The sequence below is a fragment of the Trichomycterus rosablanca genome, chromosome 1, assembly GCF_030014385.1.
Source record: "Trichomycterus rosablanca isolate fTriRos1 chromosome 1, fTriRos1.hap1, whole genome shotgun sequence".
NCBI classification, from domain to species: domain Eukaryota; kingdom Metazoa; phylum Chordata; class Actinopteri; order Siluriformes; family Trichomycteridae; genus Trichomycterus; species Trichomycterus rosablanca.
Window position 1 is genome coordinate 79297219 of NC_085988.1, and position 260110 is coordinate 79557328.

General features: G+C 40.6%; 2 protein-coding genes and 1 long non-coding RNA gene across 6 annotated transcripts in view; 1 reads left to right on the top strand and 2 right to left on the bottom strand.

The window, feature by feature from the left end:
* Nucleotides 1-8376: 8376 nt before the first annotated feature.
* On the top strand, nt 8377-25087 carry LOC134324956 (uncharacterized). Of its 2 annotated transcripts, XR_010014243.1 has the most exons (4): nt 8377-8909; nt 14738-14855; nt 15673-15733; nt 23464-25087. It is a non-coding gene; the product is annotated as an uncharacterized LOC134324956 (long non-coding RNA). The 2 variants fall into 2 exon arrangements; XR_010014244.1 differs by lacking the exon at nt 15673-15733.
* A 4473-nt stretch (nt 25088-29560) lies between these two features.
* On the bottom strand, nt 29561-230138 carry LOC134315983 (copine-8). The gene is made up of 20 exons (XM_062996469.1): nt 229979-230138; nt 162307-162347; nt 153987-154033; nt 147108-147211; nt 133608-133647; nt 121435-121511; nt 94485-94548; nt 91396-91499; nt 87940-88044; nt 83626-83667; nt 82185-82260; nt 76018-76071; nt 75230-75291; nt 52644-52690; nt 51024-51205; nt 41892-42019; nt 37468-37570; nt 34874-34931; nt 34235-34308; nt 29561-30517 (listed from the first exon to the last, which is right to left on the bottom strand). Exons 1-20 carry the CDS (start codon nt 230068-230070, stop codon nt 30329-30331), a joined length of 1689 nt encoding a protein of 562 aa, XP_062852539.1. The 5' UTR covers nt 230071-230138; the 3' UTR covers nt 29561-30328.
* A 13122-nt stretch (nt 230139-243260) lies between these two features.
* Nucleotides 243261-260110, bottom strand: part of LOC134315999 (kinesin-like protein KIF21A) — a 99457-nt gene continuing 82607 nt past the window's right edge. For all 3 annotated transcript variants that reach the window (XM_062996471.1, XM_062996470.1, XM_062996472.1), the window contains 12 exons: nt 259607-259664; nt 259272-259326; nt 255633-255817; nt 255278-255403; nt 254557-254589; nt 254166-254302; nt 253081-253255; nt 251827-251991; nt 250133-250250; nt 249717-249887; nt 247675-247874; nt 243261-245722 (listed from right to left, as the gene is read on the bottom strand). In XM_062996471.1, the coding sequence (XP_062852541.1) occupies nt 245665-245722; nt 247675-247874; nt 249717-249887; nt 250133-250250; nt 251827-251991; nt 253081-253255; nt 254166-254302; nt 254557-254589; nt 255278-255403; nt 255633-255817; nt 259272-259326; nt 259607-259664 (1481 nt within the window). In that variant the 3' untranslated portion in view covers nt 243261-245664. The remainder of the gene's footprint in view (nt 245723-247674; nt 247875-249716; nt 249888-250132; nt 250251-251826; nt 251992-253080; nt 253256-254165; nt 254303-254556; nt 254590-255277; nt 255404-255632; nt 255818-259271; nt 259327-259606; nt 259665-260110) is intronic.

Here is a 260110-nt window from a genome sequence, read left to right on the forward strand (position 1 = left end):
CAGTTATAATCATCAACATTAAAAGAAATAAACATTTGAAATATATCAGTCTGTGTGTAATGAATGAATATAATATACAAGTTTCACTTTTTGAATGGAATTACTGAAATAAATCAACTTTTTCATGATATTCTAATTTTATGACCAGCACCAGTAGGTATGACAGTGGCACAGATTTCACATTATTTTGAAATGTCCTGCAAAGAATTCACAGCTATCTATCTACCAAACAAAACTATAGGCTTAATAGGAACAATTCTTCATCTAAATAGTGGTTTTACCAGCAGACCTTTAACCTCCATAGACAAACACTGGAAAAAGAATTAATAATACTGAAGAGCTTAGTGACTTTTAAGCTGGCACTGTTTAAGGATGCTAGTCAATTTAGCAAATTTCTGCCCTGCTTTAGGTGCCCCGGTAAACACTTAGGACTGTTAACGGGACGTTAAAGAGTCCCGGATCAAAATAATTTCAGCTGCAAAGAATTATTCCACTCAAGCTCACAGAATAGGACCAAGAGGTGTTATGGCAGGGTGTATATGGCATGTACATATGGTAGGGTGATCAAACGCCCTCTTTTTCCCAGACATGTCCATTTTTTTGGACCCAATAAGTGTATAGTGTCTCTGTATAGTGTCTCTGTATAGTGCCCCTGTAAAGTATCCCTGTGTCTTTGTATAGTGTCTCTGTATAATGTCTCTGAATAGTGTCTCTGTATAGTGTCCCTGTAGAGTGTCCTTGTAGAGTGTTTCTGTATAGTGTCCCCGTATAGTGTCTCTGTAGAGTGCCCCTGTGTCTTTGTATAGTGTCTCTGTATAATGTCTCTGAATAGTGTCTCTGTATAGTGTCCCTGTATAGTGTCCCTGTAGAATGTTTCTGTATAGTGTCCCTGTATAGTGTCTCTGTAGAGTGCCCCTGTGTCTTTGTATAGTGTCTCTGTATAATGTCTCTGAATAGTGTCCCTGTATAGTGTCCCTGTAGTGTCCTTGTAGTGTTTCTGTAGTGTCCCTGTAGAGTGTTTCTGTATAGTGTCCCTGTATAGTGTCTCTGTAGAGTGCCCCTGTGTCTTTGTATAGTGTCTCTGTATAATGTCTCTGAATAGTGTCTCTGTATAGTGTCCCTGTAGAGTGTCCTTGTAGAGTGTTTCTGTATAGTGTCCTTGTGTAGTGTCTCTGTAGAGTGCCCCTGTGTCTTTGTATAGTGTCTCTGTATAATGTCTCTGAATAGTGTCTCTGTATAGTGTCCCTGTATAGTGTCCCTGTATAGTGTCCCTGTAGAGTGTTTCTGTATAGTGTCCTTGTGTAGTGTCTCTGTAGAGTGCCCCTGTGTCTTTGTATAGTGTCTCTGTATAATGTCTCTGAATAGTGTCTCTGTATAGTGTCCCTGTATAGTGTCCCTGTAGAGTGTTTCTGTATAGTGTCCTTGTGTAGTGTCTCTGTAGAGTGTCCCTGTGTCTTTGTGTAGTGTCTCTGTGTAATGTCTCTGTATAGTGTAAACCCTTAGGACTGTCAATGGGACGTAAAAGAGTCTCGGATCAAAATCATTTCAGCTGCAAAGAATTATTCCACAAAAGCTCACAGAATAGGACCAAGAGGTGTTATGGCATGTAGCATGTACATATGATGGGGTGACCATATGTCCTCTTTTGATGCATTTGTTGAATATTTAACCCCTACTTTATACACATTGCCATGGTTTGTTATGCCCAATTTATTTACATAAATTACTTTGCCAATCCTGTAATTGCTAGCTGTAAGCCAAGTCCTTATCAACCACCATTAGTCCTCAGACCAGCTTCTGCACATATAAATGTAGTTCAAGAGTGCAGCACAACATTATGGGTCCTGGCAGCTTGAGATCTATCCTTGCAGCTGGTCTCTGTCAGCTGTAGCCTAGTGATTAAGGTACTGGTCCAGTAATCAGAAGGTTGCCGGTTCAAGTCTCACCACTGCCAGGTTGGCACTGTCGGCCCCTAGAGCAAGGCCTTGAACACTCAGTTGCTTAGATTGTATACTATCACAACTGGAAGTAACTTTGGATATAAGCATCTGCTAAATGCTTAAAATGTAAATGTTAGGAGTTTGTTATAGAGGCTTTTGGACCCAAAGATGCAGAGATAAAATTATTTTTATTAACAATAAATAATAATTTCACAACGAAGGATAATCAAACAAACAAAACAAGCAAACGTAAAACAATTCGGTGAATCCCGAATGAGGCCGCTGACTGCAGGCAACTGAAAAAGAATAAAACAGAACACAAGAGAAACAATAACTGCGAGACGCGAACCCTGATCGCTCACTCGGCGAATGCCTTAGGTGCTACGCTATGGCGCAGCTAAGACAGTATTCGCCTAAAGCTCGTAAGATGAGCCAGTGAAAACCACGGATACTATCCGGGAAAATGCGGGGAATACTCTAAATATCTTTTTAGCGTAACTAATCGACTGTGTCACCAATCACCTGCTGGGAAGGAGTCGATCCTTAAGAAAGAGAGAAAGAGTGGCAAGGCGTGGATTTGAACCAGGGTTGTGCCGTTGCTAAAGCGGTGTTCCTAACCACTGAGCCAAATGGGCATAAGCGAACCCAGACACCGGTATACGCCCTGAGGAGCTGCGGAAACCTAGTGAGGGCGCCTTTAGCAATAGCCCGATGCTAACCGCATTAGCTGGTGCTTAGCAACCCTGAAAACAAACGCAGCACGAGGGCTGCACAAATCGCACCATCTATCCCTATCAAAGAGAAATAAAACCCTATTTACCTCGGCCTTGCGACCTACACACCCTTACGCTCTAATAGCGTCTGGGGTAACCTGTCTGGCCCTAAAAAAGGTACGGGCTGGTGCGGTGCAGCTAAGCCCACAAAACAAAGACAAAGGTGAAATAAAATAAAAAGGTGAAATAAAATAAAATAGGGAGCTTGCAGCTGCAGGTCGTTCGCCTTAATCAGCTGGCCTCCTATTTGAGGCCACGCTGTTCTTTGTTCTGTAACGCCTGCAACGCTGGGAACTGGTGTTACGTTCACCAGACGTCGCAGGCACCCTAACAGAGTTTGGCATGTTTTTCCCTATGACAATGTACGACATGTTAGGATGGAGAGTGTGTGTGTGTGTGTGTGTGTAAGAGAGAGAGAGAGCTAGAGAGAGAGAGACCTCACTATGGTTCTGTCTTATAGTCTCACCATATGTTCCGCCCGGCAGCAATGCCTCGCAACAAAGCAACTGGCTGCCATTCATTATTAATTAAAGCTGGCAATTTCTGACTACAGGAGACAGTGTGAAGATTAGCAGCTTGAAGTGGGCTGAGTCGGCAAGGCGAAAAAGTTGAGCAAAACATAACTCTATGCAAATTAGAAGCGAATTGATGTGGCGATTACCAAACGGAATTGAGCTTTGAGCAGAGCAGTACGCACCTCATCTCTGACACCATGATAGAACACTCCATTTTCTGTTCTTGGATAATTACTCCTACTAGAGATGGAAGAGAAACTCATTTTTGTGGTGTCAAACGTGTGCAAATACACGTAGCAGAGTTCGCAAAGAACGAACGCAGTTTTCTTGTCATGTTGGCTGCATAGACAGTGATGAACTACACAGATATGAAAAATATAGACAAGCAATTTCACTCCAGGATTTTTATTTTTAGCATGAACACGTCTGATTTGTGGTAAAAACTGTGGGAAGGAATCTGATTTGTGATAAAATTATTTTTCTATACAATCTGTAGATACAAGCCAGTAAAGTACGCTAGTACAGCCATTGTGTTTTTTTTTTTCTCCATGGCAACCAAACGCCCACAGGCGATGATGACGCTGCCGGTAGGAACATGGGGCAATGAGAGATCACTGATTTGGGAGACAAAAGGTGAAAAGTCGCTGACAGGCTGAATGAAGGGTTAGACATAGCTTCGTGGCTTTACAGACTGACATATTTTAAATATTGTTTTCTTATCTTTTCTGGAATGCCTTTAGAGTGTAGCATAATGTATAGTGTCCCTGTATAGTGTCTCTGTATAGTGTCCCCATATAGTGTTCCTGTATTGTCCCTGTATAGTGTCACATTCGAGTGTCTCTGTATAGTGTCTTTGTATAGAGTCTCTGTATAGTGTCCCTGTATAGTGTCTCTTTATAGTGTCCCTGTAAAGTGTCTCTGTATAGTGTCCCTGTATAGTGTCTCTGTATAGTGTCCCTGTATAGAGACTCTGTATAGAGTCCCTGTATAGTGTCTCTGTATAGAATTTGCATTTTCAGCATTTGGCAGACGCATTTATCCAAAGTGTGACAGTATATTCTCTAAGCAATTGAGGGTTAAGGGCCTTGCTCAAGGACCCAACAGTAGAAACCTGGCAGTGGTGTGGCTTGAACCAGTGACCTTTTAATTACTAGTCCAGTGCCTTAGTGTCTCTGTATAGTGTCCCTGTATAGTGTCCCTGTGTCCCTGTATAGTGTCCCTGTGTCCCTGTATAGTGTCCCTGTATAGTGTCCCTGTGTCCCTGTAGTGTCCCTGTATAGTGTCCCTGTGTCCTTGTATAGTGTCTCTGTATAATGTCCCTGTGTCCTTGTATAGTGTCTCTGTATAGTGTCCCTGTATAGTGTCTCTGTATAGTGTCCCTATATAGTGTCCTGTATAGTGTCCCTGTATAGTGTCACTGTAGTGTCTCTGTATGGTGTCCTTGTAGAGTGTCTCTATATAGTCTCTGTATAGTGTCCCTATATAGTGTCCCTGTATAGTGTCTATGTATAGTGTCCCTGTATAGTGTCACTGTAGTGTCTCTATAGTGTCCTTGTAGAGTGTCTCTATATAGTCTCTGTAAAGTGTCCCGATATAGTGTCCCGGTATAGTGTCCCTGTATAGTGTCCCTGTAGTGTCTCTGTAGAGTGTCTCTATATAGTCTCTGTATAGTGTCCCTGTAGTGTCCCTATATAGTGTCCCTGTATAGTGTCACTGTAGTGTCTCTGTATAGTGTCCCTGTAGTGTGTCCCTGTATAGTGACCCTGTATATTGTCCTTGTATAGTGTCTCTGTATAGTGTCCCTGTGTAGTGTCTCTGTATAGCATTTGCATTTTCAGCATTTGGCAGACGCTTTTATCCAAAGCAAGTAATGTGACAGTATATTCTCTAAGCAATTGAGAGTTAAGGGCCTTGCTTAAGGACCCAACAGTGGAAACCTGGCAGTGGTGTGGCTTGAACCAGCGACGTTTTAATTACTTAAAACACTTTAATTAGTGTCTCTGTATAGTGTCTCTGTATAGTGTCTCTGTATAGTGTCCCTGTATAGTGTCTCTGTATAGTGTCCCTGTATAGTGTCTCTGTATAGTGTGTCTGTATGGTGTCCCTGTATAGTGTCGCTGTATACTGTCACTGTATAGTGTCCCTGTGGACACTATATGGTGACTAGTTGACTGTGATAGTAGGCTTGGTAAGATGAAAGGCTGAAATTGAGCCTGGCTGTGTTCAGTTAGCTTAAACTTATTACTGGAAGAAGAGCACTTATAATGAAGGTATGTTTTAAAACAGGGGTGGCACGGTGGCTAGCACTGTCACCTCACAGCAAGAAGGTCCTGGGTTCGATCTCCAGGTCCTTTCTGTGTGGAGTTTGCATGTTCTCCCTGTTGTTGCTCCGGTTTCCTCCCACAGTCCAAAAACATGCAGTCAGGTTAATGAATTGTCCTATAGGTGAAAGAGTGTGTGTATGTGTGTGTGTTTGAATGTGTCCCTGCCCTGCGATGGACTGGCACCCCGTCCAGGATGTTGCTGTGTGCCTCACGCCCATTGAAGGGCTGGGATAGGCTCCAGCACCCACCACGACCCTAACTGGATAAGCAGTTAAGAGAGAGAGTGTTTTAAAACAGTGTTTGGTTTTACTTATGTTCCTTTTGTGTATTAACATATTTTAGTTTGAAATCATTTATTGTTACCAATATGCAATAATAAAAGACAGAATAGGAACAATTACTTACTTAAATGTAATATAATTTAAAATACTTTGCAGCTGAAGTGCTAAACTGCTTGCAGTTTAATAATTTAGCTACAATAACATTAATATTCGGGGGTGAAAGACATGACCCACTCACATTCCATATTTCTGCCCTGTAGCATAAGTGAATCTGATTGAGGCAGTGAATTATAAACAACTCAACATGAATTATTCACTACCGAGGGGCAGAGGAGACTTTCTCTAAGAGCCGTGTTCTGTCGTGTTCACCCAGAATAACGTATTTAACATCATTTAGCGCGATCTAAAATGCTTTTGCATGAGCAATCACTAAAAAAATTCATCTATATAAATGATGCTGGGGTTCGAGAAGCCTCTGGTTACAGAAACACATTTACACAAACGCTTGACCTCTTTTGGCGTGCATTAAATTTTCAGCGGCTGTGTGGGACGATTTAGAATGACGAACTCATTTGTAAACAAAATACACTTGAGTTGTTTTAGACACGCTCACCCACTCAGAAGACTTTCTGTTTCATTAAGCTGTTTAATGATGAAGATAGGCAGGATTACAGTAGACCCTTGAGTTACAGTTTACCATACGAACATTTCGGGTTACGAACGATCTTTTTCAACTTAACGTACGAACAGATTTCGGATTACGAACTGAAATTCGAGAAACATATGACGTCAGAAACAATTTGAAGATAGGCAGGATTACAGTAGGCCCTTGAGTTACGAACAGTTTACCATACGAACATTTCGGGTTATGAACGATCTTTTTCAACTTAACATACAAATAGATTTCGGATTACGAACCGAAATTCAAGAAACACATGACGTCACAAACAAGTTGAAGATAGGCAGGATAACAGTAGGCCCTTGAGTTACGAACAGTTTACCATACGAACATTTCAGCTTACAAACAATCTTTTTCAACTTAACTCAACTTAACCGTCTCTCTATACAGTCATGTGAAAAAGTTAGGACACCCCATGAAATCCTTTGTCTTTTTGAACATATTTAAACATATGAACATTTGAGCTTCATTTGAACAGTACTGAGAGATGGAGCTTATATGACTTAAATTACTTTTAAACGCAAGCTGTAAAATGTAATGAACAAAAATGGAAATTTATTGTGAGGAAAAAGTTAGGACACCCCCACATTTATTACTACTTAAAATGTCTAAAATTAGAATCCGGTGCACCACATTAGCTGCAATGATTAGACCATCGTTAGAGGACAGTGGAGTTTTATTTAAACCTCAGACATTAGTTTGGTTTGCTCTTGATTGTTGAAGTAAGTGATATCACCATGGTGAGATCTAAAGAGCTTTCTGAGGCCTTCAGAAAGAAGGTTGTAAATGCATATGAGTCTGGGAAGGGATTTAAAAAGATCTTAAAACAATTAGAAATCAGCCATTCCACTGTCCGGAAAATCATTTACATGTGGTGAACATTTAAAACAACTGCCAACATGGCCAGGTCAGGCTGTCCTAGCAAGTTCAGCCCAAGAGCAGACTGCAAGATGCGTCAAGAAGTCTCCAATAATCCTACAATGTCATCACGGGACCTACAGCTAGCTCTTGCCACAGTTGATGTCAAGGTACATGCATCTACAATCAGAAAGAGACTGCACAAGTTTGATTTTCATGGGAGGTGTGCAAGGAAGAAACCCTTGCTGTGAAAAAAACATCAGGGCAAGACTAAAGTTTACAAGAGAACACCTAGACAAAGACCAGGACTTCTGGAACAATGTGCTTTGGACAGATGAATCCAAAGCTGAATTATTTGGGCACAGTAACAGAAGACATGTTTGGCGCAAACCAAACACAGCATTTGGGAACAAGAACCTCATACCAACTGTGAAGCATGGAGGTGGAAATGTCATGGTTTGGGGCTGTTTTGTAGCAGTACGGCCTGGCCAGCTCTCCATTATAGAATCCACAATGAATGCTTCACTGTATCAGAGGGTGCTTGAGAAAAATGTAAGACCATCTGTCCAAAAACTGAAGCGGAGGTGGACCATGCAACATGCCAACAACCCAAAACATCCAAGTAAATCCACCAAGGAATGGCTCAAAAGAAAGAAATGGAGAATTCTGGAATGGCCAAGTCAAAGCCCAGATCTTAATCCTATTGAGATGCTGTGGGCTGATTTGAAACTGGCTGTGCTTGCAGAAACCCATCAAACCTCACACAGCTGAAGAAATTCTGCATTTAGGAGTGGGGAAAACTTTCTTCCAGTTGATGTCAGAGACGTTAGATGGTTATAGGAAACGTCTAATTGAGGTTATTTCTGTTATGAGGAATGCAGACGGACCCAAGGATGCAGAGTAAAAAACAGGATTTTATTAAATGACAAATAAATAAGAACAAAGAGAAATAACGAAAACAAAAAACAACTCAGGCAAAGTGCCGAGTGACGCCGCTGGACCGCTGGCAAACTGAATGAGAGGGGAGAACACAAAAATAACAAAACACAGGAGGCGAGGCGCGAACCCGGATCGCCTAGTCACGAGGCGTTCGCGCTGCTCGCTGCGCTATTAGAGCGCGGTTTACGGAAATAACGCTTGCGCTTTAGAGGAGGCGTAGCCGACGCAAGCGCTCGGGAAAAACAGTGAGATCGCTAAGGGAAAATAAAACACAAAAAGCAGGCAATAACAATCGGCCGGCGTGTCACCAGCGGTGGTAAGTCCGCTGGGAAGAGCCGGTGTGAGAGTTAAAGAAAAAAGGATTCTGCTGAGGTGCGGATTCGAACCGGGAATACGGCGGGAGGCAGCAGAAGCCCAACCCACACAACCAAACCGGATCTGGGGAATCCGCTAGGCAGAACGGCCAAAGAGGAAGAGCTGAGGATGCGGTTGAGGCTAATGATAGCCAAATGCTAACCGCAATTCCCAGCAAGGAACGCTGCGCTGCAAAACAAAGACAGCGCGAGGGCTGTACGAAGTCGCACCACCTTTCCCTACCAGGTAACCAAAATCCTATAATACCTCCGCCTTTCGACGTACACACCCGCCGCTCTACAAAGCGCCCGGGGCTACCCAAAACTGTCCCTGAAAAACGAAGCGACTTGAGCAGTACTGTACCGAAATGAAGAGAAAGGTGCGACGCCGGCAACCAGATGACACCCCCTTAAATAGGGGAATCACAGGTGCCGCGCGTTAGCACCTAATGAGCTGGCCTAGTATTTAAGGCCGAGCTCTTTGTTGTTCTGTAACGCCTGCGACGCTGTGACCTGATGGTACTATCACCAAACGTCGCAGGCACCCTAACAATTTCAGCCAAAGGGGGAAACACCAGCTATTAGGACATAGGGTGTCCTTACTTTTTCCTCACAATAAATTTTCTTTTTTGTTTATTACATTTTACAACTTGTGTTTAAAAGTAATTTTTTCAGTTTCATTTGTTTAGTTATATAAGCTCCATCTCTCAATACTGTTCAAATGAAGCACAAATTTTCATTTGTTTAAATATGTTCAAAAAGACAAAGGTTCTCATGGGGTGTTCTAACTTTTTCACATGACTGTAAATATATACAGTGAGCGAACATTCGGACAGCAGATGGTGTTTTTTCGGTGTTTTCTTTATATATATTTTTTTTATTCAATATTAAAATGGCCAAATAAGGTGCAGTGGTGAGAAAAATCACTATTTGTTGTGTTGTATAATTACTCCTGCCAGTAGCTGTCACTGTGTATCAGACAGAGGGGACAGTGAGAGAGAGAGAAGAGAGTAAAATATTCTTTCTTTCGTGCAATTACACCTACAAAATACAACACTATTGAAATAAAGAAGGAAATAATAGAGAAATATTAGAGTTACTGTTGTTTCTGGTAGATAGATTTTATATAAAAAGAAGGAAATGTATTATGGTGTATGATACAGCACATGTACTGTACTGAAATGTGATGTGTGTTTTATGTACAGTACTACTGTGTAGTTGTTTATTATTGTTTATTACAGTAATGTCTATTCTATAATTTAAGATTAAGGAAAAATATACTTGTATTTATAACAATAAAGAGCATTTAAGACATTAGAGAGGTTAGGTAAGGGGGGGTTTGGGAGGTCTGGCACGGATTAATTTTATTTACATTATTTCTTATGGGAAAAATAGGTTTAACTAACGAACATTTTGACTTAAGAACAGCCCTTCGGAACCAACTAAATTCATAAGTCAAGGGTCCACTGTATAAAGCTACAGGGCTGTTCACTTTTATATATTATTATTAAAGAGTAATAAACACATACTGATAAGTTTATTATTATATTACCACAGCTAACAATGCCTGCGTGACTTTACTGCATCTGAATTGGGACTCATTAGGCAAGCAGAGCAAACTAAAACCTAATATAATGAACACCGCACATCAACCAGGATACTTATTAAAGACAATTAAAACTATAAATCATCGATTTGGAATTAGATTAGACATTTATTTCTGCTACTAACTGGTAATAAGGGCAGCATAGTGGTCGGTTGGTGAGTAGATGCCATGCATCATCAGGGTCCTTGGGTCCTGGGTTTAAACCTCTAATCCAATGACATAATGAGAATCTTATGAGCACAAGTGCATTAAGTGCATTAAACAAAGACCATGAGAAGATATTAACTCACGCTGGCCGAGGAGGGGCGGCACGGGGGAGCGGTGGGTAATGCCGTCACCTCACAGCAAGAAGCCGGGTGGCCAGGGTCCTTACTGTGTGGAGTTCGCAAGTTCTCCTTGTGTCTGTGTGGGCTTAAAAACATGCAGTCAGAAATTGCAGTGTGTGTGTATGTGTGTGTCCTGTAATGGACGGGTCATCTGTTCTGTGTGTTTTCTACTTTTTGCCTAATGAATCAGACCGACGGCATCTATGACCAGAACAAACCAGTGGCAAAACAGATAATCAATGAATGGAGAAGAACATTGTATCTCCAGTTCACCTCATTGAATGTCTTTGGACTGTGGGAGGAAAAAGGAGCTCCCAGAGGAAAGCCAGCCAGACACAGGGAGAACATGCAAACTCCACACAGAAAGGTCCCGGACCTCCTTTTTGGGGATCGAACCCAGGACCTTCTTGCTGTGAGGCGACAGTGCTACCCACTGAGCCACGTGCCACCAGAATAAGTAAATGAATGAATGACCAAGAAAAGTCACAGTTTAGGACAGGGGTGTCAAACTCATTTTCACCGAGGGCCACATCTGCATTATGGTGGCCCTCAAAGGGCCGATTGTAACGTATCCTGCTGTGATTGCAGTCGCCTTTTAAGTCTTGGACAATTTGTTATTTTTCTTGGAGGCTAAATTCTGTGTTTGGTGTCAAAATACCAAATTTATACTGAATGTTTATAATGTACACTGATCAGCCATAACATTAAAACAACCTCCTTGTTTCTACACTCACTGTCCATTTTATCAGCTCCACTTACCATATAGGAGCACTTTGTAGTGCTACAATTACTGACTGTAGTCCATCTGTTACTCTGCATGCTTTGTTAGCCCCCTTTCATGCTGTTCTTCAATGTGCAGGACCCCCACAGAGTAGGTATTATTTGGGTGGTGGATCATGCTCAGCCCTGCAGTGACAATGACATGGTGGTGGTGGTGGTGTGTTAGTGTGTGTTGTGCTGTATATTTTGGTCCACCAACCAAAAATATCCAGCCAACAGCGCCCCATGGGCAGCGTCCTGTGACCACTGATGAAGGTCTTGAAGATGACCAACTCAAACAGCAGCAATAGATGAGCGATCGTCTCTGACTTTACATCTACAAGGTGGACCAACCAGGTAGGAGTGTCTAATAGAGTGGACAGTGAGTGGACACGGTATTTAAAAACTCCAGCAGCATTGCTGTGTCTGATCCACTCATACCAGCACAACACACACTAACATACCACCACCATGTCAGTGTCACTGCAGTGCTGAGAATGATCCACCACCTAAATAATACCTACTCTGTGGTGGTCCTGACCATTGAAGAACTGGGTGAAAGCAGGCTAAAAAGGTATGTAGAGACATACGTAGATGGACTACAGTCAGTAATTGTAGGACTACAAAGTGCTTCTATATGGTAAGTGGAGCTCAGTGGCGATTTCTCTAAGACTGCAAGGGAATCTCAGCTTCCCCTAAAATGTCAAAAATTAAATGGTCAAATATGTACAGATGTGTTAACATTTCATTGACTACAAATGCGTTAGAACACGTTCATCTCGAAGACGAGTTTGTTCAGAATCAGCTACTTATCACAAATCAACTGACTCGAACTTCTCATACATTCCCGTAGCGTCAATGCATTTGCCCATAGAAGCTGAGCGTCTATTCACTTCAGTGGGGCTGCATGGAAGGGTTTTTTTCATTGCTTCGAAACTCGCCGGTCATTGGATAAATGCCACGATTTTGTCCCGCCCCCGGACGCTGAGCGTCTCTGGGGGTGAATGGAGCTGTGGGCGGGTCTGGACGCTGAGCTTCTGCAAGATGATTGGAGGATCAGTCGAAAGGCTGAATCCCGTTTTGATTGACAGCTATTTTGAGATCTACACGTCACTTAATCACTGGGAGCTTCAGTCCCATCGCGGATTTTGCGAGTGAAGTCGAAAGACAAACTGCAACCCATTTCAGGCCATTTTCTTGAAAAGGAACGGAGGGCAGAACTTACAGTGTATCACAAAAGTGAGTACACCCCTCACATTTCTGCAAATATTTCATTATATCTTTTTATGGGACAACACTATAGACATGAAACTTGGATATAACTTAGAGTAGTCAGTGTACAACTTGTATAGCAGTGTAGATTTACTGTCTTCTGAAAATAACTCAACACACAGCCATTAATGTCTAAATAGCTGGCAACATAAGTGAGTACACCCCACAGTGAACATGTCCAAATTGTGCCCAAATGTGTCGTTGTCCCTCCCTGGTGTCATGTGTCAAGGTCCCAGGTGTAAATGGGGAGCAGGGCTGTTAAATTTGGTGTTTTGGGTACAATTCTCTCATACTGGCCACTGGATATTCAACATGGCACCTCATGGCAAAGAACTCTCTGAGGATGTGAGAAATAGAATTGTTGCTCTTCACAAAGATGGCCTGGGCTATAAGAAGATTGCTAACACCCTGAAACTGAGCTACAGCATGGTGGCCAAGGTCATACAGCGGTTTTTCAGGACAGGTTCCACTCGGGACAGGCTTCGCCAGGGTCGACCAAAGAAGTTGAGTCCACGTGTTCGGCGTCATATCCAGAGGTTGGCTTTAAAAAATAGACACATGAGTGCTGCCAGCATTGCTGCAGAGGTTGAAGACGTGGGAGGTCAGCCTGTCAGTGCTCAGACCATACGCCGCACACTGCATCAACTCGGTCTGCATGGTCGTCATCCCAGAAGGAAGCTGACGCACAAGAAAGCCCGCAAACAGTTTGCTGAAAACAAACAGTCCAAGAACATGGATTACTGGAATGCCCTGTGGTCTGACGAGACCAAGATAAACTTGTTTGGCTCAGATGGTGTCCAGCATGTGTGGCGGCGCCCTGGTGAGAAGTACCAAGACAACTGTATCTTGCCTACAGTCAAGCACGGTGGTGGTAGCATCATGGTCTTGGGCTGCATGAGTGTTGCTGGCACTGGGGAGCTGCAGTTCATTGAGGGAAACATGAATTCCAACATGTACTGTGACATTCTGAAACAGAGCATGATCCCCTCCCTTCGAAAACAGTTTTCCAACAGGATAACGACCCCAAACACAACCTCCAAGATGACAACTGCCTTGCTGAGGAAGCTGAAGGTAAAGGTGATGGACTAAACCCAATTGAGCACCTGTGGCGCATCCTCAAGTGGAAGGTGGAGGAGTTCAAGGTGTCTAACATCCACCAGCTCCGTGATGTCATCATGGAGGAGTGGAAGAGGATTCCAGTAGCAGCCTGTGCAGCTCTGGTGAATTCCATGCCCAGGAGGGTTAAGGCAGTGCTGGATAATAATGGTGGTCACACAAAATATTGACACTTTGGGCACAATTTGGACATGTTCACTGTGGGGTGTACTCACTTATGTTGCCAGCCGTTTAGACATTAATGGCTGTGTGTTGAGTTATTTTCAGAAGACAGTAAATCTACACTGCTATACAAGTTGTACACTGACTACTCTAAGTTATATCCAAGTTTCATGTCTATAGTGTTGTCCCATGAAAAGATATATTGAAATATTTGCAGAAATGTGAGGGGTGTACTCACTTTTGTGATACACTGTATGTATAAATAAATCGACAAATTTTATGATGTAAGCCGACAATGAGCTTCCCCTCTTTGAAAGACCAGCAGCCGCCACTGGTGGAGCTGATAAAATGGACAGTGAGTGTAGAAACAAGGAGGTGGTTTTAATGTGATTGGCTGATCAGTGTATATCTACATTTCTATTGTACTCCTTTTCTACAGACACAAACACAAGAGACGTACCGGTTTTTCTTCTTAAAGCACAAACTTGTTTTCACTTTCCCATCTTTCATAAAATTTCCTCCTTCTGCATTAATTTTCTCTTCTTGTACACTTTGGGATTATTTGTAAATATTTCTCAACATCACTTGTTGGAAAACCGCCTCAGTTAAACACTGATGTGGAAACACTGCCATCTAGTGGCGGGATGCAGTCACTTTGCGGGTCACAAAATTGGTATGCATTGTGGGAGATGCAGTTTATGTACGATTTTACAGTGTATTTTAAGACAATCATTTGTCTTTTAAGCCGGATTTGACCCGCTGGCATGTAGTCTAGGAGATGCCTTCTTTAATGACAAAGGAGATGATTTCCCATCTAACCCACCTCCTTTCCAGACATGGCTGATTGTGACTCTAGAGTGCCTCAACAAGCTGGCCAGATACTCTCTGGGACTCTCAGTGAGGTGGCATAGCGCATTAGACTGCAATCTGAGAACCCTGTTGGGGATGTCTGGTAAGTCACTTTGAATAAAAACATCTGCTAAATGCCATAAATGTAAATGTAATTAGGATGACCAAGGTGTTAGTCGCATATTCACCATGGGCCCATTTCTGCCATTGGATAGGACTTCAGTAAGATTAGTCATCTGTCCAGTACCAAAAAGTGGCTTCTTCAGATGATAGCAATTATAAAAGAAATAAAACAAAACTCCTTCATACATCTGTGGTAATCATATGTTGCATTTGAGTCATGGCAGGTAGATAATGTCAGGGCTTGTTATGCACCACGTAGAGTGCACGGGGGGAGCGCAGCCTAACAAAGATCTCTCCGTGCTCATGCATCTGAGGGATGAGAGAAGGCATTTCAGTAATCAGCAGGCTTGTTTATGTTCATCGAACGGATATGATTAGATCTCAAGACGGCTGCTTTGTGCTCTGATTGGTTTTCTTTTACAACAACCTTCCACTGTTTCTGTGTTCAGAGCGAAAAGTGGGCAGAAGGTGGCAACAAGAGGTTTGAGAGGTAGATAAAAATGTACTCAAGCCAAAATTATTTGTTGAAAAAGAAGCAAAGTTACACAATGTATTACTTCAAGTTCAAGAGTTTTATTGTCATGTGCACAGAAGAACTAGCAGTTACACTGTACAATGAAATTCTTACTTTGTTCGTCCTCCAAACATCAATAAGTATTAAACATAAAAACAAAATTAAACTAACAGAATATTACTAGAAAAAAACTTTTTAAAAAAATATATAATTTAAACTATAAAAAAACGTTTTACTTTATAATAATTATATTACATTTAAACTTTGGACTTTATTATTATAGATGGCAAGATGGCTCAGTAGGTAGCACTGTCATCCAGAGATGGGGACTCGAGTCGCACTACGTAAGTTGCACACAAAGCGACTTCAGACTCGACTCAGACTCTTTTCAAATGACCCGGACTCGACTCATGACTCGCAAAAAAAAGACTTATGGCCGCTCAGGTGGCTCAGCGGTAAAAACACACGCTGGAACCAGAGCTGGGATCTCGAATACATCGTATCGAATCTCAGCTCTGCCTACCGGCTAAGGCTTAGCGGCCACATGAACAACGATTGGCCTGTTCAGATATGGGCGGGACTAAGCCGGATGGGGTCTCTCTCCCATGACTGGTTTTGCTGACTGATGGCGCCTGCACAGAGATGAGAAAAGAGTGCTCTCAGGGTGTGTCTCTCAGTACACAGTGCTGAGCTGCACTGCACTCGTCAAAGTGCAGGTGATAAAATGCATACGGCTGCTGCCCACGTGTCGGAGGGGGCGTGGGTTAGCTTCGTTCTCCCCAATCAGAGCAGGGATCGGCAATGGTGGAGTGGAAGCATGATGCAATCGGGTAATTGGACGCCCTAAAAAGGGAGAAAAAGGGGAGAAAATGCATAAAGAACATATATTTTAAAAAAAGACTTGTAAACAACAAGAGTCCCTTTTATTAAAGATGGATGAAACGTCGATCCGACATCATTCTGATCGTGTCATTTTATGCTCTCTAATAACGCTCCGGCCGTCTTAACCCGCAACGCACGCAATGGGTAAATGTTCCAGCCAGCTTCTGGTGTAGTGATGAAGCATTGCTCCCTACTCCCTACACAGTTTAAAGTTCACTTCATTTTAACAATTTCATTACCTTTGGATTGGAATCTAATTTAAAATGGTGGAATATCCTACATAGTGCACTTCACAGGAACAACTGGGGTGAATGGAACGCTCCTACAGAATTGGCTTTAATGGTTGAAAGACCGCCTTCTGAACCAGTCAGACCTTCAGTAAGAAATGCTGTTATTTGCATTTATTCAGTTTGCGTCACACAGATGATTGTCAATGAAACGCTTGATTGGCTTTCTAACAAGTTAGTGTTTTACTTCACAACCAGGAAAAGTTTGGAGGTTTTTAATTATAAGCACATTTACAAAATAACGGATTATATTCCTAATAGGACACACAGTTTCTGGAAGAACATAAGCTAAGGTAAGCAGCGGTTATGATTTTTTTTTTGCTGTGTTTTGGATTTTGGCCGCTGTGCCGTGATTTATCGTGTACTTTTGTTTTGCAATGAAAACAAAACGTATCAGTGTAAGCTTTTAACTGGTACTTTCTTGTTACGGAAATTACATTCATTTGCACAATGACTAGGAAAGTAAAGGCACAAAGTAAAACGGCAAAATACAGCTGCTAATCTGTTGTGTTTTATCTAAACTTACATATTATTTGTTTATTTCTACGCTAAATTTCCAATATATGTTTTGTGTAGATTATATTGACTCAAGACTTGACTCGGACTCTAGCCTAAAGACTTGTGACTTGACTTGGACTCTAGCCTAAAGACTCGTGACTTGACTTGAACTTGTATTTTGTGACTTGTGAACATCTCTGCTGTCACATTACAACAGGAAGGTCCTTACATGTACACTTTTGGCATTTAGCAGACACCTTTATCCAAAGCGACTTACAGAACAGGGACAGTATACAGTCTAAGCAACTGAGGGTTAAGGGCCTTGCTCAAAGCTCAACCTAGCAGTGGTGGGGCTGGAACCAGCCATCTTCTGATTACTAGTCCAGTACGTTAACCGCTGGGCTACAACTGCCTGGGTTTGATTCTCTGGTGGAGCGGCCCAGGTTCTTTCTTTGTGGGGTTTGCATGTTCTCCCGGTGTCTGTGTGGGTTTCCTCTGGGTGCCCCGGTTTCCTCACACATGTTAATTGGAGATACAAAATTGCCCTGTGTATGAATGTGTTTGCCCTGTGATGTTTCCCCTGTCCAGGGTGTTTCCTACCTTTTGCCCAGTGAACTGGGCAGTGGTAAAACAGACAATGACATTTTCATCTTTTCATGAACATCTTATTTCTATGACAACCAGAGGATGCAAAGTAGGTGCAAAAGAATTACACTGAACGCTGCAACTGCATGCTCCTCAGTGCACATAACAATGAACCTGTTTATATTTTTAGAATTACTAACCAACCCCAGTTCAGATGTTGATTAAATTTGGCAATGGCCTTTAACTCCAAGCCCTTTACCAAGCACTTTTGCAACAAACCTAATGAACTTGCTCATTAAAAGCAGGATGTGAACTGGAATTATAGTATTCGTGTGTATTGGGATTTAGACAGCAGCTCCAACCAGATGTGTTTTTCGGAGTTAATAACGTTGCACCAGCCAAATGTTTGCATCCAGAGTTTAATCTAATATCCACAGTTGAAGTTAAAGACACATTTCTGCTATTTCTGGATAGTTAATCATATTCTGATCTCATGTTGAGAGGAAATTTGTCCAGATCAATTATTAAATGTCACAAAATTAAAAGTGACACTTTATTGCTGATTTTTGTCCATATGATCAGCACCAAACACTTTTTTCTATTTTATTTATGCATTTTCTCCCATTTTGTCCCAATTTAGTGAAGTCAATCCCCGATTGCATTCGAGGTGGGTATATTGCAGTGGCGATTTCTCTAAGACTGCAAGGGAAGCTCAGCTTCCCCTAAAATGTCAAAAATTAAATGGTCAAATATGTACAGTTGTGTTAACATTTCATTGACAAATGTGTTAGAACACGTTCATCTCGAAGACGAGTTTGTTCAGAATCAGTCGACTGACTGCACTTCTCATACATTCCCAGAGCGTCAATGCATTTGCCCATAGAAGCTGAGCGTCTATTCACTTCAGTGGGGCTGCATGGAACTTTTTTTTTCATTGCTTCGAAACTCGCCGGTCATTGGATAAATGCCACGATTTTGTCCTGTTCCCGGACGCTGTGCGTCTCTGGGGCAGAATGGAGCTGTGGGCGGGTCTGGACGCTGAGCTTCTGCAAGATGATTGGATGATCAGTCAAAAGGCTGAATCCCATTTTGATTGACAGCTATTTTGATCTCTACACCGTTACTTAATCACTGGGAGCTTCAGTCCCATCGCGGATTTTGCGAGTGAAGTCGAAAGACAAACTGCTGCAACCCATTTCAGGCCATTTTCTTGAAAAGGAACGGAGGGCAGAACTTATGTATAAATAAATCGACAAATTTTATGATGTAAGTCGACAATGAGCTTCCCCTCTTTGAAAGACCAGCAGCCGCCACTGATATATTGCTGCTCACGCCTCCTCCGACCTGCGTGCAGCCCTTAGTGGAACCCTTTTTTACCCATGCACTCTGCACGGGCTCCTCTCTATCTGCTGATCAGGGTCTTTACACAGCGTTTGGGGCAGCATCCTGTGACCACTGATGAAGGTCTAGAAGATGACCAACTCAAACAGCAGCAATAGATGAGCGATCGTCTCTGACTTTAAATCTACAAGGTGGACCAACTAGGTAGGAGTGTCTAATAGAGTGGACAGTGAGTGGACATGGTATTTAAAAACTCCAGCAGGGCTGCTGTGTCTGATCCACTTATACCAGCACAACACACACTAACACACCACCACCATGTCAGTGTTACTGCAGTGCTGAGAATAATCCACCACCTAAATAATACCTGCTCTGTGGTGGTCCTGTGGGGGTCCTGACCATTGAAGAACTGGGTGAAAGCAGGTTAAAAAAGTATGTAGAGAAACAGATGGACTACAGTCAGTAATTGTAGAACTACAAAGTGCTTCTATATGGTAAGTGGAGCTGATAAAATGGACAGTGAGTATTAAAACAGGGAGGTGGATTTAATGTTAAGGCTGATCAGTGTATGATTACAATATACAGCACTGGTATAAAACAGAATAACAGCAGTAATGTTGTTAATATAACATTTCTGAGTTTACTTTGATCTGTTGAATTAAATGATGCTTCTGCCACAGAAGTCTGCGCTATAATGAATGCAAGCCTTATTCACACAATCTGGTCGAACTAACTGACAAACTGCACATCCAATCAATCAAAAAGTCAGAACAAGAGGTCACAGGATACCACAAAACCACAAAAAAGTCCACACCGCCGTTCACATGATCAGTGCTCTGCACTACATACAAAACAATAAGTGTGACTGTGTGGGAAGGTATGAAATTACAGGCTGTTATTTATAGCCTCAGAAGGTATTTATTAAACCGAAATTTACTTTACAGGCCCACGCCTCAATATGAGGGTCCCAGTGACCCTTTGATTCCTGACTGCAGGATGGGTCAATCTCTGTAGACGTAATTGGAGTGTGGCACAGAGTCAGTGTTCTCTTCTGCAATTAGGGTGTCACACTACCACACAAAAACAATAATTATTTCCTGTGGCTTCCAGTACAGGCCAGTAGGGAGAGGGAAGAAGACTCATACTGAGACACAGCTACGTCATTTTATAAATATATAGACAGAAAACAGTGGCGATTTCTCTAAGACTGCAAGGGAATCTCAGCTTCCCCTAAAATGTCAAAAATTAAATGGTCAAATATGTGCAGTTGTGTTAACATTTCATTGACTACAAATGCGTTAGAACACGTTCATCTCGAAGACGAGTTCGTTCAGAATCAGCTACTTATCACAAATCGACTGACTCGATTTTGTTAACTTCTCATACATTCCCGTCACGTCAATGCATTTGCCCGTAGAAGCTGAGCGTCTATTCACTTCAATGGGACTGCATGGAACTTTTTTTTTCATTGCTTCGAAACTCGCCGGTCATTGGATAAATGCCACGATTTTGTCCCACCCCGGACGCTGAGCGTCTCTGGGAGTGAATGGAGCTGTGGGCGGGTCTGGACGCGGAGCTTCTGCAAGATGATTGGAGGATCAGTCGAAAGGCTGAATCCCGTTTTGATTGACAGCTATTTTGATCTTTACACCATCACTTAATCACTGGGAGCTTCAGTCCCATCACGGATTTTGCGAGTGAAGTCGAAAGACAGGTATTTGCTTGGTGAAATTACTTGACCATTTCCATTGTTCATTGTGTAAATAAAACACACTCATAGTATTTGTTTCAGTTTAACATAATTTCAACATTTACTTGTTCGAGTTTAATATCGTTTCGTTAGTTCATTCAATCAATCATTCATACTGTTGGCTAGGTCGGAGTGAACTAGCCAGCTAGCAAGGTGCACACGATGGCAGACAATGCTAATATTGTCGACCTGATTTTGGCAAAGCCATTTGATAGTCTTCCTTACGAGGAGAAAGTTAGAATTAAACAGCAGGGCAGATCAACACCTAAGATTGATTTGGTGCAAAAAGTAGGGAAAGGTAACAGGTCTTTTCAGCTCTCCTGGTATGACAAAGTTAGCTGGCTGACTGGAAGTGCTGTGACCAAGAAAATGTACTGTTGGCCATGCCTCTTGATGAAATCATCTCAGGGATCATGTCTTGTCTGGTCAAAATTGGGTTTTGGGGATCTGTCTAACTTTGACCAGGCATATAAAAGGCATGAAAAGAGCAATGAACATGTGAGTGTATGTGCAAGGTTAAGTTGCCTGGGCAGGGTCAGGGTTGAACATGCAATTAATGAAGGTGCTCGCATTCAAGTGGCAAAACATAATGAAACAGTCAAACAAAACAGGGCCTTCCTAAACCACCTTATTGATGTGACTTCCTTCCTAAATGCTTGTCTGAGTGCAGAATATTTTTTGCATCACTCTCTGGGTTTGCCACATTTTTCTTCAAATCCACAAAGAGGACATCTTTTCTTGAGTCTGCAGGCTGTTCAAGGTTGCCCAGAAACGCTCCTACTCGATGGAATTTCACATCACGGATAGTGAGCACTGTGGCAAACAACTATGATGGCCTTCTGCAGACTTTTTATAACATCATTGCAGATAAGACACTGGATGATGACACATTGGATTGTGCCAAGGGTTTTGTAATGAAACTAGAGGATTTTGAATTTGTTTTCATGTTGTACACATACGAACAAATCTTCTCAGAGACTGATGTGGTCGTTGATATCGTCAAGCAGAGGGCCATGGATGTTCTCTACTGCAAGAAAAGAATTGAGTCTCTTCTTGCTTTTGTCAAAGAGAAGAGTTCAGAGGGAGCTTTCCAAGCTGTTTATGCCAAAGCAGCAGGTCTCCCATCAGACCCACGAGATGAGCCCATGAGAAAGCGCCGTCTCTCCCAATTCCAGGATCCCCAGGAGCGCTACAGAAATCTGTACATGGCCATCCTTGATAATCTCATGGACCAGATTCCTCTGCGTTTTTCAAATTTGGAAAGTTTGCGCTTCTTAGAATTAGTAAATTCAGGGAAGTTTGATGACATGAGAGAAGTGTTTCCAGAGGAGGCATTCCAGAGTGTCCTGAAAAGTTATGGCCAATACTTTGATTCAGGGAGACTGAGGTCTGAACTTCAAGTCCTGTATTCAAATCAGGACTTACAGGGTAACAGGGGAAAGCTGTGTGATTTCTTGGTTTTTCTAAAAGACATGGAGTTGGACAGTGCAATGCCTCAGCTGTACAAGCTGTTATCGTTAGTGGCAACAATTGGAGCTACATCTGCAGGTGTAGAAAGGAGCTTCTCCTGTTTAAAAAGGCTTAAGTCTTACACCCGCAACACAATGGGCAAAGGCCGTCTAAGCAGCCTAGCTCTGCTGGCCATTGAGAGGACACTGGTCAAGTCCCTGGAAAAGACGCCTACTTGGTACGATAGAATCACAGGCCATTTCCTTGAAAAGGAATGGAGGGCAGAATTTATGTATAAATAAATTGACAAATTTTATGATGTAAGCCGACAATGAGCTTCCCCTCTTTGAAAGACCAGCAGCCGCCACTGACAGAAAAACAAAACAAAACAAAGAGGAAGCAGGATGTTAAAAGTGACGGGGCTATTTGTAAATGTAAATCAGTTCACAGGAGCACAAACTGCACTTCCATTGTGCCTCACGTTAAAAATAAATTTACTTAAACTATAGCTCATGACTCAAATTGCTTCTGGTAGCTATTTAATTGGAAAATCGGGGACATAAATGCATGATGGCTGTTTACACCTGGTTTTGGGAGGCTTTAAAAATAAGGTGCAAAACCACCTCTCACCTCCCGAACCTTAGTAAACCGAGCAGAATTTAGAATACACCTATTAGCCATAACATTAAAACCACCTCCTGGTTTCTACACACACTGTCCATTTAATCAGCTCCACTTACCATATGGAAGCACTTTGTAGTTCTACAATTACTGACTGTAGTCCATCTGTTTCTCCACATACTTTTTTAACCGCGGATTATTCTCAGCACTGCAGTGACACTGACATGGTGGAGGTGTGTTAGTGTGTGTTGTGCTGGTCTGAGTGGTTAAAACACAGCAATGCCAATGGAGTTGACCCTGATTGGATAAGCAGTTAAGAAAGTGAGTGAATGAGTGAGTATGTTTGGCACATTTGTAATTTTACAATTTTACAATGCTGTAGCCTAGTGGTTAGGGTACTGGGCTAGTAATCAAAAGGTCGCTGGTTTAAGCCCCACCACTGCCATGTTGCAGCTGTTGGGCCCTTGAGTAAGGCCCTTAACCCTCAGTTGCTCAGACTGTATACTGTAACTGTAATGTAAGTGGCTTTGGATAAAGGCATCTGCTAAATGCCAAAAATGTAAATGTAAATTAATTATAAAAGGGATTGTAATTAAAGTCTTTCTGATGGCCTGTTATTGTATGTCGGTCACACTAAATGATTTTATTTTTATTAAACTAGGAGAAACTCCACACAGAAAGGACCCAGACTATTCCACCTGGGACCGAACCCGGGACCTTCTTGCTGTGAGGCGACAGTCCTACCCACCAAACCATGTGCCGCCCTACTATGGGTAAAACAAGAGAAGCCAGACAAGTAAATCCAACATTTTGCCTGTTTTTCAGCCAGACTAAGAAAGGACTAACAAACAATTCTAAATGGCCTTGCCCCTTCCTACCTTAGGGAATGTATTCAACCATATGTTCCCTCTCGCACCCTGCCAGATCTTCTGGCACTGGACTTCTGTCAGTCCCGCGATTTAAACTAAAATCGGTGGGTTGCAGATCGTTCAGTGCTGCTGCTCCGGATCTTTGGAATTCTTGACCTCAGTCTCTTTGCGGATGTTCTACTCACTCCTCTTTCAAAACTCAATTAAAAACCTTTCTGTTTTCTTTACACTTACTCATAGGGTTTTGTGTACATATTGTAAAGCGTCCTTGGGTTTGTGAAAGGCGCTATATAAATTGAACTTATTATTATTATTATTATTATTAACAAACAAACAGACAGTCAGGGAGTGAGAAAACTCTGGCCAAATCAGAGCACCAAGTACTCTTATAATGAGCTGGACCTGTGTGCAGTGAGTAATGTTAGACTAGATGCTGAGAATAATTTTAAGTGCAGGTTAATAAGAGCCAAACTTTACATCAATCTGCGCTGCCATCTCCCCCGCCGGCCTGCATGGACACATCATAGTTGAAGCGTGCTCTTTTTGCTAGTTCAATAAAATGCGGTGTCACTCATCAGTGAAAAGTAAATTATTTGTGAATAAAGTAAACACAAGACAAATGTATAAAAATTGCATGAAATTTGCATCTTTAACAAGTGGGATGCAGGATAAACAACCCTGATAAACAACTGTTTGTATCTAACGTTCTTTAGGATACAGAGCAAAGTGCTATGACGTGTGTTGAGGATTCTTCACAACAATAAGTGGAGACCTGGATTGTTGTGTTTAGTAAGAATGTTTATTCCAAAATTGATACTTTTGATACAGAAATAGTCAATTAGTCATATGGATACCAGACAATCAGTACTACAATCATGCTTTCTCTGATTATTCACCGATTTTTCAAAAAGTACAATATGATTCATTTTTCATACATCATTTTGTGCAAAGAGAATATACACTAGAAAGCATTTATACACCAACACAAAATATAGAACGATTTATATCTCAAGGCATTGCACAATTTCAGGAATTGAGTGAGAGATTAAGGCCATTTTGTACAGATATTTTTTTAAACATTTTTTCCCCGAAAACACTCTATCAATAACAAAAGAACTAGTGCATCTCCTGTAAAACTGTACATGCAAACATAGTGCACGTTATAATAAAGATATGACGAGCATACAATATAGTATTTGGATATTTTTAGTAAACAAGTTCATGTGAATGCAATCACACATTTAACCCTCTGATTAAACCTTTCAGATTCACCCATTAGCACCCACCCACACACACACACACACACAGAGAAACCTTTATATGTATCTTGTTGCATACTGTGTGTGGTTGAGCTTGGCAAACTGTGACGTTGTAATTGTGGAGCACAGAAAAATAAAATGAGCTCTTGAGTATGTATATTATATACTATATCATTTATAATGGGAAACTTTATATTCCCAGTTCCCAGTGTGCTGTTTGATGTGATGTTTTGTTACCAGTGTTGAGAATCCTCTTTAAATCAGACTAGAGACTATAGTTTAGGTGCCTAAGTGGCGCCATATTCATTCTATGGAGTAAATACACTGATCAGCCATAACATTAAAACCACCTCCTTGTTTCCACACTCATTGTCCATTTTTTCAGCTCCACTTTGTAGTTCTACAATTACTGACTGTAGTCCATCTGTTTCTCTACATACTTTTTTAGCCCCCTTTCACCCTGTTCTTCAATTGTCAGGACCCCCACAGGACCACTACAGAGCAGGTATTATTTAGGTGGTGGATCATTCTCAGCTCTGCAGTGACACTGACATGGTGGTGGTGTGTTAGTGTGTGTTGTGCTGGTATGAGTGGATCAGACACAGCAGCGCTGCTGTTTATAAATACCGTGTTCACTCACTGTCCACTCTATTAGACACTCCTACCTAGTTGATCCACCTTGTAGATGTAAAGTCAGAGACGATCGCTCATCTATTGCTGCTGTTTGAGTTAGTCATCTTCTAGACCTTCATCAGTGGTCACAGGACGCTGCCCACGGGACACTGTTGGCTGGATGTTTTTGGTTGGTGGACTATTTTTAGTCCAGCAGTGACAGTGAGGTTTTTAAAAAATCCACTCATACCAGCACAACACACACTAACACACCACCACCATGTCAGTGTCACTGCAGTGCTGAGAATGATCCACCACCCAAATAATACCTGCTCTGTGGTGGTCCTGGGAGAGTCCTGACCATTGAAGAACAGCATGAAAGGGGGATAACAAAGCATGTAGAGAAACAGATGGACTACAGTCAGTAATTGTAGAACTACAAAGTACTTCTATATGGTAAGTGGAGCTGATAAAATGGACAGTGAGTGTAGAAACAAGGAGGTGGTTTTAATGTTATGGATGATCGGTGTATGCCATAATTACTTGGAATGATGTTTGTTTAAAAGAAATAATAGTAATCATTAACATTTAACAGGAATCAGTTATTATATCTCATTATATGTTTACCTGAAATGACACTGTATAAACTGAAAGGTAAGTATTCAGCCCACACACAGCATTCATATGAACGTCTAGCACCCAGTAACCCATCACATAAAGGACTGGATAGTTCTATAGTATGAATTATTATAAAATTTTGTATAGAATTTGTATTTATGAAGCCTTGTTAAAAACACAGAGAGTCAGTTTTTACTGTAGAAATCTCCTGATTGTGTTAAAGGCATACCTGGAACTAAATTCATATTAAAATTTAAGTGAGGAAAAAAACTGGATCCACACTCGAACGCCACACTCATAGCAGCAGCGAGCCTCAACACTGTCGTTCAAACCTCTTTACTACACTACAGTCTGTGATTCAACTCCAGAAACAATACAACTGAACTCTGAGGGTTTCTGTTAGGTGTAAAATACCATTTGCTACATATTGTGCTGTTCACATTACATACTGAGTGAAAGAGGGTCTTGAACCTGTCTGGCTTTCTTTACTTTTTTGTAGAGCATGGATCTGTGGCACGACTTTAATAACACTTTAAGAAACAGAAGACAAATAATGATCTTTAATAAGCATTTAGAGTTTAAAGGCAACTCATTATACACGACTCTGTTAAAGCTATTAGAAGAAAAAGTCTACTACTGACTGACTTTTATAAACGGACAAATTTCAGACTTGTGTAAAATTAGATGGTGAATAAATATGACAAAGTATTATTTATGGTTAATATAGTGTATAAACACTGAGTTTCCAGTTAAGGTATTTTTAGGTATACTGTTACTGACTGTAGCCCGTCTGTTCCTATATGTAATATGTTTTCTTCCCCATCTATCAGTTGAAACATTTAGGGACTGAAATACATTCACATGTAATCACGGTGGCTAAGTGGGTAGCACTGTTGCCTCACAGCAAGAAGGTCCTGGGTTTGATCCCCAGGTGTGGCGGACCGGGTCCTTTCTGAGTGGAGTTTGAATGTTCTCCCCGTGGCCACGTGGGTTTCCTCCGGGTGCTCCGGTTTCCTCCCACAGTCCAAAGAAGTGCAAGTGAGGTGAATTGGAGATACAAAATTGTCCATGACTGTGTTTGATATAACCTTGTGAACTGATGAACCTTGTGTAATGAGTAACTACCGTTCCTGTCATGAATGTAACCAAAGTGTAAAACATGATGTTAAAATCCTATTAAACAAACAAACAAGTGTTTTGGGATTTTAATGATTTATGAACATTATAAATTAAGGGATTTTTTTTTTACAGCCAAATCACTTAGTCCTAAGCAGGCTGCAGCCCTAAACCATCAATACTGAATTCTGTGTATCAGACACAGTACCACTGCTTAATACACCTCAGTACAATTGCTGGATTTAACATATTCCACCAATAGGAAGGGTAGATTCAACTCTGCAGAAAAGAGCTGGTGAGTTTTGGGGACCAAGTTTACCATTCACATAATGTGAATAAAATAATAACGTGAATAAACATGAGATTAAATGTAGCACCTTGGGAGCAATCTTGCAGCACTCTTTTTTAAAATAAAAAAAAAATAAAAATGACAGCATTTTACTTTAGCCTTTCCAAACTTAATAGTGTGCCAATGAACAGGCATCATTATGCACATACAAAAATTGAATATTAAAACATAAATAATTTCTAATTTCTGGTCAGTGGTGGTGCTGTGGTGGTGACTTCATTGTTGGACGGGAGCTAATATACCAGGCAGTTCAACAGACAGGCTACAGACAGTAATTGTGAATCAATGTGGTAATGCATAAAGGCCAGTGAGCATATTATTAGAGATAATAATAATAAATAATAATCTATTAAATACGTTTAAGATTTAGGTCTTCATAATTTAGATCTTTTTAAGACTCTAAATAATTTAAGTAAGGAAGGAATCTACCGAATCCACAGTCATCTAAAGGAAACTGCATAAACAGAAATAGTAGTTGCCCAATTTCTGATATTCTGATCGCCTCTGTTATTGGAAATTTGTCACACTAAATGATTTCAGATCATTAAAAAAACCATTATATTACACAAAAAACACTATCCAACATGCATATAACTCTTGATTAATCGATCAATTTACCATGTTTAACTGGAAAGCCTAAGTTTAGCTAATTACACACATTCCGCCATGCAGAATATAAATCTCGCGTATCCTGAAGTTACATGTTTACAAGGACACTAACTCACAATATGAATATAATATTAAAAATCTAGAGCGCCCAGGTGGCACAGTGGGATATTCCACTAGCACACCATTACTGAGATTCTGAACTTCCCGGTTTGAAACTCTGCATCGCCACCGGTCGGCTGGGCGCTATCTAGCGGGCATAATTGGCAGTCCCTGCAGCAGACACGGTTCTGCTAGGGTGGGATGACCGGATTATGTGGGTGGGACCTTTATGTAGGGACCCTGATTGGCAGATAAAGAGGCACCTGTGCAAAGTGCATGGATGAAAAAGGGGGTCGGAGGAGGCGTGAGCAGCAATATACCCATCTCGACTGCAATCAGGGATCCCCAGCAGTGGAAGACAAATTGACTACGCGAAAATGGGAGAAAATGCATAAATAAAATGGAAAAAAAAATCAATATTAAAATATATATATATATATATATCAGTTTGCTAACATTAGGAGGTTTCACTGCATCAAAACCTGGACAATTTAATCCTCCATTCTCACCACAAACTTCATAATAGAGAGTGGAATTTAATGTTCCTGTAATAATGTAATCTGTCCAAAAGCTAAGATGAAGCATAATTGGGTTATGAGGCTGGACAATGAACCACATGGCTGAAATTGAACAAAATTAAGTTTTGAGTCACCTAGTAGAAGTCCGGACTTCAATTCAATAAAGATGCTGTTGAAAGACCTGAGGCTTAAATTCTCTAACAAAGGCATGTGAAGGACTAATATCACAATAACACAAAGAATGATGTAACCAGTCAAATTAAAAATTATTTCCTTAAATGAATAAAACTGAGTTAGATTTTCTTTTTTCAATTTAGTAGGTTTTGATTTTTTTTTTAAATCATTCCATGTGACAAATAATGCAATAATAGAGGCAATCAAAAAGAACAATGACTTCTTCTACAACATTATGTTAATCCAGTTAATCTGCAGCACTACTGTAAAATAAATTTAAATAAAGAGGTATGACCAGATAAAATTGGCTTCATGTATGTTTGGGCATGTCTGATGTAAAAAATGTAAACAGAATAACTTTATACCTGACTGATTCACAACGTCTACACTTCACAAACCAATAACACACCTATAATAAAGAGGAAGAAGAAATGGAAGAAAAATAAGAGCATCTTTGTTTTTGACCTCTGGGCTCATAGTCTCAAATTCTATTTGAGAGCAGCTGCTAAAATCTGAACACTACAACACACCTAAACACCCCCCCCCCCATACACACACACACACACACATATAATCACACATTTACCCCAACTGTGCCAAGCTGATGTAAAAAAGAAACAGATAAAGAAAAGAAGAATTAAAACAAAGAAAATTAAACATGCATCACGAATCAGAGCTGGCTAATAGTCAATGGCATGTCACGGCATGCAATGCGCTTAGTGTGACGGTAAACGTCTCGGCAACCTGACATGCGTGGCAACGACGGCGCACAGAGAAGTCATAATATAAAGTGTATATAAGTTAACGCTTATAAAAGTATCCAACGGTAAGAAAATCATCAACATGTAAACACTGAGCGAGCTTAAAGAGAGCTCGAGAGAGAGAGAGAGCTTGAGAGAGAGAAAGCTTGAGAGAGAGAAATATACATACATGGAAATTAAAATTTCCATCCAGTTATTTACAACAGTCGTGATCTGCTCTACCTCGGCAGCTGTTCTTCTCAAATGCATCTCCGAAAGGTTACACACATCTGGTTCCTCATTCGAGAACAAACGCCTAGCTCTGTTCATTTCATTGAGGCTACAAGTTAAGCCAGAGAGAAAGAGAGAGAGAGAGATAAAGAAAGAAACCCTGACAGATAAAACGCTCGTATTGGAAGTAAATCGGGCCTCGCTGGCCCCGTCTGACTACGTGTCTTCATTGCCCATAGTGCAACGTGAGAGAGAGAGACAAAATAAAAGCCTCTTCACATCACTGGAGATTTAAAGAGAGAGAGAGAGAGAGAGAGATACAGCTGAGAGTATCAGATCTGCGTTTGAATCGGCTGTCCGGGGGGTGTATATGGAGGTGGTGCAGGTGAAGGTTTGATCCCTCTGGTCCTCATGTAAGACAGGAACTGGTCTGGGATCTCAGCCAGCACATCCTTGGCCAACCGCGCCATGCTGAGTATGTGGTTCCCAGTCCGGTCGATGTAATCTCGAAATGGGACAAACTGGGAGAGAAATAAACACACAGAAATGAATATGAGAGGGGATCAGACTTAAAATGTTTTATTAGGGAGATGTTACCAGGAGTAGAGACTGGTCATGGGGGAACCTGCAGTGTTTGCACCAAAAATGTCCAGAACTCACTACAGACTTATCACAGACTGGACTGAATAATGAAGAGCCCCAATTGCTTGTTTATTCTTTTAGTTTAAATTAATTTTGTGTATGTATGATTTGTTTTAATCTAGTTCATTTAAATTATTCTCCAGACCACCCAATGAAGATGGGGGTTCCTGCTGAGTCTGGTTCCCCTCAAGGTTTCTTCCTGTAATTTTAAGGGAGTTTTTCCTCGCCACTGTCGCCCTCGGCTTGCTCAACAGGAGTTTTTGGTCTGTCGGTACTGGATTCTGTAAAGTTGCTTTGAGACAATGTTTATTATAATAAATGCTATACAAATAAAATTGACTTGAATTTTTTTTTTTTTTTTTTTTTTTTTTTACCCCCCCCCCCCCCCCCCCCAATTTTCTCCCCTAATCTAGTCATATCCAATTACCCTGGTTGCGTTACGCTTCACCTCTACCGATACAACCCTGCTGACTGAGGAGCTTTGCAACTGACACATGCCCCCTCCGACACGTGTGCAGTACCGACTGCATCTTTTCACCTGCACAAGGTGAGCTCATATGTGGACCAGCTCTGTGCACGTAGAGCCACTCCCTCATCAGCATTATTCCCCAACTCTGCACAGGCGCCATCAATCAGCCAGCAGAGGTCGTAATTGCACCAGTTATGCGGAACCCTGGTCCAGCTTATCCCACCCTGAACAACAGCCAATCGTTGTTGCTGAGATTCGATACGATGTATTCTAAATCCAAGCTCTGGTGTGCTAGCGTGTTTTACCGCTGCACCGCCTGAGCGGCTGACTTGAATCATGTCACTGATTTAAATAAATGGTGAAAGGGTTTTTGTTTGTATTGTTTAAGGACAGTGTCACCAATCACTTCATAACTAGGGGAGTTGTAGCTTAGTGGTTAAGGTACTGGACTAGTAAGCAGAAGGTCACTGGTTCAAACCCCACCACTGCCAGACTGCCACTGCTGGGCCCTTGAGCAAGGCCCTTAACCCTTAATTGCTTAGACTGTAAGTTGCTTTGGATAAAGGCGTCTGCTAATAGCAGAAAACGTAAATGTGTCAATTGTAAATACTCCCAGTGTTTCCCAATGGTGCCGAACCCCCTATGATTAGTAATGAACTAATCTTATGTAGATAAATAAATACTGTATATATATATATAAATACACAAACACATTATTTTAAGCAAAACTGTTTTTGGGTCTTTATGCAAAGTAGTGATATTCAGGTAGGCCTTCGCACTCACTGACAGACTCAGATCTTTATCACAAATCTGGTCCCATCACCTCAGTTTTTATTACAACGGTAGCCTGTTAAACATTGCACTGTCTACAAACGTCTGCTAATGCCCTTACTGAGCTCTTCAAACTGTATAGCCCATCCCGATCACCTTGTTTGACCAATGACAGCCTTCTGTTAATCATGTTATATTTTATATTTGAAACACACCTGAATTAGAGCACAAATCTATCACAGGGCAGCACACACACACCTTTATTTACATGTTTTGGATGTTCTTCCAGTGTCTACCTGGGTTTCCTTCAGTTACTCTGGTTTGCTTGTACCTTTTAAAAACATGCAGTGTTTGAACGTTCACATTTCAAATGTTGGTGCACTGAAAGTACATTTTTAAAGGTGTCCCTTTTTCTAGTGTAAGAATAAAATCCTGTAAATGTGGATTCCTGTTTTGACTTCCCTAATCTCCTCTCAGAAGCTCATGCAAACCACTAGAGTAGCAATAACAACCAACAACAACGTGATGAGATGAATTTTCCCCCAATTTTTTCCCCTAATCTAGTCGTATCCAATTACCCTGATTGCGTTACATTTCACCTCTACCGACACAACCCTTCACTGCTGACTGAAAAACCTTACAACTGATGCACGCCCCCTCCGAGACGTACTCAGTTCCGACTGCCTCTTTTTACCTGCACAAGTCTGATCAGCATTATTCCCCAAATCTGCGCAGGCGCCATCAATCAAGATATGAGAAACCCTGGTCCGGCTTACCCACCCTGTGAACAACAGCCAGTTGTTGTTCATGTAGCCGCCCAGCCAGATGGCAGAGCTGAGATTCAATACAATGTACTCAAAATCCCAGATTTGGTGTGCTAGCGTGTTTTACCACTGTGCCACCTGAGCGGCTGGTACACCACAATTTAACAGCATTAGTACTTTGTTGCGAAGCTGCTGTTGGCAGTTATGTTTAGCTTTTTGCAGCTAACTGTTTAATTTTAGCACATCCCTTCTGGTAATTTCCAAAATTTAGCAGTCATGTATTTTGGCTCCATGTTCATGGTTGTTTTGTTGTTGAAATGGCCAGAGCAAATTCTGCTTTGATTTATCCAGCTACATCACTTCATTTATGTTTCCTTTAATGACATTTAACGTTCCAGTGCTGGTTCTGAAAAAGCAAATCATTTCATTGTTACGTGACTGCTGTTTTTATCTCTTACCGTCCTCACACTAGCATGTTTTAAAATGTCACATCGTTCATAACAAAAGCAATCTCAATAACAACACGCTATTTAATTTACCTGATTTATTTGTAAGTAATCTTTACATAGAGAACTATTTATTTTAGTCCCTTTTTCTCTTGCTTATAAAAAAACACTTTTGTTACTATTACTCAGCATAAAATGTGTAATATCAATGTATTTTTGGGTCCAGAAAATCATTTTAGCCTGTCTCATTCACTAGCAAAACAGATAGCCAGCATGGCGCTAACTAGCTAAGATGAAACTTTTAGGCACAAGCTGTGATCACATGATTACAGAAACAATTCCTATTGGTTGGTTTATAGCTTTGGGACTGTATTGTGGTTAGTGTGATATTTAAAATCTGACTAACTTGTGTTTTTTAAGTGTTATACTATATTTAGGAATAATGTAGCTTACTGTGAATCAGTCCTATCAAGTCTAAACCTGTTAAACAAATGAAACAATGTCTGAAGCAAATATTTAAAACATTTGCTTCACAATTCCTTAAATCCACATGTAATTCTATTTTTTTAATTTAAATTATTATCTTTACTATTATTTTACTACTCTATTTATTTTAGAACTAAATGTACTGTAGATATGTGTGTATGTGTGAATGTGCATGTGTGTGCATGTTTGTGTTCATGTGTGTGGATGTGTTTATGTATGTGCTCATGTGTATGTGTGTGTATGTACAGTATGTGTTCATGTGTATGGATTCATGTGTGTGCATGTACGTATGTGTTCATGTCTGTTTATGTATGCGTTTTTGTGGATGTGTTCATGTGTATGTGTGTACATGTGCATGTGTATGTGTGTACATGTGCATGTGTGTGCATGTATGTGTTTGTGTGGATGTGTGTGTTCATGTGTTTTTATGTGTATGTTTATGTGTGTGTGTGGATGTTTTCATGTATGTGTTCATGTATGTGTGTCTGTGTGTTTATTTATGTGTTCACGTGTGTTCATTTATGCGTTTCTGTGTATGTGTGTGTTAATGTCTGAGTGTGTATGTATGTGTGTTTTGATGTGTTCATGTGTGTGCATGTGTTCATGTGTGTGTATGTGTGTGTGTTTGGATGTACAGATTGAGAGTACAACGCTCTATACCTGGACAATGTCTCTCTCTGCATAAATGCCTCTGGATGAGATCCTCACTTCATCTCCATCTAACTCGACCATTGCTGCAAAAAGCAAATCAGATTCATGAACACACAGTTGGGGCACTTGGGTGGCACAGCGGTCTATTAAACAAGCCCACAGACACTGAGATTTGGGTTTGAATCTCAGTGGTGCTCATGAAGAAATGAAAACACAAGCAAAAAAAAAATGAAAGAGATCAGGGAATAAACATATAAATGTATCAGCTATATAAATGCTGAACGTTAGTAAGCTTGTAAGTGTTTAAATTTCTCTTCCCGCACCATCTCCATCACTGCCAGTGTGTGAATTGTCAGATTTCATGGACTTTTCCTCCCCAGTGTACAGATACTTTAAAGAAAGATTACACAGAGGCTTCACACTGAGGGCTACAATGAAGCTGGACGCTGTCTGCAAATTACATTCAGTCACACACCAGGACGCCACAACCAGAGACGGCAGTGAAGCAAGAAGAGTCAGAAAAGGATGGGTGATAATGAACAGAAAATAAGCCTGAAGCTCTTAACCAAACGTGATGTACCACAAAAACACCAGACAAACCAAGCAAACCCAAAACATATATAAAAGAGGAATGAAGACACATCTTACCATCAAACTCCGCTGGTCCAACGCCAACAATAATAATTGACATAGGAAGACATGAAGCCTGGAAACAACAAAACAATACATTTTTTAGCAGGCCAAAACCTAGAAAATGTAACACTAATAACAAAAAACAACTACTACAATAATAATAATTATACAGTACAACCGAATACTAAATTTTTTTTATAAAAATCTAAACATTAAAATAATAAGTTAAAGAAGGATCTAGCAAAGGCTCAGTCTTGGCAAGAAAAGATGGGATGTGGCTCACCAGTTTGTGCCAAACTTATGATTCAGTTCAAAATGCAAGATTGCTAACAATTTAGGTCCTTCGCCATCTATGGTACATAATATTAAGAAAAGATTCAAGGAATCTGAAGCAATCTCAGACCATGTAGAGCAAGGCCACAACAGCAGTTGAATGAGTGTGACTTGCAAGCCTTTTAGATGCCATTGTATGTGAAATTGTCATCCTACTGTGATATATAGCCACATGGGATCAGAAGTACTTTGGAAAACTGCTGTCACTTACAGGCATCTACACAGACATGATAGGCTTTGTCCTGGTGTAGGGGGAGCAAAGCCCTGTAATGGATTGGCACTGTATCCAGGGAACCCATTGTTTCTAGCTGGAACTGGGCCGACCAAAACCCTGACCAGAATAAAGTGATTAATGAAAATAAAATGAAACGAACAATGCCATTCCACACAAACCAGAAACAGCATTGGCAGCATGGTGGAGGGATCTGACTGAGCTGTATCAAGCTGGCAGGACTGAGACAGGGCATTCATATGGATGAGAGCTGGCAGAGCTGACTGTCTGCAGTCCTCTGTGAAACTGGCATGAAAAAGTAATACAGTCCTTAAAGAGCCATTTCACTGACATTTTTCAAATGACAGGCTGAGGTAGAGAGGAGAGAAAGAGCGAGAATGATGGTGAGTGTGAAGACAGAAAAGTGTTTTTGTGTGTAGGTATGCCGGGGTGGCCGTGTGTGTGTAAGTGTGTTTGCGTGTGTGTGTCCATTAACCCATCAATCATAGGAGTTATTTTTCAGACAGAAAAACTCTAAACTATTTTTATAAAGCTACATATAGGATCTGTTTACCACACTACATCTCAGTTATTAAAACTTAGTAAATAATATGCGTTCTTACTCTTACCCCACAGAGCACAACTTATTTAGTGCTCTTTATATTCAATGTGACATGAAAGTTGTGAAACTATTAACATCTAAATCTGAAAAATCTGAAAAATAAGCTTACTTAGGTGACAATGGGTATTGCAGAGCATCATCGGTTACAGAAGACTTGGGTTCATAAGGTAAACTGGCACCTCTGGCTGTGAATGACTGATATCATGAGCTGTGTATGTGTTGCATTGTGATGGACTGGCAGCCTGTTGGGGGTGTGTTTCTACCTCACTTCAGGGTTTCAGGTGGCGCCAGACTCACCATTGATGGACAGAACAAAACAAAAGAAACAAATCATGCCACAGATGGGCAGACGTCAGTATGGTTTGCATTACGAGGGGATTGGGTCTGACCTTCCTAATTAGTACCAAAAGAGGTAAAATCAACAGTTTCAGATGGAGGGGGGTCATTAATTAGGCAAACTGTAACTGTGTTTAGGCAAACATTTAATTTGTATAAAGGTGCACAAGTGTCTTTTATTTACAAATTCGGGCTCGTCAGTGACAGTTTAACCATTTTCGATACATAGAGGGAGATGTTAGCTGGCATGCTAGTGGGTTGTGCTGCCTCAGCTTATTGGTTTGAATGGCCTGAGGCTAACTGTGTTAGCTTAGTAAGCTAAAACTGCAGTTGCTGTAATCGCTGTCTAAGTAGTGCATCTAAATAATCTGCCTTATGAGTCAATGTCTTATTAGAATCCTTTCAAATAAGGCAGCTGTCTAGATAGGCAATAGGCAACAAGGCAGCTCACTAGGTTTTCAGACAGACCCCTAAAAACTAAATGTATAACCCCCCCTAACCCTAACCCCCCCGTCACTGTATAATTCACACTCTGGAGGTTATTAATTGTATACAACATTAATCATGTTTATATAGCAGATGTATTTGATAAAATAGCCAATATTATATTTATGAGTACAAGGTGGACAATTTTGTGTCTCCAATTCATCTCACTTTCACGTCTTTGGACTGTGGAAGGAAACCGGAGCACCCGGAGTAAACTAACGCAGACACGGGGACAACATGCAAACTCCACACAGAAAGGACCCGGACCGCCCCACTTGGGGATCGAATCCAGGACCTTCTTGCTGTGAGGCAACAGTGCTACCCACTTAGCCACCGTGCCACCCCCAAACTAAATGTGGGGCAGTTGTAGCTTAGTGGTTAAGGTACTGGACCAGTAATCGGAAGGTGGCCAGTTCAAGCCCCACCACTGCCAGGTTGCCACTGTTGGGCCCTTGAGCAAGGCCCTTAACCCTCAATTGCTTAGATTGTATACTGTCACAACTGTAAGTCGCTTTGGATAAAAGCATCTGCTAAATGCTGAAAATGTAAATGTAAATGTACTATGTTAAATAAAGGTAAGTGAAGTAAGTAAGTTGTGTAAATGTGTAAGATGAGGCTCACATTGACGATGGACTCTTTGGTCTGGGCCATGTCGGAGATCACTCCATCTGTGATGATGAGGAGGACGAAGTACTGTGAGCCGTCCTTTACAGAGGCAGCATACCTGCAGGACAGCGATATAAATAAAAACACACTGTGTAAATTAACAGGCTATAACTCTTTTTGTTTAGAATCCCATTTCAGTCATGCTTCAGTGGTGAAAATGACATGTGGACAGGATAGTGGTCAAGGAATGCCTAAAACTCTATAACACAATGAGAAAGCTGTACATCAATTCTAGGCAGAAATGCCACCAAGTTCTTCAGGCCTAAGCTCATTTCACATGGTCCAAAAGACAGTAGATATGTGCTATGGTCAGATGAGTCCAAAAAATGGCATTATGTCAAAGATGAAGAAGGACCACCAGACTGTTTTTAACGTAAGGTGCAAGAGGCAACATATGTCATGATATGGGGGTGCATCAGTGCCCACGGGATGGGCGACTTAGACACCGAGTGCATGTGGACAGGATAGTGATGCAGCTAATAAGGGGGCATGAGAACCTGGAGAACCTTTTCCTCAGTCAAAGTTTTTCTATTGTTTGTTCCCTTAAATAGAGGTCACCACAACGGATCTGGTCAGCATATCAAACTTGGAACAGTTTTTTCGCCGGACGCCCTTCCTAACACAACCCTTCTATTTCAATCCAGACTTCAGACCAGCTCTGACAGAACACAAGTGCACCTCACAATGGATAGGCTGTTTCGGCCATCCACCCCTCAGACATTAGCAAATCACATCCATGAGACACCTGACGCTCTGATAGCACCGCTGAGATTCAAACCCTTTATGTCTAGATCTAAGCAGTAGTGCTTTAATTTCCTTTGGGATCAGTAAAGTCTATCCATCCATCCATCCATCCATCCATCTATATATCTATCTAGTGAGCTATCTTACTGCTGCTCGGGCGAGCACCCTTACAGTCACAGAGATTAAAATGTTTATTCATCCCATAGTAGTGTAACATCCTTCTGATTTCCAATCCAACTGAAAAATAAACTCTAAGTAGCCCTTAAGTGTCAGTAAGTGAATAAGTAAATGGGTAAGTGTGGGGTGCCCTGCAAAGGTTCATCACCCCGACCATTATGCTGTATATTTACAACAGCTCCATCTGCAGATCCAAAACGATTATTATTTTTTAGATAGCAGTACATCTGGGGATTCATTTTATCTCAAATGGAAATCTCTACATTTCACAAGAAGTCTAGCAGCTATATTGCATTGTTTTTTTTGTTTTTTTTGCTGTAATGCTTGTATAACCTTTTCATGGCCTCTGCCCCTAAAGACTCAATGACATTTAAGGACCAAACAGAAGGCTTCCTATCTTTTAAGGCTAATCTCTCTTTATATCTTGTTTTTTTTTACTGTGCTATAGGTGCTATAAGTGAACACTGTATAGTTTGTAAGCGTTATTAAGACAAAGCAGTGCATTATTAAACTGTGTAGGCGTGATGCCACAAGCGGCAAGATAAAATGTACCGAGAGATAACAGCAGCTCTGCCTTCATCACTGATGGGTGTGTGTGTGTGTGTGTGGTAGAGGTATAATTGAAAATAAATTAAGACTAGTCCACATGGACCTCACATGAATAATTATGAAAACCTTCTGCCATGTTTTTGCTGTTTTGGCCACATCAGCGTTCTCAGATTGTTTCCTTCCAAAAGTTACAGTCCAAACGGGCAAATCTGTAATTCAGAGACTGCAGCCACTGTTGGGCCCTTGAGCAAGGCCCTTAACCCTCCTTGCTCCAGGGGTGCTGTAAAGTGCCGTAAAGTGACCCCAGCTTCCAAAGAAGACAGGATATGTCTACACTCACTGTCCATTTTATCAGCTATCAGCTCCACTTACCATTTATAAGCACTTTGAAGTTCTACAATTACTGACTGTAGTCCATCTGTTTCTCTGCATGCTTTGTTAGCCCCCTTTCATGCTGTTCTTCAATGGTCAGGACCCCCACAGGACCACCACAGAGCAGGTATTATTTGTGGTGGATCATTCTCAGCACTGCAGTGACAATGACATGGTGGTGGTGTGTTAATGTGTGTTGTGCTGGTATGAGTGGATCAGACACAGCAGTGCTGCTGGAGTTTTTAAACACCTCACTGTCACTGTATTCAGCCAACAGTGCCCGGTGGGCAGCGTCCTGTGACCACTGATGAAGGTCTAGAAGATGACCAACTCAAACAGCAGCAATAGATGAGCGATCGTCTCTGACTTTACATCTACAAGGTGGACCAACTAGATAAGAGTGTCTAATAGAGTGGACGGTGAGTGGACACAGTATTTAAAAACTCCACCAGCGCTGCTGTGTCTGATCCACTCATACCAGCACAACACACACTAACACACCACCACCATGTCAGTGTCACTGCAGTGCTGAGAATGATCCACCACCCAAATAATACCTGCTCTGTGGGGGTCCTGACCATTAAAGAAGAGCATGAAAAGGGGCTAACAAACCATGTAGAGAAACAGATGGACTACAGTCAGTAATTGTAGAACTACAAAGTGCTTCTATATGATAAGTGGAGCTGACAAAATGGACAGTGAGTGTAGAAACAAGGAGGTGGTTTTAATGTTATGGCTGATCAGTGTGTGTGTATGTAATAATATAATATGTATTTGATTATACATTAACATAGTATAATAATATAGTATGTAATATAATAATACAATTATTAAGTGTTATTAATAATAATAATAATATTAATAATAATACGATTAATGATTAATATTAATTTTTATGTTCCATGCACAAACAGTTCTCCCTCTTTATTCCAACACGCTGACGTGACCTAGTGTGACACACTTTCATTCCTGATAACAGACTTGTTTTTTCCTCCGGCGCAGTGCCGTTAGCATCACTCCTTACTGTTTACTTCATAAATCACCTGAACTCTCACTCATTCACACATATATTATTAACTCCCACTCCGCTCCAGCCACCGTCTCCAGAGCCGAGGGGACCAGATCGATCACAGCGTAAACTAATTACGACATGCACAAAGGCCGAGCACAGCACACAGCTGGTGGCTCGTATTGATCTCAGCGGAGATGATTTGATATTAGGACCCATACGGGGAGTGCAGAGTGCAGCGTTCACTAACATCCCAGCTGTTATTTATTACTAATGATGAAAAAGTGTGAACCTTACATTACGCTGTTATCTAAACGTTTAATTATACTTATTATTCACTGTTTAGTTAAATCAGGCTGAAAATAGCTTACATTACCAGGAGCTGCTTTTAATTAATCAATATTTTGGTCTCTCTATAACATGGTGGAAAGCATAAACAATATTTTATGTAGATCATACAAACATTTGTTTTTGTTTTTAATAAAGTTAAACTGTTTAACATGAGGCGGTACAATGGCTCAGTGTGTAGCACTGTCGCCTTACAGCAAGAAGGTCCTGGGTTCGATCCCCAGGCGGCGTGGTCCGGGTCCTTTCTGTGCGGAGTTTGCATTTTCTCCCCGTGTTTGCGTGGGTTTTCTCCGGGAGCTCCGGTTTCCTCCCACAATCCAAAAACATGCAGTCAAGTTAATTGGAGACACTGAATTGCCCTATAGGTGAATGTGTGTGTGTGTGTGTGTGTGTGTCTGCCCTGCAAAGGACTGGCACCCCGTCCAGGGTGTTACTGTATGCCCTGCGCCCATTGAGTGGTGCAGCGGTAAAATACACTAGCCACTGAGATCTGTGGTTCAAATTTGAGCAGTGCTATCAGTCAGTCAGGTGTCTACACAGACATGATTTGCTGTCGCCTCACAGCAAAAGAATAGAAAAGAATAGAACGCCTCTACTGTCATATACACATATACAGACATACAGTACAACCAAATCCTTTCTTCACATATACCAGCTTGTTTGGTCAGCCATAGTATGGTGCCCCTGCAGCAGAGAGGGTTAAGGGCCTTGCTCAAGGGCCCAACAGTGGTAGCAAGGCAGAGCCAGGATTCAAACTCGATTGATAGTGTAAAGCTCTATCCACTAGGCTACCACTGTCAAAAGGACCAGGGTTTGCATGTACTCAGGCCAAGTGGCGCTACTAAAAACTACCCTAGGTATGAGTGTATGTGTGAATGTGTGTGTCTGCCCTGTGATGGACTGGAGACCTGACCGGGTGTTTCCTGCCTTTCGGCCAATGAATCAGACCCACAACGACCCTGAGTAGGATAAAGCGGTGGTAAAACAGACGATGAAAGAATGAATTATCCAAACAGGCTGCTCCACAAAACCAAGCTACCAGGCTACATAACTATACGTTGCAGGTCCTCATATTTCTACAGACTTATCTTACCTTCTGTCATTATTTTTCTCTCTTTCTTTAACCGTCTACACTCTATGGTGACTCAGTTCTTATTTATGTGAATGTGTGCACACATACCTGGCTACGTGGTTGATGACAGGGGAGAAGTTGGTGGGACCATACAGCTGTACAGATTTAAGACTCTGGTAGTACGCCTCCATCACACCATCTATTCCGTTACAGTAGGGGTTCTGCGGGTTACCGTTCTGCACAGACACAATGAGAGATAAGAACATCATGTAGAAACAATTCCACCAGCCAGTGGTTCTGTACATCAGATGAACTGATTAGGGCATGAAAATGTGCAGGTGCATTTGAGTTTGATAGTTTGACTGTGACACTGAGCGAGGTCACATGTTTAGCTGTTGTATCATCTATCTAGCACAAAATTGAATTTTGCCTGGGGTGGCAAAAAGAAAAAGGTTAGCCTTGGTCACCTTTGTTTGTTTAATATGGATTAAATAAATGCCAACTCCAGGAATGCTTTTCACCTTACACATATTTCATTATTAGTTTTTTTATTTATTAATTAAATAAAATGTTCATAGCACCCAAACAATACAAATTTCACTTTCATCTCAGCAATTAGACAACTGCAAGTAACTGGACTAGTAATTGAAAGGTCACTGGTTCAAGCCTCACCACTGCCAGGTTGCCACTGTTGGGCCTTTGAGCAAGGCCCTTAACCCTCAATTGCTTAGACAATATACTGTCACAGTACTGTAAGTTGCTTAAGTTCCAATCATTTCCATGGCCACAGGTGTATAAAACCAAGCACCTAGGCATGCAGACTGCTTCTACAAACATTAGTGAAAGAATGGGTCGCTCTCAGGAGCTCAGTGAATTCCAGCGTGGTACAGTGATAGGATGCCACCTGTGCAACAAGTCCAGTAGTGAAATTTTCTCGCTACTAAATATTCCACCGTCGACTGTCAGTGGTATTATAACAAAGTGGAAGTGATTGGGAACAACAGCAACTCAGCCACAAAGTGGTAGGCCACGTAAAATGACAGAGCGAGGTCAGCGGATGCTGAGGCGCATAGTGCACAGAGGTCGCCAACTTTCTGCAGAGTCAATTGCTACAGACCTCCAAACTTCATGTGGCCTTCAGATTAGCTCAAGAACAGTGTGTAAAGAGCTTCATGGAATGGGTTTCCATGGCCGAGCAGCTGCATCCAAGCCCTACATCACCAAGCGCAATGCAAAGCGTCTGATGCAATGGTATAACGCACGCCGCCACTGGACTCTAGAGCAGTGGAGACGTGTTCTCTGGAGTGACGAATCACGCTTCTCCGTCTGGCAATCCGATGGACGAGTCTGGGTTTGGCGGTTGCCAGGAGAACGGTACTTGTCTGACTGCATTGTGCCAAGTGTAAAGTTTGGTGGAGGGGGGATTATGGTGTGAGGTTGTTTTTCAGGAGTTGGGCTCGGCCCCTTAGTTCCAGTGAAAGGAACTCTTAATGCTTCAGCATACCAAGAGATTTTGGACAATTTCATGCTCCCAACTTTGTGGGAACAGTTTGGGGATGGTCCCTTCCTGTTCCAACATGACTGCGCACCAGTGCACAAAGCAAGGTCCATAAAGACATGGATGAGCGAGTTTGGTGTGGAAGAACTTGACTGGCCTGCACAGAGTCCTGAGCTCAACCTGAGAGAACACCTTTGGGATTAATTAGAGCGGAGACTGTGAGCCAGGCCTTCTCGTCCAACATCAGTGTCTGACCTCACAAATGCGCTTCTGGAAGAATGGGTAAAAAATTCCCATGAACACACTCCTAAACCTTGTGGAAAGCCTTTCCAGAAGAGTTGAAGCTGTTATAGCTGCAAAGGGTGGGCCGACATCATATTAAACCCTATGGATTAAGAATGGGAGTCACTCAAGTTCATATGCGTGTGAAGGCAGATGAGCGAATACTTCTGGCAATGTAGTGTATTAATATTAAGATACCAGGTGCTCCGGTTTCCTCCCACAAGTCCAAAGACATGTAAGTAAGGTGAACTGGAGCTTTTAAAAACTACCCTAAGTGTATGGCTGACAGTGTGTGTGTGAGAGTTTGTGTGTTTGCCCTGTGATAAACTGGCAACCTGTCCAGAGTGTTCCCTGCATTTTGCCCAATGAATCAGACCCACTGTGAACCTAACCAGTATTTTACATTTTACTGTTCACATTAGCCGAGATTATTTTGGTCCATAGCTAATTTTAGATGTATAATAGCTAAAATGTCAGATTGGCTGCATAACTAAAGATTTCCTCTGGTTTGTTCTTGATTCTGTATGAAACGCGTGGACAAGCTCTGCAGTCCAGATGGTGAAGCATCTGTCCTTCATTAACTACACAGCAGGCTGTTCAGTGGCCATACTGCGACTGCAGCATGTTCAGTAAGCGTGTAAGCACATGAACCCACTCTAACCTCAACCTGTTGATACAGGTTTCCGCCAAAAAAATACTGCAGGTAAAAACAGCACTTCAAAATACAACCGCAAATCAGGAAAAGTTGGGACAGTATAGGAAATGCAAATAAATAAAAAACACAGAGTTTCTTACATAAACTTAATGAACCCAAGATATTTCATGTTTTGTCTGGTCAACTTCATTTCATTTGTTAATATACCTCCATGTTAATATACCTCCATTGTTAATATACCTCCATACAGCTATTATACATTATACAATGTAAATGTAAAATGTATTTCAGGCCTGCAACACATTCCAAAAATATTGGAATAAGAGAACTTTAGGGCTAGTAATGAAGTAAAAAAACCTAAATAATGATGTCCACAAAGTTGAATCAGTTCATCTGGACACAAGTTTGTTGTAGAGATACGTTTCGTCACTCAATCCAAATGACTTCTTCAGTGTGAGCTGGTGGTGAATACCCCAACCTTATATGCAGCCGTATATATATGCATAACGACCGATCACCGCCCATTGCATAACAATGGAACCGGTGATCAGGTCCATATGCAAATCACAATGACCTTTAATTACAATGGTCATGTGTGTCTTCCACATATGATTGGGGTATAGCTCCTATTACGGCATTGTAAGATGGTGAAAGATGTACTCTCAGGCCCCCTCCACGGTTCAGGGATGGTCGTTCCCTCTTCACATAGATGGCCTCTTTGACTCCCCGTTCAAACTCCTTGTCAAGGATCTGCAAATCTTCATCATTAAATGAGTGGCCGCTGGCTTGCAGTTATTTACATTTACATTTTCAGCATTTAGCAGACGCTTTTATCCAAAGCGACTTACAGTTATGCAATGGGCGGTGATCGGTCGTTATGCAAATCAGCTGCATATAAGGTTGGGGTATTCACCACCAGCTCAGACTGAAGAAGTCATTCGGATTGAGTGACGAAACGTTTCTCTACAACAAACTTGTGTCCAGATGAACTGATTCAACTTTGTGGATTTGTGTTCCTGGATTGTTGAGCATGCATCAACAGATAAATAATGATGTGATTTCAAACAGGTAATCATGATATGGAACAAAGTAGCATCCACGAAAGGCTTTAAGAATCCACTCTACAGTTTGTCAACAAAGGTGTGAGAAAATTATCAATGAAATGAAATGAAAATGAAATAAATGGTGAAATGAAGTGCATAATATGAGTAAATGATTCAGGGAATCTGGAGAAATGTCAGTAGATAAAAGGCAAGAGCACAAACCTAAGCTGAACACCCATGATCTTACATGCAGAAATGCCGCTTAAAACTTTACTCTGAAAAAAAGAAGCTTTATGTTAACCATGTCCAGAAGCAGCAACATTACAAAGTGGAAAATGCTTTATCATCCCAACTTTTTTTGGAATGTGTTGCAAGCCTGAAATGCAGGAATGGATTTATATTAACAAATGAAAATGAAGAGGTATCCAGAAAAAAAATTATTTATCCCGAATTCATCCTGCCTTCACTGAAATGTAAGAAACATTGCAAGACTTTTTTATTTATTTGCATTTCCCATACTGTCCCGACTTTTTCAGATCTCATATTATAGATAGATAGATATACAGATAGATAGACAGACATTTGTGATTCAAGACATTTTTTAAGACTTTTAAGAGTCTGAATAGCCAAAAAGACAAATAAATGGATCCTCGACCAAACCCCACCTCTTACTCAAAGCCCAGATAACCAAACTGAAGCTCTTTTACTTTGGACACATTATAAGAAAAAACAGTTCATTTGGGAAACACAATTATGCTTGGAAAGTAAAAAAAGGAAGAGGAGATCCAGCAACAAGATGGAAGGATACAATTAGAGGAACAATGAATGAGTTACAGTGGGGCCAAAAAGTATTTAGTCACTGATTGTGCAGGTTCTCCTACTTAGAAAGATGAGAGAGGTCTGTAATTTTCATCATAGGTACACTTCAACTATGAGAGACAAAATGAGAAAAAAAAATCCAGGAAATCACATTGTAGGATTTTTAAAGAATTTGTTTGTAAATTATGGTGGAAAATAAGTATTTGGTCAATAACAAACAAGCAAGATTTCTGGCTCTCACAGACCTGTAACTTCTTCTTTAAGAAGCTCTTCTGTCCTCCACTCGTTACCTGTATTAATGGCACCTGTTTGACCTCGTTATCTGTATAAAAGACACCTGTCCACAGCCTCAAACAGTCAGACTCCAAACTCAACCATGGCCAAGACCAAAGAGCTGTCGAAGGACACCAGGAAGAAAATTGTAGACCTGCACCAGGCTGGGAAGAGTAAATCTACAATAGGCAAGCAGGTTGGTGTGAATAAATCAACTGTGGGAGCAATTGTAAGAAAATGGAAGACATACAAGACCATTGATAATCTCCCTTGGGGTCAAGATCTCATCCCGTGGGGTCAAAATGATCATTAGAACGGTGAGCAAAAATCCCAGAACTACACGGAGGGACCTGATGAATGACCTGCAGAGAGCTGGGACCAAAGTAAAAAGGCTACCATCAGTAACACACTACGCCGAGAGGGACTCAAATCCTGCAGTGCCAGGCGTGTCCCCCTGCTTAAGCCAGTACATGTCCAGGCCCGTCTGATGTTTGCCAGAGAGCATATGGATGATCCAGAAGAGGATTGGGAGAATATCATGTGGTCAGATGAAACCAAAATGGAACTTTTTGGTAAAAACTCAACTCGTCGTGTTTGGAGGAAGAAGAATGCTTAGTTGAACACCATACCTACTGTGAAGCATGGGGGTGGAAACATCATGCTTTGGGGCTGTTTTTCTGCAAAGGGGACAGGACGACTGATCCGTGTTAAGGGAAGAATGAACGGGGCCATGTATCGTGAGATTTTAAGCCAAAACCTCCTTCTATCAGTGAGAGCATTGAAGATGGAACGTGGCTGGGTCTTCCAGCATGACAATGATCCCAAACACACCGCTCGGGCAACGAAGGAGTGGCTCCGTAAAAAGCATTTTAAGGTCCTGGAGTGGCCTAGCCAGTCTCCAGACCTCAACCCCATAGAAAATTTGTGGAGTCCGTGTTGCCCAGCGACAGCCCCAAAACATCACTGCTCTAAAGGAGATCTGCATGGAGGAATGGGCCAAAATACCAGCTACAGTGTGTGCAAACCTGTTGAAGACTTACAGGAAACGTTTGACCTCTGTCATTGCCAACAAAGGTTATGTTACAAAGTATTGAGTTGAACTTTTGTTATTGACCAAATACTTATTTTTCACCATAATTTACAAATAAATTCTTTAAAAATCCTACAATGTGATTTCCTGGATTTTTTTTTCTCATTTTGTCTCTCATAGTTGAAGTGTACCTATGATGAAAATTACAGACCTCTCTCATCTTTCTAAGTAGGAGAACCTGCACAATCAGTGGCTGACTAAATACTTTTTGACCCCACTGTACTAAAAACTCAAACAGAAGACAAGACGCTCTATAGAGACACTGTCCATGTGATGATCAGGAGTCTGAATCAACCTCCCAGCACTTAATAACAATAATAATGTTAAGTATATCAGAATCTCTGATCTTAAAATAGAAAACTCAAAATTATGAGTGATGTGACAAGATGTGACAAGAAAGTGAATGTAAATAATATTAAGTTGTCATAGCAAGTAAAAAAAATCAAAGAAAAGAAAAAAACATACGTATAAGCCCCATTAAACCGCACATAAGTGTATACTATATGAATAAAAATATGCTTTAAGGTACTTAAGGTATTGGATTAGTAATCCAACGGTTGCTGGTTCAAGCCCCACCACTACCACATTGACCTGAACAAGGCCCTTAACACTCCATAGCTTGAAACTGGTCATAAAAATCGCTTTGGATAAAAGCATCTACTAAATGCTATAAATTTAATGGGTAAAAAAAAAAAATTATATAAAATAAATGATATGCTTTCAACTTTGTGACAGCAGTTTAAAAAATAGCCAAAAAAAGACATCGTTTGATAAATGTGACCACGTTGTGTCTAGACACTGAGCTTTTTATTTAAGATCACATCTAGTGTCCTTGATCACATGACTGTGTGCTAAAGCTACAGAGCACAAGAGGGTGTGTGCCATGGAAGATAACATCATAACTATGATTCGGTTGTAAAGTTCAGATCAGGGTGGCAATGGGTTCAGTACCACTTAGAAACACTGATCCTAAAGCAGGGATACACAAACCTGCACAGTATTACACACTCACGCATTTCAACCTTCACATGTGGGTGCAGTTTAAAGCAGCCAATTCACCTGTAACCACTGGAGAGGTTTGAACAATCAACAGAAACCTAATGCTGTGCAGCACCCACACATCCTGTCACCACAGTCTATTTTTTAATTATGGAAATTAATAAAGTTATTTTTAGACAAAGCTGAAGTAGGTGGCTGTATCATTAACTTATAATTCACAGCGTCTAGCATCAGTAAGAAAAGTGTCACTTTTGATCATTTTTCTGTCTCTGTGTGGGCTGCATGCTGTGACAGCATATTCACTAGCACTTAATGAACTAAATCATTAGTGGAGAAGCTGTAATGTGCATTTTTAATTATAACAACATTATCTACAACTCAGAGATATGAAGTCCATTAGTTATTCAGATACTGACTGGAGGCATTCAGTGACAGTTATTTTTTTAGAGGGTGATATAGATGTTACACAACCTTTATTCAATTAATGAAACTTTTATTTATATAAGTATATATTTTTGAAGATATTTTTGACATTTTTGAAGACTTTTGGGAGACCCTAAGTGGCAAAAAAGACAAATAAATGGATCCTTTACCAAACACAACCTCTTACTCAAAGCCCAGATAATCAGATAACCAGCTCTTTTATTCTGTACACATTATAAGAAGAACCATTTTATTGGGAAACACGGTTATGCTTGGAAGGTAAAAGAGAAAGATGATGGCCAGCAACAAGATGAAAGGATACAATTAGAAGAACAATTGTAACATTTTTCGTTTCAAAATTTAGGGGACAGGTCAGGACTGCAGGCAGGCCAGTCCAGTACCCGTACCCTCTTCTTCCGCAGCCATGCCTTTGTAATGTGTGCAGCATGTAGTTTTGCATTGTCTTGTTGAAAAATGCATAAACGTCCCTGGAAAAGACGACGTCTTGAAGGCAGCATATGTTGCTCTAAGATCTCAGTGTACTTTTCTGCATTAATGCTGCCATAACAGTGTGTAAATTACCTTTGCCAAGGGCACTGACACAGCCCCATACCATGACAGACCCTGGCTTTTGGACTTGTTGCTGATAACAGTCTGGATCCTTTTCGTCTTTGGTCCTAAGCACACGACGTCCATTTTTTCCAAAAAAAGACCTGGAATGCTGATTCATCTGACCACAATACACGTTTCCACTGTGTGATGGTCCATCCTAGATGCCTCAGAGCTTAGAGAAGTCGACGCTGCTTCTGGACATGGTTAACATAAGGCTTCTATTTTGCACAGTAAAGTGGCATTTGTATATGTAACTCTGTATTGTAGAGCTTGATAAAGGTTTGCCAAACTAATCCCTCACCCATGTGGTTATATCAGCTATTGTTGAGTGGCGGTTCTTGATGCGGTGCCGTCTGAGGGATCAAAAATCACAGGCGTTCAGCTTAAGCTTGCACCCTTGGGCTTTACGCACTAAAATGATATTATGCACTGTAGAGGGAGAAATATGCAAATTCCTTCCAATCTTTCTTTGAGGTTCATTGTTTTTAAACATTTTAATCATTTTCTCACACATTTGTTGACAAACTGGAGATCCTCTGATCATCTTTGCTCATCAAAGACTCAGCCTTTCCTGGATGCTGCTTTTGTATCAAACCATGATTACAATCACCTGTTGACATCATTTGTTTGGAATCACGTCATTATTTAGTTTTTTCACCTCATTACTAGCCCTAAACTGCCCCCGTCCCAACTTTGTGTTGCAGGCCTGAAATGCAGGAATAGATGTTTATTAATAAATGAAATGAAGTTGAGCAGATAAAACATGAAATATCTCAGGTTCATCCTGTCTGCAATCAAATAAAAGTCAAAGTAAATGTAAGGAACACTGTTTTTATTTAATTTGCATTTTCCATACTGTCCCAACTTTTTTCTGATTTGGGGTTGTATCACTAAAGATGTAAAAAGTATTTATTAAAATGTAACTGTATATTGAATGCTTTTATCTTCATCTTTTGCTTCATCCTGTTCAAGAATATGGTAAAGTATTTGCACTACTGTTAATAATAAATATTAAAAATTATTTTTTCCTTCATTTTAGTGCTTTATTCTGGTCAGAATCACAGCCAGAATAAACACTGAAATAGGCGCCACCCAGTCACAGAGAATCACACAAAATTCACTAATTTTCAGCATTTATCAGACGCTTTTATCTAAAGCGACTTACAGTACTGTGACAGTATACTGTCTAAGCAATTAAGGGTTAAGGGCCTTGCTCAAGGGCCCAACAGTGTCAACCTGACAGTGGTGGGGCTTGAACCAGTGATCTTTTTACTACTAGTCCAGTACCTTAACTGCTAGGCTACAACTGTGCTCACTCAATATGAAGGGAAATGTGAAGCAACTAACTCATCCTTTGCAAGCATCAAACTTCTCACTGACAGTGACTGGAGGCAAAGTTCTCAGAACCCATGCTGCTTTGTGGCACCCACACTACCAGCTACACAGCAATGTTGCCTCCTGCTTATAAATATTTAACCACAAGTCATTTTCAGCTTGATGAACAGAACTGTTAAGAACAGAAATTCAAGCACTGTGGAACACTCACCAGGGCAAATTCATGGGACACGCGGCCATCGGGGGGCAGCTTGGCACCGAAGCCCAGTGCCGGGAACATCTTGTCACTGTCGTAGTCCTGAATGATCTCACCCACAGCTTTGAGGGCCATGCCGTAGGTGTTCAGCTGGTATGGACTCATGTAGTGCAGAGACGTGGGTTGGGCTGGGTTACCTATCAACCAGAGAAATTATAAAAGGGTTCAATTTAAGATTACAGACAATACAAGCCAGCAGAGGAACACTTTCAAGCTAAGGCTTTATTTAATTTTTTAATGCATTTTCCCCATTTCTTCCGATCATTAGCATGTCCAATTTTTACCCAATTGCGTTATGCTTCCTCTCTACTCGTGCTGACCCCTGCCCCGATTGAGGAGAGCGAACTGACACACTGCCCATATGACTTGTGTGCAGTAGCCGACTGCATCTTTTCACCCGGATGAGGCGAGTTCATATCCGGATTAGCTTTGTGCACGGAGAGCCACACCCTGATCAACGCATTATTCCTCAACTCTGTGTAGATACCATCAATTATTGCATCAGTTATGAGGTTCCTATCTGGCTCCCTAACCCTGTATGAACAACAGCCAATCGTTGTTCATATAGCCGCCCAGCCCAGCCGAACGGCAGAGCTGAGTTTCAAACTGACGAGTTTGAAATGTCAGCTCTGGTGTGCTAGCGTGTTTTACCACTGCACCACCTGAGCAGCTTTTTTTATTTTAATCTACCCTTTATCTTGAGGGTTCCGGCAAGTCTGGTTTTACAGGAAACGCTGAGAGCAAGCCAGGAAGACCCTGGATAGGACACCAGTCGATTGCAGGTCTTCAGCCACCTTCTCTCAGACGTAGCCAATCATGTGTAGACACCCTGTCGGCCTGAGGCGCCTGTACAGGAAGTGGAGAAGCGCGGAGATCAGCATGCACGAATACTGGCCTCTTGCGTGAATTCACAGAACGTGTGAGAGATTAAGAAGCGGTCAGTGTACTGCGCATGTGTCAGAGGGAGGGTGAGGCAGGCGGATATACCCTCCTCGAACACGACCAAAGTCTTCAGCAGCAGAAGACGAACTGACTACGCTAAATTGGAAGAAAAATGGTAAAATGCATAAACAAAAAAGCAAAAAAACCCCAAAAAACATTGTGTTAAATTAAAGGAAAAATATCCCCCTCCAAATTCATTAGCATTCATTAGCTTACTGTATAAGGTGTACCAATCTTACATAATTCCAAACCAATCAGCTCAAAACTTGTGACACGCAATGTAAAAACGCCCCCAACCTGTGATGTTCGAACCTCTCTTTTAAATAAGTTGCACATCTACACCATTACATTCCCCCTGCCGCCATTAAGCAGTTTGAATCCCCAGACAGGCGCACAGTACACCATCATTTCTCTGAAGTGGCTATAATGGAAGTGGCCCTTTAATTTGGGAGGCTTTGACCTTATTGATGTTTGATGTGCCTCTCTGAATGAATCTAAATGGCAGGTTCTTCCTCCTAATCACGCTGATCATAGCTTTTTAATACAGGAGGACTGTTAACCGCTGCTTTTTCAGCCTCATTTGCATGCATTTTAGAAATTTCCCAGCAGCTAACTGGTGAATGGTGCACTCACCGTTTGAGGCGGTGAAATCAATCGCCACGGTGAAATTAATCTGAGTCCTGTGGAATAAAAGCAGAGAGAGAAAAGAGAGCATTACATTACATTCATCTGCCATACATGATATGGGCAAAGGCACTGAATCAAATTGAATTTTCAATTTTCAATTCATGTATTTGTCACAATTAATTATATGAAGGAAATAATATGCTTCAAACTTTGCAGCAACAGTTTAGGGAAGGTACTTTCCTGTTCCAGCATGACAGGGCCCCTGTGCACAAAGCAAGCTCCATAAATAAAGAAACTCCTGTGGCTTGAACCATATCCCTGACCTCAGCTTCATTGGAACATTAATTGAGGCTTTCTTGACCAACATCAGTGCTCAGCCATACAAACGCACTTTTGACTGAATGGGCACAAATTCCCATGGCCATACTTAACTATACTTTTAAGTTTTATAAGAAGCCTTTAAAAGAGTGACTGCTGTTAAGAAGAAAAAAGCATTTATTTGTCATATATATGTACAGTGTATCACAAAAGTGAGTACACCCCTCACATTTCTGCAGATATTTAAGTATATCTTTTCATGGGACAACACTGACAAAATGACACTTTGACACAATGAAAAGTAGTCTGTGTGCAGCTTATATAACAGTGTAAATTTATTCTTCCCTCAAAATAACTCAATATACAGCCATTAATGTCTAAACCACCGGCAACAAAAGTGAGTACACCCCTTAGTGAAAGTTCCTGAAGTGTCAATATTTTGTGTGGCCACCATTATTTCCCAGAACTACCTTAACTCTCCTGGGCATGGAGTTTACCAGAGCTTCACAGGTTGCCACTGGAATGCTTTTCCACTCCTCCATGATGACATCACGGAGCTGGCGGATATTCGAGACTTTGCGCTCCTCCACCTTCCGCTTGAGGATGCCCCAAAGATGTTCTATTGGGTTTAGGTCTGGAGACATGCTTGGCCAGTCCATCACCTTTACCCTCAGCCTCTTCAATAAAGCAGTGGTCGTCTTAGAGGTGTGTTTGGGGTCATTATCATGCTGGAACACTGCCCTGCGATCCAGTTTCCGGAGGTAGGGGATCATGCTCTGCTTCAGTATTTCACAGTACATATTGGAGTTCATGTGTCCCTCAATGAAATGTAACTCCCCAACACCTGCTGCACTCATGCAGCCCCAGACCATGGCATTCCCACCACCATGCTTGACTGTAGGCATGACACACTTATCTTTGTACTCCTCACCTGATTGCCGCCACACATGTTTGAGACCATCTGAACCAAACAAATTAATCTTGGTCTCATCAGACCATAGGACATGGTTCCAGTAATCCATGTCCTTTGTTGACATGTCTTCAGCAAACTGTTTGCGGGCTTTCTTGTGTAGAGACTTCAGAAGAGGCTTCCTTCTGGGGTGACAGCCATGCAGACCAATTTGATGTAGTGTGCGGCGTATGGTCTGAGCACTGACAGGCTGACCCCCCACCTTTTCAATCTCTGCAGCAATGCTGACAGCACTCCTGCGCCTATCTTTCAAAGACAGCAGTTGGATGTGACGCTGAGCACGTGCACTCAGCTTCTTTGGACGACCAACGCGAGGTCTGTTCTGAGTGGACCCTGCTCTTTTAAAACGCTGGATGATCTTGGCCACTGTGCTGCAGCTCAGTTTCAGAGTGTTGGCAATCTTCTTGTAGCCTTGGCCATCTTCATGTAGCGCAACAATTCATCTTTTAAGATCCTCAGAGAGTTCTTTGCCATGAGGTGCCATGTTGGAACTTTCAGTGACCAGTATGAGAGAGTGTGAGAGCTGTACTACTAAATTGAACACACCTGCTCCCTATGCACACCTGAGACCTAGTAACACTAACAAATCACATGACATTTTGGAGGGAAAATGACAAGCAGTGCTCAATTTGGACATTTAGGGGTGTAGTCTCTTAGGGGTGTACTCACTTTTGTTGCCGGTGGTTTAGACATTAATGGCTGTATATTGAGTTATTTTGAGGGAAGAATAAATTTACACTGTTATATAAGCTGCACACAGACTACTTTTCATTGTGTCAAAGTGTCATTTTGTCAGTGTTGTCCCATGAAAAGATATACTTAAATATCTGCAGAAATGTGAGGGGTGTACTCACTTTTGTGATACACTGTATATACATATACAGTACAGTACTTGTTTTGGAAGCTGGGGTCAGAGCGCAGGGTCAGCCATTGTATGACGCCTATGGAGCAAACAGGACTATGGGCCTTGTTTAAGGGCCCAAGAGTGGCTGCATAGCAGAGCCTGGAGTCGAACCGACAATCTTCCGACTGATAGCCCAAAACTCTACCCACTACGGCACCACTGAAAAGATCACATAGAGGCCATTCTAATTAAAACCAGCTGTTTTTTAAATGGGATGTCCAGCAAGCTCATGGTCAAGTGTCCAACTTCTTTGGACATATAGGGTCTGTCTATATGTCTTCTTTCTACATAGATGCATTTTACGTCATCCTACGCTCCCGAGAAGGAGGCTGTTCGAAATTCTTAGATACCTTAAAATACTGCCTAGTAGGGTACCTTAAATTTGACCCGTATTTTGACTGAATAATGAGTGAGCATCCAATGCATTCTTAGTGGTGAAGGCAATCCCAGCATTCAGTGCAGCACAACTTTTCTCACAGAAAAATACAAATATGCAGAGAAATGTGAAGAGTTCTTTCCAAATGGAAATAAATTCTCATTGATTTTTAGTTTGTATAAAGGTGCACAAGTGTCATTTATTTGCAAGTTCGGGCTCATCAGTGACAATTTAAACGTTTTCGGTACACTAGGGAGATGTTTGTTGACATGCTAGCGCGTTGTGCTACCTCATCCCATTGGTTTGAATGGCATGAGGCTAACTGTGTCGCTGTCTAAGTAGCGCATGCGAATAACCTGACTTATAAGTCGATGTCTTATTAGAATCCTCTCTACTTAGGCAGCTGACTATGTAGGCAGTAAGACAGCAAGGCAGCTTGCTAAGTTTTCAAACACACCCATTGAAGCCCGAAGGTTCAGCAAAACTGATATGAGAATTTAAAATGCAAAAGCCAGAGCAACAAAATGTAGCAACAGCAACTCTGAAGTGACTAAATGATGATTACAAACATGCAGTGGTGATTTACGAGGGTTCTTCAAAAAACTCTATTTTATTAAGAATTTCAAAACTAAATGACATCGCTTTTCTACATAATCACCTTCCTTAAAGCTTCTTTGAGTGTCCAAAAAGATGGAAATCAGACGGAACTAAATCCAGACCATAAGCGTCTCTGAGTCTCTCAGACACGACCAATTACTACTCCTCCCACCCTCACTGTATCCAACCAGAATATAAAAGTGCGGAAACTTTCTGAAGATTCCTTGTAAATTAGCTTTTTTGTTAAATAATTAGATATACAAAAATGTCTAAGTAAAATAGCAACTTGGTGCCACACTCAAAATCTAGTGGTGTTACACAAACAGCTTACTGACAGGCTCAGACAATACTTTACATCATAGCTGCCACACGCCTCAAAAATGCCACAGAATAAAATGAGCACCCTTGTGACCCAATCTTGAGAAAAATTGCATGTAGTGAGCTTCACAAAGCTGAAATTCATAGCTGAGCTACCATTCAAACACCTTCCGTATTTAAGAGCGAATTACCAAGACACATACACAAGCCTGACTCCTAAGCAACTAAGAAAAAAATACTATAGTCTGATGTGTCAAGTCTCCAACACGTTCCCTGGACAGATTTCTGAGCGAAGTTTCTGACCTACAAAGTCAGCTGTCAGTTCAGAGCTGTAGAGGATTCATAATAGTGTAGGCAGACAATGATTGCTGTGCATGGCACACAACAGCTAAATAGTATGAGACATGTTTACAGGACCAGGTGGGCACTAGTGCTCGCACTGTTTCCTAATGATTGGGAATAATATGCTTCAATACAAACTGCTACAATTATTTAACAGTGGTTCACTAAACACCAGTCAAGCTTAGTCTAGCAAACATCAGTAAATTTTACCTTGTGGGGCAGATTGGGAAGTATACAGAGGGGTACAAAAATGTATACACATTTTAAGATCCCCACATTCTCCTGATTTAACACCCCTGGACTTCTACCTATGGGGGACCCTAAAGGTTGTGGTGTATCGCAGAAGACCAGGTGCACTGGCAATGCTTTGGGAAGAAACTGACTTCATCCCGACAGGGTTTTTTCTTTTGTTTAGGTATGTATACATTTTGCCTCCCTTTTTATTCCCACCTTATTCATCACTCAAAAAGACTAAAGGATTTTCTTCATGAGGAATGCTCCAACTGGTGGTCCTATATATATATATATAAAAGACCTTTTTTATTGTATTGTTCATCTATTGCATTTAAAACGAGTTGTTTAATACCAATTCATAGTCAAATTTTTTCCCCTTTTCTCCCGAATTGTAGCGTGTCCAATTTTTACCCAATTGCATTACGCTTCCTCTCTACTGATGCTGATCTCCACCCCGATTGAGGAGAGGGAGACTGTCACATGCCCCCTATGACATGTGAGCAGTAGCCGAGGCACAAGGCGAGTTCATATGTAGATCAGCTTTGTGCACGGAGAGCCACACCCTGATCAGCATTATTCCTCGACTCTATGCAGACACCATCAACCAGCCAGCAGAGGTCGTAATTTGCTCAGTTATGAGGAGTCCTTATCCAGCTTTATCCTACTCTATGAACAACAGCCGATCGTTGTTCATGCAGCTGCCCAGCCCAGCCGGATGGCGAAACTAAACACTTTTAACAATTTGCTGTTAGATTTTAACTTGTCTTTGCAGAACTATTTAAAATCACACAAAGCAAGGCTATCGGTCATAAACTGCTATTATTTTCTCTATTTTACTTATGCCTTTTTTTCCCTTTCTTCCCTAATTATGGTGGCACAGTGGCTAAGTGGGTAGCACTGTCGCCTCACAGCAAGAAGGGCCTAAGTACGATTCACAGGCGGAGTGGTCTTGGTTTATTCTGTGTGGAGTTTGCATGTTCTCCCCGTGTCTGTGTGGGTTTCCTCCAGGAGCTCCGGTTTCCTCCCACAATCCAAAGATGTGCAAGTGAGATAAATTGGAGATACTAAATTGTCCATGACTGACGTTAAACTTGGCGCAGCCAGTGAGTCTTCCGCTGCTGGCAACCCTGATCGTATCTGAGGAAGATATATTTTCCTCCCTCTAACACGTGTGCAGTCCACCGACCCCTTCTTATTTGCCCCTATTTAGATGGATTCTGCGTTCCATCACTTCTGTGTGGGCACCTCGGCTACTAAACAGGATCTTTACACGCCGTTGAAAACCCCATCTCGTAGTCCAGTCTTTGCCTACTTTGCAGACTTAGTGGCCAATTTAGCCTGGTGCATACACTGCCAATTGTGCCTGTTGGGGGTGCCCAGCTGACCGGTAGCAGAGCTGAGATTCAAAAAACAAATGCACCTTGAGGCAAAGAGTCGTGTCTGACACACCCTACAAAGTTTGTTTAAATGAAGGCAGCTATTATGCACTAAATAACCGTAAAACATGTCTAAGTACCTGTAGTGTAAACTGCTTTACGTCTCTTAAGTTTTCCTTGAAAGTTGAGGCGGTGCTGATAACAAATATAAAACCTGCACCACCCAGACTACATTTACCCATCAACCATTAGTGTTAACAGCCATTTAGTTTTACCTGTGAGGTTCAGAGGCAAAGATAAAAAGAAAGGACTGTGTGGGTGTGTGTGTGTGTTTGTGTGTGTGTGTGTATTATTTGTAGTCAGGTTCTACTGGGACAGTGAACAGGCCACACAGATGCCTTAAGTACAAAGCTGTCGCTTCTCGTTATACCATCCTCATTACTGAGACTACTGCTACACACACTCACACACACACACACACACACAGAGTTGCACGGTGTACTCATCCTGTTGTCAAGTGTGTGCAGCCTCAATTATCTCACAGCACACCAGAAACACAGAGAAAAACCAAAGTATTTGTTTTAGAGAACTTTCACAGGACGATTCATCCGGATAGCAGCTATAAACGATTCTCTAGGGAAGCAGATTCATTAAGGAACACAGATTAAGAACTAAACACAATGCACAACAAACATTGACTCCTCGAAGCTCAAAGCTGTTATTGCATGTGATTATTAACCTCCTATTCAATCTCGAGCCTGAAAGCTCATTACAAGAGGAATTTGCAGCTAGAAGCTGGATAATGAGAAGAGGCAGCCACTGAACAAATAAACCAAGTGGTAGATAAAAAAGAGGGGAAAGGGGGAAAAGGGGAAAGAAAAGCTAAAAAAAATTTAACTGAACAAAAACAGCAGGATGGCTGGGTTGGATTAACGAGGATGGACCAGTTAACAGACACAATAGTTTATATATGATGTCAGACTACAGCCGCAAAAATCCTCTTTGAAGGCGATCCAGTCAAATGTTTTTGATAGATAGATAGATAGATAGATAGATAGATAGATAGATAGATAGATAGATAGATAGATAGATAGATAGATAGATAGATAGATAGATAGATAGAAGGACAGACGGACGGACGGACGGATGATGGATGGATAGATAGATAGATACAGTAGATAGATAGATAGATAGATAGACAGACAGATAGATAGATAGACGGACGATAGATAGATAGATAGATAGATAGATAGATAGATAGATAGATAGATAGACGGACGGACGGACGGATGATGGATGGATAGATAGATAGATTGATAGATACAGTAGATAGATAGATAGATAGATAGATAGATAGATAGATAGATAGATAGATAGATAGATAGATAGATAGATAGATAGATAGATAGACGGATGGACGTACGGACAGACGTACGGATGGAGTAGATAGATAGATAGATAGATAGATAGATAGATAGATAGATAGATAGATAGATAGATAGATAGATAGATAGATAGATAGATAGATAGATAGACGGACGATGGATGGTTAAAGTAGATAGATAGATAGATAGATAGATAGATAGATAGATAGATAGATAGATAGATAGATAGATAGATAGATAGATGATAGATAGATAGATAGATAGATAGATAGATAGATAGATAGATAGATAGATAGACGGATGGACGTACGGACAGACGGACGGATGGAATAGATAGATAGATAGATAGATAGATAGATAGATAGATAGATAGATAGATAGATAGATAGATAGATAGATAGATGGATGGATGGATGGATGGATGGACGGACGGACGATGGATGGATAGAGTAGATAGATAGATAGATAGATAGATAGATAGATAGATAGATAGATAGATAGATAGATAGATAGATAGATAGATAGATAGATAGATAGATAGATAAACGGACGGATGGACGGTCGGACGGACGATGGATGGAGTAGATAGATAAATAGATAGATAGATGGATGGATGGATGGATGGACGGACGGAGGGATGATGGATGGATAGAGTAGATAGATAGAAAAATAGATAGATAGATAGATAGATAGATAGATAGATAGATAGATAGATAGATAGATAGATAGATAGATAGATAGATAGATAGATAGACGGATGGACGTACGGATGGAGTAGATAGTTAGCTGGATGGATGGAGTAATTAGTGTAGATAGATAGATAGATGTAGATAGATAGACAGATAGATAGATAGATAGATAGACAGACAGACAGACAGATAGACAGACAGACAGATAGATAGCAGTGAATGCAATATAGATAGAAAACTTTTTTTTACGAATGGAAAAATATGTCATTACATAGAATTATTAGAATCCTCTCTACTAAAGCAGCTGCCCAGGTAGGCAGTAAGCAATAAGGCAGCTTACAGATAGATTTTCCATGTAATATACTGTATAATGGCATATGTACAACTATATATATATATATAACTATAAATAACAAAAACTAAGAGTTTGAAAGATAAAGTGACATCATGTATATGAAATAGACTCAGTAAAATCAGTGCTCAGTCAGTGAACAGGTTATTTTATTAAACTTATTGAAACTCCCTCCAGCAGTTCTGACTCTATTAACAGGTGCTTGGCCTTGTAAGCTCAGTGACAAAGAAAGATAAAAAGAGGCAGCGGCGTAGGTCTGACTGAACATGCCCTGATGTGTCAGTGATGCCCTGTTCACCCTCCAGCCATCTGCTCTTGAGCTGCAGGGTTTAATAGAGCGACGGTTCATTCCACTCCATACAGTCGTCCTTCAGCCTGAACTCACCACGCATCTGACACTGAATCATTAACACGTCCACAGCTTTCCTGACAGCTAGAAACCGATCTGCGGATAACATCTGTAACAAGCATCTGCTACTGTAAGTACACAAAATGCTTAAAAAGCGCCTAATGCATATGTTCAGTAATTAAATCACATGATGAGTACACTGTCGAAATTGGGAGAAATTTGTTCTTTTGAGAGATATTTATGTCTGGTACCTTACCACACATAACTGACTATACTCTTAATTGTGGAAGAGACTGAAGTGAGATAAAACTGCTACTGTGGTGATTTATATGTACATTCATATTTACTGGCCGCTTCATCCTAATTAGGTTCAACGTCCCAACCTGGAAACATCTGATCTAATAAACATCTCATTACACAGCTACACACATTCACCTGCTCACAACTAAAATCAATTTGAAGTAGACAATCATCTTTATGTATGATTTTGGTGCATTCAGTAAGGCAAACAAAAACAACACAGACGTGGTATAAACACGAAACACTCCTCACATACAGTGACCATTCTGCATTTTTTGGGAAATGGAAGAAGAGCAAGAGCTTAAAAGATGTATGATTGTCTTAAAATACACTGTAAAATCATACATAAACTGCATCTCCCACATCTCCGAATGCCAATTTTATGATGCGCAAAGTGACCGCATCCCACCACTAGAAGGCAGTGTTTCCACATCAGCGATTAACTGAGGCGGTTTTCCAACAAGTGATGTTGAGAAATATTTACAAATAATCAAAATGTACAAGAGGAGAAAATGTAAGCAGAAGGAGGAAATTTAATGAAAGGTGGGAAAGTGAAAACAAGTTTGTGCAGAAGAAAACCGGTACGTCTCGTGTTATGAGGCCGTGTCTGTGGTAAAAGATACAATATAAATTTAGACATACATTATAAATATACAGTATAAATTTGGCATTTTGACACCAAACACAGAATTTAGCCTCCAAGAAAAACAACAAATTGTCCAAGACTTAAAAGGCGACTGCAATCACAGCAGGATACGTTACAATCGGCCCTTTGAGGGCCACCATAATGCTGATGTGGCCCTCAGTGAAAATGAGTTTGACACCCCTGCTATAGAGCCAAAAGTACACAGACACCTGAACACAAGCTTTTTAGAGATCCTGTTCCAAAAGATTGAAACAGGATGAACATGTGACACCAGAGGTGAGAATTGGTGTGGCACCAACTGCATAACCATGCTGCCATAAAATAGCATATTTTTTATTTAGTTAGATAATGTCAATTAACATAAATAGCATGGTCGGTCACATGATATATGTGACTTGGGTAATTGACCTAAATTTATTTGTCTAGGAAGTGTCCAAAATCATAAACTTGATCAATTAACTTAGAATTTCAAAAACAAATGGCATCACTTTTCTACATCGTCACATTCCAATGCATTTATCCAACTCCGTACCAACTTTTTAATGCCATCAGCAAAAAATGTTTTTGGTTGCGCGTGTAGCCACTGATGCAGCGCTGCTTTCACATCATCATCACATGAAAATCTTCTTCCCCTTAAAGCTTCTTTGGGCGTCCGAAAAGTTGGGAATCAGATGGCGTATCTCAGTCACGACCAATTACTACTCCTCCCACCCTCACCGTTTATAACCAAAATATAAAAGTGTGGAAACTTTTTGAAGATCCCTCGTATAATGAAGGAATACTTCAGAAAACCAATTTTCAGTAAACACAATATATTTCTGTATCTGCTAATGTTATACCACCACTTTATTCTCACCAGAGTATCGGTGGGTCCAGTTTCCCCAGAATCACTGGGCACAATGCATCAACACACCCATCTCAGCCAACCCCTCCCCCCATCATAGCCAATTATGTCTGTATGTAGACGCCCGACCAGCCAATAGGACCACTGGGGATTCGAACCCTGGATCCCAGCTAAAATGAGCTGTCTATTTTAATCATTTTTGTACTGGTTAAAAAAAATCACAGTTTTCTAAACAGACCAACGAGCAAACATGTCAGCATCAGTGTGTTACAATCTCTGTGACGAAAATCATGAAGTGCTAAAATCTAAAAGGCTCCAAACAGAACCTGTAAAATACCCAGAGTAAAACAGGTCAAGCTGATCCGTCCCCGTGTGCTGCTGTCCCCAAGCAGATCCACACTAGATGTGGATGTGAAAAGTAAAGTTTGTGTTGCGCTGGCTATCTGTCATGTACCTGACAAAACCACTGAGAGTCAGCAGCGGCCAGAGAGAGAGAGAGACGGAGAGACAGACGGGGGGAGAAAGGACGAGCGTGCTGTGATGTTACGTAACACACTTTGCTGGGAGAGTTCGGTCCTGTCGGTCCACACATCTGACACACACTAATAGTTTTCTCAAAGTTTAAACACATGGGTATCTCACACACACACATACCCCTTTTCCACCATCGCGGATCTGGCTCCGTTCCGGTTCGTGAACTTGATTTTGAACCGGTTCCGCGTGTTTCCACCGAAAAAAAGAGGTTCCAGACAGCAAACTAGCATTCTAATCTGGCACCACAGAATACTTGGTTTTTCAGCATGAACCGTGACGTCATCTGAGGGTGTGTCAAAGTGTAGAGGTTTGGGTGCTTTCATTTAAGAAGCTGCTAAACAGCTTTGGTGCTAAACTATCATTTTTTAAAGTTCACCTGATTAAATTTTGATCCAGTTTGCCGCTGATATTTGCACTGATATTTTCAAAGAGATGAACTGTGTGATATGATGTGGTAAAAGCGACCCACACAGAACGAAAAACGATTAATGAAAAATAAAGCTTAAAGTGGCTTGTTGTACTAAAACAATGACAGATTAATTTGGGCAGCACAGAGCGCTTATAACCAGTAATAACGGAGATAACTTTTGTTTCTGTGTTGTACTTTTAGTACATTTAGCCACGTTACACTCTTTTTTACGTAAACCTTCTTTCGACTCTCCTGAGAAGCGGATTCAGAACCCCGAGCTCCAGAACCACCACACGTGGAGTTAATATGGCTGAACACAGATACATGTGGAGCTTTTAGACTGGATTTAATGGTTATTCCGCACAAATGGATGTTCGTGTCGTGGAACTTTAATGATGTTTTATCACTCAAGCCAAGCGCTGAGCAAAACGGCTATTTGCGCCGAGGGTTGCCGTGAAAGTGAAGAGCAAAACGCTTCTCACGTCAGTGAACTAAAGAAAACAACAACTGCGACAAACACGTCTAACATCTTCTTATCACCTATAGATGAGCGATGCTTTATGCATAAAAACTGTAACAACAGCACAAATGCTCGCAGGTGATCTACACACTCCACCATTACGTCACTACTCTTTACTTTCGTTGTGTAATGCCCACTGTTGATGACGCAGGGTTGGTCCCAAAAACTGGTGAAAACCCTGCTCGGATCTCCACCAAGGTTTGAAGAAACATGAACAGAACCGGTTTAAGAACCAGGGTTCTTTTGGTGGAAAAGCTCTAACAGAGGTACACTCAATTATCCAGCCCAACCTGACAGCATGGTTCGTATATTTGGTGAACAAGTGTAAACATTTGGTATGATCGCACACTGCTGGAATGTAAAGATGGACAGAAATGGATACTTATTTTGACATACAGAAAACTGCTACTGTGGTGACTTATTTGTACAATTAGATTCACTTACCGCTTTATCCTGATTTGCTTCACAGTCCCAACCTGGAAACACTTTTCATCTAATAAACATCTCATTGCACCTGCAAGTAACACACATTCACCTGCTCACACCTAAAATCACTTTTAAGTAGCCAATCATCTTTCTGTATGATTTAGGTGCATTCGGGAAGGAAAAAACAACACAGACATGGTAAAAACACGAAACACTCCTCACAGACAGTGACTATTCTGCATTTTTTAGGAGAAAACTGGACAACCCAGAAAAAAAGCACAACACACCTTTTCCAGAAGCTGGAGCTGAACCCAGTATCCTAGGACACAAGTTGAAGTGCTGCACCTACACCATCCAATCAGCCCGACCAGCTTGATAACAAATTATATTCATTACCCAAAACACTAATAGTTCTTTTAAAGTTAAAACACCTGGGTATCACACACACACAGAGGAACACTCAATTATCCAGCTCAACCTGACAGCATGGTTCGTATATTTGGTGAACAAGTATAAACATTTGGTATGATCGCACACTGCAGGAATGTGAAGATGGACAGAAATGGATATTTATTTTGACTTACAGAAAACTAGCAGGCAGACAAGCAGAAATAAGATACAACAACAAGGTGCCACCCAGAAAACAATGCAACCTGCAGTCTATATCAGTATGTAACACATGCACATATATTGTTATTCAGCTCTGAGCCTTAGGGGAGTTTCATACTTGGACTAACAGCTTGATTCTGCAGCCAGAGTCGATTCTGAGCTCAATTAGGGTTGGACATCATTGACATATTTCTTTAAACCAAGCTTATATTAGCTAATTAAGACAAATGCTAAAACATGAAGAAACATAATCGCCATTGTTATACAAACCCCACATTTTGTAAAAGGCAAAAAACAAGGACTTGAACCCTTTTAATTTTTTTCTATTTTATTTATGCATTTTTTCCCATTTGTTTTTCCAATTTAGATGCAGTCAAGGTGGGTATATTGCTGCTCACGCCTCCTCCGACCCACGTGCAGCCCTTAGCAAAATCTTTTTTTTACCCATGCATTTTGCACAGGCGCCTCTCTATCTGCTAATCAGAGTCCTTACACAGCATTTGAAGACCCCACCCACATAGTCCGGTCATCCCGCCCTAGCAGAAACGCTAGATGGCGCCCAGTTGACTGGTGGCATTGCCGAGTTTCAAACCGAGGTGTTCAGAATCTCAGCACTGGTGTGCTAGTGGAATATTTTGCTTTAAAAAAATGAATTTATGTAATAAGTATATTTAAGAAAAAAATGTTTGCTATAAAATTTTGTTCTAAACCTTTTATTTTAGGTTTATAAAAGTTGTTTCTGAACCAAACTTGGGTTCAAAAACAGCTCCTCACAGCTTTTACAGGTAAGAACAAGCTTTCAATCAGATGTGATAACGTGTGAAAATGCCCTCTGGTGTCTTCAACCGTCAACAACCAATATAACCAGTCTGCTCTCAGCAATGAGACTGAAAGCAATACTGCTCCATGTGACCTATAGACCTACAGATTGCTAAACTGAAACCTCACAGGAAAACACATTCATCCCCAGGAGCAGAAAGGAAAACAGAGGGTTCCTGCGCTCCTGATAATGCCACATCAATGGTATTCAATGGAGGATAACAGCTCCATAAATAGAGGCTTAGCAGCAGCAGATGCCTGCTACAGTCCAGCAATCTGAGAGTAAGCTGAGAGTAAAATCCAGGCAGATAGACACGAATCTGTGTGCTCAGGTAATGAGACAGAGATGGAGACGGTTACCACAGCTGAGACTCGACTACAGGCACTAGTCTCATACCTGTCTGAAAAGACTGATGGGTTACTGATGTATGAGCAGTAATTGCTCAGATTAGTCACATTAAACATTTTCTTACCAAGACCACACTGCATATATTTGTAAAGCAGTAGACGTACAGTGCTGTGAAAAAGTATTTGCCCCCACCTGATTTCTTCTATTTTTGCTAATTTGACAATTTTAAATGTTTCAGATCTTCATACAAATGTTAAGATAAATGCACATAAGTAAACAAAAACAGTTTTTAAATCATCATTCTATTTATTGAACATAAAGATTTATCTTACCTATATCACCCATGTGGAAAAAGTAATTGCACCTAATAACTGATTGTGCCACAACTGCAATCAAACGTGAGTAATAACTTGCGATGAGTCTTTTACATGAGCCTTCCTTTGCCAAATTGTTTTAATTCAGCGACATCACAGGGTTTTCAAGCCTGAACTGCCTGTTTAAACTCTCGCCTCATCATCTTAATAGGATTCAAATCAGGACTTTGAAGTCGGATAGTCCAAAACCTTTATTTTGTTTCTTTTGAGCCATCCAACTGTGGACTTGCTTGTTTGCTTCGGATCATTATGCTTATGCTTTAGGTCATAAGCTGACTGACAGACATTCTTCTTCAATGTAGTGTTAGCTTTATGCCAGATGTAACGGGACCCACATCTTCCAAAGAGTTCCACATTTGACTCATCAGTCTATAGAATATAGACAATCAAGTGTTATAAAAAAATGAGATATTATTTTTGATATCACCTGAATATTAGTATTTTGCTGCTTGTGCATTAAATATTTATAGTTGTTAAATCCTTATGTGGCTGCGTAAGATGTGGCTGGGAGTCTAAAGGACAGAGATAAATAACATGTCTTATTTTTCCACGACACAAGATTAGAATTTTTCTTTTTGGTCAGCACTGATTTGCATTTTGCTGCTCTCCCATGAATCTCATGAAAAAGTCTTTCTTATAATGGAATCATTTACATTGACTCTAACAGAAGCAAGTGAGACAGTTCTTTAGATGTTTAGCTGATGAGCCGCTGATGCATCCTTGATTTTGTTAGGCCGGTCACTCCTGGGAAGGTTCATGATTGTTCCAAGATTCCTCCATTTGTGGATAATGGATAATTCCACCATTTCCTGACTGGGACTGGTAGATTTCAATAAATGATTTCAAAAATGTATATTACATGCGTATACAGAGCTTTTTAGAATATGGCTTCACCTTCTAACCTGCATCAGATTGCCAGACAGGTTTTATTTAGGTGATATTTTAATGGAACAGGTCTGGCAGTAATTATGCCTGGGTGTGTCTTAAATTAAACCCAGTTGTCAACTAAATTTGATTAACAGGTTGATTTTAGTAGCTAAGGGCTATTACATTTCACATAGGGCCAATTAGGGATGAACAGCTAATTTTCTTAAATTAAATCATCATTTTAAAAAGAATGTGTTTAGATGAACTATCTTTATCTAACAATAAAAGTAGTTTGATGATCTAAAAGATTTAAGTCTGACAAATATGCAAAACTAGAAGAAACTGGGAAGAGCCAAATACTTCACAGCACTGTACCAACGTCTGAAATGACACTTTTTATGTGAGTGCCAAGTTAATGGGTCCAAAGTGTTTTGACAGCTTATGGGTGTGATTATATTAGCAAGTACTGGGCTAATCCTGGCACAAAAAGGGTGAAAAAGAGCAACATTGCAACTCATTTATTATCTTTATATTTTTTATGCATTTTCTCCCCTTTTTCTCCCGACTTTTAGTGCGTCCAATTGCCCGATTGCGTCATGCTTCCTCTCCACTAATGCCAGCCCCGGCTCTAATTTGAGGAGAATGAAGTTAACCCATGCCCCCTCCAACACGTGGGCAGCAACCGTATGCATCTTTTCACCTACACTAGACGAGATCAGCTGCGGATCAGCTCTGTGTACGAAGAGACACACCCTGATCCGCACTCTTTTCCCCACTTCTGTAGAACTGCACAAAACTTAACACAAAACTTTTTCGCTTCTCATGTGACTGCGCCTACTGAACAAAATATGGCATTCCAAGATCAAGCATCAACCATGATTAAGAAGCATAAGAAAACAATAAAGAGTGTTTTTTATACTTTTTACTGTGTTTTTATACTTGTGTTATTTTCAGTGAATAAGTGTCAAAAACATTCTCATTATTTTACATTAGCCTAAAATATATGCAGTTCCACAAGACCATGGAACGCATTAACAGGTTTCATAAACATTCTTATGGAAAAAAATAACTTAAAACTCAACACCAGTCCCAGAACCAACTGACGTCGTGTTTCGAGGTACCACTGTAATTGAATTGAAGTAAGTTTTGGACAAAAATGATGTCTCTTACTAGTGTATGTAAAACTGCTGTGGTTGTGTTATGACTGTTACAGCAAATTAAATGAAAAAAGTGACTTCTGGACCCGCCAACCCACCAACCTCATTTTTACTGAGTGAGCTGACTGATAAAACATCCTACTTGATATTTGTGAGCAAGTTTAAAACATGTTCCACAGACATTTATTACAGTGTTATGCTAAATCCATCTGCAGCAGGAAGCAGAAGCTCTGAAGTGCAGAACCTCTCTGAAAGCACCTGGACGATTCCTCAGACTGTCACTTTGGTTACACTTTTCATAAAGTGAGAATTACCAGAAGATGTGTGCTTTCTGCCTCACCCAGGCCAGCTCAGAATGCATTAAGGATTTACTATGCATGAATGAGCTGCAGGGGGAAATGCATTCTGACACGCGCTACATGCCAGCAGATGTTATGGTTGGGTGGTGAGCAGATGCACTGACACGGCATAGAGGAGATGCCTGTACGCATTGCCTTTAAAGATGCGATTGGCCAAAGATTAAAGCAGAGTTGTGCCGGTAGCTCGCTGATTTACAACCCCAAATCAGAAAAAGTTGGGACAGTATGGAAAATGCAAATGAAATAAAAACAGTGTTCCTTACATTTACTTTGTTTTTTATTTGATTGCAGAAAGGATGAACCTGAGATATTTCATGTTTTATCTGCTCAACTTAATTTAATTTATTTTTATTTATTTATTTATTAATAAACATCCATTCCTGCATTTTAGGCCTGCAACACATTCCAAAAAAAGTTGGGACAGGGGCAGTTTAGGGCTAGTAATGAGGTGAAAAAACTAAATAATGATGTGATTCCAAACAGGTGATGTCAACAGGTGATTGTAATCATGGTTTGGTACAAAAGCAGCATCCAGGAAAGGCTGAGTCTTTGATGAGGAAAGATGATCAGACGATCTCCAGTTTGTCAACAAATGTGAGAGATAATTATTAAAATGTTTGAAAACAATGAACCTCAAAGAAAGATTTGAAGGGATTTGCATATTTCTCCCTCTACAGTGCATAATATCATGAAACCATTCAAGGAATCAGGAGGAATTTCAGTGCGTAAAGGCCAAGTGTGCAAGCTTAAGCTGAACGCCTGTGATCTTCGATCTCTCAGACGGCACTGCATCAAGAACCTCCACTCAACAATAGCTGATATAACCACATGGGTGAGGGATTACTTTGACAAACTTTTATCAAGCACTACAATACAGAGTTACATGCACAAATGATACTTAAAACTTTACTGTGCAAAAAAGAAGCCTTATGTTAACCATGTCCAGAAGCAGCGTCGACTTCATAGGGCTCGGAGGCATCTAGGATGGACCATCACACAGTGGAAACGTTTATTGTGGTCAGATGAATCAGCATTCCAGGTCTGTTTTGGAAAGAATGGACGCCGTGTGCTCCGTACCAAAGATGAAAAGGACCATCCAGACTGTTATCAGCAACAAGTCCAAAAGCCAGGGTCTTTCATGGGGCCACTCTGTGTCTTTTTATTATTTGCATTTTCCATGCTGTCCCAACTTTTTCTGATTTGGGGTTGTATATTTATACACTGTTCGTACAATAGCTTGCGATAGCTTAGTGGTTAAGGCACTGGACTAGTAGTCAGAAGGTTGCCGGTTCAAACCCCACCACTGCCAAGTTGCCACTGTTGGCCCCCTGAGGAAGGCCCTTAACCCTCAATTGCTCAAAATAATGTTCAGTCGTAACTGTAAGTCGCTTTGGATAAAAGCGTCAGCTAAATGTCGTAAACGTAAAAAGGTTACCAGTTATTTCAATTACTTGTAAGAATTAAAACAGTGAGCCCGCTGTATTATTGGCTACACTTTATTTTTTTTCCAATACTTCTGCTTTAAAATACACCAAAGAGGCATAACATTATGACCACCTCCTTGTTTCTACACTCACTGTCTCCACTTACCATATAAAAGCCCTTTATAGTTCTACAATTACTGACTGTAGTCTATCTGTTTCTCTGCATGCTTTGTTAGCTCCTTTCATGCTGTTCTTCAATGGTCAGGACCCCCACAGGACCACCACAGAGCAGGTATTATTTAGGTGGTGGATCATTCTCAGCACTGCAGTGACACTGACATGGTGGTGGTGTGTTAGTGGGTGTTGTGCTGGTATGAGTGGATAAGACACAGCAATGCTGATGGAGTTTTTAAGCACCTCACTGTCACTGCTGGACTGAGAATAGTCCACCAACCAAAAACATCCAGCCAACAGCGCCCTGTGGGCAGCGTCCTGTGACCACTGATGAAGGTCTGGAAGATGGCCAACTCAAACAGCAGCGATAGATGAGTGACTGTGACTAGGTATAAGTGTCTAAAAGAGTGGACAGTGAGTGGACACGGTATTTAAAAACTCCAGCAGCGCTGCTGTGTCTGATCCACTCATACCAGCACAACACACACTAACACACCACCACCATGTCAGTGTCACTGCAGTGCTGAGAATGATCCTCCACCTACATAATACCTGCTCTGTGGTGGTCCTGACCATTGAAGAACAGCATGAAAAGGGGTTAACAAAGCATGCAAATAAACAGATGGACTACAGTCAGTAATTGTAGAACTACAAAGTGCTTCTATATGGTAAGTGGAGCTGATAAAATGGACAGTGAGTGTAGAAACAAGGAGGTGGTGTGTATATTCTATTATGCTGTAGAAGCTGTATACAGTGTAGTGTACTAAGGTTCACTGTAGCAATTAGTCCACCTTTGGCAAACACTGCAGCTTTAAATCCCCCCCTCAAAAAACCTATAACTATGAGATATTGGGGAATTTGAGCTAAAAACTATTTCAGATGGGAACAGTGTTTTTAAATGTCATTGAAATGTTCATTTGGCTCACAGTTTAGAAGACATAGTCTTTTTTCCATTAAAATAAATAGATGCCTGGACCAGTATGAGTAGAAATAACTGCCCGCTTAGTAACTGCAAGCTGTTTTGTGTCTGGATGTGCCAATTAGATTTAAAGAAATAAACTTCCACATGCTCGGGCAGTGTTCTGGACTGCTGCATTGCTTTAACTACACACAGCGGTACCATTTAGCAGCTGCTAGCTGAGTTATCTGGTCTCTCCGGAGTGCTGCGGCTAAACAACATTCGCTCATCCCATTCGAATAATGAGGCATACTTCACACCGCGTGCCAATCACAGCTCAGCGCAATAACACCGAAGCACGGGAACGAGGGAGAAAAACTGGGAAAACAAGAGGAAATACAGATACCGTAGGTCTGATCAAATAAATAAGCCTGTCTCTGTTATTACACAAGCATCTAGTCGCAGAAGCTTTCTGTGTGCTGGGAATTATCAGCTCATTATACATTCTGGTGAACGGTGTGTTGCAAAGCAACAGGGTTCCTGAGCTCCTGGGTTTGATCCCTACTTCAGATGCTCTCTCTGTTCTCCACATACTTCAGTTTCCTTCAACTCCCAACTCCAAAAAACTTGCAGATGATGATGATGAACTGGCTGCACTACATAGTACTGCTTACTATGTGTGTGTGTGTATTCCTGCATCGATTTGCCCTGCTTTGCTCTGTCCAAAATGTCTAAGGATGGTACCAGACCCACTGTGACCCTGACCAGGATAAAGTGATAAAAAGTAATTGATTCACTAGAATTACAAATTATACACCGAACAACCGTAGAATTAAAACCACCTCCTTGTTTCTACACTCACTGTCCATTTTATCAGCTCCACTTACCATATAGAAGCACTTTGTAGTTCTACAATTACTGACTGTAGTCCATCTGAGACCCCCACAGGACCACTACAGGGCAGGTATTATTTAGGTGGTGGATCATTTTCAGCACTGCAGTGACACTGACATGGTGGTGGTGTGTTAGTGTGTGTTGTGCTGGTATGAGTGGATAAGACACTGCAGTGCTTCTGGAGTTTATAAACACTTCACTGTCACTGCTGAACTGAGAATAGTCCACCAACCAAAAATATATCCAGCCAACAGCGCCCTGTGGGCAGCGCCCTATGCTATGACCACTAATGAAGGTCTAGAAGATGACCAACTCAAACAGCAGCAATAGATGAGCGATCGTCTCTGACTTTACATCTACAAGGTGGACCAACTAGGTAGGAGTGTCTAATCGAGTGGACAGTGAGTGGACACGGTATTTAAAAACTTTAAGCAGCGCTGCTGTGTCTGATCCACTCATACCAGCACAACACACACTAACACACCACCACCATGTCAGTGTCACTGCAGTGCTGAGAATGATCCACCACCTAAATAATACCTACTCTGTAGTGGTCCTGTGGTGGTCCTGACTATTGAAGAACAGGGTGAAAGCAGGTTAAAAAGGTATGTAAAGAAACAGATGGACTACAGTCAGTAATTGTAGAACTACAAAGTGTGGTGTATATTGTATAAGCTTAAAGGTATTTGGACTCCTGACCATGAGCTTGCTGAACATCTCAATTCAAAAACACATGGTATTAAAATAGAAAGACCTTCATGACAACAGCCACAAAAGATTTTGAAGTAAATCTGTGGGAATTCGTGCCCATTCAGTCAAAAAAGCATTTGTATGACTGGGCACTGATGTTGGTCAAGAAAGCTTCAATTAATGCATCAGTTCATTCCAAAGCTGTTCAGTTAGACTGAGGTTTCTTTACATTTTATTGTGCACAGGGAAACCAGTCATGATAGAACAGGAAAGGCCTTCCAAAACCCACTGCTGCAAAGCTGAATGCATATAACTTTCTTCTAGAAGGGGTGTCCCAATACTTTGTCGAAATATATATATATATATATATATATATATATATACAGTGTATCACAAAAGTGAGTACACCCCTCACATTTCTGCAAATATTTCATTACATCTTTTCATGGGACAACACTATAGACATGAAACTTGGATATAACTTAGAGTAGTCAGTGTACAGCTTGTATAGTAGTGTAGATTTACTGTCTTCTGAAAATAACTCAACACACAGCCATTAATGTCTAAATGGCTGGCAACATAAGTGAGTACACCCCACAGTGAACATGTCCAAATTGTGCCCAAAGTGTCAATATTTTGTGTGACCACCATTATTATCCAGCACTGCCTTAACCCTCCTGGGCATGGAATTCACCAGAGCTGCACAGGTTGCTACTGGAATCCTCTTCCACTCCTCCATGATGACATCACGGAGCTGGTGGATGTTAGACACCTTGAACTCCTCCACCTTCCACTTGAGGATGCGGTTGGGTTTAGTCCATCACCTTTACCTTCAGCTTCCTCAGCAAGGCAGTTGTCATCTTGGAGATTGTGTTTGGGGTCGTTATCCTGTTGGAAAACTGCCATGAGGCCCAGTTTTCAAAGGGAGGGGATCATGCTCTGTTTCAGAATGTCACAGTACATGTTGGAATTCATGTTTCCCTCAATGAACTGCAGCTCCCCAGTGCCAGCAACACTCATGCAGCCCAAGACCATGATGCTACCACCACCATGCTTGACTGTAGGCAAGATACAGTTGTCTTGGTACTTCTCACCAGGGCGCCGCCACACATGCTGGACACCATCTGAGCCAAACAAGTTTATCTTGGTCTCGTCAGACCACAGGGCATTCCCGTAATCCATGTTCTTGGACTGCTTGTCTTCAGCAAACTGTTTGCTGGCTTTCTTGTGAGTCAGCTTCCTTCTGGGATGACGACCATGCAGACCGAGTTGATGCAGTGTGCGGCGTATGGTCTGAGCACTGACAGGCTGACCTCCCACTGCTTTAACCTCTGCAGCAATGCTGGCAGCACTCATGTGTCTATTTTTTAAAGCCAACCTCTGGATATGACGCCGAACACGTGGACTCAACTTCTTTGGTCGACCCTGGCGAAGCCTGTTCCGAGTGGAACCTGTCCTGGAAAACCGCTGTATGACCTTGGCCACCATGCTGTAGCTCAGTTTCAGGGTGTTAGCAATCTTCTTATAGCCCAGGCCATCTTTGTGGAGAGCAACAATTCTATTTCTCACATCCTCAGAGAGTTCTTTGCCATGAGGTGCCATGTTGAATATCCAGTGGCCAGTATGAGAGAATTGTACCCAAAATACCAAATTTAACAGCCCTGCTCCCCATTTACACCTGGGACCTTGACACATGACACCAGGGAGGGACAACGACACATTTGGGCACAATTTGGACATGTTCACTGTGGGGTGTACTCACTTATGTTGCCAGCCATTTAGACATTAATGGCTGTGTGTTGAGTTATTTTCAGAAGACAGTAAATCTACACTGCTATACAAGCTGTACACTGACTACTCTAAGTTATATCCAAGTTTCATGTCTATAGTGTTGTCCCATGAAAAGATGTAATGAAATATTTGCAGAAATGTGAGGGGCGTACTCACTTTTGTGATACACTGTATATATGTTCGGTGAGTGAGTGAGTGAGTGAATGAGTGAATGAGTAAGTGAGTGAGTGAGTGAATAAGTGAGTGAGTGAGTGAGTAAGTGAGTGAGTGAATGAGTGACACAGAAATAAAGACTTACCCGCCCTTAATGTAGTCCAAAAAGGTCACTTCAGTGTCCACTAGAAACGATAACAGTGTTACCTGTTAAACACAGAAAATTAGATTTTTTTGGTGTGCTAGCATAACAGACCACTGTATTTAGTTTTTTTCTATGATGTCCAAAGTCCCAGTAACATACACCGATAAGGCATAACATTATGACCACCTTCCTATTATTGTGTTGGTCCCCCTTTTGCTGCCAAAACAGACCTGACCCCTCAAGGCATGGAGTCTGACACCTTTCTATCAGAACCAGCATTAACTTCTTCAGCAATTTGAGCTACAGTAGCTCGTCTGTTGGATCGGACCACACGGTCCAGCCTTCGCTCCCCACGTGCATCAATGAGCCTTGGCCGCCCATGACCCTGTCGCCGGTTTACCACTGTTCCTTCCTTGGACCACTTTTGATAGATACTGACCACTGCAGACCGAAAAGACCCCACAAGAGCTGCAGTTTTGGAGATGCTTTGACCCAGTTGTCTAGCCATCACAATATGACCCTTGTTAAACTCGCTCAAATCCTCACGCTTGTTCATTTTTCCTGCTTCTAACATCAACTTTGAGGATAAAATGTTCACTTGCTACCTAATATATCCCACCCACTAACAGGTGCCGTGATGAAGAGATAATCAGTGTTATTCACTTCACCTGTCAGTGGTCATAATGTTATGCCTAGTCGGTGTAATTAAAGACTGTAGATACAACCCTGCTGTAACTGCACTGTAGATAAATGTGATAATAAAAACAAGTAATAAAAAGTGAATGTACCGTCCCAGAATTGAGATATTTTTTCTTCTTGCCTTTTTTCTTCGGGTTTATGACCTGTGAGGAGAGACAGACAGTCATTAAAGAGAGACACAGACAGAAGGTGAATAATTAAAGTGGTTCAGTAAAAAAATGTAAGAGCAGTAAAGTGGTTCAGTGCCGCACACGTTTTCTGAGCTGTGCTAAAGCTTTTGGATAAAATAATTTATAAAACAATTATGTTGACAGAAGCCAGATTTTCATGCTCCTCATTACCAGAATGTGTGTGCAGTTTGAGTCAAAAGTTCACATTCACTTGCTAACAACACGTACGCCATGGTGGTCTGGATATTTCATTGATGAAATTCATCTTTTCTACATCTACAACGCTTTTATTCCTCAGGCAGAGTTTTCTCACAGGTTTTTGGAGTATGTATGCAGGAATTTGTGCAGATTCCATCAGAATGAGCATTTTTAAGGTCAGAAACTGATGTTGGATAAGAACTCTACACAGTAAGAGTAAAATATTTAATTTGGCAACATAGAAAGCACTATAATGTCATTTAACTTTATGACATGGCCTCCTGTTTTCTTTCATCATTATGCTTGACTGCAGCTGATGATTTTTTTTTCTTATATTTATAGGTTTAGTTTGACTGCTTTTGTTGGCAACCATCAGTCACAATCGACTACAGTTCTGTGCTCTGAGAGTTATATAATGTCTTCTTGCAGTTTGGACTATGCAGGCCTTGCCACAGCAATTGCACCCGAAGGTGCTGGAGCTTCTCTTCGCCACTTTTTACTCTATGGTTTAGCTCACGCCTCCAACAAGAGCGATCCAGGGCAAGTTCTTCCCAACTGTTGATGTCCATGTCTAGGGTCTTCATGGCTCGTTTGCAAGCATCTTTAAAACGAAGTTCGGGGCAACCCAGAGTTCACTTGCCAGTTGACAGTTCACCATATAAAAGGTCCTTGGGGATCCTGCCATCCTACAAACATGTCCTAGCCATCGAAGACGACGCTGAAGCAGAAGGGTGTAGGAATTTGACTGCTTACATGCAGATTTGCCTCTGTTATATCAGCCTTTACTGTAATATATTGAGGAACAGAGAATTAATTACTAAGACGTTTTAGTCCATTTTCTTGCTTGATACAAGACCTCAGATGCTCAGCAGTCCCTGGTGGTTCATGATGCTCCATACACTTTAAACTGGAGGGAAATATGACTGCAGGCAGGCCAGTCAAGCACACACACTCTGTGTCTATGAGTCCATGCTGTTGTTTGTTTGCTTATTAGGATTTTTAACATCATGTTTTACACTTTGGTTACATTCATGACAGGAATGATAGTTACTCATTACACAAGATTCATCAGTTCACAAGGTTATATCGAACACAGTCTTGGTCAATTTAATGTCTCCACTTCACCTCACTTGCATGTCTTTGGACTGTAGGAGGAAACCGGAGCACCCGGAGGAAACCCACACAGACACGGGGAGAACATGCAAACTCCACACAGAAAGGACCCGGACCGCCCCACCTCGAGATCAAACCCAGGACCTTCTTGCTGTGAAGCGACAGTGCTACCCACTTAGCCACCATGCCGCCCCCATGCTGTTGTAGAATGTGCAGAATGAGTCCTGGCACTGTCTTGCATAAACAATCATAAGTTCTGGGTAAAGTCATTGCCTTGATGGAAGCAGATGCATGAATTTAATTTAATTAAATGCAATTGAATTAAGAGAGGGTGTGGGGATTGACCACCAGGTTCAATAATGATCAGATGACAAAGCCTCAAAAAGCCACTGGAGGAACACTATCCATATGGTCGCCAGGAGTTAGAATCGTCTCGACACCACTTAAAATAAATCTAGGCACACTGTACTGCTTGTACCCAGTTTTAAGCACAAAAAGGCTTCATTCTGTGGATGTTCGTATGAAACTAGCACATGAGACTAAACACACAGTTTACACGCCTTGTATGTAAAAAAATGCAAATTCTTGAATTATATAAAAACAGAATACTGGAAAAGAATAAAAAAGGCCTCACAAAAAAAAGGATAGAGACATTCGAAGCATGGCTTATTATACACCATCAGCCACAACATTAAAACCACCTCCTGGTTTCTACACTTTCTGTCCATTTTATCAGCTCCACTTATCATATAGAAGCACTTTGTAGTTCTACAATTACTGAATGTAGTCCATCTGTTTCTGTACATACTTTTTAAACCTGCTTTCACCCTGTTCTTCAATGGTCAGGACCCCCACAGGACCACCACAGTGTAGGTATTATTTAGGTGGTGGATCATTCTCAGCACTGCAGTGACACTGACATGGTGGTGGTGTGTTAGTGTGTGTTGTGCTGGTATGAGTGGATCAGACACAGCAGCACTGCTGGAGTTTTTAAATACCGTGTTCACTCACTGTCCACTCTATTAGACACTCCTACCTAGTTGGTCCACCTTGTAGATGCAAAGTCAGAGACGATCGCTCATCTATTGCTGCTGTTTGTGTTGGTCATCTTCTAGACCTTCATCAGTGAACACAGGACGCTGCCCATGGGACGCTGTTGGCTGGATATTTTTGGTTGGTGGACTAATCTCAGTCCAGCAGGGACAGTGAGGTGTTTAAAAACTAGATCAGCGCTGTTGTGTCTGATCCACTCATACCAGCACAACACACACTAACACACCACCACCATGTCAGTTTTACTGCAGTGCTGAGAATGATCCACCACCCAAATAATACCTGCTCTGTGGTGGTCCTGTGGGGGTCCTGACCATTGAAGAACAGCATGAAAGGGGGCTTATAAAATATGCAGAGAAATAGATCATTTGTCAACAGTCAGTAATTGTAGAACTACAAAGTGCTTCTATATGGTAAGTAGTGCTGATAAAATGGACAGTGAGTGTAGAAACAAGGAGGTGGTCATAATGTTATGCCTCATTGGTGTACATTCCATCTGATTAACTGAGGTTTGCTCATAATAATGTTGCTGTAAGCAGTTACCAGCTAATAAAAAAGATTATTCAAGCAAAACATGTTGACAAATGGAATATGAGTAAAAACTAATAAAACATGTTTATACAAACGGCACTGTGGCTCGGTGGGTAGCACTGTCACCTCACAGCAAGAAGGTCCTGGGTTCAATTCTGTGGTGTAGCAGCCTGTGTGGGTTTTCTCCGGGTGCATGTTTTACAAGATCGCTTTCAATCTAACACAGCAATCCCCAACCTTTTTTGCACCACAGACTGGTTTAATATGAGATATGTTTTTCAGGACCGGCGGGGGCGTGAGGATTTAAAATAAAATTATATGATGAGCATAATAATAAACACAAAGTGCCTAACAATACTACTCACCATTGACGGAAAATCAGTGGCCTTTTTTCGTAGCAATGAGACGCTCTAAAGACATTTGTTTTTTGCTCATCTTTGCTAGCTGGTGGGCTTAATTTTTGGTATCACATAACTAAAATAGGTACGTGTCAAAAGTGTCAAGAGAAACAGACAGTTATTAAAAGAGAATTAATTTCTGAGCGGCTTGGTAATAAATGACCCACGGACCTGTACCGGTGGTTGGGGAAAACGGACAAGCTAGGAAGCACAGACCGGTTGTTGGATGGCTAAGACACAATGATACCAGAAAACATGAAGTCTATGATGACTGATACGGACCATCAGAAGGGCTACTAAGGGTCAAAGGCTTGATGTGTCAGAACATCCAACCCTCTTCAGATGTCATGTGGAGTGCTACCTTAAATCACAGCACATTTACATTTTCTGCATTTAGCTTTTTATCCGAAGTGAATAACAGTACTGTGACATTCTACCAAGGTTTTCAAACCCTGGGTCTTGACCCTTAGGTGGGTCGCAAGCCAAAAAAATTGTCGCAGAGAAAAATAATCATAATTAAATACACTTGTATGTGACACCCCCTTGAGGAGGCTTTATGTTACATCTTGTAAACCACAGTGGAACCAGATTGTGCAGAGAAATGCATTGTTTGTGTTGCATGGGTCATGTGCATAATCATGGACAAAATGTGGATAGCTTAAAAATGTTTGAAAACCCTGCATTATACTGTCTATAGTAGATGGAGGGTTAAGGGCCTTGCTAAATGGCCTAACAGTGACAACCTGACTGGCAGGGCTGGAACTGGCAACCTTTTAATTACAAGCCCCTTTTGATTACTTTAACCGCTAGGCTACCACTGCACTACACTGGCACAAGTTTAAAACTGACACACATGCATCTAGAAGTACAACCCCAAATCAGAAAAAGTTGGGACAGCATGGAAAATGCAAATAATAAAAAAAAACACAAAGCTTCTTACATTTACTTTGACTTTTATTTGATTGCAGACAGGATGAACCTGAGATATTTCATGTTTTTTCTGGTCAACTTCATTTTAGTTATTAATAAACATCTATACCTGCATTTCAGGCCTGCAACACATTCCAAAAAAGTTGGAACAAAGCATTTACCACTTCTTCTTCTTATCACACTGCCATTTCTTTTGACCACACTTAAAAGACATTGTGCAACAGTACGGGGTCGTCTGGCTTTTGGTCACTGATAACAGTCTGGATCCTTTTCGTCTTTGGTCCGGAGCACACTGCGTCCATGTTTTCCAAAAAAGACCTGGAATGATGATTCATCTGACCACAATACACGTTTCCACTGTGTAATGGTCCATCCTAGATGCCTCAGAGCCCAGAGAAGTCGACGCCGCTTCTGGACATGGTTAACATAAGGCTTCTTTTTTGCACAGTAAAGTTTTAAGTGGCATTTGTGCAGTAACTCTGTATTGTAGAGCTTGACAAAGGTTAACCAAAGTAATCCCTCACCCATGTGGTTATATCAGCTATTGTTGAGTGGTGGTTCTTGATGCAGTGCCGTCTGAGGGATCGAAGCTCGGCATTCAGCTTAAGCTTGTGTCCTTGGCCTTTACGCACTGAAATTCCTCCTGATTCCTTGAATGGTTTAATGATATTATGCACTGTAGAGGGAGAAATATGCAAATCCCTTCCAATCTTTCCTTGAGGTACATTGTTTTTAAACATTTCAATCATTTTCTCACAAACTGGAGATCCTCTGATCATCTTTGCTCATCAAAGACTCAGCCTTTCCTGGATGCTGCTTTTGTACCAAACCATGATTACAATCACCTGTTGACATCACCTGTTTAAAATCACATCATTATTTAGTTTTTTCACCTCATTACAAGCCCTAAATTGTCCCCGTCCCAACTTTTTTTGGAATGTGTTGCAGGCCTGAAATGCAGGAATGGATGCCTATTAATAAATGAAATGAAGCTGAGCAGATAAAACATGAAATATCTTAGGTTTAAACTGTCTATTATTAAGTAAAAGTCAAAGTAAATGTAGGAAACTGTGTTTGTTTATTATTTGCATTTTTCATATTGTCCCAACTTTTTCTGATTTGGAGTTGTAAAAAAAAAATAGAAACCCCTCTCTTACTAAAGTCTGCCAGTGAGATTCAGTGTATTAAGTCCTTTAATCAACAGTCACTTCCTCTCATCAATAAAACACAAGCTGCTTCGAATATTAGTCCATCCCTCACTTCTCTACAGGAACACTGCCTTCTTAATCACACACACAGCATGTAAAGTTCCACAAGAGGAGACGACCACAAGGAAATGCTCATTTTGTTTAATTTAATGTGAATAAGAAGTGCCTGATACATCAGGTTCTAGTTTGCAAGTTATTGTATAATTGTAAACACCTGGATGTTCTTATCTTACTATTAGTGCTACATACAGTACATTACACAACTGTACTGAAGGGCCTGGTAACTGTCTGGGCCCTCTAGAGACACAATTAGCCATGTATAAGGGATCTATTTACACACACACACACACATAATATATAAATATTTTAATCAGTAAGGCACTTCTTACTGTTATGTGAATAAGAAGTGTCTGATACATTAGTGTCTAGTTTGAACGTTAATAATTTTGAACACCTGGATGTTCTTATCTTTACTATTAGTGCTACATACAGTACATAACTCTATTGAAGTGCATAACTCTATACTAACTGTTTGGGCCCTCTAGAGACACACTTAGCCATGTATGTGGGATCTATTCACACACAAACACACACCTAATATTAAACAATAACACAACCAACTGTAGTAGCCATATTTGGGAAAAAGGTCTCTCACCTCATAGACGTTAAACTGGGACTGGCCTCTTGATAACTCTCTGTAGCTCGTACTGAACTCCCCAATAAAATCATGGCTACACACACACACACACACACACACAAATTATTTATTTTAATACATGCTGTGATACATTTCAACGTACATCATCATTAAGCCATATTTATTAAACAGTGTGTTTTTCTTTCATCTGAAGCTCAGCATGATCTGATTTCTGCGTCAATTCTGTTAGTTAGATTATCATTAGCACTGCTCTCCGTTGCTTTTATGTTTAAAAGGTATTGTGGATTCATTCATCGTCCATTTACTTATGGTTTGTGCAAATAAAATGACCAATCCATGTAGGAAATGATAACACAAGCACAAACAATCTCATGTTAAAATGGGTAGAACAATTTAAAAGGCATTACTGTAGATATATTACTGCTTTAACATAAACATTTTACAACTGCATTAAAATTTCTGATCAGCCATAACATTAAAACCACCTCGTTGTTTCTACACTCAAGTGTCCATTTTATCAGCTCCACTTACCATATAGAAGCACGAGTTCTACAATTACTGACTGTAGTCCATGTATTTCTCTGCATGCTTTGTTAGCCCCCTTTCATGCTGTTCTTCAATGGTCAGGACCCCCACAGGAACACTACAGAGCAGGTATTATTTGGGTGGTGGATCATTCTCAGCACTGCAGTGACACTGACATGGTGGTGGTGTGTTAGTGTGTGTTGTGCTGGTATGAGTGGATCAGACACAGCAGCGCTCATGGAGTTTTTAAACACCTTACTGTAACTGCTGGACTGAGATTAGTGCACCAACCAAAAAAATCCAGCCAACAGCGCCCCGTGGGCAGCGTCCTATGATCACTGATGAAGGTCTAGGAGATGACCAACTCAAACAGCAGCAATAGATGAGCGATCGTCTCTGACTTTACATCTACAAGGTGAACCAACTAGGTAGGAGTGTCTAACAGAGAGGACAGTGAGTGAATACAGTATTTAAAAACTCCAGCAGCGCTGCTGTGTCTGATCCACTCATACCAGCACAACACACACTAACACACCACCACCATGTCAGTGTCACTGCAGTGCTGAGAATAATCCACCACCCAAATAATACCTACTCTGTGGTGGTCCTGTGGGGGTCCTGACCATTGAAGAACAGAGTGAAAGCAGGTTAAAAAAGGTATGTAGAGAAACAAATGGACTACAGTCAGTAATTGTAGAACTACAAAGTGCTTCTATATGGTAAGTGGAGCTGATTAAATGGACAGTGAGTGTAGAAATCAGGAGGTGGTTTGTGTTATGGCTGATTAGTGTAGATAGAAGAAAAAGATACTAATAACAAGTCTGACTGCTTGCTATAAGCTGTATGTTGTTGCATTAATAATTAAATGCATTAAATGTACTGAATAAATAATTAAGAGATTGTAATACATTACCCTCCATCTCTGTCCCAGTCATACACTTCAATCTTGATTGTTCTATAAAAAGAAAAGGAGAGACAGAATTAGTTTGCAAGGGTCTAAATCGTTTCACACTGGCCTTTTCCATCAATTCCACTGCAATCACACATCTCCGGCTCAAGTATCATTCTCTCAATAGCAAGTGAGCAATTTTTATTCGAGTGCTGCCACTATCTCTAATAGCATTTTTTCCCCATTTCTTTTCACCTCATGGACAATCAGTAAAGGGAAAAGCCTGGCTTTAGAACAGAAAGAGAGAGGGAGAGAACACCAGATCTGAATCATTGAGCTCTCTGCTACAATAGCCAGTCATTAGTGTTGCATTACAAGGTGAGTAAGTCGACAGTGAATTGGTTTTTCCCAGGAACCCACGGTGAGCGGTGGGGTTTTAACTGCTGCAGAGCGGCTTAAAAAGATTTTGAAGTGCAAAATAGTGCTGGATAAAAGAGTTTGAGTGCAAAATGACCAGAAACTTTACCTGCCTGAGAAATAACTGGGCACAAATTTGGACTGCGACACTACTGGTGATAAAAAGAGTTCACCAGTTTACAGATTTGAGTTCATACATTTATTTATTTTTAATACGAACTGCTTTATCCTAATCAGGGTCATGGTGGGTCCAGCACATCAGCACATCATCAATGCATTTTTTTTAATGCATTTTCTATCCATTTTCCTCTTCCGCTGCTGAGAGATACCAGATTGCATCCAAGGAGAGCACGTCGCTGTACACGCCTCTTCCGAAAAGTGTACAGCCCTCCTCTTCTCGCCCCTGCATTCTGCACAGGCATCTCTTCCGCCAATCAGGGTCCTTATAGAGCGTATGAAGACCCACTCACCCACACATAGTCCGGCCCCCACCCTGCAGATACGGTGGTCAATTAGTATCTGCTGCAGGCACTGCCAATTGTGCCCACCAGATGGCACCTAGCCGACCGGTGGCAACACCGAGTTTCGAATCGAGAAGTTCAGAAACTCGGTGCTGGCGCGCTAGCGGAATATCCCGCTGCGCCACCTGGGCGCGGGTCCAGCACATCTTTGAAAAAACACTGAGCACATTGAACAAATACTCTGGATAAGGTGCCAGTCTATTGCCACGCAACAAATGCTCACCCAAGTCACTTGGGCGCTGACAAGGACGCAGATTAATGCAACATGCACCACTATTGTGCAAGCGGCTATCCAGGATGCATGAGGGTGACTCTTAGTGCCAGTTAATTTAAATGGCACTTCAAATGCAGTCTCAGTGCCTTATTACACATTTTAATAATTAAGCTAAAGCTCTGACATGAAGACCAGCTCTCTTTTTCTGTCAGGCTGAAGTACAGTATCAAAGACCTGCTCGACTTCGCTAACTGGCTCCTTTGGCCAGAGTTCTTTTCTGAATTCTTTCGCATCCTTTTGCTGAGCTTGGGTTATCAACTCACTGGTGGATCGAGTAGGTGGCACTAGTGGTAACCCAGCTCTTCTGGATATCTTTTTTCTTTTCTGTCTTTCTGTGCAATGGCTGTGGGTTTTAGGGATTATTTTACTGCAGGGGGTGCTTGAGTAATTTAGCAATCTATTATAAACCCGGATCTCAGCAGTGCTATACGCTGGCTGGGCATCTACACAGACATGAACATCAATGTCTGAGGGTGTGGGAAGGGTGAAAGCCCTGCAATAGTTTGGTGCATGGTCCAGGATATTCCTGCCTTGTGCTTCCGATGAAGTTGTACCTGCTTCAACTTTGACCAGAATAAAGCAGTTGATGAAAATGAAAATGAAAACAAACAAACAAAAAAATCATGTAGGTCATCAAATAGCTCTGTGTTATTGTCAGTTTTGTTTTTTCAGCTTAGTTCTGTTCAAGGTCTTTATCCACAGTTTTGTTCTACCTTGGGTAACCATCCTGCAGTTGGGTTAATTTGTCTATAATATCTAAGGTACTGTTTTACACCTGGTACCTCAACGACGAGGACAGTTTCGCTGCATAAACCTATACGCAAGATTGATTTAAAGATGCTAGTACGAAGTGAGCTTGTCTGTGATAGAAATTTAAGTACTCATACAAAACCTATGCAGACGCTAAAAAATGCCAACATGGTTTACATTGTTTGTTTGTTTATTAGGATTTCACCGTCATGTTTTACACATTGGTTACATTCATGACAGGAACGGTAGTTACTCATTACACAAGATTCATCAGTTCACAAGGTTATATCTAACACAGTCTTGGACAATTTAGTGTCTCCAATTCACCTCACTTGCAGGTCTTAGGACTGTGGGAGGAAAGCGGAGCACCCGGAGGAAACCCACGCAGACACGGGGAGAACAAAGCAAACTCCACACAGAAAGGACCCGGACCGTCCCACCTGGGGATCAAACCCAGGACCTTCTTGCTGTGAGGTGACAGTGCTACCCACTTAGCCACCGTGCCATCCCATTGGTGACATTGACCAAGGGCGAGTTTTAAACCCAGTGCCCCAGGACCTTGGTACTGTGCAGCACCCACACCACCTGTCAAAATTCAAGTACAAAATCCCAATACATTTAGGTCGTTTCGGCTTTGTTTATGCAATCCTGTTCTTATAAATGAATTATGTTAATTTAGACTGCACACAAATACAGTAAGTCCTGATTGATTGGTATGTACAAAGCAGTCAACATACACTTAATTGTGGAAAATTTGTGGACATGTTTTAGCCACATCCATTGCTAAAATGTGTATAATATCAATTGTTAAAAAATACATATGCTTTGAAATTTGAAGCAACACTTTAGTCAAGTCAAATGTATCTGTTTAGCACTTTTTATAAGAGACGTTGTCTTAAAACAACAACTTCACAGAATCCAAATACAGAATGAACATGAACAAACCATAATCTAAAGCTCATGAGAGAGCCAACAGTGTTACAAAAAGCAAAGGCAGACCAAGGCACATTTAGAGAGCAGTATTTATTAGAAATCACCCTTTTCTCTTCCAGCATGATTGTGCCACTGAGCACAAAGCATTAAAGTCCATAAATACACATTTAGTGTGTTTGCAGTGTAGCCTCCACTGAGCCCTAAACTATGACCTCACTGAACACTGTTTGAATAAATTGGAATGTCTGAACATCAGAGCCAGACCTTACAGCTCTACACACTCAAAGCTCTACATTATATACATTATATACATTATGGTATATACATTACCAATCTGCATAGTTTAGGAGATTATTTTCTTTTTTTGGACTTAAGGGCATAATGCCATGCACCAGTACACCACCTTTTGTGGTCAGGCACTGATGGTGGACAAGAAGGCCAGGCTAGCAATTAACAGTCAAATGTCACAATCAACTCTTTATACAACAATTTCAAAAGGAAGCTTTTAATTAAGTGCAGTCCAATGTTTTCATCAAACCAAAAGCTGTAACCAATTTAACCAGCAAGCCAACAAACCATCAGCCTCGGCGCTGTAGCATCCGCAAGCTTACAGAGGAATAAATGCACAAAATACAATTTTACGACCAAATCAGCAGGAGTTAACTGAATGCTAACAACAGCACAGCAGCAGGACACAGATTCTGTACAGCGCTTGGAGGGTTCTTATCTCCACAGAAAGACTCTTACAGACCCTAAACTCAACCATGTTCAATCACAGATAAAGCAGGAGCAAGCGGGAGTAATCACAGCTCAACCTGAACAGGCGCTGATTTTTATCAATGCCAGCAAAGAAAGCTGAAATTGTCTTTTTTTATAACGTGCCCACCTGCTAGACCCATGTTAGAGGTGTAGAGGTGCAAATTCACTGAAAGTGTAATTTTTATTAAATGGCACTTCAAAAGCATTCTGTGCCTAATTAAGCATGATTCGCCTCAGCTGGTGGTAACCCTTTATAAGCAGCCTTTAAAATTTGGCTTAGTGCTGGTTCTTGTCTTGCTGTCCGCTTGCTTGTCTGTGTGTCTCTTTGTTGGTTTGTTAGGTTGCTGTGCTAGCTTGTTCGATGACCTGCCCAGCTTCTTGCCATGATCTGGTTTTTGGGAACTCAGGGGGTGACGTTGTCAGCAGAACCATCCTGCATGAGAGTAGTGCAGTGGCATGGCACTCTTTTTGTATTTTTGAAGGCCGTTTCTGGTTATTTCTCTATTCTTGGTTCTTTTTACGAGAGCTTGTGTTGTTAGCTGGTGAATCGAGTACAACTAAATACAACTTCCCATTAGCTCAGTTCAAAGCCTAATTCTATCCTTCATACATGAAATGAATAAAGCCTGCATGACACAACACTTGGATACAACATGTGGATATAGTCAACGGTTAAGCTCTTACCTGTCATAGTCTCCATTGCATAAGGCTCTGACCGGGATCTTAAAGGCCTGCCATACAGGATTCAGTGTGTTCTTCACCACCTCTGTCTTATGGCAAATGGTGAATCTAGAATACACAAGGGTACAGAGCTTCTGAAACCTGTGAGACCTTTATTTTATACTCCCACAATAATGACTTAATTATTGCAGCAGGTGGTTCTTACAGCTAATTCCATTGTACGTTTTATTAATAGATGCACACAAACTTTATTGCTAGTCGAGCAATGTCAAGTAAAAAGTTTACAGACATTTGTTAAAAACATGTACAATAGGTCATGGCAGTTTTGGGATTTTTTTTTTTCAAATTCTGGCAATCGTTTTATTTCTGTTATTGTACAGTACATTTCCAATAGAGTGTGTCATATGAAATTAAACAGATGGTCTTCTGGCCTAATCATAGTTTATTTGTTTATTGTATTAGGGTTTTAACGTCATGTTTTACACTCTTTGGTTACATTCATGACAGGAACGGTAGTTAATCTTCAGTTCACGAGGTTATATCAAACACAGTCATGGACAATTTAGCATCTCCAATTCACCTCACTTGCTTGTCTTTGGACTGTGGGAGGAAACCGGAGCACCCGGAGTAAACCCACGCAGACACGGGGAGAACATGCAAACTCCACACAGAAAGGACCCGGACCGCCCCACCTGGGGATCAAACCCAGGACCTTCTTGCTGTGAGGCAACAGTGCTACCCACTTAGCCACCGTGCCGCCCCCTAATCATAGTACTGAGACCGTTCTAATACTGCAGAGTTCTGGATGTACTGAAGGCGATTTATTAATTTAGCAGGAAGATGATGAGGATGGGGAAAGGCGAGCAATATTGCACAGATGGTACAATGCAGTTTTGGTGAGAGTCTTTATATGAGCTTCAAAGGTGAGTGAGTGATTGAAGAGACAGCCAAGGTTTTTAATGACATGAGCCAACCTGATAGAAACACCAGCAACATCGACAGTGATGTTAGGGATACCAGAAAGTAGTGATTTTGGACCTACTACTAAGACTTCAGTTTTATCAGCATTGAGTTTGAGGTAGTTGTGGTTTAAGATCAGAAATGCAGGTACTTAATGTATGGGCAGAAGCTGTGGGGAAAGCAGTACTGATGTAAATCTGAAAATCATCTGCATAGAAGTGGAAGTTAAGGCCATGTTTCTGGATGATCTGGCCTATAGGAGAAATGTACAGAATGAAAAGAAGTGTCCCCCAAAGTTCGATTCTTGGTCCACTCTAATTTGTGTAACCTTCCTTTCGCACAGATTTTACAGTGACTATGGGCTATCCTACCACAGCCATGCAGATGACACTCAGATTTACTTGACCCTGTCCTCAAATGACTGTGGTCTGCTTGACTTGCTTTGTAAATGCCTTGAGCACATCTCTAACTGGATAAAAAATTCTGCAGTGGAATAAAGAGAGAATAGAGATGATTTTATTTGGGAACAGATATCCGAGGCACAGGTTAGTTTCATATCTGGATTTGAGAGCCCTCAAATGAAAACAAATAGCTCGTACCACTGGCATATTGATTAACTCATATGTCAGTTTTAGCAGTCATTTTAAAGCAGTAACTAAATCAGCATTTTATCACCTTAAGTACATCAATAAGATTAGAGATTTTCTGACTAAGCAGGGCTGATTACTGCAATGGTCTCCTAACTGAACTCCCAATAAAGATAATTAAACAGCTTCAGCTGATTCAAAATAAAGCTGCTAGAATTCGTACTAGAAGCAAAAGAAGAGAAGACATCACCTCCATTCTTAAGTCCTCACACTGGTTACCAGTATGTCACAGAATATACACTGATCAGCCATAACATTAAAACCACCTCCTTGTTTCTACACACATTGTCCATTTCATCAGCTCCACTTACCATATAGAAGCACTTTGTACTTCTACAATTACTGACTGTAGTCCATCTGTTTCTCTGCATGCTTTGTTAGCCCCCTGTCATGCTGTTCTTCAATGGTTAGGACCTCCACAGGACCACTACAGAGCAGGTATTATTTAGGTGGAGTGACACTGACATGGTGTGTTAGTGTGTGTTGTGCTGGTATGAGTGGATCAGACACAGCAGCGCTGATGGAGTTTTTAAACACCTCACTGTCACTGCTGGACTGAGAATAGTCCACCAACACAGCCAACAGCTGCCCGTGGGCAGCGTCCTGTGACCACTGATGAAGGTCTAGAAGATGACCAACTCAAACAGCAGCAATTAGATGAGCGATCGTGTCTGACTTTACGTCATACACATAGAGTGGACAGTCAGTGGACACAGTATTTAAAAACTCCAGCAGCGCTGCTGTGTCTGATCCACTCATACCAGCACAACACACACTAACACACCACCACCATGTCAGTGTCACTGCAGTGCTGAGAATGATCCACCACCTAAATAATACCTGCTCTGTGGTGGTCTTGACCATTGAAGAACAGCATGAAAGGGGGCTAACATAGCATGTAGAGAAACAGATGGACTACAGTCAGTAATTGTAAAACTACAAAGTGCTTCTATATGGTAAGTGGAGCTGAAAAAATGGACAGTGAGTGTAGAAACCAGGTGACTTTTAATGTTATGGCTGATCGGTGTACTTTAAGGTACTGTTACTGGTCTATAAATCACTTAATGGTGTAGGATCAGCATCTCTATCAGACAAGCTACAGAGATATGAGCCAAGCAGGAATCTCAGATCACTAGAAACTAGTCAAGTAGTCCAGCCTAAGGTAAAGACTAAGCTATGTCGCTTCTAAATGGAACCAGTTGACAGAGAACATTAGAAGAGCCCTGATTTCAAATACTTTTAAATTTAGACTACCGTAATAACATTCCTGTCTGAACAGGCTTAGAGCTCAATTTAAAAACACTAACAATATTTTCTTTATTTATTTTCTTATTTAATTTTATGATTTGTTTAATTTATTCTCTTATAAATATATTGTTTCAATCATGTTTAATCATGTTTAATCATGCTTTTATTTTATATTCTTTTGTAATATTTTAAACCTAATTATAACATCTGTATTTTCTAATTTGTAAAGCACTTTAAATAACCTCAGCGTATCAAAGGTGCTATATGAATAAATCTGCCTCGCCTTAACACAATTATAAATAAATTAGCTGACATTTATTTTAATTGTAGTACTTATGTCAGATGCTGATAATTTAATAACAGCTCAATAATTCAATTTCAAATTAATTAACAGAAAATGTTTAGTAACATTTTAATTGAAAGCTTATTAAATTAAACTATTTTAAATTATCTTAATTACCATATGTTTGTTTTAAACACATTTTAATGATCACACATTTAAATAGCTAATACCTGCACACAGGCAGAAAAAAGAGAATCAAATAAATAAAAAAAAGTAATTTACAGTTGAGTAATGTGTGTGGGTGTAAACAAGGACACTTACGTTCCGTCCTCATTGCTGCGGTAAAAGACGAGAAAAGGGTCAGACTTGCCAAAAAAGTCCTTTTTGTCCAGCTTGTTGCCACAAAATTGCATCATCACAGATTCCTGTAGGGCAGGAAAACAAGCTTAACTGTACAAGACCAGTAAAAGAACTAGTTGGGCTTTTGGTAACAAGCTATTCATAAGCAAATTCTATTGTTTGTTAGACAGGTAATAATGTAAATACACTGATCAGCCATAACATTAAAACCACCTCCTTGTTTCTACACTCTGTCCATTTTATCAGCTCCACTTACCATATAGAAGCACTTTGTAGTTCTACAATTACTGACTGTAGTCCATCTGTTTCTCTATATACTGTTTTAGCCTGCTTTCACCCTGTTCTTCAATGGTCAGGACCCCCACAGAGCAGGTATTATTTAGGTGGTGGATCATTCTCAGCAGTGCAGTGACACTGACAGGGTGGTGGTGTGTTAGTGTGTGTTGTGCTGGTATGAGTGGATCAGACACAGCAATGCTGCTGGAGTTTTTAAACACCGTGTCCATTCACTGTCCATTCACTGTCCACTCTATTAGACACTCCTACCTAGTTGGTCCATCTTGTAGATGTAAAGTCAGAGATGATCACTCATCTATTGCTGCTGTTTGAGTTGGTCATCTTCTAGACCTTCATCAGTGAACACAGGACGCTGCCCATGGGGCGCTGTTGGCTGGATATATTTGGTTGGTGGACAATTCTCAGTCCAGCAGTGACAGTGAGGTGTTTATAAACTCCAGCATCACTGCTGTGTCTGATCCACTCATACCAGCACAACACACACTAACACACCACCACCATGTCAGTGTCACTGCAGTGCTGAGAATGATCCACCACCCAAATATTACCTGCTCTGTGGTGGTCCAGTGTGAATGGGGGCTAACAAAGCATGCAGAGAAACAGATGGACTACAGTCAGTAATTGTAGAACTACAAAGTGCTTCTATATGGTAAGTGGAGCTGATAAAATGGACAGTGAGTGTAGAAACAAGGAGGTGGCTTTAATGTTATGGCTGATTAGTGTACATGACATGGCCAAACATTTAACAGCTTTAACAGCTTACATTCCTCTGGAAAAAATAACGTTTCACAACATTTTAGAGTGCAAATGATATTTTCAGTCAAAAGAGCATTCGTAAGGTCATGCACTGATGTTGGATGAGACATTTGGCTCACAGTGATGTTTCAATTCAGCTCACTGTTGTCCAATAAAGTTGAGGTCAGGGCTTTGTGTTGCCTACTGGAGTGCTGGAGGGTTCCTGTTGCAACAGAGGAATTTTCCCCAAGGTGTTGCCACAAAGGTCTAAAATTGTTTAACAAGGGTTCTTCAAAAGAGAACCCTTTCCTCACTTTTTAAACTCTATTTATTAAGAATTTCAAAAAACAAATGACATCACTTTTCTACAGCGTCACCTTCTGATGCATTTTTCCAGCATCGTACCAACGTTTTAATGCCATCAGCAAAATATTTGTGGGTTTTGGTTGAGCGTGTAGCCACTGATGCAGCGCTGCTTTCACATCATCATCACATGAAAATCTTCTTCCCCTTAAAGCTCCTTTGAGTGTCCAAAAAGGTGGAAATCAGATGGCGCTAAATCCGGACTATAAGCTCTCTCAGTCTCTCAGACACGATCAATTATCTCACTGCTTACAACCAAAATATACAAGTGCAGAAACTTTTTGAAGATCCCTTGTATATTGATTTTAGCAATCAGCGTGGCTAAAACACCTGAACTCAACAATTACAAGGTGGATACACATACTTTAGGCCATATACAGTAGAAGGGTGGACAGACTGATGGATACATAGATGGATGAACAGTTGCATCTCATTTTGAGAATAATGCCCATGGTTTTAGGATAGGAGGTCAAACAAGCTTATGATCAGTTGTCCACATACTTTTGACCCTATAGTGTACATAAATAAAACTAGCATTTTATACTGTAAAAGGTTTTATATTTTTGTCTCAGATATAATGAATAAAAAGACTCCTTATTCTCCTGGACTTAACTGCAGCCTTCGACACAATTTCTCATCCCATCCTTCTTGATCGCTTAGCACTCACTGGCCTCAGTGATATTGTTCATGCCTGGTTTTCCTCTTATACTTCAGATGGTGTGCAGTTTGTACAGTTAAAAAATTTTACCTCACAATCGTCTCCTGTTACTCATGGCGTTCCCCAAGGCTCTGTTCTGGGGCCTCTTTTATTTATTATCTACCTCCTTCCAATTGGTCAGATCCTTAGAAAATACAATATTCAATTCCATTGTTATGCGAATGACACCCAGCTTGACCTGTCCACCTCACCTGATGATACTCTTCCTCCTACCTCTCTCTCTCTGACTGTTTGACTGAAGTACGAGCCTGGTTTTCACACAATTTTCTCAAACTAAACGCTGACAAAACAGAAATTCTTCTCATTGGTACTAAATCGACTCTTTCAAAATCTAAAAAATTCTCAATGTTGTTTGAGAACACAGTCGTTACGCCATCCACTCAGGTTAAAAGTTTGGGCATTATTATAGATAACTCTCTCCTACAATGCACATATTAATAGTATTACTAGGCCTGCCTAACTGCCCTTCTGACATCCGTGCTATTAACTCTCTCACTATCTTCAAATCTCGTCTTAAAACTTACATTTTTAAACATGCCTTTCCTTAATGTACTTTTATTGATGATGTTAATCTGTATTGTAAGGCATCCTTGAGTGTCTTAAAAGGCGCCCTTTTGTGTGTTTGTCACAACTGGGTCCTTTTGGCCTAAGGGACTCAAACCTGATCCCTTGTAAGCCTACACCAATGTGGCATGTTGGGATTGGGGACGTTCCAACCCGTCACAGCAATTAGTTAATCTGGGTGGCAGCTAAACACCCTGAACATGTTTAACTCCATGGCTGAGTTACAATCGAGACAAAGCAGAACGTGTTTCAGCACTGGGTGAATCTATTGCCAGGAAGTTTAGTCTTTAATTAACTTAAAGTAAAACACCTGAGACTGTCAAGTGCAGCATCTGAGTCAGAAGAACTTCGGTTATTAATCACGGTTACTTACTCTGCAATTGTTCAGCTCCTCCACCTTCACGATGATGGTGCCACATTTCTTTCCAGGAATGCCCCTGTTAGTGGAAAGACAAACCCGTCAGTACTGAGAAACACAAACTCAATAACGTACAGTACATTAGTGGGGTCGGACTGAATAATCTGACTGAGCTGTACAGATTACCCACCCATGCATGTTTGACAAATAACCCTATTTTAGGAGCTTAATATGTTTGCGCCACCACCACAACCTACTGTGCCCTATTTTATTCCAGAGCCTATTTAAAAATGATCGCTGATACTTGTAGTAGTGTTGTTAATATGTTTTGTAATCCTGCACGTGAGGATTAACATAGCTGATTTATTCATAAGTGCAAAAGGAGTTCCAAACCAGAGCAAACAGCTTACATTAACTTTTAAATCATCATTTATTTAGAAAATCTGCTTAAAATTCTGAAAGTCTGCTTTGAATTTTATTTTATTTCTGTGAACTCCACAAAGTTGAATCAGTTCATCTGGACACAAGTGTGTTGTAGAGATACGTTTTGTCACTCATCCAAGTGACTTCTTCAGTGTGAGCTGGTGGTGAATACTCCCTATATGCAGGCGATTTGCATAACAACCGAAGCCGACCCATTGCATAAAAATGGATTCGGTGATCAGTTCCATATGCAAATCACAATGACCATTAATTACAATGGCTGTGTGTGCTTTCACATATGATTGGGGTATAGCTCCAATCACGGCATTGTAAGATGGTGATAAATGTACTCTGAGGCCCCCCCCTCGGTTCAGGGATGGTTGTTCCCTCTTCACATAGATGGCCTCTTTGACTCCTTGTTCAAACCAACATAACTCTATGTCAAGGATCTGCACATCTCCATCATTACATGAGTGGTGCTGGCTTGCAGATGAGTCCTGGCCAGAAGAGGTCGATCTTCTATGTTGGGACATCCGTTTCGCCAGTGGCTGTTTAGCTTCCCCACTGTACAGTACTCTGTTTGTGTCCAGGGACCCGGTCCTTAGTCCCTAATTAATGGTCATTGTGATTTGCATATGGATCTGATCACCGGATCAATTGTTATGCAAATCGCCTGCATATAAGGTTGCAGTATTTACCACCAGCTCACACTGAAGAAGTCACTTGAATGAGTGATGAAACGTTTCTCTACAACAAACTTGTGTCCAGATGAACTGATTTAACTTTATGGATTTGTGTACCTGGATTACTGAGCATGCATCAAGAGATTCCTGTGAACTGATCTCCATCTCAGTTCCACCACATGTTGGTTGAGAACTGCTGCATTGTGCATCAGCTGTATCATAATCTATTATTACCATGCCCTAGAGAATACCCACTTTCTCTTTGTTTTATTCAAAATACTTGTTATTTATAATATACAGTACACAAAAAATTATGCAAAAGTTGTAAACAATTACCATTTATTTACATGTGATGTTGTTTACGTCTTAACATCTCAGCATTTAATCAAAGGCTACTTAGAACTGCATGAGCTACATAATTTCAGACATTTACAGTATTTATAAACTATCACTGTTCATAAATTTACATGAACAGCCAGAAAGGCACAGACAATAAAAATAAGAAGTCCATGCCATATGCTACGATCAGGTTAAGTGTCCTAATGCAGTGATTACAGCACAGCGTGTATCCAGATAAATATAGTACAGGAATCCCAAAGCTTCCACTGTACTTTACAACTTATCTTTTCACCCATATCTAAATATTTTAAACAATTCTAAAATGTAGAATTGAGGTGTGATTTAAAGGAATGTAATAATGTATCTGACAATAAAAAAATGCAACTCAGCAAGCAGGACAGTACAAACAAACGCATTATCATTGCCTGTCACAAATGCAGCCTCACTCTCTTCGGGAGCACGTTACATTTACATTTTCAGCATTTAGCAGACGCTTTTATCCAAAGCGACTTACACAATGAGCAATTGAGGGTTAAGGGCCTGGCTCAGGGACCCAACAGTGGCAACTTGATGGTGGCGGGGCTTGAACCGGGAACCTTCTGCTTACTAGTCCAGTACCTTTACCACCGAGCTATCACTGGCCCTAGAAGAGTGTTGGTGTTCAGGCTTGAGCCAACGCCCATTTTCTGATTGGTCTCCGGCTAATTACCCACAGCTGCACCTCATCTGAGGTAATAAGCTCAGGGGATTTAAGAGGAAGCTTGGGAACAAGACTATTATGGTTTTGTTGGTCATGCTTTGGTTTGATTTGATTTGTTTAGTCATGCCGTTGGAGTTCGAGGTCAGTTTTGTCAGGGTTTCTAGGTTTAGTTCTTACTCATGCTCCCTGTTTTTAAGTCTTGTTTTGTGTTAGTCTTGTTTTGTGTTAGTCTTGTTCATGTTTAGAAGCCTTGTTTAGTCTTGTTCATGTTTTGTGTTGGTTCATGTTTAGCTTTAGCATTGTTGGCTTAGGTTCAGGATAATTTAGTTACGTTATGTGACTAGATGAGCATTAGCATTTAGGTTAGCATTTAGCTTAGTTCATGTGTTTGTGTGTCTTGTCTTGTTCATACCTGTCAGTGTAACCTTGTCTTTTTTCTTATTATTAAACATTTTTGCAAAACATTCCTGCGTGCGTGTGTCCACGCCTCTCATCTCGCCTAGCCCAATTTATTACATGCCTGATTGTTTGTTGTATTTTTGTCCATATAAGTGAACAGAATTTGATGCCTGAAACACACACAAAAAAAGCTGGGACAGATGTTTACCCCTGTGTTTTATTACCTTTCCTAGTCATGAGACTTTTTAATGGTTTGGAAACTAAGGACAGATTGTTGCAGTAATTCAAGTTAATTTTTGCTTGATATGAGGCTTTAGCTGCTTAACAGTTCAGTACGTGGTTGCTGTTTGATTCTACTTTTCATCATGCATTGTACATTTTTAGTTGGAGACGAATCTGGACTGCAGGCAGGTCACACACTCACTCACTCTGTGTGTCTTTGGTGCCACACTTATAACGTGCAGAAACGTTGCCTTGATGGCAGCATGTGTCTCAACTTTTCTGGAAATGTGGTTTGTAGAACAGATTATAATTATGTTTATGATGTTTTGGTGTTTAGACATTGGAAAAAAAAGGGAACACACTGACCATGCAGTACTGAAGATTGTATTAAGGCTCTCCTAAAGTTTTTTAAAGGCTTTTATGATGGATTTGAGGATAAGTAAGAAGAGGACAGCTTTACAAGCGTGGGCAAAGTGGTAATAAAGGTAATAACATTAAATCTGAGCCACTGGTACAGAGCAGAGTGTAATGGAAGAATAACATGGCTTTCATTGTATGGCTTTTCACACTGGGTTTAAAATCAATAACTATGAAATTACACATACAGATTTTACAGACCTTAAATCCAATATGTTGACAACAGTTTTATAGCCAATTGTATGTTGTTTAAATTTTGTGCTAACAACTCTAGAATCTGGTATTAAAAAAAATTTATGGCTTCTTTTTCAATCGCTGTTACTGCCAATGTTATACTTAATTTTGTGGCATGGACACCCAATACCTTGTCAAACATAAGGACTAACTACAGCTGATAGTTCTCTGTGCCTATATAAATAGAGCTGGTTTTATTGAATGTATTGGACTATGTCACAAGCATCACTAAAAGGAAATCTATCGAGCTCTGTATAGATCTCAGAAAGTAAATCATAGTCAGCAAAGTCAGATATAGCTATTCGTAATCAACAAGGTCTCAATATACTGTATGTAAGAACGATACAATTACATTACATCAGGCCAAGAATGTGATGCCATACACTTGAAACGCTGGTCTCTTTGCACAGAATGGGAAGCAAATGTTCACTTAAGCAAACTTTCACTTGAGTAAATTTATCTGATGTCCGAGAAAGAAGCCTGTGCTCAAAAATAAGCACTTTAAAGCTCAACTAAATTTTTATCAAATTTTTATTTAGTTAGGTATTTTTTTCATAGGAAGAAGATGAATCATTTAAACCCAACATTACTGTACTTACTGATAGGCAAGGTGGTGGTAGTATAATGCTCTGGTTCTTTGTTGCTGCTAGTGAAAATAGTGCATTTTAGATTGTGTAATAAATAACAAGTAGGGGTGGCACGGTGGCTCGGTGGGTAGCACTGTCGCCTCACAGCAAGAAGGTTCTGGGTTCGATCCCGAGGTGGGCCGGTCCGGGTCCTTTCGGTGTGGAGTTTGCATGTTCTCCCTGTGTCCGAATGGTTTTCCTCCCACAGTCCAAAGACATGCAAGTGAGGTGAATTGGAGATACAAAATTGTCTATGACTGTGTTTGATATAAACTTGTGAACTAATGAATCATGTGTAATGAGTAAAATCCTAAAAATACGTTAAAATCCTAATAAACAAAACAATAAATAACAAGTATCTTACCAAATCAACCACAATAGTCCAGTATCTTAACCACTGAGCCACCACTGCCCTTAAGCAGCAAACTCAGGAAGAACCGTAAGTCTTTAGCAGGACCTTGTAGTCTTTGTTATGGCAGTAAATATAACGTTCTACCCAATTATTAGATATTTGATTTTTTGACATTAATCTTGAGATCACATCTGGTTTAAAATGATCAAACCAAATCTTAAAAAGCCAAAAAATGATTGGCTGACTGTCTTTGGATAAATATGTAAACCTGACTATTTAGCAAATCAAGCTCTATTTTTATGTCAACGGAAATCCCATGTACTCTATCTACAGCTTTGTAATTGTCAGCGTCAGTGATATATACTAATTATATCTGAATATAAGACAACTTATTTAAGAGTTGTCACTGATGTATCCTGATTACATCAATATGAGTCATATTTGCACCCAATGATACATACAGTTTCAGCACTGAACATGATCATTATCTCATAAAATAACATGTCCAGTCCATAAATCAAACACATCAGACTGAGCTATTTTTGTTTGATTTCAAAGCTTTAATTAAAATCTCACACATTTAATTATGCAGCAAGGTCAGTTAATACTGGCCTTCGAATCCTGAAAGCTTTTTATGTATTTCAGTAACAAGCTGGTTTGAGGCAGCAGTTTTCAACAAGTCATGAAAATTAACATTTTTTTAAATATAACTTCTCACGCCTTATAACAGTAACGTCTGACCAGAATCTGATGGGTTAAAGATACCCGACATGGGTAAAGGTAGACAGACACTTTTTTAATCATCTGTTTAAATATTTAAATCACAACTGTTGCCATGAGGCATTTTTATGGAAAAACATTGACAGCACAATAGGTCATGCTGAACATCACACAGCCCTTTTTGACCAACATGGAATGGGCTCTGTTCTGGTTGGTGAACTTGATTTTATACCGATCCAGCACGTTTCCACCAAAAAAAGAAAAAGCTTCCAAACTGTGACTGTTTAGTATTCCTGGGACCAAGGAGTACTAGGGTCTTCAGCTCTGTCAAGTTGTAGGGGATAAAGAAAGCAACAATGGCTATAAAATATACAAAGTTTGAAAACAGCGCTGCTGTGTCTTAACCACTCATACCTGCACAACACACACTAACACACCACCACCATGTCAGTGTCACTGCAGTGCTGAGAATGATCCACCACCTAAATAATACCTGCTCTGTAGTGGTCCTGTGAGAGTCCTGACCATTGAGGAATAGCATGAAAGGGGGCTAACAAAGCATGCAGAGAAACAGATGGACTACAATTAGTAATTGTTGAACTACAAAGTGCTTCTATATGGTAAGTGGAGCTGATAAAATGGACAGTGTGTGTAGAAACAAGGAGGTGGTTTTAATGTTATGCCTAATCGTTGTATACACCAGTTATACGGTTGCTAGTTTTCTTTTCACTTATACTAGATACTGTATACTAAACATCTGCAAATGAGTCGCATTATACATCTTTTTATCACCAAGAGTTGATTGACACTTTCTGCATAAAACAAACATCTGTAACAACAGCACAAATGCTCACAGGTAATCAACAAGCTTCACCATCATGTTAGTACTATTTACTTCCATTGTGCAATGCCCAGAAAAACACGGGCCACTTCAAGAACAGAGTTCTTTTTGGTGGGCGGCACAGTGGCTTAGTGTGTAGCATTGTCGCCTCACCGCAAGAAGGTCCTGGGTTCAATCCCTGGGCGGGGTGGTCCTTTCTGTGTGGAGTTTGCATGTTCTCCCCGTGTATGCGTGGGTTTCCCTCCGGGAGCTCCGGTTTCCTCTCACCGTCCAAAAACATGCAGTCAGGTTAATTGGAGACACTGAATTGCCCTATAGGTGAATGGGTGTGTGTGTGTGTGTGTGTGTCTGCCCTGCGATGGACTTGTAACTTGTGTTACAGCTTGAGGCTCTGAGAAATGGTGAGAATCAGCTTTTCTGAGAGTCTAAAACGCTTATCATTAAAAAAGCTTAATGTGGTTTAATGTATTAAAAACGGTGGGTAGCACAGCAAGAAGGCCCTGGGTTCGATCCCCAGGTGGGGCGGTCCGGGTCCTTTCTGTGTGGAGTTTGCCTGTTCTCCCCGTGTCTACGTGGGTTTCCTCCGGGTGCTCCGATTTCCTCCCACAGTCCAAAGACGTGCAAGTGAGGTGAATTGGAGACACTAAATTATCCATGACTGTGTTCGATATAACCTTGTGAACTGATGAACCTTGTGGTGAGTAACTACCGTCCCTGTCATGAATGTAACCAAAGTGTAAAACATGACGTTAAATCCTAATAAACAAACATAATATATTAAAAAACAACATGGGAACATAAAATTTAACTAAAAACCACTAATGAAATTCCTTGCTCATTGTTTTAATACACTGTCACGTTAAGTTTTGTTCATGTTAAGTGTTATTTGTTCTGCCTGAGTTGCTTTTACTGCATCATATCAAACAGTTCGTCTCATTGGGGGCGCTTTAAAAAGGTTGGCTGAACTTAGAGTACTGCAGCAAGCTCAAAAATCGCAACAAAAGCTAAGCAGCACCGCCACACTCCATAGGAAACAGCACAGCCTGCTCAAATGCAGTTTTGCCGCTTCTCATGTGAATGCGCCCTGAGTCTAGCCCTAAACCAATCTAACAACAATGTATTGGAATGCTAACATCTCATCAATTCTTTTAAGCATAATTGTACTGAATGCCCACAGTCATGTTCCAAAATTATGTTAAAAGCTTTCCACTAGGCTGGCACTAGAAATAAACGGATGTTCAGTTATAGAGTCTGTATTTATTTAGCCGTGTTGGGTTCTCCTGTGGACTTGATTTAAAATTGATGAAGTTCTGCTCAGCATCAGACTCTCCTCTGAGACTGAAAAACAAGCCAACAGGTGAAAGGCTAAACTGTTCCACCCCGTCCATCACGAAACTCCGTGAAGCATTCAGCCATTCATAACCTGACCTGAATAATGACAGAAATAGCGAGGGAGAAAAACTTGGGTCTCCATGACAACCTGAACCATTAAGCTGGGCACTGGACCCCAGCAGAGATAATGAATGTACTTCTACATGAACATATTTCTGCACCGTGCCTCCTGGACATGTGCTCATCCACACTGTGCTGCTCTCAGTCAGCTAATAAAAGCCCAAACTTAAATGCACACTCGCTGCTGGGATTCGATATGCGCCGACACCTTGTATTAAATTCCATTAATAATTTATCAGAATAACAGTGTGTCAGTGCAAGCGCTCAAAAACACAGAAAAGAAACAATAACACAGAGACTACGACAGTTATTTATGTTAGGGGTAAGTTTTGCAAAAAAAAATCATCTTTCTACAACAAATGTGATAAATAAGCTAAATCATGTTACAAGGGTTCTTCAAAAAGTTTCCGCACTTTTTTTTCTCTATTCATTAAGAATAAAAAAAAAAAAAAAAAAAAATTCTACATTATCACCTCTTGATGAATTTTTCCAGCGTCGTACCAGCTTTTAATGCCATCAGCAAAAATGTTTTTGGTTGAGCGCGAAGCCACTGATGCACCGCTGCTTTTACATCATCATCACATGAAAATCTTCTTCCCCTTAAAGCTTCTTTGAGCGTCCAAAAAGGTGGAAATCAGATGGAGCTAAATCCAGACTATAAGCGTCTCTCAGTCTCTTAGACACGATCAATTATCTCACTGCTTCCAACCAAAATATACAATTGCAGAAACTTTTTGAAGAACCCCTTTTACTACTGTAGTACTTTAGTACTACTACAACGGTATTGTTGCTAACACAACGTTTTTACAAGTGGCACAGTGGTTTGGTGGGTAGCACCGACACCTCACAGCAAGAAGGTCCTGGGTTTGATTCCCTGGTGGAGCGGTCCGGATTCTTTCTGTGTGGAGTTTACATGTTCTCCCTGTGTTTGTTTGGGTTTCCTCCCGGTGCTCCGGTTTCCTCCCACAGGCCAAAGGCATGCAGTGAGATAAATCTGAGACACTAAAATTTAGCCCTGTGATGGACTGTCGATTTGTCAAGGGTGTTTCCTACCTTTCGCCCAATGAGTTGTACCCACCATGACTCTGAATAGATATGGTGGGTAATGCTTGATAATCTATTTCACTGCACACACACATTAGTAATTTTGACTTGTGATGTAATGAATTGGAGTCTTACTGTAATTTTTAAAGACCCGGCTTTCCCTTTTTATGGTCTAGCAGCTCTTAGCAAGCCCTACCACTGCCAAGTTGCCACTGATGGACCCTTAAACAAGGCCATCAGCATTGTTCAAATCCTTAAACAGCTTCACAACTGCCTTCAGTGAATAAATACTTAGAAGTTCTGTTAAAACCATCTTCCTGTTTCCCAACACACAGTAAAGCTGGATACACTCACACTCCCATAAATTGAAACTAGGGCTGGCTCGATACCAATATTTTTATGTCCAATACTGATACTGCAAATTGAGTATCTGCCTATACCGATACCAATCCAATACAGTCATTCTCCTCTCAAACAACTAAGCAGTAATAATACATGTCTCAATGCACCATGGTTAAACTAGCTATCTAAATAACAATGCTCAGACTGTGAAACAAATATTCTAAAAGAATAAATACAGAACCTACAACATCACACTTATACAAAACTGCTGTTTTTATTTTCACTTTTACACACAGAACATTTTTGGTTTCACTTACGTTCGAGCTGTTGTTCACATGACTCGCTTTACAGCGTGTCGTCCAAAGTGTCTACAACTGGAAAATGTGGATGTCAATCAAACGCGATGGACCAGTTGGAATTGAAGCAGAGTTGAGATTTTCCGTTAAAGTTCGGTCACGTTTTTAGAAGACATTTGTGGCTAAATGGGAAATGGTGTAGTTTGTTTTATTTCATAACACTAATGGATTAATTGTTGAGGATGTGAGAGATTTAAAATGCTAAAAGTTTAAGTAGATCAGTGTGTTTTTTTTCTGAATGGCCTTATTTACATTAAGTGTTCTTTACATTAAGTGTTATTTACATTAAGCAACAGTATCGGACCGGATTACACGTTTTTTTCCTGCCGCTATCGGATCCAGTGATTTGGGTCAATATCGACCGATACAGAGTGTAGGATCGGTGCCAGCCCTAATTGAAACTTACGTAAATGAAAAGAAATAGCGGTCCCTTCAAAATAAGATACCTCACCATTGCTATTCGCTTACACAAAGATGCTATTTCTTGTAGCGCTTGTGCATACACACAGTAGCGTAATCCTCTCCAGCTCCTCATTACTGTGCAACTACTTTCCCAAAAGTCTTAATCAAGACACATGAATTTGCAATCAGCATCCTGACAGAACAAGCTAATTAAGTAGCGGCAACGTTGCGGCGGAACGGCTGTTTTTCCGATCATCGCACATGTAATTATCCCCTCCGCCATCAAACTGAATGAAATAATAATTATCATTAAAAGCAATCTACATGCTCTGCTCGAGTACCTTTTCTCCTCCATCCAATCTCTCTCCTCGTCTCTATGAGAAGTGGGGGCTGTGTAAGTGACCTCTATATTGCAGGTAAATGTAGCCCATTCAGAAACACACAGTAGAGCTGATTTAATAGACACTCATCTTCACAAATACACTGTTTATACTGCTGGTTAGTGCTATTCACTTACTTAAATGCTTTGACATGAGCTCGTTTACCATTCCAAATGGAACTGTAAATGCCTACTCATTTTAATATTCGGAAAAAGAGAGTGGGTAGATGAGCAATAATTTTTTTAATGCATTTCCCCCCCTTTTTTCAATTTAGCCTAGCCAATCTGCTGCTGGGGGCATCCAAGAAGGATGTATATTCGCCTGACACACACCAATGCCTTTTTTGTTTTGTTTTTCTTTTTTGCATTTTTCTCCCTTTTTTCTCCTGATTTGTAGCTCGTCCAATTTTTAACCCAATTGCTTTACGCTTCCTCTCTACTGGTGCTGACCCCTGCCACTGATTTAGGAGAGCGAACTGACACACGTCCCCTCTGACACGTGTGCAGTAGCCGACAGCATTTTTTCATCTGCACCAGCCAAGTTCATATGCGAATCAGCCCTGTACTCATCAATCAGCCAGCAGAGGTCGTAATTGCATCAGTTATGACAGGCATGTCCGGCCCGATCGGATTCTATACGGATTTGGCTCGCGTCTTCTGTCTTAAATTACATGACTTGTGGCCCGCCAGCACAGTCAAACAGAAAAAAATTAATTATCGTCGCTGTCTGATTAAAAACACTTTTAGCGGTTTTTACTTTTTTACATGTCTTGATTGTGGGTATAAATCTGTCTGTCCATAGCAGCGAATATCAAAATAACCAATAAAAAGTTGAATCAAATCACGCGGTCTCTTTAACGAGTATCTCCATTGGCTGCTAGACCTGTCCATCAAACCGCATATCTCCGCCTCCTTCCCCTCCGGTACTGTTAGAGAAAGAAGTGAAACTCGTTTGCTGTGTGATGTTTCGTCTCTACAGTTTATTCAGGTTATTCAATCACATGGTTATAAACATGATTTATATTTGTGATGTTTGTAGTGTTTTAAAAACACATTTGTATCTAATATTTATATGGAAGTGTTTACACGGACTGTATTTATTAACACAATTGAACTTTTTTATAGCAGTAAATAACATGATTTACAAAGTAAAGATAATGTCTGGTAACTTGATTGTTTCAGGTATTTATAGGTATTTAAATGGTAATTTAGAAGAGTATTTCCCAGTCTTGTTTCTGCACATTACAGTATTAAAAGTTTTCTTAATAGATTTATGAAATAATCGTGTGTTTTCATGTTTTATTGATGCACAATATTAGATCAAAATATTCTAAGAAGCATGATTTCTGACGTAGCCAGATAACTTAAGCACAGTGTCAAGGATTGTTCAACATGAACGTCTTTTTTTCTCTTTTGTCTTATGGTTATTTATGCCAGGAAATACTCCAAAGGTAGCCATGCATTGTTATACTGTAGTTTAAACCCAAACCATGTTTGGCACCTGAATGCGTACATTTGGTTGTTGTTTGCTGTGTAAAAATAAAATGATTAAATAACAGTGTATTATATGCATATTTGATTGTTTATATATACAGTGGGGCCAAAAAGTATTTAGTCAGCCACTGATTGTGCAAGTTCTCCTACTTAGAAAGATGAGAGAGGTCTGTAATTTTCATCATAGGTACACTTCAACTATGAGAGACAAAATGAGAAAAAAAAATCCAGGAAATCACATTGTAGGATTTTTAAAGAATTTATTTGTAAATTATGGTGGAAAATAAGTATTTGGTCAATAACAAAAGTTCAACTCAATACTTTGTAACATAACCTTTGTTGGCAATGACAGAGGTCAAACGTTTCCTGTAAGTCTTCACCAGGTTTGCACACACTGTAGCTGGTATTTTGGCCCATTCCTCCATGCAGATCTCCTCTAGAGCAGTGATGTTTTGGGGCTGTCGCTGGGCAACACGGACTCCACAAATTTTCTATGGGGTTGAGGTCTGGAGACTGGCTAGGCCACTCCAGGACCTTAAAATGCTTTTTACGGAGCCACTCCTTCGTTGCCAGAGCGGTGTGTTTGGGATCATTGTCATGCTGGAAGACCCAGCCACGTTCCATCTTCAATGCTCTCACTGATGGAAGGAGGTTTTGGCTTAAAATCTCACGATACATGGCCCCGTTCATTCTTCCCTTAACACGGATCAGTCGTCCTGTCCCCTTTGCAGAAAAACAGCCCCAGAGCATGATGTTTCCACCCCCATGCTTCACAGTAGGTATGGTGTTCAACTAAGCATTCTTCTTCCTTCAAACACGACGAGTTGAGTTTTTACCAAAAAGTTCCATTTTGGTTTCATCTGACCACATGATATTCTCCCAATCCTCTTCTGGATCATCCATATGCTCTCTGGCAAACTTCAGACGGGCCTGGACATGTACTGGCTTAAGCAGGGGGACACGCCTGGCACTGCAGGATTTGAGTCCCTCTCGGCGTAGTGTGTTACTGATGGTAGCCTTTGTACTTTGGTCCCAGCTCTCTGCAGGTCATTCATCAGGTCCCTCCATGTAGTTCTGGGATTTTTGCTCACCGTTCTCATGATCATTTTGACCCCACGGGATCGAGGGAGATTATCAATGGTCTTGTATGTCTTCCATTTTCTTACAATTGCTCCCACAGTTGATTTATTCACACCAACATGCTTGCCTATTGTAGATTCACTCTTCCCAGCCTGGTGCAGGTCTAGAGTTTTCTTCCTGGTGTCCTTCGACAACTCTTTGGTCTTGGCCATGGTTGACTGTTTGAGGCTGTGGACAGGTGTCTTTTATACAGATAACGATGTCAAACAGGTGCCATTAATACAGGTAACAAGTGGAGGACAGAAGAGCTTCTTAAAGAAGAAGTTACAGGTCTGTGAGAGCCAGAAATCTTGCTTGTTTGTTATTGACCAAATACTTATTTTCCACCATAATTTATAAATAAATTCTTTAAAAATCTTAGAATGTGATTTCCTGGATTTTTTTTTCTCATTTTGTCTCTCATAGTTGAAGTGTACCTATGATGAAAATTACAGACCTCTCTCATCTTTCTAAGTAGGAGAACCTGCACAATCAGTGGCTGACTAAATACTTTTTGGCCCCACTGTATATATATATATATATATATATATATACAGTATATACAGTATATGTTTTCCCCTCTTTTTCCCCCATTTTTTATCCCCCAGTCTAGTTGTGTCAAATTACCCTGACGACCCTTCACCGCTGACTGAGGATGCCTCTCAACTGACATACGCCCCCTCCGGCACGTACAGTCAGTACAGATAGTGCACCTGCACGAGTCGAGTTCATATACTTGACGGGCACTGTGTATGGAGGGCCACACCCCCATCAGCATTATTCCTCAGCCCTGTGCAGGCGCCATCAGTCAGCTAGCAGGGGCCGCAGTTGCACCAGTTATGAGGACCTATGATCCAACTTTCTTACCCTCTAACCCTGAACAACACCCAATCGTTGTTCATACTGCCGCCCAGCCCAGTTGGAAAGGCAGAGCTGAGATTCGATACGATGTATTCGAAACCCCAACTCTGTTGAGCTAGCGTACTTTACCGCTGCGCCACCTGAGCGGCCAGCATATTTTATTGTTTAAAATAATGTCATCAGGGACTGTTGGCCCTCGGGCACTTTCACATTATCAAATCTGGCCCTCCTAGAAACAAGTTTGGACACCCCTGAGTTATGAGGTCCCTATCCGGCTCCCTAGCCCTGTATGAACAACAGCCAAACGTTGTTCATATAGCCACCCAGCCCAGCCGGATGGCAGAGCTGAAATTCAATATGATGTATTCGAAATCCCAGCTCTGGTGTGCTAGCGTATTTAACCGCTGCGCCACCTAAGCGGCACACCAATGCCTTCTTATTCTCCTATACTATGATGGATTTGTGCCTGAGGTCGCCTTCACGTCCGGAGAGCCATGCCCCAATCTCGGCGCTCCTCCACTTTCTTTACAGGCGCCCAAGGCAACCAAGGTCCTTACACAAGGTCCAGGGCAACCAAGGTCCTGCTGACTGTAGTCCATCTATTTTTCTACATACCGTTTAAGCCTGCTTTCACCCTGTTCTTCAATGGTCAGGACCCCCACAGGACCACCACTGAGCAGGTATTATTTAGGTGGTGGATCATTTTCAGTACTGCAGTGACACTGACATGGTGGTGGTGTGTTAGTGTGTGTTGTGCTGGTATGAGTGGATCAGACACAGCAGCACTGCTGGAGTTTTTAAATACCGTGTCCTCTCACTGTCCACTCTATTAGACACTCCTAACTAGTTGATCCACCTTGGGTGGTTTTAATGTTATGGCTGGTCAGTGTATATCTATCTGTCTGTCTATCTGTCTATCTATCTATCTATCTATAAATAATTCTGATAGTGAAAGGCCAGTCTAAACAGTGAGCAGCTAAAAGAATAGAAGCTTACAAAAACAACGACACAAAGTGTCTCCTCCATCAAACAGTCGCTGAGGGAAACCGAACCTCCACAGGGCAGAATTCATTACCTCAGTACTGAGCTTGTCAACTTTCTGCTGTTTGGCTTGGCCTTTTATCTCCTGCACACAAACAAACTTATTCTGAGAGGAATAAACACACACAAACACACACTGGTGTTACTGACAGTCCAACAGCAATATGCTGGAAAACCAGCTGCGTCCAACTGCATCCAAAAACAAACGGCTGCAGTTTACCCAGATTAGCTGTGAACACAGCAGGGAAATGAAATCCCTGGGAGATTACTGCAGGGACAGAGGAACCAGCAAGGATGGTACTGAAATTAGTTCTATGCCAAGCCTTGACCCAAATAAAACACCCACTATCAACAGTCATGGTTCGATGTTGGAAATAGGGTTGTCCAGTGGGTTGTTCGATGGGCAAGATGCAGGAACCACCCTGGGAAGGTCACCAGTCCATCACATGGCAAACACACAAACACAATCACGGGTTTCCATCCAAAAGTTTCGCAAGTGTAAAGCGCATTTACGAAATATCGGCAGAAATAAAAAAGCCAAAAATTGTCGCGTTTCCATCAACTACAGTTATGAGAAAAAACCTTTACATGACGTGTCAACGCTCTGCAGAGAAACGAGCAGGATGGAGAGATTTAATATGATTTTGCGTTAAGTAGAATTATATTTACAACCATTTGCCATCTTTTTATGGTTATGTTGTTTGCAGCTAAGAGACGTCGGGCAGAACGAGCAATGGCCCATCTAATGTGGGCTCAAATCTCCGTGCCACGGCGACGTTCACCTCGCATCTGGGAACGTAAACGCACTAAACAATTTTGGGAGCACATTGTGCAGAACCATTTTTCAGACGAGCTTTGGATCAAGAATTTCAGAAAGTCAAAATCAGCCTTTGATAAGCTATGCACCATGATCGGGTCATCTGTAGAGCCAAAAGTTTACAGTCACCGGCCACCCGTGCAAACTGAAAAGAGGATTGCTATTGCCTTGTACAAGCTGGCCACTTGTGCGGAGTACAGGGTAGCGGGCGAGACGTTCGGTGTGAGCGTAACAACAGTTCACCGTAGTGTATACGCTGTATGCCAAGCAATAACATCAAAACTAATGTACACAATGGTACACACATTCCAATCCTCCCTCCAGCAGTCAGGTACAGGGACTATGTAAATCGAAAGGGATGGCCATTGATTGTTTTGCAGGCACTTGTGGATGACCAGTTGTTGATTCGTGATGTATGTGTTGGCTCTCCCGGCAGCGCACATGACCCAGCAGTCTTTAAAACATCACACCTTTTCAGGCACACTACACACGTTGACAGTCATTCAGTTTTAAACTATATATACAGGGTGAGTCAATCATGTGACTTAGAGCTTGAAACGTCATCGTTTATTCGCAAAACCCGTTTCCATCCCCTTTTTTCGCATTTCGGCAATGCGATATTCTAACTTTTCCACCTCCTTCAAGTGTGAAAACTTTTTTTGCGATATTTGGGTCTTTTTTTTTTTTTTTTTGAGCTTTTCCATCCAGGTTTTTTAATGCACATTTTCAAAATTCGCAAAAAGTTAGTGGATGGAAAAGCCTCTACAAACACACCTAAGGGCAATTTAGTATCTCAAGTCAGCCTGATTGTGGGACACACACACATGAGGAGAGCATGCACTGTTTCACCTGGGAATCAAAACCAGGACCTTCTTGCTGTGAGGAAACAGTGCTACCCACCGAACCACCATCCCATCCTGGAAAAATCTGAATGATTTAAAAAGTCTGGTTTAAATGGCCGAAGTTTTGAAAAAGGCAGTCACATAAACTTAACAAGACTTGGGTGATATAGGTACCATGGTAAAATGCCAATTGCTGACAGAGCTCAAAATTACGGCGACATGTCGAGAAACTGCTCACTCTGTTTTTTCTCCCCTCGTACTCAGAAATACCCGAATGCAGGCTGCTGTGCTGATTAAACTCTGTCATTATCTGTAATTAACAGTCATTAAGGTTGTTAAAGGTGCCCCGACAAGGTAAAGGTACAGGTGCGCCAACCTGTCTCCATTTAGCTGCTCTCAAAAACATTTTCTTTAAATACTTAGGCTAAAAGCATTTATATACAGCGGTTACAGCCGTGCACACACACACACACATGGAAACTACACAGTATGTTGAACAGTATAACATGTACATAACTTGGCACAGGTACTTATTGAGTGGGTAAGTGAGTGAGTGAGTCACTGAGTAAGCAAATGAGTGAGTGGATGACAGTGGGTGAATGAGTGAGTTTATAAGTGAATAAGTGAGTTCATAATTGAGTAAGTCAGTGAGTGAGTGAGTGAGTGGATGGGTTTATGAGTGCGAGTGAGTGAGTGAGAGAATGACTCAGTGGGTGAGTGAGTGAGTTAATGAGTTAGTGAGTGAATGACTCAGTGAGTGAGTGAGTGAGTGAGTTAATGACTCAACGATTGAGTGAGTTATTGACTCTGTGAGTGAGTAAGTGAATGACTCAGTGAGTGAGTGAGAGAATGACTCGGTGGGTGAGTGAGTGAGTGATTGAGTGAGTGAATTACTCAGTGAGTAAGTAAGTTAAAAAGTGAGTGAATGACTCAATAAATGAGAAAGTGAGTTGATGAGTGAGTGAGTGAATGACTTGATGAGTGAGTAAATTAATGAGTGAATGAGTGAATTAATAAGTGAGTGAGTGAATGACTGAGTGAGTGAGTAAATGACTCAGTGAGTGAGTGAATGAGTGAGTAAATGAGTAAGTGAATCAGTGAGTGAGTGAGTGAGTGGATGAGTGAGTTAATTAGTGAGTGAGTTAATGACTCAGTGAGTTACTGAGTGAGTGGGTGAATGACTAAGTGAGTGAGTGAGTGAGTAAGTGAGTTAATGAGTGAGTAAATGAGTAAGTGACTCAGTGAGTGAGTGAGTGAGTGGATGAGTGAGTTAATTATTGAGTGAGTTAATGACTCAGTGAGTTACTGAGTGAGTGGGTGAATGACTGAGTGAGTTTTAATGTATCTGACTTGCAATTGTAAATCGCTTAGGATAAAAGATCAGAATAATTTAGTGAATAAGAGATTTTACTTCTATATATGTAAGTAGTTTATGAAAAACCCTATAAAACATGTTTCTGCTTTGTCATTATGGGTGATTAAATGTGGACTGATGCGTAAGAATAGCAACTTACTAAAAATCAACTCCACAACTCAAATGTGTAAAAAGCAAAGGGGTCTTAAAACTTGCAGAATGTACTCTACATGACTATTATAATGGAAATAAGCAGAAAATTAATTTACCTGGCATACAAACATACAGTCACTTAGCAATAAAAGAGAAAACACCTTGCACTTATACTTAAACAGCTTAGAGCTTTCAAACTGTCAGCATCTGCAACCTTGGGAGTCTAAAAGAGCCATTAAAGGCAGACGTGGATGTGCAGTCTGTAAATGTAGAGTCATTAAACCAGCCTCAGCTGCTCAAGGGTTTTCCCACAGTGATGAACCACACACAGCCGCAGTATACAGAACACTGAATCACTTAGCAATTAGCCTCGGTGCATAATACCATACAGAGGGTATGGATTCAGTCCAAACTGAGCCCTGATATAAGGAAGCTGGTGAGGTGCCAGCAACAGTGAGCAGGATTATAAAAGCTGGCTCAGTTTTACAGATGAAAAATTCAACCCTTTTATTTAACAGGATATTTACTGAGCTGAATGAACAGTAAACAATAATCTGGTGTAGCTGCACAGCAACATGGGTCCTAGAGACCTGGATTTGATCTGTTATGAGTTTTGCATGTTCCACTTATATCTGATGGGTTCCCACCAGGTACTCTGGTTTCCTCCCATCTTTCAAAAACAAGTCTGTGGGTTGATAAGCTGCTAGCTGCTCCTGATTGCCTCCAGAAATTAGACAATGCAATGTAATGCACTTGTTTCCCATCAAGGATGTATTTCTGTTTTGTGGTCATTCTTTCCAAATAGGTTCAAGACCCATACTGACCCATCATCATAGCTTTACAACCTCAAATCAGAAAAAGTTGGGACAGTATGGAAAATGCAAATAAAATAAAAACACATAGTTTCTTACATTTACTTTGACTTTTATTTTATTGCAGACAGGATGAACCTGAGATATTTAATGTTTTATCTGCTCAACTTCATTTCATTTATTAATAAACATCCATTCCTAAATTTCAGGCCTGCAACACATTCCAAAAAAAGTTGGGACAGGGACAATTTAGGTCTAGTAATGAGGTGAAAAAACTAAATAATGATGTGATTCTAAACGGGTGATTGTAATCATGGTTTGATACAAAAGCAGCATCAGGAAAGGCTGAGTCTTTGATGAGCAAAGATGATGAGAGGATCTCCAGTTTGTCAACGAATGTGTGAAAAAAAATTATTGAAATATTTAAAAACAATGAACCTCATTAAAGATTGGAAGGGATTTGCATATTTCTCCCTCTACAGTGCAGAATATTATTAAACAATTGAAGCAATCGGAAACACTAAATCACTTGGTATCCTCGGTGCCAAAACATCTTTTAAGTGAGGTGAAAAGGAATGGCAACATTACAAAGTGGTAAATGCTTTACTGTCCCAACTTTTTTGGAATGTGTTGCAGGTCTGAAATGCAGGAATGGATGTTTATTAATAATTGAAATGAAGTTGAGCAGATAAAACATGAAATATCTCAGGTTCATCCTGTCTGCAATGAAATAAAAGTCAAAGTAAATGTAAGAAACTCTGTGTTTTTTTTTTATTATTATTATTTGCATTTTCTATGCTGTCCCAACTTTTTCTGATTCGGGGTTGTATTTTAAATGCTTTCTTCAAATTAAGCCATTGCCAGTTTCTATTTGGTAACCAAACAAAATAATGCCGCAATGTCTTATAACACATAATTTACATTTACGGCATTTAGAAGACACTTTTATCCAAAGCGACAATTGTGATGAAAATTACAATTATGATGGAATACAGTTTGGACAGTTGATGGTTAGGGACCTTGCTCAAGTGGTGGGGCTTGAACGGGAAACCTTCTGATTACTAGTCCAGGAACTGTCCTGGAAATGTTCTGAATAAAAGGTAACTACAGCATGTTCAAAAATCTACGAGCAGTCATTCAGGATGTCCTTTTTATTAGAAAACACTGAAACTTGCACTACAATTTGGTCTGTAGTGTTGTAGTGTAATTTTGAGCAATTGTAGCCTAGTGGTTAAGGTACTAGACTAGCAATTCAAAGGTTGTGGGTTCAACCCCCACCACTGTCAGGTTGCCACTGTTGAGCCTTTGAGCAAGCCTTTAAGGCTCAATTGCGCAAGACAATATACTGCCACAGTACTGTAAGGATGCTGTGACTGGATAAAAGCGTCTACTAAATGCCAAAAATGTAAATGTTCTAAAGTCTGTAAAGACAAAACTGAGCTTAGGGTGGGAAATAAAGTTTACTCTTAATAACAGGATATGGTGCTTTCCCTTTTGGAAATATCTCATAGTAGAGTAGCTGAAAAACAAGTATTACACAGCAAGAAACTAAGTTCAGTCTGAATCATTATAAATAAAATTATTTATTACTCAGTCTGGATAATATGCCAGGGCTTTTAACAATAGTGGTGGTTTCCTTGGGAAACCTCCACTTAATACCCTCTGAGGTTTCCAATTGCTCCAGTGTCTCCAGTACCTCCAGTACTAAACACCTATCTGTAAGACATTTAGAAAAGCTATTACCCACTGGCTCACTGCCAACTGTGACGTCAAATTGTAAGTGGATTCGTTTTTCACTACGTTGTACAGCCTCTACAGTGCACGATACACCCAGCACAACCACATTTATACACTGATCATGACCACTGACAGGTAAACTGAATAACACTGGTTATCTCTTCATCACGGCACCTGTTAGTGGGTGGGATATATTAGGCAGCAAGTGAACATTTTATCCTCAAAGCTGATGTGTTAGAAGCAGGACAAATGGACAAGCGTGAGGATTTGAGTGAGTTTGACGAGGGCCAAATTGTGACGGCTAGACAACTGGGTCAGAGAATCTCCAAAACTGCAGCTCTTGTGGGGTGTTCCCGGTCTGCAGTGATCAGTATCTATCAAAAGTGGTCCAAGGAAGGAACAGTGGTAAACGACAGGGTCATGGGCGGCCAAGGCTCATTGATACACGTGGGGAGCGAAGGCTGGCTTGTGTGGTCCGATCCAACAGACGAGCTACTGTAGCTCAAACAGCTGAGGAAGTTAATGCTGGTCCTGATAGAAAGGTGTCAGAATACACAGTGCATCACAGTTGTTGCATATGGGGGAGCAACATATAGGGGGGCCAACACAATATTAGGAAGGTGGTCATAATGTTATGCCTAATCTGTGTATTGTAAAATAAGTAAAACACAGCTGGATTAACACAGACTAACTGTATTATATTGTACAAGTGCAAACCAAGAACCCACAACTTGATCTAATCTTACACATATAAGTCTAAAAGTAGATGGACACCTGACCATGAGCTTGCCAGACATCCTATTTTAATCCATGGCCATTAATAGGGTGCTATAACAGTCACCACTATTCCACATTTTTATTTTATTAGATTTGGGACTGTGTCTGTAAGAACCTTTGTGAGTCCTAGAAGCTAATTCTGCAGTTCTTAATTCCTATAAAAACAAGTATCTCTAAAGCAGTATATGATCATTAAATGAGAGGTCTAGTGATACTAACACTCGCTTACTAACAACTAACTCTTATATATGCTCAATTCATGTGTTACTACCCAGTTCCCTGCTACCCAGTTCCAAGAAGCTTTTTGCTAATTCTTACCAGAAATAGAAAAAAAATCTGAATCAATTCCTTTAAGTTGATTTAATTTACATTAGTTACTTATCAAGTTTCATCCAGACTACAGTTAAAAGCCTTTAATGCTGTAGCTGAAGCACATCGTCCTGATCTATCGAATCATTATTGACCATCCTGAGCACTTCACTGTGCGGATGCAGCTTATTACTGATCCCTGAGATCACTAACAGCTCACTTAGTGGAATACCCATTCCTTGTATAGCATCTAAACTCAACAATTATGATCCTGGGAGTATCATAAAGCAAATATGCTTTAGTGGTGTCCAGGTCTGAGCTATTCTAAGGTTAATGGTTCGGTTTTTTAATTGTATTTATTCATTTGGCTGATGCGTTTACTGTCTGGTGTTTACTAGCACAGAATCCTCGATCACTGAGAAATGTAGCTCATTTACTTAGATTTTATTTGATTTTATTCTTTAATGTGTAATATGTAAGATAAAATGGGATATTATTATTATCATTAACCTCTATACCTTTTTTTTCCACTCCTCATCGAATGTCAGGTAATTTCTGCCAAAAAATTTCCAATCCTTTAATGTAATCTACCATCTAATACCAATTTCTAACATTTAAATGTTGCAGAAGACATTTAATTGAAGACATTTAATTAGATGATATCACTGTTAGCTGTGGGTGTAGCTGAATCTCCTGAACTGAGTGATAAGAAGTGGTACTACATAGTAAATAACTATAAATAACTGAATTTAATAAGCACAAAATCAAGCAGTCAATGTCTGAGAGGAGTTCTGCATGTTTCCTTGGGTCTGTGTGGATTTCCTCTAGGAAACAAAAAACGAGTGGCACCCTACAATAGATTGGCCTGTCTAGGGTGCATTCCTATCTTGCACCCAGTGTATCTGGTTTGCTTTTGACCCACTATGTCTGTGAGCAGGATGAAGCAGTAATTGTAAATAGGTCCAAAAAAATAAAAAGCTAAAAGAACAAGATGTATTCTTCTTATTATTTTTATAATAATAATTATTATTATTATTATTACAGGCACAGACAGTAGAATACCGATAGGAAGTGAGTCTTTGTTCCAGGAATTTAAATAATGATTTTAACAAAACATTTCATTATAAAGAGTATTAGCAGTAAACAAAATGCTCATTAGTGAGTGTGAGGTTTATTTTTTATTACACACACACACACACACAAGAAATACACATAATTTTGTTTAGATATAAAAAGTCATGAAACACCAACATTAAACCCTCATTCCAGCTGTGAAGCAAAGCCTTGGTTTTGGACTGCTATGATGCCTTGGGGGCTGAACAGCTGGAAAGATTTTGGGGTAGTGGTCCAAAAATAAAATGACCTCAAAACATAAGTAACAGGGAGAGTTGTAGCCTAGGGGGTTGAGCTGTGGGTTACCAACTGGAGGGTTGAGGGTTTAAATCCACTGTTGAGTTCTAAAACAAGACCCCTAAACCCCAGGGGCGCTCTACAATGGTTTCCAAAAAAGTTATGCAGATAATGAACTTCATTGTACTGTACACGTGTAGATGTATACATGCCAAATTAAAGTGTCCATCTGCCCCACTCACTCACTCACTTTCTTAACTGCTTATCCAATCAGGGTCGCTGGTGCTGGAGCCTATCCCAAATTTTCAATGGGCACAAGGCACACAGTAACACCCTGGACGGGGTGCTAGTCCATTGCAGGGCAGACACACATACAAACACGCACGCACACATTCACCTATAGGGCAATGCAGTGTCTCCAATTAGCCTGACTGCATGTCTTTGGACTGTGGGAGGAAACCGGAGCTCCCGGACGAAACCCACACAGACATGGAGAACATGCAAACTCCGCACAGAAAGTACCAAGACCGCCACGCCTGGGAATCAAACACAGGACCTTCTTGGTGTGAGGCGACAGTGCTACCCACCGAGCCACCGTGCCACCCCCATCTGCCCCAGTTTACCCTTAAATCAATGACTAAAAAAGGATGAGTTGAACAGTGTGAATGAACAAACTTGCTGAGAGACATCTGGGTGAGCGACTGGGTGAGCTCTACACATACAAACATCTTTTCTTTCTCTTCTCCTGACTGACATATAAATAGATTCAAAAACATTTTTAAACTGTATTCCTGCATTTTTCGTGTTATTCAGCCCAGATGTCTAGAGCGGATTGTACTCATGCAGCGTCTGTCCTCGTCCCCTGGCACTCATTTTGGCGTCTTGAATGCCAGTTTAACTACCATGCATGTCAAAAAATGTCTTCTCGCAACCCGTAATACATCAGCCTTTTTGTTCCCTTCCTGGAGAAGAGTTGTATCAGGGTGGAATCAGGGTTGAGTTGAATAGAGTCACTGTTCTATACACTTAGAAACAAACCAGGACGAGCAGCCTAACACCTGGAACAAGGGGAAATGCACCAGGGTTTCATTTAAACAGACCAGGGGTTCAATTCAAATGCACCTGGATTTAAATTGTTAATCAGAAGGCAGTGGTAGCTCAGTGGTTAAGGTACAGGGCTAGTAATCAGAAGGTTGCTGGTTCAAATCCCACAATTGTTTACATTATTTTTTATTGCTAGTTATAACTTCAAGGTTCAATTTAATTTGGTGCATGTGTGATCCTATATATTCAAATTATCCTCCAGGCCACTCAATAAGGATGGGCCCTGCTGAGTCTTGTTCCTCTCAAGGTTTCTTCCTGTAATTTTAAGGGATTTTTCCTTGCCACTGTCACCCTTGGTTTGCTCAACAGGGGTTTTTGGTCTGCTGGTCCTGGATTCTGTAAAGGTCCACTGTAACAAGAGCTATACAAATAAATTTGACTTGACTTGACATGACATGTGCCAGGTTGTCACCGTTGGGCCCTTAAGCAAGGCTCCTAACCCTCAATTGGTTGCAATGTTTGTGGTCACTATTTTAAGTCGCTTTGGATCAAACGCTAAATGCCAAAATCATATAAGTAATCAGGGTTTAAACAGACAAGAGTTTAAATGAAACTGACCAAATCAAGTCATTTGCTTCTGTTTACTGTGGAATTGCAACTAAATAATCAACACTTACTAAATAAACAATACATACTGAAGATTGTTTTTCTTTACTGGTTACTGGTTCATGGTTATTTTTTATATATTAAAGTCTGGCCTCTTGTAAGAAGAACTGATCAATAGAATCGATCTTTTTCACACAAGAGTACTTCTGCAAATGAGATTAGAGGACTTACAGGATATAATACAGACTTCAGGACTCTTGTAAGGTACATAAACCACTGAGCAACTGCCTAGGCTCTAAGAGTAAACCAACCTTTCTGAACTGAGAGGAAAATATTTTCCTACCAAACTGTATTAAGGAAGGAGTTCGTCTCAGAAGTCAACACCACAACCATGAACACTACTGAAATGTGTGCTTGTAATGTTTCTACTCCGTGGAATAAAATATAGCATACCATTAGTGCTGGGCGGTATGACGGTACATACGGTATACCATTTTTGATTCCTCGTATGGTATGGATTTTTCATATACCGCCATACCGTAACATAGTTAATACAACAGCTGTAGGCTTCAATAGGTAGCAAATCAAATACTGTAATATTGTTCACCGCTAAAAGCGCTATGGAGCGTTGTGTAGATTAGATACAGCATAACAGTGTTAACAGATGAGTTAACAGAAAAATAAACAAAAACAGATGGAGGATGAAGAGAGGAAGACTAAATATGCACCGAAAGAACCTGCCAAAGAAATGAGGCGTGTCAGCAGTTTAGAACAGACTAAAACACTTTATACTGCACCAGCCGAGCCACGACTGTTGCAAACAACGACATTATGAACGCAGTAACAATCCACATATGCAAGGACACGATTCCTCTATAGACAGTCGAGAATGAAGCTTTCAGAGCAATAATTAACAGACTCTTAAAAAATACTGTGATACAAATTTTTGGTCATACCGCCCAGCCCTACATACAGCGGGGGAAATAAATATTGAACGCATCAACATTTTTCTCAGTAAATATATGTGTAATAAAGTGAAATGACACAGGGAAAAAGTATTGAACACATGAAGAAAAGGAGGTGCAAAAAGGCATGGAAAGCCAAAACACCAGCTGAAATCTGTCAGTATTTAGAAAGCAATCCTGCCCCTATCAGTGCAAATTAATATCAGCTGGTTTAGTCCTAATTGATGGCCTACAAATAGGTTTTTCATTACCAAGGTGTCACACAAGAAGCATCTCGTGATGGGTAAAAGCAAAGAGCTCTCTCAAGACCTTCACAACCTTATTGTTGCAAAACATACTGATGGTATTGGTTACAGACGTTTTTTTAAACTTCTGAATGTTCCAGTGAGCACCGTTGGGGCCATTATCCGGAAGTGGAAAGAACATCATTTCACCATAAACCGGCCACGACCAGGTGCTCCTCGCAACATTTCTGACAGAGGAGTCAAAAGAATAATCAGAAGAGTTGTCCAAGAGCCAAGGACCACTCGCGGAGAGCTTCAGAAAGACCTGGAATTAGCAGGTACAGTTGTTTCAAAGAAAAGTATAAGTAATGCACTCAACCGCCATGGCCTTTATGCACGCTCACCACGCAAGACTCCATTTCTGAAGAAAAAGCATGTTGAAGCTCGTTTAAAGTTTGCTGCACAACATTTGGACAAGCCTATAAAATACTGGGAGAATATAGTCTGGTCAGATGAGACCAAAATTGAACTCTTTGGATGTCATAGCACACACCATGTTTGGAGGAGAAAAGGCACTGCACATCACCCCAAAAACACCATACCAACAGCGAAGTTTGGAGGTGGGAACATCATGGTGTGGGGCTGTTTCTCAGCATATGGTACTGGTAGACTTCATGTAATTGAAGAAAGGATGAATGGAGAAATGTAAGAATGTAAGAATCTGCTGCCATCTACCAGAATGCTGAAGATGAAACGAGGGAGGACATTTCAGCAAGACAATGATCCCAAACACACAGCCAAGGAAACTCTCAAGTGGTTTCAGAGAAAGAAAATAAAGCTGCTAGAATGGCACAGTCAATCACCCGACTTGAATCCAATTGAAAATCTATGGAAAGAACTGAAAATCAGAGTTCATAGAAGAGGCCCCCGGAACCTTCATGATCTGAAGACAGTTTGTGTGGAAGAATGGGCCAAAATCAAACCTGAACAATGCATGCGACTAGTTTCTCCATACAGAAGGCGTCTTGAAGCTGTCATTACCAACAAAGGCTTTTCTACTAAATATTAAATAAATTTCAATAAGCGTGTTCAATACTTTTTCCCTGTGTCATTTCACTTTATTACACATAACTTAATTGATGGACTTATTTGTTTTGACTGCTTTATATGTGTGGATTACTTGGGTTGTTACCAACATCTGGTGAAAATTTCATGTCAATAGTCCCATCAGAAATATATTTACTGAGAAAAATGTTGATGCGTTCAATACTTATTTTCCCCGCTGTACCATTAAAAAACCTATTCATATCTCAAACACAGCCTGTCTGCCAATTAAAATGTAAGAACAACTAGAATTTGTATTAGTTCCAAATACTTACAACTGCATGATTGCTGGCAGTCAGTTGGTAAAATTAACAAAGTGTTCACAGAGAGACACCAGCCCATAAATATGGAGCTCATGTGGTCTAATAGGACCGTAGCTGGATTTGTTACTGAGGAAAAACAGGAGATGAAAAGCTGGTTCTTACCCAAGAGGTTTCTCTACCCGACTCCCCAGAGATCCAACAACCTCCCCCAGGGTGCAATGCGCCTGGCCCAGGAAATCCTGCACATAGGATAAGAGAATAAAAGAGAGGAACACAAATACAAAGAGGGAGCAAAACAGAACGGGGTTTAAAATGAATAAATAAAGTCCTATCAAGGTTTAACAATAATGAAACATACTGCTGTGTTTAATGCATTAAATTTTAATTAGGCTAAGAATTTAGAGCTACATGTACAAAGATGAGATGGCAACCCACAAAATGTGCTGTAGAGTCGGGAAAATGTTTGAATTATTTAATTTATGACTACTGCCTATATCCTCTTCATATTTACACACAATTTTTTTTATTATATAAATATGAACAATACATTTGTATTTCTGTAAGCCTATACAAAAATCTGTTTAAACATTTTATTCAGTTTCAGCTTATTCCTCTTTTGGAATTGTCATTTTAAAAATGTTTTTTTAATTATATTTTATTTATGCATTTTCTTCCCTTTTTCTCCCTTTTAGGGGCGTCCAATTGCTCCATTGCATCATGCTTCCTCTTCACCAATGCCGATCCCCGCTCTGATTGAGGAAAACGAAGCTAACCCACGCCCCCTTCGACACGTGGGCAGCATGCCGTATGCATCTTATGTAACCTTCAGATGCATTTTTCTAGTGTCGTACCAACTTTATAATGCCATCAGCTAAATAATGTTTTTGGTTGAGCGTGAAGCCACTGACGCACCGCTGCTTTCACATCATCATTACATTCTCCTTAAAGCTTCTTTGAGTGTCCAAAAAGGTGGAAATCATATGGAGCTAAATCTGGACTACAAGCGTCTCTCAGGCTCTCAGACACGACCGATTACTCCTCCTCCCACCCTCACTTTTTCCAACCAAAATATAAAAAATGGGTGGCTTGGGTGGCACAGAAGTAAAAAGCGGCAGCCCACTACCACTGGGATCCATGGTTCGATTCCCTAGCTGTGCTATCGGTCAGTCGGGTATCTACATACAGACGTGAATGGCTAGGTCTAAGTGTGGAGTGGTCGATGCACTGAATTGGATTGGTGTTCTGTCAAAAGTGTGCGATTGCATTGCGCCCAATAATTCCGACAAACCGGATCCACCACAACCATGACCAGGGTAAAGCAAGAGTTAAAATTAAAAATGATTGAACACTTGTTTTACCCTGCTTTACACACTGATCAGCCACAACATTAAAACCACCTCCTTGTTTCTACACTCACTGTCCATTTTATCAGCTCCACTTACCATATAGAAGCACTTTGTAGTTCTACAATTACTGACTGTAGTCCATCTGTTTCTCTGCATGCTTTGTTAGCCCCTTTTCATGCTGTTCTTTAATGGTCAGGACCCCCACATGACCAACACAGAGCAGGTATTATTTAGGTGGTGAATCATTCTCAGCCCTGCAGTGACACTGATGGTGGTGTGTTAGTGTGTGTTGTGCTGGTATGAGTGGATCAGACACAGCAGCACTGCTGGAGTTTTTAAATACCGTGTCCACTCACTGTCCACTCTATTAGACACTCCTACCTAGTTGGTTCACCTTGTAGATGTGAAGTCAGTGAAACGATCGCTCATCTATTGCTGCTGTTTGAGTTGGTCATCTTCTAGACCTTCATCAGTGGTCACAGGACACTGCCCACGGGGCACTGTTGCCTGGATATATTTTTGGTTGGTGGACTATTCCCAGTCCAGCAGTGACAGTAAGGTGTTTAAAAACTCCATCAGCGCTGCTGTGTCTTATCCCTTCATACCAGCACAACACACACTAACACACCACCACCATGTCAGTGTCACTGCAATGCTGAGAATGATCCACCACCCAAATAATACCTGATCTGTAGTGGTCCTGGGAGAGTCCTGACCATTGAAGAACAGGGTGAAAGGGGGCTAACAAAGCATGCAGAGAAACAGATGGACTACAGTCAGTAATTGTAGAAGTACAAAGTGCTTCTATATGGTAAGTGGAGCTGATAAAATGGACAGTGAGTGTAGAAACAAAGAGGTGGTTTTAATGTTATGGTTGATCGGTGTATGTTTAGTATACTGAGGACTGTGATAAAATGCTAGAAAAATGAAACATTAAGCTACCAAAAATATCTGAACAGCACTGGGAGTCTAAAATTAGAACATGGGCTCTTAAAACATTTAAATGTGTATTTTTCTCAGTAATAAATAGCTCATGCATAGCAGCATTTGAAGAATAATGATTCTCTCCTGACAGCTAAGTTAATACTTCCACAATTAGCGCAAAACTAGCAGTGAAAATCGCAACATGTGACACGTAGTAAGTTAGAAGCAAATTAGCCTGACTTTGTACTGTCAGACTGAAAGCAAAAGAACATAAGGAATGAGACACGGTGGCTAACAGGCGCACTGCTGGTCATTACAGCCGCTGTAGCTTTCTTTCATTTTTTTCATCATCTGAATCTTTAACTGCTAAAGCTTTGATACGAACCAACAGGGAGGAGGATTAACAAGACACACGGCTCATCCAGCAGCTCCGTAATGAGCTAGGGTTGACTGAAAGTGTTTGTTTGGCAGAGGCGGCGTGCGCATGCTGGGTACGACTGCCAACACGTTTATGTGGAAACGACGCCAAGATCTAGTTCCAGCTACAGTGGCTAATTAAATGAGAACTTATTCCACCCATAACTAAAGTTTCATAAACTTTAAGTCAAGTAAGATATGTACACTATATGGTCAAAAGTATGTGGACACTTGATCATGAGCTTGTTGGACCTCACATTTCAAAATCTTAGGTATTATTATGGAGTAGGGCTGGCTCGATACCACTTTTTTATGTCCGATACGATACTGATCTATACCGTCATTTCTCCTCTCAAACAACTAAGCAGTATTAATACGTCTCAATGCACCATGGTTAAACTAGCTATCTAAATAACAATGCTCAGACTGTGAAACAAATATTCTAAGAGAATAAATACAGAACCTACAACATCACACTTATACAAAACTGCTGTTTTTATTTTCACTTTTACGCACAACACTTTTACATGACGACCGCGCTACTAACAGGTTTCACTTACGTTCGAGCTGTTGTTCACGTGACACATCCCGCTTTATGGCGTGTCGTCCAAAGTGTCTACAATCGGAAGATGTGGATTTCAATCAAACGCGATGGACCAATTAGAATTGACGCAGAGTTGAAATTTTCCATTAAAGTTCTGTCACGTTTTTAGATGATTAAACCCTGCTGGATTTTGAAGAGGGCTAAACAGGAAACAGTGTAGTTTGTTTCATTTCATAACACTAATGGATTAATGGTTGAGGATGTGAGAGATCTCCAAGCCGGGACAAGATTTTCTTTATCTCAGGTGAGTGATTAATCATTTATAAAGCGATTTTTATTGTGTTTAAACAGTGTTTAGATGTGACAGTAGTAGATGATTTTTATTGTGTTTAAACAGTGTTTAGATGTGACAGTAGTAGATTATTTTTATTGTGTTTAAACAGTGTTTAGATGTGACAGTAGTAGATGATTTTTATTGTGTTTAAACAGTGTTTTTAGATGTGACAGTAGAAGATTATTTATATTGTGTTTAAACAGTTTAGATGTGACAGTAGTAGATGATTTTTATTGTGTTTAAACAGTGTTTAGATGTGACAGTAGTAGATGATTTTTATTGTGTTTAAACAGTGTTTAGATGTGACAGTAGTAGATGATTTTTATTGTGTTTAAAAAGTGTTTTTAGATGTGGCAGTAGTAGATGATTTTTATTGTGTTTAAACAGTGTTTTTAGATGTGACAGTTGAAGATGATTTATATTGTGCTTAAACAGTGTTTTTAGATGTGGCAGTAGTAGATGATTTTTATTGTGTTTAAACAGTGTTTTTAGATGTGGCAGTAGTAGATTATTTTTATTGTGTTTAAACAGTGTTTTTAGATGTGACAGTAGTAGATTTTTATTGTGTTTAAACAGTGTTTTTAGATGTGGCAGTAGTAGATGATTTTTATTGTGTTTAAACAGTGTTTTTAGATGTAACAGTAGTAGATTTTTATTGTGTTTAAACAGTGTTTTTAGATGTGGCAGTAGTAGATTATTTTTATTGTGTTTAAACAGTGTTTTTAGATGTGGCAGTAGTAGATGATTTTTATTGTGTTTAAACAGTGTTTTTAGATGTGGCAGTAGTAGATGATTTTTATTGTGTTTAAACAGTGTTTTTAGATGTGACAGTAGTAGATGATTTTTATTGTGTTTAAACAGTGTTTAGATGTGGCAGTAGTAGATGATTTTTATTGTGTTTAAACAGTGTTTAGATGTGGCAGTAGTAGATGATTTTTATTGTGTTTAAACAGTGTTTTTGTGGCAGTAGTAGATGATTTTTATTGTGTTTAAACAGTGTTTGTAAATGTGGCAGTAGTAGAGGATTTTTATCGTGTTTAAACAGTGTTTTTAGATGTGGCAGTAGTAGATGAATTCTATTGTGTTTTAACAGTGTTTTTAGATGTAACAGTAGTAGATGATTTTTATTGTGTTTAAACAGTGTTTTTAGATGTGGCAGTAGTAGATTATTTTTATTGTGTTAAACAGCGTTTAGATGTGACAGTAGTAGATGATTTTTATTGTGTTTAAACAGTGTTTAGATGTGGCAGTAGTAGATTATTTTTATTGTGTTTAAACAGTGTGTTTAGTTGTGGCAGTAGTAGATGATTTTTTAAAATGCTAAAAGTTTAAGTAGATCAGTGTGTTTTAAGTTCTGAAGGGCCTTATTTACATTAAGTGTTATTTACATTAAGTGTTATTTACATTAAGCAACAGTAAGGATTGGATCGGATTACACGTTTTGTTCCTTCCGATGTCCGACCCAGTGATTTGGGCCAATATCGGGCCGATACCGATACAGAGTATTGCTGGAGCCTATCCCAGCTTTTCAATGGGCGCAAGGCACACAGTAACACCCTGGACGGGGCGCCAGTCCATCGCAGGGCAGAAACACATACACACACCCATTCACCTATAGGGCAATTCAGTGTCTCCATTTAACCTGACTGCATGTTTTTGGACTGTGGGAGGAAACCGGAGCTCCCGAAGGAAACCCACACAGGCACGGGGAGAACATGCAAACTCCACACAGAAAGGACCCGGACCGCCCCACCTGGGGATCGAACCCAGGACCTTCTTGCTGTGAGGCGACAGTGCTACCCACCGAGCCACTATGCCGCCAGTCTGTACTCTTTGGGTAAAAATTATCTTTCCTGTATTCATGTAATAATAAGTAATTACATCAGTAATAATAAATTACATCAAGGGCATGTAGAGCTTCTACTGTGTTTAGCTAATGTAGACCAGTAAGGTCAAAATGGAATTATTTTTTTATATACACATAAAACAAACTAGCACACCAGAGCTGACATTTCGAACTCATCGGTTCAAAACTGAGTTTTGCCATCCGGCTGGGCTGGGCGGCTATATGAACAATGATTGGCTGTTGTTCATACAGGGTTAGGAAGCTGGATAGGGATTCTGAATAACTGATGCAATTACAACCTCTGCTGGTTGATTGATGGCGTCTGTACAGAGTCGAGGGATAATGCGTTAACCAGGGTGTGGCTGTACGTACACAAAGCTGATCCGCATATGAATCGCATCGTGTAGGTGAATAGATGCAGTCGGCTACTGCACACGTATCAGAGGGGGCGTGTGTTTGTTATGCTCTCGTCAGTCAGGGTGGGATCGGCATCAGTACAGAGGAAGTGTAATGCAGTTGGGTAATTGGATACGCTGAAAGTCGGGAGAAAAAAGGGGAGAAGATGCATAAACAAAAATACATAAACATTTGGTATACACCGACCAGGCATAACATTATAAAGTGGTCCAAGGAAAAAACAGTGGTAAACCGGCGACAGGGTCATGGGCGACCAAGGCTCATTGATGCACGTGGGGAGCAAAGACTGGCCCGTGTGGTCCGATCCAACAGACGAGCTACTGCAGCTCAAATTGCTGAAGAAGTTAATGCTGGTTCTGATAGAAAGGTGTCAGAATACACAGTGCATCACAGTTTGTTGCATATGGGGAAGCAAAAGGGGGACCAACACAATATTAGGAAGGTGGTCATAATGTTATGCCTGATCGCTGTACACCACCAGTGTGTGGTCTCTGCTAGCAAATTAAGGTTTAGCTTCCATCGCTAAGCTGTTTACTGCTATTTATAAAATTCAGGATGATCAATGACACTGCTTCATTCCCATGAGTGCCAGCAATTACTTTTACTCCTCACAGACTCATCCAATAAAGAAAAGACACACATATATCTCTTCAATGAAAAAGAAATACTTTAAAGTTCTCACAGCTTAAAAGCTAACACATCTGGTAATAGATTTAACTCAAGCAGCTCTCCTCTCCTCCGAGTTTAGCAAATTAAAGTTAAAGATTGTTAGTCTCTCACAGGCTGTTTTCAATGCCAGCAGTGGGGACAATAAAAGCAACAGGGACGCTGATACATGCATCTATCTGATTTGTGATGGTTTGGAGCTGTGGGACTCAATCAAGCGATGGATTTAGGTCTATCGGAACGTTTTCAATTAATCGTCAGTGTTGTGTACGTGTAGGTGTGTGTGCTTGTTCCTCCGGGGGTAAACATACACAGCACAGATGCACAGGACACATGTTTCAGAGATGCCACTGAAATCGGGCTGTTGATATTAATGTATCTGTGTACAGTGGAAGACTGAGGATGAGTCCAGCTCAGACCTGATGGTCAGCAGAAATGTGTAAAGCTGTTCCACATGCTAAAGCAGCCTAATGGTGTGGTGATTTTGTACAATGCAGTGAGATTATGGGTAACCTTAATAATGTAGGGTAAAAAGAATAATCTAAAATGTATTTGTGGGCGTTAGGGTGGTGCAGTCTAACGTTCTAGCTGCACCACTGCAGAGGGCGTCCACACAAACACAACAGGCACGACAGTTTGGAGGAGGGAAGGTCGGACAGGGTGTTCTCCCGGGGCCACTCTGATATGCGATCTCCGGGACTGGTCTGGGAAGTTGCATAAATGAGAGTGGAGTAAGCTTAGCATGGCTCTTCATACGTGATACAGCTCTGTGTGGAAACCCAACGCTGGCAGGTAATAAGAAGTGGCTGGAGATTTTACATTTATCAACACTAGCCAACATAGATGTAGCACAGGGCTTTTCAAACCCTGGGTCGCGACCCTTAGGTGGGTTGCAGGCCCACCTAAAAAAAAATGGGTCACAGAGAATAATAATTAAATACACTTGTACGAGAACGGGGCAGCACGGTGGCTCAGTGGGATAGGCTCCACCCCCACCCCCGCAATTGGATAAGCGGTTAAGACAGTGACTGAGTGAGTGAGTGTACGAGAATGCCTCCTTGTGGAGGCTTTATGTGACATCTTGTAAATCACAGTGAGACCAAATAAATTAAGATGCATTGTTTGTGTTTTTGCCTGGGTCACATAAAAATCATAAACAAAATGTGGGTCACTTAAAGAAAAACCCTGATGTAGCGGCTCTGACTGAGGGACTGAAATGAATCAAAAAAGACCAAACTGCAAAAATAAATAAATAAATACAATTCAATTCTGCATGTATCTGCATTTGAGCGGTCCAAAAATAAAAAAAAAGAAGTGTAATACCTGACCGATGTAATGGAATGACTGTTAACAAGACAGTGAGTGAACAATTACCAGTTGCATAAATTGGGACTTCACTAGAAGGAGTGTACAATAAGATCTTTATTAGAATAAATAGTTTATTCCTGACCGCTTGCTGCTTTAAGAACCTGTGAAAAAGTAAAGTGTTGTTCATAATCACCTACACCCCTTCTTCAAGTAGAATACTGCCACTTATCCATTAACCACCCGGCTGGGTGACCTTGTTTATCAAATTTCCTCCACTCAAGATTTGTGATTGCTCTCAGTGGATTATTTATTTATTGTTTTCCTTACTGAAAAGCACTTTTTAGCTGCTACTGGGTAGATAATTATACAGACGTAGGGTTTATTTATATATATATATACTGATCAGCTATAACATTAAAACCACCTCCTTGTTTCTACACTCACTGTCCATTTTATCAGCTCCACTTACCATATAGAAGCACAAGTTCTACAATTACTGACTGTAGTCCATCTGTTTCTCTACATACTTTTTTAGCCTGCTTTCACCCTGTTCTTCAATGGTCAGGACTCCCAGAGGACCAGTACAGAGCAGGTATTATTTAGGTGGTGGATCATTCTCAGCACTGCACTGACACTGACATGGTGGTGGTGGGTTACTGTGTGTTGTGCTGGTATGAGTGGATCAGACACAGCAGCACTGCTGGAGTTTTTAAATACCGTGTCCACTCACTGTCCACTCTATTAGACACTCCTACCTCGTTGGTCCACCTTGTAGATGTAAAGTCAGAGACGATCGCTCATCTATTGCTGCTGTTTGAGTTGGTCATCTTCTAGAACTTCATCAGTGGTCACAGGACGCTGCCCACGGGGTGCTGTTGGCTGGAAGTTTTTGGTTGGTGGACTATTCTAAGTCCAGCAGTGACAGTGATGGACAGTTGTAGCCTAGTGGTTAAGGTGCTGGACTAGTAATCAAAAGGTCACTGGTTTAAGCCCCACCACTGCCAGGTTGTAACAAATGGGCCCTTGGGCAAGGCCCTTAACCCTCAATTGCTTACACAATATACTATCACAGTTCTGTAGATCACTTTGGATAAAAGTGTCTGCTAAATGCCGAAAATGTAAATGTAAATGTAAAAACTCCATCAGCGCTGCTGTGTCTAATCCACTCATACCAGCACAACACACACTAACACACCACCACCATGTCAGTGTCACTGCAGTTCTGAGAATTATCCACCACCTAAATAATACCCGCTCTGTGGTGGTCCTGAACATTGAAGAACAGCGTGAAAGGGGGATAACAAAGCATGCAGAGAAACAAATGGACTACAGTCAGTAATTGTAGAACTACAAAGTGCTTCTATGTGGTAAGTAGAGCTGATAAAATGACAGTGAGTGTAGAAACAATGAGGTGATATATATAAATATACTGTATATATATAGAGCTAAAACTAAGGATGTCACAATAAAGATGTCAAAACAAAAACTCTGAAGTGTGTTGTCCTTTTTACTCTTTATTTACACACTGCAACAATACAATACAGCGCAGCAAGAGGGATTCTTTCCAATTACCAAAACAAACATGGCTCACTGCTTGAATAGAGGACTCTAGCAGAAGATATGTCTAATTTAAGAGAATGACGTGGCAGTTCACATTAAAGCATTCTCCCCAGAAACTAGAGGAGAGAGCAGAAGTAAACAACACCCTCCTGCTGAAATAGTGAAGACTGATTCATAGTCTTGATTAAGGGACGTCACTAAAATCCTACACAGGACGATCTTGGATCACTGTGCTGCAAAAGCATTTATTTTAAGTACAATGAAAAGAAAAAAATATTTAATCAATTTATACTGCAAATATCCACTTTAACATAATTCATTTCTTTCTTTCAGCTTCTCGTGTATTTAAGAGTCACCACAGCGGATCACTCTGGTCTGCATACCTTGTTAAGCAAATTTTTTATGCCGGATGCCTTTTCTGACATAATCCGCCTGATTTTATCCAGGCTTGAGATCAGCATTGAGAGCACACTGACAAATACACCTACCAATGGCTAGATCCACCTGCCCCCCTTCTTGATCTAGCCAGTTATGTCTGTGACCATCTGACAAGCTGACAGAACTGCTGAGCTCCATGATAGTGGGCCACCCAAACAAATTTGTAAATAATAACACAAATGAACAAGAATGTATTTGAAACAAATTAATAATCAAAACACACTGTCATAAAGACTTCATAAAGACTTATATTTCCATTAATTCATTCATTGTCTGTTTTACCACCACTTTACCCTAGTCAAGGTCGCAGAGGGTGCAATTCACTGGGAAACACCCCAGACAGGTCACCAGTCCATCAGAGAGCAAACACACCATCACAGTAACAACAATTTTGTAATTTTGTATCTCCAGATAACCTGACTGCACGTGTTTGGACTGTGGGAGGAAACCGGAGCACCCAGAGGAAACCCACACAGACACAGGGAGAACATGCAAACTCCACACAGAAAGGAATCGAACCTTTTTGCTGTGAGGCAATAGTGGTACCCACCGAGCCACCTTTACTAACTTATATTTACAAAAGTCAATATTCTTCATAATAGAACTAAACATCTGTATAAACATGTGTGCTGCTCCTAATTTGTACAAAACAAATAACTGCTTTTTGTTTATATTTGCATTAAACCAAGTTTTTTAAATATATGTGTGTAAATCTAAGTGTATACACTTATATTTATATATTTCATAACAAAAAATGGTTAAATAATTGTATGGTCTACTTTAACAAATAAAACTACAGCCACATCGCCAAGGTTAGACCCTCTCTATTCTTGGCTAACAAACTAAAATACCACACATTAGCTTGGATAATTGTGAGAGCCAATGTTATATATACCTGATACATTAAATATTTGTACTAGTTTTACTATTTTAATATATAATAAATACAATAAATATTTTTACTATATAATTAAAACATTAAATATTTTATTATATAAATAATACATTTACTATTTTAATATATACTGAATACATTAAATATTTTAATATATAATTAATACAATATTATTTTAAAATATACTTAATACATTAAATATTTTAATATATAATTAATACATTAAATATGTTTAATATATATTCAAGACATTACATATTGTAATATATAATTATATATAATATATATATTATATATATTATATATATATATATATTATATATTATATATATATATATATATATATATATATATATATATACATAATATATATATAATATATAATTATTATAATTAATACATTAAATATTTTAATATATAATACATTAGATATTTTAATATATAATTAATACATTAGATATTTTAATATATAATTATTACATTAAATATTTACAAATATAATTAATACATTAAATATTTTAATACATAATTATTACATTAAATATTTTAATATATAATTAAAACATTAGATATTTTAATATATAATTAATACATTAGATATTTTAATATATAATTAATACATTAAATATTTTAATATATAATTAATACATTAAATATTTTAATATATAATTAATACATTAAATATTTTAATACATAAATAATACATTAAATATTTTATTATATAATTAATACATTAGATAATTTTATATATAATTAATACATTAGATATTTTAATATATAATTAATTTATTAAATATTTTAATATATAATTAATACATTAAATATTTTAATACATAATTAATACATTAAATATTTTAATACATAATTAATGCATTAAATATTTTAATATATAATTAATACACATTAGATATTTTAATATATAATTAATACATTAGATATTTTAATATATAATTAATACATTAGATATTTTAATATATAATTAATACATTACATATTTTAATATATTATAAATACATTAGATATTTTAACACATAATTAAGACATTAAATATTTAAATATATAATTAATACATTAAATATTTTAATATATAATTAATACATTAAATATTTTAATATATAATTAATACATTAAATATTTTAATATATAATTAATACATCAAATGTTATAAAATTAATACATTAAATATTTTAATATATAATTAATACATTAAATATTTTAAAATTAAAATAATATATAATTAATAGACTAAAAATTTTAATATGTAATTAATAATATATATATAATTAATACATTAGATATTTGATTGATGTACAGTTTTTAATTTTTTTTTATGTTTTTTAATTACAGCATTTATCAGATGCATTTATACTAAGCAACTCACAATTTTGACTGAATACAACCTGAGCAATAGAGAGTTAAGGGTCTTGCTCTGGGGCCCAACAGGCAGTGGTGGGGTTTGAACCAGCAACCTTCAGATTACTAATAGCCTGGTCTTAAAGTAAAAGGCAACAGTTGTTTCCGCTCAGTTTTATTTAAATAAAGGTCATAAAGGAATTGTGAATCATTAATGTTTGTTTATATTTACTGTTTCTGAACTAATTTGAAATTGGGTTTGTATTAAGCAGTAAGGTTTTACTCACATGTTTTGAAAGGTTGGTGCTCTTTGAGTCCACGTCATACCTGCAGAATAAAGAAGAGAACGAAAATGTTGTGACTTAAGCTTTCATTTCTATTAATTCTACGTGGTCTTCCAATAACAAAACAAAACAAAATTAGCTCATTAGTTCTTCATGAGAAAGAAGTGTAATAAAAAAGCAACACACACACAGGGCTCGACCAGTTCTTTCTTTTAAAAGACAAATCATTAGCCAGATGATGATTCATACACACTTATTACCCAAAGAGACCATCTCAATATGTCACAGCTCATCTTACAGAGACACAGACGAACGACCTCGCTGGCATCGCGATTTAGTCTGAATTCATTTCACACTCGAGACGACTGAAAATCTATTCAGCTCTGTATTAATGAAATGTGGATGCAGATTAAGAATCAAATCTGACATACATGGATGGACCAAAACTGAAAATAAAGCAGATGAAAATAAGATACAATTACAATGACAAACACAGCTGTAGATGGGATTTGAATTACAACCCCAAATCAGAAAAAGTTGGGACAGTATGAAAAATGCTAATAATAAAAAGACACAGAGTTTCTTACATTTACTTTGACTTTTATTTGATTGCAGACAGGATGAACCTGAGATATTTCATGTTTTATCTGCTCAACTTCATTTCATTTATTAATAAACATCCATTCCTGCATTTCAGGCCTGCAACACATTCCAAGAAGAAGTTGGGACAGTAAAGCATTTACCACTTTGTAATGTCACCATTCCTTTCACCACACTTAAAAGATGTTTTGGCACCGAGGAGACCAAGTGATTTAGTGTTTCAGCTTTTATTTTGTCTCATTCTTCCTGCAAACACGTCTTAAGATGTGCAACAGTACGGGGTTGTCACATTTTTTATTTCAAAATTCTTCACAGATTCTCTATTGGGGACAGGTCAGGACTGCAGGCAGGCCAGTCCAGTGCCCGTACCCTCTTCTTCTGCAGCCATGGTGCTCCGGACCAAAGACAAAAAGGACCATCCAGACTGTTATCAGCAACAAGTCCAAAAGCCAGGGTCTGTCATGGTATGGGGTCGTGTCAGTGCCCCTGGCAAAGGTCATTTACACTTCTGTTATGGCAGCATTAATGCAAAAAAGTACACTGAGATCTTAGAGCAACATGTGCTGCCTTCAAGACGTCGTCTTTTCCAAAGACGTTCATGCATTTTTCAACAAGACAATGCAAAACCACCTGCTGCACACATTACAAAGGCATGGCTGCGGAAGAAGAGGGTACGGGTACTGAAATGCAGGAATGAAAGTTTATTAATAAATGAAATGAAGATGAGCAGATAAAACATGAAATATCTCAGGTTCATCCTGTCTGCAATCAAATAAAAGTCAAAGTAAATGTGTTTTTTTTTTTTTATTTGCATTTTCCATGCTGTCCCAACTTTTTCTGATTTGGGATTGTAGTTCTGGAGAAAAATAAGTGTTTATCTCAGTCATTAGGTGAATGTAAATGTTCTACTTTCACTACAGACCTCTGAAACATACAGCAGTGCAGGATTTGATGTTTTAAACTGTCTGCACAGTGGGCAATCAGGAATTTACACTGAATACCCAGTACAATAAGAGATGATTAAAGGCTGTAATAAAGTGTGTTTAGATGTCACGACTGTTTAATAAACAATCTGATAGAAACTCATTGGGATTATTGAAGCTTCATGTTGGTGGATCAGAGATAAAAGCTGCTGTTCTCTTTCATCTGGATGAACTCAAACGCTCTTCTGAGGTCGAGATATGAAGTGATTTTATTTGCTTTCAGTCTTTTTCCAGTCGTTTTCTTATCTGGTCCGATGTGTTGAATTCCTGACTGTGTGCAAACGTGATTTGCATGTCATGAATATTATTATAAGCCAAGGATTACCATATTTACCAGACTATGGTACATATTCCGATCTCAAGCTGGAAATACGACTTAAAAGCAGAATAGACATCTTCTTTAAAGGCTTCTGGACACCCAAAACATTTTCATTTGAGGTATTTAGCAGATGTTTTTATCCAAAGCAACTTACAGTATACAGTCCAAGCAATTGAGGGTTGAGAGTCTTGATCAGGGGCCCAGCAGTGGCAACTTAGCTGTGGTGAGCCTTGTACCGGCAACCTTCTAATTACTAGTCCAGTACTTTAACCACTGAGCTACCCTAACATCACATTAACCTAATCAAATTCATTGACATTAACATTAAGTTGTTTCCCTTTGCTTCTATAACAGCCTCCACTCTTTGGCACATGGGGTTGGGCACTGAGGCTCATTTATTAACTCATTCATTTACTATTAATTCACTAATCGCTTTGTCTGCCAGTGTCAGGGTGCAAGACAGGATACAACCTGGACAAAACATCAGTCCATCCCAGAGCATCACATACTCACACATTTACGACGGGCAGTTTATAGTAGCCAGTACGCCTACTGCATGTTATTAAAAGGGTACTCAGAAAAAACCCAGGAGGGCAGATCATGTGAAACTTGACAGTTACTGAGGCACCAACTTTACTAGCTCCTGGTGCCCTGTTAATGGTGTACCTCTGCCTTGAGGCCAGTTTTGGGTGGTGTGGACCTTACACAGTCATGACCAGCATAAAACAGTTAGTAAAAAAAATGAATGAATGAAGACTGCTGGGAGATTAAATTCGTCCTACAGTCATCATTCCAATTCATCCAAAAAAGGTTGGATGTGAATAAAGTCAGAAATAGTTCTTCACACCAAAAGAAGTTAAATCTGGTTGTCTGCGTGTCTGTCGTAATGGACTGGCAACCTGTCTGGGTTGTTTTCTGGCTTTCGTCTAATGAATCAGACCCACCATTACCCTGCCCATGACAAACAGGTGGTTAAAACAACGAATGAAGGGGCATTCGAATCTCAGCTCTGCGAGCAACAGGCTGGGCACCTACATGGTCAATGATTGGCTCGTCCATCAGGGTTGGGTGCCAGAGGGGATTCCTTATAACTGATACAATTACGACCTTTGCTGGCTGATTGATGGTGTCTGTACAGAGACGGGGGATAATGGAAATCAGTGTGTGACTCTACGTGTGCAAGACTGAGCCCCATTTGAACTTGTCTGGTGCCGGTAAAAAGACGCAGTTGGCTACTGTACACGTGTCGAGGGGCTTGTGTGAGTCACGACTCTTCTCGGTCAGGAGTGGAGGTCAGCATCAGTAGAGAGAGAGAGTGAAATGCAATCATGTAATTGGATATGACTAGATCTGGAGTCAAATTTGGGGAAAATGGAATGAATTAATGCTCTATTTGAAATTTTTGCTAATTTTGGGTCTTTACCAACCAACGTTTTTAAAAAGTCACAGTATGAATGCAGTTTTTCAGGACAAATAGTAGTAGGTTGTCTAATTCATGCTTTTAGCACTCATGAACAAAACGAAATCCTGAACATTCACATGGATAAACCCCATCCAGACTACAAAACACTTCCAGTACTGCTGCTAAATGTCACTGCTTGGCAAATACAGCCTTAAAAGCTTTAGGTCCAAAGAATGAACATAGTGTTTTATACTAATACACTCTCACATTTACACTCAAATCATGACCTCAAACACATAAAACGATATTTCCATATAAACACATTCCATCCACCCAGACGTACATCTCAACTAAAGTAACAAAGACAGCTAGTGTCTGGTAAAGGAGAGAGGAAAAGTAATCAGGACTCTACTGTGCCCAGTATTTACACACCCATAAACACATCCCAACACCCAGTTCTACACACATCAGTGATTAAAGTAAAATCTTAGGACTGAAACTTACAGACAGACATGTACAGACAGTTTCAGTCTGGTACCTTAGACTACACTTCACCCCAACACAGACTAGAACCTGGTTTAAGGCAACAACATTTTTAACTTCTCTTTTTAATCTTTTTATTACCCACCAAAACTTGTTGAGTTCCTGTCCTCCACAGTTCCAACCAATATAAAGCAGTTAGTAAAAATTAAATAATTTTAAATAAATAAACTGAGGCTTTTGGGAGATTAGGTCTGTCTTATGCCTAGTTTACACTCACACTCACTTTCTTAACCACTTATCCAATTAGGGTCGCGGAGGGGTGCTGGAGCCTATCCCAGCTTTTCAATAAGCGCAAGGCACACAGTAACACCCTGGACGGGACGTCAAGTCCGTCGCAGGGCAGACACACATACACACACACCCATTCACCTATAGATCAATTCAGTGTCTCCAATTAACATGACTGGAGCTCCTAGAGGAAACCCACGCAGACACGGGGAGAACATGCAAACTCCACACAGAAATGACCCGGACCGTCCCACCTGGAGGAGATTTTAAACAAGAACAAGAGTTCTCACCCCCCCCCCCCCCCCCCCCCCCAACATGCATTGCACCAATCTCAACCCCTTACTAGTGCTTTCTGAAACCTAATACACTGATACACCTAATACACTGATCAGTCATAACATTAAAACCACCTCCTTGTTTCTCTGCATGCTTTGTTAGCCCCCCTTCATGCTGTTCTTCAATAGTCAGGACTCTCCCAGGACCACTACAGAGCAGGTATTTTTATTATATCAGCACTGCAGTGACACTGACATGGTGGTGGTGTGTTAGTGTGTGTTGTGCTGGTAAGAGTGGATAAGACACAGCAATGCTGCTGGAGTTTTTAAGCACCTCACTGTCACTGCTGGACTGAGAATAGTCCATTAACCAAAAACATATCCAGCCAACAGCGCCCCGTGGGCAGTGTTATGTGACCACTGATTAAAGTCTAGGAGATGACCAACTCAAACAGCAGCAATAGATGAGCGATCGTCTCTGACTTTACATCTACAAGGTGGACCAACTAGGTAGGAGTGTCTACTAGTGGACAGTGAGTGAACACGGTATTTAAAAACTCCAGCGGCGCTGCTGTGTCTGATCCACTCATACCAGCACAACACACACTAACACACCACCACCATGTCAGTGTAACTACAGTGCTGAGAATGATCCACCACCTAAATAATACCTGCTCTGTGGTGGTCCTGTGGGGGTCCTGACCAAAAAAGAACAAAGTAAAAGGAGATTAAAAAGGTATGTAGAGAAACAGATGGACTACAGTCAGTAATTGTAGAACTACAATGTGCTTCTATATGGTAAGTGGAGCTGATAAAATGAACAGTGAGTGTAGAAACAATGAGGTGGTTTTAATGTTATGGCTGATCAGTGTATATTCTCCAAAAAACTGAATCACAATAATTCCAGATATTACTTTATTCTGGACAACATATTTCCCCTGACCATGTGATCCAGCATTATGAAAGTCTGAATAGTGATTTTAGTATTCGAACACTTGCACCAGTTTGAAGCACCGTACCTCTGAGACGTACTTCTGCCTCTCAGCAATTGAAAAGTGATTCAGAAGCACAGCAGGTCCTGACAAAACTGCCGCCTACAAATCCGGAGTAAAAAAGATCTACAGACTCACTGACATTTACTCAAACCAACAGGCAGTCTACAAACATTCGGCTCACCCCGCCGTCCCAGCGTAACCACTGTGGCTGGATAAAGATACACACTCAGAAAATTCCACTTCAGACGTCAGCACTTGAAATGAAAAGACAGTTTGTACAGGGGTGGAAAACAGCCGGTTAAAAAAGCATGGAAACGACTGAAGGGAAAGCTTAAGTTCAATTCACCACCCTGCGTTTGGGTGTGTGAGTGAGAAGATGTATCATCATTACTTTAAAAAGCTTCTGAGAACTGAGAAATATGACCAAAGATAAAATAAAACACATTAGGGGTGGGCAATATAATATCGTTCACGATAATACCGGTATAGTTGTAAATTCAATATGATTTTTGCCATATCGCGATATTGTTAGCAAACACGCGGAGTTAGCACTGAGGACGAACTAGTCCCTAAAAGAGGGAGCTACATCACTAGTGAAAGTTTTTCAGATACAGAAGGTCAGACTCCAAACAAACGACTGTCATTTGCAAAACGTGCAAAAATACTGTGACGACAAAAAGTGGCAACACATCAAATTTATTTCACCACCTAAAGCAAAAGCACCGGCGTGAGTACGAGGAGTGTCAGTCACTGCGTGAGTAAGTGAGTGAGTGATTGAGTGGTTGATTGAGGGAGTGAGTGAGTGAGTGAGTGGTTGATTGAGTGAGTGAGTGGGTGAGTGGGTAAGTGGTTGATTGAGTGAGTGAGTGGGTGAGTGGGTAAGTGGTTGATTGATTGAGTGAGTGAGTGGTTGAGTGAGTGAGTGAGTGAGTGAGTGGTTGATTGAGTGAGTGAGTGGTTGATTGAGTGAGTGGATAAGTGAGTGGTTGATTGAGTGAGTGAGTGGGTGGGTGAGTGGTTGATTGAGTGAGTGAGTGGGTGGGTGAGTGGTTAATTGAGTGAGTGAGTGGGTGGGTGAGTGAGTGGTTGAGTGAGTGAGTGGGTGGGTGAGTGGTTGATTGAGTGAGAGTGAGTGAGTGAGTGGGTGGGTGAGTGGTTGATTGAGTGAGTGAATGGGTGAGTGGGTGGGTGAGTGGTTGATTGAGTGAGTGAGTGGGTGAGTGAGTGGTTGATTGAGTGAGTGAGTGGGTGAGTGGTTGATTGAGTGGGTGAGTGAGTGAGTGAGTGAGTGGTTGATTGAGTGAGTGAGTGAGTGGGTGGGTGGGTGAGTGGTTGATTGAGTGAGTGAGTGGGTGGGTGAGTGAGTGAGTGGGTGGGTGGGTGAGTGGGTGGGTGAGTGGTTGATTGAGTGAGTGGTTGATTGAGTGAGTGAGTGAGTGAGTGATTGAGTGAGTGATTGAGTGGGTGAGTGGGTGAGTGAGTGAGTGAGTGATTGAGTGAGTGAGTGAGTGAGTGGGTGGGTGAGTGAGTGGGTGGGTGGTTGATTGAGTGAGTGAGTGAGTGGGTGGGTGAGTGGTTGATTGAGTGAGTGAGTGAGTGGTTGATTGAGTGAGTGAGTGAGTGAGTGGTTGAGTGAGTGAGTGAGTGAGTGAGTGAGTGGTTGATTGAGTGAGTGAGTGGTTGATTGAGTGAGTGAGTGGTTGATTGAGTGAGTGAGTGGTTGATTGAGTGAGTCACAGTTTTAAGAGAAGACGATGAGAAGGCAAGTCTGCCAAGAAGAAACTGTGATGAATAGAAACACACAGAATTAGTAAGCAAGGGAGTTAGTGAGTAAGTGAGTGAATGAACGGTTAACTGAGGGAGTAAGGGAGTGAGTGGGTGAGTGGTTGACTGAGTGAGTGAGTGATTGAGTGAGTGAGTGAGTGAGTGGTTGATTGATTGAGTGAGTGAGTGATTGAGTGGTTGATTGAGGGAGTGAGTGAGTGAGTGAGTGAGTAAGTGAGTGAGTGATTGAGTGGTTGATTGAGGGAGTGAGTGAGTGAGTGAGTGGTTGATTGAGTGAGTGAGTGGGTGAGTGGGTAAGTGGTTGATTGAGTGAGTGAGTGGGTGAGTGGGTAAGTGGTTGATTGATTGAGTGAGTGAGTGGTTGAGTGAGTGAGTGAGTGAGTGGTTGATTGAGTGAGTGAGTGGTTGATTGAGTGAGTGGATAAGTGAGTGGTTGATTGAGTGAGTGAGTGGGTGGGTGAGTGGTTGATTGAGTGAGTGAGTGGGTGGGTGAGTGGTTAATTGAGTGAGTGAGTGGGTGGGTGAGTGAGTGGTTGAGTGAGTGAGTGGGTGGGTGAGTGGTTGATTGAGTGAGAGTGAGTGAGTGAGTGGGTGGGTGAGTGGTTGATTGAGTGAGTGAGTGGGTGAGTGGGTGGGTGAGTGGTTGATTGAGTGAGTGAGTGGGTGAGTGAGTGGTTGATTGAGTGAGTGAGTGGGTGAGTGGTTGATTGAGTGGGTGAGTGAGTGAGTGAGTGAGTGGTTGATTGAGTGAGTGAGTGAGTGAGTGGGTGGGTGAGTGGTTGATTGAGTGAGTGAGTGGGTGGGTGAGTGAGTGAGTGGGTGGGTGGGTGAGTGGGTGGGTGAGTGGTTGATTGAGTGAGTGGTTGATTGAGTGAGTGAGTGAGTGAGTGATTGAGTGAGTGATTGAGTGGGTGAGTGGGTGAGTGAGTGAGTGAGTGATTGAGTGAGTGAGTGGGTGGGTGAGTGAGTGAGTGGGTGGTTGATTGAGTGAGTGAGTGAGTGGGTGGGTGAGTGGTTGATTGAGTGAGTGAGTGAGTGGTTGAGTGAGTGAGTGAGTGAGTGAGTGAGTGGTTGATTGAGTGAGTGAGTGGTTGATTGAGTGAGTGAGTGGTTGATTGAGTGAGTGAGTGAGTGAGTGGTTGATTGAGTGAGTGAGTGAGTGAGTGAGTGAGTAAGTGAGTGAGTGATTGAGTGGTTAAGTGAGTGAGTGATTGAGTGGTTGATTGAGGGAGTGAGTGAGTGAGTGAGTGGTTGATTGAGTGAGTGAGTGGGTGAGTGGGTAAGTGGTTGATTGAGTGAGTGAGTGGGTGAGTGGGTAAGTGGTTGATTGAGTGAGTGAGTGGTTGAGTGAGTGAGTGAGTGAGTGAGTGAGTGGTTGATTGAGTGAGTGAGTGGTTGATTGAGTGAGTGGATAAGTGAGTGGTTGATTGAGTGAGTGAGTGGGTGGGTGAGTGGTTGATTGAGTGAGTGAGTGGGTGGGTGAGTGGTTAATTGAGTGAGTGAGTGGGTGGGTGAGTGAGTGGTTGAGTGAGTGAGTGGGTGGGTGAGTGAGTGGGTGGGTGGTTGATTGAGTGAGTGAGTGAGTGAGTGGTTGATTGAGTGAGTGAGTGGGTGGGTGAGTGGTTGATTGAGTGAGTGAGTGAGTGGTTGATTGAGTGAGTGAGTGAGTGAGTGGGTGGGTGAGTGAGTGAGTGGGTGGGTGAGTGAGTGAGTGGGTGGGTGGGTGAGTGAGTGGGTGGGTGGGTGAGTGGGTGGGTGGGTGAGTGAGTTAGTGGTTGAGTGAGTGAGTGAGTGGTTGATTGAGTGAGTGAGTGGGTGGGTGAGTGAGTGAGTGAGTGGTTGAGTGAGTAAGTGGGTGGGTGGGTGAGTGAGTGGGTGGGTGAGTGAGTGAGTGAGTGGGTGAGTGAGTGAGTGGTTGAGTGAGTGGGTGAGTGAGTGGTTGATTGAGTGAGTGAGTGAGTGAGTGAGTGGTTGATTGAGTGAGTGAGTGGGTGGGTGAGTGGTTGAGTGAGTGAGTGAGTGGTTGAGTGAGTGAGTGAGTGGTTGATTGAGTGAGTGAGTGGGTGGGTGAGTGGTTGAGTGAGTGAGTGAGTGAGTGGTTGAGTGAGTGAGTGAGTGGTTGAGTGAGTGAGTGAGTGGTTGAGTGAGTGAGTGAATGAGTGGTTGAGTGAGTGAGTGAGTGGTTGAGTGAGTGAGTGAGTGAGTGGGTGAGTGGTTGATTGAGTGAGTGAGTGAGTGAGTGGTTGATTGAGTGGGTGAGTGAGTGGGTGGGTGAGTGGTTGATTGAGTGAGTGGTTGATTGAGTGAGTGAGTGGTTGAGTGAGTGAGTGAGTGGGTGGGTGGGTGGTTGAGTGAGTGAGTGAGTGAGTGAGTGGGTGGGTGGGTGAGTGAGTGAGTGGGTGGGTGGGTGAGTGAGTGAGTGGGTGGGTGGGTGAGTGAGTTGAGTGGGTGGGTGAGTGGGTGGGTGAGTGAGTGAGTGAGTGGGTGGGTGGGTGAGTGAGTGAGTGAGTGAGTGAGTGAGTGGGTGGGTGGGTGAGTGAGTGAGTGGGTGGGTGGGTGGGTGAGTGGGTGGGTGGGTGGGTGGGTGGTTTAGTGGGTGGGTGAGTGGGTGGGTGGGTGAGTGAATGAGTGGGTGGGTGGGTGAGTGAGTGAGTGAGTGGGTGGGTGGGTGAGTGAGTTGAGTGGGTGGGTGGGTGGGTGGGTGAGTGAGTGAGTGAGTGGGTGGGTGGGTGGGTGAGTGAGTGAGTGAGTGGGTGGGTGGGTGGGTGGGTGGGTGAGTTTAGTGGGTGGGTGAGTGGATGGGTGGGTGAGTGAGTGAGTAAATGGTTAAATGAATACCTAATGTTCTATACATTACAGTAAATGTATTCCTGCCTTTTGTCCAGTTGTCCTGAATTGAACATAATGCTAAGATCAGAATAAAGCTGTTATTAAAACTAATGAATGAATAAATAAATAAATAAATAAATAAATAAATAAATAAATAAATAAATAAATAAATAAATAAATAAATGGTTATGCAGGACACAGAGAGAGAGGAAGAAAACAGTAGCCAGTTTTGCTATCACTGTAGACCAGAGTGTGGCCTGCTGTCCACCCACACACTCCCCTCGCCTCCAGGGAAAGACACACACACACACACACACACACACACACACACACACACACGTACAACCCCCAATTCACATTCTGACTAGCCACATTAGCATTTACTTTCTTTCAGCTATTAATAGTTGTGCATGTGCTTCTACCACTCTGTTGCTCGTGCATGTGGACCAATACACACATTCAAATATCTGACAAACATCAACAAACATTAGGAAACGTATCAAACCTCATTCTGTACCATGCACCTTTCGAGCCTCAAGCCTGGATGGTCTAGATCCACTGATCAGAACTCGAGAAAGACCAAGACATTTTTTAGCACTAGCACCTCTGTGTTTGAGCCCCTTGCCGTCTTCAAAATAAGACTAAAGGGCCAATTCTTTACTAGATACTTCAATGGAAACTATCTGTCAAAAAAGCCCAAAAACTAAAAAATCTGTTCTACCTGTAGGTTTGCTCTAACAGGCTTTAGATAAGATTCAATACAGAGAGTCAATACAGTTAAGGATAGAGTAAATAAAATATGGTAGAATAAAATAAAAATACTATATAAAGGGAATTACTATTAAACAGCAGTATGACAAGTTTAACTATTTAGGAAAACCTTATATATATAAATGTACATATACACTGACCAGACATAACATTATGACCACTGACAGGTGAAGTGAATAACTGCAGCTCTTGTAAGGTGTTCCCAGTCTGCAGTGGTCAGTATCTATCAAAAGTGGTCCAAGGAGGGAACAGTGGTAAACCGGCGACAGGGTCATGGCCAAGGCTCATTGATGCACGTGGGGAGTCAAGGCTGGCCCGCGTGGTCGATTCAACAGACGAGCTACTGTAGCTCAAACTGCTGAAGAAGTTAATGCTGGTTCAGATAGAAAGGTGTCAGAGTACACAGTGCATCACAGGTTGTTGCATATGGGCTGACCCCTGTCCACCGCTGAAAGCACCAACAATGGGCACGTGAGCATCAGAACTGAACCATGGAGCAATGGAAGAAGATGGCCTGGTTGATGAATCACGTTTTCTTTTACATAACGTGGATGGCCGGGTGCATGTGCGTCGCTTACCTGGGGCACACATGACACCAGGATGCACTATGGGAAGAAGGCAAGCCGGTCATGGCGGTCAAGGCTCATTGATGCATGTGGGGAGCGATGGCTGGCCCGTGTGGAGTTAATGCTGGTTCTGATAGAAAGGTGTCAGAATACACAGAGCATCACAGTTGCAAAGCTGTTTTGGCAGCAAAAGCGGGACAAACACAGTATTAGCAAGGTGGGCCTAATGTTATAATAATAATAATAATACATTTTATTTATATAGCGCTTTTCAAGATACTCAAAGACGCTTTACATAAGACAAATAATCAAATGCCTGATTGGTGTATATACACATGTACATACAGTACATACATACATACATACATACATACATACATGTACAAGGGATCTTTTAAAAAGTCTCGGCACTTTTATATTTTGGTTGGAAGCGGTGAGGGTGGAGGTGTAGTAACTGGTCATGTCTGAGAGACTGAGAGACGCTTATAGTCCGGATTTAGCTCCATCTAATTTTCACCTTTTTAGACGCTCAAAGAAACTTTAAGGGGAAGAAGATTTTCATGTGATGATGATGTGAAAGCAGAGCTGCATCAGTGGCTAGGCGCTCAACCAAAACATTTTTTGCTGACGGCAGAAGGTTAATATGTAAAAAAGTGACATCATTTGTTTTTGAAATTCTTAATAAATAGAGTTTTAAAAAATGCAAAAACTTTTTGAAGAACCCTCATGTGTATATTCACTCTGGTCTGCCACTGTATATACGACTGAGCTCCACCAGCTTATGAGACCATATGCACACTGGCACTTTAACTGAACAAGAACTTTAATTTGATTTCAACTCACTTTCACTAAAATAGTTGATCACTTTAACGCCCAAGGGGTTCATCCCTATATTTGCACATACACTATATACCATACCACACAACACCACGTACAGTATTACAACACTATATACAGTAATACACATATAGACCCTTCACAACACTTAATACAGTATTATTTCCACATCTGACAACCTGTACATCTGGAAATTGTGCTCTATGTGTATATATTGCATGTATATATTGTGTATTTTTTTGTTTCAAGCTTCTTTTTTTATCCCCTGGAGAAGTAGCTCAACAGCAATTTATTTTACTGCACAACTCTGTACTAGCATAATGAAAAGTTGAAATAAATTGTATTCAATCTACAGTCAGTAATTGTATATGCACGAAGTTCATCTGTATGGTTGGTGTAGCTCATACACCAGCTGATGAATGTACGTTAGAGAGAGGTGTTCCTAATGAAGTGCTCTGTCAGTGTATATTTGGAAAATGATTTATTTATAAGCATACACAGCGGTGGACAGATTAAGCGCTGAATTGAAAGAGAAAATTGAAATGTTATTATATTAAAAATGTGTAAAGGTCACACAAAAATGAATCATGTTCTGGATATTATTCTGGATGTCTTAACAACCCCAAATATACAGGAGACAGCTTGACAAACAAAGCTGTGATTGCCAACAATGATTCTGAAACAAAGTACTAATGTTTTATACATTAATTTTACCTCAGTAATACCCGTGGTATCCAGTTACAAAGTCAATTTTCTTTGGAACAGGATTTTACTGAATTTAAGCTCCAGTTTGTGCTTGTTTGTTGGTATGCTGTGTTTTAAACCTCTCCTCTTTTAATATATTGATTCTTGCTGTTAAATTACTGCTGTTCTGGGATTACGGCCACGCCTCCCTGTCCCATTTCAGAAGGTAGACAGGGATTTCATTGCTACCAGGGTTTGTGCTCTCCAAACAAAATAAAATGAGTTTAAAATCTATAAGAATCATTTGGTTTTATTAATGTTTAGTAATCTGACATTGTTACACCCCATCAGGGAAATTACTTTAGAACAGTGATCAAACCTTTTATTGATTGAAACCCTTAAAGAAATTATTACACAAATAAATACATGTCAAGATTTTACCAAGCTGTAGTCCAGCTATAAATGCCAACCACATAACAGTTTTTGCTTACACACACACACATATATATATATATATACCATATTCATACCAAGCTGTGGTATGAATGCCAATATATTTATATAGTCCAGCTACAAATACCAACCACATAACAGCTTTTGCTTACACACACACACACACACACACATACACACACACACACACACACACACACACACACACACACACACACATAAACAATACTCACAGATCAAACCGTAGATTTTGTCTCTCTTCAAAGAAGTAATCCAGAATGAATTTGCGCACAAAGTCTGGGTTTAGTGTGTTATCAATGACTTCTGTTCTTCCATACTGAAAAATAAAACACACACACACAATCAGCAAACCCAATAGCATCAAGCTCCCCTACAATGTGCTCGTTTAATTTAAATGATTCTAATAGGAAGACTCTGTTCAGGATGATTTATATGTTAAACTGTACCTACGGCTGTGTCCGAAATCGCATACTTCCATACTGAACAGTGCACAAAAGCAGTACGCGAGAGTGGGTAGTGTGTCCGAATACATAGTATACATTAAACAGTACGCTAAAAGTAACTGGATTAATTACTGCCTGGGCAGCCATTTTTGAGTATGCAGACGATGCACACTTACGGTCCGATAATCTATCCCATAATTCAACTGGAGCTGCAAAGGCATTCATAGCGAAGAAGAAAGATGGCAGAAAGCGGAGTAAGATAAACATTACACATGTTGTGATTAAATACAACCCTGAATAACATTATAAGCAGCTTTGTGGAGAACGACAGAATTAATTTAGTCTGATTTTAAAATTGTTATAACTGTGGTGATGTAAGGTCATGCATCACATGACATTGGTAGGATGGTGGACATAGTACGTCCGAGGCTGTGTGCATACTTCACACTTGCGTACTGAAAGAGCATACTGCTTTACCGACCGAGCAGTGCATACTGCCTCAAATTTAGTATGTACTGTTTACGTATGCGATTTTGGACGCAGCCTACGTTTACGTTTACTTCCAAATGCCATTTACACTGATCAACCATAACATTAAAACCACCTCCTTGTTTCTACACTCACTGTCCATTTTATCAGCTCCACTTACCATATAGAAGCACTTTGTAGTTCTACAATTACTGACTGTAGTCCATCTGTTTCTCTACATGCTTTGTTAGCCCCCTTTCATGCTGTTCTTTAATGGTCAGGACCCCCACAGGACCCCCACAGAGCAGGTATTATTTAGGTGGTGGATCATTCTCAGCACTGCAGTGACACTGACATGGTGGTGGTGTGTTAGTGTGTGTTGTGCTGGTATGAGTGGATCAGACACAGCAGCGCTGCTGGAGTTTTTAAATACAGTGTCCACTCACTGTCCAATCTATTAGACACTCCTACCTAGTTGGTCCACCTTGTAGATGTAAAGTCAGAGACGATCGCTCATCTATTACTGCTGTTTGAGTCGGTCATCTTCTAGACCCTTATCAGTGGTCACAGGACGCTGCCCATAGGTCGCTGTTGGCTGGATATTTTTGGTTGGTGGACTATTCTCAGTCCAGCAGTGACATTGAGGTGTTTAAATACTCCAGCAGCGCTGCTATGTCTGATCCACTCATACCAGCACAACACACACTAACACACCACCACCATGTCAGTGTCACTGCAGTGCTGAGAATCATCCACCACCTAAACAATACCTGCTTTGCAGGGGTCAGGACCCCCAGACCATTGACGAAAAGGGTGAAAGGGGCTAACAAAGCATGCAGAGAAACAGATGGACTACAGTCAGTAATTGTAGAACTACAAAGTGCTTCTATATGGTAAGTGGAGCTGATAAAATGGAGAGTGAGTGCAGAAACAAGGAGGTGGTTTTAATGTTATGGCTGATCGGTGTATGTCATGACAAGTGTTATGATTCCAATTTTTTTTGCAACCATTATTTTAATGTAACTGAATGGATGGACTCACTTCTTCATCCAAAAAAGCCTACCTGAATTTCACTTTAAATTATCAAGCTATTGTATGTTAATGCGAGCATTCTTAAATTTGTGACAAAATCTGCTGGGTCACAAGTATACATACAGCACATAAATAATGCATAACCTTTTTCACATCAATTAGCCACATTTGCCAACAGCAAGCTTCTGGCACAGCTCTGGTTGACCTTCGATTACTCTGTTAGACAGACTTGATTGGCAGAAATTTGGTGGTTTTCTGACTGATTTGATCTCATAGTCAAGTCCACATATAAAGTTTGTTTTTATTCATTTATTCCCAGATGTTTACATGTACATTTTCAGAATTTAGCAAACGCTCTTATCCTGAGTGACTTACAGAAGTGCTTCCATAGTAAACATTACCTTACTCTAGTTTAAGTAAACAACAGTACAAGAACACAAATCTGCTGAAACTCGGTTAGAACCAAAGGTTTCTTTCATGCAAGAAATGAATAAGAGCATTAGTAAGTAAGTACATGTCAGCCTAAGTGCTTAGTAAAGAGGTGATGAAGGTTTTTAAGAGACTCAGATGTTTGGACAGACAGAAATTCATTCTACCACTTGGGTGCAAGTACAGTTAAGAGCCATGATGCTACGTGTCTTCCACAAGTTCTGAGTGGAGGATCAAGTCGAGTGAGACTACGTATAGTGGCTCGGAGGGTGCATGGTACAGAGCAGGGTTTGATTAGACCTCAAAGGTAACTTGGGGCCGGTCCATTTTTGGCAACTACAGGAAGCCAGTAAAGAGAACGCAGCAGTGGGGTGATGTGGCAGTGTTTAGGTTGGTTAAAAATCACGGTAGTTGTAGTCTAGTGGTTAAGGTACTGGACTAGTAAGTAGAAGGTCGCTGGTTCAAACCCCACCACTGCCAGGTTGCCACTGTTGGGCCCTTGAGCAAGGCCCTTAAACCTCAATTGCTTAGACTGTATACTGTAAGTTGCTTTGGATAAAGGTTTCCACTAAATGCTGTATATTAAAATGAAATAAACAAAAACAAACACTCAGAAACTCACACATTCTTCACCATGCTTAAAAGTGTGGATTCGATTTGGATTAGACTTGATGACCCCCCCCCCCCCCCCCCCTTTTCACCCAATTTAGTTGTGTCCAATTGGAACTGGTCTCTCTCTCAATGCTGCTGCCACTTCCCACCCCTATCAAAGAGAGCCAAAGCTGTCATGAATTTCTATTCACCTGCCAGGGGCAGGGTCTGACAGAACGCAGTATCGTGTGCAGGCCCCTTGATTGGTCACCAGAGGCCAAACTGTTTCAGGGTTCCTCATTGGCATTAATCTATTCAGTGTCACGGAGGGGCCAATTCATTGGGTGAAAGGTAGGAAACACCCCGGACAGGTTGCCGGTCCACACACACAGGGCAATTAATGTGACTGCATGCCTTGCATGTGCTGTGGGAGGAAACCGGAGCACCTGGAGGAAACCCACACAGGCATGAGAGAAGCAAGCAAACTCCACACAGAAAGGACCAGGATGGCTCCTTCTAGGAATCGAACCCAGGACCCTATTGCTAGATTGTTTAGCCATTCAAAAACCATTCTGATGTGTGTTTTATGACATTTTCCTTCTGGAACACTCACACTGCCTCAGAGATTCTAGACTCATTACTAACTAGGAATAAAGAGTCCATGCCACAACGTTAAATGACATCACATCTTACACAACACACTGATCATTTTACTGTGTGTGTATTCATGACCTGGTAGATTTAGTCATTTTTAAACCCACAATACACTTACGAATTTAAGAAGATGGGTGTTTTGTTTATGTAGTCATTAAGTACACCAACTGGGGCTGTGGTCAGTGGACGATGTGAAGACATTTGTTTCGCTTGAAGGGCATGCAACCTTGCAACTACTCTTCAGCTACTTGCTCACCCGTAAGGAGTGGACAACCCTTAATCGCCTGAGGACAGGGGTGGGACGCTTTGGAGCAGCGATGCAGAAATGGGGTCTTGCGGACAGTGCCCACTGTGAATGTGGGGACCCATTACAGACAGTGGAACATGTGATGACCAGCTGCCCCAAATTCCGGCCACCGAATGGCGCTCGTGGGTTAATGGATCTGGATGACGAAACACTAGACTGGCTAGCAACAACGGAGCTGAAGGTCTAAGGACATACGCCAGAAGAAGAAGAAGTACACCAACTAGGCGTAACATTATAACCACTGACAGATGAAGTGAATAACACTGATGATCTCTTCATCACGGCACCTGTTAGTGGGGGGGATATATAAGGCAGCAAGTGAACATGTTATCTTCAAAGTTGATGTTAGAAGAATTAACAAGCGTAAGGATTTGTGGGGTGTTCCCGGTCTGCAGTGGTCATTATCTATCGAAAGTGGTCCAAGGAAGGAACAGTGGTAAACCGGCGACAGGGTCATGGGCGGCCAAGGCTCATTGATGCACGTGGGGAGCGAAGGCTGGCCCGTGTGGTCCGATCCAACAGTAGAGCTACTGTAGCTCAAATTGCTGAAGAAGTTAGTACTGGTTCTGATAGAAAGGTGTCAGAATACACAGTGCATCACATCTTGTTGCGTATGGGGCAGCATAGCCACAGACCAGTCAGGGTGCGGCTGTGGCCTCTTTCAGCAGGATAATGCGTCCTGCCACAAAGCAAAAATGGTCCAGAAATGATTTGAGGAGCACAACAACGGGTTTGAGGTCTTGACTTGGCCTCCAAATTCCCCAGATCTCAATGCAATCGAGCATCTGTGGGATGTGCTGGACAAACAAGTCTGATCCATGGAGGCCCCACCTCACAACTTACAGGAGTTAAAGAATCTGCTGCTAACATCTTGGTCCCAGATACCACAGCACACCTTCAGGGGTCTAGTAAAGTCCATGCCTCAACGGGTCAGGGCTGTTTTGCCAGCAAAAGGGGGACCAACACAATATTAGGAAGGTGGTCATAATGTTATGCCTCATCTGTGTATATTGTAATGTGTTGGGTGTTTTGAAATACAGAACTCAGGTGCGCTAGCAGGGGAAATAATGGACCCTGACACACTGCATGCTTGTACCTGCATCCAGCTGTTTGATCTGCTAATTGTGTCTTAAGTACGTCTGATGTAAAAGTCTTCGCTGATTACATGTGACCTGCATTTATACTTCATTAGCAAAGTCATTTAATAATTTTGAGAGATATTGTTCTTGACGTTAATTAGCTAGATAATTTACTCTCATGTTGTGTTAGCCATCAGTGTGTGATCAAGAATAACCCAGAATCAGATCAGGAGAGCTAATTATTTCTCATCAGCTGTGAATCAGTGAGGTAAAAATCGAAATGTGTCCAGCGGGATATTCTGCTAGCACACCAGCGCTGGGATTCTCAACTCCCCGAGTTCAAATCTTAGCTCTCCTACCAATTGGCTGGGCGCCCCCTACCTAATAGGCACAATTGGCAGTGCCTGCAGCAGCCGAAACTAGCCACTAGTCTTCTAGTCGGACTAAAAAGTGAGCGGGGTCTTCAACACTGTGTAAGAACCCGAGGTATCTGTACAGAAGTGTAGAAATGTGGAGATCAGTGTATGACTCTCCATGAGCGAGACTGGCCTCACGTGCACATCTACCGAAGTATGAGTAAAGAAGAAGGGGCCGGTGGACTGTGCATGGATGCGATCGGGGTCTCCAGGAGCTGAAGAATAATTGGCTGTGCTAAATTAAGAAAAAAATAGAGAATTGGATGAATAAAAATAAAAAATCTGCCGTTCAGGAGGCGCAGCGGTAAAACACGCTAGCACATCAGAGTCATCGATTCGAATCTCAGCTCTGCTACGGGCAGGCTGAGCGCCTACACGAACAACGATAGGCTTGTTGTTCAAGAGGGGTTCCAGAGGGGATTCCTCATAACTGATGCAATTACGACCTCTGCTGGCTGATTGATGGCGCCTGCACAGATGAGGGATCATGTGATCCAAGTGTGGCTCTTTGTACACAAAGCTGATCCACATATGAACTTGTGCACGTGAAAAGATGCAGTCGGCTACTGCACACGTGTCTGAGAAGCAAACATCAGTAGAGAGGAAGTGTAATGCAATCAGGTGATTGGATACGACTAGATTGGGAGGAAAATGCAAAAAAATCGGAATGTGTTACATATGCTTAATCACAGGCTACGAACAAAAATACACCGACCAGCCATAACATTAAAACCACCTCCTTGTTTCTACACTCACTGTCCATTTTACCAGCTCCACTTACCATGTAGAAGCACTTTGTAGTTCTACAATTACTGACTGTAGTCCACCTGTTTCTCTACATGCTTTGTTAGCCCCCTTTCACTCTTTTCTTCAATGGTCAGGACCCCCCACAGGACCACCACAGAGAAGGTATAATCCCTCACCCATGTGGTTATATCAGCTATTGTTGAGTGGCGGTTCTTGATGCAGTGCCGTCTGAGGGATCGAAGATCACGGGTGTTCAGCTTAAGCTTGCACCCTTGGCCTTTACGCACTGAAATTCCTCCTGATTCCTTGAATGGTTTAATGATATTATGCACTGTAGAGGGAGAAATATGCAAATCCCTTCCAATCTTTCTTTGAGGTTCATTGTTTTTAAACATTTCAATCATTTTCTCACACATTTGTGGACAAACTGGAGATCCTCTGATCATCTTTGCTCATCAAAGACTCAGCCTTTCCTGGATGCTGATTTTGTACCAAACCATGATTACAATCACCTGTTGACATCACCTGTTTAAAATCACATCATTATTTAGTTTTTTTACCTCATTACTAGACCTAAATTGCCCCCGTCCCAACTTTTTTTGGAATGTGTTGCAGGCCTGAAATGCAGGAATGGATGTTTATTAATAAATGAAATTAAGTTGAGCAGAAAAAACATGAAATATCTCAGGTTCATCCTTTCTGCAATCAAATAAAAGTCAAAGTAAATGTAAGGAACACTGTTTTAATTTTATTTGCATTTTCCATACTGTCCCAACTTTTTCTGATTTGGGGTTGTATTTTGTTTGACTAAATTGATGTTCCAAAAAAAGGATAGCTCCTTAAAATGCTTCTTTTATTCTATTTAAAAAAAAAATAAAGTCAAAAAAGTGTTGAGAAAATCACTGTATAAATCAGCACAGCTCACCTCTCTCCACTCCATGTTGCCGATTCCTTGAATGTACAGCACACAGACTGCAAGAGAAACAGAATTAGTGTTAAATATTAAATATTAGACACTACGTTCATGCAAGTCAATGCAGTCATGGGAACTCATTTGTTTTTTTGGCAAAGAAATATGTGTTTCAATTATTCATTCATTGTCTGTTTTACCAGCGCTTTATCCTATTCATGATCACGGTGGGGACAGTTCACTGGGCGAAAGGTAGGAAACACCTCAGGTCGCCAGTCCATCACAGGGCCAACACATTCACCCACGCATTCACACTTAGGGCAATTTTAGTATCTTCAATTAACCTGACTGCATGTGTTTGGATTGTGTGAGGAAACCACAGCATCCAGAGGAAACCCACACAGACACTGGAAGAACAAACTCCACACAGAAATGACCCGGACTGCTTCACCTGGGAATCAAACTCAGGACCTTCTCGCTGTGAGGTGAGAGCTGCTCTGCTTAGGGTAGTCAATGATCATCCTCTATCTTCTATCCTTTCTGTGTGGGTTTCCTCCGGGAGCTCCGATTTTCTTTTAAAGTCCAAAGACGTGCAAGTGAGGTGAATTGGAGATACAAATTGTCCATGACTGTGTTTGGTGTTAAAGACTTAAACTGATTAATCTTGTGTAACCTTTAATTATCTGTCCTGTCATGCATGTAACCAAAGTGTGTATGACTAATAATAATCCTAATAAATACATTAATAAATCTTCTATTTGCTGACTCTGGCGATCTTAATATTCTCGTTTGCAATGACATACAGCTTGCCTCTTCAATTAGCATTACAGACACGACTATTCCCTGCTTTATTTCTATCCAAAAACACAAATCATTTACTGCTCCACTCCAGCAAGCTGTTCCTCAGGGATCAGTTTTAGGTCCTCTTCTTTTCACAATCTAAATGCTTTCTCTTGGTCCTATTATACGACCTCACAATCCCAGGTTTCATTATGCTGATGACACTCAGATCTACGTACATCAGCTCATCCTGTGCTGCATGTATTCCTCCTCCTTGTAAAACAAATAACTGAATGCATTCCAATTTTCCCAAGCTCAACTCCGACAAATCTGTGATCCTTTTAGTCGTAAGCAAAATAAAAAAACATAGGTGCTTAGTTTGCCACTGGTATTACTGAAAAGCTGAACAACACTTCACAAACAGTCTGCAACCTTAGTGTTATTTCTGACTCAGTTTTTAATTCTGAAGCCAAATTAACTCTTTTTAATCTTCATAATATTGCAAGATTTCTTCTTTTACAGAGTGTACAATATGCAGAGACTCTAATTCATGCATTCAGAAATTCACAAACGGACTACTGCAGTGCCCTGTTCAATGGTCTGATCAGCTATGGGTTCATTCAACACTCAGCAGCTCGACTACTTACTTATGATCATGTCCCGCATTCAACACAAAATACTACTTTTCACCTACAAAGCTCTTCTTCATAATCTTCAGCAGATGTGTGTTCTTGGACTGTTTTCTACTTAAACTAGAGTAGAAGTGGAAGCACTTCTGTAAGTCGCTCTGGATAATGTTATAATCTTGCCACTCGTTACTTGTCTGAATCACTCCATCTCTACACCCTGAGACGAACTTTTAGATTAAAAAAGACACTGTCTGACTGTACCAAAATTTTTCTCATCTAATGTGTTTGATTCCCAGGCTGGACAGTCTGGGTCCTTTCTTTGTGAAGTTTGCATGTTCTCCTCGTATCTCTGTGGGTTTTCTCTGGGAGCTCCGGTTTCCTCACACAGTCCAAAGCTGTGCAGTCAGTCTAACTTTCGCCTAATGAATCAGACCCACTGCAACCCTGACCAGGACAAAGCGAATGGGCCATCCATTAGATGAGGATGAGTGCACTAAATGTGACCTGTGACACCTAACAGACCTGCAAATGATGATCTGTGACTGATTGATTTGTTGTGCCAGCATGTGTGTTTTTGTGTATATAAAAATGACACATTATTAGTATTAAAAACAATGAGTTGTTTTTTTTGCAATTTCTCCAACACTTGGTTATGTGATATATACATAACATTATGACCACCTTCCTAATATTGTTGGTCCCCCTTTTGCTGCCCTATACGCAACAAAATACAATGCACTGTGTATTCTGACACCTTTCTATCAGAACCAGCATTAACTTCTTCAGCAATTTGAGCTACAGTAGCTCGTCTGTTGGCTCAGACCACACGGGCCAGCCTTCGCTCCCCAAGTTCATCAATGAGCCTTGGCCGCCATTGACCCTGTCGCCGGTTTACCACTGTTCCTTCCTTGGACCACTTTTGATACTGATAGATACTGACCACTGCAGACCGGGTACACCCCACAGGAGCTGCAGTTTTGGAGATGCTCTGACCCAGTCGTCTAGCCATCACAATTTGGCCCTTGTCAAACTCGCTCAATTCCTTACGCTTGTTCATTTTTCCTGCTTCTAACATCAACTCTGAGGATAAAATGTTCACTTGCTGCCTAATATATCCCACCCACTAACAGGTGCCATGATGAAGAGATAACCAGTTTTATTCACGCCACCTGTCAGTGGTCTTAATGTCATGTCAGATCGGTGTATACTGTGGGGACTTCTGAACCTTTGCCAATAAACTTGCCAAACGTTGGCAAAAACAAATTCCAATTAATACAGGTTTTAACAGAGTTTCTTCACACCAAACCAGTAATAACATGTTTATGGAGCTCTCTAAATGCATCAGGGCACAGTTATGCTGAAACCGAGAAAAAGGTTTCCCAAACTGTTGCAAAAAAAGCATGTAATTGATTTTACTCATTAATGTGGCTTAAATGGAAAAATTAACAACCTAGCAGCTTCCATCTTCACGAAAACCCTGCTCATCCATGGATGCCTTTTTCAATATGGTCCACGTCTGATAATTAGGGCCGGACCTGCACGGTTTAGTCATTTCTGCATAAAGCAAATGTCAAAATAAATTAACCGCCCACCTTGTTTCTATATCTGCAGCCATCACCATCAAGATTAGTCACTGGAACCCGGAGAACGCTCCTCACATCAGAGTAAGAATGAACAAAGAGGTCTGAGTCACATCCAGATTGTGTAAGAGCGATTTGAGATGTAATCTGGACTTTATAGAGGTGAAATCAAGCCTTTCTAATTACCACATAATGCTCATTTAAGCCAGATGGATGCTGTTCGATTTGGAAAGCCGTGTTCATAGCTAAAACCTAACGGTATGAGTTTGAAATACCTATTAGCTGCAGTTTACTCTGGCAGGGCCAGCTGATGTTCTCCTAGTGAGATCTGCATCTGGGAAATGCATTTAAATAATTAAGGATTTGTGGCCACACCAAGTCACGTTATCTGATGAATTTTACCTGTGCAGACATGTGTTAATGTGTGTTAATGCTTTTAGTCTCCATTCTAAATCACATATAAACTACATGATGTGTTACTGAACTACTAAGTGTATTAGTTAACACAGACTATACAGTAAAGTACAGTGCAATTTGGAATTTCCTTCCTACATACGTACGTACTTACTCACTTATTACTTACTTATTACTTACTTACTTATTACTTACTTACTTATTACTTACTCACTTATTACTTACTCACTTATTACTTACTTACTTATTACTTCCTTTCTTCCTTTCTACATATGTACTTACTCACTTATTACTTACTTATTACTTACTTACTTATTACTTACTTACTTCCTACATACGTACTTACTTACTCACTTATTACTTACTTACTTCTTACTTACTTACCTATTACTTACTTTCTTCCTTCCTACATACGTACTTACTCACTTATTACTTACTTCCTACATACGTACTTACTTATTACTTACTTACTTATTACTTACTCACTTATTACTTACTTACTTATTACTTCCTTTCTTCCTTTCTACATACAGTACAGGCCAAAAGTTTGGACACACCTTCTCTTCAATGTTTTTTCTTGATTATTTTTATTTTCTACATTGTAGATTAATACTGAAGACTATGAAGAATTATGTAGTGAACCAAAAAGTGTTAAACAAACCAGAATATGTTTTATATTTTACCAACTCTACCTCTGCACAACCCAACTGATGGTCTCAAACACATTAAAAAAGCAACAAATTCCAAAAATTCACTCTAGACAAGGCACAAACATTCATTGAAAACCATTCCAGGTGGAAACCTAATAAAGCTGGTTGAGAAAATTTCAAAGAGTGTGCAAATCTGTCATTAAAGCAAAAGATGGCTACTTTAAAGAATCTAAAATATAAAACATATTCTGGTTTGTTTAACACTTTTTTGTTTACTACATAATTCCATATGTGTTCCTTCATAGTTTGGATGTCTTTAGTATTAATCTACAATGTAGAAAATTTTAAAAAAATTAAGAAAAACCACAGGAATGAGAAGGTGTGTCCAAACTTTTGGCCTGTACTGTATGTACTTACTCACTTATTACTTACTCACTTATTACTTACTTACTTCCTACAAACGTACTTACTTACTCACTTATTACTTAATTACTTCTTACTTACTTACCTATTACTTACTTTCTTCCTTCCTACATACGTACTTACTCACTTATTACTTACTTCCTACATACGTACTTACTTATTACTTACTTACTTCCTACAGACTTACTTAATTACTCATTACTTACTTACTTCTTACTTACCTATTGCTTCCTTCCTTCCTTCCTACATACGTACTTACTCACTTATTACTTACTTACTTCCTACATACGTACTTACTTATTACTTACTTACTTCCTACAGACTTACTTAATTACTCATTACTTACTTACTTCTTACTTACTTACCTATTACTTCCTTCCTTCCTTCCTACATACGTACTTACTCACTTATTACCTACTTACCTACTACTTACTTTCTTCCTTTCTACATACGTACTTACTCACTTATTACTTACTTACTCCTTCCTTCTTACTTACTTCCCCCTTCCTTACCTATTACTCACTTTCTTCCTTTCTACATACGTACTTACTTACTCACTTATTACTTACTTACTTATTACTTCCTTCCTTCCTTCCTACTTATTTACTTACTTCCTTACCTATTACTTACTTCCCTACGTATTTATTACTTTCTTACCTCCTTACTTACTTATTTCTTACTTACTTATTTCTTACTTCCTTCCTTTCCTTCTATTTACTTACTTCCTTACTTACTTATTTCTTACTTCCTTCCTTTCCTTCTATTTACTTACTTCCTTACTTACTTATTTCTTACTTACTTCCTTTCCTTCTATTTACTTACTTCCTTACTTTCTTATTTCTTACTTACTTCCTTTCCTTCTATTTACTTAATTCCTTACTTACTTATTACTTAGCTCTGGATGGCCTGACTGCATGTCTTTAGACTTAGGGGAGGTAACCGTAGCACCTAAAAACCACATATACACAGGAAAACATGCAAACTCCACAAAAAAAGAACATCAAACCCAGACCCTTCTTGCTGTAAGGCAACAGCACTATACACCGCACCACCATGCCACCCTGGTCTGAACTCTCCAGACGTTAATCTTGTCATATAAATTCCTGGCTCTGTGAGACTCTAGCTGCACTCAGATCCATATTATACACCCTCACTGTCCGGTTGGCTCTCAATGACTCGAGTGTCTTTGATTTATTAGTCTATATAAAACACTGAAGCTGCATTCTGAGTTCATAGCAAAACACATAGAAAGAAGTGCAACTGTGCTTATTGGTGCACTCAAGCAACAAAGTGGCTAAAAAGACATCAACCACATTCATTTATTTATAGTCTATTTATTGTGGGGCGCCACACACACACTCACACACACGCTTACTTATTTATTTACATCTAAAGAAAAAATTAACTAAGCATTTCACACAGTGCATGTTTTTGGAGGGTGGGGGGACACAGAAGCACCCAGATGAAATTTAAATGGTCGTGAGGAGAACGAGAATCTGCTCAGACTATTTCAATTTTCTAATTACCTCTCCCTTATTTATATACAACGTTAAATGTGCATTAAGTAAAATTGTCCAAGATGTACTATGATATAAGCCTCTAAGTTGCACTTACATTAATGTATTTATTTATTTATTCTTCTTCATTTATTAGCCTAACCCAATATTTCCTTTCTTTACATAAATCTGGATTCTCCAATCCTAGAAAAGCTTCTGGATTTATTATCATGTATCACTGTTCGGCATTAGCACAATCTTAAAATTGTATAATTGTAGTTTTTTGTAACGCTGATGTGGAAAGACAAGAGGGGGCAGACACACACGCAGAGATGTAAACAAAAGTATTTAATGATAAGACAAAAAAGGTAACAAGACGGTGCCGCTCAGGTGGGTCAGCGGTAAAGTACGCTAGCTCACCAGAGTTGGGGTTTCGAATACATCGTATCGAATCTCAGCTCTGCCTTTCCGACTAGGCTGGGCGGCTGCATGAACAACGATTGGCTGTTGTTCAGGGTTAGAGGGTAAAAATCGGATCATAGGTCCTCATAACTGCGGCCCCTGCTGGCTGACCGATGGCGCCTGCACAGGGCTGAGGAATAATGCTGATGGGGGTGTGGCCCTCCATACACAGTGCCCGTCAAGTGTATGAACTCGACTCGTGCAGGTGAAAAATGCACTATCTGTACTGACTGTACTTGCTGGAGGGGGTGCAAGGCAGTTGAGAGGCATCCTCAGTCAGCGGTGAAGGGTCGAATCAGTATAGAGGACGCATACAGGGTAATTGGACACGACTAGACTGGGGATAAAAATTGGGGGATAAAAGAGGGGAAAAAATATAAATAAAAATTTTTTAAAAAGCTAACAAGACAGGTTTACACAAGATGGTTTAGAACAAGACTAGACAAACAAAGTGAGAGCATTGAAGATGGGACGTGGCTGGGTCTTCCAGCATGACAATGATCCCAAACACACCGCTCGGGCAACGAAGGAGTGGCTCCGTAAAAAGCATTTCAAGGTCCTGGACATTCCAGGTCATTCCAGGTCTCCAGACCTCAACCCCATAGAAAATTTGTGGAGGGAGTTGAAAGTCCGTGTTGCCCAGCGACAGCCCCAAAACATCACTGCTCTAGAGGAGATCTGCATGGAGGAATGGGCCAAAATACCAGCTACAGTGTGTGCAAACCTGGTGTTGAGTTGAACTTTTGTTATTGACCAAATACTTATTTTCCACCATAATTTACAAATAAATTCTTTAAAAATCCTACAATGTGATTTCCTGGATTTTTTTTTTCTCATTTTGTCTTTCATAGTTGAAGTGTAGCTATGATGAAAATTACAGACCTCTCTCATTTTTCTAAGTAGGAGAACTTGCACAATCAGTGGCTGACAAAATACTTTTTGGCCCCACAGTATATATATATGTATATATATATACACACACCAATCAACCATAACATTAAAACCACCTCCTTGTTTCTACACTCACTGTCGATGTAATCAGCTCCACCATACAGGAGCACTTTGTAGTTCTACAATTACTGACTGTAGTCTATCTGTTTCTCTACATACTTTTTTAGCCTGCTTTCACCCTGTTCTTCAATGGTCAGGACCCCCACGGAGCAGGTATTTAGGTGGTGGATCATTCTCAGCACTGCAGTGACACTGACATGGTGGTGGTGTGTTAGTGTGTGTTGTGCTGGTATGAGTGGATCAGACACAGCAGCGCTGATGGAGTTTTTAAATACCGTGTCCACTCACTGTCCACTCTATTAGACACTCCTACCTGGTTGGTCCACCTTGTAGATGTAAAGTCAGAGACGATCGCTCATCTATTGCTGCTGTTTGAGTCGATCATCTTCTAGACCTTCATCAGTGGACACAGGACGCTGCCCATGGGGCACTGTTGGCTGGATATATTTTTGGTTGGTGGACTATTCTCAGTCCAGCAGTGACAGTGAGGTGTTTAAAAACTCCATCAGCGCTGCTGTGTCTTATCCACTCATACCAGCACAACACACACTAACACACCACCACCATGTCAGTGTCACTGCAGTGCTGAGAATGATCCACCACCTAAATAATACCTGTTCTGTGGGGGGCTAACAAAGCATGCAGAGAAACAGATGGACTACAGTCAGTCATTGTACAACTACAAAGTGCTTCTATATGGTAAGTGGAGCTGATAAAATGGACAGTGAGTGTAGAAACAAGGAGGTGGTTTTAATGTTATGGATAATCGGTGTATTTAGCATCCTTATACTGAATGTAGTACTAGAATGTAGGATTTCACAACAGTACAAAGTGTTGAATGTAAACATGTCTTAAAGAGCAGCAGAAACAGTAAAATGTTAAACTCTTACTTGGATCTGATTTGGAGAATGTGTCCCTGTCCAGCAGATTTCTGTAGAGAGAAAACATGTAAAAAAATTAAAAATGTACATTTGTTAAAAGGAAAAAAGCTGATACACAGACATAAGATGATGTTATATTGTTCAAGCCATTATTTTTCTCCACCGTTCATCCAAAAGATCCTCTCAGTAGATGTTCTGATGTATGTTCTGGATATATCTGTCCTCCATGTCAGAACTGTGACTGCAAAAGTTACATCATATGCTCAGTATGCGGATAAAGAAATTGTCATCTAGGAAAGAACCACTCCTATTAGTATATAAATGCTTTATTATATTAATCAGCCAGTCAGTTGGAATAGTTACTGATTTGCAGTCACCAGCATTATTCTTTCACTGTACAATGCCAGTTAAAGAATAACACAGACCCCTTTACAGCCAGAGTCTAGCATTAAGACTGCACTGTTCTCTTAGTGTTTGTTTGTTTGTTTATTAGGATTTTAACGTCATGTTTTACACTTTGGTTACATTCATGACAGAAACGGTAGTTACTCATTACACAAGGGTCATCAGTTCACAAGGTTATATATGTGCAAACTCCACACAGAAAGGACCCGGACCGCCCCACCTGGGGATCGAACCCAGGACCTTCTTGCTGTGAGGCGTCAGTGCTACCCACTTAGCCATCGTGCCACCCTCTCTTAGTGTATGAGAGTTTGAATTCCTGCAAAATGTCCCCAAATATCCAAATGTTCCTCGCTGGTTCAAGCACAACCACCAGGTTGTCACTGTTGGGCCCTTGAGCAAGGCCCTTAATCCCTTAATTGCTTAGACAATATACTGCCACAGTACTGTAAGCCGCTTTGGATAAAATCAAATGAAAATGACATAATTCCCTATAAATAAACCCAATTTTAAGCGCACACACACACACACACACACACACACACACACACTGTGTCTACGATGTCACTCATGCCGTAGGCACCAATGCACCCCATACCATGACATACGTTGGTTTTGCACGTTTTGCTCATAACAGTCTGGATGGTCATTTTTGACACAGAGAACACAGCTGAACGTGAATTCATCAAACCACAGCAGGTTTCCGCTCTCTTTTAGTGCAAATGAGATAAACTTGGGCCAAGAGAACTCGGCTGCATTTTAGTGCATGATCGATGTACAGCTTTCTCTTTGCATAATGAAGTTTCAGTTTGCACAACAGTGGTTTTTAGCCTTGCCTTACATAGACTTTCATGTATTTACAAAATCCTGACGCAAAATAGTAGCCGCAGTCTCGTATCTGTTACCAATTCACCGTCTAATTGAGGAACGTTTCAAAACCATCTAACCTGAATATTATAAAAAATGTTATTCCTTTTTTTAACCTCGTCCAATCTTTTTAAGGTGTGTTACAGGATTCAAATAATAAATTTGTTTATATTTACAAAATACAATCAAGTTCTTCAGCCAAAACATTTAATTCATTCATTTGATCCTAATCAGGGTTGCAATGGGTCTGGTTCCACAGGGAAACACCGAGTGTAAGGTAGTAACACCTGGAGCTTCAGCCACACCACTCAGTCATAGCCAATCAGACAACAAACAAGCTGACAGCACCACAGAGATTCAAACCCAATTCATAGTGGTGGTGGGCTGGCATGATGGTCCACTGTATCAGCCTAGCAGTTTTAAAAGTGGACAAAGTGTTGGTTTGACGTAAGCAAAAGAGAAAAGATGGATTTTCAGTTTAGTTTTAAATGGAGATTTTGTCAGCCTGTTGGACATGAGGTGGAAGAGAGTTCTAGAGTGATGGAGCCAGGCTAAAGAAGGTGGGATCACCAAACCCATGTAGGCTGGATGGTGGGATAGTGAGTAATCAAGCAGATTTGGCTATTCTAATCCAAGAAGAATAAACTTTACTATGTATTTATACTAAATAAATCATGAACTGAACTATTACACAGTAACATTATAAACAATGAAGCTGTTGCATCAGTATAGAGTCTGACTACATGTTCAAATGTGCTTATTGTAACGCTATATGGGCTATGACGGGACAAGAGGGGCAAACACACACATGTTGAATAAAGGGTTTATTGATGAAACACAAAGCAGGTAACAAGACAGATTCAAACAAGACAAACTAACATGACCTAAGCTAAATCTAACTGCTAAGCTAACTACTAATCTAAACATTAATGAACAAAGATAATACTAATCTAAACACACAAGAACAAAGCAAAGGCTAAACTAAATACTAAACACAAAACAGGAACCTAAACCCTAAACATGTGACAAGACAGAATCACTAAACAAACATAAACAAAGCTAAACAAAAACTAAACTTAAGACAAACAGGAACAGAACTAAACAAGGAATAAGGCAAACAAACAAAGGCTAAACAGACCTAAACTTACAGACAGACCAAAATCACTGGCTAAGGTAAATTACCAAACCAGGACCAAGTCAAATCAAACAAATCCAAAACAGTCTCCAACCACTGTTTCCCAGCTGCCTTCTTAAATCCTTTTAGCTCAGACAAGCTTCAGCTGTGGCTAATTACCTGTAGACCAATCACAAAAGGGGTGTTGGCTGGAGACTGCTCCAGGAGAGAGGGGCGTGGCACATAGGCACTCTCCAGGAGAGATCCAAGGAACAGAGGGACTGAATTCGTGACACTTATGTGGATTTGTGTGTAAATTACTTTTTTTAAACAAAAATGATTTGGATATTTTGCATCATTTTCCAGTAAAAAGGAAAATTCTGCTTATAGTCTTCTAATAATGACACTAAAGATGTCAGGAGAAGCTCTACTATCCCGACTGCATCTCTAATCTATGATAAGCTCACCCAGACAAAACATTACAATTATTTGTACGACTGTCAATTAAATAAAGGTTCAAAAGAATTACAAAATCACACACATTTCTTTTTTGCTTTTGACATGTCCCAACTACAAATACAATGTCTTCAGCAATAACATCTGTATTTGTGTGTGTGTGTGTGTGTGTGAGAGTGAGCGACAGTTAGAGAGTAAGATTAAAGTGATAAAGAGTAGAGCTGGTGAGAGGCGGCCAAATGTATTCATCAGTTAATTGCGTCTCCTGGACTTCACAATCTAACGACCCAAGATAAGAATGGTGGGAGCAACCATGAAACAAACATGACAGTCTCAGGAGTGACACACACACACACACACACACACACCTTGGCAGCATTTCATAACTGCATCCTATAAATGACAGCATGACTTTATTAAATGCCAAGCATTGAATTTTTAACAGACAAAAAGAAAGGGTGTCCAAATCAGGACAGACATAACTGTTGGTGTCAGCTGGCCAAGAGAAGAGCTGATAACAGGGTAGGGCTGCCACTAACGACTATTTTTCTATCAATTAATCTATAGACTATTTTACAGGTTAGTCGATTAATCTAAACAATTAATTTTCCTCCAAAAATTTAATTCAGAATCTCATTTAAGCTTCTTTTATTTTAACAACAAACTGTATGGCATAATAATATGGCACAAAACTAAATGTAAACAGGGTTTATGTCCATATTATCAAATTCTCAAGTGCTTCTTATTAAACAAAGTGCAGCATGTGTTTATGGCATTCTGTACACAAAGCAAAGTGCTTAAAATTATAGCAGAAATAAAATAGTTAGAGGTGGGCTCGTCTAATTAAGTCCAAAGTACAGTAACGACAGAATGAGCCCAGATTCTAACCTACACATTCATTTAAAACTTACTTCAAATTCTAAGCGATGTAAGCAAAGTGGTAAGTGTTAGGGTGCATTCACACGAGAAGTTTTTTGCGTCGCGGCAATCGCAAAATCGCAAGCCCAACGCAGCAAAAGTGTGCGGCGCGTGTTGCCTCTTACGTGAATGCGCCCTAAACTGAACTCCCTAAAGAACACGCTATTCCAAGATCTCGCGATTAAGAAACGTAATGAAACAATATAGAAGTCAAAGTTTTGTCATGTCTCATGCGCCCTCACTGAACTCGCTAAGAAATATGGAATTCCAAGATCTCGCGATTAAGAAGCTTAATGAAACGATATAGACGTGCAACATCGCGCTAGTGCTGCTGTGTACAGTAGTAGTACGTAGCATGTAGTGCCGAGGGAAATCATATGAACAATTATATGAATGGAAACATTGTAGAAATTTAAAAGTATAATTTATAAACATAGTTTTTAAAATATTGACGTCGACGCTAAACCCGGCAGCCCTATAACAGGGTATCAACAGATTATTACATATCAAACTTTACTTATACATACAGTAATGTGAAAAATTACAGACACTTTATGATTTCTTTTATTTAAGCATATTTTCCACACTTAACCCAAGTTATAACCTAAACATAATATGCTAAATTAAACAAAATTCGATTGAAAAATTTGCTTAATTTCTCTAGCCACACCCATGATTTATTACTGCCAGACCTGTTAAATCTAAACGTCACGGTCTGACAGTGTGAAGCAGCTAGAATGTCTCAAAAAGAAGCCCATAATGCCACGTTCTAACAATATTCTAATAAAAATACAAAAAGATTAATCTGTCAGTCTGGAAAATTTCTAAGGCTCTGGGACTTCAGAGAACAATATCCACAATTGGAGAAAACTTGGAACAGTGGCAAATTTTCCCAGAAGGTTCCCAGATTACCAAAAGTTCACCAAAACACATTGCTGATTCATCCAGGGATCACAAATGAAACTACAGGACTCCAAAAAACTACACGCCTCAGTTGCTTCAGTTGAGGTCAATGTGAATGATTTCACGATAAGAAAGATACCGCTTCATTAATTTTTTAGCTGTTCTAGAACAAGGCAAAGCAGGAATACCCTGGACAGAGTGCCAATCCATCACAGGACTTCTGCCACCCTCAGACATAGCCAATCATGTCTGTGTAGATGCTCAGTCGCCTAATAGCATCTCCTAATAGACTCTCTGATATCTCAACAGGCCACTTATAGGTGTTTTTTTATTCTGTGTGTATTATTCTGCTTTGGTTATGCCTGCGACTGGGTTCATTTTCAATATCTACTTAGTTGCACACCTGGCACTTACCACCCCATGATAATTTCACTGACAGACAAATGTTTTAAATGCAAAATGAACCAAATAAAAAGCACTGTTGTTTATTTACATTTACATTTTCTGCATTAAGCAGACACTCTTATCCAGAGCAACTTACAAAAGTACTTCCATAATGAACATTAACTTACTTTAGTTGAAGTAAACAACAGTCCAAGAACATCTGCTGAAAACCCTGTTAGAACCAAAGGGTTTTTTTATGCAAGAAATAAATAAGAGCGTTAGTAAGTACATATCAGCTTAAGTGCTTAGTAAAGAGGTGATGAAGGTTTTTAATCTTCTTTTAAAGACAGCGAGAGACTAAGATGTTCGAACAGACATGGGAAGTTCGTTCCACCACTTGGGTGCAAAAACAGAGGAAAGCCTTGATGCTCCATGTCTTTCTCAAGTTCTGGGTGGAGGATCAAGTCGAGTGAGACTAGTGTTGGCTTGGTAGGCGAGCATCAGTGTTTTAAACTGAATGTGCAAAGCTACAGGAAGCCAGTGAAGAGAACGCAGCAGTGGGGTGATGTGGCAGAGTTTGGGTTGGTTAAAAACCAGATGGGCAGCTGCATTTTGAATGACTTGCAGGGGTTTAATAGTGAGCATAGAAGCACCTGCCAGGAGGGAGTTGCAGTAGTCCAACTGTGAGATTACAAGTGACTGGACAACAATCTGAGTGGCTTCCATGGAAAGAAATGGAAAAATTTTTGATGCAAGGGAGGAACCGGCACGCTCTCGTCATGTTGGCGACATGAGAAGAGAAGGTCAGCTGGTTATCCAGGACGACACCAAGGCTTCTTACATTATCGGATGGTCTGATCTGGGAGTCATTAAGAGAGACGACTAGATCCTGGGTTGGAGATTGATCTCCAGGAATAAGTAACAGCTCTGTCTATGACATTGGGTTTTAGTGACTAATGATTCAGGTTCTGATTTGGAAAAATACCATGTGCAATAAAAATAACACAAATGTCAGGAATGCATTTCAATTTTTTGTGTTTGGCGCTGAATAGGAGATTTAACACTCATACATATTCATGTGTCGCCACACTGGGTCTAAATGGTTTAACTGTCTTAATGGTTTAACCTCAGATCAAAATACAGAAATGAGGGAAAGTCCTCTGTTGTACCCACTGCACAGGAAAAGATGGCGGATTGACACTGTACATGTCATATGTCATTCCCATCGCTGTGAACCATCCAGTGGGAGTAATATGTTGATGAAGTGGGGCAGAGGACCTGTGGTGCCCCTGTTAATGGATCTTGTCATCTCTGAGGTTGTTGAGAGGGTGTGCTGGGACTGCCAGCTCTAATGGGTCCTGTGGCGAAGCCAGAATCCCCAGAATCCCCTGGAGCTCACACATAACCCTGGGCTATTAGCAGGAGTTGTTTTCCGAGCCACTGAAAGCCTGGATAAATCGGTCGGAATAGAAAAATGCTTTCAGCGTGTCAGTGTTTATCATTTTTAAGTATTCTGAGTCATTTCACAGCTGTCAAATAACAATAAAGGCTGAGTGTTTGATACACTGTATGGTCAAAAGTATGTAGACATCCCACCTTATTATAAAGTTCAGATGTTTTATCCCCTGCAGCTGCTAAAAAGTGTTTTACCAGGTACAGTATATTTAGAATATAAGGTTTTAACTTTCTGGCAACTGAACATTCTGTCACTTTCCTGTGCCAGCATGACTAATTTATTTATTAGGATTTTAACGTCATGTTTTACACACTTTGGTTACATTCATGACAGAACTGATAATCATTACACAAGGTTGATCAGTTCACAAGTTTATTGTCAAACACAGTCATGGACGATTTTGTATCTCCAATTTACCTCACTTGCACGTCTTTGGACTGTGGAAGGAAACCCACGCAGACATGGGGAGAACATGCAAACTCCACACAGAAAGGACCCAGAACACCCAACCTGGGGATTGAACCCTTGCTACGAGGCAACAGTGCTACCCACTGAGCCACCGTGCCGCCCAAACAACGACAAAGAAATCGTTCAAAACGTTTTGTATACTGGAATGAGTGCTGACCTTAACCCCATTAAACCCCTTTGGGATGAACTAAAATGTCAGACTCTTTTTGTTTTTGTCTAAATTAAAATCCATCTCACAAATGGCCACAAATTCCTATAGCCTTGCCAAAAAAGTGGAGGCTATTATGGCTGCAAAGGGCAACTCCATATTAAGACCTGTGTTTTTTAAATGGGATTTCCAACAAGCTCAAGGTCAACAGTCTACCTACAATAAACTCTTATATATATATATATATATATATTTGTAGCAGCAGATACAAAAAGCTAAATTACCAATCAATAATTATACAAATATATTAACAAAAAGATTAACACCCCTTCACTTCTTTCATTGTCTTCTTTCACGTCTTTCAGGAGTATTTTGTGTTTCTTTGTACATTTGTCAATTAAATAAAGGTTGAAGACAATTAATAAGTCACAGATTCTAGTTTATATTGTGGGTGATGTTTATTTCACTAAACATCCCAACTTTTCTGGAAATGAGAGTTGTATGTTATTTCCTCTTTCAGACACACAAGTCTCAGCTCGCATCTCAGCATGTCTGCAAGATTTCTCACAATGGATGTCATCTAAAACTCATCATCTAAAACTCAATATCAGCAAGACAGAGCTGTTACTATTTCCTGGAGATCAATCTTCAACCCAGGACCTAGTCATCTCTCTTGATGACTCCCAGATCAGACCATCTGATAATGTAAGAAGCCTTGGCGTTGTCCTGGATAACCAGCTGACCTTCTCATCTCATATAGCCAACATGACAAGATCAGGAAGATTCGGAAAGATACTCTCCATGGAAGCCACTCAGATTCTTGTCCAGTCACTTGTAATATCACGGTTGGACTACTGCAACTCCGTCCTGGCAGGTGCCCCCATGTCCACTATTAAACCCTTGCAACTCATTCAAAATGCAGCTGCTCGCCTGGTTTTAAACCAACCTAAACACTGCCACATCACCACATCACAAAGGAAAGTCTCGCAAGCTTTCAACAGATCATAAAAAGTGAAGACCTGAAGGCAATTTAAGTGAGTTTTAAGTTACAGGATCCTTGCACAAACAATTTTATGTTTAATTGAACAAAGTGCATTGAACAGTAGTCTATATACATCTTTACTTCTCTGTGAAACAAGGCTGATTCTTGTTTCATGCTAAGACTGTTTTACCTGCATGTATTTTCTTCAGCTTGTTTTCCATGCAAAACTGTCTCTTATCGCTAGACTGAGTTGCATCACCGTTCCTGGTGGCAGTGGGTGCAGGGCTCTCCTGATGTGTGCTAGGATTTCCACCTGATACGCTAATGTGGGTCACTCATATCTCATGGAGTCTCTGGCTCAGTATGAAAGAGCAAAGCATTGAACCGAGGACTAATAAAACACACCACTCGCTCTGTTTGGCTGTGTGAAGGATACAGCAGGTAAAGAAACAAATGGAAAAACCTCGGGCAGAGTAGAATGAGAAAAAGTAAGGGGTATACCACCTTCAGGGCATCAAGGAAAATTGAGAGTAACAAAATTAGGGTGACCATATATCGGTTTTTAAAAAGTAATTTATGTAATTGGTGGCACCATGGCAATGTGTATGGGGTAGGGGTTTAAATATTTGACAAATGCATCAATAATTATGCACTTATGTTATGAACTTGAATGGAAACAGCTACTTTTTAACAAGACAACAAATGCATTTATGGTCAGATCATCTTATTACTTTCAATTCAGCATTTAGCCCTAAACAATAATAACAACAAATAAAATAGTTCATCTGTAGAGCAGAATGTGGCGCTATCACAGCGTTACAATGACCTCTGTCTTAGTGCTTCCCAAAGATCCCGACCAAGACAAAAACACAGATTTATTCTGTAATTCGTCTGGGAATTTTAATTTGAGCTTGGGCATTTTTTAAGAGAAGTGCGAGACCTAAACAGAAAGTTGAAATCACTGCAAAAACACGCAAAAAATAGCACACAAGGACTACAAAAGCTGAATCCTGGACATTTTTGGTGATTTAGAAATCCCGACCAGGAGCATTTTTAGGTCTAAAAAATAATATTTTAGTTTTAACATTAACTACACAAGGCTGCCGCTCAGGTGGCGAAGCGGTAAAAACACACACTTGAACACCAGAGCTGGGATCTCGAATACATTGTATTTTGAGAGGAAGCATGACGTAATCGGGCAATTCGACACGCTAAAAAAGGGAGAAAATAGGGGAGAAAATGCATTAAAAAAAAAAAAAATTTTAACTACACAAGGCTGTTTACAGCCCAATATTGGCCCAAATCACTGGATCGGATATTGGAAGGAAAAAAACGTGTAATCCGATCTGATACTGTTGCTTAATGTAAATAACACTTAATGTAAATAACACTTAATGTAAATATCACTTAATGTAAATAGGGCCATTGTTTGTGTGTAAAGCCAATAACACACGAAGATACGTTCCAACAGAGCGCCGTTTATTGCCACTCACGCTTGATGACATCATTAACATGTGCCACTGATCTACAACTCATCCGCAACAGCCATTCAATAATTAAAACACACTGATCTGCTAAAACTTTCAGCATTTTAAACAATCATCTACTACTGCCACATCTAAAACACTCTTTCAACACAATAAAAATCGCTTTATAAATGATAGGGAGCTGCCTTGCTGTCTTACTGCCTACATAGGCAGCTGTCTAAGTAGAGAGGATTCTAATAAGTCATTGACTGATAAGGCAGGTTATTCGAACTAGACAGCGATTCCATCGGGTTTCACTTACAAAGCTAACAGTTAGCATCTTGCCATTCAAACCAATGGGATGGGGTGGCACAGAGCGCTAGCATGTCAACAAACATCTCCCTCCAGCCTGGATTTGCAAATAAAAACACTTGTGCAAGTTTATACAAGTTAAAAACTAATAATAATTTATACATTTGAAAATACATTTGAAAATAACTCCATTCGTTTCTCCGCACCGTCAGCCATGTTTTTTTTATTTTTCTGTGAGAGGAGCTGCCGCACTGAATGCTGGGATTGCCTTGATCACTAAGCACGCTTCCGATGCTCGCTCGTTCTTGAGTCAAAATAACACTGAAATATTAAGATACCTTAGTAGTGAGGATTTTAAGGCATCTAGGATTTCGAACAGCCTCGTTCTCAGGAGCGCGCACAGGATGACGTAAAATGCGTCTATGTAGAGAGATCACTAGCTTTTCGAACACACTCACTGTATGTTACCTCTAAGGTGATATATTACTATAACATACATGTATCCTCTGAATATATGTAGTTTATATATATGTACATATATTAAACATATCTATAGGATTAATTTTTATATGGTATTATATGTTGTATCCATATACAGTATATTAGCATATATTTTTGGGCTAAGAGGCATTCGAGTTTTGAAATGTGATGTACAACAAAGGTCAAGGTCCGGTGGGATTAAAAGTGCGTCACTTCTGAATAAAGAGTAAAAACAACATAAAGCCTGTTCTGATAAACAGAAGTTTAATACCTTACACTCCTTATATCTATATAAATCTCTTACACTTTATCATTATACCATCTGCTGAATACACCCACACACGCGCGTGCTTACACCTTTCATTTAAAACATCGAGAATATCTTAATTTTGCACATTTTAAAGGGGAAACATATGGTAATGTAAATGGAAATATAATACTTCTGTATATTTTATACACTAACAAATACAGTAACAGGCTAAAACAATTCAACCACCCACTTGATATGCTTTTAAAATAGCTCTCACACACCATGTGTTCACCCAGAAGAGAACAAATGATGTTTACCCCACAGTGACATGAGCACAACCTGCCCCCAGCAAACATGAAAAAACTCAGGTGGCCATACGCTCACCCTGCAAGAGCAAAAAAACAGTTATCACAAGTGGACCAGCTACTCAATCCACTTGTGACAAACAAGTTCTTCAAAAAGAATAAAGTGGGAAAACTGGGAGTGGCCATAGAAGGAGTGTAGCAACTATTCTGGGAACAACTTGCCCGTCCACACAGAGAGTGGCTGTAACACTGGATGAGATGTGCAAGGATAGAGAGTGAGACAGCTGCGTGGTGAGAAGTAAGACATACCAGGCTGGAAAGTGAGACAGCTGTTAGTTAAGTGGGACATGGCACGAAAAACAGTAAGAAAGCAGGGGGATTAGAACTAAGGTGTATCTGAATAGAAATTAAGTTGTGGGATAAGGAATGACATGTGGTAAGACATATTTTGTAAGACAGCTGTGGGATGAGAAATAAGACATGACAAGACAGAGAGTGAGACAGCTGAGGGATAAAAAGTAAGACATGCACGAATAGAAAGTAGGAGCTGAGGGATAGGGAGTGAGATGAGGCAGGAAAGAAAGTGAGACAACTGTGTAAAAAAGTGAGACATGGCAGGATAGAGAGCAAGATAGCTGAGGGATCAAAAGTAAGACATGCCCAGATAGAAAGTAAGAGCTGAGAGAGAGGCAGTAAGATGTGACAGGAAAGACAGTGGGACGGCTGTAGGATAAGAAGTGAGAGATGACAAGACAGAGTAAGACAGCTGAGGGATGAAAAAAGGGACATGCCCTGATAGAAAGTGGGAGCTGAGGGATAGGGAGTAAGATGTGGCAGGAAAAAGACTGAGATAGCTGGGATGTGGATGGAAGGAGAGTGAGACAGCAGTGAGATAAAAAGTTAAACATGGTGAAAAAGAGAGTGAGACAGTTGTGGGGTGGATACAGTGGAATAGAGAGTGAGACAACTGTGGGGTGAAAAGTGAGATGTGGAAGAAATTAGAGTGAGACAGCAGTGGGATAAAAGGTTAAACATGGTGGAATAGAGAGTGAGACAGCTGTGGGGTGAAAAGTGGGATGTGGATGGAAAGAGAGAGACAGCAGTGAGATAAAAGTTAAACATGGTGAAAAAGAGAGTGAGACAGCTGTGGGGTGAAAAGTGAGATGTGGATGGAAGGAGAGTGAGAAAGCAGTGGGATAAAAGGTTAAACATGGTGGAATAGAGAGTGAGAGAGCTGTGGGGTGAAAAGTGGGATGTGGAAGAAATTAGAGTGAGACAGCTTTGGGAGGAAAAGTTGGACATAGTAAAATAGAAAGTGAGACAGCTGTGGGGTAAACAAGTACAAATTAAGCAGTAGGATGTGTCAGAATAGAGAGTGAGACAGCTGTCAAATGAGAAGTTAAACATGGTGAAATAGAGAGTGAGACAGCTGTTAATTGAGAAGATAAACATGGTGAAATAGAGAGTGAGACAAAAATAAGAAGTTAAATGTGGCAAAATAGAGAGTGAGACAGCTACAAGAAACAGCTACATAAAAATCAGTAAGATGTGTCCGAATAGAGAGTGAGACAACTGTTGAGTGAGAAGTTAAATATGGTGGAATAGAGAGTGAGACAACTGTTGAATGAGAAGTTAAATGTGGTGAAATAGAGAGTGAGACAACTGTTGAATGAGAAGTTAAATATGGTGGAATAGAGAGTGAGACAACTGTTGAACGAGAAGTTAAATGTGGTGAAATAGAGAGTGAGACAACTGTTGAGTGAGAAGTTAAATATGGTGGAATAGAGAGTGAGACAACTGTTGAACAAGAAGTTAAATGTGGTGAAATAGAGAGTGAGACAACTGTTGAACAAGAAGTTAAATGTGGTGAAATAGAGAGTGAGACAACTGTTGAATGAGAAGTTAAATATGGTGGAATAGAGAGTGAGACAACTGTTGAATGAGAAGTTAAATGTGGTGAAATAGAGAGTGAGACAACTGTTGAATGAGAAGTTAAATGTGGTGAAATAGAGAGTGAGACAACTGTTGAATAAGAAGTTAAATGTGGTGAAATAGAGAGTGAGACAACTGTTGAATGAGAAGTTAAATGTGGTGAAATAGAGAGTGAGACAACTGTTGAATGAGAAGTTAAATGTGGTGAAATAGAGAGTGAGACAACTGTTGAATGAGAAGTTAAATGTGGTGAAATAGAGAGTGAGACAACTGTTGAATGAGAAGTTAAATGTGGTGAAATAGAGTGAGACAACTGTTGAATGAGAAGTTAAATGTGGTGAAATAGAGAGTGAGACAGCTACAAGAAACAGCTACACAAAAATCTGTAAGGTGTGTCAGAATAGAGAGTGAGACAGCTGTTAATTGAGAAGATAAACATGGTGAAAGAGAGTGAGACAACTGTTAATTAAGAAGATAAACATGGTGAAATAGAGAGTGAGACAGCTGTTAATTGAGAAGATAAACATGGTGAAATAGAGAGTGAGACAACTGCTAAATGAGAAGTTAAATATGGTGAAATAGAGAGTGAGACAACTGTTGAATGAGAAGTTAAATGTGGTGAAATAGAGAGTGAGACAACTGTTAAGTGAGAAGTTAAATATGGCGAAATAGAGAGTGAGACAACTGCTAAATGAGAAGTTAAATATGGTGGAATAGAGAGTGAGACAACTGTTGAATGAGAAGTTAAATGTGGTGAAATAGAGAGTGAGACAACTGTTAAGTGAGAAGTTAAATATGGCGAAATAGAGAGTGAGACAACTGTTGAATGAGAAGTTAAATATGGTGAAATAGAGAGTGAGACAACTGCTAAATGAGAAGTTAAATATGGCGAAATAGAGAGTGAGACAACTGTTGAATGAGAAGTTAAGTATGGTGAAATAGAGAGTGAGACAACTGTTGAATGAGAAGTTAAGTATGGTGAAATAGAGAGTGAGACAGCTACAAGAAACAGCTACACAAAAATCTGTAAGGTGTGTCAGAATAGAGAGTGAGACAGCTGTTAATTGAGAAGATAAACATGGTGAAAGAGAGTGAGACAACTGTTAATTAAGAAGATAAACATGGTGAAATAGAGAGTGAGACAGCTGTTAATTGAGAAGATAAACATGGTGAAATAGAGAGTGAGACAACTGCTAAATGAGAAGTTAAATATGGTGAAATAGAGTGAGACAACTGTTGAATGAGAAGTTAAATGTGGTGAAATAGAGAGTGAGACAACTGTTAAGTGAGAAGTTAAATATGGCGAAATAGAGAGTGAGACAACTGCTAAATGAGAAGTTAAATATGGTGGAATAGAGAGTGAGACAACTGTTGAATGAGAAGTTAAATGTGGTGAAATAGAGAGTGAGACAACTGTTAAGTGAGAAGTTAAATATGGCGAAATAGAGAGTGAGACAACTGTTGAATGAGAAGTTAAATATGGTGAAATAGAGAGTGAGACAACTGCTAAATGAGAAGTTAAATATGGCGAAATAGAGAGTGAGACAACTGTTGAATGAGAAGTTAAGTATGGTGAAATAGAGAGTGAGACAACTGTTGAATGAGAAGTTAAGTATGGTGAAATAGAGAGTGAGACAGCTACAAGAAACAGCTACACAAAAATCTGTAAGGTGTGTCAGAATAGAGTGAGACAGCTGTTAATTGAGAAGATAAACATGGTGAAAGAGAGTGAGACAACTGTTAATTAAGAAGATAAACATGGTGAAATAGAGAGTGAGACAGCTGTTAATTGAGAAGATAAACATGGTGAAATAGAGAGTGAGACAACTGATGAATGAGAAGTTTAATGTGGTGGAATAGAGAGTAAGACAGCTGAAACAGCTACAAAATAAACAGTAAGATGTGTCAGAATAGAGGGTGAGACAGCTAAGACATAAGTAGAGAGACAGTTATGGGACAGAGAGGAAGACAGGTGCAGGAGTGTCATGACAGAGGAGGAAGAGAGTGTTAAATTAAAGCACCGACACCCAGCAGTCGTCACGCTCCTGTAGAGGAGAAGCAAAACAAAGACAACAGAGCAAAACAACAAGCCTGCTACAAAGAGACCTCTACAGTCACAGCTCAGTGTGTGTGTGTGTGTGTGTGTGTGTGTGTGTGTGTGTGTGTGTGTGCTCACACGGCAGTATCTCAGTCTGACATCAGTGTGTTGTTCCACACTAATACTACAAGAAGGAAGAACATGACGGTGCGAGTCTCAGCCCAAAATTTCCAGCAGGAACATCAAACATAAACATCTTTAGTCATAACAGAACCAGTGAAGCGTAAAATCTTCCTGCACGTCTGACAGGCTGCTTCAGCTCTTTTAATTGACTGCGCTAATGTTCGCTAAGCTGATTTACCTAATTTACTAAAAGCCAATTCACACGGGCGCATTTCTGAAGCGCCGTCTTTGACGCATGTCACATGTCGGCGTCACGCTTTCATTTAATCAGGCTTGACGTGCTGCTGCGTTCGACATGCGACGGACCCTCATTTGCATTTACAATGGTACCTTGAAACTTGACGTCAGTTGGTTCTGGGAGTGGTGTTGAGTTTAATAAGTATGTACACTGACCAGGCATAACATTATGACCACTGACAGGTGAAGTGAATAACACTGATTATCTCTTCATTACGGCACCTGTTAGTAGGTGGGATATATTAGGCAGCAAGTGAACATTTTATCCTCAAAGTTGATGTTAGAAGCAGGAAAAATGGGTGAGCGTGAGGATTTGAGCGAGTTTGACGAGGGCCAAATTGTGATGCCCAGACTACTGGGTTAGAGCATCTCCAAAACTGCAGCTCTTGTGGGGTGTACCCGGTCTGCAGTGGTCATCATCTATTAAAAGTGGTCCAAGGAAGAAACAGCGGTAAACCAGCCAAGGCTCATTGATGCACGTGGGGAGCGAAGGCTGGCCCGTGTGGTCCGATCCAACAGACGAGCTACTGTAACTTAAATTGCTGAAGAAGTTAATGCTGGTTCTGATAGAAAGGTGTCAGAATACACAGTGCATCACAGTTGCAGGGCTGTCTTGGCAGCAGAAGGTGGCCATAATGTTATGCCTGATCGGTGTATGTGAAACCTGTTAATGTGTTCCATGGTCCCATGGAACTGCATATATTTTAGGCTAATGTAAAATAATGGGGTTGTTTTTGACACTTCTACACTGAAAATAACACAAACATAATATAAAAAAAACACTGAAATACAATTAAAAACAGTTCAAATCAATAAAAAATACAATAAAAGCTTGCAAAAAAATTGCGAGCCTAACGCGTCAAAATTATGGTGCCACTTAGGGAAGCGCAGAGAGTCGGGTCGGGTTTGAGTTGGTCATCTTCTAGACCAGGGGTGTCAAACTCATTTTCACCGAGGGCCACATCAGCATTATTGTGGCCCTCAAAGGGCCGATTGTAACGTATCCTGCTGTGATTGCAGTCTGTTGTTTTTCTTGAAGGCCGAATTCTGCATTTATATTGTCCTACTTTACCACAGACACGGCCTCATAACACAAGAGACGCACCGTTTTTTCTTCCTGAAGCACAAACTTGTTTTCATTTTCATTAAATTTCCTCCTTATGCTTAATTTTCTTAATTATCTTCTTGTACATTTTAGGATCATGTGTAAATATTTCTTAACATCATCTACTGGCGGGATGTGTCACTTTGCAAGTCACAAAATCAGCATGCATTTTGAAAGATGCAGTTTGTTTAGGATTTTACAGTGTATTTTTAAGACAATCATTCTGCCCTCACTAATAGTTTATCCCCCTTGCTCAGCTAGACAGACAGACGGACAGACAGACGGACAGACAGACAGACAGACAGACAGACAGACAGACAGACAGACAGACAGCTCCCTTTAGAATACAGTCGGTTTATTTGCTCGCCAGCTGTGTGATACACTGTGTGCATCAAATTGAAATAAAATACAAACAATAAAAACAATAAAGAACTTAATACAGTAAAAGCACACAGCTGTAGTCAAGTGTTACATCTGGTACAATATGAGATTTAACCAAACGTAAAATAACGCTAACGAGTTAAACTTTTGTGTAAAGATACTAATTGCTATAGTAACGTAACAACTGTATTTCATTACGGTAAATTTGTAACTAAAACGCTGTGATATACTCACTAAACATTTACTAACAACTGAGAATATAAATCTACTTACAGACGATGCTTTGATATTATACTGAAAGATAATTATTTGTATTTATTATTGTTTACATTACTGACTACGCTACTTCGCGTTCTCTTTGCCGTAAAAGTCACATGGCTTCTTAGCGAAGGTTAAAGTTAGTTGCCATGACTACGATGTCACGGTTGTCTCTTAAATGCGCAGGTGTCCCGTTAAATTATAAGCGCGTCTCTGTAACGACTCGAACCATCACAACAATCGTACAGTCGTTAAACCTCTCGGATCTGGCCCGCGGGCCGTAAGTTTGACACCCCTGTTCTAGACCTTCATCAGTGGTCACAGGACGCTGCCCACGGGGCGCTGTTGGCTGAATACATTTTTGGTTGGTGGACTATTCTCAGTCCAGCAGTGACAGTGAGGTGTTTAAAAACTCCAGCAGCGCTGCTGTGTCTGATCCACTCATACCAGCACAACATGGAGAATGATCCACCACCCAAATAATACCTGCTCTGTAGTGGTCCTGGGAGAGTCCTGACCATTGAAGAACAGCATGAAAGGGGGCTAACAAAGCATGCAGAGAAACAGATGGACTACAGTCAGTAATTGTAGAACTACAAAGTGCTTTTATATGGTAAGTGGAGCTGATAAAATAGAAACATGGAGGTGATTTTAATGTTATGGCTGATCACTGTACATTCAAGTAATATTCTAAGAGATGACTTTACCTTCTATTAAAGTAAATTTCAGGTAAGATACTTGTACTTTTATACTTTATACACCACTGACAATGCTAAAGTTAACACTTAATCCATTTTGGATTGTAAGAGTTGCGGTATGAAGAACCTTCGCCTTCAAATCAATGCTACAAAGTGTAAGAAGTCTGTAACACAAACCTGTTGGATTGTGAGGATTTGTGTTGAAATAAACGTGATCAGATTATAAGAATTTCTCCAGCAAATAAAGCACAGCGTTCGACCCTGGAAATAAATAAATAAATATATATATATATATATATATATACAGTATACATATATATATATATATATATATATATATATATATTTTTTTTTTTTTTTTTTTTTTTTTTTTTATTATACCAAAAAAGCAAACTGAGAATCTGAGCGATGTGTTGTTCATTATGTTTCCAGCGGGAGCTTGGTCTTTTGGCAGCTGTTACCTCGGCAACCATCAGCCATTAAAGAAGGTTTTTTTCTCTGACTGACACTTGGCCGTTTGAGATAAGAAGCTGATAGAAGATGATGGTCAGCATGTGGATGTAAGACTGACAAATCGCCCTTCAGTAAGAAGTCTGGAGGAATCTCTGTCAATCTCTCTCTCTCTCTCTTTATTTCTAACTCTGTTTCTCTCCTCCTCCTCTTTCTTGCTCATCTCCTCTCAGTCCAATTAGGCTTATTTATGCCCACATATGACTTTAATTAACCATGCAAATCTGCCATTCTGATAGGCCGGTGTTAATAGCTTCTCCCGACTGCCAATTTGACGGTGTTACCTTGGCGACCCGCGGTGCCCATAACGGCCCCCGGGGAGCCATAAGTACGGAGGGCAGAAGAGAAGAAAGAAAGCGAGCAGCAAAGAGCAGAGATCTTTCCTTTACTTTTCCTTTTTTTTTCAGTGAGTAGTTCTTAAAAAAGAAAAGCAATAATAAGAAATTAGAAAGGAAAGAAAAGCAAGAACATGTAGAGAAGAAAAACAGAGAAGAAGACAAGAAAAGCAACACGACCAGCCAAAGGATCAAACAAAATGAGATGAGAAGATGTAAAAGAAAGAGATAAAGGACATGAAGACTTTAAAAAGAGACTACATTTACATTTGCATCATTCAGCAGATGCTTTTACCAGATGAGACTTACCACTGTGACTGAATGCAATTCAAACAACTGAGGGATCAAGGCCTTACTCAGGGGCCCAACAGTGGAAATTTGACAGTGGTTGGACCTGAACAATGCAGTTATTTATTATTTATTGTCTGTTTTACCACCTAGTACGGGCTAAGTGGGTAGCACTGCCGCCTCACAGCAAGAAGGTCCTGGGTTCCAGGTCCTTTCTGTGTGGAGTTTGCATGTTCTCCCTGTGTCTGCGTGGGTTTCCTCCGGGAGCTCCGGTTTCCTCCCACAGTCCAAAAACATGCAGTCAAATTAATTGGAGACACTGAATTGCCCTGTGGGTGAATGGATGTGTGTATGTGTGTGTGTGTGTGTGTGTGTGTGTATGTGTATGTGTGTCTGCCCTGCGATGGACTGGCGTCCCGTCCAGGGTGTTGCTGTGTGCTGGGATAGGCTCTAATTGGATAAGTGGAACAGAAAATGAATGAATGAATGTTTTACCACCGCTTTATCCTATTTCGGATTGTGGAGGGTCTGACCCACTATGCAAAGGGTAGCAAACATCCTGGACAGGTTGCCTGTCCATCACAGGGCACACACACACACACTCAGGACAATTAACCTGACTGCATGTCTTTGGACTGCTCCACCTGGAAAACGAATCCAGGACCTTCTGGCTGTAAGGCAACAGTGCTTGCCACTGAGCCAACTTGCCCCTCCCAAGGACCTAAAGCAACAACCTCTCATGTAATAGCCAGTTTTATTAAGCCTCCGACCAGTAAGGAAAGCGAGTCACACAAAATGTTCCAGTAGCTGCACAAGCTTTGCTTCATACGAATCGACTCCTAAATCACTGATAGCAATATCGTGAACAGAGCATCTCCCACTATACACCTCTCTTAAAGACACACACGTCCTATAACAGCAGTTATTGTTTTTGTCATCGATTTATCTTTACTATTAGCCCTATTTTTAAGTTTTGCTAGGCAACGGAGCTGGATGGATAACATTCAACATGTGTGTGCGTGTTCAGCGAGACTAATCAAATTTGTCTCCTGTGGTTGAAAAATTAATTGCTTTAGTTTTAGAAGTAAAAAAAATCTTGTAATGTCACGCCCCCCTGGACAGGTACTCACCCCACAGGTTAAAAACCCCTGTTCTAGACAATTAGAGACACGATGAGAAGCAAAAAAGAGGAAAACAAGAGACATAAAAGTAGACAAGACAATACGACATAAAAATGATTAAGAGAAAGCTGGACATGAAGAAACCACAAGAGACCACAAAAGAAAAGAAAAAAATCTAATGTCAGGATTGAGATAGACAAGAAGTAGGACAGTACATAAGACCTGTTAAAAATAGCATGATGGACAATTAAAGAACATATATATATATATATATATATATATATATATATATATATATATATATATATATATAACAGATAATACACATAATACATACATAAAACAATAGGTGAGAATGAGACAAGCGAAGCTACAAAAAGGAAAAAACTGTGTGAACAAAAAAACAGAAGAGAAGGTGTGGTGTAACAAGTAGAAGTAGAAAATATGAGAAAAGACTCATTCATCAGCAATTACTGCACTACCCTGGTTGCAGAGGGTCCAGAGCCAACTGGAAACACTGGTTGAATGGCGGCAATACAACCTAGACAGTTCACGAAGCTATCACAGCAGACTGGGTAACACAAGAAAATAAATTTTTTTTAAAAGGGGGGCGGCACGGTGGCTCAGTGGGTAGCACTGCCGCCTCACAACAAGAAGGTTTTAGGTTTGATGTTCTCCCCGTGTCTGTGTGGGTTTCCTCCGGAGCTCCGGTTTCCTCCCACAGTCCAAAGACGTGCAAGTGAGGTGAATTGGAGATACAAAATTGTCCATGACATTGTCCTTGACATTAAACTTGTGAACTAACAAATCTTGTGTAATAAGTAACTACCGTTTCTGTCATGAATGTAACCAAAGTGTAAAACATTACATTAAAATCCTAATAAATATTAAATAATATATAATAAAACAAAAATAAACTAGATGAGACAAGGTGAAATGAGAAGCAATTAATTGGTGCCCTGTCCAGTGTGTTTCTGCCTTGCGTCAAGTGTTTCCCAGTGGAGTGACGTATTGCAAATGGAGCCATGGTAACCCCCCCCCAGCAGTCCCGGAGATGCATGTCGCAACAGCAAAGAGAGGAGACCCTCCCTGTTCGACCCTCCCTCCCTCAAACACAGCAAATTTTGTTTGTATGGATGCCCAGCAAGGTCAGTGGCTTGTAAGTAGGGCTGAAACGATTCCTCGAGAAACTCTAGTAAATCGATTACTAAAAATCATTGATTCAAATTTTTTGCATCGAGGCATCGTTTAATCCATACAGCTATATACAGCTCACGGTGCTTCGCACGGACGACTTTCACTTTTGCACAAGGTGTTTACGCTATGTGCAGGTGACGTGAAGAAGCCGAGGGCTGCACCCGAAATCACACACTTAAACAGCACTTAACAGGACTTAAACCGGGTACTTTTTGCGTACAGTTTAATGAATATTACATATTTGGACACGCTCGCCGCTGCTGCGTACTGTTCAGTGTAAACGTAGCGATTTAGGATGAAGCCGAGATTTGATAGCGCGAACTGCAAAATATAGAAAGAGAGAAAATAGCGAACAGGAGACCGGACAGAGAAAACGACAAAGTTCGAGATCATTTTAAACAAAAAAAAAACGAAAACTCAGTATAACATCCACACCATCAGAGCGTCTTGTTGATACGCTGACTTTTTTTCATCGCAACCACCACACGCTTTTTTGAAGACTTAGACAAACACACACACACTAAATTTACCTCATCTAAGAGATACAATCCTGACAGAACCTCCTACAAACGCCACAAAACCTCCCAACAAAATATTAAAGGTTTATGTTATGTGTGAGCTGTAGCTGAAACTTTTAGTTCTGAAAGTTGCACAAATTCGAGGCATTGTTCATGTATTATTGTTTATCGTTATTTATGCCTTAGTTTTAGGTTGCCTGTATACATTTTAAGGGTAATTTGATTTATTTTTGATGTATTTGTTTTTGCATTTCAGAAGTGTTCTCTTTAAACTGTACTGTATGCAAAGAATAAAAATGTACAATTTGTTTTAAGAGACAATCTTATCTTATATGTATTTATTTTTGCTCTTTATTAAAGCAAAAGTATTTCTTATCCGATTACTCGATTAATCGCTGGAATAATCGATAGAATACTCGATTACAAAAATAATCGATAGTTGCAGCCCTACTTGTAAGTCTTAATGTTCTACAGTGGTGTGTTAGTGCATAAGACAGCTGTGCCAACCATGAACTGAGCACTACCCCTTTCTTTTAGCTGATAAAGAATAAACGATGAATGAAGAAATTTTTGCTTTCTGAAAATTAAAGACAGTAAACTATTTTTAAAGAATGTTATTTTATTTCATGTTATTTAGTGACAGAAGGAGCTCATTCTCCAAGGTCAGTTGGCATACCATCTGGGTGCAGTTTTGTTTGAAAACTACTAGAAAATCATGCTCATGTTCATTTGTGGAAATAACAGGATCCAACTAAGCGTTCAATTAAATACAGCAAATATTGTCTTAAGATCCAAGTATAAAAAAAATCTATATTAACGTCTAATAATTACCATTACACCACTAGTAGAGAAAATTACACCACTGGTGAGAAAAGCTTCATATCTGCCCTCTGCCCTTGATAACCCAGCTACTCTCTTAATATATATATATATACAGTGTATCACAAAAGTGAGTACACCGCTCACATTTCTGCAAATATTTCATTATATCTTTTCATGGGACAACACTATAGACATGAAACTTGGATATAAGTTAGAGTAGTCAGTGTACAACTTGTATAGCAGTGTAGATTTACTGTCTTCTGAAAATAACTCAACACACAGCCATTAATGTCTAAATGACTGGCAACATAAGTGAGTACACCCCACAGTGAACATGTCCAAATTGTGCCCAAAGTGTCAATATTTTGTGTGACCACCATTATTATCCAGCACTGCCTTAACCCTCCTGGGCATGGAATTCACCAGAGCTGCACAGGTTGCTACTGGAATCCTCTTCCACTCCTCCATGATGACATCACGGAGCTGGTGGATGTTAGACACCTTGAACTCCTCCACCTTCCACTTGAGGATGCGCCACAGGTGCTCAATTGGGTTTAGTCCATCACCTTTACCTTCAGCTTCCTCAGCAAGGCAGTTGTCATCTTGGAGGTTGTGTTTGGGGTCGTTATCCTGTTGGAAAAGTGCCATGAGGCCCAGTTTTCGAAGGGAGGGGATCATGCTCTGTTTCAGAATGTCACAGTACATGTTGGAATTCATGTTTCCCTCAATGAACTGCAGCTCCCCAGTGCCAGCAACACTCATGCAGCCCAAGACCATGATGCTACCACCACCATGCTTGACTGTAGGCAAGATACAGTTGTCTTGGTACTTCTCACCAGGGCGCTGTCACACATGCTGGACACCATCTGAGCCAAACAAGTTTATCTTGGTCTCGTCAGACCACAGGGCATTCCAGTAATCCATGTTCTTGGACTGCTTGTCTTCAGCAAACTGTTTGCGGGCTTTCTTGTGCGTCAGCTTCCTTCTGATGATGACCATGCAGACCGAGTTGATGCAGTGTGCGGCGTATGGTCTGAGCACTGACAGGCTGACCTCCCACGTCTTCAACCTCTGCAGCAATGCTGGCAGCACTCGTGTCTATTTTTTAAAGCCAACCTCTGGATATGACGCCGAACACGTGGACTCAACTTCTTTGGTCGACCCTGGCGAAGCCTGTTCCGAGTGGAACCTGTCCTGGAAAACCGCTGTATGACCTTGGCCACCATGCTGTAGCTCAGTTTCAGGGTGTTAGCCTGAAAACTAACAGCCCAGGCCATCTTTGTGGAGAGCAACAATTCTATTTCTCACATCCTCAGAGAGTTCTTTGCCATGAGGTGCCATGTTGAATATCCAGTGGCCAGTATGAGAGAATTGTACCCAAAACACCAAATTTAACAGCCCTGCTCCCCATTTACCCCTGGGACCTTGACACATGACACCAGGGAGGGACAACGACACATTTGGGCACAATTTGGACATGTTCACTGTGGGGTGTACTCACTTATGTTGCCAGCTATTTAGACATTAATGGCTGTGTGTTGAGTTATTTTCAGAAGACAGTAAATCTACACTGCTATACAAGCTGTACACTGACTACTCTAAGTTATATCCAAGTTTTATGTCTATAGTGTTGTCCCATGAAAAGATATAATGAAATATTTGCAGAAATGTGAGGGGCGTACTCACTTTTGTGATACACTGTATATATATATATATATATCTTACTTTCTTTCTCAGTATGTCTCTTTTACTCTTCATCTCTCCCCCTGTACTGGCTGACCTAAATAAAGCCTCCACAGAGAATACGACATCCCACTGAACTAGATTCAGGATACCAAGGCCACATCACCCACAACCCGACCAACACCACACTACAATCTGTACTACTCTCTACATCACATTTCTTCTTAAACATCCACAATGCTGGATTGTATTAATTTAGTGGTGGACACATTATGCAAATGAGTTTAGGACAGTTGAAGCCTAGTGGTTAAGGTACTGGACTAGTAATCCAAATGACGCTGGTTCAAGCGCCACCACTGCCACTTCAAGTTTTTTTTTTTTTTTTTTTTTTTTTTTTTTTTTTTATTATCTATTTTTTCCCACTTTTTTCCCCCAACTTCCATCCCCATTCTAATCGTGTCCAATTACCCTGATTGTGTCCTCTATACTGATTCGACCCCTTTTTGCTGCTGACTGAGGACGCCACTCAACTGACTTGCGCCCCCCTCCGGCACGCAATCAGTACAGCCTGCATTTTTCACCTGCACGAGCCGAGTTCATACACCGAGACACACTGCGTACGGAGGGTCACACCCCCCCTCAATGTTATTCCTCAGCCCTGTGCAGGCGCCATCAGGCAACCAGCAGGGGCCGCAGTCGCACCAGTTATGAGGACCTATGCTCTACCCCTAAGCCCGTGAAAAACAGCCAAATGTTGTTCATACTGCCGCCCAACCCAGTCGGAAAGGTAGAGCTGAGTTTCGATACGATGCATCTAGAAACCCAACTCTGGTGAGCTAGCGTACTTTATCGCTGCACCACCTGAGGGGCCCACTTCAAGTTTTTAATGTCAAACACAGCCATGGGCTATTTTGTATCTCCAATTCACCTCACTTGCACGTCTTTGGACTGTGGGAGGAAACCCACAAAGACACGAAAAGAAAATGCAAACTCCAGACAGAAAGGACCGCTCCACCTGGGAATCAAACCCAGGACCTTCTTGCTGTGAGGCGACAGGGCTAAGCTACCGTGCTGCCCATCCCCCACTGTAGTAAACTATATTATATTTTTAGAAACCTACCATCACAGATTCACTTCTTGTGATTTACACCACAAACACATTAAGAATATACACTGATCAGGCATAACATTAAAACCACCTCCTTGTTTCTACACTCACTGTCCATTTTATCAGCTCCACTTACCATATAGAAGCACTTTGCAGTTCTGACCCCCACAGGACCACTACAGAGCAGGTATTATTCAGGTGGTGGATCATTCTCAGCACTGCAGTGACACTGACATGGTGGTGGTGTGTTAGTGTGTGTTGTGCTGGTATGACTGGATCAGACACAGCAGCGCTGCTGGACTTTTTAAATACAGTGTCCACTCACTGTCCACTCTATTAGACACTACTACCTAGTTGGTCCACATTGTAGAAGTACTGAGACAATCGCTCATCTATTGCTGCTGTTTCAGTTGGTCATCTTCTAGACCTTCATCAGTGCTCACAGGATGCTGCCCATGGGGTGCTGTTGGCTGGATATGTCAGTGTCACTCCAGTGCTGAGAATGATCCACCACCTAAATAATACCTGCACTGTAGTAGTCCTGTGGGGGTCCTGACCATTAAAGAACAGCATGAAAAGGAGCTAACAAAGCATGCAGAGAAACAGATGGACTACAGTCAGTAATTGTAGAACTACAAAGTGCTTCTATATGGTAAGTGGAGCTGATAAAATGGACAGTGAGTGTAGAAACAAGGAGGTGGTTTTAATGTTATGGCTGATCACTGTATATTCAGGATTTGATAGTGGATTTGTTTCAAGTCATTCTTTTTATTTTCTAAAGCACAGAAGCACATCAACAGAAAGATGGTTATAATAATCTTAGTGGGTTTCTGAAACACATCCGGCCTAATTCTTCCTGACAGGAGAATGAGAGCGGAGCAGTGACACTCAACACAGAGTTACAATCACAGACCGAATGCTGAATGTTCAAACAATATCCGCCACACAAATATAACAATGCTTCACTGACAATCCCATTTATATCCGATGATCTGTCAGGGCTTTTACAGGCTCACAATTACTTCTGTATATTTCAGCTGAAATGTTTAACGAGTAATGTAGATGTGTGTCTTACTATGAGCTCATTAGACAGTCCATTAAAAAAATAAACATGCACATTGACGTGGAGCCATCATCCCTCATCTAGTCAAAAGAGTATCTGTGATTTCAGGCACTGATGGATGAAAAGGCCTGACTCACAGTCAGTGTTTTATTATCTGCTCCAAAGCTGTTCATTAGGGTTGATGTCAGGGCCCTGTGCAGGCCACTGGAGTTTATCCACATCAAAACATAAAATGGACATCACTTTGCACAGTCATGCTGGAAGAGGGAAAAAAACAAAAAGTAAAAGTAAACATGTAGATAATAAAAATGATTTTTACTTAACTGTTAACATAAGTGTGGCAGAAACACATACACTCTATAAATATGAGGGGTGTCCATTTAATTTTGGCCATATAGTTTACATGGGTGTAAAAACGATAGTTTCAAGTGTCACTTATTGCATATTTGTCCCACTTGATAATTTAGAATGCTTTTATTTGTCATTTAAACATATACAGATGTATGGTACAACAAATGTGTTACTTCGCGTATCCCAGCTTGTTTTGGAAGCTGGCGTCAGAGCGCAGGGTCTCTGGAGCAGAGAGGGTTAAGGGCCTTGCTCAAGGGCCCAACAGTGGCTGCATGGCAGAGCTGGGATTCAAACTCTCAACCTTTTAGTTGATAGTCCAAAGCTCTACCCACTAGGCTTGATAATTTTCAGCATGCTCTAAAAGCAAACTTAGATAAAAACAATACATTTTGTCAAACAAAATATTTTATTTAAAGAACAAAGTTAACAATCACACATATGGGCTGCTCAGGTGGCGCAGTGGTAAAAACACAGACTGGAACCAGAGCTGGGATCTTAAATACATCGTATCGAATCTCAGCTCTGCCTTGCCGGCTGAGGCTGAGCAGCCACATGAACAACGATTGGCCTGTTGTTCATATGAGCGAGACTAAGCCGGATAGAGTCTCTCTCTCATGACTGGTGCAATTATGATCTCTGCTGGCTGATTGATGGCGCCTGCACAGAGATGAGAAAAGAGTGCTCTTAGGGTATGTCCCTCTGTACACACAGCTAGGCTGCACTGCACTCGTCAAAGTGCAGGTGATCAGATGCATACGGCATGCTGCCCACGTGTCGGAGGGGGCATGGGTTAGCTTTGTTCTCTTCAATCAGAGCAGAGATCGGCATTGGTGGAGTGGAAGCATGATGCAATGGGGAAAATGCATAAAGAAAATATATATATATATACAGTGGGGGAAATAAGTATTTGATCCCCTGCTGATTTTGTAAGTTTACCCCCTTACAAAGACTTGAACAGTCTATAATTTTTATGGAAGGTTTATTTTAACAGAGAGAGACAGAATATCAACAAAAAATATAGAAAAAAAACATTAAATAAAAGTTATAAATTAATTTGTATTTAATTAAGGGAAATAAGTATTTGATCCCCTACCAACCAGCAAGAATTCTGAACCCCACAGACCGGTTATGTGCACATGAGGCACACAAATTAGTCCTGTCCCTGTATAAAAGACTCCTGTAACAGAATCAGTTTCTTCCATTCAAATCTCTCGACCACCATGGGCAAGACCAAAGAGCTTTTAAAGGATGTCAGGGACAAGATTGTAGACCTGCACAAGGCTGGAATGGGCTACAAGACCCTCAGCAAGAAGCTTGGTGAGAAAGAGACCAATGTTGGTGCGATCATTCGAAAATGGAAGAAATACAAGATCACAGTCAATCACCCTCACTCTGGAGCTCCATGCAAGATCTCACCTGGTGGGGTAAGAATGATTCTGAGAAAGGTGAGGTCAGCCCAGAGGAGCCTCAAGGGAGCTGGGAGCACAGTCACCAAGAAACCATTAGTAACACACTTCGCCGTAATGGATTGAGATCCTGCAGTGCCCGCAAAGTCCCTTTGCTCAAGAAGGCTCATGTACAGGCCCGTCTGAAGTTTGCCAATGAACACCTGAATGATTCCGAGAAAGCTTGGGAGAATGTGATATGGTCAGATGAGACCAAAATTGAGCTCTTTGGCATCAACTCCACTCCACTTGGAGACAGAGAAATGCCCAGTGGGGATGGTGTTCTTGGGGTCATATCCAGCATTTCTCTGCTCCCAGCTCCCTTGAGATCATTGACAAGCTCCTCCCGTGTAATTCTGGGCTGACCTCACCTTTCTCAGAATCATTCTTACCCCACCAGGTGAGATCTTGCATGGAGTGCCAGAGTGAGGGTGATTGACTGTGATCTTGTATTTCTTCCATTTTCGAATGATCGCACCAACAGTGGTCTCTTTCTCACCAAGCTTCTTGCTGAGGGTCTTGTAGCCCATTCCAGCCTTGTGCAGGTCTACAATCTTGTCCCTGACGTCCTTTGATAGCTCTTTGGTCTTGCCCATGGTGGTCGAGAGATTTGAATGGAAGAAACTGATTCTGTTACAGGAGTCTTTTATACAGGGACAGGACTAATTTGTGTGCCTCATGGGCACATAACCGGTCTGTGGGGTCAGAATTCTTGCTGGTTGGTAGGGGATCAAATACTTATTTCCCTTAATTAAATACAAATTAATTTATAACTTTTATTTAATGTTTTTTTTCTGGATTTTTTGTTGATATTCTGTCTCTCTCTGTTAAAATAAACCTTCCATAAAAATTATAGACTGTTCAAGTCTTTGTAAGGGGATAAACTTACAAAATCAGCAGGGGATCAAAAACTTATTTTCCTCACTAAAAAAAACAAGCACACATATTAACCTGTGACAAAATGAAATGTTATTCATGTAGGTGCCCAGCCCAGCCGGACGGCAGAGCTGAGATTCAAAACGATGTGTTCCAAATGTCAGCTCTGGTGTGCTAGCGTATTTTACCATTGCGCCACCTGAGCGCCATAAATATAGCATTTTAAGTAAGACCATTGTATCAAAAGTCAAACGTGTTGCTGGTAGTGAGATGGTGTGTGGGTGTTTTGAAGCATCAGGACCTGGAGTATAAATGCTGTTGTAGACAGCTGTGCCACACAAGTGCCTTTTGTTTGCATTGTATTTAGTCTCAATTTAAAGGCGCTACAGATAAAAGCATCTTTTCAATGCCTCACATTAAAAAAAGAAATTGAAGTGTTCCATAAAACATTTATAAAGGTGACTGGTGGTGTGAGAGGCTGTAATCAGTAACAGTTACGTTCTTTCTTCTCTGTATCAATGTGTAAATGAATGAAATTTCTGATGGCGTGGGGACGCGGGTTATCCTGACTGTTCAGGTCGAGCAGTTTGTGAGAGCTCTAATGACTCATGTGGTGAAAGGTATGAGCCTATTTACTGAAACGTCGACACCCCGTTAATAACATTTCAATCCTGCTTCAAGCACAGCAGCAGCTGATCTAATTACCACAATCATTTTCCCATGTCCTGCTTTTGTAAATACTACCTACACACACACACAGACACACAAACACGCACACACACTATAGATACACTAGGGCTGCCGCGATTGTTAATATTTTAAGTCAATACATCATTTTTAAAACTATGCTTATAAATGATCCTTTTTAATTTCTACAATGTTTCCATTCATATAAGCGTTCATATGATTCCCTCAGCACTACTTGCTGCGTGCATGACCTAAGTCGTATTAGGTCCAGTTACTGGTTGGCGGCATTAAACACAGTCTTAAAAAATGCCGTCTGCAGCAGAGTCAGAGGCCGATTATAGAGAGCTTTCAAAGAAAAGCTGAAAGTTTTCCAAGAGCCAAATCATCAAAGGTTTGGGAATACTTAAAACTGGCACAAAACAAAAGTGTGATTTGTACACTGTGCAAAGCTTTGATGGTACCACAGCAGCACTAGCGCCATGTTGCACGTCTGTATTGTTTCATTACGCTTCTTAATCACGGAGATCATAGAATACCGTATTCCTTAGCGAGTTCAGTTAAAGTGCATTTTTACTTCTACATATTGTTTCATTAAGCTTCTTAATGGCGGATATCTTGGAATACCGTATTCCTTAGCGAGTTCAGTTAGGGTGAATTTTTACTTCTATATTGTTTCATCTGTATTTAATCTATATTTAATCTGGACCGTGTACTGTATACCTGGAACCGCACCTTCCTGCACTTTTACTTTTAATTCCATTCCATTTGGCTATTTTGTTTATTTACACTCAATCCATCCTCATCATTAATAACTGCTCTGTAGTTATGCAGTATATGTAAAACTCAGGTTACATCTGTCAAAGTGTTTGTACTTTCTCGAATTTATATTGTTGTCATTTTTTTCTTTATAGTGTGTATTTGATTTGATTTGATGTACAATGCTACTGGGACTCTAATTTCCTTCGGGATCAATAAAGTATCTATCTATCTATCTATCTATCTATCTATCTATCTATCTATCTATCTATCTATCTATCTATCTATCATTAAGCTTCTTAATGGCGGATATCTTGGAATACCGTATTTCTTAGCAGTATTTTTTTGCAGTTGCTGCGGCGCTCAAAGCACAAAAAGCTTCTCATGTCAAACACTTACCACTTTGTTTACATGGCTTAGAATGTGAAGTATGTTTTGAGTGAATGTGTAGGTTAGAATCTGGGCTTATTGTGTCATTACTGTACGTTGGACTTAATGAGACGTGCCCACATCTAACTATTTTATTTTATATAAGTTTAAGCACTTTGCTTTGTGTACAGAATGCCATAAACACATGCTGCACTTTGTTTAATATGGAGCACTTGAGAATTTGATAGTATGGACATAAACTCTGTTTACATTTAGTTTTGTGCCATATTATTATGTCATACAGTTTGTAGTTTAAATAAAAGAAGCTTAAATGAGATTCTGAATTACATTTTTTTAAGAAAAATTTATCGTTTAGATAAATCGACTAATCGATAAAATAGTCTATAGAGTATTCAGTAGAAAAATAGTCGTTAGTGACAGCCCTAAGATACACACACATTTATAAACATGTACACTAAAGATATACACACACACACACACACACACACAAACACTATAGATACACACACATTTATAAACATGTACACTAAATACACACACACACACACACACACACACACACACACACACAAACACTATAGAGACTAGTGTGTTATCCATATATTTGTCTTGTCTTATTAAAGTGTTGGCGACATTTATCAGTTATTATATGTAATCTATCTATCTGTCTATCTATCCATCCATCCATTTATATATCTATCTACATATCTATTCATCCATCCATCCATCCATCCATCAATCTATCTACATATCTATCAATCCATCCATCCATCCATCCATCAATCTATCTACATATCTATCAATCCATCCATCCATCCATCCATCCATATATCTATCTATCTACATATCTATCAATCAATCCATCCATCCATCCATATATCTATCTATCTACAGGGGTTGGACAAAATAACTGAAACACCTGGTTTTAGACCACAATAATTTATTAGTATGGTGTAGGGCCTCCTTTTGCGGCCAATACAGCGTCAATTCGTCTTGGAAATAACATATACAAGTCCTGCACAGTGGTCAGAGGGATTTTAAGCCATTCTTCTTGCAGGATAGTGGCCAGGTCACTACGTGATGCTGGTGGAGGAAAACGTTTCCTGACTCGCTTCTCCAAAACACCCCAAAGTGGCTCAATAATATTTAGATCTGGTGACTGTGCAGGCCATGGGAGATGTTCAACTTCACTTTCATGTTCATCAAACCAATCTTTCACCAGTCTTGCTGTGTGTATTGGTGCATTGTCATCCTGATACACGGCACCGCCATTGGATGCACATGGTCCTCCAGAATGGTTCGGTAGTCCTTGGCAGTGACGCGCCCATCTAGCACAAGTATTGGGCCAAGGGAATGCCATGATATGGCAGCCCAAACCATCACTGATCCACCCCCATGCTTCACTCTGGGCATGCAACAGTCTGGGTGGTACGCTTCTTTGGGGCTTCTCCACACCGTAACTCTCCCGGATGTGGGGAAAACAGTAAAGGTGGACTCATCAGAGAACAATACATGTTTCACATTGTCCACAGCCCAAGATTTGCACTCCTTGCACCATTGAAACCGACGTTTGGCATTGGCACAATGACCAAAGGTTTGGCTATAGCAGCCCGGCCGTGTATATTGACCCTGTGGCGCTCCCGACGGACAGTTCTGGTGGAAACAGGAGAGTTGAGGTGCACATTTAATTCTGCCGTGATTTGGGCAGCCGTGGTTTTATGTTTTTTGGATACAATCCGGGTTAGCACCCGAACATCCCTTTCAGACAGCTTCCTCTTGCGTCCACAGTTAATCCTGTTGGATGTGGTTTGTCCTTCTTGGTGGTATGCTGACATTACCCTGTATACCGTGGCTCTTGATACATCACAAAGACTTGCTGTCTTGGTCACAGATGCGCCAGCAAGACGTGCACCAACAATTTGTCCTCTTTTGAACTCTGGTATGTCACCCATAATGTTGTGTGCATTGCAATATTTTGAGCAAAACTGTGCTCTTACCCTGCTAATTGAACCTTCACACTCTGCTCTTACTGGTGCAATGTGCAATTAATGAAGATTGGCCACCAGACTGGTCCAATTTAGCCATGAAACCTCCCACACTAAAATGACAGGTGTTTCAGTTATTTTGTCCAACCCCTGTACATATCTATCTATCTATCCATCCATCCATCTATATATCTATCTACCAGTGGTGATTTCTCTAAGACTGCAAGGGAAGCTCAGCTTCCCCTAAAATGTCAAAAATTAAATGGTCAAATATGTACAGTTGTGTTAACATTTCATTGACTACAAATGTGTTAGAACACGTTCACCTCGAAGACGAATTCGTTCAGAATCAGCTACTTATCACAAATCGATTTTGTTAACTTCTCATACATTCCCGTAGCGTCAGTGCATTTGCCCGTAGAAGCTGAGCATCTATTCACTTCAACGGGAATGCATGGAAAGTTTTTTTTCATTGCTTTGAAACTTGCCGGTCATTGGATAAATGCCACGATTTTGTCCCGCCCCCGGACGCTGAGCGTCTCTGGGGGTGAATGGAGCTGTGGGCGTGTCTGGACGCGGAGCTTCTGCAAGATGATTGGAGGATCAGTCAAAAGGCTGAATACCGTTTTGATTGACAGCTATTTGCTGGCCATTGAGAGGACACTGGTCAAGTCCCTGGAAAAGACGCCTACTTGGTACGATAGGATCACAGGCCATTTTCTTGAAAAGGAACGGAGGGCAGAATTTATGTATAAATAAATTGACAAATTTTATGATGTAAGCCGACAATGAGCTTCCCCTCTTTGAAAGACCAGCAGCCGCCACTGATATATACATATCTATCCATCCATCCATCCATCCCTCTATATATCTATCTACATATCCATCCATCCATCCATCCATCCATCCATCCATCCATCCATCTATCTATCTATCTATCCAGATCTAACTATCTATCTATTTCTGTAACAACTAGTAATCTCTCTTCATACTTGGAAATTGCCTATAGTTTAGCTTGATACAGTAATTTAAAGTAAGAATATGGACTTTTGTGCAGGTATTTAAATGAAAAATTTCAGTTTAAAATAAAATAAATAAATAAATATGAAGTCTGCACACTTTTGCACATTTGTTTCCTTTAATTCTATCAGGCCAGGTGGGAGATTTCTAGCTGGCTCCCTGTTTAAATCAGCAGAATAAAGCAGGCTATGTTGGACAGATGAGCACCCAATTTCTGCTTATCATTAGGACGGATCAAGTGAATAAGGGAAGCATAATGAAGCAGCACTGTGAAAGGAAAATGCCTGAAACGATCTGTGTCACTCTTTTTATCACGAGCTGGCAGATTGGATCTGTAGCTTTTAATATTCATGAAAGGGGAGAATTATTTGAATGGATTGTAAACGAAGCGGCCGATCTTTCTCTGGGCTGTCAGCAATTTAGAAAGCATCTGGCAGGGGAAAAATGTTTGCTGTATTGTGTCAGTCACGGAAGCCTGATTCCTCTAATATTTCTTAAAAACCTCTCAGGCTCAACCTACATTTCGCCACGTTACCCAGTAAAATCAAAAGAAATCATCTTCAAACTCTGCTTGACCTCGTTCTGACATGGCAGCTATTTTTAGCTGAGAAAATGCCTCCCTTTTAAAGGCAGTAAATTTTTGTGTTTGTGTAAATGAGACACACACATGCCATTTGTGATGATTAGGTTTCGGGGTATATTATGGATGAATACATTTACGGGCGGCTCACAGTTTGATTAATGGAGCTTGTGGTGTGATTTGTCATGCTGTAACACTGTTTTACATGAATGCAGAATGAAATAAGACAGCACTATGCACAGGCTTTTAATAGTATGAAGAATGAGAAGAATTAGGCTGAATTAGCTACAGGAGCTGACACGCACAACCCTAATCAGCACCCGGCTCGGCTCTTAGAGAGTTTTTGTCAGTGCAGGTGCTTAAGTGGAATATACACTAGTGCGATGGGAAAGCCGGAGGTGGAAATTCAGTCGAAAGCAGACTGGAGGAGACCCTGTGATCGTGTGTCGTCATGCCCTCTGGAATAATGAGGAGAACAGATATGTGACCTGACTGGAGATGACTTCATTGCCCTTTTAATTTCACCATGACTCAAAAGACAAGAGTACCCAAACACTCCACGTTAAACTGCATGGGCACGCTGTGTAAGGTCTGCTGTGTGATATACACTAATGTACAACATTTGATCAGAGTCAGAGTGGGTTACATCAAGGGACAACTCAAATACAATACAGACCACATCTCTGTCATCTGTATTTTACAGCTCTGAGATCTTCAAGAATGTCTGGTACATGATGACCACTGCTAGTTCAGAGTTTCATTAACAGGAGAATTATTATAAGGTGCTGGACTAGTAATCAGAAGGTTGCAGTTTCAAGCCTCACTACTGTCAGGTTGCCACTGTTGGGCCCCTGAGCAAGACCCTTAACCCTCAATTACTCAAATTGTATTCTGTCAGAATTGTAAGTCGCTTTGGATTGCTTAATGCTGTAAATGTAAGATTCTGGGAACTACTGAGAACTACTGGGAACTACTGGGAACTACTGGGAACTACTGGGAACTACTGGGAACTACAGGGGCAGTTGTAGCCTAGCGGTTAAGGTACTGGGTTCAGTAATCAGATGGTTGCCGGTTCAAGCCTCCCCACTGCCAGGTTGTCACTGTTGGGCCCTTGAGCAAGGCCCTTAACCCTGAATTGCTTAGATTGTATACTGTCACAGTACTGGAAGTCGCTTTGGATAAAAGCATCTGCTAAATGCCGAAAATGTAAATGTAAATGTACTGTGCTAAACAATCTTCACCAGCTTATCCTAAGTGCACACTCCAGGTCTATTCAAAAGCCTAATGAGCTGCCTTGCTGCCTACTGCCTACCTGGGCAGCTGCCTAAATAGAGAGGAAAGACATCAAACTCATAAGGCAGATTATTTAGACACACTATTCAGACAGCGATTACGGTGATTACATCACTGCAGTTTTAGCTTACTAAGCTAACACAGTTAGCCTCAGGCCATTCAAACCAGTGGACTGAGGTGTCACAACCCGCTAGAATGCCATCTAACATCTCCCTCCGTGTACTGAAAACGATTAAATTGTCACTAACGAGCCCGAATTTGCTAATAAATGACACTTGTGCACCTTTATATAAATTTAAATCAATGAGAATTTATTTACTTTTGAAAAGAGACAAGATCGTAGCCTAGTGGTTAAGGTACTGGATTAGTAATCAGAATGTTGCTGGTTCAAGCCCCACCACTACCAGGTTGCTGCTGTTGGTCGCTTAGGATAAAGGCATCTGCTAAATGCTGAAAATGTAAATGTAAAAGAACTCCGTTGGTTGCTCCGCATTCGTCCGCCATGTTTGTATTTTTTGTGAGAAAAGTTGTGCCGCACTGAATGCTGGGATTGCTAAGGAAGCACCGGATGCTCCCTCGTCATTCAGTCAGATTATCGCTTCGAAATAAGGCACCTTAGTAGGCAGCATTTTGCGGCATCTAAGAATTTAGACATGCCTTCTGCTCGGGAGCGTAGGATGACATACAATGTGTTTATGTAGAGAGATCACTAGGTTTTCGAACAGACCCAGTATGTCTTTTAAAGTGGTTGGATTGCTTAACAGTTCACACTAAATTTTTGTAGCCTTATTTACATTCTCTCCCCTGGCTTTCCCATCACTTTGTATCTTACAATCTTATTGGCTGTAGTTCGACACTGCACTCACTGCCAGTCACAACCTGATCGCAACACTTTCACACTACAGGATTTTGAGTCGCTGACAGGTCCAGATATTTAGCATTCTAGATATTTCTATTATAAGTCGCACGGATTGAGTCATTAAAATGTTCACACATAGCAATTGAGAGCCGATTTTCAAGCCCCGAGAGAACACCGATTTGCCTCTAAACTGGCGCATCTGCTGTAAGCGAAAATCATGTAGTGTGAAAGTACCAGCAAAGGACAATTATATATTAACAATTCATCTACCAGGACAAAAAAATAAGATCAAAGGGTGTAGAGGTAAATCTCACTGTCTTGGTGATAGAAACTAATCCCGTCTAAAAAGAGCTTACGATGTGTTCAGATATCGCATTAACCTGGCTGATCTTCAGAGCAAACACAGATAAAGAGATATGAAGAGACCTCAGGCGTCAATCCACTCCTCTATATGTTGTACATGAGTGTTCGCAGGAACATGAACGTACAGACCAGGGGAATCATGTTCAGGTGATTAATAGATGTGGACATAGCCGTTTGCCTCCTGAAAAACCTGTCAGAAAACACAGCTAGGTGTTGACAGTGACAGAAACATTCTTTCTACAGACTTCCTGTTTCTTATCTTTATTCCAATTACACACATAAATGACACAATAGTACGTTAATGAGCATTTTTCAGAATGATTGCCAGGCCTCGATTTTAATAACAGTATCAGCCATAAAGTAGAGATATCACAGCTAATGAGATTATGTAAGCCAGACGGATTCCTCGCTTCAATTGGCTCAGAGCCTAGACCAACTGTTCTCAACCCTGAGGACGGAACAGCCAGTGGGATCACCAAAGAAGCAAAAAAGGGAAATTTGCATCCGAATGCACTGTAGTGCCTATAAAGGCAATAAGTATGTGAAGACCTGACCAGGACCATACTGGGACAGTGGTAGCCTAGTGGGTAGAGCTTTGAGCTATCAAATGAAAGATTGAGAGTTTGAATCCTAGCTCTGCCAGGCAGCCACTGTTGAGCCCTTGAGGAATTCCCTTAACCCGCTCAGCTCCAGGGGTGCCGTACCCTGGGCTTTGACTCCAGCTTCCGAACGAGCTGGGATATGCAAAGAGAGAATTTCTTTGTCTTGTACACCTGTATATGTATATATGACAAATAAGGCATTCTATTCTATGAGCTAGCTGGACGTTCTTCTGTGCCAAACCAATGTGCATTAAAATTTTTCCAACAAAATTTTACCAATTCTTTATGTGTGTTTGTGGAAATTCAGTCAAATCAGGTCAGACACTGATGTTGGATATGAAGGCTTTAAAATTTACCATTGTAGTGCACCCCAAAAGTGTTTAATTGGGGGTTAAGGTCAAGGGCTGTGTGCCATTTTATCAGCTCCACTTACCATATAGAAGCACTTTGTAGTTCTACAATCACTGACTGCAGTCCATCTGTTTCTCTGCATGCTTTGTTAGCCCCTTTTCATGCTGTTCCTCAATGGCCAGGACTCTCCCAGGACCCCCACAGAGCAGGTATCATTTAGGTGGTGGATCATTCTCAGCACTGCAGTGACACTGACATGGTGGTGGTGTGTTAGTGTGTGTTGTGCTGGTATGAGTGGATCAGACACAGTCCACTCACTGTCCACTCTATTAGACACTCCTACCTCGTTGGTCCACCTTGTAGATATAAAGTCAGAGACGATCGCTCAACAATGCTGTGTCTTATCCACTCATACCAGCACAACACACACTAACACACCACCACCATGTCAGTGTCACTGCAGTGCTGAGAATGATCCACCACCCAAATAATACCTGCCCTGTGGTGGTCCTGTGGGGGTCCTGACCATTAAGAACAGTGTGAAAGGAGGCTAAAAAAGTATGCAGAGAAACAGATGGACTACAGTCAGTAATTGTATAACTACAAAGTGCTTCTATATGGTAAGTGGAGCTGATAAAATGGACAATGTGTGTAGAAACAAGGAGGTGGTTTTAATGTTGGTTGATCTGTGTATATCTTCAAATATCCTAACAAGTGCACCTCCCAATGGCTAGGCTTTTTCACCCTCCCCCTTTCTTGACACTAGCCAATCATGTCCATGAAGACACCCGACTGGCTGATTGCACTGCTGAGATTCAAACCCTAGTTCTCAGGAGTAGTGGGCTAGTAGGAGTAGATATTATCTATTCTTGCTACACTAAAGATTCTTTTTACTGTTGTAAAAAGAAAATTAACTTTTATCATTTTCACAATTTTGGTTCAATAGGCATTTGACATGGACATAACAGTTTATTGTCTAAGCAATTGAGGGAAAAGGGTCTAGCTCACTGGCCCAACAGTGACAACCTGGCAGTAATGGGGCTTGAACCAGTAGCCTTTCAATTACTAGGCCAGTACCCTAACCGCTAGACTACAAATTCTAAAGTTGGCAAATGAAATTAAATCACTGGCACTGACAAACATGTATGCATATGAACATAGCTAACACAAACTAATCCTGTCCTAGTAGGGCTTTAACACACAAATGTTAGGCTGGAGTAAAAACCTTACGCACACATTTACTTGGGTTCATCTTACGTTATTTTAGAGGGGAAACCTGGGTGGCACAACGATATGCTAGCCCGCTACTGCTGACATTAAAACTTGGTGTTATCTGCCATCCAGACATCTAAACAGACATGATTGGCTTTGTCTAAAGGATTAGGCATGGTAATAGCCAAACAGCCTAGCCATTGGGAGGTGCACTCGTCAGAGCTGGTACCAAATGATCAAATGATTCTGACCAGAATGATTCTACATTACAACCCCTAAATACAGGAGCAGCTGAACAAAAAAAAGTCTTAGGTTACTCAAAGTGACAAAAACATTTACTGGCATCCAGCACATTCTTTTCGTGGAGACATCTGAGTTCCACCCACCTCCAAATGGCACTTTCCCAGTTAAAGCAAGAAGAAGAATGAAACACAGCCTCAGTGTGTGAAGAAGTGTGGGTGTTAATATGAGTGGAACTCTATAGCTGGGGTAAAGTGAGAGAGAACAGAGAGGAATGCAGAAGAAATAAATAGTTTTGGTCTCTGAGGGAGGGCTACCAGCCTGGCATGACCCTGCCAAGTGCTCTTTGTAGTGCTTTCTATTGAAAAGAATGACCGCACGCGATGTAATTATCATCTCGACGGCATTCAGGGTCTCTGTAAGCTTCAACCACAGCGTGTGTATGTGTGTGTGCGTTAAATAACTAAAACACTGTAGACACTCCTACCTAGTTGGTCCACCTTGTAGATGTAAAGTCAGAGACGATCGCTCATCTATTGCTGCTGTTTGAGTTGGTCATCTTCTAGACCTTCATCAGTGGTCACAGGACGCTGCCCATGGGGCGCTGTTGGCTGGATATTTTTGGTTGGTGGACTATTCTCAGTCCAGCAGTGACAGTGAGGTGTTTAAAAACTCCAGCAGCGCTGATGTGTCCGATCCACTCATACCAGCACAACACACACTAACACACCACCACCATGTCAGTGTCACTGCAGTGCTGAGAATGACCCACCACCCAAATAATACCTGCTCTGTGGTGGTCCTGTGAGAGTCCTGACCATTGAAGAACAGCATGAAATGGGGCTAACCGAGTATGTAGAGAAACAGATGGAAAGTGCTTCTATATGGTAAGTGGAGCTGATAAAATGGACAGTGAGTGTAGAAACAAGGAGGTGGTTTTAATGTTATGCCTCATCGGTGTGTGTGTGTGTCTATTTAAATATAAATTAAAGTTTGTGGTAATTTGCACTTTGAGGCAGTCCTAACAATCCTACGGCAATTTAGTTAGCAGTTGTTAAGTCAAAATGTCCAAGATGTCGAAGTCTAAAGCAGCTAAAAACAGGACTCAGGTAACTGTCTGATTATTACATTTAATAATATCACACATGATTTTAGGTAACGGTAAAGAAAACTATCATTAGTCACAAAGCAAATACACGCTGCCATACCCATTGCTTGGCAGAAATCTGGCACTGTTTTTGTAACCATCAGCAGAGGAAATCTAATTTTGAGTAGGCTTTAACGTAAATATATTAAATGTCTTGTATACTTTATCAATAGATGATGGTGTGTCACACCATGAGATCTTGTGGCATCTAGATAAAACTCTACTACAAAACCCAGATCTTGTAAGGCAAACCAAGTAAAACGCCCTTCTCAGCACCTTATATTTAAAATCGGATGAGGAGCGCCCTGCGTCTGCTGTAGGATGTTAGCAGCCCTCGTCTCTAACACAGCGTAATTACCTGCTGATGACTGATGTGACGCTAACAGCAGCAACAGCTCATAAAAAACACATCAATCACGTCATTTCTTTTTCCAAATGAGCACTTGTCAGACCTTCCACCTGCAAAATGGTTGACCACCAATTACTTGTGCCAGCCAGCCATAATAATGACAGAAACTATTTATTTTTCCAATCGTCAGTGTTGGCTAGTCCACAGGTTTTACGTAAATGAGGTTTTTACCCCCAACATGCTGGAGTTTGAACAGTTTTGCATACATCGAACAGTTAACATTTATGCTTTTGGTTTTTTTTTGGTTTTTTGTTTGTTTGTTTTTTTCCAACCTTTTTCCCCCAATTTTCTCCCCTAATCTAGTCGTGTCTAATTACCCTGATTGCATCCTCCACTGATTCAACCCTCCACCGCTGACTGAGGACGCTTCTCAACTGACACACGCCCCTCCGACAAGTGCTCAGTACAGACTGCATTTTTCACCTGCACGAGTCGAGTTCATATATACCGATCAGCACTGTGCACTGAGAGCCACACCCTGATCAGCATTATTGCTCAACCCTGTGCATGCACCATCAATCAGCCAGCATTGGTCGTAATTGCACCAGTTATGAGAACCCATGATCCGACTTGCCCCTAACCCTATGAACAACAGCCAATCGTTGTTTATGCGACTTTCATTCCAAGAATCTGTTTAAAAAGAGCGCCAGAGAAAAGCTATTTCTTTCAACAAACCACAAACTTAGGATTTCACAGGAGACTATTTTAACTTTGGTCCTATAAGTCAAAAATAGCTTTTAGTCAACAAACACTCAATAAAGGTTAAGCATAAAAACATTGCACAGAAAACATGATCTCCACTGATAAGTGGGTTGAAGTGTTAGGGCTAAGCACTCAGGTAGTGTAGAGGTTAGTCCACCAAGTCTCAACCGGGTTCCACCTGCCAGACCAGGCTCTCTGCAGACTGTCTGTGTCTAAAGGTCAGGAATTCTCTGTACATGGTAAAACACTCTGTAGGATTCCGCCAGTGACCAGTAAAAGAAAACATGGTGAAGTAAGGTGAAGGAGCTCTGATGTTTTGAGAACTGTTTGTTTCTCCAAAATTCCTGGCAACCTTGACTTGATACAAGATCTTATGACTGCTTGGAGACTGTAAATAAAAACCTGTCTGACTTCACCATGAGGCTAAAACTAGGTCAAGGTTAGCTTCTTCAGCAGAAAAATGCAGATGGAGCGCTTTTGTCATATATATAAATATACTGTATATAAATATATTTCACCCTGTTCTTCAATGGTCAGGACCCCCACAGGACCACTATAGAGCAGGTATTATTTGGGTGGTGGATGATTCTCAGCACTGCAGTGACACTGACATGGTGGTGGTGTGTTAGTGTGTGTTGTGCTGGTATGAGTGGATCAGACACAGCAGCGCTGCTGGAGTTTTTAAACACCTCACTGTCACTGCTGGACTGAGAATAGCCCACCAACCAAAGATATCCAGCCAACAGCGCCCAGTAGGCAGCGTCCTGTGACCACTGATAAAGGAACAGCACCAATAGATGAGCGATCATCTCTGACTTTACATCTACAAGGTGGACCAACTAGGTTGGAGTGTCTAATAGAGTGAACATAGTATATAAAAACTCCAGCAGCGCTGCTATGTGTGATCCACTCATACCAGCACAACACACACTAACACACCACCATGTCAGTGTCACTGCAGTGCTAAGAATGACCCTCCACTTAAATAATACTCCTGACCATTGAAGAACAGGATGAAAGCAGGTTAAAAAAGTATGTAGGTAAATAGATGGACTACACTCAGTAATTGTAGAACTACAAAGTGCTTCTATATGGTAAGTGGAGCTGATAAAATGGACAGTGAGGTGGTTTTAATGTTATGGCTGATCAGTGTAGATAGTAGTGATGTACAAATGTATTAAGTGCACCTTCTTTCAATGTTAAAGATTAAAGATTATATTAGCTGATTAGATTATATTAAGATGACAATGGCTTCAAATCTCGGATGAAGCTCATCATATTTATGTGCATTGTGTACACAATACATTTAGTGATTAAAGTTATTGTACTACTTTAAAAGCAATCTAACAGACTGATATAGACTAAGATAGATTTTTAGATCTGGACTGTTATTTTAGCTTGTTTAAATGGTAAGTGGGCTCCTTCTCTTCTCTTCCTGCCAACCATGCCAAACCAGTATTACTGAGCCACAATGCAGTAAAAGCGAGTTGCAAAAGTCATTCCAACAAAACAAACTAGATTAGAGTTTAACATTAATCATATTTAGTCTGAGTTGGCTTTAAAAAGTCAATCTTGGCATTTTGGCTTCTTCCCAGTGAGAGCACTGTACATTGATTAAGTTTTGTCAATCTTTTAGGCTTTCAGTGCTCTGCTCTGAGTTTCTTTTTTTCTTCCTCATGAAGCTATAGAGCAGGGGCACAGCGGGCAGCTTGTCATTGCTCAATACACTCAGACTCATGTGTCATTTTCCAGAGCACCAACCATTATGTGATGTTTATGGCCCCAAAGGTCAATACAAAGACTTTCTCGCGTCATCACACCAAAAATATCCTTGAAGGAGTGGTTCCTTTCAGAAGCAGTGTTTATTGTGAGTTTACGAGATTCAGCCAACAATCTGGAAGATCTACCATACTTACATGTTAAAGTTGACATAATGATCACCATAACCATCACTTTATACAGGTCAGTGTCAGGGTTTGGTTGGTATAGTTTCCCCAGGATCACTGGACACAATGTAATAACACACCCCAGACAGGACGCCAATTCGTCATGGGGCCTTGACCACGCCCCCTTTCCCAGACATAGCCAATCATGTCTGTATGTAGATGCCTGACTGGCCACTGTGCCTCACAAATGCCAGATAATGATAAACTAATTAATAGGCAGTTGTAGCCTAGAGGTTAGGGTACTAGATTAGTAATCAGAAGGTTGCTGGTTCAAGCCCCACATTTTACATTTTCAACATTTATCAGATGCTTTTATCCAAAGCGACTTACAGTACTGTGACAGATCCAATCTATGCAATTGAGGGTTAAGGGTCATGCTCAAGGGCCCAACAGTGGCAACCTGGCAGTGGTGGGGCTTGAACCAGCAACCTTTTCATTACTAGTCCAGTACCTTAACCACTAGGCTACAACTGGGCCCTTGAGCAAGGCCCCTAACCCTCAATTGCTCAGACTGTATACTGTCACAGTACTGTAAGTTACTTTAGATAAAGGTGTCTGATAAATGCTAAGAATGTAAACACAGCAATGTAACACTGTTAGCTTCAGCAAAGGCTGTGGGGGTTCCCATCTATCCTCTATCTGCTCATTCTGATCAGTGGACCTATAAAGTACTGTAGTACAGTATATACTGTCATATTCAGAGTGCTGCAGTACAGAGAAGATTCACCACCACACTTATAACATTATAACAACGCTGGAACCAGGCATGAACTTAGACACAGGCTTACTCGATAGTTTACTCGCTGACTTTGAAGCACATACTTGCCATATTAAACAAGTTAAAGGTTAATCTAATAGTCAGATAAAGTATACATCCATTTACTAAATTTACATGAATTCCTGTGTGAATCCCCCGTCTCGTATACTGTATCTGGCTCTGATTTACTGCATAAATCTAAATACACTTAAATACATACACAGTATACAAAGAAGATCTAAAGAGCCTGTCTGATCTGCTGGCATTCAAGAGACATGTTTAGTCACTAATCCTGTTGCTGGCATCAGAACCCTTTCATCAGTCAGACCTCTTTTTTAAACACACCATCCCTGCTATACAGTAAAATAACTGAAAGATTCTCACAAAAGCATTTTGTACTACAAACCCAGTTCCAAAAATGGACAATAAATAAAATACAGATAAAAAAAAGAAAGCAGTCGATTGTAAACTGTCTGACACTGAACTAAGTACATAGTACGTACGAGGTCCCGTGCATACTGCACACTTGCGTCCTGAAAGAGCTGAAACTGCTTTACCAACCGAGCAGTGCACACTACCTCGAATCTAGTACGTACTGTTTACATACGCGATTTCGGACGCAGCTATGGTTTTGTGATGAATATAACCACAGGAACACTTTCAGTGATAGCTCAGTGGTTAAGGTACTGGACTAGTAAACAGAAGATTGCCGGTTCAAGCCCTGCCGCCACCAAGTTGCCACTGTTGGGTCCCTGAGCAAGGCCCTTAACCCTCAATTGCTCATTGTGTAAGTCGCTTTGGATAAAAGCGTCTGCTAAATGCTGAAAATGTAAAATGTAAAACACTTTGTTACTGCATCTACAAGCCATAAATCAACAACTTTCAAAAAATTAGGGCTCAAACTCATCTCAGCATGTGCTGTGGTCTGACGTGTCCACTTTTGAAATTAATTCTGAAAATAACGGACTTCGAGTTCTCCGGGCCAAAGAGCAAAAGGACCAATGCAGTTGTTGGCAATACAAAGTTTAGAAGCCAGCAGCATCTGTTACAGTTTGTGCTGTATTAGCGCCACGTGCAAGATTAACTTGCACATCTGTGTATGCACCATTATTACTGAGGGGTACATCAGCATTTTGGAGAAACATATGCTGGCATCCAGACAACACTGCTGTTCAGCAAGACAAAGCCAAGCCAGATTCTGCACTTTTAACTGCTCCTAATATTAAAAAAGCTACAAATATCTGAAAAACTTGATGAGACAGAATTGTTAAAGCAGCTTGATTACAGGTGTATTATAGGACCGAGGACACCTCACCTGAAAAACAAAGAGCCAGGCGACTTGTTTACATTCCTTCTGCTTGTCAGGTTATAGTGGCCCTGAAGAGCCTCACCATCCTCACTGCTTACAAAGAAAAATATAGCAGAATCCCAAGCAAAATCACCAGCTTTTTATCATGCTGCCCCAACTGCATTTTGTCTGGTTCCTCTCAAAGTTTCTTCCTGTATTTTAAGGGAGTTTTTCCTTGCCACTGTTGCCCTCGGCTTGCTCAGTAGGGGTTTTTGGTCTGTTGGTCCTGGATTCTGTAAAGTTGCCTAATGTCCATTGTAAAAAGTGCTATATAAATAAATTTGACTTGACTTGACTTGATACTGTTATTGCTAGGGAAAACACAACCTGGTGTAGTTCACTTAAGGCCCCACGGGGCGCTGTTGGCTGGATGTTTTTGGTTGGTGGACTATTCTCAGTCCAGCAGTGACAGTGAGGTGTTTAAAAACTCCATCAGCACTGCTATGTCTTATCCACTCATACCAGCACAACACACACTAACACACCACCACCATGTCAGTGTCACTGCAGTGCTGAGAATGACCCACCACCCAAATAATACCTGCTCTGTAGTGGCCCTGAGAGAGCCCTGACCATTGAAGAACAGCATGAAAAGAGGCTAACAAAGCATGCAGAGAAACAGATGGACTACAGTCAGTAATTGTACAACTACAAAGTGTATGTTTACTACATTAAAATGCTTGTGTATCCCACCTGAGATCTGTGCTCCATTATTATCTTATCTCTGACTTGCTACTTAGGTTTTATGTGTTTTGTGGACAGCTTCTTCCATAAGGACAGACCTTACAAAGAAAGGGGCTTTTTTCAATGTGCAGTAAATAAAAACAGCTAGGCACTGATTTTACACAATGAGGCTTGGCAGATAAAACGTTGTATAAGAAAGTCCACTGGTGATACATAAACCAGTTTATTTTCCAGTCTATAAACGCTTGTTCTGTACAAACACCTCAGACATTACTGACCATTTCTCTGACAAGGCAGCTCATTCAGTATAATTTTAGACGTCTGACTCCACTGGAAGGGTTTGGCCAACTCCCTCCCCCGTGTCTAACCCAAACAACAAGTGGAGAGGAAATTTCCAGAATGCTTACAGTGCAGCCTGCCACATCTCCTCAAACAGCAACAACAAACAGTGCTACCCACAGACACCACACAAAAATAGATCTATCCGGTAAAATAAGCTCACTTTTCATCTAGACATCAGGCAAAACAGACACTAATGCAAAAGTGTGCCGAGCACACCTGCATGCTCCCACTGTGGGCACCATGCAGACTGAAGGAGGGCAGCCGTCAATAACAGTGATTCAATAATGCTCCACCTGATGTGCAGATATTTCCAACCTATTTCCTACATGGCAGGCAAGTCACGTATGAAACAATCATTTATCAAAAGAAACCGGGGCTCAGGTGGTGGTTAGACCGCCTTCCTGTTCACAATGTCACACAATCATGAAGCCAAGAGACAGAAAACACTCGAGTGAGAGATGATTGGATTGCCTGTGAATAAGCAGTGGTGGAGCAAGCAACCGAAGTTTGTGTTTAATACACACAGGATATGAAAGTTTACATTTATATTCAACAGACAGTCATTAATACTCAAAACATTGTAAACCAATGTGGCTACCACACTGCAACATACTCAAAATACACCAATCAGCCATAACATTAAAACCACCTCCATGTTTCTACACTCACTGTCTATTTTATCAGCTCCACTTACCATATAGAAGCACTTTGTAGTTCTACAATTACTGACTGTAGTCCATCAGTTTCTCTGCATGCTTTGTTAGCCCCCTTTCATGCTGTTTCTCTCAGGACCACTACAGAGCAGGTATTATTTGGGTGGTGGATCATTCTCAGCACTGCAGTGACACTGACATGGTGGTGGTGTGTTAGTGTGTGTTGTGCTGGTATGAGTGGATCAGACACAGCCGCGCTGCTGGAGTTTCTAAACACCTCACTGTCACTGCTGAACTGAGAATAGTCCACCAACCAAAAATATATCCAGCCAACAGCGCCCTGTGGACAGCGTCCTGTGACCACTGATGAAGGTCTAGAAGATGGCCAACTCAAACAGCAGCAATAGATGAGCGATCGTCTCTGACTTCACATCTGCAAGGTGGACCAACTAGGTAGAAGTGTCTAATAGAGTGGACAGTGAGTGGACACGGTATTTAAAAACTCCAGCAGCGCTGCTGTGTCTGACTTCATGAAAATAAATAATAACTACACAGTGCTTCTATATGGTAAGTGGAGCTGATAAAATGGACAGTGAGTGTAGAAACCAGGAGGTGGTTTTAGTGTTATGGCTGATCTGTGTATTATGTAAGTATTTATTATTATACCAATCTACACTAGAGACTAAACCCCAGTTAGCACTAAACACCTTTTCAACAAGATTACTTTATATTTTAGAGTAGAATGGAGTGATGGATAACACAGAAAGTAAAAATGATCTCTCCATGTAATATTATTCCTGAGTTTAAAAACTTAAAAGACGAGGTGTGGAAATACATTCAGATGTATTTTACCTTTGAGGTTCAATTGAGGCCTAAAGGCTGGCAAAGTAAAAGCTGCTCATGATTTAAAATCCACTTATGGTTTCAGAATTGCTCCCTGTATGCACCGTACATGCAAGTCAATTTATTTTCCTCAAAGCTACAAAGTAAAAATGACAGCAGAATATTTAAATACCTTCTTAAGTCCCTGAGAGAGATGGAAAAAGACGTCTGGTGCATTTCTTGGAAAGACCTGACTTCCAGTAGGGATGTGGAGCTGTTAAGGGACAGGGCAGGACAGATAAGGTTTATCAGGACAGCAGTGATGCTGCAGACCAGTGGGGAGGAGAGTGTACACAAATTTAAATGCTAAATCTGTGGATATGCTAGCTGTTTACACAGCAAATACACAATTTCACAATTAAGTGCAATTAGCAACAGACTTGGTTGTGCATTATAAACATCATTTAAAAATCAGTCATCATCCAGTAACTACTGCGGTGCACTGACCTGACCTTGGCCAGGTTTACATAAAAAGATAAAGAGTGCCGTCGCATGTAGCCGGCGGAAAAACAGAGGAGCCAGCAAACACTGAGAAGAAAACCATGACGAAATAGGAAACCTCCCACTTGGAGTAAAATTACGCTCCGCATGTGATTGACTTTGAGGGAAAAAAAAAGCAATAATTATATGCACCTCCATACCGCCTCTGCTAACCATAACTGGCATGACAGATGAAGCTTTTGCCATTAGGCTAAGCTGCACCCATTACAGGACAGCTGGACCCGTTACAGGACAGCTGGACCCGTTACAGGACAGCTGGACCCGTTACAGAACAGTTGGACCCGTTACAGGACAGTTGGACCCGTTACAGAACAGCTGGACCCGTTACAGGACAGCTGGACCCATTACAGAACAGTTGGACCCGTTACAGAACAGCTGGACCCGTTACAGGACAGCTGGACCCGTTACAGAACAGTTGGACCCGTTACAGAACAGTTGGACCCGTTACAGGACAGCTGGACCCATTACAGAAAGTTGGATCTGTTACAAAAAAGCTGGACCCGTTACAGAACAGCTGGACCCATTACAGAAAGTTGGATCTGTTACAAAAAAGCTGGACCCGTTACAGAACAGTTGGACCCGTTACAGGACAGTTGGACCCGTTACAGAACAGCTGGACCCGTTACAGAACAGCTGGACCCGTTACAGAACAGCTGGACCCGTTACAGGACAGTTGGACCCGTTACAGAACAGCTGGACCCGTTACAGGACAGCTGGACCCATTACAGAACAGTTGGACCCGTTACAGAACAGTTGGACCCGTTACAGGACAGCTGGACCCATTACAGAAAGTTGGATCTGTTACAAAAAAGCTGGACCCGTTACAGAACAGCTGGACCCATTACAAAAAGCTGGATCCATTACAGAACAGCTGCACCTATTACAGAAAAGTTGGACAAACAAACGTTTGTTTACGACTAAACCATCACACAATCGAGCCTCCTTTGGAGCGCACAAACAAAGAGCATTACCTTTCATAAAAACACAGACATCCCACAATTCCAAGTACAACTACAGCATATACACATAAACACACCACACGCATACACACTCCACACACTCCACTCCATTTCCAAAATGAAAGCGCATACGAAGGTAAAGCTACATTTCTGGGAAGCACTACGTCAGACAAGAAAAATCAATGACTCTTTTGTTTCTCTCTGGCCTCTAAATTCAGCACTAAAAAATTCACTCCATGCTGGTGGAGAGTTTGTACCTCAGTGTCTACCTGCATAGCAATAAAAGTATTTCTCTTAAGCTTTAAGTGCAAATCTGTCATCTAGTAATGCACTGAAGACAGAAGGATAACAAAGCTTATACAGTTGCAATCTGAAGTACCCCCCCCCCCCCCCTGCAAAAAATAAATAAATAAATAAATAAAGATTAATAACTCTTGCAGATTTAGACTAGCAAGAAATTTTGTTAATACTGCCATGTCATATGTTATGCCATGTGCCACAGGGACTGCGGTAGGCTAGTGAGTAGAGCTTAGGACAATCAATTGAAAGGTTGAAAGTTCGTATTTTAGCTCTGCCATGCAACCACTGTTGGACCCTTGAGCAAAGTCCTTCACCCTCTCTGCTGACCCCTGCTTCCAAACAAGCTGAGATAAGCAAAGAAAGAATTTCGTTGTACTGTACATACATACGAATATATGAAGTATACATGTATGTATATATGAAGTATATATGTATATATGCATGTACTGTATATATGACAAATAAAATTCTTCTATTCTTACATAATAGGAAAATTTAACATTGTTACATTTTACATAATATGCTGATCTTAAAACCTACAGCTAGTCTGTATGACCTTAAGTTGGGTTACAACGTGAATACACTCAGTAATGACCCTTATTGTGCTTCAGCTGTGTTGTGTTATATAAACACCACCCAGAGATTCAGTGTTCAGTGTTGTGTTGCAACCATGGTGAAAACTGTTGAGCTTTCACAAGAAAAGCTGAGAGAGGAGATCATTTCATTGCATCAAAAGGGCAATGGGTATTAGATTTCCAAGACCTTGAACATTGCTTGAGACACTATTGGGTTTGTTGTTCAGACATTCCAAACTTATCACCTGGCCACTTAACAACCAAGGACTTCATGGCAGTGTTGTCTGGAATACACTAGAGGTTAAATACTGTTCTAATCTATGTTGAATATTTCCATTAGCAACTGTAAATAAAGTGTATGGCTTAGAATTAAAGTCTAAATCATCAATCTTCAAATACCTTATTCACCGATTCTCAACTTTTTTCTCAGCTTGGTCACGTCTGGCCACAACAACATGCTGTTTATGTTCACGTTACTGTTTTCATTTAGTACCGCCTATGAAACTCAGTGATATGTTTCATTTTTTAATGGGACCCGTTAGTGGGAAGCTTGTTTATAATGGAATAATGATAAGCTGTTATCAGTGGAGAAAAAAGATATAAATATATAAAGTACATATTTTTAATGAGTAAACTCTAGTTTTAAGCTCATGTTAACATGACAGAGGTGGATTTTTATAGCTTTACTGGGAACATATGTGATTTGTAAAAAATAAAATCTTGTACAATTAAGGGCATTTGTGTAGTAGCACTACATTACCCTCATAGCTCGAAAAATAAAGATGCAAGTCTCAAACAGCAAACACGACTTGGTTGTTCAACACATTTTAAGTAAAAAGAAGCAGTGTATGCATTATATTTTGTTACAATATTTACATTTACAACATTTAACAGACTAAGTGACTTTAAATAAAAATTGCAACTTACACAATGAGGGTTAAGGACCTTGCTCAGGGATCCAACCATGTTAACTAGGAATTGGTGAGACTTCCAGGGACCTTCTAATCGCAAGTCCAGTAACCATTGAGCTACCACTGACCTAAGACAGGTAGCATAAACATGAAGTGCACCCAGAAAACAGTTTATAAGTGTTTATTAGTGCTTTATTACATGTTGTGTAGAAGTGGAAGCTCGTTTAACTGTGGAATAATTGGAATGATGATACTGTTATCAGTGAAAAAAAATTTTTTCGCATCAAATATGCATTTAATGCATAAACTCTAGTTTTAAGCTCATGTTGCCAAGTAAAAGGTGCATTTTTACAGTTTTATTGGGAACATCTGTGTTTGAAAGATTTTTTTGGTAAAAATAAAAGCTTAAAATTGTGAATGTGTACAATTAAGGGTTTTATAGCACTACATTAGTCAGTTGAAAAATAAAGATGCAAGTCTCAAACAGCAAGCATGACTTGGTTGTTTAACACATTTAAAGTAAAAAGAAGCAGTGTATGCATTATATTTTGTTACACATTATTTACATTTACAACATTTAACAGACTAAGTGACTTTAAATGAAAATTGCCACTTACACAATGCAAGTTGAGGGCTAAGGGCCTTGCTCAGGGGTCCAACCATGGTAACAAGGCATAGGTGACTTGAACCAAGGACCTTCTAATTGCTACCACTGTCCTAAGACAGGTAGAATACACAAAAAGTGTACCAAACAATGTGGTTTTACAGGCCACTATTAGTTTTTATTAGTGCTTTATTACATGTTGTGTACAAGTGGGAAGCTCGTTTAACTGTGGAATAATGATGGGCTGTTATCAGGGAAAAGGAATTCTAAAGTATATATTTTTATATGCATTTTAAGGTCACGTTTACAAGTCAAAGGTGCATTTTTATAGTTTTATTGGGAACATCTGCGTTTGAAAGGTTTTAACTTGTAAAAATAAAATTGTAAATTGTAAATGTGTACAATTAAAGAGTTACATTTAGTAGCTTTACATTAGCCTCGTGGTTTTAGTTAAAAAATAAAGATCTGCTCAGGGGCCCAACTGTGACTACCAAGCAATGGTGAGGCTTAAACCAGGGACTTTCTGTAGGTAGTCCAGTAAGCTAACCACTAAGCTACAAATGTCCTAAGACTGGTAACATATACATAAAATTAAACAAAAGAACAATGAGGAGTTATGAGTGCTTTATTACATGTTGTGTACAGCGTGTAAACAAAAGTTAATGTGATGTGCTGTAAGTGCTGGAATTTAACTAGTGAATTCATTATTGGACAGCTCCTCCGAACAATCCCTAGTCTAAAAAAGACCTTTACCCGAGACAGCAGAGCTTTCAGCGCTGCAGAAACAGAGAGAGAACGTTTCATTCTGCACACAAAAGGAAGGAGAACGTCGTTAGTTCAGACAGGTATGGATTACTTTCTCCCTGAGCTCGGACAGCACCGCTGAATTGATTTGTATAGATCACGAAGCACACTGAGGGAAATTTGCTGTTACAACATGCCCTTTATACACAGCACAGCACTCATTTAAAATAAAACTACCACTTGTTTTCACATACTTTACCAAAAAAACATCACACTGATCTGCTGTATGAGATTGTTGATCTTAATTCTTGGCTAAGGTTCCAGATGGTGTTGAGGATTGTTCTCCCTATGTCTGCACAGGTTTGCCTCCGAGTGCTCCCGTCACCTTTTAAACATGTTAGACCTTATCCTTTCTGACTAGCAGCTGTCGTGTAAATAGGGTGGGGAAACGGCTATGACAACATTAGGGGGGACAATAATGATCTTATTTTAAGCTGAATACACTTGTAATAGAAATCACTACTAGGGATGTAACGATACACTCTACCCACAATGCGATTCACGATACTGGGTTCACGATACGATTTTTTCCTGATTTTTTAAACACAATGAAATTGAAAACAAAGTATGAAAAAGTTTCCTTTTATTATTTCTCTTTATAAAATAAAATAAAATACTGTATTTGTGCTTATCTTTTATTTATCTAAATAATGAATGCTCTTTTACTTCTGAGGTAGGTACAAACTATGCAAAACAATGCTGCACATTTCCCTTGTTGTGTAAAAAACCCTGAAATTTTAAAACAAATCCCACATTAAATAAATTAATGAATAATACAAATAAAGTATCCTCACATAAATAAATTTGGCTGGAAAATTCTGAACCTGGCAACCCTGTAGTGACGTCAACCAGGCGAGGTGAATAGCGCCAGCGCCCTCTGCTGTTTAAAGTGAATATCGATTCATTATACATGTAAACCGATTTGAATCGTTACACATGTGAATCGATTTTTAACTGTCTTGTGGTGCATCGTTACATGATCCCTAATCATTACACTTGAGCTGCGTTTACACGGCAGTTCTGAGCATTCTGACCAATGATTGACCACGCCTCATTATGATCCCCCGTCATGCATTAAAAGAGACAAAACCGTGGCATGTATTGGCCAATCAGAGACAGAGATGTATCATTTATCAGTAAATGAAATTATGAGAAAACAAGCTTTCAGTGCGCTCAGGTGGCACAGGCATCTAATGTGCTAGCAGAGTCTCAGCTGTGGGACCGACCCGGCCAAGTGGCAGTGTCTGCAGGAGGGAAGTCAGATGAGGAATTCCTCTGTCTGCCAATGCATCCCCAGCTGACAGCTGAGCGGTAAGAGAACTGACAAGGAGACTCTCTGTGCACAGTAAAGCTCTGTGTGAGGTTTTACTGCTGACCGGTGTAAAAGAAGTGGTCAGCTTGTGCTGGAGGGGGAACGTAACAGCACTTAACCCTCATCACAGGACTGTAAAAACCACAGGGAATTGAAAACAACTACATTGGGAGATAAAGGGAAAAAATCCACCCACCAGCCCCCTGCCATTAAAAATACAGTAGACCCTTGAATTACGAACCGTTTACCATACAAACATTTTGGGTTACGAGCGATTGTTTTTAACTTAACGTACGAACAAATTTCGGATTACAAACCAAAATTCGCATGCAAGCGAAGCACATGACATCATGAACAAGTTGACTCCGACCGTCTCTCTCTCTCTCTCTCTCTCTCTCACTATATATATATATAGTGAGCAAACATTTGGACAGCAGACGATGTTTTTCTGTTGTTTTCTTTATATTTTGTAAAATTCAAAATCAAAATGACCCCAAAGAAGGTGCAGAGAAAGCATAGTGGTGAGAAAATGAAAAAATCTATAACTATTAAAATAAAGGAAATAATAGAGAAATAAGAGACTTACTGTTGTTTCTAATCGATACATTTTATAAAAAAGAAAGAAATGTATTATGGTGTATGATACAGCACACGTACTGTACTGAACTGTTATGTGTGTGTTTTTTATGCACAGTACAGTATTACTGTGTATTTTTGTTCATTATTGTTTATTACAAGAATGTCTATTCTATAATTTAAGATTTAAGGGAAAATATACTTGTATTTATAACAAAAAAAAAGACCATTTAAGACATTAGAGAGGTTAGGTAATTAACCTAAAGTAACATTTTGACTTAAGAACAGCCCTTCAGAACCAATTAAATTCGTAAGTCAAGGGTCCACTGTATATGTAAAAATATATAACAGGTTAGAATATAAACATATTAAACAATATTTTCATCTTTTTCTTATATTTATGCCAATTTTACTGACTTGAAATTAGTTTTTATAGTTCTCATGGCTGTGTCCCAATACACAAATTCTATACAATGCTCCACATTCTATATAATTTAGTACACAATGTGGTTTAAGACGTAATATTTCCAGTGATGCAGGAAAGTAAACACCCACAATAGCACCAGCAACACAAACCAATGTGTTTTCTGTCAATTCCAAGATGTTCATGTCAACGCAACATTAGAATTGATCGCTATTTAAATTTTAATAAATTAAGAAATATCAGACTTAATGTCATCATTTTAATGTTAATTATAAACTAACAGAACATTTCTTCTAACAATCCTTTATTGTTAAGAACTTTTATTGTCATTATACTTGTGTACAACGAAAATTTTTTTGATACTCTCAAATATAAAAAGAAGAAGAGGATAAAGTATTTACATAAACATATGGATATATACACAGGATAACCAGTACAGTATGGATTTTAGATAAATAAAATAAATCATGGTTGAATATGAATTTACAAAGTGACTGTGCTCTGTGGAAATACCAGTTAAATTTCAAAAATGATTATTTTATGTTTGGATGAAAAAATGGTTTTATGTACTTGTGCAAATACGCAATGTTCAAGTTCACAGTCTATGAGGGGTGGGGAGGGGTGATGGAGGCCACAGCTCTTGGGAAGAAGCTGTTCCTCAGTCTGTTCGTGTGTGCACGGATAGCCCTGTACCGCCTCCCAGATGGTAACAAGGAGAACAGATAGCTCCCAGGGTGTGTTGCATCCTTACTGATGCTGTCGGCCTTGTTTTGGCTGTTGTAAACAATGTCCAAGTTGGGGAGTTCGGTCCCGATGACCACCCGACATAGGTCCTTCCTCTCTGAGGCTGTGCAGCTGGAGTACCACACAGTCATGCAGTTTGATAGGACACTCTCGATGGTGCTGCGGTAAAAGTTCATCAGGGGTTTTTGAGGAAGCTGAGCCTGTTTTAGCTTCCTCAGGAAATAGAGTCTTTGATGTGCTCTCATGATAAGCTCTCAACAATGGCAACCTGGCAGTGGTGGGGCATGAACCAGCGATCTTCCAATTACTAGTCCAGTACCATAACCGCTAGGCTACAACTGCCTAATGCAACTGTCAATTTCTCACATGCAAACCAAACCAAACCATGACCACAGTTTTAAGTTGTTACCACCACTTTAACGTGTATAAACGTTCAGATCGGGTTTAGTTGGAGCCAAGCATGTATGGAATTTTTCACCTGTCTTGCTTCCTCATTCCTAAATTCCTGAAAGCTTACAAAGTAAAAGAAAAACACTAGATTTTTCACGTTGTAAAACCACTCTACCCTTTTTCTACTTTATTGTTTTGTGCACTTGTATAACCTTTCGGTGTTCACGATTATCATTAGTACATGAACAAGAATCTGCTCTGGCTGAAAATTAAACCACAAACTCAGTGAAAAATAAGAAGGTTACATCCTGAAATAAACCTGCGGTAGATGCAGATTTTGTGGATGGGCAATATAGGGAGGCGTATATTAAAATACCTAAAGATTTTAACTACATAAAAAGTGCTTCACATTATTTATTTACTTATTTATTTGCACCAGCCCATTTTCCTCTCAATCTAGTTGTATCTAATTACCTGATTGTATCTCATCTCTACTGCTGCAGACCTCCACTCCTGAACAAGAAGGGCTGTAACTAACGACCCCTCCAACACATGTGCAGTAGCCGACCTATTGTTTTCACCTGTATGAGGCGGGTTCATATGGGGATCTGTTATGGGCAGAGTCACGCACCGATCTCCATTATCCCCAGCAGAGGTCGTAATTGTAAAATACCACGGCAGAACTGAGATTCAAACTCGCAAGTTTAAAATGTCAGTACTGGTGGGAAAAGCATGTTTTACCTCTGCATCACCCAAGCATCCACACACTGTTTATTTCTTATAAGACTAAAGTTCACTAAACATCTCACTCTACAGGTCTATGTGGATGAACCAAACAGTTTAATTTAAAGCTGGCACACCAGAGAGAAAATTTACTATGTTAAAAAACTAAGGTAACATAATAGCATTAATACATAAACAGCTGGAATGTAAGATTACGCTGTACAATACAACATCTGTATATCGTCGCTGTCCGATGAAAAACACGCATCTCTACTTTTAGCGATGTTCACTTTTTTACATGTGTTGACTGTGGGTATAAATCTCTGTCTGTCCATGGCAGCGAATATCAAAATGATCAATGAAAAGATGAAAATCATGCAGTCTCTTTAACGAGTATCCCCATTGGCTGCTAAATTAAATGTACTTATTTTAACCAGGCATAGTCTAGTATCGTAATATTAGACTCTGCTCGTGCCAAAACATGCATTCATATCGGCAGTATTTAAAATAACACACAACAGGCTGTGCAGGAAGTTGGACGTGCTCTTTGGAATTCACCAAAAGAAATCCGTGTATATCCCTGTTTCCTGTCTACAATACACGCAATTACATTTTACATATGAAACCGACGGACTGACGACCTGATAAAGATATACTTTTATTTCTTATTTCTGTGGTTCGTTTGCACCGTTACTGTCAGGGGGAAAAAGTTTTTTCCTTCTCCTGAAAAGTTGGGGTTTTGGAGATACGTGTTTTTTTACTGGACAGCGATGTCTGAAGAAAATCTTGGTTTAAAGAAACTCCAGTGACCTGCACAGAGCCCTGACCTCAACCCCACTAAACAGCTCTGGAATAAACTGAAACATCAACTGAGGCTTTTATGACCAACAACAGAGCCCAGCCGAACAAATGCTTTTTTAAAAGAATGGGCACAAATTCCCACAGACATACTTCAAAGTGGTTGTTGTTGCATCTGAAAAGATTACACAAAGCTCACTCTATTTTAATACAGTTTGTTTTCGAACCTGAATGTCCAACATGCTCAGGTGTCCAAATACTTTTGACCTAATAGAATATAAAGAGCTACTGTCACATTCATCTTTTAATGCCATTTTTGGGTGCAACAAAACAAACCCATCCAAAATGCAACGTGAAAAGGAATCTTGCATGTTTACGTATTTAACAACATGTTTTTTATTTTCTTATAATTTTACACATTTGTAATTTAAATGTAAAGTAACAATACAATATTAATCCTGTGTGAATATAAAACCAGACAGGTATCGATACACAGATTTATATAGAAGCTAAATGTCCATTTCAGTTTCTTTCTGCTCCTGATGCTGATATTGTTGGATGATAACCATGGTGACTGAGTAACCCACCCACCCCTCCATACAGTAAAGGCATGCACCTGATGGTAACCATGGCGCCGGTGCTGGCACTGCTCGCCATGCGGGCAGCCTTATGGAGAAAAACAAGTCCAGCAAGATTGCCCATGGGAACGAGAAGCAGAACAATTCACCGTGCACTCGTCTCCTTGTACACTCACAATGCTGTGCACGTTAATGTGTTTGTCATGGTATAACCAGCTCAATCTCCACCACAACATATATATACATATATATGAAAACTGGGCACAACACAGTAACACACCCCAGGACGCCAATCCAGCAATAAACTAACCAATACCAAAACCGATACTTGTACTATTTAAGTGATTGGTGGATACCATTTAGCAGACGCTTTTATCCAAAGCAACTTACAGTTGTGACAGAATACAATCTAAGCAATTGAAGGATAAGGGCCTTGCTCAAGGGCCCAACAGTGGCAACCTGGAACCTGATTACTGGACCAGTATCTTAATCGTTAGGCTACAGCTGCTCTCACATTAATCATATTAACACAGTTCAAATAAATGGTCAACCTTATCATAAAAACAAAACTGTAAACCTCCATCACATATTTTTATGTACTGTACATCTTCATTGCACACTTTGTCTGATGCTGTACTGTTTATGTCACTGTTGTATCGTTTATTCTATGTTTATATATAGTGTTTTTTTTCCTATTATTTAACTAGATGTATGTATGTTGATTTATATTTATATATATATATATATATATATATATATATATATATATATTGTTAATGCATTCTCCCTTTTTTCTCCCGACTTCTAGCACGTCCAAATGCTTCCTTTCCACTGATGCTGATCCCCGCTCTGATTGAGGAGAACAAAACTAACACTCACCCCCTCCGACACTTGCAGTTCGTTTGTTTGTTTGTTTATTAGGATTTTAACGTCATGTTTTGCACTTTTGGTTACATTCATGACAGGAACGGTAGTTTATCTTCACACAGTTTATCTTCACACAAGGTTCTTCAGTTCATAAGGTTATATCGAACACAGTCATGAACAATTTAGTGTCTCCAATTAACCTCACTTGCATGTTTTTGGACTGTGGGAGGAAACCGGAGCACCCGGAGGAAACCGGAGCACCCGGAGGAAACCCACGCAGACACGGAGAGAACATGCAAACTCCACACAGAAAGGACCCAGACCGCCCCTCCTGGGGATCAAACCCAGGACCTTCTTGCTGTGAGGCCACATGTGCAGTAAGATTCTGATTCTAAACATCTTAATTTCACACTCACTTCTTTTTTGACTAAAATGATCTGGATATTTTGTGTCATTTTCAAGTATAAAGGTAAAACTCTGCTCATTATAATAGCCACACTAATGTTGTCATAAAGTGCTTCAGAATATTGACTGTATTTCTGTTTTTAGTCATGCGTTTTCCTCCCAATTTAGTGTAGTCAATTCGTCTTCCGCTGCTGAGGATCCCCAATTTTTGGCAGTTGAGGTGGGGTATATTGCTGCTCACGTCTCCTCCGACTCACGCGCAGCCCTCAACGGAACCCATTTCCATCCACGCATTTTGCACAGGTGCCTCTATCTGCCAATCAGAATCCTTACACAACGTTTGAAGACCCCACCCACATATTCCGGTCATCCCTCCCTGCATACACTGTCAATTATGCCCACTAGATGGTGACCCTGCTGACCGGCGGCAATGCCGAGTTTTGAAGCGAGGAGTTCAGAATCTCGGCGCCGGTGTCCTAGCACAAGTTTTAAGTGTTTGTAATGAACTGTTCTCTACCAACTGTATAAAATTTGCATTCTGAATTCAAATCTATGTTCTATGTTAAGCTGTGTATAACCAATAAAATCAAATCCAAACTTGTGATGTGTTTACATTTTAGCATAAAAATGAAACTGTAATAAATAATAAGTACTAAGTAATAAAGGAAATAAACATCTTAATTTCACACTCAGTTCTTTATTGAATAAAATGATCTGGATATTTTGTGTCATGTTCCAGTATGAAGGTAAACCTCTGCTCTTGATAACACTAATGTTGTCATAAAGAACTTCAGAACGTCGACTGCATTTCTGTTTTTAATTAGCATTTAGTTTAGCACTTAGTTTAGTTTTAGTTTTTACCATTTGTAATGGACTGTTTACTACCAACTGTATAAAATCTGCATTCTGAATTAGATTAGATTAGATTAGATTCAACTTTATTGTCATTGTGCAGAGTATACAAATACAGAGCCAACGAAATGCAGTAGCATCTACCCAGAAGTGCAAGATAGAGATTATATACATATAATACACAGGTAAAGTGCAAAAGTGACCAGATAGGTGAAATGAGGAGACATACAGTATAAGAATAATGAGACTATTAAACAGAATATTAAGACTATTAAACAGATAATGATGATTGTACAGTGAATAGACTAATATGTATTTACAGAGTAATGAAGGTGACTAAAGTGGCTACATGAATGGGTAATGAATGTAAATAAATAAAGTGAAGTATATAAGTATAGCAAGTATATACAGTATATACATTATTATCGTGCTAGTGTAAACAGTGCAATAGTGCCATGTGCAAATTTGCAAAATACTGATTGTATATACAGTCAAGACGAAACATTTGTAAAAAGTACAGAGTTAAATGTGGTACAAAGTGCAGTGATATTTTTACAATGGTGTGCTGGAGTTCAGCAGGGTTACAGCCTCAGGAAAAAAGCTCTTCCTGAGCCTGCTGGTACGAGAGCGGAGGCTCCTGTAACGCCTGCCAGACGGAAGTAGGGTGAAAAGTCCATGGTTAGGATGAGAAACGTCCTTGATAATGTTCCTCGCTTTGCCCACGCACCGTTTGTGATAAATGTCCTGTATGGTGGGTAACTGAGTGCCGGTGATGCGTTGGGCGGTTGTAACCACCCGCTGGAGAGCTTTCCGGTCAGCTGCGGAGCAATTGCCGTACCACACAGAGATGCAGTTTGTAAGAATGCTCTCAATGGTGCAGCGATAAAAGTCCACAAGTATTCTGGGACACAAGTAGGCTTTTTTGAGTCTCTGAAGAAAGTAAAGGCGCTGTTGTGCCTTTCTGACCAGGATTGATGAGTTGAGGGACCAAGAGAGATCTTCAGAGATGTGGACGCCGAGGAATTTGAAGCTGGGCACCCGCTCTACTACAGCACCGTTGATGCAGATAGGGGCGTGTGCCTGACTTGCTGTTCTTCTAAAGTCCACAATAGTCTCTTTGGTTTTCCCTGTGTTAAGCTCCATGTTGTTGTCCTCACACCTTGCAGCCAGATGCTGAACCTCCTCCCTGTAGGCCGTTTCATCATTGTCTTTGATCAAGCCTATCACCGTGGTGTCGTCCGCGAACTTGATTATGGAGTTGGAACCATAAACAGGAACACAGTCGTAGGTGAACAGGGAGTATAGGAGGGGACTCAGCCCACAGCCTTGTGGCACGCCAGTGTTCAGGGTGATGGAGGCTGAGTGGAGACTGCCTAACTTAACAGACTGAGGTCTATTAGTTAGAAAGTCCAGAATCCAGTTACAGAGTGACGTGCTGATGCCAAGCTGACTGAGCTTCAAAATCAGCTTGGATGGAATCACTGTGTTAAATGCTGAACTGAAGTCAATGAAAAGCATCCTAACATAAGTGTTATGGCAGTCCAAGTGGGTCAGTGTAGTGTGAAGTGCAGTGGAGATAGCATCCTCTATTGACCTGTTGTGACGATAAGCAAATTGATGCTGATCTAATGTAGCGGGTAGACTGGCTTTCAGGTGAGAGAAGATTAGTCTTTCGAAGCACTTGGAGATGATGGGAGTGAGTGCAACAGGTCGGAAATGTAGATCTATGTGTGTAGATCCATGTGTTAATATTTTAGAATAAAAATGAAAACTGTAATTCAAGGAAATAAACACCTTAATTTCACACTCAGTTCTTTGTTCACATGCTTTCATTTAGCAGAAATGAAAGTTCCATCAGCTCACCGTCAAATATGAGGGACTTCCCCTCACCACACCGCATGTTTCACCCAGTTTCACTTATTCACTATGAAACACTCCTCCACATACTCAGCTAATCTCTTACTGTTTTTTTTTTTCTTGTTGAATCAATAAAAAAGTCAGATTAAAAAATGTCAGTCATCAAGAATAACTAGCATATACACTAAGCATAACACTATGACCACTGACAGGTGAAGCGAATAACACTGATTATCTTTTCATCATGGCACATGTTAGTGGGTGGGATATATTAGGCAGCAAGTGAACATTTTATCCTCAAAGTTGATGTTAGAAGCAGGAAAAATGGGTGAGCGTGAGAATTTGAGCGAGTTTGACGAGGGCCAAATTGAGATGGCTAGACGACTGGGTCAGAGCATCTCCAAAACTGCAGCTCTTGTGGGGTGTGTCCCGGTCTGCAGTGGTCAGTATCTATCAAAAGTGGTCCAAGGAAGGAACAGTGGTAAACCAGTGACAGGGTCATGGGCTGCCAAGGCTCATTGATGCATGTGGGGACTGAAGGCTGGCCCGTGTGGTCCGATCCAACAGACGAGCTACTGTAGCTCAAATTGCTGAAGAAGTTAATGCTGGTTCTGATAGAAAGGTGTCAGAATACACAGTGCAGCACAGTTTCAGGGCTGTTTTGCCAGCAAACAATGGACCAACAAAATATTAGGAAGGTGCAGGGGTGTAACTACCGGGGGGGGTCTAGTGTTAGAGCCACGTAAAATGACAGAGCGGGGTCAGCGGATGCTGAGGCGCATAGTCAATCGCTACAGACCTCCAAACTTCATGTGGCCTTCAGAACAGTGTAAAGAGCTTCATGGAATGGGTTTCCATGGCCGAGCAGCTACATCCAAGCCTTACATCACCAAGCGCAATGCAAAGCGTCAAATGCAATGGTGTAAAGCACGCCGCCACTGGACTCTAGAGCAGTGGAGACGTGTTCTCTGAAGTGACGAATCACGCTTCTCCATCTGGCAACCTGATGGACGAGTCTGGGTTTGGCGGTTGCCAGGAGAACGGTACTTGTTTGACTGCATTGTGCCAAGTGTAAAGTTTGGTGGAGGGGTGATTATGGTGTGAGGTTGTTTTTCAGGAGTTAAGCTCGGCCCCTTAGTTCCAGTGAAAGGAACTCTTAATGCTTCAGCATACCAAGAGATTTTGGACAATTTCATGCTCCCAACTTTGTGGAAACAGTTTGGGGATGGCCCCTTCCTGTTCCAGCATGACTGCGCACCAGTGCACAAAGCACAAGGTCCATAAAGACATGGATGAGCGAGTTTGGTGTGGAAGAACTTGACTGGCCTGCACAGAGTCCTGACCTCAACCTGAGAGAACACCTTTGGGATGAATTAAAGCGGAGACTGTGAGCCAGGCCTTCTCGTCCAACATCAGTGTCTGACCTCACAAATGCGCTTCTGGTCAAAAATTCCCATAAACACACACCTCACCTTGTGGAAAGCCTTCCCAGAAGAGTTGATTATAAAGAGCTTTTTTTTACCCTGATCTAGGGCTGGGCGATATGGATCAAAAATTATATCTCGATATTTTTTTCTGAATGGCGATATACGATATATATCTCGATATTTTTTTATCCCATAAGGTAATAACAAAAAGACACTTCTGAGACAAAGCTACATGTTCCAATTTTTTTACAGACACTTTTATTAATATTCATGCTGGGGAAGCTTCACACAAGAATTATTTTTCCTTAAAAAAAAAAAAAGAGCTATTCTAACAAAATAAAAAGTTGTTTTCTAAGGCATCTCCTGTCGTCTAATGTGAATTACAAATATATTGTCTGGCCCTTTAAGAATGTTAAGTGTACTATAGGGCGCAGGGAGCGAGTGTGTAGGGAAGATGTCGGAATGACACGGTTTCCGGCTGAGCTTGTGTGACATTAAAAGTAAAACCCCGTTAAAGTAAACCCCTCGTTAACCCCCCACCCCCCCATGTTTGGACTTTATACATTATTTTATGTATATGTCGCCACAACATTAACATTTACATTAATATTTTCTTTTACTGTATAGAACTCAGTTCTGTAATACAGGCAGAACTAATCGTTCATGTTACTGTGTAACTATTACAACATTTAATGCATTTTAATCAGCGTTCTGCTTCATGCACTTTATTATTATTTAACAGCTTTATTTGTTGTTTAATTGCTGTTTGCTCCTTGTTTACTGCAGAGTTAGTTCATGCAATTTAATAATGTTTGGTTGTTTATTGGCCGACAACAAGAAATACTATAATAGAAGATAAATAAATAAATGACGTGTCGAACGTCGGGCGATCATCCAGTATAAACTAACACAACCACGTACAACATCCAGTACAGAAATCACTCCCCATAATGTTTGTATTTACAGATAGAGCAAATATATGCACATCACATATACAAACACAAGAGTCAGAACAACAGGAGACGCACCGTTACGTTATTATTACTATATATTATTATAAACGAATAACGACTCGTTTTCTTGTTTTTTAACTTTGGGATTTGAAGTGAAAAACGAATGAAGGTACACGGAGCTGGAACCTTTTGTCTGGACTTGTTTTCGGCGTTCTCTACAGAATACATTATTCTGCTGCTCATCTGACACTTTGAATTCGAACCATCTCCAAATAATTCCAAAAAGAGTCATTATTTTTCTTTTTAGTAAGCAGCTCCTCTTCGATAGCTTCTGTCATGTCTTTATGCGTCTCCATGCTATCGCTGCCTGCAGGAATTACTGGTGAAGCGGTGGGGAGGGGCGAGTTGTGTTCAGTGAGGGAGAGGGGCGGGGCAGGTGAACATGTGCAGAGACAAACTGGGAGAAGAGAAAGACGAACTGTCGGATCTAACTGGAACGTTACATCTATATCGATATAAGCGATATTGTCTTATCTTATATCGCGTATGAAAATATATCGATATTTTATAAAATCTCGATATATCGCCCAGCCCTACCCTGATCATCCACTTTTTTATAGTTATCAAGACATTTCGGGCACAATTGTGACCAGACTGAACACTGTACCTGACAACATTCAATCATTCATTAATTGTCTGATTTACCACCGTTTTATCCTGCTCAGAATTACGGTGGAAAAAAGCAGGAAAGACCCCAGACAGGATTCCAGTCCATCACAGGGAACACACACACATCGACACAACTACTCACACGTAGAGAAAGTTCTAGTACCTTCATTTGGTCTGACTGCATGTCTTTACACGCGTGTGAGGGAACCAGCACATTCAGAGAAACTCACATGGACACAGGAGAACATGCAAACTTCACACAGAAAGGAATCAAACCCAGGGCCTGCTTGCTGTAAGGTGACTGCAAAACCCATTGCGCAACTCTACCTGGCAAACCTGAACCACCTTGGTAATGAGACCACTGTTTTATGTGCTTTGTACTTGATCTTGGGACCTGAATGTTCTTTTAAATGGCTTCAAAACATATTCCTGACTAGTTAAAATCTATATATTTACATTTTCGGCATTTAGCAGACGCTTTCATCTAAAAAGTGACTTACAGTAGCGTGACAGAATACAGTCTAAGCAATTGAGGGTTAAGGGCCTTGCTCAATGGAGCGGCGTGCAGATTAGATACAGCTCACAAGTTAGTCAGGTAGCGTTAGAATTACAGTGTTAACAGATGAGAAAGGCTTCCTCAACCTTTTGATGTTATTACAGCACTCAGTCTTTTTGGGTTGGAGCCTATCAGCATGGCACATCTTGACTTAGCAATATTTGCCCACTCTTCTTTGCAAAAACGCTCCAAATCTGTCAGATTGCGGGGGCATCTCCTGTGTACAGCCCTCTTCAGATCACCGCGCAGATTTTCAATTGGATTCAGATCTGGGCTCTGGCTGGGCCATTCCAAAACTTTAATCTTCTTCTGGTGAAGCCATTCTCTGGTTGATTGGATGTATGCTTTGGGTCGTTGCCGTGCTGAAAGATGAAGTTCCCCTTCATCTTCAGCTTTCTAGCAGAAACCTGAAGGTTTTGTGCCAACATCAACTGGTATTTGGAACTGTTCATAATTCCCTCCACCTTGACGAAGGCCCCAGTACCAGCTGAAGAAAAACAGCCCCACAGCACGATCGTCCTGTTCTTGACAATGTCACCGTTGTCCTATATTTTCTCCACTTGATGATGACTGTCTTCACTGTGTTCCATGGTATATCTAATGCCTTGGAAATTCTTTTGTACCCTTCTCCAGACTGATGCCTTTTGACAATGAGATCCCTCTGATGCTTTGGGAGCTCTCTGCGGACCCGGGCTTTTGCTGTAAGACGCGACTAAGAAAATGTCAGGAAAAGCCTACTAGAACAACTAAACTTATTTGGGGTTAATCAGAGGCACTTTAAATGATGGCAGGTGTCCACAGATTCCTAGTTAACATGAGTTTAAATGTGATTCATTCTGAACACAGCCACACCCCCAGTTATAAGAGGGTGTGCATACTTATGCAACCACATTATTTTTGTTTTTTTATTTTTTACTTCTTCCCCCTAAAGATTTCAGTTTGTTTTTCAATTGAGATGTACAGGTTATAGGTCACATTAAAGGTGGAAAAAGTTCTGAAATGATTTATCGTGGTCTCATTTTTTTACATCACTAAACCTGGCATTTTAACAGGGGTGTGTACACGTTTTATATCCACTGTATTTATGACAGTAGAATAAGCCTCAGACATAAAAAGTCCCAGTCATACAAAAAAACATACCGTGATATACCGTGAAACCGTCAGAATCAGTTATAAACAAGTACAATACAAACACATTCACCTGTCGTGTGTGTTGCTTTGATACATACAAACACTGCCTGTATGCTTCACTGGCCACCTTATCATCACAATCACTATTATAACTGGTTTTATTGTAAACAGCTGGAACTGAGCTGCTTATCCTGGCGTCTTTAACAGGGTTCAAGAGTAACTGTAGTTCAGTAATCAACCATCATGCAACTGGTTCCCACAAAACCGCACCAGCAAAGTTCTGCACAACTTCAACACCCCCACAGAAGCGACCAGAAACACACTCGTACACGCGTGTTTACAGCCTGCTGAAATCATGTCTCTCTTATCAAGAGTCAAACTCAAACACTGTTCAACTTTAAGATGAACACAACATGACCAGGAGCTCCGGATCATTTCCGCACACACACACACACACACACACTGCACCGGAATGGAAGCGGAGACGCGCAACTCACCTGCACGATATGGTGATTTCAACTTTGGTGGCGGGGACGGTAGAACTGAGCGGGTCGAAGTCTCCTATAGTCGCCATGTTAACGAAGCTCATGATGATTATGTTGCGAAATATAAACACACACGCAGGAACAGAGAGCAGATCAGTCAGTCCAACCCCTTCACTTCTCGGTACAATAGTGGAGCGCAGCCGCACCGACGCGCAAATCCACGAGTGCGCGCAACTGGGTGTGTGTGTGTGAGTGTGTGTGCGCGCCACTGTGTGGGAAAAGGCTCGAACTGGGAGCTGATGTCACTCACTGGCCAGCAGAGGCAGCAAAAGAGAGAGAGGGATATTATCCAAATATCACATTCATTGTTGTAAATGAATGAATAATAGAGCAAATTTCAACACTTTAAGGCATCCTTTATATCTTACATTAATACTTTAAAACTCTGTAAAAAATGTGAAGGCAAGTCGTACTTTAACACTGCTAGAAAACTTCTCTATCCCTTAAGGTCTTTAAAAAAAATCATTAAATGGTATTACCTATAAAATCCTGCTTTAGCTACTTTTATTTATAGTTTATTTCATTTCTATTTCTATAACCTCGAGCAATTTTTAGTTAATGATGTCAGCTCATCATCTAAAACTCAATCCCAGCAAGACAGAGCTGTTGCTCATTCCTGGAGATCAATCTCCAAACCAGGACCTAGTCATCTCTCTTGATGACTCCCAGATCAGACCATCTGATAAGGTGAGAAGCCTTGGTGTCGTCCTGGATAACCAGCTGACCTTCTCTCCGTGTGTAGCCAACATGACGAGATCGTGCCGGTTCCTCCTCTACAACATCAGGAAGATTCGACCATTTCTGTCCATGGAAGCTACTCAGATTCTGGTCCAGTCATTTGTAATCTCACGGTTGGACTACTGCAACTCCCTCCTGGCAGGTGCCCCAATGTCCACTATTAAACCCTTGCAGCTCATTCAAAATGCAGCTGCTTGTCTGGTTTTTAACCAACCTAAACACTGCCACATCACCCCACTGCTGCGTTCTCTTCACTGGCTTCCTGTAGCTGCACGCATTCAGTTTAAAACACTGATGCTCGCCTACAAAGCCAAAAATGGACCAGCCCCAAGCTACCTTCGTGGTCTAATCAAACCCCGCTCTGTACCACGCAACCTCCGAGCCACTAGTCTCACTCGACTTGATCCTCCACCCAGGACTCGAGGAAGACAAGCATCAAGGCTCTTCTCTGTACTGACACCAAAATGGTGGAACGAGCTTCCTCTGTCTGTCCGAACATCTGAGTCTCTTGCTGTCTTTAAAAAACGATTAAAAACCTTCATCATCTCTTTACTGAACACTTAAGCTGACGTACTTAATTTCTGGTTCTAACAGGTTTTAGCAGATTTGTGTTCTTGTAGATAGATAGATAGATTCTTTATTGATCCTTTGCAGGAAATTTCTTTGTACTGTTGTTTACTTAATCTAGAGTAATGAAATGTTTACTATGGAAGCTCTTCTGTAAGTCGCTCTGGATAAGAGCGTCTGCTAAATGTCGAAAATTTAAAATGTAAATGTAAAATATAGTGGTTAAGGTACTGGTCCAGTAATCAGTTGCCACTGTTGGGCCCTTGAGCAAGACCCTTAACCCTCAATTGCTTAGACTGTATACTGTCCCAGTACTGTAAGTCGCTTTGGATAAAAGCATCTGCTAAATGCAGAAAATGTAAAGTTAATAACTGTCTAATTTTCATTGTTTATGTTACATCTTGGCTGTGACTGATGTATTATTTTGTAATATATTTGTTGTTCAATAAAGTTAATTAAAAAAAAAGAGAGAGAGAGACAGAGAGTGTACTGTATGTGCAAGTGTTTTTATTATTATTATTATTATTATTATTATTATTATTATTATTATTATTATTGAATTAAACAATGAACAAAAACATCACTGTATATACAGTATTGATCAGGGTACAGTAACTACACACTACTGAAACTCAAACTCAAAAGAAGCTTTATTGGCATGACAAATAAGGACATTCATATTGCCAAAGCTCAGTTACAGAGAAAAATAAAAATAACAATAAGAACAAATATATACAAAACAGTTACAGGTGCAAAAATATAAAACAGAATAAAATAATAATAAAACAGTGCAAATAATAAAAATAAAAAGGTAACATTACCAGTAATGAGGTAGTCATAAAAATTGGTTGTGTCTATTATTATCACTATTGTTAAGCAAACTTCCAAGGTGCAATCTCAGAGAGAGACAGGAAAAGACTGAACAAGCTGATCAAGAAAGCGAGCTCTGTCTTGAACTGTCCTCTCGAATCTGTACAGGAGATGGGAGAAAGGAGGATGATAGCCAAGCTGTCATCCATCCTAGACAACACCACACATCCACTACACGAGTCTGTAGGGGTCCTAACAAGCTCCTTCAGTACCGGACTCATTCACCTCAGGTCCTTCATTCCTGCAGCCATCAGGGCTTATAATAATAATATGTAATATACAGTGCCATCAGAAAGTATTCACACCCCTTCACTTTTTCCACATTTTGTTACGTTACAGACATATTTGAAAACTGATTTGAGTATAGTTTTCTTTTAAAAAATCTACATGAAATAGCCCATAATAACAAAGAGAAAACATGTTTTCAGACATTTTTGTAAATTTATTAAAAATGTAAACAGTTAAACATAATAGGTACATAAGTATTCACACCCATAGCTTAATATTTTGTTGAAGCACCTTTGGCAGCAATCACAGCCTCAAGTCGTCTTGGGTATGTTTGTACAAGCTTGGCAGACTTGTTTTTGGGCATTTTCTCTGCAGATCCTCTCAAGCTCAGTCAGGTTGGATGTGCAGCGTCTGTAGACAGCCATTTTTAGGTCTTTCCAGAGATGTTCAATTGGATTCATGTCCGGGCTCTGGCTGGGCCACTCAAGGACATTCACAGACTGCTACTGAAGCCACTCCTTTGTTATCTTGGCTGTGTGCTTTGGGTCATTGTCGTATTGGAAGATGAATCGTCGCCCTAGTCTGAGTTCCAGAGCACTCTGGAGCAGGTTTTCTTGAAGAATCTCTCTATATTTGGCTGCTGTCATCTTACCCTCTATGCGGACTAGTCGCCCAGTTCCTGCCGCAGAAAAACATCCCCACAGCATGATGCTGCCACCACCATGTTTGACAGTAGGGATGGTGTTAGCCAGGCGATGACCAGTGCCTGTTTTTCTCCAGACATGACGCTTGTAGTTCAGGCCAAAAAGTTCTATTTTGGTTTCATCAGACCAGAGAATCCTTAAGGTGCTTTTTGCCATGTGCCTTTTTGTGAAGAGTGGCTTCCATCTGGCCACTCTACCATAAAGGCCTGATTGGTGGAGTGTGTTAGCAATGGTTGACCTACTGGATTGTTGTCCTATCTCCACAAGGGAACACTGGAGCGCTGCCTTAGTGACCATTGGGTTCTTGGTCACCTCTCTGACCAAGGCCCTTCTTCTCAGATTACTTAGTTTGGTCGGGCGGCCAGATCTAGGGAGGGTTCTGGTGGTTCCAAACTTCTTCCATTTCCGAATAATGGAGACCACAGTGCTTTTCGGGAACTTCAATGCTGCTGAAATTTTTTTGTATCCTTCCCCAGATTTGTGCCTTGACACAATCCGGTCTCGGAGGTCTAAAGACAATTCCTTTGACTTCATTGCTTGGTTTCTGCTCTGATATGCACTGTCAACTGTGAGACCTTTTATAGACAAGTGTGTGCCATTCCAGATTATGTTCAATCAACTGAATTTACCACAGGTGGTCTCCAATCAAGTTATAGAAGCATCTTAAAGATGATCAGTGTAAACTGGATGCAGCTGAGCTCAATTTTGAGCATCATAGCAAAGGGTGTGAATACTTATGTACCTATTATGTTTAAATGTTTACATTTTTAAAAGATTTACAAAAATGTCTGAAAACATGTTTTCACTTTGTTATTATGGGCTATTTCGTGTAGCTTTTTTAAAAGAAAACTATACTCAAATCGGATTTTGAATATGTCTGTAACGTAACAAAATGTGGAAAAAGTGAAGGGGTGTGAATACTTTCTGATGGCACTGTATTATTACATATTATTATTATACACCGATTATGACCACCCTCCTAATATTGTGTTGGTCCCTCTCTTGCTGCCAAAACAGCCCTGACGCGTCGAGGCATGAAGTCTGACACCTTTCTATCAGAACCAGCATTAACTTCTTCAGCAATTTGAGCTACAGTAGCTCGTCTGTTGGATCGGACCACACGGTCCAGCCTTCGATCTCCACGTGCATTGATGAGCCTTGGTCACCCATGACCCTGTCCCCTGTTTACCACTGTTCCTTCCTTGGACTACTTTTAATAAATACTGACCACTGCAGACCGGGAACACCCCACAAGAGCTGCAGTTTTGGAGATGTTCTGACCCAGTCGTCTAGCCATCACAATTTGGCCCTCGTCAAACTCGCTCGAATCCTTATGCTTGTTTATTTTTCCTGCTTCTAACATCAACTTTGAGGATAAAATGTTCACTTGCTGCCTAATATATCCCACCCACTAACAGGTGCCATGATGAAGAGATAATCAGGGTTATTCACTTTACCTGTCAGTGGTCATAATGTTATGCCTGGTGTATCATACTCTCATTCTACTCTTTCATGTCGTTAGTGCAAAAACAAAAAGTGCAATATGTAACAATAATTAATATTTTTAATGTATATACAGTATGTATACATCACTTTTTAAAGGGAATTTTTTGTGTAAATAACTACACGCTATATGTGCAATTTTTTTATTTAAATTTTTTTCACATATTTTTTCTGTTTTTCTGTTTTAACTGCTGTAACAAGTTAATTTTCCCAAGGAGATCAGGAAAGTCTTATCTTATAGTCTTATCTTAAATATGGGGTAGCACACACAAAAAAAGCCAATCAACCTTCACCACAACCCTTCTCTAAAAATAAAGATTAAAGTAATCTATAAACCTAGTGCTTTTTTGGATAAGTGTTAAAGATTGCAGAAGCGAATTCGACTAAAAACAAGAGTGATGTTGGTCTGGAGCCTAAAAACTTTATTATAAACTTTATAAATAAAAAAAATAGGCATATAGAATAAAAAATTAACAATATATTCTATGTGTCTATTGAAATTGTTATTATAGTAGCATATTAAATCTTTAAGCTTCCAAAAATGTGAAACTTTAATTGGTTTAAACAAGTGATCTTTTAAATCCGACCAAAATGTATTTATCTTGCATTAAAAAAATAAATGAATAATAGTCTTTTTGGCATCTCCACAAAAGGAGCTCTCAACATTAACAAATTTAGAAATAATTGAATTAACTGGATGTATCTTGTGTAAAAGGAATATCCTTAGCTTTATTAGGCATACAAAACTTTTGCTGCAACAACCAGGCTCTCCTCCAATTTATATTCTCAACATAAGGTGTCCCGTTGTCCCACGAGGAACAATTTTGTTTTGGTTCTGAAGTATGTGTGTGTTCAAGTGTGTTTTCTCAGTAAAACACCCATGACACAGACACAGGCCACTGTTCTAACAGGGTCCCGTTAAATCTGGCATAAAGCTACCACCACATTTCACCGTAAGAACATCATATCAACTATTAAACATAGTGATGGTCCCCCAATATACAGCTGTAAAAATTATAAATAAACATGTTCCACTCACTAGCTTTGCAAAATGCTGTTGATACAGCAGAAATGATTTAGAATGGCAGGAACACCCCCTCCTCATAGCTCTGACCTTGGGTTGGATACTTGCTTCCCTTTACTAAGGGTGAACCCGAGGTCTTATCAGGTATGAAGTGTTTGAGCAGCGCTGCTTGGCTGACGAAAACAAGTTATTGTTTTTGTAGTCCTGTATATAAGGCCCTACCTAATTCACAGCCATGAAAATCGCATCAGTGACCATGAAATGAGCCTTTCCTGTGATATACGCATTTTGCTGTGAAAGTCCAAATCTGAGATATGTGTGTAGCTATTAACCTTTTTTCATTCACGTAGCGTATAAATTATGAGGTGCAATATGAGGCGCAATATGCAATCATACAGTAATTAAGTTAGTGTAACAGACTTTTCTGCGCTGTAGTGTGCTGACAATGTTTGATGTGTGTTTACGTATTGAGTGCATTTTGCATCTTTTAGGGATTCCATAGTCAAAGGAAAAGTGTACTTCTCTACACACGTGATCGTCTCTGTGCTGCAATAGTTTGTGTACAGTCTTATGTCTTTGTTTATGTCACTTTGGTTACATTAGAAATCTGTTAGACAAAATTGTCAAGATGTTGAAGTCTAAAGCAGCTACAAACACGACTCGGGTAATTGAGTTTGGAAAACTCCCAACCGATTATGTGGACCATTTTCCCATGAATTTAGGGCTCTACCCATATAGTATCAGAAGGTGCTAACAAACCCATTTAAAATCGTTCAACATCTAACAGAATTAGTGAGGATTTGTTTTTCTTTTAGAGCATGTAAACCTACAAAGCAATTCTACATCACTTTTGTATCACTTTTACACTTTGTCCTTCATAAGGACTTGATTAACACCAGGTACTTTTGTTAAATCAGTTTACTCACTTAGTGCTACAGATATCATTGTACATTTGCTGCTTATCTTAACACAATGCTAATAACAGCTTCTCCACTCCACTTAGCCTCATCTCTTTCTAAATATGCCTCAAGTTTGGTTGTTAAAAGCAATCAGTTTTTTTTTTCCAACTGTTGATGAGGGAGTGTGACTACAAATCAAAGCTCTTTATTTGCCCTGTTAAGATGCTCTGAGTGATTTACAAGTGATGACTGATGATTAAGGAATCCACTCTACACCACAAAGAGGGGGGTGGCGAGAAGCGAGCGTCTTCCAGCAGGTTTCCCGTCGAGCTGAAAATGTTTCACATCGAAACACGAGTGCTATTAGAAACGAGGACGAGCTATTTTGAGAAGGTAAGCCTGATTGCTAATTCATAAGCTTAAATTAGGATTGTTTCTACTCATTCTGCTTAGCTTGCAGGACGTGTGGAAGAAGTAACATGAGACACATCTCAACAATGATGTTCTGGAGGTTTTTTATAACGATATAACTGATTAAAACACACACAAACTAAAAGTTAACTTAAGAGTTTCTGCAGTTGTGCCCAGGTGGCGCAGCAGGATATTCCGCTTGCACACCAGCACCGAGTTCCTAAACTCCCCGGTTCGAAACTCGGTGTTGCCACCGGTCGGCTGGGCGCCATCTAGCGGACATAATTGGCAGTGCCTGCAGCAGATACTAATTGGCCACCGTATCTGCAGGGTGGGGGCCGGACTATGTCTGGGTGGGTGGGTCCAGATTGGTAGAGAGAACAGAGTGGCGACACTCCCATAGGAAACCATTGTAAAGGGGGCGGGACATTTTTTCTGTCCAGCTTCCGCATCGTGGGCTGCTCAAAAGTTCCAAACAACCCATAGAGCCCCATTCATTTCCACTACTTAGCAAGCATTTTCAGCTGTATGTTGCTTTGTTTAAAAAAAAAAAAGGAATTTGATGTCATTAATATACTTAATACTGTTATTGTTTAGCATTTGCTCAGCACTAAATGTTACATGTTTATTTTAATTAATAGGTATAACCAAATTTAGCTTAGTTAGTTAAGCTTAATTAATGACACGCGAGTCTTTTCACCTAAAATGAGTTGATTAATCAAGAGTCTTGTTACAGAAATGATCATAAAACATTAGAGCCAAATAAATCATTATACTTTTACTTTCATACTTAAGTACATTTGAAGGTAAATACTTTAGTACTTTTACTCAAGTGGAGGTAAAGAGTATTTTTACTTTTACTACTACTTTACTGGAGTAATATTTTACCTTGGATATCTCTACTTTAACTCAACTACATGGTTTGTGTACCTTGTCCACCACTTACATTAGACAAAATGAACTAGTGCATAGTTAATGTATTACATGTAGGAATCAATTATTAATCACTCATGAAATAAGACATGAATAAATGCTTTTTCATGAACCTGCACTATAATGTTAAATGTACGGTAGTGTGTTTATGAATCTGTTCATTCAGTGCAGGTAAACCTTATGAATCCAGCACATGACTTAGTGTTTAGCCAAAATGATTATTATTATAAATCCTCAGGAAAGTGAAGTGAGATTAGTTTATGTAAAAAACAAAACATAAAAAAAACTTTAATCTCTGTACTGTATATTGTCTCTGCTACTTAATGATATGGCATTATGTAATGTATGCTAATATAATGTGTATAACTGTGTATTAACAAGAACGACCTATTAACAAGTCATTATAAACATCAATCTTCCACTTTATATACCAAATTGACATTAAAGCAGATGCAGTAAATGTAAACGCAGGTGAAAATACCCAGAAATTGTACGAATGTTTATTATTTGCCATTTAATATTTCATTCACTGCTGCCTGTCCCATATGAGAACATGACAGCGCTGGGTTTGTTTGGAACTATTGAAGGGTCACATGAACCACGTGACCGCGTAGCGGCGAGATCAAGGAGTGTCGCAACTCTCTCTATCTACGGCTCTGGGTGGGTCTTCATACGCTGTGTAAGGACCCTGATTGGCAGAAGAGACGCCTGTGCAGAAAGCAGGGGTGAGTAGAGGAGGGCTGTGCACGTGTCGGAGGAGGCGTGTACAGTAATGTGCTCTCCTTGGATGCAATCTGGTATCCCTCAGTAGTGGAAGACAAAAATTTAGTGTGCTGAATCGAGAGGAAAAAAGAGTACCTGCAGTAATTTGGCCAAACCACACCAGAAACGTCTACTTTTATTTTCAAATGTTTTGCTAAACCTGATGTGCAGGCAGGTGCAAGTTTAACAAGAAATACAATTATATATTTTTAAAAGCATTTCTCTGTAGCGTCCTGAATTTTTGGAAATGTAAATAAAACATTAGCATTTAGGCTGTTCATATGGCACTGTGGGTAGTTATCTACCAGATATATAATGATTATCTTCTCTTTTTTTAACACGTTATAAAATGCAAGTATTTATGACTGTCATGCTTTAAGAGTTTTTATTCTTATATATTCCAGCTTTAAGGCTCATGGTGCAAACTGTGAATAGTTATTATTAGATGTACAGGAAAAGGCTCCATGCTGAAATGGAAAAAAACAACCTGTCTAAAGCTAAAGTCTAAAGTTTGCATACACCTGTACATGTGAGATATCTTGTGACTTTTATGATTGTGACGTTTATGTTTATTGTACATGAATGAGAGGAAAGGTAGTGAAAGGTGTAGTTGCTACTGGGTGAGTTTGAATACTTGGGGTCAAGTGTACAAAGTAACGGTGAGTGTGGTAGAGATGTGGAGAAGGGAGTGCAGGCAGAGTGGTGTGGGTGGTGTAGAGTGGAAGAGTGATTTGTGATAGAAGGATATGCCAGAGTAAAAGGGACAGTTTACAAAACCTGCTTTGTTGTATGGCTTGAAAATTGTGGGACTGACTAAAATACAAGACAGGAAGCTGGTGGAGGCAGAGATAAAGATGCTGAGATTCTCGTTGTGAAAGACGAGGACAGACAACATTAGGATGGAGTTTATTAGAGGGACGGCACAGTTATAAGGGGCAGACCAAGATGGTTTGGGCATGTGCAGAAGAGGGATGAGAGTTCTATGGGGAGAAGGTGTGTTTAGGAGGTAAGGTAGGCCAAAGGGAAGGAAGAACTTGGTTGGTTTGAGAGAAGAAGATTTTTAGGGCAAGGCAAGATGGCAAGATGGGAACAAATGATCCGTTGTGGCAACCCCTAGCGGGACCAGCTAGAAAGTGAAGGGTGAGGTTTCCAAAGTTCTTCTTGGTCATAAATATAGCAACAAATATAGCAACATACACTGATCAGCCATAACATTAAAACCACCTCTTTGTTTCCACACTCACTGTCCATTTTATCAGCTCCACTTATCATATAGAAGCACTTTGTAGTTCTACAATTACTGACTGTAGTCCATCTGTTTCTCTGCATGTTTTGTTAGCCCCCATTCACACTGTTCTTCAATGGTCAGGACCCCCACAAGACCACTACAGAGCAGGTATTATTTGGATGGTGGATGATTTTCAGCACTGCAGTCACACTGACATGGTGATGGTGTGTTAGTGTGTGTTGTGCTGGTATGAGTGGATCAGACACAGCAATGCTGCTGGAGTTTTTAAACACCTCACTGTCACTGCTGGACTGAGAATAGTCCACCAACCAAAAATATCCAGCCAACAGTGCCGTGTGGGCAGCGTCCTGTGACCACTGACGAAGGTCTAGAAGATGACCAACTCAAACAGCAGCAATAGATGAGCGATCGTCTCTGACTTTCCATCTACAAGGTGGATCAACTAGGAGTGTCTAATAGAGTGGACAGTGATTGGACACGGTGTTTAAAAAGTCCAGCAGCGCTGCTGTGTCTGATCCACTCATACCAGCACAACCCACACTAACACACCACCACCATGTCATTGTCACTGCAGTGCTGAGAATGATCCAACACCCAAATAATACCTGCTCTGTGGTGGTCCTGTGGGGGTCCTGACCATTGAAGAACAGCATGAAAGGGGGCTAAAAAAGTATGTAGAGAAACAGATTGACTACAGTCAGTAATTGTAGATCTACAAAGTGCTTCTATATGGTAAGTGGAGCTGATAAAATAGACAGTGAGTGTAGAAACAAGGAGGTGGTTTTAATGTTATGGCTGATCGGTGTATATTTGTATATATATTTAAATTTAGTGGTGTAAACAATGCTATAATCTCACCTACAATGGAGACCAAAAGGCCGCTAGTAAAATGCTTCTATTTTGCATTGGTCTTAACAACTTAAATGCAAAGTTAAATCTTTCTACAATTTCTATAATGACACAAAATTTCTATAATGTATAGCATTTGGTATGTTCCCCTTTTGCTGTAGTAAATTCATGCACTCAAGCCTACTTGGACTTCACAAATCTAATCCATGTTCTTCCCATTATTATTTTACAATATTTAAAGGAGCATCTGGTGATGTTACTAAATGTGAATATGTGTTTCCTCAATTTCCCCAGTGATGGACTAGATTCCTGTTCAGAATGTTTTCATGACTCGTGCTTGGTGTTTTCCTGGTGAAAATGAATGCAATATTTCTCAATTACCAGCACTGGGAATCATTCGGAAAAAATCTGGGAAACATCTGTCTTGTAAATATAATGAAACACACCAGTAGAACTAAAACGTGTAGGTGGAGTGTTTAGTAAAACAAACGATATGCTGCCACCCTGTGGAAAATGTGGGCAAGTGATAGCTCAGTGGTTAAGGTACTGGACTAGTAAACAGAAGGTTGCCGGTTCAAGCCCCGCCACCACCAAGTTGCCACTGTTGGGTCCCTGAGCAAGGCCCTTAACCCTCAATTGCTCATCGTGTTCTGCTCATTGTGTAAGTCGATTTGGATAAAAGCGTCTGCTAAATGCTGAAAAGAAAAAAAAAAGAAATGTAAAAAATGTTCTGCACTGCCTGCCCACTCAGTACATTCGTCATGGTCAATCAAGGGTTTGACTAATTACTGACTAATCATATTTACCTCACCATGCATGTCACGCTGACAGGAACCTTTCGGATGAATAATTTTGGACATGATCTTTATTTCATTCCTATATGATATTTATGTCATCAAAGGTCAAATACAGCGAGGGGATTTCACGGTTGTATTTAACAATGATCTTCATATTTACACACAATGTATTTTGATTATTTACATTTAAATATAAACAAAAATATGTACTTTAAAGCTCAGGACCCCCACAGGACCACTACAGAGTAGGTATTATTTAGGTGGTGGATCATTCTCAGCACTGCAGTGACACTGACATGGTGGTGGTGTGTTAGTGTGTGTTGTGCTGGTATGAGTGGATCAGACACAGAATCGCTGCTGGAGTATTTAAATACCGTGTCCACTCACTGTCCACTCTATTAGACACTCCTACCTAGTTGGTCCACCTTGTAGATGTAAAGTCAGAGACGATCGCTCATCTATTGCTGCTGTTTGAGTTGGTCATCTTCTAGACCTTCATCAGTGGTCACAGGATGCTGCCCACTGGGTGCTTTTGGCCGGATATATTTTTGGTTGGTGGACTATTCTCAGTCCAGCAGTGACAGTGAGGTGTTTAAAAACTCCAGCAGCGCTGCTGTGTCTGATCCACTCATACCAGCACAACACACACTAACACACCACCACCATGTCAGTGTCACTGCAGTGCTGAGAATGATCCACCACCCAAATAATACCTGCTCTGTGGTGGTCCTGTGGGGGTCCTGACCATTGAAGAACAGGGTGAAAGGGGGCTAACAAAGCATGCAGAGAAACAGATGGACTACAGTCAGTAATTGTAGAACTACAAAGTGCTCCTATATGATAAGTGGAGCTGATAAAATAGACAGTAAGAGTAGAAAAAAGGGGGTGGTTTAAATGTTATGGCTGATCGGTGTATAATAAAAGGGGCAGTTGTAGCCTAGTGGTTAAGGTACAGGACTATTAATCCAAGGGTCACTGGTTCAAGTCCCACAACTGCCAGGTTGTCACTGTTGGGCCCTTAACCCTAAATTGCTTATACAATATACTGTCACAGTACTGTAAGTCACCTGCATAAGGCAAATTCATATGGAGACCTGTATCTCAGATCAGATCTCTCTTATCCCCCATCTGTGTGCAGGTGGCATCGTAACGAGTTACCCCTACAGCCCCTCCTCCCTCGGCCGAGCCAATCGTTGTCCATGTAGGTGCCCGGCATTCAACATTCTCTTTTTTTATTTTTATTGCATTTTCTCCCCATTTTCCTCCAGATTTAGCACACTCAATTTGTCTTCCGCTGCTGAGAGATACCCGATTGCATCTGAGGAGGGCACGTCGCTGTACACGCCTCCTCCGACACGTGCACAGCTCTCCTCTTCTCGCCCCTGCATTCTGTACAGGCGACTCTTCCGCCAGTCAGGGTCCTTACACAGCGTATGAAGACCCACCCACCCAGACATAGTCCGGCCCCCACCCTGCAGATACGGTGGCCAATTAGTATCTGTCGGAGGCACTGCCAATTGTGCCCGCCAGATGGCAACGCCGAGTTTCGAACCAAGGCGTTCAGAATCTCTGTGTTGGTGTGCTAGTGGGATATCCCGCTGTGCCACCTGGGTGCCCTAGCATTCAGCATTCTCAGTAGTTATCTCCCAATAACTGTGATGAATTTTACCTAACCTAAAAGAAAGACAAAAAACAAAGAATTGATTTAGAAATGGAATGTATTGACCTGGAGCAGTACAGACGTGAACGACAGGGTTTAAATTACAATGATTTTACATACAACTAAAACATATTCAAAAATCATCATGTGTACAACCGGATATCAGCAGTTAAGAAATCAGACACACACTACATACACAACTAATACAGTGCATGTGACATCATTTCAGAATAAAATACCTGTACCAAGCACTGAGGCTTGTTTCTGTTTTCACTTTGGTCATCATCAACCACTGGATAGAACTCATTTCACCATTTCATCGTTCCCATTTCATTTTAAGCTTTTACCATGACTTTATCCTGTCAAGGTTTCGGCAGGTCCAGCCTCCCCAGAATCACCGGGCGCACTTACCACTGTACCACCTGAGTGCCTAGTACTCACATCAATATTTACAACGTAACATTTTTATTTTTTTCCTGACCCGGTTCCAATGGGAAACACTGGGCGCAAGCCAGGAATTTCCTGGACAGGGCACCAATGCATCGCAGAGCTTCTTAGACATAGCCACTCATGTCTGTGCAGACACGAAATCCCGCTAAGACATAAAGTTCGGACAAGAATGAAATGTGTACCATTTTACTCAAACGAATTTAATGGCTTCGTTGCTCATCTGACGTAGATGAGATGATTAACACTGTGCAAAGCTGCCTCAGCAATCTGAAGTAAATTCGCTCATGTGGTTACATTGGATCTCCCAACAGGACAGTGATCCAAAGCATACCTCAAAGTCCATCAAGGCTGGATTTCAGAAGGAGTGCTGGAAGATTCTGGAGTGGCCGTCACAGTCTCCTGACGTTCTTAGGTGTGAATTGAAGAAGGTGGTTGAGGCACACAAACCCAAGAATATTAGTGAACTGGGGGCCATTGTAAATAAGGCATGGTATAAGATTCCTCATGTTTGCAGCTGGTCATAACAACAAAATGTGCCCTACTAAATACTATAGATGCTTGTCATGAAGATGTTGAATAATTCTGAGACTGCGGTAGTCATTACAAGTGGCATTTTGTGTAGAATTTGGAGAAACCACTTCATATTAATTGTGTTGAGCTAGTTAAATTGTTCTTGTTTAATTGGTTTATTGCAACCAGCTGAAAGTTTTGCTATTAAACCTGATCTGTAATGGAGCTTGAATAATTTTGATTGCAACTGCAGGTGCACCACAGAGAGGAAACACAGAATTCAGCTGCCCTTGTGGACACACAGGAGTAAGCTGCTCTTACGTACTAGCAACATAATCCTTCAGAAAACATGTTTGGCTGATCGACTATATTTCGGGTACGTTTTGTTGCCCAACACTTAGCAAAATTTGGTGTCTGGAAAAACCCACATTTAGAGGCACCGAAGTCCAGTACAACTACACCCAGTGTTTGTGAAACCCTGTGCTCAGAACTGGAGGGTTTTAACAACTCAAACTTTAGTAAACAAGCCAAACCTTTTCTAAAAATGATCTGAAATAGGCTTACCCTTTGATTTAGTGCTCTCAGAGCTAGTTCAATGTGAATGTGTACTGGTTTGCATCCTTTCTACTTGGTGGTAGCACAGCCTTTAACTTCAATGACAGATTTCACACAAACGTTTCTCCTAATGCGCCGGTGTGTATTCTGTTTCAACTACACATAGTTTATACCTTTTAAACCGTGTATACCTTACAGAGGATAATAGCCAGCTTTCACTGCATTATTGTTTTTACTTAAGAGACAAAACTTTACTTCGTTGGATATTGAGTATAATTGAATTCCTGGTTGTGTCCCAAACCACAGCCTGTGTATTACATACCACTGCAGTGCACTAAGGGGAAGTACAGTAGTGTTCAGTTTTGTTGTGCTTAGCCTTTATAATTCAACCTGTGTTTGTTTTCTCATTTTACAGACAAAATTCCCAACCAGATTATCCATGCTTTGTCTAGTCTGTCCCACTAAGACTTGAGGTTAAGATTAGGAATTTAGTGGGAATTTGTGTACAGTTTAGTCTGGCTGATCAGTACCTTTAAATTCAAAGCATGTTGGTCCTGTTAACAAATATTCACCAAGTGTAAAGATAAATAATAATAGTACGATAGCCGGTTTAACTGTGCTTACAATATCCAAAGCCCAGCTTTGGCTTCTGAACCATTAAGTTATGAACATGTAACCTGGACCCATCTGGTGCTGCACTGCCGTGCTTATACACAGGACACTTAAATTTTCATCGCTTACAACAGTCCTCTTCTCTGCCACATGTTAGGGATGTTGAGAAGCTACAGAAGAGTGTACAAAGATGCAATCGAGTGCAGAAATCACAAGCTTTCAGCAAATAAAACAGCTGAAAGAGTGTCTCCTTTATTCTGTTGTGCAAAAGGCTTCATTCAGTCTCAGTTTTACACACATCACACGGTGTGTTCGATTTAATAGAGTCCTTCCTCCAGAGAGCCTTTAACCTGCCAGATCCTCACTGTCCGATCTCTGAAACGACATTAAATACAGGAACAACAATCAGTGCTTCAGTTTTACACAAAAAAGAGTCTTTTTAATCTTAATTAACCCGCCTTCCCTCAACGCCACATCAAATGCATAAATTATCTCTTTAAATCTCTTTAAATCTATTACAACAAGAAGTGCTAGTCATGTCAGTCGTTGCATTTAATTTTATTGTACAGTGGAACCTCCATTTAACGGATTTTGGATTTGACAGACAACATCTGGAAAACCGAGTGTCCGGTCCGATCGTTTCAAATTCCAGTGAGGAGTGTACCACGACCAGTAGTTCAGTAACTGTCCACTAGCCAGTGCATGTCTCTCTGATTACATGAGTGATAGCCTTTATTTTGTTGGAAGGCTCGCTTAGTTCTCGCCCTTTTCTTTGTTTTATGCTTAATTTTTGCTAGTTACAGTACTTAGTTATGCACCAGTGCTGCTCCAGTAGCCACCAGCAGTGCTTCAGACTCAGAATAATAGAAACTCTGAGTCCCCACTATACGATCACGCAAAAAAAAAAAAAAAAAATCTCCACCACCACAAGTGTGTAAGTGAAATTTCTCCCCAGTAGTACAGTACACCAATTTTAATATTTACAGGTTTTACATTACTAATTTACATATATATTCACGTTGTTGATTTTACTGTTGATCATATGTGCATGTTTAGCACTTTTGTGGACCTTAGAGCTGTGTTTAAGTATATTTTCACACCCCTCACTGTTTCGGACAATCGCACCCCCCTTGTAGTCCATTAAATCGAGGTTCTACTGTATTTTCATCAACAGCTTTATCCTGGTCAGGGTCATGGCGGGTCTGATTCCACCAGGAAACACTGGGTGAATGACAGCAATAACAAGGACAGGGTGCCAATCCATCGCAGGGCTTTGGCCATCCCACTCTCAGACATAGTCAGACATAGTCTATCATGCCTGTGTAAGGGCCTAGTCGGCTGAAAGAACCTCTGAAATTCGAACCCGGATCTTAGTGATTGTGGGCTAGCATAATAGACAGCAGCGTCACCCAAGTATGATGAAAAAACACCCTACTGCACAACACACTCCGTTAAACTCACTCATTCACTCACTCACTCACTGTCTTAACCGCTTATCCAATCAGGGTCGCGGGGGGGGGGTCCAGTAACACCCTGGACGGGGCACCAGTCCATCGCAGGGCAGACACACATACACACACCCATAGGGCAATTCAGTGTCTCCAATTAACCTGACTGCATGTTTTTGGACTGTGGGAGGAAACCGGAGCTCCCGGGAAAAAACCCACACAGACACGGGGAGAACATGCAAATTCTGCACAGAATGGACCCGGGCCGCCCCACCTGGGGATCGAACCCAGGACCTTCTTGCTGCCACTTAGCCACCGTGCCGCCCTCTGTCAAACTCACTCATTTAAAAATAAAAACCCACACAGACACAGAAAGAACATGCCAAACTCTTCACAAACTGTGTCCTAAGGTAAGAGCATGAACCAGATCAGCAGGCCCAATGTTGCCATGCAACACCCACTTTCCAGCTTTGCAGCAGCACATGTTGATGCAAGGCTGTTGTTCATTCATTCATTCGTTCATCCTGATCAGGGTCACGATGATTCATTGGGCGACAGGCAGGAAACACCCCAGACAGGTGGCCAGTCACACACAAAACACACACACACACTTGGGGTCATTTTTAACTATTTTAATTGGTCTGGCTGCATGTCTTTGGACTTGTGGGAGAAACCCAGCACAACCGGAAGAAACCCACACGGAGAACATGCAAACTCCACAGAATAAACCCTGTCTGCCCGACAGGGAAATTGAACCCATGCCCTTTTTGCTGTAAGGTGAGGATGCTACCCACTGTTATTTGTGAAAGAATCCGAGGCAGGACAGTACAGATAAATGTAAACAGATGATCTTGCTGGGTTTGTGTGTGTGAGACTCACTCTGAGGCAGTGAAGAGGTGAGTGCTGTTGGTGGAGATGCTGTTGATGGCACAGTCGTGCCCCCTTAGTTCACCCAGCGGTCTGAGTGTGTCCGAGTGCCACAGCTTCAGCAGGCCTCCTCTGCACGCGCTCAGTAACACCCTGGAATCTGGAACCGGCGCCATGGCACTAATCCAGTCAGAGTGCGCTCGGTCAACCTGCTGCTCACCACGAAACACACACACACACACACACGCACACACATTAGATCAATTTGCAGTACAGCAGTGGTGTCCAAACTTTTATGATTTATTATTTTTGTTTGACTGTGCTGGCGGACCACAAATAATGCAATTTAAGACAGAAGACACAGGAAGGGGGCAAATAAGGAACATGGACAGATTTAGTATAGCCTGCAGCTTTTCTCAAAATATCAGGGTTCATAAACTTTGTATTTTTTACCTATTTTTAATTTTGAACCTAACTTATTTGATATTTTTTGATGGAAAATGATCTCAGTTGTGGTACAGCAAGGTTGCAGTGGTCTGATACACAGCCTCGGCATCGCTGAGAGCTCAGACTACCCAGTTTAAAACTTAGCTGCGCTACCGTCCAATCGGTACAACTGGCTGTGTCTGAGGGAGGGAGGTCAGACAGGCTTTTTTTCTCATTTCTGTGGCAAATGTTTACATTTACATTTGTGGCATTTAGCAGACGCTTTTATCCAAAGTGACTTACAGTTATGACTGAATACATTTCAAGCAATCGAGGGTTATGGGCCTTGCTCAGGGGCCCAACAGCGGCATCGGTGAGGCTTGAACTGGCAACATTCTTATTACTGGTCCAGTACCTTAACATATTCCACAGGGATGCACAGGTTGGTGGGGTGGGGTGACACTCATTCATTGCTGACCCGGCTTGTTCTGGGTTTCCTTTCTTTTCTCTTTTTCTGAGAGCTTGGTTGTCACCTGAGCTTCGTGCCATGTTGTAACAATATTTTTGTATTTATTTCTGCACTGTCCCATCTCTGTCCACTTTCTCTGTTGCGGGCTGTTGATGTTTTTGTGTGTTTCTGTTATTTTGGCCACTGCTCTAATTTTCCCTTTAGACTGGAACCTCGATTTAACGGACCACCATTTAACGGATTTCAGATTTAACAGACAAAATCTGGAAAATCGAATGTTCAGTCCAATTGTTTGAAAATTCCCACAAGAAGCGAACCAAGTCCAGTAGTTCAGTAATTGTCCGCTAGCCGGCGCATGTCTCTCTGTTTACATGAGTGATAGGCTTTGTTTTGTAGGGAGGCTCACTTTGTTCTTGCCTTTTTCTCAGTGTTTTATGCTTAATTTTTGCAAATTCTAGTCCTTAGTTCTGCACCAGCACTGCCCCCATAGCCACCAGCAGAGCTTCAGGCTGCTTCAGACCCCGCTATACGATCACGGCAAAAAAAAAAAAAAAATCTCCTCCACCATACAAGGTAAATGAAATTTCTCACCAGTAGTACAGTACACCAATTTTAATATTTATTTACAGGTTTTACATTATATATTTAAATATCTATTTACGTTGTTTGTTTTACTGTTGTTCATATGTACATGTTTAGCACTTTTGTGGACCTTGTGCTGTGTTTTCGTAGATTTTCGCTCCCCCTGGAAAAAAAACCTTGTCGTTTCGGACAATCGCATTTTACAGACGAGTGCACCCCCTTTCAGTCCGTTGAATCGAGGTTCCACTGTACTCCTATTTGTTTGTGGCTTTTTAGCCACGGTAGTGTTTTAACTTGGTTAAGCATCCTGCAAACTGGGTTCATTTTTCATCCTTGCAGTTGTGGGGCTTCACCTGCCGTCTCAGTGGTGACCCCTTGCACCACTAGTGTTACATTTTCATTCTTTTAGTTTATTTTAGTCTGAGAATTTCACATCATACAAGCAAATCCATTTTAGAAGTGAGATCAGCTAGTATTATTTATTGTGTATTATTAGAATAATTAGCTTATTTTCAATACTGGTGTGATCATATTCATCATGACAGTATAGATTTACATGTCACCTCTCCTCTCGTACCTGTTTGAGCTGTTTGGTGGACAGATCCCATCTCCTAATACTGTGATCTCTGGCAGCACTGTACACTGAATCACCCAGCATGCTCAGCGCCTCCAGACCATCATGATGAGCTGACTCAAAGTTATGTGTAGCAGGGATGCTTCCCTGAGCCCCCTCCATCACATCAAATATCTGAAACATAGGGCACACACACACACCGTCAGTGTTCACACACTGGCAGCTTTCGTGTACCGCGTGACGAACCTTCTGAGCTTGATTAATATTGTTAAAGCTCATTTTAAGGCTTAATCTGCAAGTTAGCCGCTATGTGACGTCTGAAGTGAGCTAAGCCTGAAAGCTAGCAATTAATTCCTGCCTACACACTACAAGCTAAAGCTAGACTGTTTTGGTTTGTGTGTGTGTGTGTGTGTGTCTACCCTCAGGTTATGGTCTTTGGAGCCTGTGATGACCACATCTTGACCGTTCCCGAGCTGATCCACTGCCAGGCACATTACTGGACCCAGATGACCTGTCAGTTTTCCTGTAGAAACAAATCTGGAAGAAGACAAGAGGAGAATGTGATGTTTAATAGAAACACAGAGAAGTTTGCAACAAATTAATTTAATAAACATCTATCTGGAAAATGTACGGTGAGACACACACTGGCATCCATAATCAGCGCCCCCACCAGCTAGCAGAGGTCGTAAATGCAGCAGCAATGAGGAAAACTCCTTCGACCAATGTACCTCCCCTCTACAGACACGGCCTATTGTGTGTCTGTGTAGGCAGCCGGCTGATCGATAGCACAGCTGGGATTTAAACTAAAGAGCTTGAGATTCAAGCAGTGGTGGACTAGCACATTAGACTGCTGCACCACCCGAACGGCCTATGTGCATAGATATTGATTGCTTTTTTCTTGTTCCTGTTTTATCTGCACACCGGTGCAATTAACTCAATATTATCCTGAACCAAAAATATTTAAAAGGTTAAATCTAAGCATAATGTTTTTGGTTATAATTAATAATCACAGTGCATGTATTTTCATTTAAAACTTTATTAACTTTATTAAGCCCCATAATTATAAGCCAAAATTATTTACTCATTCATTTATCATTAGTAACCACCTCATCCTGATCAGGGTTGGGTACAACTGGAGCCTACCAAAAAACACTGCATTCTTAACACACACCTATCCTTTCACTCAGATAACCCGAAGGCTTATATTGCTAGTCCACCACCGCTGAGATCCAGGTTTGACTCTCAGCTGTACGACTGGCCAGCTGGGTGTCTACACAGACATGACTGTGTATGTCTAAAGGAGGGAGGATGGCTGAGGCTTTGAGACTGTTTTTTTTTTTTTTTTTTTAATAAAACGCAAAACTAGGGCAGTTGTAGCCTAGTGGTTAAGGTACTGGACTAGTAATTGAAAGGTTGCTGGCTCATGCCCCACCTCTGCCATTGTTGGGCCCTTGAGCAAGGCCCTTAACCCTCAATTGCTTAGACAATATACTGTCACAGTAATGTAAATCACCTTGGATAAAAAGCATCTGCTAAATGCCAAAAATGTAAATGTAAACTAATTTATTCATCTGTGGTAAGTGCTTCATCCTGTGTCGAGTTGGCAAGAGGCTCAGAGTTACTCAGAAACTGTGTACCACCCAAAGAAGCAGATATATTAGGCACTAATCTATTACAGGACACCACACTTACGGCTTAGGTCAAATTAGATTGGACAGTCAATTTTCTGGCATGTTTTAGGGAGTTGGGAAGATATTGTGTTACTGCGAGGAAAATCTATGCCGAGACAGGACAGGCTTTGTGTATATATATATATATATATAAGCAGTGAAAGGACAAAGTCCTTTCTTTCCCTTCGGATTAGGAGCAATACCAAAACAGTCAAATAATGTTTGAAGCCAAATATGAGGCCCTGCTGGCAATGGGTGTGGCTATAACACCTGAACTACATTAGGAGGGGTATACACGTACTTATGGCCATATAGTGTATATATATCAGGACATTTTAAATATGCTTCCTAACACAATGCTACCATTAAACCATTTGTAATTGAATGTGAATTCTATATTCAAACATTTATACATGATGGGCATTTCTGAGCTGGCCCCATACCTCCTCAGATCCCACATCCTGACCGAGTTTCTCGATGCAGCATACAGGAACGTTCCGGATGGATTCAGGGCGATCTGGTTGATCTGATTCTCACCAGGAGGGATGGGCACCACCCGGCCGCTCAAAGCAGCACAGGTATCACCCTGAGAGACCTGACCAGAGGACCTGAGGACAACAAAGTACAGTTAAACATCCTTTTCTCTTGTGGAAAAAACATACCAATGCTATTTCCATCCTGGCAAAATTAGAAACGTGAGAAAGAAACAGAATAATAGGGCCAGACTTCTGCAGGAAAACAATGCACACATGTCCGGCAGAAAACAGGATCTGAGCAGTTGGTCAGAGCAGTCGTACTTCTTTTATTGCCCAGGCGCTCAGTTTTGATGCCTGCATGCTTACGGAGGTGAGCACTGCACTGATTGGCCTGCACTGTGTGTGGTGACACATTTACTTCATCACCAATATTAAAACAATCTGCAATTTGTGCCAAACGTATCCTTTCTATTTTTCCATACCAGGCTTTGTAGCCTTCACATCCTTGTAGGGCAATTGTAGCCTAGCAGTTAGGGTACCGGATTAGTTATCAAAAGGTTGCTAGTTCAAGCCCCACCACTGCCAGGTTGCTGCTGTTGGGCCCTTGAGCAAGACCCTTAACCCTCAATTGCTCAGACTGTATACTGTCACACTACTGTACCTCTGGCGTAAGTGAGTCTTGGTCGATCACCAACATCTCAGAGGTATCTCTATCTATCTATCTATCTATCTATCTATCTATCTATCTATCTATCTATCTATCTATCTATCTATCTATCTAATATAAAAGAATAAAAGTAAATAAGGATGTGTAGTAGTACCTCTGATAAAGTACTACTACAGTGCATCAAAACACCTCCAAAAATAAAATGATTAATCCATTTCTGAAACATTTCCTTTCAATGCTTGGTTGAGACAGTGGTTTGTTTGTGTTGTGAATTTAACTGTAGCAATGTAGACTTTTATAAAATAAAATAAAAAACTGTATGCAGGGTGCCAGGGGGAGGCTGAGGCCCCACAATGAATTGGTGTTCTGTCTGAAAAACCAGACGCACTGTGAGAATAAAATGGTGCTAAAACATGGAAATGAAATGAAAATAAAAAGGAAACTGTATTCATTGTCATGCTCAATCTTAGCAGCGATTAAAGACCAAGGTTGCTGTGACATGCAGCATTACTAAATCTTTGCTAAGAAATCAGACAGGCGGGAGTAAAACTCACGTGAGTGTGCGGATGCACTTGGCTGAATCCCGGATGTCCCACACTTTGATGTAGGCAGTGGAGACAGTGAAGACCAGGCTGGAGCAGTATCTGATGGACAGAACAGTGCTGGGGTGATCACCCAGAGACATGATCTCCTGTCCTGTCACCAGGTTCCACACCTTGCATGTACGATCTGTTACCAAACACACACAGACGTTCTTTTTGCCCATCAAATAAGTAACTTATTTAACAAACAAATAATTAAAAAGTCATATTTAAAGATCATCGTGGTCCAAGCACTTTTCTGCACTTAATTGGGAATTTGCTGTTACTGGTATAGTACTCCTCGCTGATTTAGTGACATTTGCAACAGTTACGTGTTCATGCAATTTCAAAATCGATTTGTATGCAAATGTTCAAATAGCTTTATAATTCAATTCAAAACATGGATGAGACATGAAGTTTTGCACTGTTGCTAGATGTTCTAGGTTTACATTCAACTATTACGGTAGCTGCGTTGTGTACTGTAGCTTCCATTTATTCTACATGTATAATTCAATTCATGAGTGTAATTTAATGACTGCCGTGAGATGTGACTAGGACCCAGGACTAAAGGAAGACAAGCATCAAGGCTCTTCTCTGTTCTAGCACCCAAGTGGTGGAATGAACTTCCTCTGTCTGTCCGAACATCTGAGTCTCTTGCTATCTTTAAAAACCATTAAAAACCCACCTTTTTACTAAGCACTTAAGCTGACTTGTACTTATTTACTAACATTTAAAAAACAAAAAAACAAACACTTTGGTTCTAACAGGTTTCAGCAGATTTGTGTTCTTCGACTGTTGTTTATTAAACTTGAGAAATGAAATGTTTACTATGGAAGCACTTCTGTATCGCTCTGGATAAGAGCGTCTGCTAAATGCAGAAAATGTAAATGTGACACGTTTCACATCCATGAAATCTGTGATTTTTAAAAAGGTCCGTGAAATCAAGCACATTGTCCTGTGAATTTAGCAGGGCCCTAGAAATGAACATTGTCATTTGTTTTAGCTGTATATTTGTCCTCTGGCTCAATAACAAAGGTATCCGAGTTGTAAGGTGTCACCTTTTGAACCAGTGAAGAGTAGATCATCAGTGGAGTCCACACACATCACTGCTTTAGTGTGTCCTTCTGCTGCGTACACACGCTGCAGCTTCATGGCACGACTGCCTTTAGCTAACGCCACAGGATTAATGACTCCCCTAATCAGAAGACACACAGAATATACTATATAATCAAGTATATAAAACAAGAATGATTCATGATTCACTTAAATAATAAATGAATAAATAATCATATAAAGGAATAATTCAACAGTATGAAATAGATTAAAAATAGCCACAACATTAATGATTAAAAGCAACATGCAGCTTATAAAAGGAAACAGTAATGCTGAGACAAAAGAAGGATTTAAGGATTAAAGAAGGTGTTCTGGGGTGGGTGTGGGAGCAACTACCTTTCAGTATCTACCGTAACTGTGTCATAAGATCTGGAAAAGCAAAAAAAAAGCAAGCTTCAATCACAACAATCATCACAATCTTTAAACTGTAGTATTCTTAAACTGTTGAACTACACGCTCACATAGTTTTTGCAGTGACGCACTTTCAAAAAACTCTGGTGTTATTGATCATTCAAAAACAATTTGCAGCAGTTGTTGCCACTAGAAGTAAAACTACTAGTTAACTGTAGTGCAGGAATTGCCACCTAAACAAAAAGCCATATATAGATTTTATGTACATATGCTGGTGAGTTCTCTGGGCCTGTGCTTATATCAGATGGACCACAAGACAAGCGTGTGAGTTATCAGTACCAAAGATGAGAAGGACTATCCAGACTGTTATCAGTAAAATATGTAAAAGCCAAAATGGGTGACTTTAATATGTGTAAAGGTACAATTTATGCAGAGGCGTATAATAGAATGTGGCATCTTTTTCTGGGAATGACAGCAACCACTGTCTGCAGCTAAAGTCTCATATCAAGCAAGAATGAAGTAAAATTCAACATTAGTGTCCTCAGTTCCCAAATCATTGAAAAGTCTCATAATTAGGAAAGGTGTTGGTACACATTGCTAAACACGCCTCTCTCCCACACTAATTTTGAGCGTGTTGCAGAAATAATTATACATTTGTTTATATTTACTAAATGAAAAATGAAAAATGTTGTAGGTAAGCACATACTGTTTGGCGTCCTGACTCTTGGGTTTGTCTGTGGGTGTCAGACTTTTTTCCTGATTTCTCCTTCGAGTTAGTGGTGAATGCTCTACTGCTCTCTTCTCTACTGATGTTGGAGACTTGATACCAGACCTGTATGGTACAAATAAGCCACTTAAACAAATCTCCACACAAATACATATATGATAAAATCTCCATACAAATACGAATATGATAAAATCTCCATACAAATACAATTAAATATTACAATATGCAATTAGAAATAAGAAATGCTTCGGCAAATTCAGTGTGTATTAATGTCAATGTCAGAACTGATTGGAATAAACCAGACAGTCAAACGTGCTAAGTCAACACTACATACACAGCACTGGTTTTGGATGATAACGTTGTGGGCAATGCCAAGTCTCTGTGCGCCATGACATCTCCAGTGCTCTCTGAGCTCTCAGAATGAAGCAGGAGAGGAGCAGAGAAATCATCCACAGGAGCATCAGGGTCAGCACTGTTGGCATACAGAAGCTCCATCTGTGTTGTGGTTCTTCTGCGAGCCTGTAGAGGAAAAAAATAAACAAAACTGTACACCTGAAATTTGTAGAATGATCACATCTAAAAATGCAGTTCTTTTCTGTTTATTTATTCTTCATTATATTCACTTTTATCATTATCCTGGGCAGGGTTACTGCGGGTCTAGTTTCACCGGGAAATGCCGGACGCGAGGCGGGAAAACCCTGGACAGAGCGCCAATCAGACACAGAGCTTCAGCCACTCCCCATCCTCACACCTAGCCAAACATGTCTATGCAGACGCTTGGGTGTCTGGGCTAGCGTAAGAGAGCACAGAGTCTCTTCTGTAATCACCCAAATCAATCTCCACACTGGGTGAATAAAGATATGAAAGGTTTTATGTTGTGCAACAAATTACTTTTATTTGTTAGGAAACTATATTAATTACAAGAGTAAAAATTATATAATTATTGAGTAATTAAACAGCTGTAATTGCTATTGGCCGGTGGGGAATTTGCATGGACAGGATTGGCTAGTTTCCAGTGGGAGGGCCGGAGGGCTTCAAAATAGCTTAAACATTGGGAGGTGCACATGTCAGTGAGCTGCCTTGCTGTCACACTGTCTACATAGGCAGCTGCCTAAGTAGAGAAGATTCTAATAAGTCATCGACTCATAAGGCAGGTTATTCGAACGCGCTACTCAGACAGCGATAACATTGGTTTTCACTAACTAAGCTAACACAGTTAGCCTCATGCCATTCAAACCAATGGGATGGGGTGGCACAACGTGCTAGCATGTCAACTAACATCTCCCTCCGTGTACCGAAAACGGTTAAATTCGCTGACAAGCCCGAATTTGCTAATAAATACACTTGTACACCTTTATACAAATTTAAAGTCAATAATAAATTATTTACGCTTGAAAATAACTCCAGTTGTTTCTCCGCACCGTCCGCCATGTTTTTTATTTTTCTGTAAGAAAAGTTGTGCCGCACTGAATGCTGGGATTGCCTCCACCGCAAAGGCAGCATCGGATGCTCCCTCATTCTTGACTCAGAATAGCATTGATTTTAAGATACCTCAGTAGTGAGCATGTTAAGGCATCTAGGATTTCGAACAGCCTCCTTCTCTGGAGCGCACAGGATGACGTAAAATGCGTCTATGTAGAGAGATCACTAGGTTTTCGAACACACTCAGTATGTTCTCAGTGTCAATCCCAAGCCCATTCAAAATACATACTGTATATACAGTCATGGCCGAAAGTGTTGGCACCCCTGAAATTTTTCCAGAAAATGAAGTATTTCTCCCAGAAAATTATTGCAATTACACGTTTTGTTATACACATGTTTATTTCCTTTGTGTGTATTGGAACAACACAAAAAAGCAGAGAAGAAAAGGCAAATTTGACATAATTTCAACTCCAAAACTCCAAAAATGGGCCGGACAAAATTATTGGCACCCTCAACTTAATATTTGGTTGCACACGCTTTGGAAAAAATAACTGAAATCAATCGCTTCCTATAACCATCAACAAGCTTCTTACACCTCTCAACTGGAATTCTGGACCACTCTTCTTTTGCAAACTGCTCCAGGTCTCTCATATTTGAAGGGTGCCTTCTCCCAACAGCAATTTTAAGATCTCTCCACAGGTGTTCAATGGGATTTAGATCCAGACTCATTGCTGGCCACTTCAGAACTCTCCAGCGCTTTGTTTCCATCCATTTCTGGGTGCTTTTTGAAGTATGTTTGGGGTCATTGTCCTGCTGGAAGACCCATGACCTAGGACACAAACCCAGCTTTCTGACACTGTGCCCTACATTGCGACCCAAAATCCTTTGGTAATCTTCAGATTTCATGATGCCTTGCACACAGTCAAGGCACCCAGGGCCAGAGGCAGCAAAACAACCCCAAAACATCTTTGAACCTCCACCATATTTGACTGTAGGTACTGTGTTCTTTTCTTTGTAGGCCTCATTCCGTTTTCGGTAAACAGTAGAATGATGTGCTTTACCAAAAAGCTCTATCTTGGTCTCATCTGTCCACAAGACGTTTTCCAAGAAGGATTTTGGCTTACTCACGTACATTTTGGCAAACTGCAGTCTAGCTTTTTTATGTCTCTGTGTCAGCAGTGGGGTCCTCCTGGGTCTCCTGCCATAGCGTTTCATTTCATTCAAATGTCGACGGATAGTTCGCGCTGACACTGATGCACCCTGAGCCTGCAGGACAGCTTGAATTTCTTTGGAACTTGATTGGGGCTGCTTATCCACCATCCGGACTATCCTGCGTTGCAACCTTTCATCAATTTTTCTCTTCCGTCCACGTCCAGGGAGATTAGCTACAGTGCCATGGGTTGTAAACTTCTTGATTATGTTGCGCACCGTGGACAAAGAAACATCAAGATCTCTGGAGATGGACTTGTAACCTTGAGATTGTTGATATTTTTCCACAATTTTGGTTCTCAAGTCCTCAGACAGTTCTCTTCTCCTCTTTCTGTTCTCCATTCTTAGTGTGGCACACACAGACACACAATGCAAAGACTGAGTCAACTTCTCTCCTTTTTATTTGGTTTTAGGTGTGATTTTTATATTGCCCACACCTGTTACTTGCCACAGGTGAGTTTAAACGAGCATCACATGCTTGAAACAAAGTTATTTACCCACAATTTTGAAAGGGTGCCAATAATTTTGTCCGGCCCATTTTTGGAGTTTTGTGTGAAATTATGTCAAATTTGCCTTTTGTTCTCTGCTTTTTTGTGTTGTTCCAACACACACAAAGGAAATAAACATGTGTATAACAAAACATGTGTAATTGCAATAATTTTCTAGGAGGAATACTTCATTTTCTGGAAAAAATTCAAGGGTGCCAACACTTTTGGCCATGACTGTATACACAGAGGCAGCAGAAGCAGCTCAAAGAAAAAGGAAAATATCAGGCTCCAAATTTACCAGTAAACAAAACCGACCACACCTAAAAAAGGAGAAGTGATTAATGAATTTTAAGATGTAAATTTTATTGGCTAGGACTAACTTTTGAGGAAACAAACAGAGGCGACCTTTTTCTGCAGTGGGCCCCGTATGTAACAAAACCACACTTGTGTTTCGCCATTCCCAGCTTGTTCTAACATTCTTTATCTTTCCTCTTTTTCCAAGAACTGAGTTGTCGCAGACAGCCGGAGCAGCCTGTCTTACTTTAACAATCAGTTTTCATATTTACTCTGTTCCTCTTCTACACACGTTCTTTGTCGTAGGCTGCTGAGCTTTCTGAGTCTTTCATTTGTCCCTCTTTTTCCATTTTTTTTGGACACTGCATTTATTTACGCGTATTCACTTCTCGTGGCCTTCAACCCAGAGTATTGGTCTACCTGGGTCAAGCATCCTGATGGGTTAATTTTCTATTTTTGCAGGTGTAGGGCTTTATGTTATGCTACAGTAAGGAAGCGTAACCTGCCTCGTTACACGCTGAGCTAAAAAGTCAATTCCAAGCCCTGACTCTGATTCATACCTTACTCCTGGGTTTAGCCTCTGCACACAGCTTCATCAGGTCTGAGGCCAGAGAGCTGGAAATGATAAAAAAACACAACAGAGACATTAGTAACGTAAATCTGTATCATTAAAACTGATTTACTGGGTCATTAGAACTGATTTGACCAAAACTATAGTAATTAAATGGATGAAAGCAATGACGGTTTAAATGTAGTGTGATTGACACAAACCCACAGAACATTTATCATTTGTACATTTATCAAGTGAACCCACAGAACATTTATCATTTGTACATTTATCAAGTGAGATGAAAAAAGTCATTTATTGTAATGTAATGTTTTTATTGGGTTTTACCTGCTCTCATTGGCTGGACTCCGGTCAGACTCATCACTGCTGGTCTCCTCACCATTCTCTGAGTGAGCACATACCATACAGGCCATGATACAATTAGTTATCCGTTAATACCTGGAGTTAATACTACATATACAGTGGATCTAATATGTCCACACGCCCCTGCAAAAATGTCAGGTTTTTGTGATGTAATAAATCAGACCAAGATGAAACATTTCAGATTTATTTCCACCTTTAATGTGACCTAAAACCTGTACAATTCAATTAAATAACAAACTGAAATCATTAGGAAAAACCTCTATAACTGGGGATTAGAGTGAACAAATCACATTCAAGCTCCTGGTAAACTGATCCAGTGACACCTGCCATCAGTTAAAGTAATTAAAATTCAAACTCATAGTTAAAAGGTGTAAAAACTGTACCTAATGAAATATGCGGATCAGAAGTCAGAATCTGGTCCACATACAAAACTACGCACAGTTTTCATGCCGGGTGCCCTTCCTGATG

Coding starts and splice junctions, on each gene's coding strand:
- LOC134315983 (XM_062996469.1), bottom strand. CDS start 230,070: ATGAGCTTCGTTAACATGGCGACTATAGGAGACTTCGACCCGCTCAGT. Junction 75,292..76,017: donor AATATCTCAATTCTGGGACG/GTACATTCACTT, acceptor TGTGTTTAACAG/GTAACACTGTTATCGTTTCT. Junction 34,932..37,467: donor CCAAAGAGTCCATCGTCAAT/GTGAGCCTCATC, acceptor TGTTGTTTCCAG/GCTTCATGTCTTCCTATGTC.